Below are 233643 nucleotides of genomic sequence, written 5' to 3'. Positions count from 1 at the left end.
TTCAAGACCTCTTACCCCAACTCTGCGTTCAGCAGGGGCAAATTTGCTGGCGGTCCCTGGCCCCTCAATGATGCGGCTAGCCTCTACCCAGGCCAGGGCCTTTACAGCCCTGGCCCCTGCCTGGTGGAACACTCTTCCTCCAGCGGTTAGGGCCCTGCGGGATCTTGGTGAGTTCCACAGGACCCGAAAAACTGAGCTGTTCTGCCAGGCTTTTGGGGGAGGCTAGCTGCTGATTGCCCGGCCTCCTTACAGCTCTCGCATATCATTTAACCAGCATATTGCTGGTCCTCTCCTGTAGAGGGATTTCTTGGATGGGGCTAAATTGTTTTTATGGAACTGTTATTGGATTTTAATGTATTTATTGGACTGAATTATTTTGTTTGCTTTGTATTGATTGGTTTTACTGTACACCACCCAGAGCCCTTCGGGGGTGGGCGGTCTATTAAATTTAAATAATAATAATAATAATAATATGCACTCAGATGCCCTCTTCAATAAACAATTGGCTTACACAGGAACTATTTAAGAAACACATCAGAATACATTACTTAAATATCCTCCAATATCTGCTTTCCCACCTTTTGTGCAAGACAGCAAATCATGCACAAAGGGAAATCACAGAAAATTAATAGACTTTATTGTGAACACGGCAGTACATTTTTGAATAAATTTAAATTGAACCATCTATGAAGAATGCCAGCTTGAAAGAAGACTCAATATATTTATTCTTATCAAGGATGCCTTTCCAATGTTACTTTTAAAAAGTCAAAAAGAGGAGCACCTACATAAGAACAAGCCAGCTGGATCAGACCAGAGTCCACCTAGTCCAGTTCTCTTCTACTCGCAGTGGCCCACCAGGTGCCTTTGGGAGCTCACATACAGCATGTGAAAGCAATGGCCTTCTGCTGCTGCTGCTCCTGAGCACCTGGTCTGTTAAGGCATTTGCAATCTGAGATCAAAGAGGATCAAGATGGGGAGCCATAAATTGACTTCTCCTCCATAAATCTGTCCAAGCCCCTTTTAAAGCTAATTAAAGCAACATTCCTTAGGCAAGTTTGCATTTTGTGATTACGTTGCATCATGAATGCTGACATCTCATGGACACGTGAGCATCGTGAGTTCCACTGAGGCCACTACTGTCTATTCTAACCAGAAGCAGCTCTTCAGAGTTTCTCAAATGGGAGGGTTAGTTAAAAGTGGGATTTCAGTGCCTACGCAGTCCCTTACTCCACAGAAGCATAGCAAAGGGACTCAGAATGAGTTTGCGTGCACAGCCGAGAGAATTCTGTGTCACCTGGTGAAGAATTCAGTTTTCTGTTTCTTAAGCACTGATCTTTTCCAATGGGCATTTGACCTTTTGGTTCAGACCTTCTATCTGAATCACCTTTAAACAGAAGCAATGAGTAAGTAAGTACCAAAGCTTTTTTTCTTAATAAACTTTAATATTCTTTGAAGAACAGGTTGCTTGGGATAAAAACACAAAATTACAAGTACTGCATTTACTGCAAAATGCTACAGGAAGAAGCAGTGCAGTGTTGGCAATATCCCAGTGGTAAGACTGCTTCAAACTGTTCTTTCCTTTCACAAACATAAAACTATCAGGGACAGATTTTTTTGTGCAGCTGAAATGCCTGTTTCCAGAAATTGCAATGGAGGTGGGAGAGACTATTTTGCATTGAAACATACAACATAATCAATAATGAATTGTGTTAACAGTTGCATCTCTAAAAAGAGAGAGGTCGGAGCAACGAAAAATTGTACAATCTGCAAATCAGTGAGTCAGACATGTTTTTTGGGCATTTTGTCATGAATTATAAACCTCAAGAGTATCAATACATTTCTAGCCCAGAATGCCAAAAAATGAGGTAATGCTGACTTCTGGTTAGACAGTCCCACCTCTAATAGAAGAAACCCTGAATACTAAGAATAGATCGTCAAGTATCTAGACTCAAATTTCCCCCAACAAAATTCAATTTTAGCTAAATTGTGGACCAAAACAGCTCTCGACATTTCTATGCTTTTTCTCTCAAGCACAAATGCCAGACAAACTCCTTGGGATCCTACTCAATACATTATTAACTACATGATATTTGGGACACGTTGGCTGTGCAACTTCACAGCATTAAACTTTCTTAACACAACAAACTTGAAAATTCTCAGTTTCTGAATAGGATATTACATGTTTTCAGCACACAACTGAACTATACTTAAAGCTTTAGCATTGCCCATTTGTGTGACTCAGAACTACTGACATTTCTATGAATGGGAAAGAGGTCTACATACATATGAAAATATCAAAAATCAGTAAACTTGATGTTTGCGGCTCTTGGTGTTATCAACGAAAAGATAACTGATGTTTCCTTTTAGTTTTCTCTTTCAGTTGTTAATACTAAATATGTCCTTTTTTCACAACCTACTGATTCAATAAAAGCCTTTAGCATTACTGCTATGCAGAATTAATGGTGACCATTTCCAGGATTACAGATACTTCCTTTTAATGTGGAATGGCAAAACAAGTCTACAGATTTTACAGCTTTGGTTGTAAGTTGTAAAAGTTTCAGAAACTTCAGGGGAAGGGGAGGATCTTTCACATCACATTTGAATTTTGTTTTCTCTGTGCTCTTGAATAGATTTGTCAGCTCATTCTTGACTTCTGTGTTCTAGAATAAATAATTCTCTGTGAGCTTTTAAACTAGTTTCATAGGTAAAAAGGAAACAGTCTTATACATTGTGAACTCATTCCGCTCACAAATTTCGTGATTAGAAAGATTTAAATAGTCCTTCCACCTAGCCCTAATGAAATTTGACGTAGTGTTCTGACATTAATTAGAACTGTCTTTTCATGCCAAGGAATTTAAAGCCACAGAGCTGTACACGCAATGTCAAAATTGTTTGAAGGAGAAATATTTGTCTTGATCTACCAGTTGCTATGCAATATTAAAAACTCAGAAATGTGGAAAACAAATTACCAAGCAACAGAAATATACAACTGTTTTGATGTTTTACAAAATAATTTAAAAAACCCAAGAAACAGATCTTGTGACAGCCACTTCACTGCTGGCTGTAACAACAATTCCACTTGTTTGTCCTTGGTGAGCCCCGAACTTTTCAAAAAGTATATTCTTGGAATAGCCACAGCCATTGTAAAAAAGCACTCCATTCTTTCTGTTAAGAATCTTGCTGTCTGCAGTACTGCATTGTGGCACATTTGTCAATGGAACAGCAGTCCAAAATAAAGTGACAATTAGATTTAATAAATTAATATTCTTTGAAAGATGTACAATGAACATTCATTTTCAATCCAAGGATTTAGGGTATCAGGGGGTTGCTATTTACACATTTACAGGTCTCTCAGGACTGGTACATTTCAGATAACGCAGATAAGAAGATTCATGGCCTCAACAGCTACCTGAACACCATGACAACAGAAGCAAAAACTTAAAAGATAAAAACCCTGCTAAGAGGATTGTGGGGAAATACTCAGAGAATGAAGACCAGTCTATGAAAAAGAACACCAAAGCAAGGGAAGATCAAGTAACTCCATGTGACCCATTTTTATTCTTGTGAGGACTGAGGTGGTGGCGGTGACGTCCCTTGTTTGCCGGATTTTCGCTCATAATTCACAAGTCGTTGTCCAACAAGATACCTACGATTTAAAAGTTTCATCGTTTATTGCTTACATTAAAAAACCTAGCTTCATTCTTTCTGTGTAGTCACCACACTGAATAGAGAATGCTGCTTTCTTTATCCGTGCCTAAAGTTACTTAAACTAGATGATTCTAATAACAACCATTGTATTTCAAATTTCCTTCTATAAAGGGCTGTATGGTACAAGTTTGGTCAATAGCAAACATATTATTCAACCTTTCTAACTTTCCAGTACCTAGTATGGTAATGGCAATTCAACACACTGTGCATCACCCCTGCACACATCTCTTTTTAAAAAGTTCCCAAACTATGGGTTGGAACACAAAAGAAGGTCGCAAAGTCTCAGAAAATGGCTAGAAGGTGGCTAGTCCTCTCCTTATGGCAGTGCCTGCCCTTTGCATCATTCTCTCGCTTTCCTCTTTGCCAACTGGTTGAATTCTCATCTTCCCCTCCTTTGCTAAGGCTAATAATAAGCGGGTAGAAACTCATCTGGCAACTTGGACCTCCATGGTAGCAGCTCAAGGAAGGGGGGAAAAGGTGAGAGAGTCAGTGGGAGCTGGTCCGCATGTCACGGAGAAAGGCGTGTGCTTGCATCCGTAGGTGGGCTCCACCTTGGTGCTGCTCCTCCAGCAGCCCAACCTCTTCCCAGCCGCCTGTAACGTCTCACTGGCCTCCGCTTGCTATGGGAGATCACCACTGACTTCTTCACCCCCAGCCACCATCTTCTTGTATCTTCTCAGTCCAGAGCACAACTCTCACCCCCCAAATTTCAGTTCTGGACCAACTGGCAGCAGGAGAAGGAGGAGCTGAGCCCCCACTAGCTGGGGTTCATAGCGGGGGAAGCTGCAGTCTCTGTGTGGTGCTTGTAAATTTCTCAAAAACATCTGGTTGGGCCCTATAGAAAATGGAATTTGGAAACAGGGGCTTAAGGTCATTGTTTGCCCAGTTAAAACCTTTGGCTAGCCCCCCCCACCATACATTTCACTGGTGGGCAATCTCCACCAAAAAGTATTGAACCACTGTTTTAATATCCTAAACAATAAAACACTAAGGAATCAAATGCTGGGATGACAAACCCTCCACCAATGAAGGAGCAGGACTCACGAAGTGACTCCCAATCTTTTTGGTCCTTCTCTCCATTGCTTGGAGTTCATCATCCCAACATTTGATTCCCCCTGGCCACAAAGCAGTGGTGCCTTCCTGAAGCCCTCCCGCCTCCCGCAACAGCCTTCTCCACCCCCTCCCAAATGCCTGGTGGGCAAACAAGCCCTCCTGCCCCTCCCCCCATCCCAGCAATCCTCTCTGGCCCCAATCAAGCCTTCCCAGCCTTCCCCAGGAACCCTCCCTGGCCCCAAACAAGCCCTCCCCACCTCCCTCCTAACCCTCAGCAACCACCCCTTGCCTGACCTTGCCCCCCCTGCCCCCCGGAAGACAAGGCAGACTGGTGGGCCAGCAGCACATGGCTTCCAGCTGCCCTGCTGAGCCTGCCCCCCGACTTCCCATTCCTCTGCCTGGCTACAACCCCACTCAAACCCATTGGGGGGGGGGGGTGGAGATGCTTCCTCTTCAACCCCACAATGGGTTTTGCTGTTAGCACTAACATGTTTTGGAGAAAAACCTGTAGATGTAAGAAGCACGAGCACCCTGACTCCTAGTCCAATATTTTCAGCAAAATGGCTCATTTCAGGTGCTTCAGAGTTGTGATGTCATACCACAAAACAATTCCAGAGTGCTCCAATTACTGCACATCACTTCCAGCAACTGATTCAATGAAGGTCTAACTGGGAAAAAGAGGGAGGCCCAGAAGATGTTGGCTAGCACAGGCACTTACTTGTCATTTTTAATATGTTCATAAAGGCGCTTGAACTGTCGGACCTGGAAGGACAAGATCCCCATCAAAACCACTATCATGAGGAGAAAAGGATAAATCCGACGTTGCACGAGGTTTTGCATCTCAGCAGTGACACCTATGAAAACAAAGTCAGAAAGAGTTGACAATCTATACATTAGAACCAAGTGCTGGCATGCTAAAAAAAAAGTGACTACTTATTAACAAATTTGTAGCCCAATTCAAAAGGGGGTGATAGCATAGTGGCTGGGAAGGCTGCTGCGGCAGCGCACCCATGCTTCTTACAATGGGGTTTCAGGGGGCGCAAGAAAGAGGAATAATTAAAAAATAACATCCACCTGAAAAATCCCATTGGATTTTTGGTGGTGTGAGTCAGCTGCCTTTGGCAGCCAACTAAAGCGTTCCTGGGCTGAAAGCCAACTAAAATTGGCTCTGTATCTGGAATACCAGCACAGCCTCCGGTGGTGCAGGAATGATGGTTGTGAGGAACACTTCCTGGTTCCTGCACCGCAGAGCCCTGCCACTGGGGTAAGTCCCTTGGTGCCACTTTGCACAGCTCTGGTGATAGGGGCACTGGCACAACCCTTCCACCGCTTCCACTGCAGCCCCCCCCCCCCCCCCGGACTATACAGTAAAAGTAAAAAAACGTACTACCAAAAGAAAGTATAACAGTTTGTGCACCACTGCAACAATTATGACGATACATTCCTATTAAGACAAAATGCTTTCCTGGATGTTTCCATCTTTATAGTTATAGTTTACATATTGCAAAATGGCCCATTTACGTGATTGCAGGTAAAGCACTATTGCTAAAATACTGTCACAAATATGTTTTTGACATTAAAATCAAGACAAGAACGTGATTAGCAGGAATTTTCAAAACGTCAAAAACAAGTATGGTCTAACTACCTAGTTAGACTAGAGCACAAAACCGCAATCCCACCTTTGTCTCTGCTGGAAGCCATTATTCTATCAAGTAACTACGTACCACCGACTGGCCAAAGCGAACAATCTGGGGAAGACACATTATTTGCCTTGATCTTCAGGGGGAAGCAATTTACTGCAGCAATGTCTTCTATTATTAAATTTCCCTATTAATTGCTGAACTTTGAAAATCATTTAAAGAATTAATTTCCCGGCTAAAATATAATGCCACACTGTGAACTAGACTGCATATCAAAACATGCTTGGAAACTTGTTGGTCTCTTAGGCACTACTGGACTCAAATCTAACAGATTTGTTTAACATGACTACCCTCTGAAATTAAACTGAACTAAAATGCTTACACCCAACTGAAAAGCATCTCAAATCAAAATCTTGAACGCTTGTTTCTTCTTTTCCTCAGAATGATCTTCAAGGTATTTTAGGGTTTAGGGTTAAATCAGGGGTACTGGCAAATCCACGAGAAGATGCCCGCGTGCTTCATTTTACTTGTTCATTTAACTCCTTTGTCGCCAGTCTTTCTCCCCAAAGGGGACCCAAGCCTCCTCTCCTCTGTTTTATTCTCACAACAACTCTGTGAGGTTAAAGGACTGGTCCAAAGTCACCCAGCAATCATCCAAAGTATGAGTGGGGATTTTAAACTGGGTCTACCAGGTACTGGTTTAACACCCTTAACCACTACACCACATTGACCCATTGGCCCCTGTGGAGCAAAAAGCAGCTCTGGGAATCAGCTGAGGTCAAGAAGACAGCCTGGGGGAAAACAAACCCCCTAAATCCTCTCTGACGGGGATATACTTTTTAAAAATTGCAGGACAGCAATTCACAAGTCTCCTAGAACATCTGCGAGGACTTTTAATCATGCATCGAAGTGGCTACCAGGCTTTGAAATTTTCAGTAACTCCTGTTTTGTAACTCTCAATTGCATTAACCCCCTACCAAATCAACTGCATTTTAATTTTAAAATTGTCCATTACTGCTTTTGCAGTATATAAATAGCTGTATATTGTCCATTAGGATGCAAGGGACGTATTTAATCTTAACCAAAGAGGAACCAGGCTGCTGGCGCTCAACATTAAAAAGGTGGCAGAACAGCTTTTAAACTGAGCCCTGGGGGAAAGCCGACAGGAGCTGAGGTGACTTCAGTTCGGAATACAGTATCTATGGGGATGCAGACAGAGAGGGAGGTTTTTCTAAATCAACCACATACAAACAAGGAACATAGCAATGTGCATGTGACAAGGGATAGTGTTTACAAAAGACTTGAGGGTAAAGCACATAAATCCCAGGTTAAGGACAGAGATAGGGTATACAGGTGTCTCTATGCTAATAGTAGAAGCCTTTGACGTAAAATTGGGGAGCTGGAATACAGAGTTTTGAAGGAGGACTTTGATATAGTGGGCATTACAGAGACATGGTGGAATGAGGAGAACCAGTGGGATGCTGTTATACCATAGGCTACAGAGAAACTCTATAGGAAAAGGATAGAACAGGCGCATTGGGGTGGAGGTTAGCCCTTTACATAAAAGAGCATAGTGTCACATAAAAAATAGACAATGAAAGGGGAGCTGAGTTCCTACAGAATCACTGTGGATATCAATACCAGGTGTGAAGGACACGTTTAATATTAGTAATATATTATGCAGCCCCCCTGACCAAAGAAGTGCACAAGAGGATTCTGAGGATGGAAAAAAAAAAGAAATTAGAGAGGCCAACAAAAGCAAAAAAATAATGTCGTGGTAATGGGTGATTTTAATCCATCCCTATATAAACTGGAAAAAAAATGCATGTCTTCCAGGTCATAGTAAGGAGGAGAGCATTCCTGGATATGCTAAATGTAACTGTGGTTTAGAGCAGATGGTTATTAGGAACCAACCAGGGGAGAGATGATCCTAGAATCTAATTCTATGTGGGACCCAGGACCCCTGGTGCAGGAAGTCAGTGTTGTTGAGCCGATAGAGAACAGCGACCACAATGCTAAGTCAAGATTCTAGTATCTCTGCATGCGAACAAGTGATAACCAACTACTAAGTGTAGTTACATTTTGCCTCTGTGAAAGGGAAATTTCTCAAAGATGAGGGGGATAGTGCACAGGAAGCTGAAAGGGAAAATCAAGAGAGTCAAAAATGTGCAAGATGATTGGAGGTTATTTAAAAACACAGTAATAAAAGCTCAGCTGGAATGTGTTCCGCAGGTTAGGAAAGGCAGCACCCAGTCCAAAAGAAAGCCACCATGGTTAACAAGAGAGGTTGAGGAAATTATCAGAAAAAAGAAAATGTCTTTTAGAAAATGGAGGTCCAGTTTGGCTGATGAAGAATATGAGAGGGAACACAAATGGTGGCAAAAAAGAAGCAAGTTAGCTGTAAGGGAGGCAAAAAAGGATTATGAGGAATGCATGGCTGCCAACATCAAAACCAGCAACAAACAGTTCTTCGAGTACATCAAAAGCAGGAAGCCAGCAAGGGAAGCGGTAGGCCCGTTAGATGACAAAGGAACAAAGGGTGTGCTAAAAGATGACAGGGAGATTGCAGAGAAGCTGAATGAATTCTTTGCATCTGTCTTCACCCAAGAGGAGGTGAGGAAAATTCCTGCACCTGAACCAAGCTTCTTAGGAGGCGATTCCGAGGAACTAGCGAAGATAGTGGTAGACAAGGAAGAAGTTCGGGCAGCCATTGATAAACTAAATGCTACCAAATCCTCTGGCCCAGATTGCATTCACCCAAGAGTTCTTAAAGAGCTCAAGCATGAAATTGCTGATCTTCTCACTTTAATATGCAACTTATCCCTGAAATCAGGCTCCATCCCTGAAGACTGGAAGATGGCCAATGTCACACCAATCTTTAAGAAAGGATCTAGGGGGACCCGGGAAATTACATTGGCCAGTCAGTTTGATCGGTCTGTTCCTGAGTAAATTAGTAGAATCTACCCATTAAAAGATAAAAATTATTAAACATGTAGAAAAGAAAGCAAGACCTGCTGAGAAAGAGTCAGCATGGCTTTGCGGGGAGGCAAATCCTGTCTTACAAACTTACTAGAGGTTTCCTTTGAGGGTGTAAACAGGCATGTGGGATAAGAGGGAATCCAGTGGACATTGTCTACTCTGGATTTCCACAAGGTTTTTTGGACAAAGTTCCTCACCAGAGACTGTTGAGAAAACTCAGCAATGAAGGAATAAGAGGGGAAGTCCTCCTATGGATTAAAAACTGGTTGAGAAACAGGAAGCAAAGAGTGGGTGTAAATGGGAAATGCTCACAATGGAGAGGTGTAGGGAGTGGTGTCCCCCAAGGATCCGTTTTGGGACCAGTGCTCTTTAACTTATTCATAAATGACCTGGAAGTAGGGGGGGTGGAGTAGCGTAAGGTATTAGCTAAGTTTGCAGATGATACCAAATTAGGTAGTGTGGTAGAGAACCACAAAAGGATTGGCGGAAGAGCTCCAAGCCCGGACCTTGATACAGAATTAGGTGAGTGGGCTCCAGAAATGGCAAATGCAGTTCAATGTAGCAAAATGTAAAAGAGTGATGCACATAGGGGCAAAAAATCCAAACTTCACATACAATGCTACAGAGGTCAGTGCTGGCATCAGTCACAGACCAGGAAAGAGATTTGGGCGTCTTAGTTGGATAGTTCCATGGGAATGTCCAACTCCAATGCATGGCTTGGCTGTGAAAAGGCAAACTCTATGCTGGGGATCAATTAGGAAAGGAATTGATAATAAAACTGCAAAGATTGTCAGTGCCCCTTATATAACAAAGCAGTAGATGCGACCACAACTTGGAGTACTCAGTGTTCAGTTCTGAGGTCGCCCACATCTCAAAAAGCGATATCGAAGAGATAGCAGAAAGTGCAGAGAAGGGCAATGAGGATGATTGAGGGACTGGAGCACCTTCCCTATGAGGAGAGGCTGCAGCGTTTGGGACTCTTTAGTTTGGAGAGGAGACGTCTGAGGGGGGATATGATTGAAGTCTATAAAATTATGCATGGGGTAGAAAATGTTGACAGAGAGACATTTTTCACTCTTTCTCACAATACTAGAACCAGGGGGCATACATTGAAAATGCTGGGGGGAAGAATTAGGACTAATAAAAGGAAACACTTCTTCATGCAACGTGTGATTGGTGTTTGGAATATGCTGCCACAGGAGGTGGTGATGGCCACTAACCTAGATAGCTTTAAAAGTGGCTTGGACAGATGTATGGAGGAGAAGTCGATCTATGGCTACCAATCTTGATCCTCTTTGATCTGAGATTGCAAATGCCTTAGCAGACCAGGTGCTCAGGAGCAGCAGCAGCAGAAGGCCATTGCTTTCACATCCTGCCTGTGAGCTCCCAAAGGCACCTGGTGGGCCACTGCGAGTAGCAGAGAGCTGGACTAGATGGACTCTGGTCTGATCCAGCTGGCTTGTTCTTATGTTCTTATATGGCCTGGTGTGCTTGGGATTCCCCGACTCAATGCAGAGTGTGTCTTAGAACAGTGATGGCGAACCTTTTTGAGACCGAGTGCCCAGATTGCAACCCAAACCCCACTTATTTATCGCAAAGTGCCAACCCCGCAGTTTAACCTGAATGCTGAGGTTTTAGTTTAGAAAAAAACGGTTGGCTCCTTCTTCCTCTGCCACACCCGTTTGTGCAGGGGCCAGCCTGCTCTAGCCTCCAGCAAGTCCCGCGAACCGCTCTGTGCCTCTCTAGCATTTCTGCCTCCTCTACGCCCCACCTCAGGCAGCAGTCACCCAGAGCACAGGCACCAGGCCCGCCAGACAAGTCGTCCCTGCTCACCGTGGTGCGTGCACATTGTGCTCAGTGGTTCAGGCCAGCCTTGATGTGTGTGTGTGTGTGGGGGGGGGTGATTTTGCGCCCCCCACATGGCAAACTCTGTGTGTGCGTGCCCACAGAGAGGGCTCCAAGTGCTGCCTCTGGCACCCATGCCATAGGTTTGCCATCACTGTCTTAGAAGGAGCACAAATAAGGTTTTGAGCCTGTATTTCCAAAAAGCTGTGTTTTATTCTTCTATAAGCATCAGAAGCAGAACAGGAATGAAAGGACTCAATAGATAGGCCAATGGAGATTATCTTCTTCTCAATTGTTAACTAGCCAACTAGATAAATGTGATTAAGTAAGCATCTGATAGATTAGACTTGAGGGATCATAGTTATAGTATACTTAAATGCTCTAAGCCACATTAAGGTCTCCATCGTGTACTGGCCAGTTTCAATATAAAGGGCTACGTAAGAAATGCACCTCAGTAATCCCATGATTTTGTGTAAAAAAGTGGATTGTGGGAGTTCGACTGAGCAGCTGGCAGCCATATAAAAGTTAGGGTGCCTACCTTAGCGTTGAAGATTTTTAAAGCTGCAGGGACAAACTTATTATCTCTGTTATAAAATAAAACAGGAATAGCTGATGAAGTGATATTGGCTACAGCTATAGTTGATTTTCGATGGGGGGGGGGGGGAGTTCCATGAAGTGTTAAACCAGAAAAGAAGTCCTAGATTTGGTCACATAATGAAAGAGATAATAATACTAGGAAAAGTTGAAGGCAACCGAAACAACATGAAACATTATGGAGATCACTAATTCACAGAGTTGCCAAATGTCAGAAGCCTTGATGGCACTTCACACACACACTTTTAGTCTTTGCTTGAGCAGAAGCTTTTGAATTTTTTTAAAAAAATCATTCACTTCATTCAAATATGAAAATAACTTTACAAGCATCCCTCTATCAACTGCCCTCGATTTGTAAGGAAAAGGGAGGGAGTGCTTTGTAGAGCGACCCATTGGATACTCACCATGAAGGGGTCTTTTCCTGGGTGGTAGGAGGCCACTGTTGGGGGGTGGGGGGGTGGAGGCCGGAAAGATATTTTGGACAGCTGGTTGTGGTGGGGTTTCTGGGCTGTGTGGCCATGGTCTGGTGGATCCTAACGTTTTGCCTGCATCTGTGGCTGGCATCTTCAAAGATGTATCACAGAAGGAAATCTGTTACTGTGTCCAGAGAGAAGGGAATGTTTCCCCAACCTGGGACATAGACAATATATACCCCAAACATTCCCTTCTCTCTGGACAGTGTGTAACAGACTTCCCTCTGTGATACACCTCTGAAGATGCCAGCCGAATGCAGGCGAAACATTAGGAACAAGATTGACCAAACCAAGGCCACACTGCCCGGAAAACCCACAACCAGTTGAATCCGGCCGTGAAAGCCTTCGACAATACTTTGGTCACTTCCTGTTGTTGAGTGTGGCCATCTTTCCCCAGTATCTGACTAGCCGAGGAAAACACTTTGAAACAAGTTGAACATACAAACCACAAAACTAAAACTTTGGAGGGGTGGGGGTGAGGGGCCAAACAAACCCTTTTGAGTAAGGAAGGCTCTGCAAAAAGAACATCTGGAACACCGTATCGGAGAAGAATGCCCAGAAAGGGGAGGCCAAGATGGCCTACTACTACCCAGGGGAAGACCCCTTCACGATGAGTATCCAATGGGTCGTTCTCCTGGATGGTGGAGGCCATGTTGTTGGGGACTCCCTGAGCAGTACTTTCCCCAATGGATGGGTAACCATTAGTCTCCGATAACATGTTCCAGGATCCTTCTACTAAAGGAGGCCTGAATTGCATCTAAAGATGACAGCCTGTAATGTCTAACAAAGAAAGAAGGGGTAGCCCAAGTGGCAGCCCTACAAATCTCCTCCAGTGGGACGTGTTTGACTAAGGCAGCATTAGTGGCTGCACTACGAGTCTAATGAGCAGTCAACCCCACAGTGACCAATAGGTGACTGGCCTTATGGGCCTCGATGTTAGAGCTAATAGCCACTGACGACATGGGCTCCCCAAGCCTAGGAGGGGGTACATTAACGAACAGGACCTCTGATTTTCTGACCTGTTCTGTTCTGATCAAGGCTTTAAGCAAACGCCTAACATCTAGAGAAGAAGAAGGAGGAGAAGGAGAAGGAGAAGGAGAAGAAGAAGGAGAAGAAGAAGAAGAAGAAGAAGAAGAAGAAGAAGAAGAAGAAGAAGAAGAAGAAGAAGAAGAAGAAGAAGAAGAAATGATAGACAGCAGATGAGAAATGGATGTGCTCGTTCACTTTCTGACCTCCGATCTATCCCTAGGAACGAGGATGGACGGGTCCAAGGATACTCTGCTTCGTCTCTGGTGTTGACTAATGCCAGGTTCATAAATAATAAGACCGCAGTACTTCGGGATTTTTTCGGAGATCTGCAAATGGACCGGGCCTGTGTCACCGAAATCTGGGTGCATGAGGGGGAGACTGTCGCCTTAGGCGAGGTCACACCACCAGGTTTCGCCTGCCTCCACCAGTCACGAACTCAGGACCAGGGTGGTGGTGTGGCAATGTTCATCCACAATTCCATTCCCTTCAGGGCAGTCCCCGTCCCAGAGATCACCGGCATGGAGTGTGTCGGCCTAGAGTGGTTGGCCGAGGAGAGGTTGGCAGTCCTTCTGGAAACCGGGTCGCCTAGCGCACTGTTGACTGCCTCCCGCCGGCTGCTGGAGTCCCCCCCCCCCACCCCCCCCCCCCCCCACCCCCCCCCCCCCCCACCCCCCCCCCCCCCCACCCCCCCCCCCCCCCACCCCCCCCCCCCCCCACCCCCCCCCCCCCCCACCCCCCCCCCCCCCCACCCCCCCCCCCCCCCACCCCCCCCCCCCCCCACCCCCCCCCCCCCCCACCCCCCCCCCCCCCCACCCCCCCCCCCCCCCACCCCCCCCCCCCCCCACCCCCCCCCCCCCCCACCCCCCCCCCCCCCCACCCCCCCCCCCCCCCACCCCCCCCCCCCCCCACCCCCCCCCCCCCCCACCCCCCCCCCCCCCCACCCCCCCCCCCCCCCACCCCCCCCCCCCCCCACCCCCCCCCCCCCCCACCCCCCCCCCCCCCCACCCCCCCCCCCCCCCACCCCCCCCCCCCCCCACCCCCCCCCCCCCCCACCCCCCCCCCCCCCCACCCCCCCCCCCCCCCACCCCCCCCCCCCCCCACCCCCCCCCCCCCCCACCCCCCCCCCCCCCCACCCCCCCCCCCCCCCACCCCCCCCCCCCCCCACCCCCCCCCCCCCCCACCCCCCCCCCCCCCCACCCCCCCCCCCCCCCACCCCCCCCCCCCCCCACCCCCCCCCCCCCCCACCCCCCCCCCCCCCCACCCCCCCCCCCCCCCACCCCCCCCCCCCCCCACCCCCCCCCCCCCCCACCCCCCCCCCCCCCCACCCCCCCCCCCCCCCACCCCCCCCCCCCCCCACCCCCCCCCCCCCCCACCCCCCCCCCCCCCCACCCCCCCCCCCCCCCACCCCCCCCCCCCCCCACCCCCCCCCCCCCCCACCCCCCCCCCCCCCCACCCCCCCCCCCCCCCACCCCCCCCCCCCCCCACCCCCCCCCCCCCCCACCCCCCCCCCCCCCCACCCCCCCCCCCCCCCACCCCCCCCCCCCCCCACCCCCCCCCCCCCCCACCCCCCCCCCCCCCCACCCCCCCCCCCCCCCACCCCCCCCCCCCCCCACCCCCCCCCCCCCCCACCCCCCCCCCCCCCCACCCCCCCCCCCCCCCACCCCCCCCCCCCCCCACCCCCCCCCCCCCCCACCCCCCCCCCCCCCCACCCCCCCCCCCCCCCACCCCCCCCCCCCCCCACCCCCCCCCCCCCCCACCCCCCCCCCCCCCCACCCCCCCCCCCCCCCACCCCCCCCCCCCCCCACCCCCCCCCCCCCCCACCCCCCCCCCCCCCCACCCCCCCCCCCCCCCACCCCCCCCCCCCCCCACCCCCCCCCCCCCCCACCCCCCCCCCCCCCCACCCCCCCCCCCCCCCACCCCCCCCCCCCCCCACCCCCCCCCCCCCCCACCCCCCCCCCCCCCCACCCCCCCCCCCCCCCACCCCCCCCCCCCCCCACCCCCCCCCCCCCCCACCCCCCCCCCCCCCCACCCCCCCCCCCCCCCACCCCCCCCCCCCCCCACCCCCCCCCCCCCCCACCCCCCCCCCCCCCCACCCCCCCCCCCCCCCACCCCCCCCCCCCCCCACCCCCCCCCCCCCCCACCCCCCCCCCCCCCCACCCCCCCCCCCCCCCACCCCCCCCCCCCCCCACCCCCCCCCCCCCCCACCCCCCCCCCCCCCCACCCCCCCCCCCCCCCACCCCCCCCCCCCCCCACCCCCCCCCCCCCCCACCCCCCCCCCCCCCCACCCCCCCCCCCCCCCACCCCCCCCCCCCCCCACCCCCCCCCCCCCCCACCCCCCCCCCCCCCCACCCCCCCCCCCCCCCACCCCCCCCCCCCCCCACCCCCCCCCCCCCCCACCCCCCCCCCCCCCCACCCCCCCCCCCCCCCACCCCCCCCCCCCCCCACCCCCCCCCCCCCCCACCCCCCCCCCCCCCCACCCCCCCCCCCCCCCACCCCCCCCCCCCCCCACCCCCCCCCCCCCCCACCCCCCCCCCCCCCCACCCCCCCCCCCCCCCACCCCCCCCCCCCCCCACCCCCCCCCCCCCCCACCCCCCCCCCCCCCCACCCCCCCCCCCCCCCACCCCCCCCCCCCCCCACCCCCCCCCCCCCCCACCCCCCCCCCCCCCCACCCCCCCCCCCCCCCACCCCCCCCCCCCCCCACCCCCCCCCCCCCCCACCCCCCCCCCCCCCCACCCCCCCCCCCCCCCACCCCCCCCCCCCCCCACCCCCCCCCCCCCCCACCCCCCCCCCCCCCCACCCCCCCCCCCCCCCACCCCCCCCCCCCCCCACCCCCCCCCCCCCCCACCCCCCCCCCCCCCCACCCCCCCCCCCCCCCACCCCCCCCCCCCCCCACCCCCCCCCCCCCCCACCCCCCCCCCCCCCCACCCCCCCCCCCCCCCACCCCCCCCCCCCCCCACCCCCCCCCCCCCCCACCCCCCCCCCCCCCCACCCCCCCCCCCCCCCACCCCCCCCCCCCCCCACCCCCCCCCCCCCCCACCCCCCCCCCCCCCCACCCCCCCCCCCCCCCACCCCCCCCCCCCCCCACCCCCCCCCCCCCCCACCCCCCCCCCCCCCCACCCCCCCCCCCCCCCACCCCCCCCCCCCCCCACCCCCCCCCCCCCCCACCCCCCCCCCCCCCCACCCCCCCCCCCCCCCACCCCCCCCCCCCCCCACCCCCCCCCCCCCCCACCCCCCCCCCCCCCCACCCCCCCCCCCCCCCACCCCCCCCCCCCCCCACCCCCCCCCCCCCCCACCCCCCCCCCCCCCCACCCCCCCCCCCCCCCACCCCCCCCCCCCCCCACCCCCCCCCCCCCCCACCCCCCCCCCCCCCCACCCCCCCCCCCCCCCACCCCCCCCCCCCCCCACCCCCCCCCCCCCCCACCCCCCCCCCCCCCCACCCCCCCCCCCCCCCACCCCCCCCCCCCCCCACCCCCCCCCCCCCCCACCCCCCCCCCCCCCCACCCCCCCCCCCCCCCACCCCCCCCCCCCCCCACCCCCCCCCCCCCCCACCCCCCCCCCCCCCCACCCCCCCCCCCCCCCACCCCCCCCCCCCCCCACCCCCCCCCCCCCCCACCCCCCCCCCCATGCCAAGAAATCACTTGCAATAAAATCCTTCCTGCTTTGAAGAAACGCCTGCTTCCTGCGCCTCATTAAGTTGCTGAGCTGAAATCACTTATTGTTACCTGGCAATACGCGGTAACACCAATATGATGTCAATTTTTTTGTGCCAGAAGTGACACACAATGCTGAGATTTATGCATTTTCCTTCTGGCTTTTCAAGACACAGTAACAAGGAACCAAGGATGGGAGATAAAGATACTACACTTAGATAGTAAACTGTTGGGATATTATAGGATGGGATAGAACTGAAATTCCATCCCAAGGGGCCAGTGTGGGACTGGGGATCCCAGTGGTTGTTGGGCCAGGGAGATATTGTGGTGGGGAAAGGCCATATTAGAGAAGGCAACTGAGATACCGTCAGGCACACCCACCTTTGGACTTCCATCCTGTCCTGGGGTCTAGGAAATGCCTTTCTCCAACACCTGTGTTGTGTGATGCCAATAAGACCACGGATCTACAGAGTTGCTTTGTAGCACAGAATGTGGTGCATGACCAAGATTAAGGATGACAAGACTGTTGCTCTGAAAGCATTTGTTCCATAGGGACATGGGTGCTTTGCCAAGCGAGGGGAGTAGAGGTGATTGCCTGGGACGCTTGCTCTGGGCCATATAGATCACAGTCCCCATGTTACCGCCCAGGAAAAGAGACAAAATATTTTCCTGAGTCAGGTTGCCTGACTACACTGGCTCCATGCCCAAACGCAGAGACTTGTGTGGCTCAGAAGCCTTTATAAGGCATGCAAAGGTCGCAGACATGTAGGCGTAGAAGAAAGAAAGAGGAAAAAAATGTAGACAGAAGGAAAAGAGAATGTAGAGAAAGAGAGAGAAGGGTTTTGGATCCAACAAGAAAGGTTATTTCTTCTTTCCCTCCATTATTTTTCCTATAATGGAGAGATGGCAACCATGATAACATACAGAAATAAATTTTGCAGGCCTTAAATCTATTACTTTAATGCTGCCAACTTAGCCTAACAACTCCAAAGTAGCACCTTTGTTGCAGGTTTATACAAAATGTGCAAATGACTGTTATCAAGATTTAGTTGTACCCAAAAGGTACCTTAAAAGTTTACCCTTTGTCTTCCTAGGGCCATGCAAAGAGAATATGGGAAAGTTCAGGCTCTTTGTCTAAGACATAGGGCAACTAGAAACATTAATGATAAGCAGAAACAAGGGTTTTTGATTCATATAACGTCAAAGAGTGAAATACTGACATCTTCCAATGGGGATTTTGGACAACCCCAAAGTGCTGTGGGAACAGGGAAAATCTCCACCTTTTGTGTGATTGATTGACGATGTGGGCATTTTGGGGTGTATTCTTTGCTGCCATTTTGATAGAGCTTGTCATTAATACTATAAAAGTGAGAACACACCGCCATTTTAGTGTGGCTCCCCTGATATTGTCTTGCCCGCAGTTGGCCAAATAAAGATCTTTCTGATTTTATTCTGTATCGGCTTGAGCTTCTTTGAGCTTATTTATTTTAATTCGTTACTCCGTTGTAACAAACATGTGATTGTGCCAATGTTATGTGGTTTCGCTCTTGTTTATGCCCCTCTAGGATGTAATAAAAGCCCCCTTTAGAGTTGAATTTATGATTTTCTTATTGTTTAGGATTTTAGTTTGACTAGGTTCCCCAGTTAGCTTAAGGTTTTGTTGCTGTTAATTTAGGAGAGTCTTGCCTATTGTAAAGGATTCAATGGTGTTGATGGGAAGGGCAGCCGCCTGGCCTTGAGTGCATTCCACAGCCCGGGCGATGGGCCAGCTTCTGAGAGACCTTGTGGGAGATGAGACCTCAGGTTATGAGAATCAGGGAGGATGAGGAGGACAGGGTTACCACCTGTTTCTGGGGAGATCTATTCCTACCACTCTGCGTGTGCCAAGGCTTTTTCAAGATGTCTGAAATAGGTCTTTTACACCAAAAGAGCCTTTTATTTCTATACTTCTATGGAATTCCCTTACATTGTGGGAATCTAAAAATCATCTATATTCTAGTGAGTGAACCTCTGGTGCCCCTCGGCATGGAGAGGTTGGATGTTTCCTACAGGCGGTAATAAAGAGAATACCTGTCCCTTCTGTGAGTCCTGGAGAAGTACCCGTGGAGAAACAGGTTGCTGGGCTCTGCCATCCTACATCAACACGAGTCTCCCTTGCCCTGGGCAGGGGCGTGAAACCATGAGGGCTTACATGAGTGGATTTGGGGCTGTCTGAGATCGGCGCCTGTGGGGTGAATATCTACTAGGTATGGATCCCACAAACCTCAGATACAACCCAGCCACTTGGAGAGCCAGGGCTGACCCTTTCATGCGGCAACCCAGGGTCCATTGAGCGATTCCTGGACTCGTATTTTGGTGATGCTCCCAAGAACCACCGTGGCACAGCACAGGACGTCGAGAATACGGTGACACAGGACCTGCCAGAGGACAGGAATCGATACCGTCTTCGATCGGACCCCTGATCCCGGACCAGCGGCTGCACCACTGGGGTGTGCAGTGGAGCGATGCCAGCGTCCAGATGAGTCGAACTGCCACCCAGCGGATCTGTTCCCTCTCCCATCGAAGAGAGCTGGGATGAGAAGTGGGCCGACTCTTGAGATGCCCAGAAGCATGGGCCCGTGAGCGTAAAGCATATGGGAAGAGCGGGGGGCAGCAACAGAGCGTGAAACCTGCGAAGCCCGGGCAGCAGGCGCCGTGAAGTCCAACGCTTCGAATTGGACCCGTGCCAGGATAAGCTCCAGCGGCAATATCTTAGAATCTATCAGATCCATGATGAAGTCCTGGAACACTCAAACTGTGAACCTTACAGCGTCAGCGTGAGAGTGTTCGGGCCTTAACTCAAAGTGAACTTACCGTGTTCAGCGGGATGGCCAGTGGAGCGAGAGAAAGCCTTGCATCGCGCAGGATGCATTGGCTGGGAAGGCTGGCTGCCTTGGAGGAGACAGGAAAAACAGCAGACCAGACAGCAAGTTGGAGTTCTGCATTTGTCACCGGGTACAGGCGGCCAGGCGGCAGCTGGAATCGACCACCTTCAGGACCGGCTCCCCACGGAACACCAGCGGCACGGCTGATACCTCCGTTCCGGCCCCTGCATGGCAGCTGCCTCAACCTGCTCAACCTGCAACCGCGCCTCACGGTATGGGGGGGGGGGGGGGGACGTGGAAGAGGTTACTACAGACCTCCACCTGCCACGTTTAGGACCGCTTTAAACTTCACTTCATCTTGCAGCTTCGATACCCACATGGAGACTATGATGATTTATATACCGGTCGGCGAAAAATACGGGACGCTCGGCTCAGTCCTGGATGGGGCAACAACCGACTGGTTTGTGACTCTTACGGAACCTGCAAGATGAAGATTCTGCATACGGTGCCGCATTCCTCAAGCAGCAGGGCTCGCTTCAAGATCAGGTGCAGAAAATGAAGCTATCCGCGCCATCAGAAAACTATCCAGCAAGGCAACTTACGCTTCGTTTGCAGAATTGCCGATGGTGATGCGGCGGTAACCGACTCCCTCAGAAGTGGCCTGGCGCATGAAATCACGAATACTTCTCTCTCAGATGCTGTCGACAGCAAACTCGTGAAACGGAGTGTTCTAATTGGTCCCCGCACCATTGCTGATTGGATTATTGGGATTAAGTGGCGTCTACCAGGTACGCTTCGTGCGAGGCCATACCTTAAGCCGACCCTCGTCCACAAACCAGTAGCCGCCCTACCGAGACACCTCGGCGCCGTCATGCGGCGCAGAGTTGTGTCACCTGCGGAGGTCCGGTCACCCAGCCGCCAACTGCCAGAAAAATAAAACCAACCACTCCGGCGCTTTATCACCAAACCACCAGCGCCGTGGAGCCACTAGCGAATCAGCTAAAAGCAGTCATCGAGGCTGACCGGTGTAACGGTTCCTTTCTTCATTATGGACATGGGTTCGACTCAGGCAGCGGTGAGGTGGGCAAGCGCTCCATTTCACAATCAAGCATTTCTGGCTGACATTTCATGCCGTATTACTGACTCGCCCTTGTGGATTCTGGCTGCTCCCATTGTTCAATAAGCCCCTGGTGGCGGGAGGAGCTAGGGCCTGAACCAAATCCCCTGGCTAAGCCTCCATACCCTTCACCCAAATGAACGGCAACCCTCTCGAGGGAGGCGTAAGGACCGGCCCAGTTCAAAAAAACGCAACCGGTTCTCCTAAGTACGACCATTGGGAGAAAATTGGTTTAATCTGCAAGCCGGTGTCTAAACACTCTATAGTTCTGGGCGTACCATGGTTGTTGTTACATGAAACCAAAATTCCTTTGGAAAGAAAGGATCTTGGAATTCACTGGACCCTTCCCTGCTGGGAACACATGAATTAGGGGAAAAATTCAACTTCTCCTGGACAGCACACACCCCTGGCTTCACCATCAGCGTTATCCCGTTCTACCGCATCCCACCGCACTACCAAGATCTGTGGAGATGTTCCGGAATTTGTGAGCGAGAATGCGGTCATTTGCCGCCCATAGAGACACTGACTTGCAAAATCGTGACGTACGACCAGGAGCGAATCCTGCCCAAAGGTAGAATTCTACGGTATGAGTCCCAATGAGGAGAAGGGAACCGTGCCTTCTTAGACAAATTCCTTGCCATGGTTCATCTGGCCCGGGCTACCAAACACACACATGCTGCTCTCGAACGTTTGTTTGTAAAAAGAAGATGGGTCTTCTGACGGTTTTGCACAGATTACCGGGGTCCTCAACAAATGCAGTCTCCCTGTCCAATAAATACCCCTTTGCTTTTGATCAAAGACCTTTTAGTAGCATTGGGCAAAGGGCGCATCTTTACTAAGTTGGACTTGAGAGAAACATACGACAGGGTCAGAATTGCTCAAGGCTGGGTGAACACTTGACTGCATTTTAACACAAAGTTTGGACAGTTTGAATACCTTAATAATGCCATTCGGGTTAGAATTAGGGCCTCAGATACCTTATGGTATACCTTATCAGCGAAGTTCTCCGTGATTTATTGTAGAAGGGAGTTGTGGTATGCTTAGATGACGGTTTAATTTATTCACTGACCGTGGAGCATGAGGCATTGGTTGGAAGGTATTGGAAACGCTTGCTCTTCAACTCCCCTTGGCTAAACTTTCCAAGTGTTGTTTCCGCAAAGCCTGTAATTGACTATTTGGATTTTAGTCTCTCCCCAGGGCCTGCAATGGATCCTACTAAGATCGATCGCGGTCCTCCAATGGCCGGGACCCCACCAACCCGAAAAGAACTCCAATCTTTTCTAGGTTTTGCTAATTTCTATCGTGACTTTATACCCCAATTACAGACTGACCCTCTCCACAGACCTCTTAGCGCATCTAAGGGTAAAGATCCATTGTCCATAAACCCGGGCCCCTTTCCTGGTCTGGAAGAGTGTCAAACAGCCTTTCAGCTCTTAAAAGGTCTGCTTTTACCGCAGACCCTATCCCTAAAGCACCCTGACCCAGATCTCCGAACATTGGTTCCGCGTGGATGCCTCCGGACGGCAGCTTGGAGCAGCCCTATTGCAGAGAAATAAAGATGATAGACTGGTTCCGTGTGCTTATTTGTCAAAGAAATTCTCTGGTGCTGAACTCAACTGGACTGTGGGGGATATTAAAGAGACTGCGGCCATTAAAGTAGCCCTCCACTACCAGGCCACTGGCTGAGGAGGGCTAAACACCCTTCCAGAAGTTTGGTGGGATCCACAGGGCAGCGCCCTCTCCCCCCTCTAAGACGTTCCAGAAGCAACCGTCATGGGCGATTTCTTTTCTCGTTTCTGCTTTCCGCGCTCCATTTTTTTCCCGGAAAAACCAATAAACTAGCTGATGCGCTCTGGTGCCTGGCTCCGGGGAGGAGGGGGGTGGAAACCGACTTACTGGGGACATTCAACGCCTCTCTCTCCCCAGTGGGGCTGGCGATGCCCGATCTCGAACATCCACTCCTCCTTCTTCCTCGCCCCATTCCCAGCCTTCCTGAACTCTCCTTTCCCTACGGGGAACTTGAGGAGGCGTGGCGGCGCTGACCAAGCGGAGGAAGGCGGCTCCAGGTGGCGCTTTGGAGAATGGCGTTGGGTGGCAGAGGATTGTTGGTATGTGCCTCCCCTCGCTAGAAAAACGTTCGAGGCCTGCCACGATGCCCTTCGGCTGGACACTTTGGGCTTTCTAAAAACTCTGCATTTGGCGCCGTCAATTCCTCAGTAGCTGACGCGATATGCTAAATGACATTGAGACGTATATTAAAGGTTGCTCTGTTTGTGCAGAAGCCAAGACCGTTCCGGAAAGCCCCATGGTCTGTTGGAAACCTCCTCGGTGGCCCTCCCGCCCCTGGGAAGTCCACATCTCCATGGATTGTTATGGCTAATTTGCCCAGAAAGTCCATGGCTTAATGCCGATTCTTATGGGTGGTGGTGGACTTATTTTCCTAAAGCAAAGCCCATTTTCATTCCATGTAGCTTCCATCCCCTCCGGCTCTCTAAAGTTGGCTTTCGTCTGTTCATTCAACGCATATTTACCGTCTACACTCGCCCACGTTAAGGTGAGGCACTTCTCGACCATGACGGCCTCGGATTCATTTCAAAGGAGTTCTGGAGAAGCGTTCCTAGGGTTGTTAGGGGCCGCCTTGAAGCCAGTTGCCGCCCTATACCACGTTCAAAGTGAAGTGAGCGAGTGGGAGGAACTAACAGAACAGGACCTCTAGAGCAGTATTTACGCAGAACGTTACACCAACTACCACCAAGACAATTGGTGCCGAGCTCATTCCGTTCTTAAGCGAATACGGCGCCTATAACAATGCCGGTTCATAGCAGTACAAAAAAAAACCCTTACTGAAATTGTGTATGGTAGCTCCTCTTCCCACCGTTGCCGCCTTACTACCTCATGGGAGCATTGGATCCTCCAGAGTTTCAACAATGGATTTCATCCCTATATGAGGGTGGAAGCTCGGTCCAGACTGCCTTACAACAGGCTAAGGGACTCCCCAAAAGCTGCAATGCGGATAAAGCACCCTTCAGTTTCCCTCGTGTGGTAAGGCTTGGGTGTATTTGTCTACCAAAATCTCCAGAGGCGTGCATAAATTCTTTTCCAAACTGGCAGGCAAAAGATCTAGGTGGGACAACGCCAGAATTACTAAAAGTGATTAATGATGTCACTGGCCCGATTGGATTTGCCTAACTCTCGCTTAGTAACATTCAATCCTGTCTTCCATTCCAGTTTACTCCAAGGAGGCTCCCCGGTTTCCGATGCCTGTGCGATCGCCGGAGAGGCCCCCACCGACTAATATTGATGGCCACAACAAGCATTGCGAAAGAGGTGGCGGCCATCCTGGACTAAACTTTAATCGCTTAAGCAGCTTGCAATATTTAGTCTCCTACGGGTGGGATATTCCTCTGGGTATAACAATCAATGGGTTTATTCGAGAAAATATTGGCCCGCCCATGTATTTCCTGCTTTCCACCGCGACCTTTCCGCGCACAAACCTGGGGGAGGGTCTTCTTTAAGGGAGGCAGAGTGTAAAAGGATTCAATGAATTGTTGTTGGATGGAAGGGCTGGCCGTACGCCTGCCCTTGGAGAGTGCATTCCACAGCCAGGCCGATGGCTGCCAGCTTCTCCGGCCCGGAGACCTTTATCTCTCAGCGTAGGAAGATGAGACCTCCCGCCTCTCCCATGAGGAAGAACTCCGGGGAGGGGATGGGATGGACAGAGGTTACCAACCTGTGTTTCTGGCGGGAGATCTTATTTCCTGCAAGCACTTTCGTGTACTTGAGCTTTCTAAGATGTCTGAATAAACGGTCTTTTTTACACAAAAGAGCCTTTTTATTTCTGCTTCTATAGAATTCATACACCACCTATAAGTATATGTGTTTGTATCCCTTAAGGTTTCCCTAATATTTAAGTTTAGAAATGTTATTTTGAAATTGGAAATGTGTACCTGTTAGCAAAGCGAGTAGCCTGTAGAGGCTGATATTAGGGGACAAGGCAGTTGGCTCTGGAATGCAGCTTAGACCAACACCCAGCCGACTCCTTAGTAAAGACAAAAGACCCTCTTTGGACTTGCAAATCAAATCTGGTGGCAGCACCCAGAGGTCCCCAGCCGTTGTAAATGTGCAAGGACCACCTTTGGACAGTTTGAACTTTCTTTGTTGTAAAGATGAGGAGCGGGAGCCTCAGGGCATTACTGGAGGAAACAGCCATCTGATAAAGAAGATAGCTGGGTGCGGTAGCGAGCCCACCTGGATTTCCTGAATGGACCATTATCTGCTCTCCCTTCAGCACCATTGCGAGATCCCGCGAGAAGACGTTTGACAGAGGGATTTTGTAATCCCATACAGAAGTTTGGAAATAATAGTTCTTGCACTTGGTTGCAAGAGCGCGATTCTCCTGCCCGAGCTGTGACCACCATCTCCGAATAAAATCTTTGTGCTTTGAAGATCATCGGTTTTTGCGCCACGGAGCGTGGGATGCATGATTGTTGTGTTCAGACATGTGGCTAAGGGCTTGGGCTTGGCCAAGGGCCCGTACCCGCTCCCTCCGAACTCTGCGCGATCCGAACTTGCGGTAACATCCGAGATTCTCAGATGCGTTTTTATTTTTTTATTTTTTTCGCATTTCGGCCTGCAAGGGGCATATTTTTAGAGATATTGGCACCAAAATTTCAGGGTATCATTGCTCCAATACATGAAGCCTGCTGGGTTCCACAAAAAACAGCATTTTTAAAGCTAGTGACACCAAAATTTCAGGGTATCTTCAGGAAACCGTCCTGATGACAACCCCCCAAGTTTGGTGAAGTCTAGTTCTCCAGGGAGGGGCCAAAGTTAATGGACTCCCCAAAGGGTTGTTAGTACCCCATCCCCATTGAACCAATGGGAGCTAATAGAAGATAGAGGCTGCCCCTTTGAGGGTCCATAACTTTAGCCCAGCTGAACCAAACCTCACCAAACTTGGGGGGTGTCATCAGGACAATCTCTTGAAGGTACCCTGAAAGTTCTGTGACTGTGCCTTCAGAATTGTGTACCCCAGAGGCTGCACCAGAAATTCCCCATTGACATCAATGGAAAAAAATCAATGCAGAAGTAAGATTCTCGGGCAAATTTCTGGAGGTGCCTGTCAGGGGTGCAATTGTTAAGCTAGTGACACCGAAATTTTAGGGTATCATCAGGAGACTGCCCTGATGACACCCCCCAAGTTTGGTGAAGCTTGGTTCAGAGGGGACAAAGTTATGGACCCTCAAAGGTGCAGCCCCCCATCTCCTTAGCTCCCATTGGAAACAATGGGGGAAAGGGGCAACCCGTTTGGGGGTCCATAACTTTGGACCCCTGAACCAAACTTGGGAGGCATCATCAGGATATCATTATGATACCCTGAAATTTTGGTGCCGATATCTCTAAAAATGCGCCCCCTGAAAAAACACAAAAAATAGTAAAAAAGTAAAAGCATGGGAGCATGCCCTGCACAAAATTCCCTGGAGGAAGCTCCCCTGGGCGGCTGGTTACACATTGCCCAATGGACATTACGCCACTGAGCGAGATTGGCAGTGAACTCATGACAAACCTACAACATCATCTTATAGAACATTTATGAGATGGCAGTGAAGGCCACAAAGTACGCTATCTCTGTTGTGTCCACTAGTTCATGCTTAGCACAATTATTGAAGGTAATTTGGTCACTGACATCCCTTTCTATGGAATCCAAAAATGTTAGTGATTTGGCTATTGACTGTGAGGCTTTTGTGAGCTTTTTGACAGATAAAATCTTGTCACTCTACCATGATCTCCCAGCAATGATTGATACAGTAGATGAACTGGAGGCCTATTTGTGACCCCTGGCAAGGCTGTTCCAGAACTTTGGCCTAGGTTATCATCAATATGCAGATGGAGGGCCAGCCAACCACTGCCCCTGATATTTTGGCTCAGTGTCTGGAGGCTGTGACAGGATGGTTGTAAAAGAGCAGACTGAGATTGAATCCATCAAAGACAGAGGTGCTATAGCACCAGAGCGGGGGTTCCACTGCCAAATTTGGATAGTGAGACTTTAACAGGAGCAGCAGTGGCATAGTGGTTCAGAGCAGGTGTACTCTAATCTGGAGGAACCAGGTTTGATTCCCCGCTCTGCCACTTGAACTGTGGAGGCTTATCTGGGGAATTCAGATTAGCCTGTGTACTCCAACACACAACAGCCAGGTGACCTTGGGCTAGTCACAGTTCTTTGGAGCTCTCTCAGCCCCACCTATCTCACAGGGTGGTTGTTGCTGTGAAGGGGAAGGGATCGAGATAGGTCTGTCAGTGCCCTTTGAGTCTCCTTTCAGGAGAGAAAGGGGGGATATAAATCCAACTCTTCTTCTTCTTCTCTTCCTCCAAAAGACTGGCTATGACCTTAGCCAAGCTGCCCTTTTCCCATCTCCATCAGGCAGCCAGTTGGCCCCCATCGGTCCTTCAGTGATCCACGCAACAATCACATCCAGGCTAGGCAAGGGAAAACTGCGCCCTTGCAGCAGCGCCACTCCCCAGACATGGCTCCGCCCAGGGCATCACACCCCGCCCTGTTGGCGCTACACCACTGAGGCTAGACTACTGTAACTCAATATATGCTGGTTTGCCTTTGAGATTGCTCTAGAAATTTCACCTGGTCCAGAACATAGCAGCAAGACTCTGTGGAGGGAACAAATAAGACCTGTACTGCACTGGTTGCTAGTTAAATTTGGATCATTTTTAAGGTTTTGGTGTCAACCTTTAAGGCCTTGAATGATCTAGAGCCATGGTTCTCAACCTGGCAATAGATTAGCTGACCCCTTTGGGAAGTCGGCGACCCTTTCTGAAAGAAAGATACATGTAAGACCATTGGAAAACGTTCTTTTTATATTTTATATATACCAATTTTGTGGTTGGGGGTCACCACACCATGAGGAACTATATTAAAGGGTTGCAGCATTAGGAAGGTTGAGAACCACTGGTCTAGGGCCATTGTATCTTTGGGACTGCAGCTCCCCATATTTCCTTCAGAGAACTCTTTGTTCTTCTGGTGGCAACCTCTTGGTAGTCCCTGGCCCCAGAGATCCAGGGATCCAAAGACTGGAGCCAAGGCTTTTTTGTCTCTGGCTCCCACTTGGTGTAATCTGTTACCAGTGGACATTTCAATCAACTGAAATGTTCCACTGGGCATATGTCTGAGGCTTAGTTGTGGCATAGAATCATAGAGTTGGAAGGGAACATACAGCAGAGGTGTAGCCAGGGAAAATGGAGCCCAGGGCAGACTCCGAGTTTTCTGTCCCCCCCCCCCCAGTGCCCCACTTACCTCCTGGGCCTGGCATGCTGCCTTCCCTTCCTACTCCTGGGGAAAGCTCCCCCTGCAGCTTTGTGGCCCTCTGTGGCTAGGGACCAGCTGAGGAGCATTGGGAGTGGGGGCGTGACCCAGCCTGGCAGGGCGCCTGTCCCCACCCTTCCCCCTGAAAGCTACACCACTGCCATGCAGGCCATCTAGTCCAGCCCCCTGCTCAATGCAGGGTCAACCTAAAGCATCTGTGACAATTGTTTGCCCAGCTGCTGCTTGAAGACTGCTAGTGCCGAGGAACTCACCACCTCCCTTGGCAGCTGAGGGAGCTACTCATATGGCAAGAATTTTTTTCCTAATATTGAACCAGTACTTTTCTGCCTATAATTCTAAGCCATTTGTGCAAGTCCTATCCTCCACTGCTGCCAAGAATAACAGCTCTCTGCCCTCCTCTAAGTTGACAGCCCTTGAAAGATACTTAAAGAAAACAATTATGTTTCTCCTCAACGCCCCCTTCTCAGACTGAACATTTTCGTAGGAAAATGTACTCACAAGATTTCTTATCAAAGATTATTGCTTTTCAAAATTTCCAATAGTAAATTGGTCCGGTTAAAGAAATCAGCTCAGTAACTTCTTGAATTTCAAATATTGGTTTATTGTTCATTCAGCACCAGGCAACATTCCCGCCCCTTTCCCCATTGCCCCTCCTTCCCATTCCCTTTGCTCCTGAGGGACATGGTGAAAGCACACAAAATTGATTGTATGAAGATTTGCAGGCAAAACCTTTTAAAAAGAGCCATGTGAGTAGAAGAGAGATGGAAATTAAATAAGCAAAGCATAGAGAGTTCTAAATATAGATCAGTCTAATACAGGATGAATGGAACAGATCAAGGCATTAAAAATGTAATCCTATTAAATATCTGCGCTTAAAAGTACTGCTACCGTGTAACCGGACAAAGACTACCTTTACCTTGACATATTTATACTTCTCAGTTTCAGATAAATCCCAGACATCTGTAGCTTTCCCTTGTCTGTGTTTTGTTAATAAAAGAACAGTTTAAAAAGGCAGAAAGCATCAGTGCCTTCAATTGCTTCCATGGAAGGTCAATTAGACTTTCTCTCTTTGTTTGTGGGGTTTATTCAAGCATCAAAGCATATTTTTGATTTTAATTATTATTATTTTTGAATATCATTCTTCAATCCTAAAAACATTAAATGTAATCTACAGTTTATAAAATCTGGGAGCCTCGCTTCAAAAAGGAGGTGGGCCCAGTGGAGCAGGCGCAGAGGTGAGTGATGAGGATCAGGGGTCCGGAGACTATGAGGAACGGCTGAGAGTTGGGGCTGGGAAGAGGAGATCGGGGGGGGGGGGGGCGGGGGGGCATGTTTGCTTTCTCTTAAGTAGGGGGAAGGGCTGTGGGACCAGGCTTAGAGAGGAGTGCAGGGAGCTGTTCCTGTTGGCAACAGAGGGTAGGACTCACAGAAATGGGTTTAAATTACAGGTGGAAAGTTACCGGTTGGATATTAGAAATTTTAAACATTTACAGTAAGAACTGTTCAACAGTGGAATTGGCAGGCTGGTGGTGAGCTAGCCCCCCCCCCCCCCTGTGACTGTCTTTAAGCAGCAGCTGGATAAACACTTGTCAAGGATGCTTTGGGACAGTGGTGGCGAACCTATGGCACAAGTGCCAGTGGTGGCACTCAGACCCCTCTCTGTGGAAGGAACGCAGCATGAAGTCAGCTCCCACACACATCCTAGGCTGAGGTCTGGGCCACTGGAGGCTCGACGATTATTAGCATTAAAACCCTACAAGAACCCTAGTTGGGAAGCTGTGTAGGTAGAGTAGCCCAACCTGGTGCAAAAAACCCACTGATTTTCATTTCATGGGAAGAACTAAAGCGCGATCCTTTACCTGGGAGTAAGCTCAGGCAATGGGTCTTGCTTCTGAGTAAACCCTCCTAGGGTCGTGATTCATCTGTTGGAAGAGTTGCACGGTTGCTTCATAGCAAAGCCACTGACTACCACCAAGCTTACTCCTGATTAATGCACGCCTTGGAGCCAACCGTTTTTCTAAACTAAAACCTCAGTATTCAGGTTAAATTGCAGGTTTTGGGTTGCAATTTGGACACTCAGTCTCAAAAAGGTTCGCTATCACTGCTTTAGGATGATCCTGCATTGAGCAGGGGAACTGAGCTAAATGGCCTGTATGGCCCTTTCCAGCTCTATGGGAGTGTGCGTGAATTTACAAAGAAACTAAGTCACAGTTCCTAAAAAGTTACCTCTACAAATTCCAGGGCAAACATTTCTTTAGCAACTGTGAGTAGCCTACAATAACTGGGGGACACTTTGGGAGAGGGTTGGGGTGAAAGCAAGGATATTATGGAAGCCATAAATGCAGACAAATTAGTTAACTGAGAAGAATACAAAGAAATGCCCAAGGAGAAGCAAACAAGTTGAAAGTGCTCTGGGAGATTACTCACCTGTAAATTGTACATTCTATTCACTGGAGTATAAAAACCAATGTGGACAGCTGCATATAATCCGCTTTGCAAATGTGTCCCTGATGTCAACGTGCTGAGCTTGATCTCAGCCTTCTGGCGATCGGATTAGGAATCACCGCCAGAAGGTTTTAGAATGTGACAGCTGCTTTGCTTGTTGCTGCATCTTGTAAATCATATTTGCAACAAGATATCCAGCAATGGTGTTTTTACTATGGTGGTGTTTTTTCCAATCTACCAAACTGGCAGAGGGTTGCAGAGCTGTGGGTAGTGGAAATTACCTTCTGCTCTTTTGATATCTCCAATAAACCTAGAAGCTATTGGAGTATTTGGATCACTCTAGAAAGGGGTCAGCAACCTTTAGCACCCAAAGAGCCATTTGGCCCTGCCTCCCCAAGTCCCGCCCCCACCCTCCCCAAGCCCTGCCTTCAGCCAAGCAGGTGGGATAGACAGTGGCGGTGATGCCAACGACGGCAAGTTGCACTTGGGACGTGGTGAGCACGCCTCCTTCCCCCACCCCACCCCACCTTGCCTTCCTTCCTTCCTTCCTTCCTTCCTTCCTTCCTTCCTTCCTTCCTTCCTTCCTTCCTTCCTTCCTTCCTTCCTTCCTTCCTTCCTTCCTTCCTTCCTTCCTTCCTTCCTTCCTTCGACATCCTTTCCTCTCCTTCCCAGGCAAGGGAAGAAGGGGAAAGGACGCCGGAGAGAGGGAGGGAGGAGGCGCACTCACCACGTCCCAAGTGCAACTTGCTGTCATTGGTGTCGCATGGCCTTTCTTGAGGAGCCACAGTATGAAGGGCCAGAAAAAAGAGCCTTGTGTGGCTCTGGAGCCGCGGATTGCCAACCCCTGCTCTAGCAGGATTTCATTTTAGTCACACTCATTTTAATGTATCTATTTGGGAGAGGAAACCCAAATGCTTTTTTCTGGGGATAAAAGCAACATCCTCCTCATTTTTTGAAAAAAAGGAAGAGGGAGTTTGGGATTTTTTTCAAAGTGATGTTCAAGTGCTGAATCAATCTTGGAAATCTAATAGTATGAGATACTGTTTTTTCTCTGAATCAGAGAAGCGTATATATGCCCAGTGTCACAGAAACCAGAGAGGAGGAGAGGAGGTTGTCATCAGGCAGCAAACTGCTTGTTTGGACTTTTCCCAGCTCTTTTCCACATGAAGTGACCCTGGATTTTCCTACTTTACAAAATCCTGAGTGGTTGCAATTTAATCTTTTCGCTATCCCTACATTTCCCATCTGAATGTGTTTGGAAAGGAGGTATGAGGGTAATACTGTAAGGGTAGGGGTTAGTTTCTGCTCTTCTTCTGCCTACAGCCTTAGCAGCATTTCCTGCGTTCTGGAGCTTAGTGCCTGCCCTGGGTGGTTGGGGCCCCTTTAACCTTGCTTTCTTGATGGACATCTTGTGTGTTACTGGGCTTGTTCTGCTTGCCTTCTCTGTCGTGGAGTGCAGAACTGCTGGGGCGTTTGGGGGGAGGTGGCTGGAAGGTTCCGTAAAGCGATACCTGAAAGCGGGAAAGTCAGAATCCGCTGTGATCCCGTGTAATGCGATGGTTGAAGTTTATGAAATAAATGTGCTGGAACTCAGTTCCCTTTGTTTCGAGTCCCTTTGAGGTTCCCTTACATTATGCGAGGATTCTCACATCTCTATCTTCAGTTGATTTTTGGAGTCACTACCATTATCCCTTCCGTTTGTGGCCGAGATCCCTGATACTTAACGCCACATGCAGGGATTGAACACACTGCCGAGTTAAATTAGCACTTTGGAAGGCGACAAGACTGTGGTAGCCCCCCCAAAGAGGGCTCCATATCTTCCCTTCAACATAGCTGTCCGTCGGTCTTGGAGGAGCCAGCGGAACCCACGTCTCCCTGGTGACCCTCTCTAGAAGCCTAAACTCGGCTCAGCCAAGAGCTTAGCAACTTCCTCCAACTGCATGAGCAATTGGAAAAAAAGCTCCCTGATGGCCTTCGGCGCCCTGGAGTTTCTGAGCCGGCCGCCTGGAAAGTCGCTGTCAGGATTTCTATCTACGATCCTGGTGGCCCGGAGTGTCAATGGATCAGCGCCCCTCTGGGGCAACATTATATCACCACCCGCCAACATATGGATTACAAACCCGGTGATGCGGCAGATTGGTGGAGAGGAAATCCGGGGGTATCAACCATCCATCGGGGACACAGAAGGAGTCCCTATAGCAAGGTTCCTGGATCAATACCTCGAGGATCCCCCCTCTCCGAAGATCACTGGCAGAGCAGGCCGAGGCGCCCGAAGGCTCAGCCCCCAACGACCGACAGGACTCTGAGGGAGGGAAGTTTTAGAGTTACCTAAAACTTCCAGACTCCAACTCCGCGTTAGCTAGAAGATGCACCCGTATGCCAGCGACCCTCCGGCGGACTTATCCGGATCACCGAGAAAAGGCGGCGGCCATGCCCTGGGCGGTGCCACGCATCTCCAGACCTGGAAGTTGATAGGGGCTACCGCCCTACCGGCAGCGGATGTACCGCGGCGTCCCCTGGTTTAGGATCTTTAGGGAACAGATGGAGGCTCGAGAGAACCAAAGCGGGACTGGGAGCAGGAACGCAGTGGCTCGAAGAAGCGTGAAACCTTTAGAACCAAGAGCGTGAACAGCAGCGCCCGAGGCATTAGGCCGGAACTTTCCCAGAGAAGGGCGTCCTAAGAGACCAATTCCTCAAAGACCTCACACCTCCCGTGACCCGAAGTCCCTAGAACACTCCGACTAGAGCTCCAGCGCCCATGCAGCGAATGCCTTAAAGCGGCTGGAAAACCAAGGAGTAGTCGAGGTGGAATTTCTACAACAGTAAGAGAACGGGATAGACTGCAGCGTGAGCGGGAGGCTCTACACCGTCGTGAGAGAGGGAGTTGGCCCGACAAGGGAGGCTGACATTCGGGAGAGATCACCGAGCGCCACCAGTGGCTCTTACCACCTGGCTGGTGGTGACTCACCGACTCCGTCGCCTCGGATCGATGCAGCTGGCCTCTACCTCCCAGCTGAGGGGTCCTGCTGTTCCGGTGCAACCTCCTCCAGCCCACTGGTCCAGGAGCTAAATCCACCGCCTGCAGCTCCGGCCCCAGTTCCACGACAGCGGTAGGGGTTCTCGCCCTCACATCCCTGCACGCGTTTTGATGGGACAGCTTCCAGATTGCCATATTTTATCCTACAACTCGGCGCTTTACATGCTTGAGTTTGACATTGATCTTATAGGTCCGAAGCCGGTGAGAGGTGCGTGACATCCCGGGTCCGTGCTGGATGGAGATCTTGTGGAATGGTTTGTGGAATGTACGCCATGAAGTCCCAGGGGCCCCTGAGCTGCAAACTGTGGCAGCTTTACTCCGTTTTCAAGATCGGGAAGAGGTGAACAAAGCCATCAAGACTGTTAAAACTCTCAAACGGGGAAATGAAACCTTTGCAGAGTTGTGGCGAGAAATTCCGGTTGGTCGGAGCAGCAAGCTCCCGGACTGGCCCGAAGGCATGAAAATGTGAATAACTTCCACGACACTGTCGAGGGAGGAAATCTGGCACCTGGGCATGCATAGTGCGCGTGGAACCCCAGACCATGTCAGCGGAGGTGGATTACCACCGGCAATCTTATTGCGCCCGCCTTGACCAATCTTATCGATCAAGACAGGGAAAACGCTCTGACCAAACCTCCCCTGCCAAACCGCCATACCAAACCCGCAGTAGCGGCGGTCCTGCCAAATCCCACCGAAGAAGAAGCGTAGTGCAGGACTGCCGGCAGCCGAATCCACCTCTGAGCGCCGCATACATCTCGGGTTGTGTCTATATTGTAGGGGCCGGGCCATATGGTGACCAACTGCCGAAAAAAAAACAAAAGGCGCTTATGGTCCCCCGCGACTCCACGCTAAAGTCAGCGGTAACGCGGACTCCTCGCGAATAGCCGGGTCCTCGGGGACTGGGAGAACTGGGCTTAAACCACCTATACGGCGATGACGAAGCTTTCGGGAATTCGATTGACACCGAACCCTCGGCAAGAGGTGAGCCTTAAGATCGATCCAGCGGAGGAAGATTTTTCTAAGCCAGATCGCGGTGAGTGAAGGGGGAGCCCCCATAACTATTCCGGTTGCTCCCACTGTAGATTCTGGTTGCTCCCACTGCCTTATGAAGCCTCAGGTGGCTGAGCAGCTAGGGCTTGAACGTATAGCATTGGCCAAACCATGTCTCTTATCAGCGGCGTTCTACAAGGAGTTTTCTGTTTACAAGGGGTGAGTGGTGTATTTGGATGACATTCTAATATATATTCCCAAGCGATGGAAGAGCATGAGCGTTTGGTCAGGGCTGTGTTGCAACGATCTGCTTTCGATAACTCACTCCTTCTTCGCCAAAACTGTCCAAATGTACTCTTCCACCCAAACCCTCCATGGATTACCTAGTGTATCGGATCTCTCCAGAGGGCCTGGGAGATGGACCGGCAAAAGTTGCAGCTGTAGTGGAATTGGCGATGCCACCACCCAGTAAGGAACTTCAATGTCGATTTCCTGGGTTTTGGGAACTTTTGCTCGAGGATTTTATTCCCCAATTTTGCCAAACATGCTCTACCACTCTAACCACTCACAGATTTACTGCGCGCAAAGGGAAAGGGGCCCCAGGCATTGAAACCGGGGCTCCCCTTTCTAACTGGTCCCCCCCTGAGTGTCAAAAAGGCGTTTCCAGGTTCTTGAGAACAGCTTTCACTACTGAACCTATTTTGAAAACACCCCAGATCCTACTTTTGCCTAACTTCATCTATTTACGTAATGCGAGTGCTTGGGATAAAAAAGCCCTAGAGCACGCACTCTTGCAGAAAGGAAAATAAAGCATAACAAACTTTGTACTGTGTGCTTATTGCTCCCGTAAAAAAACTGTCCGACCCTGAACTCCAACTGGACAGTTGGAGAGATAAAGAAACTGCAGCTCATTAAAGGAGCTTTATCCTACGTGGCGGCATTGGCTGGAAGGCTCAGCGGCTGCCCGTTCCAAGTCTGGTCAGATCATAAAAACTTGGCAGCTTTGTCTACTCCCTCAAAATGTCGTGGAAACAATGAATTGAGATGGAAGGCTGGATTTTTTCCAGATTCAACTTCACTCAGTCCATTTTTCCCTGGTAATAGTAACAAATTAGCTGGCGCCCTGTCCCGGGCCTCCCCAGGGGCCGGACACTTCCTCTGCACGCTAGCCATGCCTCGCATTACTCATTCTCACACCTTCTCAATTGGGTTTGGTGGTAACCCGATCCCCAGACAGTTAAGCCGAGAAACATTCCTCATTGCACAGGTTCCGGACGTTGTATCCCCCGCTTTCCTCACGATCATCTGGAGGCCAGGCTGGAATGACAGGAGGTTCCAAAGGAAGAGAATCCGACCCCCTCCTGCAGTTACAAGGGGGGAGGTGTGGAGGCGGGAGGACTGCTGAAAGTGCGTACGCCCCCACCAGCCTTACGGTAAAGCAGGTTCAACTGGCTGGTCATGACGCGCCCGACAAAGCGGGGACACTTTGGATTTCTGGAAAGCGCTTCACCTACTTAGGGAGGCCGTTTTGGTGGGCGCACCATGCTAAGGAGACATTAAGGCATACATAAAGAGGTGTCCGGCGTTGCACAGAGGCTAAAAACCATCCCTACTAAGCCGCATACGGATTACCTTACACCTTATCCCCCCGGGCGGCTCCTCGGCCAGTGGCAAAGTGATTTCCATGGATTTCATCACAGATCTCCTCGGGAAAGCCATGGTAATACAGTACTTTGGGTAGTGGTGGACCTGCTTTTTTTCCAAACAGAAGCGCGACTTGGTTCCGTGTTTCCACCATTTCCCTCGGCATACCTAAATTGGCCAATTTGTTTATTCAACATATCTATCGGTTGCATTCATGCGCGGGAGAGAGAGTGATTTCCGACAGAGGGGCCCACAATTCATATCTAAGTTCTGGAAAGCGTTCCTGGGTTATTTAGGGGTAGCCTACGGCTGTGGCTGCCTGCATTACGCAGGCTGGAAAGTGGCGGCCAGACCGAGCCGGACCAACAGTAGAATAGCTTGAGCAGTACACCTCGTTGCTAACCTGCAACTATCATCAAGGATAACTGGGCCGGGCTCCTTCCCATAGCCGAATATGCCTTACAACAACAGCGGTTCAACAGCAGCAGCGCCAATAAAACTCCGTTTGAAGTGGTCACCAGTGCGTTAAGTTCCCCTGTTACCCCAGCTCCCCGATCAGGCTTCCAGCCTTACTTTGGTCACTGGATCCGGTCTCTAGCTGAAGGCTGGAAATCCGTCTCTTCCTCGCTCACCACTTGTAAGCGCCAGTTTAGGAAACCCAAAAAAGGTTGAAACAAAGCGGACGTTATAAACGCGAATGGATTTTCACTCTGCCAAGTTAGGCGTGGGTTTATTTGTCCTACCAAAAACCTTAGGGATGTGCATAAATATTCTAAGCTAGGCAAAGAAAATTCATAGGGCCCGTTTAGGATCACCCAGGTGATCAAAGCGATGCTTGACTGCTTCCTCGGTTAGAGTTGCTTCTTCTCTCAGTAACATTCACCCTGTATTCCATTCAACTAGCTTACTCAAGCGGGCTCCAGATTCAGATGCTTGGTACGCACTCCGCCGGAGGTTCCCATACGATTGATGGTTGATAGCCACAAGCGCACTACTGACAATCGGCGCTATTTATTCTGGATTCTCGTTACATACATATAGCGTCTGCAATATTTGGTGACATCCTGGGTGGGATATCCCTCAGGACATAATCAATGGGTGTATGTTGTTGAAAATATTGACACCCTTTGATCGCTGCTTTTCATAAGGCTTTCCCTCTCTTAAACCGGGGGGGGGGAGAGGGAGCTCTTCGGGTGGAGGCGGAGTGTAAGGAGTGGGGGTTGCTAGTTTCTACTCTTTCTGCCCCTAGCCTTGGCAGCATTCCCTCGTTCTGGGCTTCGTGCCCGGGGTGGTTGGGGCCTTAACCTTGCTGTGATTATCTTGTGTGTTTGAAGCTTGTTTCTTCTCTGTCGTGGGAAAACTGCTGGGACGTTTGGGGGAGGTGGCTGAAGGTTCCGTAAAAGCGATACCTGAAGCCCGGGAAAGTCAGAATCCGCATCCCGTGTAATGCGATCGTTGAAGTTTATGAAATAAGCGTACTGAACTCAGTTCCTTTGTTTCGAGTCCTTTGAGGTTCCTTACAAATACTGCCTGAAGACCCCTAGGCAGAGGCAACACTGTTGATATTTCATCTGCTAATTTTCAGAACACTCAAAAATCTTGAATGTATGGACTCTTGGCTTCCTCAGCTAATGAAATGCTGAAAGATTCACCCCCCACCCACCCCGCCCACCCAATAGCTAATAGACATTGGATGGGGTTACATTGGGTAGATCTGGATGGTTAAAAAAGGGACCTGAATTACAAAAACATAAAAAATAGTTATATTACTTATTAATAGTGGCAAGAATAGCAATTGCCAGATATTGGAAATGTCAGGATTGACCATCCAGTGGCATAGTGGTTCTACAGGTGCATTCTAATCTGGAGGAACCAGGTGTGATTCCCTGCTCTGCCACCTGAGCTCTGGAGGCTTATCTGGGCACTCCCACACACGCCAGCTGGATGACCTTGGACTAGTCACAGCTCTTTGGAGCTCTCTCAGCCCCACCTACCTCACAGAGTGTTTGTTGAGAGGGGTGAAGGGCAAGGAGATTGTAAGCCCCTTCGAGTCTCCTACAGGAGAGAAAGGGGGATATAAATCCAAACTCTTCTTCTTCTTCTTCTTCTTCCATTGAAGAATGGTTTCAAAAAATCAAAGATTACAGAACAGCAGACAGACGTACGACTCTCCTCAGCTGAGGCTGCTGAGATTCTTGTCAAGCTGTCTGGAATCCTTTGATAAGATACAAGATGGATCCTTCTAATAAGAAAATATTAGTAGTAACTTAAAAATAGAAATGTTAATTTATAGATATATATAAGTGACAAATATGAAAACTTTCTATATGTAACATCAATACTTATGATATTGTATTTATTTAAATGTTTTAAACAAAACTTATTTCAATGACAGAAGGGGGATCTGATGTAAACTGTGTATGTGCCTCAATATCCCTCCTGTTGCCAGTCTGACTTCTGATGCATAAAGTCTGAGAACATTGAGAAGTGAGAGCTCTTTCCTTTTGGACATCTTTAAGTAGATTGTGTTGGGTTTGCACATGGGCAAGGTGGGGCCCTGGACATCTTTTCTCTGCCAGCTCTGTCAGGACTTTATTGAGGTCTGCCTTTCTTTTGGACTGTATGGCTGAGATGTATCATAACCCCTTTTTTCTTCTGGACCTGAGCAGGGGGGAGTAGGTGTTGTATATGGTTTGTTATGAAGTGAGTTCACTGAGCGGTCATATTTTCTGGGGATACTCATACTATGTATGTTTTCTTTTGAAGTTTTGTCAAGAAAGAGCCGACCCATTCTACGTCTTATGCCATTTTATGTGTGCATTACGTGCATTTTGTCACGAACTTTTGTAAGGAATGCCATTTCTTATTCCAGAGTCAAGTGAGTGTTAGGATATTTTGCATAGATGTTGTGTATGTTCTGGTGAGAACTTTTGTTGAGAGCATAATTTCCAATGCAGGAGTCACCCCAGCTGTGTTTTAGGCTATTTTATACAGATGTTGTACACATTTTGCTGGAAGCTTTTGGAAGGCCAATTTCTAACTCAGGAGTCAACCGTCCTGGTGGCCTTCTGCGGCTGTCGTGCATGTTGCGTTGCGGACTTTCTGCAGAGGAGCCTCGCTGGCCGATGATCAGGCCCGCGGCGGCGGCGTCTTAGCTTAGGCGGGGCGTCTCCCGTGACCTCCTTCAGGCGCCCGGTGAGCGGCCGGCTGCCCCTGCTAATCCCCACGCCCAGCCCGACGGAGGGAGGGAGCGGGTCTCCTCCTGCCCGCCCTTCACGGCCGGCCGGGGCCGCCCTCCGTCCGTCCGTCCGTCCGTCCTTCCTCCCTCCCCGCGCCCCGAGCAGGCGGAGGCGGGCCAGGTGGGGCGCCGGGCCATGGGGCTCCCGTCGCGGGCCAGCCCCTCCACCAGACAGGCGCCCCCGGGGCCCGCAGCAGCAGCAGCCCCGACGGTCGGTGGCGGCGCCGGCAGCCTGGCCCGGCGAGCGGCGGAGGTCAGCGGAGGAGCGCAGCGGCGGCGGGAGGAGGAGGAGGAGGACTGGGAGGACTGGGAGGACTTCTCGGAGCTGCCGGAGACGCGCAGCATCGCTTCCGACGACTCCTTCTGCTGCTGGTCGCCGGACGAGTCGGAGCCCGACAGCCCCGAGCCGCTGAGCCTCTTCCGCGCCTGCTGCACCAACAACGCCGTCGTCCTGCGCGCCCTCATCCGCCAAGGCCCCGACCCGGACGACGTGCGGGAGACCGACCGCAACAAGCGGGTGAGCGAGCGAGCGAGCCTCCCCCGACGGGCGTGAGTGCATGAGAGAGCGAGCGAGCGAGCGAGCGCGCGCGCCGGCGGCCCCTCCTGGGCAGCGAAGCACGACCGCGCGAGCTGCCTGCAGACTTTGCAGAGGTTGGCGCTCCCGGTTTCCTTGAGACACTCAAGGAGAGACATCAGGGGCGGCGGAATCAGGAGCGGCCTTTGGATCATTTCCCCATCCCATTTAAATTTACGGCACTGCTCACAGTGCGATCTCACCTTTGGGGGGTGGGGGGGTGGCAAGCCCCACTGAAAAAGCAGTTCAATTCAGATGGGGGGATACGGCCTGAGTAAGATCTGGAGGGACTGTGTTTAGGCTGGCTCTCCCAGACTGCTTCCCTGTGGGGATTTTTCTTGTTCTGGACGGTGGCCTGACTTCACTGCTGTTAAGAAGATCAGTGTGAGGTCAGGCCAATTCCCAAGCTCAATTTCTGCCCCTCGAAGGAAAACTGGGGGATGGTTGCAAGAACAGCAGCATCTGATAAATATATTCCATGAGTGGTTAAAATTAAATTGGGGATCATGCTGGCCATAGGCATGGACAGCTTTAGAATAGGATTAGAAGGATTTCCAGCTGATAGAGCTATCAGTGGCCACTAGCCTCAGTGACGAAGGAGAACCTCCACATTCAGAGGCAGTAATACTTTGAATATTAGCAGTCAAAGTATTCAGTTCAGGAAGGCAACTTCAGAAGAAGGCCTTGGTCTCTAAACCCTGTTGTTAGCTCTCTGGAATAACAGGTTCGCCCAGTGGTGGGATCCAAAAATTTTAGTAACAGGTTCCCATGGTGGTGGGATTCAAACAGTAGCGTAGTGTCAATGGGGCAGGGCACAATGGTGGCATGGCCGGGCATTCCGGGGGCGGGGCATTGCTGGGTGGGGCTGTGACAAGGATGCAGCCACTGCGCCAGTCCTTGGGTGGAAAACAAATGCACGCAGGCGCAGGCTGCCACGCACGCCGGTGCACCTCCTGCTAGACTGCTTCAAGTTCTGCGCGCTACTGCTGAGAGGAGGGGCATAACTAAGGCCAAAATCACAGGGCAAAATCACCAGTTAGTAACCCCCTCTCGGCACACACAAATAACGAGTAACCTACTCTCGGGAACCTGTGAGAACCTGCTGGATCCCACCTCTGGGTTCGCCGCTGTGTCACAAGATGCTGGAGTAAGACCAGTGGTCTGATCCAGCCAGGCTGTTCTTATGTAGCCAATTTGAGGAGGGGGGACAACTGAGCGCTGCCTTCAAAATGGCATAGCTGCATTAGTGAGCACAGCTACCTTCTGAAACAGTGGCACTGAGTTCTGCATTTCCTTCTTCCCTTTTATACTCTGTCGCAGGAAAAGATGTTAGTATGGTCAGTTGAGCTACAGCAGTCGAAAAAATTGTGTGCTTCTGCATTAGAATATAGTCCCAAACAAATATGAGAATTATCATTTGCTGTTATGTGCTGCGTTTGTCAAAACTATTCTTTTGTGCATTATTGAACATGGTACTTTGATAGGAAGCAGCATTTATAGTTCAGTGAACGACTATCAGCAATACTTGCCTTTTGCAAACTGCAGGGCTAGGTAGGCACTAAGGCCAGAGTGAAGCATTCTACAAGAAAGAATGGCTGGCACCCTGCTGGCACCTTTTTCTGAGACAGATGATAGCCCTTTTAATGGACTTTCACCCCCACAGTTGAGCCATGGTGCAGCTTTGTACTGATCCAACTGGAGAAAGAGCATCTCGCTTGATCAACATGCCCGGCACAGTGGCGCATAGCTACCCATGGGAGTACGGGGGTGCTGCGTTGCTTTTCAAACCATGCGCATGCCCTTGAAGGGCAGCAAAATGTATTTTTGATATTTTTAGTGTTTTTACTTTGTTGGCCGGCAGGGGGCACAGTTTTTAGGATAGTGGCACCAAAATTTCAGGATATTGTCCAGCAACACTCCTACTGATACCAGCTAAGTTTGGTGAAGTTTGGTTCAGGGGGTCCAAAGTTATGGACCCCCAAAAAGATGCCCCATCCCCCATTGTTTCCAATGGGAGCTAATAGTAGATGGGGCTACCTTTTGAGGGTCCATAACTTTGGACCCCCTTAACCAAACTTTACCAAACCTGGGAGAGTCTCCTAAAGATACCCTGACATTTTGATGTTGCTAGCCTAAAAGCTACGCCCCCTGCAGGCTGAAAACTGGAAAAACATTTAAAAATACAAAAAACACAAACGAACATGGGGGGGCATGCAAAGCTCCAATTTTGTACTGGGCTCCATTTCCCTTGGATACGCCTCTGCACTGGCATAGTTATCACCTGCAGACGACAGACTGAAGAAATGCAGCTATTATAACGGAGGCACCTTCTCATTTCCCCTCCTGCTCATCCGGGAGCCGCGTTATAGGGCCATCCTAAACAGAATTACCCCCTCCTTAAGTGCTTTGAGTTTTATTGACTTAGAAGGTATAACTGTCTAGAATTGCACTAGTAAAATACATAGTTTATAACTAAGCAGCATCCATGATTTTTCTATTTGGCATATTTGTAGAATTTAAATGCCTAGTTTTCTGTACCCAAAAGTGTACAGTATTTGAGAGAAGGAGCTGCAGCCGTCAGCACTCTGTACTTCTTCAGTACACGTGTCTTAGTTGTCACAATCTGAAAGGCACGAAAATAGTAAATAAATTAGAGTATTATTTTGTCATAAACCTGGACTATGTACTGTTTAGTTCCCTGAGCAACTCAGTGTTCCTTGCCATCAAGGGAGCTTAATTTGTTTAGTGTGTCCCCCCCCCCCCCCCGTCAATGGGAGTGATCAATTTTTATGGGAGAACTGACATCTTGAGTTGAAGATGCTTCACACCATGTAGGAACCAGGGCCAGGAAAGCCCTGGCTTTAGTGGAAGGCAGCCCTATGTCCTTGGGGCTGGGGATCACTCAGAGATTGCTGCTGGAGGGCCGAACAGTCCTCCGTGGGCAGTACGGAGAGATGCAGTCCCGAAGATATGATGGTCCCAGACTGCTCAAGGTCTTAAAGATACAAAAACCTTGAAAATGATCCAGAATTCAACAGCCAATGCAGGCAGTAGAGGATAGGTTTTATATGTTCCCTCACCAGAGTTCTTGTGGGCACTCTTGCAGCTGCATTGTAGACCAATTGCAGTTTCTGGAGCAGTTTCAAGGGCAGGCCCTATAGAGTGAGTTAGAGTAATCTAGCCTGGAGGTGACAGTCACGTGGATCCCTGTGGCAAGGTCTGAGCAGGACAGATGGCGGGCCAACTGGCAATGTTGGAAGAAAGCCATTCCGGCAGTATGTGTGCCCTGGGCCTCCATAGACCAGGAGGACTCCAGGATCACATCCAGGATTTTAAAGCACGAAGGAAGTGTTAAAGCATCACCGTCCAAATTTGGCAATTGAAACCCCTGCTCTGGCTTGCCTCACCCCAGCCACAGGACCTCCATCTTCACTGGACTTTGTTTCAGCCTGCTCTGACGTAATCATCCTGCCAGGGCCTCCAGACATTGAGCCAAAACATCCAGGGCGGCAACCAGCCAGCCCTCCAGCAACAGAAGGAGCTGGGTGCTTATTGATAGCAACCCATCCCAAAGCTCTGAACCAACTGTGCCAGGGGTTGCATATAAGTGTTAAATAATATTGGGAAGAGGATTGCCAAACAAGGGGGTGCTGCCGAGACACTCTTTCCCTAATGCTACCCACTGTCCCCATTTATGGAGAAACGGGGCTAGCCAATCCAAGGCTGTCAGTCGCACTCTGGTAGTGAGTCAAGAGATCGGAATTGAATATGTCAAATGCTGTGGTGAGATCTAAAAGCACCAGCAGTGCCGACCTGCCTCGATCCAACTGGAGATGGAGCTCGTCCCTAATTGCAATTCTGTCCCGAGGCCACGACAGAAGCCAGACTGAAATGGGTCCAAAGCCAATGTGTCATCCAAGAATGCCTGCAGTTTCTCCACCACTGCCCTCTCAACTACCTTGCCCAAAAACAACATGCTCAAAACTGGGCAGTAGTTGGATGGACCCACCGCCTCCTTTACCCTCCCTGGGAAAACTCCCTGCTGGATGGAGAGATAGATTATTTCCAACAGGGGGCCCTGCACCTCATCATTGCCGGCCTTCACCACCCTTGGTGGGCACGGGTCAAGGAGGCAGGTGGTATGCTTCCGTGGTGTATTTGAGTTGGGTTGGCTAGTCTGTAATTTATTTTCCTTTTCGTTACCTAACAGTGTTGTGAGTGATTACAATTTGATTTATGGTATAAAGTGATCCATACCTTCTGAACTTTAAAATATCACTGTAAACTAAGGAGATAATGTAAAACCTTTTTAGGTCCACCACCTAGCATGGAACAAGACTCTCCCTTTCCCACCAGTTCCTTCCCATTCATATAGAAGAACTGTGTAGCCCTCCGCTGAGCTTCGTCCATTTGCCACATAGCAGTAATTGACTGAATCATCCTCCAAAAGTTTTAAAAGAAAAGATAGACTCATTATCTGAAGACTTTTGTCTGCTGAAGCTTCCTGCAAAGGGTCCTGCAAAGGAGGAACAGCGTTGACACTCCCACCCAGCCGCAAAACAGCAGCAAGATTTTTTAGATTGTTTTGACAGCTTTGCAAACTGTCTTGGGTATCAGTATTGGTGAAGACTGGGTTTAAATGCTCCAAATACAGAATTTGAAGTAGGAATGATGTGACTTTAGTACATTTGTAATATTTGGGATCCACCTTATTTTGTTCAAGAATAATTTTATGCTTCATTATGAAAGTGTTTAACATGCTGCAGTTATTAAATATTTGAGCTGAAGTTGTCAATTTATTGTTTTACAGTTTTACTGTTAATCCTAAAACTGACCATTCTGGTGTTATGAAAACATTTTTCATTATGCAAAATTTTATAGTTCACACAATATTGTTTTGTGAATGTTCTTAATCCCATATTGTCCTACAGGATAAGGACTGTTGGATCTGAATTTCTACATGAAGAGAAATGTTCTGGGAATGAGTAGAATTTCACTTTTTAGAAAGATTAAGCTCTCAGTAATGGCCAGACGGCCATTAATTAATATGTGCTCTAATGCATAAATGGCACTTAATGGGCACTGTGGATTAAATGTCCCATATCAATTAAAACTGTACATACTTAAAATTAAATAAATTAAAACAGTATATAGTTAAGGATCCTTGAGAGATTTACATAGATCAGTACGTTCTCTTTTTTAGAGTTTAGTACAAATGGAAGTAATCAGGAATGGAATTGAAGTGTCACTTAAACCTCATTATTTACCTGTTCCACATAAAGGCCTAAGTAAAATTGTAACTTCATCTGCCATTTCCTCCTGCCCCCTCTTCCATGTGTTGCACAGTTCCTGCTCATCGTCTAGTCCAGACCAGGCCATGACAAGCGGGGGGGGGGGGGGGACATGGATCACATAGGATGGCAGGAGGAGATGGTAGATGAAGTTACAATTTAACTTAGATCTTTATATGGAACAGGGTGTAGCTAGATTTAAGTCTAGGAGCGCCTTGGAGACCAAGAAGCATTTTAGGGTGGAAGCCTTCAAGAGTGAAAGCTCCCTTCCTCAGTTATGTGTAAGGGTCTGTCATGCCAGTCAATTGTTAAGTCTCAGGAATACTTCAAAAGCTTTATTGCCAGGACCCTGGGTTCTGCCCCCAGTATATACCTTGAAACATTTGCTCCTTCAGACAATCCCCCTCCCACTGTAAAGGATTCAATGGTGTTGATGAGCGGGTCAGCCGCCTGGCCTTCTTGACTTCACATCTCCCTACAGCCCGGGCTGATGGAGCCCAGCTTCTCCGGCCCGGAGACCTTATCATCTCTGCGAGGGAGATGAGACCTCCCGTTCCCATGGGAATCCGGGAGGGGGGATGGGATGGACAGAGTTATAACCTGTGCTTCTGGCGGGAGATCTTATTCCTGCCACTTTCTGCGTTATGCCGTGAGCTTTCTAGGATGTCTGAATAAACGGTCTTTTACACCCAAAAAAGCCTTTTTATTTCTCAGCTTCCTATGGAATTCCACTTACATTGTGGCAGGAATCCAAAGCGTTCATCTATTGTCTTAGTGGCAGTGGACCCTCTGTGAGATTGTCTCGGGCATGGAGAGGTTGGAATGTTCCTGTGGAAGGTTCGGTAGGCTCCCCCCAAAGAGGGCTCCAGAAGCTCTCCCTTCTGGATTTAGAGAAGGAACCCGGGCGGGAGAGCGGGTCACTGGCTGGTGACTCTTTCCCGTCCTCGTATCAGCCCACGCAGTCTTCACCCTCTTTACTCACCGTTGGAGCGGTAGGGACCGAAGGAAGACGGCACTCCATGGGGACTTACATGAGTCGATTTGGGGGGCGCTGTCTATGGATCGAGCACCTGTGTGGATCCGAGGGTATCTACCCGTTTGTCGCTGATGGATTACAAACCTCAGATGCAACCTGTCACGGAGGGAGGCGAGGCCTGACCCACCTTTCATCGCGGGCAACACAGAGGAGTCCATTGAACGATTCCTGGACTCCGTATTTTGGTGATGATGCTCCCAAAGATCCACCGTGGCATAGCACTGGGGCCCGTCCGAAGACTACCGGTGAAACTGGGACTAAACCAGGGATTGGGAGGGGGGGTATCCACGTACGATCTTCCGATCCGGACCCCCCAGATCCCGGACCAGCGGCTGCACCTGGAGATGCCCCGTATGCGTGCGTTAACACCCGGTGGAGCACGGCGTCCCATGCGTTCAGGGGATGAAGAGGGAGTCCGGAGAAAGCCTGCACTCCCAGCCGGATCTATTCCCTCTCTCCATCGTAAAGAGAGCTGGGATGAGGAAGTGGGCCGACTTCGCGAGATGCCCCAAGAAGCATGGAGCCCGTGAGCGCCAGCTATGGGAAGAGGGAACGAGAACAGCTGCAGCAAGAGCTGAAACCTGCAAAGAGGCCGGGAACAGCAAGCGCCATAAAGAGAATCCAACCTTTCCGAATTGGACCCGTTACAATTACAAAGAGCAGCTGCAACGGCAATATGTGTGCAGAACCTATCAGTCCATGATAGGAAGTCCTGGAACGCACTCCAAACTGGACTTACAGCGTCAACGCGTAGCGTTCAGGCCTTTACGTACGCCAAAGTGAACTAATCTGCAGCTGTTCAACGAGGCGAATTTTAGCCAAATTGGAGCGAGAAAGCAGCTTTGCATGCGCATCCAGGTGCGCTGACACGCTAAGGGAGAGAGAGATTTAGCCGCCTTGGAGAGGGAACTGAAGAAGCAGCAGCAGAACAAGGACAACCCAAGTTGGAGTCTACAGCTGTCACTGGTACAGCCCGGCAGCCAGAGGGGCGGCATGCTGCTGGATCCACTGCCACCTTCCAAGGACCAGATCCCACCCAGAACGCCAGCGGCAATTGGCGCTTGGTACCTCCCACCTCCCACCCGATTCCGGCCCCTTCTTCGCAGCCGCTACCTCAACCTCTCCGCCAGCCACCTCGCAGCAACCGCCTTGCCTGCAGGCGCCAAGGGCCGTGGAGAGGGGATATTACAGACCTCCAATACCTGCCCACGTTTCGATGGGACCTTCCAAACTTCCCCTTACTTCATCTTGCAAACTTCGATGCCCACATGGAGGACTATGACGATTTATACCGGCTCTGAGCGCGAAAAAATGTCACGGGACATCCGGCTCCAGTCCCTGGATGGGGCAGTCAGCCGACTGGTTTTGTGACTCTTTTGAACCTGGGCAAGATGAAGATATTCTGCGCCACGGGTGCCCGGCTGTTCCTCCAAGCCTTAAGGGCTCGCTTCACCAGATCCGGGTGCTGAAAATGAAGCTATCCGCACCATCAAATCTATTCCAGCAAGGCAACCGCTTTCGTTTGCCAGGAATTTGCCCGTGAATTTCGATGCGGCGGCTGCCCGACTCCCTCCTGAGTGGCCTGAGCGCATGAAATGTGAATACTCTCGGATGCTGTTGGCTGGCAAGCTTTCGTGAAAGCGGTGTTTTTAATTCCGGATCCCCCGCACTATTGCTGATTGGATCACATTGGGGATCAGTCCCAGAGTGCATGCCTCGTTTGGAGTATGCGCTACGTGCCGGAGGTCAGCCATGCCCATAAACCCACCACTGCGTAACCCACCAAGCTTCAAGCCTAGCAGCTACCGAGACCACCTCCGGAAGCGCCCGTCGCCGACTGGGATTATTAATAGTGTCTTTACTGCGGAGGACCAGGTCATCTGGCCGCCAACTGCCCGAAAAAAGCAGAAGCCAACCCGCTCCGGCCGCTGCTATCACCCCATCCTCCGCCAAGCCACCACGCCAAATCCGGGCCGCCCCCAACAAGGCTCGTCTAAAGGCAGTTAATATCGAAGGCGCACCCAGAGGAGGGGGGGAAGTGCAGCTGTTTGCCTTTCTTCAGCTGGCCCCATGGACATGGGTTCGACTCTCAGACGCGGTGAGTGAAGGCAGCAGCTCCCATTACAATCCAAGCGTTTCTGGCCAACCCCGCTAAGCATACTCGTATTATAGCCTCGACGCCCTTGTGGATTCGGGCTGCTCCCATTGCTTAATCGCGGCCCCAGGTGGCAGAGGAGCCAGGGTCTAGAACCAAGTCCCCCTGGCTAAGCCTCCATACCATTCACTCCAAATGGGCGGTAGTCCCTGCTCGGGAGAAGCGAAAGAGACCAGGCCCAGATTCAAAACGCATAACCCGGTTCTCCTCCGCTGCGCCCGACCATTGGGGAGAAAATTAGTTTTATTCTACCGGCGCCAGTGGCCAAACACTCCATACCGTTCTGGGCATGCCATGGTTGTTGTTACCATGAACCAAAAAATTCATTTGGAAAGAAAGGATCTTTAGAATTCACCTGACCCTCCCTCTGCGGTGAACACATGAATTAGAGGAAACTTCGGCTTCATCCTGACGGGCTACACCCCTGGCTTCATCAGCGATTGCCTCCGATTTCTACCGGCATTCCACCGAGCTTACCAAGATTTAGCCAGAAGTATTTCCAGGAGCAAGAATGCGATCCAGTTGCCACTCCCATAGAGACACTGGACTGCAAAAATCGTGAGTACAGCCAGAGGGCGCAACTGCCCAAAGGGAGAATCTACCGCGATGAGTCCCAATGTAAGGGAGAAGGAACTTCGTGCCTTTCTTAGACAAGAACCTCGCCTCTTGCTGGTTCATATCGGCGGGCTACCAAACACCTACGCAGCTGCTGCTCTCCTGTATTGTTTGTAAAAAAGAAAGATGGGTCTTTACGGCTCTGCACAGATTACCGAGGGCTCAATGCAGTCTCCCTGTCCAATAAATGCGCTTTGCCGTTAATCAAGGATGTTTTAGACGGGTTGGGCAGGGGACGCATTTTTACTAAGGTGGGCTTGAGAGAAGCTTAATACAGGGTCAGAATTGCTGAAGGCTATGAACACTTTGACTGCATTTAACACAAAGTTTGGACAGTTTGAATAATTTAATAATGCCATTCGGGTTGCAAGTGCGGGGCCCCGGAGCTTTTATGGCCCTTATCAACGAAGTTCTCCATGATTTTATTGGCCTAATAGGGAGTAATTGGTGGTGTACTTAGATGACGTTTTAATTTATTCACAAACCATGGAGGAGCATGAAGCATTGGTTCGGGAAGTATTGAAAGCGCTTGCTCAACAACAACTCCCCTCTTTGCCAAACTTTCCAAATGCTGTTTCCACTCCAAACCTCTATTGGACTATTTGGGTTACTGGATCTCTCACTGAGGGCCTAAAAAATGGATCCTGCTAAAATTGATGCAGTCCTCCAATGGGTTGTCTCTACCAGCCTAAAAGAACTCCAATCTTTCCTAGGTTTTGCCCTAATTTCTATCGTGACTTTACTACCCCAATTAAGTGAACTGACTCTCCCACTCACAGACCTGCTGCAGCACTAAGGGTAAAGATCCACTGACGCTGCCGAAGCCCGGAGACTATTTCCTGGTCTGAAGAATGTCAGACAGCCTTTCAGCTTTTACCGTCTGCTGCGAACCCTATCCTGAAGCACCCTGACCCAGATCTCCCGTTTGTGGTTCACGTGGATGCCTCGGACAAAGCGCTTGGGGCAGCTGTAAAGGTTTCAATGGTTTCAATGGTGTTGATGGTAAGGTAACCTTGAGTGCATTCCACAGCCCGGGGCGATGGGCCAGCTTCATCGGAGGAAGACTTTATCTTTGCGCGAGAGATGAGGACTCCGTTCCCATGGGAAGCGGGAAGGGGGGATAAGGGTGAATAGAGTTGCCACCAATGCTTCTGGCGGGAAGTGTCATTCCTGCCGCTGCGTGTACCAGAGCTTTCTAAGATAATGGAATAAGCCGGTCTTTTTTTTCACCAAAGAGCCTTTTATTTCTGCTTCTATGGAATTCCTTACATTGTGGCAGGAATCGCAATCCATCTATCTTACTAGTGCAGTGGACCTCTATTGTCACCGACATGGAGAGGTTGAATGTTTCTGCGGAAGGTGCGGTAGCAACCCCCAAAGAGAGCTCCGACAGCTTTCCCTTCTGGATCCTGGAGGAACCGGCGCTTGAACGGGCATAGCTGGTGATACTTTCCCGTCCTCGTATCAGCACGCGGTCTTCCCTTTACTCCGTTGGAAGGCGAGGGACGTGGCGACGGCGATGAGGACTTACATGAGTGGTTTGGGAAATTGTCTATGGATGTCGAGCGCCTGTGGATCGGATCTCTACCCGTTTTCGTGTGGATTACAAACCTCGAATGCAACCTGTCATGGAGGAGACGGGCCCTGACCATCCTTTCATGCGGCAACCCAGGAATCCATTGAACGGTTCCTGGACTCGTGTTTTGGTGATGCTCCCAAAAGAACCACCATTAGCTGTACTGGAAGGGCCGATCCAAAGGACACTGGGACTAAACCTGGGATTGGAGGAGGGGTATCCGGTACTGTTTTCCAATCGGACCCCCCCCTGACCCCGGGTCAGCAGCCGCACCATGAAGAGTTGCCTTTCGGAGAACCACCGGTGGCTACTGATTGTCTCCGATGTCTCCCCTTCAGATAGCCGAAGAGTCCGAAGAAAGCCTGCACTCCCAGCCGGATCTGTTTCCCTCTCCCATCGAAGGAGACCTGGGATGAGGAAGTGGGCATTCTTGAGATGCCCAAGAAGCATGGACCCCGTGAAGCGTCAGCTATGGGAGGAGGAGCAGACACGGATTGCAGCAAAAGAGCGCTGAAAACCTGCAGAGGGACCGGGCAACTTAGCATAAAGAAAGTCCAGCTTCGAGTTGGACCCGTGCCAAAGATGCGCTCAAAAGCGACCATATGTACTAATCTGTCAGTCCATGATAAAGTCCCTGGAACACTCCAGACTGGATTTACAGCGGCAACAGCGAAAGCGTTGAGGCCCTGCGCACGCAAAGTGGAACTCACTGCAACTTTGCAAAGCGGGGCGAACTGGCTAAGTTGGAACGAGAAAAAGCTTTGCTCTGCATGCGCACCAGGATACGTTGACTTCGCAAGGAGAGGGAGCTGGCTTCGTTGGAGAGGAAGCTATAGGAGGCAGCAGACCAGGAAGCCCCAAGTTGGAGCCTATGCTTACACTGATAATGCCGGTGCCAGGGGGGCCGCGTACCTGGGTCACGCCACCCAAACTTCAGCGGCTTTAATAGCGTAATTCCGGCCCCTCACGTGCAACAGCTGCCTGCCCAACCTGCTCAACCCGCGCAGCTTTCGCGCCTACCGGCGCATCAAAAGCCGTGGAACGGGGTTACTATAGGCCCCCGATACCGGCCCGTTTTGATGGGACCGCTAAGCAAACTTCCCTACTTTATTGTGCAACTCAATGCCCGCTGGGGAGACTATGATGATTTATATACCTTACCCGGTCTGAGCGCGAAAAATGTCTGCGGACATCGGCTCAGATCTGGATGGGGCAACATTACGACTGGTTAGGTGACGCACCGGATTTGCAAGATGAAGAGACTCGCACCATACGCATTCCTCCAAACCTTAAGAAGCGCGCTTCCAAAGAGATCCAGTAGAATGAAACTACTCGCACCATCAAAACTATCCAACAAAGGCAACCGCTGGTTTGCAGAATTTGCCCGTGAATTTGATATAGCGGCGGCTGCTGGAACTCCTGTAAGGCCTGAGCGCATGTAATCGCGAATGCTACTCGGATTAACGGGCCGGTAGCCTGCGTGAAGCGGTGTTTTTAATTAGGGTTCCACAAATTTTTTATTGCGGATTGAATCCAGTTGGGATCCCAATTAGCGAAGTCGTTTGGAACGAATCACGGCTTCGTGCCGGAGGCCGCCCATGCCGTAAACCTGCCACTCAGCCCTGCAAGTTAAGCCCAGCCGCCCCTACTGAAACCACCTCTGAACGCCCGTGGAATAGAGCTTCAAGGATTGTGCCGCTTTACTGCGGAGGACCAGGTCATCTAGCTCAACTGTTAGAAACAAAAACCAACCGCTCCAGCTACGCGCGCTCCATCTGCCAAACCACCACCGCATGAATCGGGGCCGCCACCTCCGGCGGGCTTCGTCTGGCGGTCATCGAAGGCGACCCAGAGGAAGGGGAAGCAGCTGTTTTGCCATTCTTCAGCCCCCATGGAACGTGGGTCCGACTCCTGGCCAGCGGTGAGTGAAGGCAGCGCTCCCATTACTGTCCAAGCGTTTTCTGGCCAACCCCGCTAAACGCACACTTCGCATTATAGCCTGGAAGGCCCTTCGTGGATTCTGGCTGCTCCCATTGCTTAATGCGACCCCAGGTGGCGAGAGGAACTGGAGTCTGGATCGAGTATTCCCCTGGCTAAAGCCATACCATTCACCCAAATGAACGACGGCCCCCTAGAACGAAGGACATTGATTCAAAACACAACCGGTTCTCCTCCGTTGCGCATGCGACCATTGGGGAGAAAATTAGTTTTATTTTGCCGGTAGTTATAAAACACTCCATAGTTTTGGAGCATGCGCCATGGTTATTGTTACATGAACCAAAGTTCATTTGGAAACAACGGATCCTAGGGTTCACTGACCCTCCTCGCGGTGAACACATGAATTGGTGGAAAAACCCAACTTCTCCTGATATTTTACCCTCCCTGGCTTCATCAGCGGTGCTCCCGATTCTGTTGGCATCCCCACCCCGGTACCGTAGTCACAACCAGAGTTTTCCAAGGAGCAAGAATAGATCGGTTACCACAGCATAGAGACACTGACTGCAAAATCGTTATATATACAACCAGGGGAGCAGCTTTGCCCCAAAGGTAGAATCTACGGTATGAGGTCCCAATGAGGAGAAGGAACTTCGTGCCTTCGCGGACAAGAACCTAAGCTTCCAGCGGGGTTCATACGGTGAACTACCAAACACACCTGCGCTTCCTTTCCCGTTTTGTTTGTGAAAAAGATGGATGGGTCTTTGCGGCTTTGCACGAACCATCGAGGTCTCAGTGCGGTCTCCCTGTCCAATAAATACCCTTTGCCTTTGATCAGGACAGCACCTTTTAGCAGGCAGCTGGGCAAAGGGCGCATACCTACTAAATTGAGACTTGAGGAAAGCTTACTACAGGGTCAGAGGCCAGCACGAAGGCTATGAACACCGACTGCGTTTAATACAAAGTTTGGACAGTTTGAATAACTTGACAAACCCTGCCATTAGGGTTAAGTGGGGCCCCAGGCTTTTATGGCCCATATCAACGAAGTTCTCCATGATTTGGCCAGTACAAGGGAGTTGTGGTATAGCAGATGACGTTTTAATTTATTCACAAACCATAGAAGAGCATAAAACGAACCCCTTCCGTTCGGGAGGCCATTAGGCAGCTTGCTTTCGACAGCTCTCTCTTTGCCAAACTATCCAAATGCTGTTTTCACCGAACCTCCATTGACTATTTGATTTACCGGATCTAGCCCGAGGGCTTGAAAATGGATCCTGCTAAAGTGGCAGCGGTCCTCCAATGGCCTACCCCACCAACCGCATATGAAACCAATCTTTTCTTGGTTTTGCTAATTTCTATCGTGACTTTATACCCCCAATTAGCTGAACTGATACTCCTCTCTCGCAGACCTCTTACGCGCTAAGGGGTAAAGATCCACTGTCCGCCAAGCCCGGGGCCCCCCTTTCCTGAGGATGAAGAGTGTCGGAAACAGCCTTTCAACTCGCAGAATGCCAGCACACCACCGAACCTATCTTAAAGCACCCTGACCCAGATCTCCCGTTTGTGGTTCGGTGGATGCCTGGAACAAAGCGCTTGGGGAACCGACCTGTTGCAGAAAAATAAAGATGGTGAGCTGGTTCCGTGTGCTGACCCATCTAAGAAATTCTCTGGTGCTGAACTCCAGCTGGTTGTAGGGGATAAAGAGACTGCAGCCATCAAAGTAGCACTCTCCACTTGAAAGCCACTGGCTGGAGGGGGCTAAACACCCCTTTCGGGTTGCGGTCGAATCTGAAAACCGCAGCAGCTCTTTCCACGCCCCTCAAGATATCCGCCAAAAAACAACTCCGTTGGGCCGATTTCTTTTCTGGATTTCTGGTTTACAGTCCATTTTTTCCCCGGGAAAGCCAATAAACTGGCTGGCCAGCGCTCTCGCTCATACCCGGGGAGGGGGGTGGAGCTGCCGCCTGGTTATTCCGCGCGCTGTTCTCTCTCCCTCCCGGTTCGCGCAGGGCTGGCTGTCACCCGATCATAGCGTCCGCTCCTCCTCCACCCCCCATTCCTGATCTGCCGTCTCTCCGCTTTCCTGCGGGAACTCGAGGAAGCGGGGCTGCCATGAGCCTCTCAGCGGAAGAAAGTGACCTCCCAATTGCGTTTGGAGAATGGAGTTTGGCGGAGGGGGGAATGTTGATACGTGCCTCCCCCCCTCCGCGAAACGGGTTCCTGAAACCTATACGCGATGTCCCTTCGGCTGGACATTTTGGCTTTCTAAAAACTCTACATTTGGCCAGAGCGGTTCTGTGTTGGTAGCGCAATGCCGCTGGAACATTGAGGCATATATTAAGGGCTGCTCGGGACGTGCAGAAGCCAAAACCATCCCGGGGAAAGCCCAGCATGGGCTGTTGAAACCTCTCCCGGTGGCCCTCCATGCCAGGAAGTCATCACATGGATTTTATTACAGATTTGCCAGAAAGTCATGGGAACGCGGTTTTGTGGGTGGTGGTGAACTTATTTTCTAAGCAAACCCATTTTATTCCATGTGCTACCATCCCCTCCATCCCCGAAGGACTGACGCGGCTGTTCATTCCAACATGTTTGCGTCTACATTCCGCCCACGTTAGGGTGTTGGTCTCCGACATGACACAATTCATCTCGAAGTTCTGGAAGAGGCGTTTTTTTGCAGGATTGTTGGGGGCCGCCCCGGCAGTCGCCGACCGCTTCGTTCAAAGTGGCGGTGAGCCGGAGAAAGCGAGAACAAGAACCCTAAACGAGCAGTATTTGCGTTGTTACACCAACTACCACCAAGACCAATTGATGCGAGCTTATTCCGTTCGCGGAGTACGCCCTGTGCTAATGCCGGTTCACCTTAGCAGTACTAAGAAAACCCCCTTTGAAAGTATTGTCTGGTCACTCGCTTCCCGCCGTTGCCCGCAACTTCACGCGACAGCTTTGGACCCTCCAGAGTTTCAGCAGCAATGGATTTAGGTCCTAACCGAGGGGTGGAAATCGTTGAACCATACCGCCTTACAACAGAATAAGGACTCCCCAAAAGCTGCTGGCGGATAAGAAAAACACCATTCCAGTTTCCCTCTGGGTATTGAAGCTTGGGTGTATTTGTCTACCAAAAATCTCAGAGACGGTCATAAATTTTCAAAACTGAGCAAAAGATTCAGGTGGGATCTTTTCAGATTGCTAAAGTGATTAATGATGTCGCTGCCCGATTGGATTTACTAACTTTCTCTTGGTAACATTCATCCTGTCTTCCATTCCAGCTTTGCTCAAAGAGGTTTCCGCTTTCGATGTCACAACCGCGACCCGCCGGAGAACCCCACCGACTTCAGCAGCCAATGATGGCCACAAGCACTATGAAATTGACGCCATCCTGGACTCTCGCTTTAATCGCAAACGCTTCCCCCCCCCCCCCCACCCCCCCCCCCCCCCCCCCCCCCCCCCCCCCCCCCCCCCCCCCTCCCTCCCCCCCCCCCCCCCCCCCCCCCCCCCCCCCACACACCCCCACCCCCACCCCCCCCCCCCCCCCCCCCCCCCCCCCCCCCCCCCCCCCCCCCCCCCCCCCCCCCCCCCCCCCCCCCCTCCCCCCCCAACCCACCCCCCCCCCCACCCCCCCTCCCCCACCACCCCCCCCCCCCCCCACCCCCCCCCCCCCCCACCCCCCCCCCCCCCCACCCCCCCCCCCCCCCACCCCCCCCCCCCCCCACCCCCCCCCCCCCCCACCCCCCCCCCCCCCCACCCCCCCCCCCCCCCACCCCCCCCCCCCCCCACCCCCCCCCCCCCCCACCCCCCCCCCCCCCCACCCCCCCCCCCCCCCACCCCCCCCCCCCCCCACCCCCCCCCCCCCCCACCCCCCCCCCCCCCCACCCCCCCCCCCCCCCACCCCCCCCCCCCCCCACCCCCCCCCCCCCCCACCCCCCCCCCCCCCCACCCCCCCCCCCCCCCACCCCCCCCCCCCCCCACCCCCCCCCCCCCCCACCCCCCCCCCCCCCCACCCCCCCCCCCCCCCACCCCCCCCCCCCCCCACCCCCCCCCCCCCCCACCCCCCCCCCCCCCCACCCCCCCCCCCCCCCACCCCCCCCCCCCCCCACCCCCCCCCCCCCCCACCCCCCCCCCCCCCCACCCCCCCCCCCCCCCACCCCCCCCCCCCCCCACCCCCCCCCCCCCCCACCCCCCCCCCCCCCCACCCCCCCCCCCCCCCACCCCCCCCCCCCCCCACCCCCCCCCCCCCCCACCCCCCCCCCCCCCCACCCCCCCCCCCCCCCACCCCCCCCCCCCCCCACCCCCCCCCCCCCCCACCCCCCCCCCCCCCCACCCCCCCCCCCCCCCACCCCCCCCCCCCCCCACCCCCCCCCCCCCCCACCCCCCCCCCCCCCCACCCCCCCCCCCCCCCACCCCCCCCCCCCCCCACCCCCCCCCCCCCCCACCCCCCCCCCCCCCCACCCCCCCCCCCCCCCACCCCCCCCCCCCCCCACCCCCCCCCCCCCCCACCCCCCCCCCCCCCCACCCCCCCCCCCCCCCACCCCCCCCCCCCCCCACCCCCCCCCCCCCCCACCCCCCCCCCCCCCCACCCCCCCCCCCCCCCACCCCCCCCCCCCCCCACCCCCCCCCCCCCCCACCCCCCCCCCCCCCCACCCCCCCCCCCCCCCACCCCCCCCCCCCCCCACCCCCCCCCCCCCCCACCCCCCCCCCCCCCCACCCCCCCCCCCCCCCACCCCCCCCCCCCCCCACCCCCCCCCCCCCCCACCCCCCCCCCCCCCCACCCCCCCCCCCCCCCACCCCCCCCCCCCCCCACCCCCCCCCCCCCCCACCCCCCCCCCCCCCCACCCCCCCCCCCCCCCACCCCCCCCCCCCCCCACCCCCCCCCCCCCCCACCCCCCCCCCCCCCCACCCCCCCCCCCCCCCACCCCCCCCCCCCCCCACCCCCCCCCCCCCCCACCCCCCCCCCCCCCCACCCCCCCCCCCCCCCACCCCCCCCCCCCCCCACCCCCCCCCCCCCCCACCCCCCCCCCCCCCCACCCCCCCCCCCCCCCACCCCCCCCCCCCCCCACCCCCCCCCCCCCCCACCCCCCCCCCCCCCCACCCCCCCCCCCCCCCACCCCCCCCCCCCCCCACCCCCCCCCCCCCCCACCCCCCCCCCCCCCCACCCCCCCCCCCCCCCACCCCCCCCCCCCCCCACCCCCCCCCCCCCCCACCCCCCCCCCCCCCCACCCCCCCCCCCCCCCACCCCCCCCCCCCCCCACCCCCCCCCCCCCCCACCCCCCCCCCCCCCCACCCCCCCCCCCCCCCACCCCCCCCCCCCCCCACCCCCCCCCCCCCCCACCCCCCCCCCCCCCCACCCCCCCCCCCCCCCACCCCCCCCCCCCCCCACCCCCCCCCCCCCCCACCCCCCCCCCCCCCCACCCCCCCCCCCCCCCACCCCCCCCCCCCCCCACCCCCCCCCCCCCCCACCCCCCCCCCCCCCCACCCCCCCCCCCCCCCACCCCCCCCCCCCCCCACCCCCCCCCCCCCCCACCCCCCCCCCCCCCCACCCCCCCCCCCCCCCACCCCCCCCCCCCCCCACCCCCCCCCCCCCCCACCCCCCCCCCCCCCCACCCCCCCCCCCCCCCACCCCCCCCCCCCCCCACCCCCCCCCCCCCCCACCCCCCCCCCCCCCCACCCCCCCCCCCCCCCACCCCCCCCCCCCCCCACCCCCCCCCCCCCCCACCCCCCCCCCCCCCCACCCCCCCCCCCCCCCACCCCCCCCCCCCCCCACCCCCCCCCCCCCCCACCCCCCCCCCCCCCCACCCCCCCCCCCCCCCACCCCCCCCCCCCCCCACCCCCCCCCCCCCCCACCCCCCCCCCCCCCCACCCCCCCCCCCCCCCACCCCCCCCCCCCCCCACCCCCCCCCCCCCCCACCCCCCCCCCCCCCCACCCCCCCCCCCCCCCACCCCCCCCCCCCCCCACCCCCCCCCCCCCCCACCCCCCCCCCCCCCCACCCCCCCCCCCCCCCACCCCCCCCCCCCCCCACCCCCCCCCCCCCCCACCCCCCCCCCCCCCCACCCCCCCCCCCCCCCACCCCCCCCCCCCCCCACCCCCCCCCCCCCCCACCCCCCCCCCCCCCCACCCCCCCCCCCCCCCACCCCCCCCCCCCCCCACCCCCCCCCCCCCCCACCCCCCCCCCCCCCCACCCCCCCCCCCCCCCACCCCCCCCCCCCCCCACCCCCCCCCCCCCCCACCCCCCCCCCCCCCCACCCCCCCCCCCCCCCACCCCCCCCCCCCCCCACCCCCCCCCCCCCCCACCCCCCCCCCCCCCCACCCCCCCCCCCCCCCACCCCCCCCCCCCCCCACCCCCCCCCCCCCCCACCCCCCCCCCCCCCCACCCCCCCCCCCCCCCACCCCCCCCCCCCCCCACCCCCCCCCCCCCCCACCCCCCCCCCCCCCCACCCCCCCCCCCCCCCACCCCCCCCCCCCCCCACCCCCCCCCCCCCCCACCCCCCCCCCCCCCCACCCCCCCCCCCCCCCACCCCCCCCCCCCCCCACCCCCCCCCCCCCCCACCCCCCCCCCCCCCCACCCCCCCCCCCCCCCACCCCCCCCCCCCCCCACCCCCCCCCCCCCCCACCCCCCCCCCCCCCCACCCCCCCCCCCCCCCACCCCCCCCCCCCCCCACCCCCCCCCCCCCCCACCCCCCCCCCCCCCCACCCCCCCCCCCCCCCACCCCCCCCCCCCCCCACCCCCCCCCCCCCCCACCCCCCCCCCCCCCCACCCCCCCCCCCCCCCACCCCCCCCCCCCCCCACCCCCCCCCCCCCCCACCCCCCCCCCCCCCCACCCCCCCCCCCCCCCACCCCCCCCCCCCCCCACCCCCCCCCCCCCCCACCCCCCCCCCCCCCCACCCCCCCCCCCCCCCACCCCCCCCCCCCCCCACCCCCCCCCCCCCCCACCCCCCCCCCCCCCCACCCCCCCCCCCCCCCACCCCCCCCCCCCCCCACCCCCCCCCCCCCCCACCCCCCCCCCCCCCCACCCCCCCCCCCCCCCACCCCCCCCCCCCCCCACCCCCCCCCCCCCCCACCCCCCCCCCCCCCCACCCCCCCCCCCCCCCACCCCCCCCCCCCCCCACCCCCCCCCCCCCCCACCCCCCCCCCCCCCCACCCCCCCCCCCCCCCACCCCCCCCCCCCCCCACCCCCCCCCCCCCCCACCCCCCCCCCCCCCCACCCCCCCCCCCCCCCACCCCCCCCCCCCCCCACCCCCCCCCCCCCCCACCCCCCCCCCCCCCCACCCCCCCCCCCCCCCACCCCCCCCCCCCCCCACCCCCCCCCCCCCCCACCCCCCCCCCCCCCCACCCCCCCCCCCCCCCACCCCCCCCCCCCCCCACCCCCCCCCCCCCCCACCCCCCCCCCCCCCCACCCCCCCCCCCCCCCACCCCCCCCCCCCCCCACCCCCCCCCCCCCCCACCCCCCCCCCCCCCCACCCCCCCCCCCCCCCACCCCCCCCCCCCCCCACCCCCCCCCCCCCCCACCCCCCCCCCCCCCCACCCCCCCCCCCCCCCACCCCCCCCCCCCCCCACCCCCCCCCCCCCCCACCCCCCCCCCCCCCCACCCCCCCCCCCCCCCACCCCCCCCCCCCCCCACCCCCCCCCCCCCCCACCCCCCCCCCCCCCCACCCCCCCCCCCCCCCACCCCCCCCCCCCCCCACCCCCCCCCCCCCCCACCCCCCCCCCCCCCCACCCCCCCCCCCCCCCACCCCCCCCCCCCCCCACCCCCCCCCCCCCCCACCCCCCCCCCCCCCCACCCCCCCCCCCCCCCACCCCCCCCCCCCCCCACCCCCCCCCCCCCCCACCCCCCCCCCCCCCCACCCCCCCCCCCCCCCACCCCCCCCCCCCCCCACCCCCCCCCCCCCCCACCCCCCCCCCCCCCCACCCCCCCCCCCCCCCACCCCCCCCCCCCCCCACCCCCCCCCCCCCCCACCCCCCCCCCCCCCCACCCCCCCCCCCCCCCACCCCCCCCCCCCCCCACCCCCCCCCCCCCCCACCCCCCCCCCCCCCCACCCCCCCCCCCCCCCACCCCCCCCCCCCCCCACCCCCCCCCCCCCCCACCCCCCCCCCCCCCCACCCCCCCCCCCCCCCACCCCCCCCCCCCCCCACCCCCCCCCCCCCCCACCCCCCCCCCCCCCCACCCCCCCCCCCCCCCACCCCCCCCCCCCCCCACCCCCCCCCCCCCCCACCCCCCCCCCCCCCCACCCCCCCCCCCCCCCACCCCCCCCCCCCCCCACCCCCCCCCCCCCCCACCCCCCCCCCCCCCCACCCCCCCCCCCCCCCACCCCCCCCCCCCCCCACCCCCCCCCCCCCCCACCCCCCCCCCCCCCCACCCCCCCCCCCCCCCACCCCCCCCCCCCCCCACCCCCCCCCCCCCCCACCCCCCCCCCCCCCCACCCCCCCCCCCCCCCACCCCCCCCCCCCCCCACCCCCCCCCCCCCCCACCCCCCCCCCCCCCCACCCCCCCCCCCCCCCACCCCCCCCCCCCCCCACCCCCCCCCCCCCCCACCCCCCCCCCCCCCCACCCCCCCCCCCCCCCACCCCCCCCCCCCCCCACCCCCCCCCCCCCCCACCCCCCCCCCCCCCCACCCCCCCCCCCCCCCACCCCCCCCCCCCCCCACCCCCCCCCCCCCCCACCCCCCCCCCCCCCCACCCCCCCCCCCCCCCACCCCCCCCCCCCCCCACCCCCCCCCCCCCCCACCCCCCCCCCCCCCCACCCCCCCCCCCCCCCACCCCCCCCCCCCCCCACCCCCCCCCCCCCCCACCCCCCCCCCCCCCCACCCCCCCCCCCCCCCACCCCCCCCCCCCCCCACCCCCCCCCCCCCCCACCCCCCCCCCCCCCCACCCCCCCCCCCCCCCACCCCCCCCCCCCCCCACCCCCCCCCCCCCCCACCCCCCCCCCCCCCCACCCCCCCCCCCCCCCACCCCCCCCCCCCCCCACCCCCCCCCCCCCCCACCCCCCCCCCCCCCCACCCCCCCCCCCCCCCACCCCCCCCCCCCCCCACCCCCCCCCCCCCCCACCCCCCCCCCCCCCCACCCCCCCCCCCCCCCACCCCCCCCCCCCCCCACCCCCCCCCCCCCCCACCCCCCCCCCCCCCCACCCCCCCCCCCCCCCACCCCCCCCCCCCCCCACCCCCCCCCCCCCCCACCCCCCCCCCCCCCCACCCCCCCCCCCCCCCACCCCCCCCCCCCCCCACCCCCCCCCCCCCCCACCCCCCCCCCCCCCCACCCCCCCCCCCCCCCACCCCCCCCCCCCCCCACCCCCCCCCCCCCCCACCCCCCCCCCCCCCCACCCCCCCCCCCCCCCACCCCCCCCCCCCCCCACCCCCCCCCCCCCCCACCCCCCCCCCCCCCCACCCCCCCCCCCCCCCACCCCCCCCCCCCCCCACCCCCCCCCCCCCCCACCCCCCCCCCCCCCCACCCCCCCCCCCCCCCACCCCCCCCCCCCCCCACCCCCCCCCCCCCCCACCCCCCCCCCCCCCCACCCCCCCCCCCCCCCACCCCCCCCCCCCCCCACCCCCCCCCCCCCCCACCCCCCCCCCCCCCCACCCCCCCCCCCCCCCACCCCCCCCCCCCCCCACCCCCCCCCCCCCCCACCCCCCCCCCCCCCCACCCCCCCCCCCCCCCACCCCCCCCCCCCCCCACCCCCCCCCCCCCCCACCCCCCCCCCCCCCCACCCCCCCCCCCCCCCACCCCCCCCCCCCCCCACCCCCCCCCCCCCCCACCCCCCCCCCCCCCCACCCCCCCCCCCCCCCACCCCCCCCCCCCCCCACCCCCCCCCCCCCCCACCCCCCCCCCCCCCCACCCCCCCCCCCCCCCACCCCCCCCCCCCCCCACCCCCCCCCCCCCCCACCCCCCCCCCCCCCCACCCCCCCCCCCCCCCACCCCCCCCCCCCCCCACCCCCCCCCCCCCCCACCCCCCCCCCCCCCCACCCCCCCCCCCCCCCACCCCCCCCCCCCCCCACCCCCCCCCCCCCCCACCCCCCCCCCCCCCCACCCCCCCCCCCCCCCACCCCCCCCCCCCCCCACCCCCCCCCCCCCCCACCCCCCCCCCCCCCCACCCCCCCCCCCCCCCACCCCCCCCCCCCCCCACCCCCCCCCCCCCCCACCCCCCCCCCCCCCCACCCCCCCCCCCCCCCACCCCCCCCCCCCCCCACCCCCCCCCCCCCCCACCCCCCCCCCCCCCCACCCCCCCCCCCCCCCACCCCCCCCCCCCCCCACCCCCCCCCCCCCCCACCCCCCCCCCCCCCCACCCCCCCCCCCCCCCACCCCCCCCCCCCCCCACCCCCCCCCCCCCCCACCCCCCCCCCCCCCCACCCCCCCCCCCCCCCACCCCCCCCCCCCCCCACCCCCCCCCCCCCCCACCCCCCCCCCCCCCCACCCCCCCCCCCCCCCACCCCCCCCCCCCCCCACCCCCCCCCCCCCCCACCCCCCCCCCCCCCCACCCCCCCCCCCCCCCACCCCCCCCCCCCCCCACCCCCCCCCCCCCCCACCCCCCCCCCCCCCCACCCCCCCCCCCCCCCACCCCCCCCCCCCCCCACCCCCCCCCCCCCCCACCCCCCCCCCCCCCCACCCCCCCCCCCCCCCACCCCCCCCCCCCCCCACCCCCCCCCCCCCCCACCCCCCCCCCCCCCCACCCCCCCCCCCCCCCACCCCCCCCCCCCCCCACCCCCCCCCCCCCCCACCCCCCCCCCCCCCCACCCCCCCCCCCCCCCACCCCCCCCCCCCCCCACCCCCCCCCCCCCCCACCCCCCCCCCCCCCCACCCCCCCCCCCCCCCACCCCCCCCCCCCCCCACCCCCCCCCCCCCCCACCCCCCCCCCCCCCCACCCCCCCCCCCCCCCACCCCCCCCCCCCCCCACCCCCCCCCCCCCCCACCCCCCCCCCCCCCCACCCCCCCCCCCCCCCACCCCCCCCCCCCCCCACCCCCCCCCCCCCCCACCCCCCCCCCCCCCCACCCCCCCCCCCCCCCACCCCCCCCCCCCCCCACCCCCCCCCCCCCCCACCCCCCCCCCCCCCCACCCCCCCCCCCCCCCACCCCCCCCCCCCCCCACCCCCCCCCCCCCCCACCCCCCCCCCCCCCCACCCCCCCCCCCCCCCACCCCCCCCCCCCCCCACCCCCCCCCCCCCCCACCCCCCCCCCCCCCCACCCCCCCCCCCCCCCACCCCCCCCCCCCCCCACCCCCCCCCCCCCCCACCCCCCCCCCCCCCCACCCCCCCCCCCCCCCACCCCCCCCCCCCCCCACCCCCCCCCCCCCCCACCCCCCCCCCCCCCCACCCCCCCCCCCCCCCACCCCCCCCCCCCCCCACCCCCCCCCCCCCCCACCCCCCCCCCCCCCCACCCCCCCCCCCCCCCACCCCCCCCCCCCCCCACCCCCCCCCCCCCCCACCCCCCCCCCCCCCCACCCCCCCCCCCCCCCACCCCCCCCCCCCCCCACCCCCCCCCCCCCCCACCCCCCCCCCCCCCCACCCCCCCCCCCCCCCACCCCCCCCCCCCCCCACCCCCCCCCCCCCCCACCCCCCCCCCCCCCCACCCCCCCCCCCCCCCACCCCCCCCCCCCCCCACCCCCCCCCCCCCCCACCCCCCCCCCCCCCCACCCCCCCCCCCCCCCACCCCCCCCCCCCCCCACCCCCCCCCCCCCCCACCCCCCCCCCCCCCCACCCCCCCCCCCCCCCACCCCCCCCCCCCCCCACCCCCCCCCCCCCCCACCCCCCCCCCCCCCCACCCCCCCCCCCCCCCACCCCCCCCCCCCCCCACCCCCCCCCCCCCCCACCCCCCCCCCCCCCCACCCCCCCCCCCCCCCACCCCCCCCCCCCCCCACCCCCCCCCCCCCCCACCCCCCCCCCCCCCCACCCCCCCCCCCCCCCACCCCCCCCCCCCCCCACCCCCCCCCCCCCCCACCCCCCCCCCCCCCCACCCCCCCCCCCCCCCACCCCCCCCCCCCCCCACCCCCCCCCCCCCCCACCCCCCCCCCCCCCCACCCCCCCCCCCCCCCACCCCCCCCCCCCCCCACCCCCCCCCCCCCCCACCCCCCCCCCCCCCCACCCCCCCCCCCCCCCACCCCCCCCCCCCCCCACCCCCCCCCCCCCCCACCCCCCCCCCCCCCCACCCCCCCCCCCCCCCACCCCCCCCCCCCCCCACCCCCCCCCCCCCCCACCCCCCCCCCCCCCCACCCCCCCCCCCCCCCACCCCCCCCCCCCCCCACCCCCCCCCCCCCCCACCCCCCCCCCCCCCCACCCCCCCCCCCCCCCACCCCCCCCCCCCCCCACCCCCCCCCCCCCCCACCCCCCCCCCCCCCCACCCCCCCCCCCCCCCACCCCCCCCCCCCCCCACCCCCCCCCCCCCCCACCCCCCCCCCCCCCCACCCCCCCCCCCCCCCACCCCCCCCCCCCCCCACCCCCCCCCCCCCCCACCCCCCCCCCCCCCCACCCCCCCCCCCCCCCACCCCCCCCCCCCCCCACCCCCCCCCCCCCCCACCCCCCCCCCCCCCCACCCCCCCCCCCCCCCACCCCCCCCCCCCCCCACCCCCCCCCCCCCCCACCCCCCCCCCCCCCCACCCCCCCCCCCCCCCACCCCCCCCCCCCCCCACCCCCCCCCCCCCCCACCCCCCCCCCCCCCCACCCCCCCCCCCCCCCACCCCCCCCCCCCCCCACCCCCCCCCCCCCCCACCCCCCCCCCCCCCCACCCCCCCCCCCCCCCACCCCCCCCCCCCCCCACCCCCCCCCCCCCCCACCCCCCCCCCCCCCCACCCCCCCCCCCCCCCACCCCCCCCCCCCCCCACCCCCCCCCCCCCCCACCCCCCCCCCCCCCCACCCCCCCCCCCCCCCACCCCCCCCCCCCCCCACCCCCCCCCCCCCCCACCCCCCCCCCCCCCCACCCCCCCCCCCCCCCACCCCCCCCCCCCCCCACCCCCCCCCCCCCCCACCCCCCCCCCCCCCCACCCCCCCCCCCCCCCACCCCCCCCCCCCCCCACCCCCCCCCCCCCCCACCCCCCCCCCCCCCCACCCCCCCCCCCCCCCACCCCCCCCCCCCCCCACCCCCCCCCCCCCCCACCCCCCCCCCCCCCCACCCCCCCCCCCCCCCACCCCCCCCCCCCCCCACCCCCCCCCCCCCCCACCCCCCCCCCCCCCCACCCCCCCCCCCCCCCACCCCCCCCCCCCCCCACCCCCCCCCCCCCCCACCCCCCCCCCCCCCCACCCCCCCCCCCCCCCACCCCCCCCCCCCCCCACCCCCCCCCCCCCCCACCCCCCCCCCCCCCCACCCCCCCCCCCCCCCACCCCCCCCCCCCCCCACCCCCCCCCCCCCCCACCCCCCCCCCCCCCCACCCCCCCCCCCCCCCACCCCCCCCCCCCCCCACCCCCCCCCCCCCCCACCCCCCCCCCCCCCCACCCCCCCCCCCCCCCACCCCCCCCCCCCCCCACCCCCCCCCCCCCCCACCCCCCCCCCCCCCCACCCCCCCCCCCCCCCACCCCCCCCCCCCCCCACCCCCCCCCCCCCCCACCCCCCCCCCCCCCCACCCCCCCCCCCCCCCACCCCCCCCCCCCCCCACCCCCCCCCCCCCCCACCCCCCCCCCCCCCCACCCCCCCCCCCCCCCACCCCCCCCCCCCCCCACCCCCCCCCCCCCCCACCCCCCCCCCCCCCCACCCCCCCCCCCCCCCACCCCCCCCCCCCCCCACCCCCCCCCCCCCCCACCCCCCCCCCCCCCCACCCCCCCCCCCCCCCACCCCCCCCCCCCCCCACCCCCCCCCCCCCCCACCCCCCCCCCCCCCCACCCCCCCCCCCCCCCACCCCCCCCCCCCCCCACCCCCCCCCCCCCCCACCCCCCCCCCCCCCCACCCCCCCCCCCCCCCACCCCCCCCCCCCCCCACCCCCCCCCCCCCCCACCCCCCCCCCCCCCCACCCCCCCCCCCCCCCACCCCCCCCCCCCCCCACCCCCCCCCCCCCCCACCCCCCCCCCCCCCCACCCCCCCCCCCCCCCACCCCCCCCCCCCCCCACCCCCCCCCCCCCCCACCCCCCCCCCCCCCCACCCCCCCCCCCCCCCACCCCCCCCCCCCCCCACCCCCCCCCCCCCCCACCCCCCCCCCCCCCCACCCCCCCCCCCCCCCACCCCCCCCCCCCCCCACCCCCCCCCCCCCCCACCCCCCCCCCCCCCCACCCCCCCCCCCCCCCACCCCCCCCCCCCCCCACCCCCCCCCCCCCCCACCCCCCCCCCCCCCCACCCCCCCCCCCCCCCACCCCCCCCCCCCCCCACCCCCCCCCCCCCCCACCCCCCCCCCCCCCCACCCCCCCCCCCCCCCACCCCCCCCCCCCCCCACCCCCCCCCCCCCCCACCCCCCCCCCCCCCCACCCCCCCCCCCCCCCACCCCCCCCCCCCCCCACCCCCCCCCCCCCCCACCCCCCCCCCCCCCCACCCCCCCCCCCCCCCACCCCCCCCCCCCCCCACCCCCCCCCCCCCCCACCCCCCCCCCCCCCCACCCCCCCCCCCCCCCACCCCCCCCCCCCCCCACCCCCCCCCCCCCCCACCCCCCCCCCCCCCCACCCCCCCCCCCCCCCACCCCCCCCCCCCCCCACCCCCCCCCCCCCCCACCCCCCCCCCCCCCCACCCCCCCCCCCCCCCACCCCCCCCCCCCCCCACCCCCCCCCCCCCCCACCCCCCCCCCCCCCCACCCCCCCCCCCCCCCACCCCCCCCCCCCCCCACCCCCCCCCCCCCCCACCCCCCCCCCCCCCCACCCCCCCCCCCCCCCACCCCCCCCCCCCCCCACCCCCCCCCCCCCCCACCCCCCCCCCCCCCCACCCCCCCCCCCCCCCACCCCCCCCCCCCCCCACCCCCCCCCCCCCCCACCCCCCCCCCCCCCCACCCCCCCCCCCCCCCACCCCCCCCCCCCCCCACCCCCCCCCCCCCCCACCCCCCCCCCCCCCCACCCCCCCCCCCCCCCACCCCCCCCCCCCCCCACCCCCCCCCCCCCCCACCCCCCCCCCCCCCCACCCCCCCCCCCCCCCACCCCCCCCCCCCCCCACCCCCCCCCCCCCCCACCCCCCCCCCCCCCCACCCCCCCCCCCCCCCACCCCCCCCCCCCCCCACCCCCCCCCCCCCCCACCCCCCCCCCCCCCCACCCCCCCCCCCCCCCACCCCCCCCCCCCCCCACCCCCCCCCCCCCCCACCCCCCCCCCCCCCCACCCCCCCCCCCCCCCACCCCCCCCCCCCCCCACCCCCCCCCCCCCCCACCCCCCCCCCCCCCCACCCCCCCCCCCCCCCACCCCCCCCCCCCCCCACCCCCCCCCCCCCCCACCCCCCCCCCCCCCCACCCCCCCCCCCCCCCACCCCCCCCCCCCCCCACCCCCCCCCCCCCCCACCCCCCCCCCCCCCCACCCCCCCCCCCCCCCACCCCCCCCCCCCCCCACCCCCCCCCCCCCCCACCCCCCCCCCCCCCCACCCCCCCCCCCCCCCACCCCCCCCCCCCCCCACCCCCCCCCCCCCCCACCCCCCCCCCCCCCCACCCCCCCCCCCCCCCACCCCCCCCCCCCCCCACCCCCCCCCCCCCCCACCCCCCCCCCCCCCCACCCCCCCCCCCCCCCACCCCCCCCCCCCCCCACCCCCCCCCCCCCCCACCCCCCCCCCCCCCCACCCCCCCCCCCCCCCACCCCCCCCCCCCCCCACCCCCCCCCCCCCCCACCCCCCCCCCCCCCCACCCCCCCCCCCCCCCACCCCCCCCCCCCCCCACCCCCCCCCCCCCCCACCCCCCCCCCCCCCCACCCCCCCCCCCCCCCACCCCCCCCCCCCCCCACCCCCCCCCCCCCCCACCCCCCCCCCCCCCCACCCCCCCCCCCCCCCACCCCCCCCCCCCCCCACCCCCCCCCCCCCCCACCCCCCCCCCCCCCCACCCCCCCCCCCCCCCACCCCCCCCCCCCCCCACCCCCCCCCCCCCCCACCCCCCCCCCCCCCCACCCCCCCCCCCCCCCACCCCCCCCCCCCCCCACCCCCCCCCCCCCCCACCCCCCCCCCCCCCCACCCCCCCCCCCCCCCACCCCCCCCCCCCCCCACCCCCCCCCCCCCCCACCCCCCCCCCCCCCCACCCCCCCCCCCCCCCACCCCCCCCCCCCCCCACCCCCCCCCCCCCCCACCCCCCCCCCCCCCCACCCCCCCCCCCCCCCACCCCCCCCCCCCCCCACCCCCCCCCCCCCCCACCCCCCCCCCCCCCCACCCCCCCCCCCCCCCACCCCCCCCCCCCCCCACCCCCCCCCCCCCCCACCCCCCCCCCCCCCCACCCCCCCCCCCCCCCACCCCCCCCCCCCCCCACCCCCCCCCCCCCCCACCCCCCCCCCCCCCCACCCCCCCCCCCCCCCACCCCCCCCCCCCCCCACCCCCCCCCCCCCCCACCCCCCCCCCCCCCCACCCCCCCCCCCCCCCACCCCCCCCCCCCCCCACCCCCCCCCCCCCCCACCCCCCCCCCCCCCCACCCCCCCCCCCCCCCACCCCCCCCCCCCCCCACCCCCCCCCCCCCCCACCCCCCCCCCCCCCCACCCCCCCCCCCCCCCACCCCCCCCCCCCCCCACCCCCCCCCCCCCCCACCCCCCCCCCCCCCCACCCCCCCCCCCCCCCACCCCCCCCCCCCCCCACCCCCCCCCCCCCCCACCCCCCCCCCCCCCCACCCCCCCCCCCCCCCACCCCCCCCCCCCCCCACCCCCCCCCCCCCCCACCCCCCCCCCCCCCCACCCCCCCCCCCCCCCACCCCCCCCCCCCCCCACCCCCCCCCCCCCCCACCCCCCCCCCCCCCCACCCCCCCCCCCCCCCACCCCCCCCCCCCCCCACCCCCCCCCCCCCCCACCCCCCCCCCCCCCCACCCCCCCCCCCCCCCACCCCCCCCCCCCCCCACCCCCCCCCCCCCCCACCCCCCCCCCCCCCCACCCCCCCCCCCCCCCACCCCCCCCCCCCCCCACCCCCCCCCCCCCCCACCCCCCCCCCCCCCCACCCCCCCCCCCCCCCACCCCCCCCCCCCCCCACCCCCCCCCCCCCCCACCCCCCCCCCCCCCCACCCCCCCCCCCCCCCACCCCCCCCCCCCCCCACCCCCCCCCCCCCCCACCCCCCCCCCCCCCCACCCCCCCCCCCCCCCACCCCCCCCCCCCCCCACCCCCCCCCCCCCCCACCCCCCCCCCCCCCCACCCCCCCCCCCCCCCACCCCCCCCCCCCCCCACCCCCCCCCCCCCCCACCCCCCCCCCCCCCCACCCCCCCCCCCCCCCACCCCCCCCCCCCCCCACCCCCCCCCCCCCCCACCCCCCCCCCCCCCCACCCCCCCCCCCCCCCACCCCCCCCCCCCCCCACCCCCCCCCCCCCCCACCCCCCCCCCCCCCCACCCCCCCCCCCCCCCACCCCCCCCCCCCCCCACCCCCCCCCCCCCCCACCCCCCCCCCCCCCCACCCCCCCCCCCCCCCACCCCCCCCCCCCCCCACCCCCCCCCCCCCCCACCCCCCCCCCCCCCCACCCCCCCCCCCCCCCACCCCCCCCCCCCCCCACCCCCCCCCCCCCCCACCCCCCCCCCCCCCCACCCCCCCCCCCCCCCACCCCCCCCCCCCCCCACCCCCCCCCCCCCCCACCCCCCCCCCCCCCCACCCCCCCCCCCCCCCACCCCCCCCCCCCCCCACCCCCCCCCCCCCCCACCCCCCCCCCCCCCCACCCCCCCCCCCCCCCACCCCCCCCCCCCCCCACCCCCCCCCCCCCCCACCCCCCCCCCCCCCCACCCCCCCCCCCCCCCACCCCCCCCCCCCCCCACCCCCCCCCCCCCCCACCCCCCCCCCCCCCCACCCCCCCCCCCCCCCACCCCCCCCCCCCCCCACCCCCCCCCCCCCCCACCCCCCCCCCCCCCCACCCCCCCCCCCCCCCACCCCCCCCCCCCCCCACCCCCCCCCCCCCCCACCCCCCCCCCCCCCCACCCCCCCCCCCCCCCACCCCCCCCCCCCCCCACCCCCCCCCCCCCCCACCCCCCCCCCCCCCCACCCCCCCCCCCCCCCACCCCCCCCCCCCCCCACCCCCCCCCCCCCCCACCCCCCCCCCCCCCCACCCCCCCCCCCCCCCACCCCCCCCCCCCCCCACCCCCCCCCCCCCCCACCCCCCCCCCCCCCCACCCCCCCCCCCCCCCACCCCCCCCCCCCCCCACCCCCCCCCCCCCCCACCCCCCCCCCCCCCCACCCCCCCCCCCCCCCACCCCCCCCCCCCCCCACCCCCCCCCCCCCCCACCCCCCCCCCCCCCCACCCCCCCCCCCCCCCACCCCCCCCCCCCCCCACCCCCCCCCCCCCCCACCCCCCCCCCCCCCCACCCCCCCCCCCCCCCACCCCCCCCCCCCCCCACCCCCCCCCCCCCCCACCCCCCCCCCCCCCCACCCCCCCCCCCCCCCACCCCCCCCCCCCCCCACCCCCCCCCCCCCCCACCCCCCCCCCCCCCCACCCCCCCCCCCCCCCACCCCCCCCCCCCCCCACCCCCCCCCCCCCCCACCCCCCCCCCCCCCCACCCCCCCCCCCCCCCACCCCCCCCCCCCCCCACCCCCCCCCCCCCCCACCCCCCCCCCCCCCCACCCCCCCCCCCCCCCACCCCCCCCCCCCCCCACCCCCCCCCCCCCCCACCCCCCCCCCCCCCCACCCCCCCCCCCCCCCACCCCCCCCCCCCCCCACCCCCCCCCCCCCCCACCCCCCCCCCCCCCCACCCCCCCCCCCCCCCACCCCCCCCCCCCCCCACCCCCCCCCCCCCCCACCCCCCCCCCCCCCCACCCCCCCCCCCCCCCACCCCCCCCCCCCCCCACCCCCCCCCCCCCCCACCCCCCCCCCCCCCCACCCCCCCCCCCCCCCACCCCCCCCCCCCCCCACCCCCCCCCCCCCCCACCCCCCCCCCCCCCCACCCCCCCCCCCCCCCACCCCCCCCCCCCCCCACCCCCCCCCCCCCCCACCCCCCCCCCCCCCCACCCCCCCCCCCCCCCACCCCCCCCCCCCCCCACCCCCCCCCCCCCCCACCCCCCCCCCCCCCCACCCCCCCCCCCCCCCACCCCCCCCCCCCCCCACCCCCCCCCCCCCCCACCCCCCCCCCCCCCCACCCCCCCCCCCCCCCACCCCCCCCCCCCCCCACCCCCCCCCCCCCCCACCCCCCCCCCCCCCCACCCCCCCCCCCCCCCACCCCCCCCCCCCCCCACCCCCCCCCCCCCCCACCCCCCCCCCCCCCCACCCCCCCCCCCCCCCACCCCCCCCCCCCCCCACCCCCCCCCCCCCCCACCCCCCCCCCCCCCCACCCCCCCCCCCCCCCACCCCCCCCCCCCCCCACCCCCCCCCCCCCCCACCCCCCCCCCCCCCCACCCCCCCCCCCCCCCACCCCCCCCCCCCCCCACCCCCCCCCCCCCCCACCCCCCCCCCCCCCCACCCCCCCCCCCCCCCACCCCCCCCCCCCCCCACCCCCCCCCCCCCCCACCCCCCCCCCCCCCCACCCCCCCCCCCCCCCACCCCCCCCCCCCCCCACCCCCCCCCCCCCCCACCCCCCCCCCCCCCCACCCCCCCCCCCCCCCACCCCCCCCCCCCCCCACCCCCCCCCCCCCCCACCCCCCCCCCCCCCCACCCCCCCCCCCCCCCACCCCCCCCCCCCCCCACCCCCCCCCCCCCCCACCCCCCCCCCCCCCCACCCCCCCCCCCCCCCACCCCCCCCCCCCCCCACCCCCCCCCCCCCCCACCCCCCCCCCCCCCCACCCCCCCCCCCCCCCACCCCCCCCCCCCCCCACCCCCCCCCCCCCCCACCCCCCCCCCCCCCCACCCCCCCCCCCCCCCACCCCCCCCCCCCCCCACCCCCCCCCCCCCCCACCCCCCCCCCCCCCCACCCCCCCCCCCCCCCACCCCCCCCCCCCCCCACCCCCCCCCCCCCCCACCCCCCCCCCCCCCCACCCCCCCCCCCCCCCACCCCCCCCCCCCCCCACCCCCCCCCCCCCCCACCCCCCCCCCCCCCCACCCCCCCCCCCCCCCACCCCCCCCCCCCCCCACCCCCCCCCCCCCCCACCCCCCCCCCCCCCCACCCCCCCCCCCCCCCACCCCCCCCCCCCCCCACCCCCCCCCCCCCCCACCCCCCCCCCCCCCCACCCCCCCCCCCCCCCACCCCCCCCCCCCCCCACCCCCCCCCCCCCCCACCCCCCCCCCCCCCCACCCCCCCCCCCCCCCACCCCCCCCCCCCCCCACCCCCCCCCCCCCCCACCCCCCCCCCCCCCCACCCCCCCCCCCCCCCACCCCCCCCCCCCCCCACCCCCCCCCCCCCCCACCCCCCCCCCCCCCCACCCCCCCCCCCCCCCACCCCCCCCCCCCCCCACCCCCCCCCCCCCCCACCCCCCCCCCCCCCCACCCCCCCCCCCCCCCACCCCCCCCCCCCCCCACCCCCCCCCCCCCCCACCCCCCCCCCCCCCCACCCCCCCCCCCCCCCACCCCCCCCCCCCCCCACCCCCCCCCCCCCCCACCCCCCCCCCCCCCCACCCCCCCCCCCCCCCACCCCCCCCCCCCCCCACCCCCCCCCCCCCCCACCCCCCCCCCCCCCCACCCCCCCCCCCCCCCACCCCCCCCCCCCCCCACCCCCCCCCCCCCCCACCCCCCCCCCCCCCCACCCCCCCCCCCCCCCACCCCCCCCCCCCCCCACCCCCCCCCCCCCCCACCCCCCCCCCCCCCCACCCCCCCCCCCCCCCACCCCCCCCCCCCCCCACCCCCCCCCCCCCCCACCCCCCCCCCCCCCCACCCCCCCCCCCCCCCACCCCCCCCCCCCCCCACCCCCCCCCCCCCCCACCCCCCCCCCCCCCCACCCCCCCCCCCCCCCACCCCCCCCCCCCCCCACCCCCCCCCCCCCCCACCCCCCCCCCCCCCCACCCCCCCCCCCCCCCACCCCCCCCCCCCCCCACCCCCCCCCCCCCCCACCCCCCCCCCCCCCCACCCCCCCCCCCCCCCACCCCCCCCCCCCCCCACCCCCCCCCCCCCCCACCCCCCCCCCCCCCCACCCCCCCCCCCCCCCACCCCCCCCCCCCCCCACCCCCCCCCCCCCCCACCCCCCCCCCCCCCCACCCCCCCCCCCCCCCACCCCCCCCCCCCCCCACCCCCCCCCCCCCCCACCCCCCCCCCCCCCCACCCCCCCCCCCCCCCACCCCCCCCCCCCCCCACCCCCCCCCCCCCCCACCCCCCCCCCCCCCCACCCCCCCCCCCCCCCACCCCCCCCCCCCCCCACCCCCCCCCCCCCCCACCCCCCCCCCCCCCCACCCCCCCCCCCCCCCACCCCCCCCCCCCCCCACCCCCCCCCCCCCCCACCCCCCCCCCCCCCCACCCCCCCCCCCCCCCACCCCCCCCCCCCCCCACCCCCCCCCCCCCCCACCCCCCCCCCCCCCCACCCCCCCCCCCCCCCACCCCCCCCCCCCCCCACCCCCCCCCCCCCCCACCCCCCCCCCCCCCCACCCCCCCCCCCCCCCACCCCCCCCCCCCCCCACCCCCCCCCCCCCCCACCCCCCCCCCCCCCCACCCCCCCCCCCCCCCACCCCCCCCCCCCCCCACCCCCCCCCCCCCCCACCCCCCCCCCCCCCCACCCCCCCCCCCCCCCACCCCCCCCCCCCCCCACCCCCCCCCCCCCCCACCCCCCCCCCCCCCCACCCCCCCCCCCCCCCACCCCCCCCCCCCCCCACCCCCCCCCCCCCCCACCCCCCCCCCCCCCCACCCCCCCCCCCCCCCACCCCCCCCCCCCCCCACCCCCCCCCCCCCCCACCCCCCCCCCCCCCCACCCCCCCCCCCCCCCACCCCCCCCCCCCCCCACCCCCCCCCCCCCCCACCCCCCCCCCCCCCCACCCCCCCCCCCCCCCACCCCCCCCCCCCCCCACCCCCCCCCCCCCCCACCCCCCCCCCCCCCCACCCCCCCCCCCCCCCACCCCCCCCCCCCCCCACCCCCCCCCCCCCCCACCCCCCCCCCCCCCCACCCCCCCCCCCCCCCACCCCCCCCCCCCCCCACCCCCCCCCCCCCCCACCCCCCCCCCCCCCCACCCCCCCCCCCCCCCACCCCCCCCCCCCCCCACCCCCCCCCCCCCCCACCCCCCCCCCCCCCCACCCCCCCCCCCCCCCACCCCCCCCCCCCCCCACCCCCCCCCCCCCCCACCCCCCCCCCCCCCCACCCCCCCCCCCCCCCACCCCCCCCCCCCCCCACCCCCCCCCCCCCCCACCCCCCCCCCCCCCCACCCCCCCCCCCCCCCACCCCCCCCCCCCCCCACCCCCCCCCCCCCCCACCCCCCCCCCCCCCCACCCCCCCCCCCCCCCACCCCCCCCCCCCCCCACCCCCCCCCCCCCCCACCCCCCCCCCCCCCCACCCCCCCCCCCCCCCACCCCCCCCCCCCCCCACCCCCCCCCCCCCCCACCCCCCCCCCCCCCCACCCCCCCCCCCCCCCACCCCCCCCCCCCCCCACCCCCCCCCCCCCCCACCCCCCCCCCCCCCCACCCCCCCCCCCCCCCACCCCCCCCCCCCCCCACCCCCCCCCCCCCCCACCCCCCCCCCCCCCCACCCCCCCCCCCCCCCACCCCCCCCCCCCCCCACCCCCCCCCCCCCCCACCCCCCCCCCCCCCCACCCCCCCCCCCCCCCACCCCCCCCCCCCCCCACCCCCCCCCCCCCCCACCCCCCCCCCCCCCCACCCCCCCCCCCCCCCACCCCCCCCCCCCCCCACCCCCCCCCCCCCCCACCCCCCCCCCCCCCCACCCCCCCCCCCCCCCACCCCCCCCCCCCCCCACCCCCCCCCCCCCCCACCCCCCCCCCCCCCCACCCCCCCCCCCCCCCACCCCCCCCCCCCCCCACCCCCCCCCCCCCCCACCCCCCCCCCCCCCCACCCCCCCCCCCCCCCACCCCCCCCCCCCCCCACCCCCCCCCCCCCCCACCCCCCCCCCCCCCCACCCCCCCCCCCCCCCACCCCCCCCCCCCCCCACCCCCCCCCCCCCCCACCCCCCCCCCCCCCCACCCCCCCCCCCCCCCACCCCCCCCCCCCCCCACCCCCCCCCCCCCCCACCCCCCCCCCCCCCCACCCCCCCCCCCCCCCACCCCCCCCCCCCCCCACCCCCCCCCCCCCCCACCCCCCCCCCCCCCCACCCCCCCCCCCCCCCACCCCCCCCCCCCCCCACCCCCCCCCCCCCCCACCCCCCCCCCCCCCCACCCCCCCCCCCCCCCACCCCCCCCCCCCCCCACCCCCCCCCCCCCCCACCCCCCCCCCCCCCCACCCCCCCCCCCCCCCACCCCCCCCCCCCCCCACCCCCCCCCCCCCCCACCCCCCCCCCCCCCCACCCCCCCCCCCCCCCACCCCCCCCCCCCCCCACCCCCCCCCCCCCCCACCCCCCCCCCCCCCCACCCCCCCCCCCCCCCAATCCTGAACATCTGGAGAGCCGCAGGTTCCCTACCCCTGCCCTATGTGCATGATGGCCAAAAGGGCGCAAGGGAAGGTGTCCGGTCTCCTCCAGCCCCTGCCCCCTGCGCCCCCTGGAAGCCCCCTGCGCCCTGGAAGGTGATTTCCATGGATTTCATTACCGATCTCCCGTCCAGCAGAGGGAAGCCGGTGATCTGGATGGTTGTGGACTTGTTTTCAAAGCAGGTGCATTTTGTACCTTGCACCTCGCTGCCAACGGTGAGCAAGTTGGCCTGCTTGTTTGTAACTCGCATCTACCGGCTCCACACTGCTCCTGATAAGATAGTATCAGACCGCGGCGGGCAGTTCATTTCGCAGTTCTGGCGGCACTTTCTGAAGCTTCTGGGCACGGAACTAGCTCTTTCCTTGGCGTTTCACGTGGCTATAGACAGTCAGAGCGAACACACAATGCGACTCTTGAGCAGTACCTGCAGTGTTACATTAATTTCCAGCAAGACAATTGGGTTGACTTCCTGCCTTTTGCAGAATTCGCCTATAGCAACGCGGTGCATAGCAGCATGGAGAAAATCCCCTTTGAGGTAGTCTCGGGTCAATCGGCAAAGCCGTTTCCATTCCTGGGGGAGGTTCAGCAGGGGCCCATAGTGCTTCAGGAATGGGTACAGTCCATCCAGCAAGCGTGGGCGCCGATGCAGCACGCCCTGGAGAAGGCGAAGCAGGGGTATAAGCGGCAGGCGGACAAGAAGCGGCAGCCGGTGACTCTTACGATGGGGGATTGGATGTACTTGTCCACCAAGAACTTGCGGGGGTTGCAAGGGTGTAGGAAACTGGGGGGAAAGTACCTAGGCCCCTTTCAGGTACTCAGAGTGATAAATGATGTGACAGCCAAATTACGGTTGCCAGAAAACTTGAAGTCTGTGCATCCTGTTTTTCATTGCAGCCTCCTAAAGAAGGCATCCCCTCCGGATGACTGGCACCCTTGGCCGGCTGCATCGGCCCCGATAACAGTGCAGGGGGAGCTGCACCACGAGGTGGAGGAAGTTTTGGACTCTTGGGTGCACCGTGGGCGGCTACAGTATTTGATTGCATGGACTCATTTCCTGGTTGGGGACAACGAGTGGGTTGATTCCAAACATGTTCAGGCCCCTCGCTTGGTGAAGGCATTTCACCGGGCCTACCCCGATCGCCCAGGGGGGGAGGTCTTAAGGGAGGCAGAATGTCAGGACCAAGCCTGTCAGTGCCCAGATGTCTTGCTGTGTAAGAATTGCAAATGTTTTCCTGTAACTGCTTTTCTGTTTCCCTCTTCCCTTCCTGGCAACTCCCTGGCGCAGCTCTCCTGCAAGAAGGTGTGAACGGTTCCCAGGTTCTTTGAAGCTCTGTAGAGCAAATGTGGTAGAAATTGTAAGGCACATTTGATGTGGGACAAATGGGGTGTGTGTGTGAAGGATATAATCTCTGGATCTAAGCTAGAGAGCTTAGATTCAGCTTTCTATTGTACTCTACGCGCTGTTAGAAATAAACTGCTTTAGGGATTTCCTACGGTCTCTGTTATTTCCACGTTCGAGAGCCTGACACGAATGTCCTGGGAATGAGAAATACTTTTTGTTAAAGGAGATGAGCTGCATATACTTCATAAACTTTTAATTCTTTTATTATTTATTTTTTATTTCATTGGACTTTATAGACCGCCTCATCCCCGGAGGGCTCTAGGCGGTTCACAACATAGACAATATGACAACAAATAAAATCCTAAAAACCTTAAGATCAATATGCAGCATAACAACCCATCTTAGCGGCACCCAGTCTTAAGGCTGGGAGGGACTGGCAGCGCCCCAGATGGAACTAATATGGGGCACTGCCAGAGATGACAATGTGGAGGGCCTCACAAGGGGGCAGCTTTTTAGAGTTTTTAATATGAGTTTTACATTCTTGAGCAATAACATAATAAAAGCAGCTTGAAACGTGCCAAGTGAGCTCCCAGTTTAAAGAAAAAATAGTCAAAATTATGCTGTTTGTACGAACCCAGAGAGCCTCTCCTGGCCACAGTGTTTCAGTGGTTTGGCTCTCAAACAACAAGGGCATTTGGACAGCTTCTTTGGGACAGCCAGGGCCAGATTGTGCTGAAGAGATACCCTAGGCAATTCCACTTGTGCGGTCCCCTCCCAATCCCCCACCCCCATGACTGGAGGAAGATGGAAGAGTATAGTAAAGCTGAGGATGATGACAGGTGTTTAAAATTAAAATAACATAAGATTGTTAAATACTGTGGTGATTGGAAAAAATGCATACATTAAAATGTTAAAATTAAAATAAAATTAACATTTTGCCATAACTGAACTTTATAAGCATTTGTGAAATAAGCAAGACTTTTTAGGAAAATGAAAACGAAATTGTAAGTTTACTGTTATATCCTTTAAAAAGTCCCTTGATCTTACAAATTTTATTGCCTGGGGAGTAAGATGACTACATCACCATCATCAACAAAACCTTTATTGGCATAGCAAAATAGATTATTATAAAAAAGAGTAAAATTAAGTGGTGGTTGAAATAATAATGTGTTAATAATTTTAAAAGAGTGAGTCAGGCGCTCACCTCTCGTGACAAAATTACATGTGCCACGGCTGCCCGCTGCCAAGTCCTGCCTTCCCCCACCTCCCTCCAGGCTGTCTCCTGCCATCCCCAGGGCCTGGGAACAGCAGGAGCTGGCCTGCAGGGAGGCGGGGGCAGGATTCGGGGCGGGCAGCCGCAGCGCCCGCCTGGGCAACCCACTACTGCTGAGCCCTGCACCCCCAGCCTATGTGCAGGCTGACTTTTGCCCTTGGAAACAGAAATGATGCGAGTGCAACGTCACAATCAGGGAAAAGAAAACAGAACGCATTGCATTCTGCCGCTCAACTATTTACTAAGTGTATGTGTGCAAAAATTATGCATGGATCAAGACATACAAAAGTGAATACAGTGCTACGGTACCACATAACAACATTATAACATGGTATACATGTATACACATCTATACAATACAATATTTCCATTTGTATGCATGATTCCTTGACAGATTCAGTGTTTTGCATTGAGTCTCTATATCCACTTCAGATTCCCAAATGATCTTCATTAAAACGGAACATGCATTTAGTTGCCATTTTCGAACTCGCAAGTCTTCATCAGTGTAATGATCCTTTTACATCCAAACATTTACTTAGCTATACAAGGGTTGTAGTTCCCACAATGGTGCATTTGGGAATCATACATGTGATCCAAGTACCTTTGGGAGTCACACATGAAGGCTCACACAGGTGTGGCTAATCAATGATTAATCAGTGAAAATCAAGAGGGTCAAAACTGTCCAAGATGCTTGGAGGTTATTTAAAAACACAGTAATAAAAGCTCAGTTGGAATGTGTCCTGCAGGTTAGGAAAGGCAGCACCCAGTCCAAAAGAAAGTCACCATGGGAAAGAAAACCTCCACCAAGAAAAGAAAATCTCCACCAAGGGAGGTTGAGGAAATTATCAGAAAAAATATGTCCTTTAGAAAATGGAAGTTCAGCTCAACTGATGAAGAATACAAAAAGGAACACCTGAACCAAGCTTCTTAGTAGGCGAATCCGAGGAACTAATGAAGATACGCTCCGTTCGTAGTAGGGAATTTTTGTGAGAGCTGACCATTGTTCGTATACTTCACCTGGCTGTAATTACATGTGTACATTTTCTTTATTAAAATAACAATGTAGGGTCCATTTTAAGCAATTCTAGTTTTTTCCATAAGATTTCCCTATTGATAGTATCGAATGCACTTTTAAGATCAATTAACGCCACATATAGTTTTTTATTGCCACTATATATATATTTGTTACTGGTAGCTAAAAAAAGACAGTGTGAAGCAATGATCAGTTGTTGATTTACCTTCAGAAAAGCCAGGTTTTTTTTGGCCTACGATTTGGATTTTAGCCATTGCTCTAAGTGTTTTGTATATAATTTGCCAATTATAGATAGTAAACTTATTATCCTGTAATTTGCTGAGAGAGAAATTGGAATATAAATTGTAAATTGGAACTATTATTGAATTTAGCCAGGATTCAGAGATAATTCCATAAAAATCTATCAAATAAATTTACAAGGGGCATTGACTGCCACTGCGGTTGCTTTTTTAACAACTTTGCCGGAATTCCATCTGGGCCAGGAGATTTACCAATTTTTAAATCAGTTATTAATTCAGTTATTTCATTGGGTTACACTGAGGGCCATTTAGGGAGTTCATATGTTACAATAAGATCAGCAGAGGATGATGGTTTACTTGTTACTTTGTATATGACACAAAAGTGACTTTCCCATATCTGGGGGGAATTTTAATGGAGTCTTAAGATTCTTTTGTATTCAAATGGGAGCTAATTGCCTTCCAGAAAGTTTTTTCCTCTTTAAATTTGACAGACATCAATAATTGTTCCCATTTTTGGGGGGAAATTTTTTTTCCTGTTGAAGCATAAGTTGGTATTGCGTTTTTTGCATTGTATAATTTTTAAGTGCATCTGTCCCTGCTAATTCCTCAACCCAAAATGGAACAGACCCCTCTAATTCAGATAACAGGCTGAATGGAATGGACAATAAAAGCAGGCTAAAATAACAATTCTTGGGCATGTCTTTGGCCAGGCTAGAAATGCTTAAACTCCATTGTGTTGCAAATCAGTATTCTGGTTTATTTTTACTTGGGAGGCTGGCTGAAAATCTTTATTAATTCCATCTGAATTAACCTTGATCTGTAATATCTTCTTCAGCAAACTCATCTGAATTACATAGGGCAATACAATCTATATAGCGATGACTCCCTTTTTGCTTATTTATTTATTTATTTATTTATTATTTTATTTATTGATTGGGTTTATAGACCGCCCTCCCCCGGAGGGCTCAGGGCGGTGAACAATATAAAGAGCACAATCAGTTAAAATACAATATAAATATAAAATAGGATGGCTCTAATAAAAATAAACCTTACTCTATTAAAATGCAGCATTAATTAATTTAATTCAAGATGGTGCCTACTATCATTCCTACAGAAGCCCCAGAGAGGGGGTTTATAGGGTCTTCATGATGTCAGAGAAGAACAAAAAGGGAGGGAGGGAGGAATTATACATGATAATTATACATTATTAGTGTACAGAAGGTGCAGTTTTCATTTTTTTGCATTGTATAATTTTTGAATTGAATCTATTGACTGTTGTATGAGTATTATTTCCTTCTCTTGTTTTTAACAAGATCTTGAAGGCCACATGAAATGGTGGTTGTGCACAGGTACTTAGGGTACTAAGGGCACTAAGTAGGTAGTCTCCACTTTAATTTGGAGAATTAGCTGCAGACAAAGAGCAAGAGGGGATATCTGGGATTCATAGCCTATGCATACCAGAATAGTCCTGGGTGAAAATTCTCAAATGAGCAGGCAGTGGCATAATTTAAAAAAGTTTTTTTGAAGAATAAAAATAGTGAAACAAATTCATTTTAAACAACATACATACATATACAAAGTGAACAAAAGCTGACTCAGAGAAAAGAAAGGAAGCTGGAGAAGTTTCAGGACCCCATGACAGTTACCAGTCTTGGACATCCTGAGATAGCAGTACTGGGAGGAAAATGACCAGCATTTCTAAGGGCAAAAAGAAGTGCCCACATACAAGTTGGGTGCATGCACACATGGATCCAGAGCACACATGCACTGTGAATGGCCAAAGGACCAATATTTATACCTGGGTCCCAAAGCAGTATGAGGTAATCTGGAAGGAAAGCCGGAGACAAAGACTTGATTGCTTTACCAGAATACCAACAAAAGGGTAGGAGAGGCTTGATGAGTCATCAGGACCCAAGAAAATGGCTATTCCCTTGAGTGATTGATTGGTGGGATGGTTGCAGGTAGGGTAAGTAATTATGGTATTACCGCTGTTATGAATATGTGGATATTATGGAAAGTAATTATGGTATTACCGCTGTTTTTAATGAAATTTAGTATATTTAACAATGCAGTTTCTTTGGGTTGCTGTTGTTTTAATTGTATAGGCCGTTTCCACACGGGCAATTAATGGCGGCCTGGAGACGGCAAAAACGCCGTCTCCAGGCTGCCATTCGCACAGGGGGTGCAGCTGCATCGCAGCTGCGCCGCCCTCACGCTGTCCTCGCGCCGCGAAGCCGGTGTTTCCCCAGGGCGCTTGGAAGCGCTCTTGTTGGGGAAGCTTGTAGCGTGAAGCCAGCTGCTGAAGTAGTGCTTGGCCCAGCTTCATGTGCCACCTCCCCCACCCGGCACTTACCTTGTCCCCGGGCCTCTGGCATGTCGCCGAGGCCTGGGGACACCCCCTCTTCCCTGTGCTGCTGGAGCAGGCGCGCAGGGCCAGGGGGCGTGTCCCCAGGCCTCGGCGATGCGCCAGAGGCCCGGGGACATGCTCTGTAGCAGTGCCCGGCGCTCCGGTGGCGCCCGGCTGCCCGGCTGTTTCCAGAACCGTCCATGCCCGAGACGGTCCCAAGCGTCGTCAGATGTGCGCGCAATCACGCCGACCTAGCTATTTCCGCCTCCCGTGCGGAAGCAGCCATAATTTACTGAGACTTCCGGTTGCATTAGGCAGGTGGAGACCGAGAGCCTTCGGGTGCCATCATATATACTCTAAAAATGAAGCGTAAAAAATATAGATTTCCCGGCTTCGATGTCAATGTACAGCGGCGCTTGAGTGGAGAGAGCACCAGCTTCCTAGAATAGGGAGAGCAAAGGAAAGGGGATTCCTTTCTGCAACCCGTCCAGTGAGAGGAGAAAGACGCCGCAAAAACCCACGACACAGACCTCCGGACTCCTCACAGTAAGCTGACGGACAATCTGCAAAACGGCGAGCAAAGCAGCCTGCAAACCAGCAACACCTTAAAGCAACAAAGGAGCTTGGATAATATAAAACTTACAATGCGGAGTGGGTAAGGACTGTATGGGAAAAACTAAAAATATTGCGGGAAATATAGAAGGAATATAAAGGAAATAACAACCACGAAAAAGTGCGAGATTTCGGAAACGGGATTTGGCGAGCAGGAAGGGCTTGAATGCTTTCTTGATGGTTTGGTAAGAGACAGCGGCTCTATCCTGCGCAGCATAAAACTAAACGCCAACCTGAGGCATACGAACTATTCCAACTATCTATACGGGGAGATACGGTTTGGAGGCTACAATATTAAATGAATTTTTTGAATGAATTTATATGAACTTATATGAACTTATATGAATGAATTTATACGGGAAAATATAGATGTTGTAGTCTTGCAAACTAAAGCTGTTTAGACTGAACGGTAGATACGGAGATAAAGTGGCTTGTTGGTATAATATCTGGAACAAATAATAAAGGGAAAAAAGAACGAAATAGAATCTCCATATAAACGAAATAAGGAATGCATAAAACCAGGAAAAACAGCATCCCAGACAAAATAGAAAAATCAGAAGGTGAACTCAGAATGGAGGCTAGAATGGAACAACTGCTAGAAGCAATGACAGAAATGAAGAAAGATACCTTGGCCAAACTTAATGGATTGGATAATAAATTAACAGCATTTGAAAATAATTTTCATAAAATTGATGAAGATTTAAAAATGATGAAAAAAGATCTGAACCAACTGAAAGACTTGGAGGGTAAAATAGACAACTTAGAAAAAAGACTTGATACTCAAGACTCTATTATTAATAAATTGGATGGAAAGGTGAATAGTTTGGAAGATGACAGTGAAAGACTGGTGAAAATGGAAGCACTGATGGAATTAAGACAAAAAGAAAATATGCTTAGATTTAAAGGTGTCCCAGAAGAGAAAGGAGAAAAAGCAGAAAGTTTAATGATTAAAAGCATTGCAAAGTTTTTGGACTAAGAAGAGGACATGATAGAAAAAGATATAGCCAGAGTGATCAGAATTAAGAAAAAGATGGACACTCTTAGAAAAGAAGGAGATATTTTGGTGATCTTTTCAAGGAAGCAAACAAGGGATGAAATTTTAAGGAAAAATTCAAAGGCAAAAATGCAAATAGATGCAAAAGAAGTAATAATTCTGAAAGAAATCCCCTTTTGGATCCTTAACAGACGGAAAAGCTATACTTTTCTGACTGATGCACTCAAAGCTAAAGGAATAGTTTTCAGATGGGAAGAGGTTGAAGGTCTTTGCTTCAGATTTAAGGACAAAATACACAAACTGACATCAGTCAATCAAGCGCAGGATTTCTTTGATAAATTTAAGGAGGAATTTGCATAAAATAGGAATAAGTAAGTTATTGAGAAGATATATATTTTCATTTTATACCTCTTGTTGACTAAAAGAGGGAAGACGATTTGTTAAAAAACAGTGGTAAGATCTAAGAAATTATTACATAAATAATTCATAATGACTACTAAGCTTATTTCCTGGAATGTGAATGGTATGAATTCACTAGAAAAAAGGAGGAAAATTTATTATTATTTAAAGAGTAATCTATTTGATATTATTTGTTTGCAGGAAACGCATGTTAGAGATAAGGATCTGGACTTATTGCAAAATGAAAAACTAGGAAAATGTTTCACCTCAGCAATGTGTAAAAAGAAACGGGGAGTGGTGTTCTATATTAAGGACTATCTGAACCCAAAGTTACGATTTAGTGATAAGGAGGGGAGATTCTTGGGGGTCAAAATAATGTGGGAAACACAAAAAATTCTACTTATTGGAATTTACAGTCCCAATGAAGAGAAAGCTACCTTTTATAAAGATCTCTCTGAAAAATTAAAAGATATTTCAGACATCTCTATCTGTCTGATGGGGGATATGAACAGTATAGTGTCGACAATCTGGGACAAAAGTACAAGTATGTCCAATAAGAATTTGGGAGGTAAGCTACCTAAATCCTTTTTTCAGTTAACAGAGTATTTTGGGCTAAGAGATGTATGGAGACTATTTAATGGTAACAGTAAAGACTATACACATCACTCTAAACAATATGGAATGTTTACCAGGATAGATATGATCTGGGCCACAAAGGATCTATGTACACAAACGGAAAATGCAACTATTGAATCGGGTATACTTTCGGACCACAAACCAGTGGTATGGTTTTCGAGGAAATTAAAAAAAAACTTATAGAGACTAAACACCTATTTATTAAAGAAAGTAAAAATAACTGAAAAAATCAAAAAAGATATTATAGAATTCTTTGAATTTAACAAAACACAGGGGATGAATATATATACGGGTTGGGAAGCATTCAAAGCTTACCTTAGAGGCTTATTTATTAAAGAAAATGCAAATTGGAAGAAAGAAAGGGCGAAAATTGAAAAAGAAATTAGAGAAAAAATCGTAAAGATAGAAAATAAACTCATGCTCAATACGGGAGATGTAGAATTACTGAAAGAACTAAATAATGTCCAAAATCAATTAACTTCGTTATATACATCAGAGATGGAAAGGAAACTAAAATTTGTTACATTAAAAAATTTTGAACAAGCAAATAAAGCGGGAAGGTGGATGTCCTGGAAAATCAGACAGCAAATTGAGAATAGGAAAATTGAGAAAATAATTAGAGAAGGGACAAATTGTACTAAACAGGAAGACATAATAGCTCAATTTACAGATTTCTATAAAAAATTATATAGACAAGAAGGAAGTAAGGACTCTCCATCTCCAGAAAATGGATTTGGAATTTCAAAAATAGACAAAGAAACACAAGAATATCTGAACCAAGAAATATTGTTGGTAGAATTTGAAAATGCAATTGGAAAGTCTAAATTAAGTAAATCCCCTGGAACAGATGGGATTCCAAATGAATTCTATAAAACCTTTCTGAAAGAAATCTCAACAACCCTAATACCAGTGATGAATAAAATTAAAGAAGAAGGTAAAATACCAGAATCTTGGAAAGAAACAATAATTACAGTAATTCCAAAACAAGATTCCGATTTAACAAATGTAAAAAATTATCGGCCAATATCGCTTCTTAATTGCGATTACAAACTGTTTGCTGCGATTATATCGAACAGGTTAAAAATTGTATTGAACAAACTGATCGGTGGAGACCAAAATGGTTTTCTACCTAACAGATACATAAGAACAAATATTAGAACAATTATTAATGTTATAGAACTATTATACAAAAAATTAGACCAACAGGCAGCAATTGTACATGTCGACTTGGAAAAGGCATTTGATAGCCTAAATTGGCAATATATGCTATCGGTTCTAAAATCAATTGAAATAGGTGACAAATTTCAGAAATGGATAAAAGCGATATACCAAGAACAAACAGCAAGACTTAGAATTAATGGCCAACTATCAGATACATTTGAAATAACCAGAGGTTCAAGGCAGGGTTGTCCCCTGTCTCCTCTCCTTTTTATTTTGGCATTGGAGCCATTCATATTAAAGATTAATAACAATAAAGAAATTTGAGGTATTAAAATTAAGAAATGGCAATATAAGATCAAAGCATATGCTGACGATCTGGTTATTTTTTTAGAACCCTCTAATAAAGCGATAGATGCCTTTAAAAAAGAAATAAGTGAATTTAGTGAAATATCTGGTTTAAAGGTGAACAAAAACAAAACAAAATTAATGATATTTAATACAAACATAGAGAAATAGAAATTTCTCAAAGATTACAATTTGAACTGGTGAAAAAAACCAAATATTTAGGGATAGTGCTGGCCAAAAGCAACATGTCTCTCTTCAATAACAATTACAAATTACAATGGAAACATATACAAGAAAAAATAAACATATGGAAAAGTCTAAAACTCTCTCTATTGGGAAAAATAGTGTTGATTAAAATGTATGTACTAGCAAAAATGAATTTCTTATTCCAAAACCTACAAATTCTGGTACCAAAGAAATTTTTTGAAAAATGTAGAAAAGATTTGCTAACTTTCATATGGGGGAAAAACAGACATAAAATTAGTTATAAAGTAATGTGCGACCATGTTAGTAGAGGAGGACTGGGCTTCCCATATATGGAGTTGTACTATAAAGCAGCGGGACTGACTTGGTTTCGTGAATGGATGGTACTAGAAAACAAAGAACTATTGAACCTAGAAGGGTTTGACTTAACATTCGGATGGCACTTCTATATATGGTCATCCCAAGGAAAAGAATTTAAACTATTTACAAACCATGTAATAAGGAAGGCAATCTTTAAAACCTGGGAAGACTATAAAAAGAAAAATATAAGGGAAACACCAATATGGATATCTCCATACGAAGCTTCCTTGATAAATGCTACATATGAAGGTGATATGGACATGCTGAGATATAAAAATTTACTGGTTAAATTTAAAGGTGAGATGATCCTAAAAGAAAGAGATGAGCTAAAAATTAACCAACAAGTTTGTCCATGGTACACTTACGTTCAGATTAAATCAAAATACAATGCAGATAAGAAAATAGGATTTGAGAGGGAAGATTCAAAAATATGGAAATATTTAAAAGTACAGAAGGCTGGGACCATTGGTAAATTATATCAAGATATTTTACAAATGGATCTATTCGATGAACAAGTGAAAACTGTAATGGTAAAATGGGCACAAGATTTACATCGAGAAATACCGCTGGAAATTTGGGGAAATGTTTGGGTTAAGAAACAAAAATTTACTAAAGCAATAAGATTAAAAGAAAACTACCTTAAGATTTTTCACCGGTGGTATCTGTATCCAAGTAAAATAGCAAAAATGTATAGTACATGCTCTGATAAATGTTGGAAATGTGGCAATCAAAAAGGCACCTTTATGCACTTATGGTGGAATTGTGAGAAAGCCCAGAAATATTGGTATAGGATTTATTGCTTAATTATTAAGATATTATGTATAGAAATACCTTTCAAGCCAGAACTGTTTCTTTTAAACATTATAGAAAAAAAATGGGGAAAAAAGCTGAAATATTATTTTTGTATATGTCAGTTGCTGGGAGAATCCAATACGCAAAGAAATGGAAGAGTTCTGCAGTACCAACAACAGAAGAGTGGATGAACCAACTCTTGGAATTTGCTTCTTATGACAAATTATCCAATGTGTTAAGTACAAGTACAATTGACGAATTTATATCAACCTGGGAACCATTGATTAATTTCTTAGGGAAAAATGAAGAGTATAAATTATTTTTGTTATGCCTGCAATGTTGATGAAAATACTGGACTGATGTAGAATTATATAACAGATGAAGGATATTAGAAGATGGACTGATTCCAAGTGGAAGTCAAAAGCACTGAGGGTGGGGTGATGGTTTTAGGTAATGTAAATGTTGTAATGTATGGGAATGAGGGAAGGGGTATTTGTATGTCTGTATGAATTTATTATAATAAAAAATAATTTAAAAAATTGTATAGTTTTGCTTCCGAACTTGTTTGTATTAGTTTTGTTGTACACCGCCCAGAGCCCCTCGGGGATAGGGCGGTATAAAAATCTAAATAAATAAATAGATAGATAGATAGATAGATAGATAGATAGATAGATAGATAGATAGATAGATAGATAGATAGATAGATAGATAGATAGATAGATAGATAGATAGATAGATAGATAGATAGATAGATAGATAGATAGAGGTCCGTTCAGAGCACTGATTAAATCAGACCCAATAAAGCCCATTGCCCAGTCGAGCACACTTTCAGGCCAGACAAAAAGTTCAGCTGCAAACCTCCTTCCTGCCCAAGCTTGACACATAAGATGGATCCCAAGACTTTCTGAGGGGCATCCATTTTGTGGGGAGCAGTGCTTGCTTTTATGCTAGTTTTTGGTCCGTTAGTGGGAGAAGAGATCCAACTGCTTACGATCACAAGGCTAAGATGTGGAATGTTCATGAACTGTGGGCTTGTGAGGAAACGCTTCATAATGAATTGTGAGTGTTTAGCTCAGTCAAAAGTGGGACTTAATCCATATTGGGCATTTGTTAGTTTAGTTTATTTACAATGACTGACCAGCAGTATACAAAGAAATAAAACCAACAAGGAAGCAAATAATACAGAGTTTTTGTATATCACCTATCTCTAAAGCTCTTCAAATGATGACCATGTATTAATTTGAAGGTACTATTTTTCAGGACTGATCATTTCTCTTTCTTTTTTGTAGGACATATTACTATTACACATTATTTACTGAATTATTATCCTGGTCTTGATATTGAGAAAAGAAATGTCTTTGGATTTACTGCTCTCATGAAATCTGCAATGCAAGGCCAAATAGACTGTATCAGAGCCTTAATGTTGGCAGGTATGAAGAATTCCTCTGCTTTGTTATCCCCTCCCCACAAACCACTGTAAAAATTCATCCCCCCCTCCCCTACTGCAGATGCAGTTCCTGAGCGGTGTTCCAAAGGAGACAGCATAACTGTGCTGAGGAGGCAAATGGTGCTACTATGTGAGAGGAAAATCACATCCCCCAAGTTTGGTCAGTACGCCCTGCAGTAGAAACTTGGTGTTGCCAACAAAACTGCATCAAGTCCATTGTCTTGGGCTTTTAAAGTGCAAAGCTTCCAAGAACATGGAGTAAGGCCTTTAATGAGTTTGTTCTTTTAAAAAATGACGTGAGGGTGAAAGGAGCGTACTGATTTGGAGTCAGCATTTTCAGTAAATTTCAGATCCTACTTGCCAGGTGAGAAGCCACTTATTGGGTCCATTCACTTCTAAAATCCCAGTAGCATGTGGTGTCAAGCAGGGTTGTGTACTAGCATCTGTGCTATTCAATCTATTTTTGTCTGATTTTGCTTCCATTTTGAACAATATTAGTTCTCACTGCCCTCATTTGAATGGTGTTCCTGCTCCAACTCTCCTCTATGCTGATGACACAGTTTTTCTGTCTCGTTCAAGGACTGGTCTTAAAAAATTATTACTTAAATGTAATGAATATTGTATGGTCAATAGACTGTCCATTAACCCCATTGAGATGGTCCATTCAAGGAACGGATATAGAATAAGTTAAACTCTTTAAATACCTTGGGGTAGTTTTTCATCACAAGTCAAATTGGTCCGGCCACAGAGATATTGTTTTGAAGGGCTGCAAAAACTTGTTTTCCGCCATTCTGAAGTTTTTAAATTTTAATAGTGGCAAGTTTATTCTGGCAGCTCTAAAAGTATTTAATGCAAAGTTCCCATTTGGAAAGCACCTGGAGGCCAATCATTGAATGGATTCAATCCAACTTTCTGTATAAGATCTTTGGTGTTCCCTGTTGTGTCCCTTATGCTATCCTATGTTTGGAGTCCAGGCAACATCTTTTGGAATCTAGGACATAACTTTTAAATTCTGGGTGCGCTTTGTTTCCACACAGAACCTTGCAGTTTGACTTTGCTAGCGATGTGTGAACTTCAACTCTCTGATTGGTGGCTTATTATTGAAGCTAAGGGAATCTCTTTGGGTTTCACTTAGGAGTCACTACTTATGCTTACTGCCCGAGATATATATCACCAATGAAAAAATAGATTGTTTGAACAGGAATATCAATTTCTCTTGAGTAAAGCCGAGAGTTCCTGCTCTCCTTTGTTCTGTGGAATTACTCCCCAGAAATTTTGCCCTCTAACTATTTGGCCCTATTGGTAAATCACAAATTTACGTGGGTCATGACCAGAGCAAGATGTAACTCCTTTCCTTCAGCTTCACTTCAAGGCCGCTTGGCTAATATTTCTCATTCTGAGTGTCGATTACTCCCTTGTTCATATTTTGCTTCACAATAGTCTCAGATCTGATTTGATTGCATTATTCCCTACAGAATTTGTGTTTCTTCCAGAAAAAATAAAAATGATTAAGCTGCTGAATAATTCGGAGATAGAAATATCGGAAGCTGTAGCCACGTTCTTTTCCGTGTTTTTAATGTTTTGAAATAATGTTTCTCTTCTAATTGTAATATTTCTCAGTTTCAGTTCTTTTTGAATTTTAATTCCTATAAAGGTTTCTTCATGCAGTGAATTTCAGGTCACCAGGAAACTCTGAGATTAATGGCACAGTGATACAGAGATTGGTAATTGCCACTGGTCTGATAATATGTTTAGTAATGACACGGATTAAGGGATGCTTAGCAATAACTTGAAATAATGAAATTTTCAGTGTATTAAACAGAATGACAAAGGGATTTATTGCAGAAAGATACAGAAGAAACAGAACTAAACTCCAGTGGGATGTGAGAGGATCCCTAACCCACTGAAACCTAACCTTAGTGTTGCTCTAGCAGATGTTAGACAGGATATTAATTTTGACAAGGGATTACATTTATATTTGTGCTTTTGGCCCATCTGATATTGTAATACTATTCTCACTGGTGAAACATGGTTAAAATAATCACATCTATAATTCCAAGTTCATAAAAACAATGGCATAAATATTCCAAAACTTCTATTAACTGATACAAGTTTATCAGCCTATATCCATAATGCATATAATTCATGGAAGAAAAATATTTTAAACCATAATTACATTCAAAATTATATATTTTAGTATTGATTTCAGATTTGAACACAGGCTCCAATGTAGCACTTGCGAACAGAAGCGCCAGCACATGTAATTGGTTAGAGCTTCTGACTTGGACTGTGGAGATCTCCGTTTGGATCCCCAGTCAGCCATGAAGATGTGTGCAGCCTTGATCCTGTATCTCTGTCAGCCTCCAAGGCTGTTGTGAAGATAAATGGAAGAACCTGAACTTTTTGGAAGGCAAGGGTAAAAATATCAAACCTTGAAAGAATCTTTTTTTCCTGCATGGTGCAGAATCTCTTTTTTCATCCTAGCGGTCTGTCTGTACATTCCCACACTGGGACTCTGCTTGGAGTGGACTATTATGCTTGTTATTGAGCTCAGGCAGACTAGAGCGCCCTTTCCCCTCTTCCTCAGACTTGAAGGCAGGAGTCTTCTTGTCTTTTGGTCATGTGAGAGGAGGGGGAAGCACTCATCCCTCCGTTCTTCTTTTGCCACCATGATCAAAGGATGTGCTATACGAGCTGTGTACTTTTTCTGTGGAAAAATCTATTCTTAAGTAATAAATTCTTCCAAAGGACTAGCTTTATTTTAAAAAATGTTCCATTTGTGGGACAAAGATGGCAAAATCCGATGGCCATAAAGATTGCCTTCTCTGTTTCAGGAAAGCCCATGTCCCTGTAGGTTGTAAGCATTGTTCCCAGCTTACACCCAAAGAAAGCCGGGGCTCACAGCAGAAGTCTACATAGTACGAGCATTCTCTAACCCCACCGATGTAAGGGGAAGAAGGGACCAAGAGGGCCTGCTCTTTGCCAGCTGCCTCAGCTCCAGTGAACAAAAGGGGACATAGAGATGAGGGCTTCTTCTGAGCCACCATTTAAAAAATAAAAGGAGCAGTGCCTCTCTAAGCCCACTGAGAGGTCCCCTGAAGGGACACCCTTCTCAAAACAACCTCCACTCTCTGCCATTCCAGTTCTAAGTTCTTGATGGCTCTTTGCAAAAGAGCTCTAGAGGGCAAAGCCCAACCAAGAGGACTTTCAGGCTGGCCATTCCAACTCACCAAGATTGTGTGACTTGGAGCCATACATCTGCTGGCGAGACAGCCAAGTCCAAGTGTCATCATTTTGAAATCCAGGTGCAGTCACCAAGGCGCTCGTTGGACCCAGTGCCATGATCTTCATTGGAGTTGTGGTGCCGGCTGCCAACAACAAACCTGTCAGTGGGTGACGTGGAATCGAGATTGCCTCATGATGATGACATTGTGGAAATGCCCTATTGTCCCTTCTACTTGGGAGCACATGTAACCATTGATGTCGGGCTGGGGTTACTCAACCTCAGCATTCCCTGAAGTGATGGGAAGTCTCTCCCTTTTAGTTGGAGACTCTTGGCTTTGGGCAACACAAAATCTTGATTTCCTATGTATATGAGAGCTTTCCACAGAATAAATTAACAGAATAAAGTTAACAATTTTTATTAAGGGATAAAATGGGGGTACACAAGCACACAATAAAAACAGTAGAACACAGTAGAACACACACACTGTCCTAGGATATAAACAGTTGTGAGGGGATAGGTCTGGAATACATTTTGGGAGAGTGGGCTTCTTATAGGGAAAAACAGACCCTCAGGGTTATGCAGAGTGATCCTAAATCTCCCAAGACAAAGGGATTTCCTGCCCTTCTAGGAAAGGGAGACAGACATCAGCCTCAATGGTTGGCCATTGGTCAAATGGGTTGAGACATCATCCCGATGTGTCCTGGCTCAGGAGTGTCTCCAAAGGGGAAGTTAGCTGAAAAAGTTACAGCTGTGAAAAAATGACAATTCAAAGTAAGACTGGGCGGGCCAGTACATTAATACATTTATTGTTTTCACCAGGGTGTGTGGTCCAGGGCTGGAGATGGGATCTCTCTCCAGAACAAGGTATTTTATGTAGGTCAGGAAGGGTGTGAGAGTTGCTTTGGACAACTTCCAGACAAAGTTTTTTCTCCTGTAGGTACACTGAGCTCATGCCAAAAACAGGCTCCCAGATAGAGACATGGTGTCACATAGGGGGGCTGTCACACTGTGTCACATGCCTTTGGGTCACATGGGGGGGCGTCAGGTGGTTCCCCTTGCCTGAGCGCCCAACAGTGTGGCTGGGAGGGCTCTCCCCCACTGGTGGATCGCGCCAGCAACTGAGACTGGGCCAACTGCTGCCCTCCCCCACCTCTATCAGAGGCATGTGCCTGCTCACAGCCTCCGATGGAAGTGGGGGGGCTGGCCCACAGGATGGCAGCAGCCAGCACCAGGCCAGGAGCGCCTGACAGGCTGGTGGCCTGGCTGCTGCCACTTGAGCCTTGACCCCAGCCTATGTGAAGGCCTGCGTTTGCCCTCCCCAGATCCTGGGGACAGCAGGAGCCAGCCTGTAGGGAGACTGGGGGAGGGGGGTTGGTGCCCCTGGATCATGCCCCCGAGCACAGGGGCACCCAGAGAAGGTGTTGTCTCCAGGCTCCATTTTCTCCTGATGCACCTCTGCAGGCTCCCCTATTTTGGTACTGCTGCTGGGCACCTGAAAAGTTGGCTGAGGTGGCAGAGATGTCACTCTATTAAAACATGGTCCCTTGGTCCACCATAGGCCAGTCTGGCAACATAAGTGCCAATGAGTTTGGAGTTGAGGCACTCAATGCTGATGCTGCCTCCAGATTTGCATGAGGTCTCCAAGGGAATTTGGAGAGGAGTACCACTTTCACTCTGATCTGCGTCATTGCAGATCTGCTCCATATGCTGCTGTATACTTTTTGCTATCCACACTGGTCTTTATACTATACTCCTATTGATACAGCCCAAAATCGCATTGGCTTTCTTGGCCAATCACACTGCTGACACCACCATATCACACTGCTGACTCATGTTTAGTAGACCATAAGTCTACTAAGACTCCCAGATCCCTTTCACATTTAGTGTTGTCAAGCCAGGTGTCACCCATCCTACATCTGTGCATTCCATTTTTCCTACCTAAGTGTAGTATCTTACATTTATCTCTGTTGAAACTCATTTTGTTCATTTTGGCCCAGCTCTCTAATTGTCTAGGTCATTCTGAAATCTGACTCTGTGGTATTAGCTACCCCTCCTAATGTGGTGTCATCTTCAAATTTTATTAGCATTCTCTCTATTCCATTATCCAAGTCGTTGATAAAAATATTGAATAACATGGGCCTTGTGGCACCCCACTAGTCACTTCTTTCCAGGATGAAGAAGAGCCAGACTGAGTTTGATCAGTCAACCAATTACAAATCCATCTAATAGTAGCATTGTCTAGTCCACATTTCACTAGCTTACTTGCAAGAATATTATGGGGTACCTTGTCAAAAGCTTTACTAAAATCATGGTATGCTAAGTCCACAGCATTCCCTTCTACCAAGCTTGTCACTCTATAAAAAAAAAGAGATAAGACTGGTCTGGCATGACTTGTTTTTCAGAAACCCATGCTGACTTTTTGTGATCACAGTATTCCTAAGTGATGGCAGACCGTCTGTCTAATGATCTGCTCCAGAATCTTCCCTGGTATTGATATCAGGCTTACTGGACAGTAATTATTAGAGTCCCCCTTTCCCCCCTTTTTGAAGATGCATTAGCCCTCCTCCAGTCCACTGGGACTTCTCCTGTTCTCCAGGAGTTCTCAAAGATTATAGCAAGTGGTTCTGAGATTACTTCTGCCAGTTCTTTTAATACCCTGGGATGCAGTTCATCAGGCCCTGGAGATTTGAATTCGTGTAAGGTAGCCAGGTGTTCCTGCACTACCTCTTTATTTACTCTGTGCTGAATTTCTCCTACTGTATCTTCTGTTTCATTTTTTCCTAGATGAGCACCGTTTCCTTTTTGGGAAAAGACTGAGGCAAAGAAGATGTTGAGTATTTCTATCTTTTCTCCATCCTGTTAGTATTTTGCCATCTTCTCCATGCAGTGACTCTATCCTATTTTTTTTCCTTTTGCTATGAACATAACCAAAAAAGCCTTGTCGTTTTTAACCTCTCTGGCAATTTCACTGTGAGCTTTAGCTTTTCTGACTTTCTCCCTACACATCCTGCTTATTTGTTTGAATTCCTGTTTGGTGATTTCCCCCCTTTTCCATTTCTTGTACATGTCCTTTTAAAATCTTAGCTCAATTAAAAGTTCTTTAGACAGCCATCCTGGTTTCCTTAGGCACCTCCCTTTTTCCCCTCTTCATTGGAACGCATTTGAAATTGTGCCCTCAAGATCTCACTTTTAAGAAACTCCCAGCCTTCATTCGCGCCTTTCTCTTTTAGTGTTTTTGACCACAAGATCACACCCAGTGGGTTCCTAAGTTTACTGAAGTCTGCTTTCTTAAAGTCTAGAACAGTGGAGACGAACCTATGGCACACGCGCCAGAGCTGGCACTCAGAGCCCTCTCTGTGGGCACACAAGCACAGAGTTCACCATGTGGGGGAGCGGAAAATCGCCCCCCCCACACACATCTAGGCTGGCCTTGCTTCCGAGCAAACCCTCCTAGGGTTGTGATTCACCCATTCGAAGCGTTGCATGGTTGCTTCACCAAGCTTACTCCTGAGTAGAGCGCACCTCGGAGCCAACTGTTTTTTCTAAACTAAAACCTCAGTATTCAGATTAAATTGCCATGTTGGCACTTTGCGATAAATAAGTGGGTTTTGGTTTGCAGTTTGGGCACTCAGTCTCAAAAAGGTTCACCATAACTGGTCTAGAATGTGTGTATGACTATGCTTAGCATCCCCTTTCCACTGTATAACACACTCCAGGAGAGTATGATCACTCACACGTAAGGATCCTACCACTCCACTAATCAGGTCATCATTATTGGTTAGAAGCAGATCTAAAATAGCTTGTTGCTTCTTCCACCTTCTGGACCATGAAATTGTTTGCAAGGCAAGTGAGAAATTTGTTGGACCTCATTGCCATGGAAGAGTTTGACTCCCAGCACATATCTGGATACCGTATATTCTCGTGTATAAGTCGACCCGCATATAAGTCGAGGCACCTAATTTTACCACAAAAAAATGGGAAAACTTATCGACTTGCGTATAAGTTGAGGGTGGGAAATGCAGCAGCTACTGGTAAATTTCAAAAATAAAAATAGATACCAATAAAATTACATTAATTGAGGCATCAGTAGGTTTAATGCTTTTGAATATTTATTTCAAAGAAAAACAGTAAACTAGCTCTGTAAGTGGAAAAGGGAGTCAACAAAAAACAATATGGTCTCAACAATAACTTTTAGAAGTACAAAACCTTAGACAACCAGCAACTGTAAGCTAAAACACAAGGAGGTTAAAATCCTATCAAAACTGGCATTTTTTTGGTCCAGGAGCCAGGAATGTTTATCTTAGCAGTATCAACATTTCAGAGTATCTTTAGGAGACCCTCCTGATGATACCAGCCAGGTTTGGTGAAGTTTGGTTCAGGGGGTTATGGACCCTCAAAGTTATGGACCCTCAAAATGTAGCCCCATCTACTATTAGCTCCCATTGGAAACAATGGGGGATGGGGGCACCCTCTTTGGGGGTCCATAACTTTGGATCCCTTGAACCAAACTTTACCAAACTTGGATGGTATCATCAGGAGTGTCACCTGATGATATTTTGAAATTTTGGTACTGATAGCCTAAAAACTGTGCCCCCTGGCAGCCGACAAAGTAAAAACCCTAAAATGTTTTTTAAAATACAGATGACTTGTGTATAAGTTGAGGGGGGCTTTTTCAGCACAAAAAAATGTGCTGAAAAACTCGACTTATACACCAGTATATATGGTAATTGAAATTTCCCATTACTACTACTTCTCTTCTTTTTGCAAGTTTGGTCATCTGTTCCAAGAATACATCATCCATCTCTTCAGACTGGCATGGGGGTCTATAATAGACCCCTACAGTGAGATCTGCGTTGTTTCTTTCCCCCTTAATTTTTTACCCAGGTGCTCTCAACCTGGCTTGGAGGATTTAAGTTATGGACCTCCTCACAGCCATAATAATCTTTTACGTATAATGCTACTCCTCCTCCTTCCCTATTTGATCTGTTTCTCCGAAATAGGTTATATCCTTCAATTCATGTTCCAATCATGAGACTCATCCCACCAGGTTTTAGTGATGCCTATAATATCATATTTGTTTTGCTGTATTAAGAGTTCGAGTTCATCATGTTTATTTCCCATGCTATGTGCATTGGTGTAGAGATATCAAAGGGCAGGGTGCATTTCCTCTGGCTTCTTCTTTAAGGTTTTTCCCCTCTCACTGTTGCCTTCTTCAGTCAGCCAGTGCCTTTTTATTAGCATAAAACAACATAAAGCATAAAACAACATAAAGAATGAAACAACATAATGTAAAATAATTAAATATAAACCAACAGCAATAGTCAAGTAGAACAGTAACTATCGTTTTAAAATGATAGCCAAAAAAGAAGCAACTGTACAAGGTAACATCAAACGAATGATCCTGTAAATGAAAACGAACAGCATATAAAGAATTTTGTATTTTCTTTGACAGTAATAAAGGGTGCATTAAGCATGATCGTACATCAGCATTTAAACCACATTCAAGAAGAATATGGGACAGGGAATCAAGAGAGCCACAACGACAATACCTTTGATGTTTTGGAATTTTTAGTTATCTACCTGATGTCATAGCTGAAGGAATACTATTAAATTGGGCCAACATAAAGGCCCGACGCTGTTCAACAGTAGAAACAAAATAATTGGCTGGAACTCCATGCTTAGGGGAAATTCCCAAGGCTCGTGGTGAACAGGCTGCTATCTTGACTGAATAAAAGAAATGTCTCTCATGATCTCTCAGCCTATCACTAATTTGGGTCAAAATAAACTCTCCATTACTGTTTTGTAATGTGATTAAGTCAATTCCAATATTCCTAATTTTTTGAATAATCACTTTAGACCATTGTGAGATATGGGCATCTTTCAAGAAGATAAGATATAATTTTTGTTTTGTTCTAAAATGAATCTTAAGCCAGTACTTTGTTGTAGTAATCCAGGCCTTGGTCTCAATTAGGGATAAGCCAGATTCAAGACATAATGTAGTGAGAGTTACACTATTGGGAATGCCCATAACTCTTCTCAGAAAACACGATTGAACTTGTTCAATTTCTGGAGTAATGGCTTCAACCCATAAGGGAATTCCATAAAGGATCTTCGGTATTACCTTGGTTTGAAAGATCTTTAGAGCAGCCTCCAGTGATTGACGGCTCTTCCCATAATAGAATTACACAATACCCGAAGTTAGGCATTTCCCAGATGTTATAGAGCAGGTTTTTTGTGAAGACCAGCTGGAATTGTAATAGAAATTTAAGCCAAGCCAAATTTAAGCCAAGTGGATCAAACGGGAGGGGTAATGGTCAGTGGGTTTCATAGTCCTGTCAGCCTCTCAGGGAGATCATGGATTTTTGCCCCGGGAGACAGTATACCTCTCACAACATCTTGTCAGGCCCACAAATTGCCGCATCTGTTCCCCTCAGCAGGGAGTCCCCAACGAACACTACACATCTCCTGTGAGGTTTTGCAGGGGCCATTCTATTGGCGGAACCTTCTATCGCTTGCACATTCTATAAGATCTGACTCAGTTGCTCCAGCTGGAGGACTGGCCCTTTTTGTTCTGCCATCATCCACCTAACTCTCTTATAGTGCAATTCCTCTTGTCAAGATCCCCAGCAGGGTCACACTCCTCCTCACAAGACAAAGAAGCAAGAAAGGTTGGTGTGCCAGGGCACATACACTGTTCTACCCTTTGGTCTGGCCACAGCATGTCAGCAGTTCCCTCTTAACTGAACCTTTGAGATTGTACTGTCTTCCTGTGCCTGGATGACTGGCTGTTGGTGGTAGGTTTGTGTTCAGCCTTGAGAGCAAGTGGAGTTTACTTTGTCCACTCTGGACTTGTGCTTGGTCATCTGCACACAGAGGTCAAAATTGCAAACCATTGCAATTGAAGAAAAAGAATTGAAGAAAAAGAAGAGTTAGATTTACATCCCCCTTTCTCTCCTGTAGGAAACTCAAAGGGGCTTACAAACTCCTTTCCCTTCCTGTAAGGTAGGCAGGTGAGGTAGGTGGGGCTGAGAGAGCTCCGTAGAGCTGTAACTAGCCCAAGGTCACTCAGCTGGCATGTGTACAGGCTCATCTGAATTCCCCAGATAAGCCTCCACAGCTCAGGTGGCAGAGCGGGGAATCAAACCCGATTCCTCCAGATTAGAGTACACCTGCTCTTAACCACTACGCCACTTCTGCTCCTTGCTGACTTTATTGGGACTACAGGACTTGCTGACTTTATTGGGACTACAGGACTTTTTTTGCTTTCTGGTGCACACAGTGAAACAGTTCTAGAGACAGAGGTACCAGGCTGCATTCGAAGATTACTGGAACTTACAGTGTCCACCACCTTAGGGCTCCAGCAATCAAGGATGCCCATGCAGCCCTTGCAGGACTGTTTATTCAAGCATTTAATCACAGCTCCAGCTGCCAGTTTCATAAATTCTCCATTTCTAGATTGGTTACTAAGACCCTGTCCTGGTGGATGGAGTTCAATACCCTGACATTTGGTGTCTCCTAGGTCTAACAACTTATGAGGTTCAGGTGTTTATGAATGCCTTCCCTGAAGGGTAGGGTGAGGGTTACTATGTTCAAGAGACTTGATATCATTGGGAATCAACTAGGCATATCGGTTTTCTAGAACTCAGAGCCATAAGACTAGCTCATGTCTCTTTTTCTGTTCTAGTGCATGGGAAACACACGCAAGTATCCAGAGACAACATAATGGCATTCTCAAGCAAAGAGTACAACTTGCTTTGATTCTGCAGAGAAGTGACGCATCCAAGGGGATAGGTCAAGTTATATTCTAGTTAACAGCTTTCTGGGCAATGAGACCAAGGTTCAATGATGAGATGGTCCACTACAGTGTAGGAAATTGTACTTTAGAAAGGTTTCCCTTTGAAGGTTTTCTATATTGGGCCCTTGAATGGGACTGTGTGCCCAAATATTGCAATCTTCCTATATGTTACCTGCTGTCATTGAAGAATTCAGGGTTATTGTGAGTACATTTAGCAGCCATCTCAGCCTATTATTTGGGATTAGTGGGTTCCTCTCTTTTCTACAGTCCTTTTTGCAAATGGTTTTTAAAGGGATTGACCAATCTTTACTCACCCATTTCTAAACCTACTCTCCAGTGCTACTCTCTTGGTGCTTTCGCATCTTTTGAGCCTCTGACTTCCTGTGAGATTGTTGTCTTACAGCAACAGAAACAGCATGTTGTTTCGGCCAGTGAGAGATGCAGGGGGGAACTCTGCCGTCCCGTTTCTCCCCAAACCCTTTTATTGACCATTTACAAGAGGAAAAACAAACAAGGCAGGCAGGCAGGGGGTTGCAGCACCTGGATACAAGACAATGAACAGAGCAAAGGGCGCAGGGGGATTTGGGCAGGGGATATGGCATTTGCACACACATTGGAGTCAGAGGGGCTGCAATGTCAGCAGTTTTCTTCGAAACCACACTTTGGAAGGAGAGGTCAGTCGGGGGAGTGTGGAATACCCTTTTCCGGCAGTGTGCCCCCGTACTCGAGCGTTTCCCAGGCACTCAGGCCCTCCAACAGAGATCTCTTACTTATCATAGAAGTTGGCCATTTTAGTGGGTGTAACTTTTGCTATACCCTTTTCCACCAAAAGATATAAGTAGAACTTTGTCTGCCACATGCTAGACCATCTTTGTTTTAGAATGCTTTGCTTGGGTCCTAGTGCCTGCCTAGTTCTGTTAGGTAGGCACTGGGACTCAAGCAAAGCGTTTTAAAACAAAGATGGTCCAACATGTGTTGGATTATTCTTCTTAGATCTTCCAGTGGAAAAGAGTATAGAAGAATTAGGGACATTCAGGCATTGAGATATGACCCCTGCCTCCCAATTTCTGAAGGTACAGCTAGACCAAGTAGTTCTCAGAACTAGTTTGGACCACTCATCTAAAGTAGTGTCTCACTTTCACATCGTTTTGCCAGGATTTTATCCCAATCATTCCTCAGACAGTGACAGACTCTGAATTTGCTTGATGTACAGTGCACCTTTCTGTTTTATGTAGCTGGACAAGACAATTGAGGAAAGGTGACTGTTTCTTCATTTGTTTCCAGGGAGGTCATCAGAGGTTCAAAGAATCCTCCCAGACCATATATCCAGATGGGTAACACTGGCAATCTGGGAGACCTTTTCTGCAGCTTCTGTGGATTGGTCTGTATCCATTTGTGCCCATTCCACCAGGGCTCAAGCTGCTTCTGCTGCAGTTTGTGGTAACATCAGTCTAGTGGACATCTGTAGAGCAGTTATGAGGTCGTCTCCATTAATATGGATGTAGATTCTTGTAGAGAAGCAGCTGTTGGAAGGGTAGTCATTATTTAACTAGCAAGCACCATCCCACCTTCATCAGGGTATAAGCTTGTTTCTCTCCCAATCTGGGGATGCATAGACAGACCACAAAGATGAAAAAGTGTTGCACTTACCTGTGACTGTTATTTATCATGGTTTTCTGTGCTGATACACAACCCTCCTTTCTTCCTCACTGTGGGCTGCTGTTTTAATATTGTCTATATAACTGGATGACTTGCCTGTGTTTTCCTTGCTTTTAGCCTGTGGCAGCACCAGAAAGACTGAAGGATGAGTGCCTCCTCCCCCCCCCCATGCCTGAAAGGTGGACAGACTCCCCCCACCTTTGGCTCTAGGGAGGAGGGGGAGGAGTGCTCTTATCTGCACGAGCTCAGCCACATGCTTGTTAGTCCTCTTTGTGGTCAGCCTGTGCAACTGCAGTCCCAATGTGAGAATGTGGAGAGGTATTTGGCTACTGCCTGTGTGATCCTTAGTTCTCAATCCATAAGCAACTAAGGGACTATATTATCTATTGTTATAGTAAAAGATAACCTAAGTTAAAATGGGGGCATGGTAAGAATTATAATGAGAGCTTTCCAAAACCTTGTGGGAAAGAAAGTAATCCTTGTTGATGTGGGTTTTCCGGGCTGTGTGGCCGTGGTCTGGTAGATCTTGTTCCTAATGTTTCACCTATATCTGTGGCTGGCATCTTCAGATGTGTATCACTGTTAACAGATCATGTCCTGGTGCCATCCAGTTTTTCACTTTCTTGCTCCGATTTGTTATAGCACTTGTTATTTGTTTTTGTTTGTTCTTGCATTTGTTTTTGGCCAACACCTTTCTCAAAATCTTTGATCCACTGTGCCTTCTTGTTGTAATCCTTCTCGTTTTCCCACAGATCTTTCCAAAACTGAAGTGTTGCATTTTTCTCTGTTTTTTTCTTTCACCATTGATCTTTGTGTTGAGCAGGGGAGTAACGAGAAAAACTGGAGCCCTGGGCAAAACCTGAGTGATGCCCCCCCATGGGCAGCGGAAGGAGGCAGAGTTCCCCCCTCCTCCTCCCCTGGTGGCTTGTGGCTTCCCCCCTCCCTGCCGGCTGAACTTAGGCGCCCCCCTTACTGGCGAAAGGGCATGAGATGCGGGGGGCGGTGGCAGTCAGTGGCGACATGCAGGGGAGAGTGGCGTGGTCGGTGGGTCGACCAGGTGCGCATGCACCCCTGACTGCTAGTCCTGCCACCTCAGAAAGATCCATCTGAGAACGCAGCAGGGCTGACAAAAGGCGGAGTACAGGCAGCAAGGCTTGGCAGTTCAGCTCAGCCTGATCCATGGATTAGGCTGAGCTAAGCTGGTTCGGAGGTGCTTGGAGGGCCAAGGGCCCGAGCCCGCCCCCTCCGAACTCTGCGCGATCCGAACTTGTGGCAACATCCGAGATTCTCGGATGCGTTTTAAATTTTTTGGTGTTTTTTGCATTTCGGCCTGCAGGGGGTGTATTTTTAGCGATATTGGCACCAAAACTTCAGGGTATGATTGCTCCAGCACATGAAGCCTGCTGGGTTCCACAAAAACAGCATTTTTAAAGCTAGTGACACCAAAATTTCAGGGTATCTTCAGGAAACTGTCCTGATGACCCCCCTAAGTTTGGTGAAGTTTGGTTCAGGGGGGCCAAAGTTAATGGACTCCCAAAAGGGGTGCCCCATCCCTTGTTTCCAATGGGAGCTAATAGAAGATAGAGGCTGCCCCTTTGAGGGTCCATAACTTTAGTACCCGTGAACCTAACTCCACCAAACTTGGGGGGGGGGGGTGTCATCAGGACAGTCTCCTGAAGATACCCTGAAAGTTCTGTGACTGTGCCTTCAGAAATGTGCACCCCACAGGCTGCACCAGAAATTCCCCATTGATATCAATGGGAAAAAATAATTCAGAAGTAAGATTCTTGAGCAAATTTCTGGGGTACAATTGTTATGCTAGCGACACCAAAATTTCAGGGTATCATCAGGAGACTGTTCTGATGACACCCCCCCCCCCCAAGTTTGGTGACAAAGTTACGGACACTCAAAGGTGCAGCCCCCATCTCCTTAGCTCCCATTGGAAACAATGGGGGATAGGAGCAACCTGTTTGGGGGTCCATAACTTTGGACCCCCTGATCTAAACTGCACCAAACTTGGGAGGCATCTCTAAAAAATGTGCCCCCTGAAGGCCAAAATGTGAAAAAACACCAAAAAATAAAAACACAGGAGCAAAATTCCTGAGCCCTGGGCAGCTGCCCACATTGCCCAATGGACATTACGCCACTGGTGTTGAGGCTTTGGTAGAAATGCCTTTGGTCTGATTGAAATTCCTGATTTTGTCTGTACTGGATGTTTCTTGCTTTATAGCTTTCCATATTTCTTGCTGTGGCTGTTTGGTGATCTCCAGTGCTTCTTCAATTGTTCTAGTGTCTAGCCAGTGCCTTCTAATTAATTTTTTCATGACCTTGCCGTTCTTTAATCTTTGTTCTTTCATATTTTTTAGGTTATTGGCATCTGCTCTTAGTTTTTTGTCTTCTGTTTAGTCTTCTGTTCCAGTCTAATTTTCCACTTTGGTTTTGATGGTTGATTTATCTTGGGTTTAGGTATCTCAATGCCCAGTTCTCTTGTGACCACTAGTGCCGTACTGTACATGAGCTGACTAGTTTGTTTGATGGAAGTTGTTTTAATTGTCATCAGTACCATGTTTACATCCCTTGTTATGGTTGCCAGGTCTTTTTTGGGCACCATTTTCAACGCTGGCAGCTGTTATCTTTCCTCATTTGATTGTCCGTAGTGGATCATCTTTTCTCTTAGTTCTTTTTGTCTTTCTGTCAGTCTATCAGTTTTTTCCATGGGAACTTTCTCTAGTGGTTGTACTATTACTTTCTCCCCTGTACTGTACAATATCGATATAACTGCAATAACAGCAATATTGATATAACAGCAATTTAAAGGGCTGTAACGAAGTCAGCAATCTTATGGCTAAGAGTGAGTTGATGGGCAGAGTTAAGAGAATCAGAAAAACAGAACTGAGACCATGGAAGAAGAAGAAGAAGAAGAAGAAGAAGAAGAAGAAGAAGAAGAAGAAGAAGAAGAAGAAGAAGAAGAAGAAGAAGAAGAAGGAGGAGGAGGAGGAGGAGGAGGAGGAGGAGGAGGAGGAGGAGGAGGAGGAGGAGGAAGAGGAAGAGAAGAAGGAGGAGGAGGAGAAGGAGGAGGAGAAGGAGGAGGAGGAGTTTGGATTTATATCCCCCCTGTAGGAGACACAAAGGGGCTGACAATCTCCTTGCCCTTCCCCCCTCATAACAAACACCCTGTGAGGTAGGTGGGGCTGAGGGCTCAGCAGACAAGCCTCACAGCAGGCAAGGAGGCCCCTCTGCAACCCCACTTCACAGCTAAGAACCCAGAGGAAAGCATTCCATGCATAATAGGCCTTAGTCTCTACTGCTGTTGTACACTTGAAATCTGGCGATCATTGATGTCCACTTCTGGTTATGAACCTGACCATTTTCTGACAACAAAGTATAGAAGTTGACAAGCTGTAGCCTAATGAGAATCAAATATACCAGCCAGAGTTATACATTCAAAATAAAGTTTTACAGATAGAATACAGAAGGAATTGGGAGAATCTCCCAATTCTTATGGAAATAGAAGTGCTATGGTCCCCAACTTTTAAAAAGCCTTAGCATCCTGATTTTAAACTTATTGCGCCAATGCAGAGTTGCCAAATGATCAGCAAAAACCAAAATCCAGACTTTCCTTCTGCTTTTAACAGCAGCCTGATCTGAAAAAAAAAATCAGCAGGTAACATGGCTACTAGCATTCCAACTCAGTCTTAAACATGGACTTCTAAATTGCTCCTTTAGCCATCACTTCAATATCAGTTGAGTCTGCAGGAACTACCAGATGAAGTTATTTAAAGTACCACCATTAAAAGCTTCCACTGTGCTTTTCCATTAGTTTAACCGCCATAAAGAGACAGGACATCACTTTTCCTGGCCAACTGGCAACCTCAGGCATAAATCAAGGCAACCAAATAACACTCTGAACTCCTACTGACTACTCTGAAGGAGTCACTTGCCTACTGAAATAAATAGGGAGGTGGTGGACTTTTCTGTGGCAAAGTCAGTCTTACTGAGGCTATAATCTGTTTTCTGGAAGTAAGCCCTGTTGAATAAAATGGGTCTTACTTCCAAGTTGACCTCCAATTATGCATATTCAGCAGCACAGCCTCTATACCTGTGTTGTAGTACAGTTGCTGTAACCTGGTGATTTTAAAACTGTTAAAAATCAAAATTATTACGCTAATGGCACCATGTATTGCGAGCTACAGTGGAGATAAAATGCAGACACTAAGGGGATGTTGACCATAAGCATTGATGTTTAAAGTAAAAAAAAAAAAGGAATCATGAATCCTATCACTGAATCACTGATTCCCAGTTCACACTCCTTTTTAGAATTTAGCTTCTTCTAGAATTAGTAGATGGTGATGAGGATAAGTTTGCAACAGAAGCAGATTTTGTAAAAAAGAACATTTTGACAATAACTTTAGGAATCTATACTGTGGTAGAGCAGCAGCAGCACCTTCCCCAATCATGTGAAAATCAAGTCCTGTTTCACACAGATAGTAAAGCTATCCTCACTCTCCACAAACACCTTGAGGTACTGTGGCAGACCCAGACTCAGCCGCAGGCAGCTTCGTATGTTATAGACACCAGCACTGCAATGTAGGATGCTGTCATGGCCATTGACCTCATCTCAGTGACCAGACTTAGGTTCAAACAAAATTGGCTTTTTGTATCAGAGAAAGAAAAAGACTGCATTCAGGCAATACTGTAACTGTAACTTTCACCCCCTCCAATTGCAGGCAGTACAGTGTCTCCAAGATCAGAGTCTGATAAGGAGCCAGATGCTACCTGACTGGGGGGGGGGGGGGGGGGAAACGTTACTGTACATAACAAGTGAAGCAAAGCAAATCAAAACACATCCATCAGGTGTTACATTCTTCCAGCCTCCTGGTCAGGCCCCATGCGGGCTTTTGATGTTTGCAACAGTCAGGCTTGCAAAATGGTCATTTGCATGTGAAGGGCAAAGACAAATTGTGTTTTATAAAGATAAAAAGCCCCCTTGTGCCTAGATTTGTGAGAGAGACTTTTGAATCTTTCTTGCTGCTGCTAGCCAACAAATTGCAGGTGTGAGTGCATGGAAGAACTTAATGAAAATTATGCAAACATGGATGAATGAAACAGATGCAAACCACATACTTCGGTTCTATGAGCACCATTCTTCCAAATTCTGATGAAGATTTGCTATGCGTGTGCTTGTGTGCCACTTTCACAGAACACATCTCTGCCCTCCCACTACAAGCCGTGTGCACATCAAACAGTTGATAGTCAGCCAGCAGGGGGCACACATCTTTCCTGCACCCTCAAATACTTCCTGGTGCCCTGTTAGCTGGCCACCAACTGTTTGATGTGCACACGGCTTGTTGAGGGAGGCTCCTATTGCAAGCTGTGTGCAAATCAAAAAGTCAATGGCCAGTGGGGTGTGCACATCTTTCCTGTACTACTACCAAAAACTTCCTGGTCCACTTAGCTGCTCTGTAGCTGTGGTCAGCAATCAGTCCCTGGGCCTCTGAGCCAGGCTGTGCACATTTGAGGAAGGCCATGTCCCTGCCAGCCACCCCACAGTTACAGGCCTGCCATGACCTAAACAGCATGCAATTATAAAACAGTCATGGTCGGATGCCAGTTTGGGAGAAGATGTCATCATTTTTGGACCAGCTCCCAAAGAGTGAAAAGTGACTTATTAAGCTTTTACTGAAGGAGGCTATCCATCACCAGATGAATGCAGGCAAGTACGGAGCAGACTCCACTGCTTAAGGTCACGGCCCCCCTGGCACACCCTTTTCTATCGAAAGAGCTCAGGTGATTTTGAATCAATCTGCCAAAACTTCCTGGATCTTCTTTGTGGTGGAATGCCCCAGAGGATCATAGTGTCTGCCTTGTTATGTTCCCTCCCCCCTTTTTGAATTGCCTATGGACATTAAAGAATTGTTTTCAAATGGAGCCTTTGTCTAAAATGATGGTAATTTGTTAAGAGAGCATTTATGCACAGAAGGAATATCGGCAAAACTTGCCTTTTTATATAATAGTGCCTGGCATTTTATGTTAGGTTCAGGAGCGAATTTGCCGAGTTGCTTTCCCCTGGGCAGGCCTTTTAACCCCCCTCCCCTCAGCTGTGCTGTAAAGTCCCATTTGTTTCCTTTGGCAGCAATGGGGACAGCTTTACCAGATTCTTAGCTGGCACATCTGGCCATTCCTACAGCTGAAAAAACAGTGACTGATTCAGCTTCAGACTCCTGCTGTTTGCATGGACATATCAGTGTAAAAAGTTCTTTAAGTATGTTTGTCCTGGCAATCCCACGCATGTGCCTTTTTTTGTTTTCAATAGGACATCTTCTTGAATAAGGAATTGCAGCAGCTTGGAGGGCTGGTCTACTTCTCAGGAGGCCAGGTTTACCCAATGCTTCTTAATGGAAGATAGACCAGCCTTCCAAGCAGCTGTGTTCTCATGTTTTTTTGTTGGAGGACCAGAACAATAAGCACAAGGGGGTAGAGACAGACGGTCAGACACTCTTTTGGTAGGAGGACCATAGACCTCTGAACATGGTTGCAAAGTCAGTACTTTGAATTGGCTGTATAAATTATATTTTACTTGGATTCCTTTATGCTATATCCTGCCATCATTCTGAGGGTTTCCCCTGGTTCCCCTCTCCTGGGTTCCACAGGGTAGACTGGAGATCCCAGAGGAAAAGCGCCTTGCCAGCTGCCAGCCTTCCTCCCCCTCCTATTTAGATAGCTCATCCAAAATGGTGTGGGCATTTGTGGCACAGAAAACTGTTCCCCAACATCTAGGGTTTAAAATAAGGTGACCAGCCGTCCTGATTTTCACGGGACACTCACGCTTTTGCGCGATGTGTCCCGCGTCCCGCCGGGCTTTGACATTGTCCTGATTAGGCAATTTGCTCCCTCTGTGCCTTGCAAAAGCGCTGCGTGGCCGCAGGAGCACACTGCCTAGCAGTTGAAAGTGCTTTCCCGTCAGGTAACAGGGGAGCGCCCCAGAAGCCCAGAAGCGCCGTCTGGGAAACACCCTATTTCCTGTTTCCAGAAAGGCGTTGCCGCCATAAAGGCGAAAGGCAGTGCCTCGCTCGCAGTCGCGTGCGTGCTTGCGCCGCTCTACTTTCAATAGTAAAAATCTGGTCACCTTAGTTTAAAAGTATTTATTTAAAATATTACAAGTAGGTTTTAGCACTGCACCAGATCAAGCAAGGGGTTCCAAAACAAAACAAATAAACACAAATCCTCTATCCCTCTCTCTAAACATACCCTAGCAGTTATTTAAAAAACGGTAGGCACTTAAAGCTTAGAAGGTTACAATTCTCAAAGAGTTCCCATTACCTGGAAGGCTGTGAGCTTCCTGGATGAGCACATGGCCCCCAAATGGCTGCTCTCTCCACAGCCCAGGCAATGGATCTGTTCCCTTCAGTGACCCAGCAGAAAGAGACCTCGTTCTCTCTTCCCAGAGTTTTTATCAGTTCCCAGGCCCCACACCTCTTTCAGGGTTAGCCTGGATCAAGATATCTTCCCCCCCCCTAAAGCAGCTAGCTCTTCCTAATGTCTCTCTGGCATTTTAAGTCCTCCAAATCTATGATACCTGATGGGAGAAGGGGAGGGAAAAAAGGGAGAAGGAGCCATTCCTCCACATCTCCCCTTCCTAAGAGTCAAACAGAGGATCACCCTTTTACAGGAGTGTCCTGCGCCCGGGGCGGGGTCCCTGCTGGGACCCCTGTTGCCAACCCACCTTCCCCTGCCCGGATGCTGGAACTTCTGGCCTCACTCCCGTTGTCTGGGGAGTGGACTAAGTGGGACAGCTGCTTTAGCCACAGCTTGCGCCGGCTGCCCACAGCTGACCCAGGGTTCGCAAGAAGTTAGGGAGGGAGAGTAGGGTAGCCCCCCTGCCAGCCTTTGGACTGCTGGCTTCTCCTTCCCTCTCAGTTCCTGCCCCCTCTGCCCAACCACCAACTCTCCTCCTCTCCCAGACCTTCCTCCCTAACGTCCTCTCCAACCCTTGGACTTCCCCATCTTCGTCCTCCTTGTCCCTTCTCGTCTTTCCTCTCTTCCGTTGTGCCCAGGTTCCTCCCTTTTATCCCCTCTGCAGCCAACCTCCGGGTTGAAAACCCCACCCCCACACTCAGCCCAACAGGGCTCAGCTGGCCCTGCTCAACTGGCCCAGCTTCTTCGGCGTGCCACTCCACGCCGCCGAGGCCCCCGCCTGCTTCGTCAGCTGGCGAGAGCGCAGGGAGTCGCTCCGCTCCTTTGTTGCCATGGCAACCGGCCCCGGAGCTCTCCCACCCCTCGCTGGCGCAGCGACGGGACTCCCCCCTGTCATGACGTCCCATGTCATGGGGGATGCGCCTGCAGGCAGAGGCGCAAGTCCGGGGAGGGGGTGGGGGCTACCCCCGCTCCCGGACAAGGAGAGTACTCTGCAGCGAATCCAACCAAAGTCATTTGAGGTTAGATACAAATTAGGATATATACAGATATCCTGGCAGCTGGCTCATGGTCAACTCAGCCATCCATCCATTCCTTGGTTGGTAAATGAGTACCTAGCACATAGCTAGGGGGTAAAGAATAGCCGGGGAAAGCAATGGCAAACTACCCTGCAAAAATGGCTTGCCTATGAAATCAATGCTTGCAGTGGTACCCCAGGGTTGGACACGACTGAAGGGGAAACTTTACCTTAGGATATATACAGAAGTCCACTTCATGAGTCTGTGTCTTTCCTGGAAAGGAAATCTGCAACCACATTATTGCATTCAGCAATATGTTCATCTTCATGAATTCCTGAATCTTCCATGACCACTTCTGCAGCCTAGTGTTCGAATTCTTCATGGTCTGCAGCCATTGGAGGGATGAATGGTTTGTCAAGAGGGTATATTCTTGCCTCCACAAGTAAGGTCGAAGTTTATCTGGCACCCAGACAATTGCCAAATACCCCTTTTGCACTGAAGACTCATCACAAGGGATGAGTTTCCTGTAGTCCCAGCAAAATCTAATTGAGCCACCTGGTTTGGCTACTAAGACAACAGGGGCTGCCCACGGGCTTAGTGAGGGCTGGATCATTCCCAGCCTCAACAGCTTTCGGAGCTCTCTCAGCCCACCTACCTCACAGGGTGCTTGTTGTGGGAGGGGAAGGGAAAGGAGTTTGTCATCCCCTTTGAGTCTCCTTACAGGAGAGAATGGGGGGATATAAATCCAACTCTTCTTCTTCCTCTTCCTTCTCCTCCTGGAGGCAATTTGTGGAGCAACTCTCCAAACCATTTTTTCACACACCAAATAAGATTAAAGCGATACAGCTGGTAAGTGTATCGGAAGTATACAGACCTCATTTATACAAGGGGGAAAGCTCAGAAAATTATTTCAAGGTATTAACCAGAACTAATGAAGGCCTTTATTGGCATTAATATTAACTAGGAAGTTGGCCACCATTTCCAGTATCTTAGGGTCCTGATTATTCAGGAGATAATTCAGTTTGGAGAAAACGGGGGTCCAGAGTTGTGGCCTTCAGAAAAAAGTTAAGTCTGAATTCCGTGAATCTGGGGCAAGCAAATAAAATATGCTGTAGAGTCATTGCTGAGGTTGGGCAATGTGCGCAAGCACACATCTGGTGTAGAGATGCCGTAAATCTCTCAGAGGATAGAGTAAGAGGAAATGTGTTAGTTCTTGTTCTAGTGATCACCCATCTCAGCTTCGGATCAAACAGCACGTTTAGGTAATCGGCTATCCTGCATTTCCCAGGGGTGATATCGAAATGAAGAGAGGAACAGAGAGTCCTTGCTTTGCCAATTAGCAGTTGATGTTCCTGGTCAAATAACCACTCCTTGATGTGATGGAGGATCTCTAGAGGGGAGCATTTGGAGCTGGTCCCAGGTAAAACCCAGGGAGAGAATCTTGGATTCAATGAGACCCACCAGGCAGACAACTGGAGTTCGGGAAGGGCATGGTAGATAAGGCTATTTGAGTCATGGAAGAAACAAAACCCAGAATTTGAGAGTGATTCACCAGGCCTTTGTTTCCAGGAGATGTTGTCCTGCCTCTAAACAGAGAACTGCGTAGGGTACGCAGTGGGGGACCCAAAATTGCTTGTAAAGAAATCAGGATTGGATTCGTTCCAAGGAAATATGCCAGGCATCAATACATCGGGATCAGTCCATAGGGGAACCCCAAAAATGGTTGGGATACCTTGGCATTGAAACACCTTGAGGGCTGCCGGTATGAACCTGCCCCCCTTTAAAAAAAAGAATTTTGCAACAGCTGTGGAGATAGTTTTGCAGCCCTTGGGCAGGGTCTCTCTGTGCTTGGTCCAGCTAGCTTTGTGGTGAAAATTAATACCCAGATATTTGTAAAACTTGAACTGCTCGATGGTATCTCTGTCCAGGTACCAGCTCGTGGGCTTGAAATTGCTTGAGAATACCAAGATCTTAGATTTAAGTGGGTTGATTGACAACAGATTGGTGGTGCATTTAGACAGAAGGCGGGTTAGGCCGACCTTAATGCGAGAGAATAGAAGCATGTCATCTGCATAAAGCAGTACAGGCAGTGACACATTTCCTAAAGTGCGGCAGTGTGAATCAACAGTTCTCGGAGTGGGGGCAAGGTCATTGAGGAACAAATTGAACAAAAAAGGAGCCATGACACAACCTTGTTTGACTCCTTTAGATACTAAGATTTTGGGAGTCACAGGGCGGACATTTTACTTGACAGGATTTTGGGAGTCCACAGGGCGGACATTTTACTTGACAGGTGGTGTTGGTATGCAAAGCTTTAATAAGCACAAGGAGTCTGGGATTAATGCCCAGGGCCTCAAGTTTCTGCCAAAGTCAAAGACTTCTGCCAAAATCAAAGGCCCCTTTGAGGTCAAGAAAGGCAGCATACCGGTTGACGTTGCCTCTCTTGATGTATTTGGAAGTGACCATATTTAAGACCATGCAGTGGTCTAAGGTGGAGTGCCCTTTTTGAAGCCAATTTGTTCTGGACCCAGGAATCTGTTCAGGTCAATCCAGGATAAGATCTTATTCATCAAAAATTTAGCATAAAGCTTGCCTATTATTGAGAGAAGGCTGATGGGTCTGTAATTAGCTGAGAGGGTTTGATCGCCTTTTTAAAATATAGGTGTTACGATGGCATTGGTCCATAACATAACAATTTAAATAGCTCAGGCAGAAGGATGTCTGGACCGGGGGCCTTTATGTGGCTTCAGTAGTTCGATTAACGGTCTAATTTCAGCAGAGAGCATGAGTGGCAGGTGGAGAGAGTCGGCATGTGGGGCAGGGTATCAGGGGCAGAATTGCCACAATTATCGCCAAACACCTCTTGGAAGCGAGTGAGCCAGGTGTGCTGGTCAATGGTAGTTGCAGGCACAGAGGACATATGCTTACCTCTGGCCACAATTGACCAGAAGCCCCTTGTGTCATTTTTCAGAACAGACTGAATGAAGGATTCCCAATTAGATTCATTGACTTTTTTCCAGTTTTCTTGGAGGGCTTGCATTAGGCTTTCTCTCAAAGCAAAATAACTATTAGGTAATTAGGGTGAATTAGGCTGTTTATAGAGTTTGAGAAAATCTCATTTGTGTCTTGAGACACCTACAATCTTTTGTGAAGCTCGTGTCCAAAGAGCTCCTCCTGCGTGGAATGGGATCTTCAGAGCTGACTGGTAGGTTCTGAGCAAGCTGCTGGGACAGTTCCTCAAAGGTGCAAATAAAGTGCTCAGAAGGTAGCATTCCTAATAATCAGTCCTAATTCCAGAAAAGATAGGCCCCAAAAACAGTGCGCTTGCTTTGTTCTTAGTGAAATCATTCCACCGGATTTTTGGAATAGATGAGGGGGCCAGCAAGTCAAAGTTTCAGCTCGGGATCCAGATACATTGAGAGGGGGAGGTGGTCACTCCAGGGCTGGTAATCTGGAAGGGCTGGAAGGCCTTCACGCTGGCAAGACAGGAGTGAGAAACCATAACATAGTCTATAGTGCTATAACTGCATGGGGAGATAAAAGTGTAATCACCTGAATTACAGAAATAGGTCAGGCCGTTCAGCAGAACAAGATCGAGCTGAAGACAGAGCCTAGCAAGATTGGTGCCAGCGTAGTTGGACAAGCTGTCGCTTAGTGCTCTGGACAGGCAAAAGTGCCAAGGGAGAAGTTTTGCCTCTAGGCTAAGGACTGAATAGAGTGCTCATTTCCCCCTATCCTAGCGTTGAAGTCGCCAGCCAGAATCAATGCACTGGAATCAGAGGCATAGCTAAGGAAAATGGAGCCTGGTGCAAAATCTGTGTTTTGCGTGCCCCCCCCCCCCTGTTCGTGGGTTTTGTATTTTTTAGATTTTTTTTAGTTTTTGGCTTGCAGGGGGCGTAGCTTTTAGGATAGCAGCACCAAAAATTCAGGATATCTTTAGTAGACTCTCCTGATGATACCACCCATGTTTGTTGAAGTTTGATTCAGGGGGTTCAAGGTTATGGACCCTCAAAGGTTTAGCCCCCTTCTCCTATTAGCTCTCATTGGAAACACAAATCTGATTCCCCCCCAGGTGTGCGCCCCCTTGTAGCTTTGCCTCTGATTGGAATACCATGGCTGTCGTAGACTGAAAATAAAATTAGTCAAGTTGGGACGGATAACGATCACATCGCTCGGTTCGGGTACAGGAAAGGGAATATACATTTACCATCATTAAGCTGAAGGAGCCCCAATTCAGTGTGAGTGCTTGTGCCAGTTTGTCACAGGAGGGAGGGGAGAGTTTTGACTGTTAATCCCAGATTGGAATGAATTAGTGTAGCAAGGCCAGCTTTGTGGCAACCTTTGCTGCTTGTCCTGTAAGCTTGAAGGTGGTAAGTGTTATAGCCATGGAGTAAAGGGACCAAGTCTCCTGTTGCAGTATAATGTCAAACTTAGCGAGGTATTCACAAAAATCTTGGTTATCTGCCTTGCTGTGCCAGCCAGCCACCTTCCAGGATATAAGTTTCAGGGGGCTGGGGGAATGTTTTCAAAGTTGTCACTATTCCGTTCATGATGATCATCGCCTGTTGTTTTAGACTGTGCATCCTCCACAAAACTTTCTTTGCTCTCACATTAATCACCAGTCAAGTGACTGCCCTGGCCAGATGGCTCTTTCAGTCCTATAGACAAACCACTAAGGAATTTGTCTGTGGGCAACTTCACAGTTTGGTCTTGCCAACATTTTGAAATTGTGTGCCCTGCATTCACCCATGTCTCATCAAGAGAACATTTTTTCCCTCCCCTCTGCAGGCAGCTATGCCTCCAAACTATGATTTCTGGCTTGATGCAATCCTTAAGTCAGCAACTGTAGGCAAAGCCAATGTCCTTCAAAATGTGGGAAATCCAAGGCAGATTTGGGTCACTGTTCACATCATTGAATATTTTCTTCAGTGTTGGTGGCTCATTTCTGAAGAAATACCTATGCAAATTAGCTCTAATTATGCAGCAAGAAAAACTGTCACATTTGCATTGTTCACCCTTGTTCCAGATTTGCGTGGACTTTTCTTGCATGGCATCCTGAGGACTCTGCCTGTTGTGTGTCATAGCTTCTTTGCTTTGTAGATGGGAGCAGAAGACATGCTGGTTAGCCTCAAGGTTTCTTCCACACATTCCTCAATGATGAGGCTGAGATGCTCTTTCCTAATGTGTGAATACACATTCAGAGCTACTTGCTGGGTCTGGTTTTGGATTGTTCACCATCTGCAATTCACTTTAAAGTAACATCAAGGAAAGCTGATTGCAACATATGAAAAGCGTTTGAAAAGCAATAATAATTCAACACCACATATAATTTCCTGTTTTTACACACACACACACACACACACACACACACACACACACACACACACACACTTTCCCATTTAGCACATTGGACTAGGGAATATAAAATCAGAACCAAGTTAAAGAAAAGTTAGTCTTAGAGGATAATTTATCAACCAGTGTAAAATACTCTCAGCAGAACAGCAATATCATGAGATAGGCCAAGCTGAAAATGTATGACTAGGTCAAAATCACTCAGGAAATTTCCCTGGCAGAGTGGGGGTGTCAACTTGGGTCTCTTTAATTGCCATCTTGAAAATGCTCAAGAGAATCTACCCTTTCCAAAATTCATTGAGATGTAATGGCAGAGAGGCCGCCCTCCGAAGCATCCATTTTCTCTAGCAGGGCTGGATTGGAATCAGCAGATCCTAATGAACTCTCAGGTCTAGTTCACACACGTGTGTTCGTCACTCTGTAACTGTGACAAGAGGAGGTGATATGAAAATATGCGATCACTGACCGAACTTTTAAAGTGCCTCTTGTCCCCTAATGCATTTGGAGGGGTGGAAAGAAAGGTTACTTGGTGACATCAAAGGCAATTTCCAATCAGAAGAATAGGAAATCACTTTTTCCAATACAGGAAAAAATGGATTTAACACAAGATGGAACTTTGACGGGACCTCAAAATACTCTCTCGCTGTCCAGAGAGGGTGGCTGCTGCAGTCTTGGACTTCTCCCTATGCTGCCCAGAACCGGCCCAAAGGAGCCTGACTGCCCACCTCACCTCCACCCACTGTGTGGTACCAGGGTGGGCAAGGAGACCTCATCTGAGCCCAGGAGTACCACCATGAGTAGCCCAGCCCCTGCTGGCTCGCAGATGGAGTGGGGGCAACTCTTTACTACAGCAGTCAATACAAAGATTATTGTGTTCTCCTCAAGGTCAGGGGCAGAGTTGGGGTCTTGGGGAGATCTTATGTATGGGGGTATTTTGTTATGTTTCCCTCCCATTTGCCTAATACCAAGAGTCTCTTTTAGGCCCAGACAGGTCTGACTTCTCACTCTGATGAACATGGCCTGAGGCTGTTACGTTCAGGTTCCCATCCCATCATGACTGTGCCCTGAGATTCAACAGCTGAATGGAACATATAGATCTGGGAGTTTTCTCCTCAGAAGTGCAGAACATTTTTTTCCAATCCTGTAAACCCTCACTAGGACATTGTATGGCCTTAAGTCATCCAGTTTCACTGAGTGGTGTAAAGATAAAACCTTTTTTTCTGCAGTAGTTTTCCTACTCACCATATTTGAATATCTTCTCGCCCTCAAGTTCACTGAATTAGTTTTTTTTCCTTGTTGCCATCACCTTGACTTGGACAATTAATGAGATTACAGCACTCAGGGTTGACCACCTCCTTCTGGGATGAGTTCAATTTTACAGTCAGCTTGTGAGGGGGCAGTTTGTCATATTCCCTGTCCTCAAACGTTTTACTGAAGTCTCAGTGTGGCCGAGGACTGCTCCCTTTGGGCTGCCAAGGGCTGTGTGTAAGGAATTCCATAGAAGCAGAAATAAAAGGCTTTTTTGGTGTAAAAGACCGTTTATTCAGACATCCTAGAAAGCTCACGTACACGACGTGGCAGGAATAAAGTCTCCCGCCAGAAGCACAGGTTATAACTCTGTCCATCCCATCCCCCCTCCAGTTCCCATGCAGGAGCCGGAGTTCTCCATCTCTCTCGCCAATGAGATAAAGGTCTCCGCCAAAATGAGTCTCACGCCGCGATGATGCTGGCCCCAAGCGCCCGGGTTATGGAGTACCCCAGTCAAGGCCAGGCTGGCTGTCCGGCTCATCAACACCATTGAATCCTTTACACTCCTGCCTCCCTTAAAAAGACTTCTCCCCAGGTTTATGTCGCGGAAGGTCACGATGGAAAGCAGAAAGAATGAGAGGTAGGTGCGTCAATATTTTTCGGAATAAACCCATTGATTATACCCAGAGGAATATCCCACCCAAGAGACTAAATATTGCAAAGCCGTTTCGCGATTAAAGCGAGAGTCCAGGATGGCGTCAATTTCATAATGCTTACATGGCCATCAATTATAGATACGGTGGGGGTCTCTCCGGTGAGGTAATTAGTTGCCAGAGCTATCGGAGAGCAGGGAGCCTCCTTGAGCAAGAACTGGAATGGAAGACAGGATGGATATTGCTTAGAGAAGGGTAAGAGCAAGTCCAATCCGGGACACAGTGACATCGCATTTAATCACTTTAGTAATCTCCACAAGAAAGGTCCCGCGAATCTTTTGCCCAGTTTTTGAAAATTGTATGCACGTCTCTGAGATTTTTTGGTAGACAAATACACTGAAGCCCACACGTAAAGGGAAATCCGAGTGAGTGCTTATCAGCTTGAAGTTTTTGGGAGTCTTTAGCCTGCTGTAAGGCCGGTCTATGGACCATTTTCCACCCCTCGGCCAGAGTAATGAAATCCACTGTTGAAACTCCGGAGGATTCCAAGCGGCTTCCGCGGAGTAGTTGCGGCAACGAGGAGGAAGGATCGACCAGACCTGACAATTTTGAAGGAAGGGGTTTTTTTTGTACTGCTATGAACCGCATTATTATAGAGGCGTATTCTGCAAAGCGGAATTAGCTTCGCACCAATTGTCTTGCAGTGGTAGTTGGTGTAACAGCGTAAATACTGCTCCAGGGTTCTATTTAGTTCGTTCTCTCTGACTCACCGTCACTTTGAAGGCGTGGTAGAAGTGGCAGCAATTGCGAAATGCCCCAACTATAACCCAGAAAAGCTTTTCCAGAACTTTAGAAATGAGATTAGCAGGGCCCGCGATGGGGAACCTGTACCTTATACTTGAAGTGAAGTAGTAGGCGATAAATATGCTACTGAATGAACAGAGCCCAGCAGCTAACTTGAGGAGAAGCGTGAGGAGGGGATGGAAGCACATGGGATGAAAATGGGCTTGTTTGAGAAAATAGAGTCCACCACACCACCCACAAGACCGTGTTGCCTTGACTTTCCTGGCAAATCCGGTAATAAAATCCATGGAGATGACTTCCCAGGGGCGGGAGGCCACCGGGAGAGCTTCAACAGACCATGGGAGTTTTCCGGGCAGTTTTGGCTTCCGCACAAACAGAGCAACCTTTAATATATGTCTCAATGTCCTTGCGCTAGCATCGTAGCGCCACCCAAAATGTAATGGCCGGGCCAAATGCAGAGTTTTTTAGGAAGCCAAAATGTCCAGCCGAGCGGAGCATCATGTGCAGGCCTCGAGAACCTTACCCTTCACGGAGGGAGGAGAGCCGCGTACCAACAATCCCCCCACCGTGAAAACACCATTCTCCAGAGGCGCCAATTGGTGGGAGTCACCTTCCTCCGCTGGTGGCTCGCGCAGCCCGCCTCCTCGAGGGTTCTCGTAGGAAAGGAGAGACCAGGCTGGGAATGGGTAGAAGAAGGAAGGAAGTGGGCGTCTGAGATCGAGTGACAGCCAGCCCCAAGTGGGAGGGAGAGAACAGTCTGCCCGGAATATCCCGTGGGGCAGCTCCACCCCCTCGAGACGCCGGGCAGAAGTAGCGAGAGGCGCATCAGCCAGTTTATTGGTTTTTCCGGGGAAAAAATGGACAGTGAAAGAACGCGAAAAGAAATCGGCCCAGCGGAGTTGTTTCTAAGACATCTTAGAGAGGGGGGTGGAGAGGGCGGCCCAGTTCTTGTGATCGAACAAACTTGAAAGGGAGTGTTTAGCTCCCTCCAGCCAGTGGCGCCAAGTGGGAAAGTGCTCACACTTTGATGGCCGCATGATCTCTTTATCCCCTACAGTCAGTTGAGCTCAGCACGAGGAGAATTTCTTTGATAAATAAGCACCACGGAACCAGCCTATCATCTTTATTTCTCTGCCAACAGGGCTGCTCCAAAGCGCTTTGTCCGAGGCATCCCGCGTGAACCACAAGCGGAAGATCTGGAGTCAGGAATTGTTTCAGGATAGGATTCGGTAGTAAAAGCCCCGATTTTAAAAAAGCTGAAAGAGCTGTCTGTACATTCTTTGAACCAGGGAAAGGGGGGCCCCGGGCAGCAGCCTATGAATCTTACCCCTTAGTCGCGTAAAGAGGTCTGTGAGTGGGAGAATCAGTTCAATAGATTAGAATTATAAAGTCACGTGTCGAGGAAATTAGCAAACCCTAGGAAAGATTGGAGTTCCTTACTGATTGGTAAAGGGGCAGGCCATTGGAGGACTGCGTCAATCTTAGTAGGATCCATTTTTAGCCCCTCGGGAGAGATCCGGTAGCTTAAAATAGTCGATAGAAGTTTGAGTGGAAACAACATTTAGAAGGTTTGTGAAAGAGGGAGTTATTGAGCAAGCGTTTCAATGCTTACAGAACCGAAGCTTCGTAACTCTTCCATGGTTTGCTGAATAAATTAAAGAAAGCGTCATCTAAGTACACCACTACTCCCTTGTATAATGGAAATCATGGGAGAACTTACGTTGATAAAGGACCATAACAGTGCCGGGGGCCCTACTTAACCCGAATCGCAGCAATAAGTATTCATAATGTCCAAATTTAGTGTTAAATGCGATTAGATGTTCACTAGCCTTCCACTTGATCCTGGCCCTGTAGTAAAGCTACTCTCAAGAGTCCAGCTTAGTAAAGATGCGTCCCTTGCCCAATGCGTCTAAAAGATGTGCAGTTAATGGCAAAGGGTATTTATTGGACAGGGAGACCGCGTGAGTCCTCGATGATCAAGTTGCAGAGGCCTTAAAGACCCATCCTTTTTTTTAACAAACAATACAGGAGCAGCATGTGTGTGTTTGGTAGCCGCCCGTATGAACCAGCGAGCGGAGTTTGCCCATCTAAGAAGCCACGAAGTTCGCCTCCTCATTTAGGACTCACTCGGTAGATTCTACCTTTGGACGGTTGCGCCCCTGGCTGTAATCTGATTTTGCAGTCAGTGTCTCTCTATGGGAGTGGCAATTGATGGCATTCTTGCTCCTGAAATACTCTGGCTAAAATCTTGGTAAGCCGGTGGAATGCGAGTAGAATTACAGGAGCAATTAGAGCGTGCATAGCTGATGAAGCCAGGGGGGGGGGGGTATGTCAGGAGGTAAGGTGAATTTTCCCCAGTAGTTCATGTATTCTCCGCAGGGAGGGTCAGTGAATTCTAAGATCCTTTCTTTCCAAATGAATTTTGGTTCATGCAACAACAACCGCAGCATGCCCAGAACTATGGAGTGTTTGGTACCGGCGCCAGGAATGAAACTAATTTTCTCCCAATGGTCAGCGAAGCTGAGGAGGACCAGTTGCGTTTTGAACTGGGCCGGTCCTTACGACCCCGAGAGGACTGCCGTCCATTTGGGTAAAGGCAGTATGGAAGCAAAGCCAGGGGGACTCAGTCTAAGATCCAAGTTCCTCCGCCACCTGGGGAGCGCATTAAACAATGGGAGCACCCAGAATCTACAAGGAGCTGAGGCTATAATCACGAGTATGCTTAGCAGGGTTGGCCAGAAGCGGCAGAATCGTAATGGGAGCGCTGCCTTCCCTCACCGCATCTGGAGTCGAACCCATATCCATGGGGGGGGGGCTGAAGAGAGGCAAACGGCTGCGCTTCCCCCTCCTCTGGGTAGCCTTCGGTAACTGCCGTAGTGAGCCCGTTAAGAAATGACCAGTTCTTGTCGTGTTGGCTTAGCGGATGAAGTGCGCTGGCGGCCGGTGATTTGGCTTCCTGTTTTTTCGGGCAGTTAAGCGGCTATAGATGACCCGGTCCTCCATGATAAAGACACGATCCCAGACGGCCACGGCGCTCGGAGGTGGTCTCATTAGAGGCTGCTGGGCTTGGCAGGAGTCGCGGCCGGTGAATTACGTGGCGGGTTTTGGTAAATTTGTGCGGCCCCCGGCACGAGCGTAATCCAAGCGAGGCGCCACTTGGGATTAAATTCGATCCAATCAGCAATAGTCGCGGGGGGATCCGGGTCAGAAACTACCGTTCCATGCAGTTTGCCGTCGACAGCATCCGAGAAGTATTCACATTTCATGCGCTCCAGGCCACTCAGGAGGGAGTCGAGGCAGCCGCCATACGAAATTCACGGACAAATTCTGCAAGCCGAAGCGGTTGCCTTGCTGAATAGATTTGATAGATGCGGATGGCTTCATTTTCAGCACCCGGATCTTGGAAGCGAGCCCGCGCCAAGAGCTTGGAGGAACGCCGGCGCACGTCACGAGTATCCTCATCTTACCAGATTCAAAAGAGTCACAAACCAGTCAGCTGCCGCTCCATCTAAAGGCCAGGAACCGATGTCCCGTATTATTTTAGCGTTCAGACTAGTGCGTCGTCATAGTCCTCCATGTAGGCATCAGGTTGTAGGATGAAGTAGGGGAAGTTTAGGCCAGTTCCATCGAAACGGGCGGAGTATTGGAAGTCTGTAATATCCCTCTCTCCGCGGCCCTTAAAGAAACCCGGCTAGAAGGCGGCCGGTTACCGCGCCAAAAGGATTGAGGCAAGCAGGGAGGGCCGGAATCGGTGGAAATTAAATTACCAAAGCGCCCGAGGTGCAGCCAGGTGATGTTCTGTGTGGGAGCCGGTCCTTGGAAAGGTAGCAGCGAATGCTTGCTGAGTAGTAGGACCCAGCAGCGATAAGCCCCTCTGGCGTTAGCTGTACCAGTGACAATGGAGACTCCAGCAGGGCATCTTGTCACTGCTTCTTCTTCAGTTCCCTCTCCAAAGTGACTAAATCTCTCTCCTTAGAGTCAAAGGCATCCTGGTCGCGCATGCAAAGAAACACTTTCTCTCGTTCCAGTTTAGCCCGAGTTAGTCACCGTTGAATGGCTGCGAGTTAGTTTCACTTTCGCGTCGCGCCAAAGGCCTGAAGCGGCTTTTGGCGTTAGCGGCTGTAAGTCCAGTTTGGAGTGTTCCAGGACTTTATCGCGGACTGATGAGTTCTGCACATATTGCCGTTGCAGTAGCGTCTTTGGCGCAGTCCAATTCGAGTTAGATTTCTTTGCGCTGCTGTTCCCGGTCTGCTGCGGAGTTTTTTCCGCATCTTGCTACCGGCTGCTCTGCGTTCCTCTTCCCCGCTGGATTCACGGGCCCATGCTTCTTGGGCATCTACGCGGTATTACTTCCACTCATCCCAGCTCTCTTTTGATACGGAGGGAGAACAGAATCAGATAGGAGAACCCGAAAGGCTTTCGCCAGATTCCTCTTCATCAGAATGCCAGGACCTTATACCGTACTTGCAATTTGGCTCCACGGGGCACCTCAGGTGCAACTGCTGATCCAGGATCTAAGAGTCCGATCGGAAGCTGGTATGGATACCCCTTCCAATCCCCGATATAGTCCAGTTTCCAGCGGTGGTCTTGGGCCAGGCCCCAGTGCTATACCGCGGTGGATTCTTAGGAGCATCCGCAAAATGCGAGTCCAGGAATGCGTTCAATGGACTCCTGTGTTGCCGCATGAAAGGTGTTCAGACCCACGTCTTCCGTGACAGGTTGCATCACAGAGGTTTGTAATCCACTTGCGGAAGCGGGCGGATATCCGATCCACGGGCGCTAGATCCATAGACGAAGCGCCCCTGGCTCATGCAAATCCACATGATGCGTCTTCTCGTCCCTCGTCCCAGCGAAGTAAGGGAAGACTTCCGTGTTGATCACGAGGACGGCCAGAAGAGTTACCAGCCGAGGAACCCGTTCTCCCGCCAGTTCCTCCAAATCCATAAGCGGGAAGCCCGGAGCCCTCTTTTAGGGGCTGCGCGCAGCCTCCACAGATTCTGGAATATTCAACCTCTCCATGCCGAGACACCAGAGGTCCACTGCGCTAGGAAGATAGATGAACTAGGATTCCTGCCACAATGTAAGGAATTCCATAGAAGCAGAAATAAAAGGCTTTTTTGGTGTAAAAGACCGTTTATTCAGACATCCTAGAAAGCTCCCGTGCTACGGCGTGGCGGGAATAAAGTCTCCATGGAAGCGCAGGTTATAACTCTGTCCATCCCATCCCCCCTCCCGGATTCCCATGGGAACGGAGTTCTCATCTCTCTCGCAGAGATAAGGTCTCCGCCAGAGTCTCCGCCGCAGATGCTGGCCCAACGCCCGGGTTATGGAATGCAGTCAAGGCCAGGCGGCTGTCCCGCTCATCAACACCATTGAATCCTTTACACTGTGCTTTTCAGGGCACTTGGCAATCAGACGCCCAACTTCTCCACAATGCAAACAGAGCCCAAGGCAGTGGCGGCAAGCATAGATGGTCTCCCCGGCTCCCTGGTGCTTTCGAGCTCCTGCCCCAGTACTTCTCTGAGTTGGTTGGTGTGGGTTCAGGCCCCGGCACTGCTTGGCACGCTGGACTACCTTCAGACAGGCCAGGCAAATCCACCCCATCAGAGTATCTGGGTTTCCAGACACAAGGGCCCCCTGCAAAACCTCTGGATCAAGGCCATCTTTAAACATTTGGATAAAGATTGTTTGGGCCAATTCCACAGGCAGCTTGCCAGTTGGCGGAATTGAGCCTCGTAGTCGGCCACCCATCGAGATCCCTGTCGGAGGTGTTGCAGCCTAGTCCTAGCCTTCTCTTCCAGGACAGGATCTTCAAAATGGCAATGAAGCGAAATCATGAAGCAGTCAAAATCACGAGGCTCAGGGGAGTCTTCTCCAAGCGGCCGCTTCTCCCTCTAGGAGAGCTCCGATGTCGTACACACATTTGGCATTGTTGGCGTACTCATCATCCGTCATGCGCATCGAGATCCCTGTCGATCACAAGCCTCTTTGGCAGCCTTTCCCAACGGAGTCTGTCTGCTAGAGGTTTGTAAATCTGCATCTTGGACCACAGCAGACATCTTCATTAGGCATTACACCTTGGACCTACAAACAACAAGGAGGCACAGTTGGGAGAAGCCATCTCTCGTTCTCTCCAATTACTACAGAGTTTCCCCCCTCCATCTAGTGAGCTGCTTGGCAAAATTCCAATGTGAACTGCACAAAAAACTGGAAATGAAAACAGTTGCACTTACCTGTAACTGATGTTCATTGAAGGTCTTCTTTGCTGGCACACATTCCCTCCCTCCTACCTGCTGTGAGCTCCCCTCATATATTAGTCAAGGGCTGCTCTGGTGGCTCAGAAGAAACTGAGGGAAGGGGGTGCAGAAGTGCCTGAAAACGTGTTCATTTTGGTGGGAACAGAGATTGTGACGCAGGTAGGCTGCATCCTCTTAGTGGGTTACCTGAAAAAAACTCACCCTTTACTAGGCAACAGTTCTGATCCAGATTAAGACCAGCAAGCTAGAAGAAAAAATGCTTCAGAGATTATTTACAGCATCACATGTTGTTTGTCTTTAGATTGCATTGCTGGGAGGCAGAAGGTATGGAGAAGAGGAAGGCACTTGGGAATGAATGGAAATGCTCCCCCCTTCTAGCCATGTGAAGGAGTGGGAGCACTTAGCCTTGGTGAGGGCACAACAAGATCCCTGGGATGATCTGGGCAGGCAAAAATGCCTAGTTGTGTCACTGAAGAGCCCTCTCCCACAGATTGTTCCCTCTGAAGAGTTGGAAGACCCTTTGGGAAATGTTCGTACCTGGAATGCTGGAATAGAAAACAGCACAAAATGAAAGAACTACAAAATATTTTCCCCAGGTTTAAAAATGTACCTTGCAGAAATCAACAGTTGTTACATTTAAGAGAGGATGGAACGATAAATATATCTCCAGCTATTTACTAAAATATATAAGAGCTAGAGATCAGGACACAAAAGAGAGCTCTTATTTATGTCTTATCACCCACACTTTCCTTCTTCCTTGTCTGGCGCAGAATAATTTCAAATGTCCCTCTCACTCTTATGGCAGCATGAGGTTACCCTACCCTATACATATTACTTGGGTTTCTGGCTTTATACATGAGATAACAAGCTTTATAAATGAGATTTATAAATGAGCTTATCTGCTGTAATGTTGTTGTCAGTAAACATGGTTACTGGCAAAAGTTTTCTTTAAGAGTATTAGTTGGTCAAGAACAAACTTACAAAGTGCTGGAGTGTGACTCTCACAACTCCAGGGTAATGCGCACTACCTTTAATTATTATACCAGCCAGAGACCAAGGGCTAAGTCTCTAGAGTTCCTGGATCTAAATCAAGAAGTCATCCCTGCAAGGTGGGACACTTGCAAGTTGAGTTTGAAAGACAATTATTCTTGTAGCTGTGGCCACCTAAAGGGCTGAAATACTTGATTCAGACTGAAGCCCCAAAACACACAAACACCACAAAATATCATGAATAAGGTTTAAAAGAATGAGCAGAGCATATAATGAGCAGAGAATATAAGAACAGTGAAAGCAATAATAAAATAATGAAAGTTAAATAGCAAACCTAAGCACTTTGATAAGCATTTCTTCTCCAAGTCCAGATTTATGTATTATTTCAGGTGTTATGCCATTGCAAGCCTTTGGGGGGGTAGGGCAGGGTATAAATTTAAAAGTAATTTTTAAAAAAAAGATGTTACCTGACCAGACTATCAGAGTTTCAAAGACCAAAGTCCAGGGCAGAAGCTCCAGCCAGTAGGGTCCACCTAGTCTAGAATCAAGAGGTGACCCAAAGGGAGATGTCATCCAGAATTAAATACCTTATGCCAAATGACCTGTGTTCATATTATTCTAGTTGACCAGTAAAAGGTGTAGCTAAGGACGTGACCAATTGAATATGTTGCTAATATATGACCAGTCAGGTATTTTGCTAGCATGAAACCATGAACTCTGCAGCTTTACAGGGTCTAATTAAGCAAGGTACCTTCTCCCACCCGTGTGCTAATGAGATGGAATATGTAAGCAAACTCCATCCCCAGGTTCTTGGCATTGAAACTTCTTTCATTTATTGTATGTGAATTCCACCTAAGATTGATACACAAATTAATATCCTCCCCTATTCATTTAGGCAATGCTTAGTCAGCAATTGCTGCCCATTATTGACATCACTTTAATTTGTGCAGTTATGTTTGTTAGGACAGGGGCTAATTGCATTCAATTAATTCAGTCTGGCATTGCCTGTCTTCTTGTTCTCAGTACAATTTCTGTGTTAACCTCTATCTAAATATTTGGATGGCTCAAAATCTGTGCGATGTAGGCTACTTTATCAAAATATTTATAAACTGCAACAGATTGAAATAGAAGCTGGGAATTGACAACAAAGAATATGAAATTCAGGATGGCTTTTCCCTTTACGTGGTTCTATAACATTTCTTTCTTTCTCTTTCTCCTTCTTGCTGTGTCTCACCTTTGAGGGGCCAGTATTCATGCAACAGACCCAGGCCGTGGGTTCACTTCTGAGGAATGGGCATGGTTCACAGGAAGGCTGGAATCTGGCTGTCTTATCCAGAGACTTATGAATAGGCCTTGTGCAGAGCAGTTTTGTGACCAGTATGAGCTAGAATGGCCAAAGTTGAAAGAACTCCTTACCAAAGCCGTAGAGCCAAAAAGCTGTTTGCAGAGGCTCTCAGAAGGCCTGCAATCAATTATGTGTTTCAAAGCTTCCCATGAGCCAGAAGAAGATGGTGTCCTTGATCACATGGTGAGGGTGACCACAAGCCTGAGGAGCTGTTTTGTTGGTATAGCTTGTAAAACTGTGTGCCCTGGAAGTCCTCCTAGTATTGGAAAACACAGACCTGCTGTGCAGGATATCCTTAGGAGACAAAGAGCCCAGGAAATCAGATACCTCGACGATAAAGACCATCTGAACAGCTATGACAAACTGTTTCAGAATTCCAGAGTGACATTAGTCTCCAAAAAAAGAGAGCGACGAGCCAGCTTGCAGCCTGTAAACCTACACTTTCCCCAGATGAACATTGTGATTCCAAGGAAAACCAGCCTGTTGCCCTTGCAGTTGCTGAGAAGGAGCAGCGTGCGGCCAGGGTTTATAATTCCAAAAGTCCGTATCACCAAGGCACCCCCATCTACCTGCCAGCCGGATTTAGTCCAATGGAAAAGCAGTGCCATTGAGGTGAACAACCTGCAGATTCCCACATGGAAGTACAAAGAGCTGAGGGAAGAAAGGAAGAAAGCAGAGGAAGAAGAAAAGAAGAAAGCAGAAGAAGCGGAGATCCAAAAACAAGGATTTCCCTGGAGAAACAGGACTTGAATGGGAGTTGCAACAATGGAAATATTACGAGTCCTTGGATCCCCAAGCTGTGTGAGGGCTGCTAAGAGCATCAGATACAACAAAAATAGTTTCAGAGTGTAGCCATGTTGGTTTGCAGTAGAATAGGCATATTTGGGACCAGTAGAACCTTAAGTGACCAACAAGACCAGTAAGCTTTCAAGAGTTCATGATCCTTTTGTACAAGTTGAAATGAAGATCCCTGGTTGATTACGCAGAAGGTGTTTTGCTGCGCAGTGGAGGTGAATGTCTGCTGTGGCAAGATTTCTTGTAAGGACATATTTCCTCTAGCCCCACTTTCACTTTCCACTCAAATCCACTTGTAGTATAATTTTAATTTTGCTTCACTGCCAGAGCAGGACAGATTTGCAGTGGGCACAGCTTTGCCTCTTCTCTCCACCTGCAGTCAGCCCGTCTAGTCTTACCCTCCCCAACTCCCTTGTGCTGCTTTGCACACTTCCCCCTTGCCCTCCTCCCTCACCCTCCTCTCTGTTGCCGACCACTTCCTGCTTCTTATCCAGCCATATCATTTTATTGCCTGTGGCCTCCCCACTCCTGCATATAGATCTTTTAAAAAGCCTGCCAGTCTTTATAGCTCATCAGGAGATGGACGATCATGAACCTGGAGAGTTTAGCAAGTGGCAGTTCATATAGTCCTTTTGTGGTTTTGCTGTTTTCATGCCACTATTATTCCCCCCTCACTTCCTGCCATAAAAAGACAATCAGTGTTCAGGCAAAGTGTACAGATGCCGTATTCAAGATTTTTCTTTAATAGTTTGTCTTTTTTATGTTCATGTATCAATCTATTGATAGGATGATATATCCATCTGTTGATAAGATTAAAGATATATATTAAAGATTATATTAAATTTAAAGCATGCATGTACAATAGAGAACTTGCAAAACACTCCCACTCCCCCACCCCCAGACGCAAGCAAAAAGCCAGCTGATGAGTAATGCACAGGGTGGTGGGTAATAATGCCGAACATGCCCTCAAACAAAGACTCTCTGGTCAGTTTTCTTTGTGGTTGCGGGAACCTCGCTATGCTTAAGTGGCCCCTTAGTGTTGCAAAGAAGAGACTCAGAATGCAAATGTACAGTGCACATTGTAATCAGTTTGATTAGAGCAGAGGAGAAATGCTTAGCCTGTGCAGGTGGGATCCATTGTTTTGAATGTGCAAATGAATTCAAGTTCAGCAATTTTATGTTGTAATCTCCCCTGGAAACTTATCTGTTTAAGGACTGCCACTTTTGAGTCAGCAATGGAGTGTTCTGTAAGGTTAAAAATGTTCTGTAGATTCCATCCATTTCTTCCTATAGCGCTGCTCAATTCCAGGGCTGCTGCATTTGTTTCCTACGTTTCCTACAAAATTTTCAAGGCAGTATACGTGGGTTTATTTCATTTAATCTTAACCCCAGTGAAACAGGCAAGGCTGAACCAATCAGAAATCAAAAGCTATTTAGGGAGTTTCTGTGCCACATTTCCCCTCTAATATTTTCTGCCTTCCTGCTAAATGATTGCTTGCTGATCAATCTCAGGGAACAGTATACTCTTTCTTCACTATGTTTACTTTACCAAATCAGTGCACACTTCAGTAATTAATTCAGGTGTAAATCCCTGGAAAGACACAGTAGTGTTGATTTACAAGCATCATTCAGCCCAAGCAAATTTTAAGTTCAGTTTAGTTGAGGTTTTGGGGAGTGCCATAAATCAACACAACTGGGCAACTTGTTAGTGATTTAACCAAGCCTCTTAAAAAACATAGTTGCAGGGGGGAAAAGAATTTATTTATTTATTTTTAAACATTCATACTACATATACAATTCTGCTTCATTTTCATTACGCAAATATTGTCAGAAGTTTTGTTCAATCATGTAATGCAAATCTGCACACATATGAAGCTTGCTTATGGAGGTAAGAACATAAGAAGACATCTGCTTGATCAGACCAGTGGTCCATCTAGTCCAGCATCTTGTTAAATATAGCGACCAACCAATTCCTCTGAAGCTCCAGCAACAGCATGAATTTGTTTATTTTACTGAATTTATATCTCCCCCTCCCCAATCAGAGCTGGGCTCAGGGCAGTGTATCAACATATTTTAAAACGGTTTAGCTAGCACATAAAATCCCAAGCACACATGTCATTAAAAAAAAACACCCAAGATGGCAAGCACAGTGTAATCCTATAAAGAACCGCCCAGGCTCAGCTTGGACATAAACACTCATTAAAATACTGTCCAAGTATGGGCAAAGTTGAGGAGCAAATGCATAATGATGGTGCGTTGATGGTTTATTGTTGTAGGGAGGATGGCAGAGGGCATAGGGACGTACGGGTGGTCTCAACCAAAGGCCTGATGGAATATGTCTGTCATACAGGCCCTGTGGAACTGTTTACGATTCCGCAGGGCCCTGGTGTCAGCTGACAGAGTTCCACCGGGCTGAAGCCGGAGCAGAAAAAGCTCTAGTTGAGGCCAGTTGCACGTCCGTAGTGTTCAAAGGTTTACTGCCTCTAAATGTGGAGGTTCTTTTTAAACATCATGGTGTAATACTGATGCATTATATATATATATATATATATATATATATATATATATAAACCATGAGTTTGTTCCTGATGGTCTAGCACAGGAACTGCTGGGCCAATTCCTCTGAAAATTCCCAGCCACTGTAGTCAGCCAGTCGAGAGTGTTTTTAGATGTTCACATACCTGAAATTTCACACCTGGCCCAGGTAAAACGCCTTTTTCCTGGGACTCCATGGTGAAGGACATGCAGCTAGCTGTGTGTAACTGTCACCCTTAGAATGTTCGTGCCCTTAGAATGTTCGCTCAGATGGCCAGATACAAATAATTGAAAACAGTACATAGCTAATAGCTTTCGAGTGGAAGTGGAGCTTATATACACACTGAATTGCTGTGTGGAAGGACATCAAGATTAAGGGATTCCCCCCCACATGGAGGTAACTTTCACTCTCTGTGCCCTCACCCACTAGTACCACACAACACACATGCTCTCATACATTCTCGAAACATCCTCACACTCCTCACTCTGCCCTCCCTCACATCCAACCACCACTTAACTACTTCCTCACCCATATTCCACACCCATATTGAACAAGCTTGAATGTAAAAGATAGCTGGAGGGAGAGTCAGTGAAGGGACGGAGGGGGAGGCATGCAAGAGAAGAGAAGTGAGGGAGGGGAGAGAGTGAGGGGTGGCATGCAAAGTAGGGGAGGGAGGGGGCCCAGCATCTGGATATGACCCACCCACCCTAGTGGAGGGAGAGGGGAGGGAGGGGTGGCATGCAAGGGAAGAGAAGTGAGGGAGGGGAGGAGGAGGAGAGAGGAGGGAATTTGGCATGCAGGGAGGAGGAGGAAGGAGAGGGAGGGCCCAACATCTAGATATAATACCATCCTAGTGGAGGGAGATGGAAGGGCCGGAGGGGGAGGGGTGGCATGCAAGGGAAGAGAAGTGAGGGAGGGGAGAGAGAGTGAGGGGTGGCATGCAAGGGAGAGGAAGGAGGGGGCCCAGTATCTGGATATGACCCACCCACCCTAGTGGAGGGAGAGGGAAGGGAGAGAGAGGGGTGGCATGCAAGGGAAGAGAAGTGAGGGAGGGGAGAGTGAGGGGTGGCATGCAATGGAGGGGAGGGAGGGGCCAGCCAGCCTAGATTCCCTGAATACTGAAATTACAGTTCAGAAAACCAGGTTGCTTCTGAGGCAAGCGTTACTCAGGAGTAAGCTTGGTAAAGCAACTGTGACATACTTTGAATGGCTGAGTCGCGCCCCTCAGAGGGTTTCCTCAGAAACGACACCCATTGCCACCAACCAAACTTACTCCCAGGTAAAGGATCGTGACCAACCAGCCTAGATGTGTGGGAGGGGTGCCTTTCCATTCCCCCCTCCCAAGGATGCGGTCACACACATCAATGACATCGCACAGTATCAGGCTGTGCGTTTCCATGAGCACATACTGCTGGCCTCTGGAATTGATTTGCTGCTACTGTTCCTTTCCCATTTCATCGCAATAACCCACAGCAAAGTGTGGCTGGGTACTGCTAGTCCTATATAAATCTGTCTATTTCCATTTTACAGCTATCTATACCTGCGGCCATCACTGCATCCTCCGGCAGTGAATTCCACATGTTCACATTGTCAGGAGGCTTGTTACCATGGGGATTTTGCTATTGCTGCTTTCTGTATGCTGGGGGTAGTGGAATGGGTTAATTGCATTTCTAACTGACTTTCAACTTGTAGGGATGAGCCGCTGACCCAGCAGAACCGTAGGCAGAGTGCTTGGCATGCCGGCCCAACTACGGCCTTCTGGTCGCACCCGCTCCCCCATCCCCCACCCCCCCGGTGAGTCACAGGTCATGAACTACCTGGCTCACAGCCACCAGGTGTCCCAGACAAAGGGATAATGGGGCCCTTGCCCCCAGGTGTGGATTAGGCCCAGACACGGACGCTTCCTCCTGCACGTACCAGCCCGATGAGATCATGCATCACCTGATGATCTCCCGGTCTCCCGTTCTCCTGCTCTCCCGCCGATCCACCCCTTTGCCCGCCCCCAGAGAAACCCTAATAAAAGGTGCCAGGAACTAGCATCGCGAGAGAGTTGTTGTGATCACGGACCCTCAAAGGCGCTCCCACTCAAGCTGGGTCTTTCCACCAGACATTTAGGTTCTCCCTCGGCTCGTCTCGCCATTGCGGTGACTCTGGGCGGGCACGTATCACATCTGGCGCCGAAACCCGGGAATCCTCGAACTTCCCACCCTGCTTACCGCCGCTTGGGAGCGGGGTCAGCGGTACCGGCGTCCGCTTGGATCGAAGCACCCAGGGGACTCCACTCCTCGGTACCGGCCCGTCCGCTGGATCGGCGCGATCCAGGGACCTCGAAGCTCTAGGACACTCTCTCGCCCGACGAAACAACGGTATGTATGGGGGTTTGCAAAAGTAGGGCCTATGACAAGCACGCTAGCTTAATTCGAAAGCAATTCCAGCCAGCGGCAGGGTCTTCAGAAGAGAGGGGAGCTGCGCTAAATTGGTTGAGGAGATTGAAGCTCAACGTCCACGGTACCCAGAAAGGGGGACATTGAATCTGGTTGATTGGGAAAACATCGGGCGCACTCTGCAATAGAGAGCCTTGCGCCACGATGTCACTGCTACTGACGTGGAGGTACTGCTATGTCGCCTATCAGCCTGCAGGTCTATGGCTCTCTTGCCATAGATCGCCCTCCTTTCTAATCTCTTCAGCTTCAATTTCATCCCCGGAACTTTCTCTATCCGCTAAATTGGACGCTTCGTCCTCCTTCTGGCAGCCCTCCCTTGCTTCCTCGCCTCCTTCAAACTTCCTCCTACGGCTCGGCCGCCTCCTCCCTTCGCCCTGCCTTCATTTTCCTGGAAGCCACTGCATTCTGTCAGCGCCTATCGTAATGGCGCCGGGTTTCGAAACCCTAGCAGAGCGATATTAGCCATTTATCTGCAAAAAAAGGAAACCCTGATCGAAGATGATGCCGCCACATCCTCGCCATGTGCCCCGTCCATTACACTGATCATGAAGGGGAAGATGGCGTCGCTCAGCGAGTTGTCGAGTACCGCCCCCTAGGTTACAACATTCTCACTGAACTCCGCAAGGCAATGCGGGACGTAGGAATCACCAGCCCCTATGTGAGAGGCATGTTGGAAGCAGTCGCGAGGAATCACCTAATGGTTCCGGAGGACTGGAAAACCACCTTTCGCATGCTCTTAAACCCCGCACAGTATGTGGTCTGGGAAAGCGAGTACCGCCAGCAGTGCATAAGCAGAGGAGCAGCCTCTGGCGGCGCCTACACCGCCGCGCAGCTTTACGGCTGCGAAGCTTTCGCTAACCCCAATGATCAGATCGTCCTGCCGGAGGCCACCCTTACAATCGCCTCTGAATGCGCCTATAAGGCGTTTGTGAAAGTCCCCAATGCCGGACAGCCAACCCAAAGTTTCTCTAGCATCCGACAAGAACCTCAAGAGCCCTATGCTGAGTTTGTGAACAGGCTCCAGGAGGCCCTCAGGAGGCAGGTTGACAACGAGGAGGCTCAGGGCGAACTCCTTAAGCGCCTTGCCAAGGAGAACGCCTCCGCTGAGTGCCGCAAAGCAATCACAGGTCTAGGTAGGAACCCCGAGCTGGCCGACATGCTTAGGGCTTGCCAGGATATCGGGTCTTTCGCCCATCAAGCCAGCCTTCTAGCCGCCGCCCTCTCCGCTACCATGAGACGGCCCCGAGACGAATGTTTCAATTGCAGCAGACCAGGACATTTCCGTAAGGGGTGTAGACTGCCCGGCGGGGGGGCCTACAGCCCGAACGGTGGGGGGTCTTCCCCCAGAGGGCGAGGACCCCCAAGGAAGTCTAGGGTCGGGTGCTCCCAATGCCCGCTGGGGAGGCCTGCATCCGGGCACCTCCCCAGCCCAGAACCAGAATCCGCCCCTCAAACCCTTCCCCCGGGGCTCCCCCACGAGATCTTCGCCGCTCCAGCCCGGTATGGGGGCCCCACCCCCTCAGGAGCCGTCGAGTCAGCTTCGCCCAAGGCCTCCGCCACTAAACGGGAACTGTCCGTCGTTTCAGGGGTTGTTGACTCCGCTTGCCCGGGAGCCGCCCACGCCCAGGTGTGGGCAAGCGTCCTACAGGAACTGCCCCACAGGATCAGCCGTGCGCCGCTGATCCCCCCGCCCCAGGAGTCACCTGCCGTCAGCTCAATAAAGGCCGCGAGCCTAGGTAACCGCCGGGGTGCAACTGCAGCTGGACGGCCTGATCAGTGGCCAGCAGAGGTTTGCCCGTGCACCTGGGGGGAGGGGGGAGAGCGGGCCACGCGGCAGGACACCCACCCGCTTGCGGTTTGCGGCTCGAGGTTCGGGCAGCAGCCCACCGTCCGCCTCGCCGCCCTAAGGGAACCCGAGATGGATACACCCACCCCCACCGCTCTCCCCCTCACGTGGACCACCGAGACCCCAGTTTGGGTAGAGCAATGGCCACTGCCCAGGGAGAAGCTGGCTGCCATGCACCAGCTCGTGGAAGAACAGCTAGCAGCAAACCACATTGAGGTCTCCACCTCGCCGTGGAACACGCCAAAAAAAAGAGTGGCCGATAGCGACTACTCCAGGATCTCAGAGCAGTAAATGCCTGCATCCAACTCATGGGCCCTCTTCAGTGCGGTCTACCCAACCCTAATCTTATCCCCTCGGACTACCAGGTCCTGGTCGTTGATCTGAAGGATTGTTTTTTCTGTATCCCTCTTTCCCCTGGAGACCGGACGCGCTTCGCCTTCACTGTGCCGGTTCTCAACCATCAGCAACCCACGGCCAGGTACCAATGGAAGGTCCTGCCCCAGGGGATGCTCAACAGCCCCACCTTATGCCAATATTTTGTTCATCACGCCCTAGCTCCATTTCGTGCCAGGGCGCCCGAAACCCTAATCATCCATTACATGGACGACATCTTGATCGCCGCGCCAACTATCCCCCCACAATGTGTGGCGCTGCTGGCCGACACTTTAAAGCAGTCGGGCCTGCATATCGCTCCTGAGAAGGTGCAGAGGGACGAGCCATTCCTGTATCTGGGGCACAAGCTCCTTCATTCTTATTCCGCCCCCATCCTACCAGAGATGCAAATACCGGACGCGCCCACGCTCCTTCAGCTACAGCAACTTCTTGGAACCCTTAATTGGGTCCACCCCTTTTTCGCCCTCACCACCCCTCTGCTTAGCCCCCTATTCGCGCTACTCCCACTCTCTAAGAATCCGGGGGACAAAATCCAACTCTCCCAGAAGCACAAAGACGCCTTTCAAGCAATAAAGGCAGTTCTGGCTCGCCGATGGGTGGATCGAGTCCCCCTCAAGGATCAGCCCCTCTCCCTCTTTCTTTTAAATACGCCCCCCCTTCCAACCGGGGTTTTGGGATACGCCAAACCACCACAGACTTTCCTAGTGGAGTGGCTCTACCTGCCTCATGTACCCGCCAAAAACCTTTCCACCCCAGGCCAGCTTTATGCTGACCTTATCAACCAAGGGCGTCAACGCACCATGGTAATGGTCGGGTGGGACCCCGAAAAGATCATCATGCCTTTGAACAGATCAGAGTTCCAACATCTTTGGAATGCCTCCTTGCCCCTCCAGCTGGCTTTAGAGGGTTTCGTAGGGGAGATCCTCTTTCACCTCCCCCCAGACCCTCGCTTCACTCTCCTGCACTCTACCTCTTGTCCCATCCGGCCCCTGGCAGCTTTTACACCGCTCCAGGGCGCCCCCACTGTCTTCGCCGATGGCAGTAAACGCATCGGCGCCATCGCCCTTCAACAAAATGGGCAGTGGCAAACCGCCTACACGCCACCCCAAGCCTCAGCCCAGCGGAGCGAGCTCGCCGCGGCCATCCTAGCCTTCCAAACCTTCCATCAACCTTTCAATCTCTTGGTCGACTCACAATATGTAGCGCACGTAATTACTCATCTGCCCGGGGCTTACGTCGCTCCCCGAATCGACTCAAACCTCTCGAGTCTCTTCCTAACGTTGCAGAATCTGCTGTCACACAGAACCTCTCGGTACTTTGTAGGCCATATGCGCAGCCACATGCCACTCCCGGGCCCCCTCAGCGAGGGAAACCAGCGCGCGGATGACGCTACCCACGTCTCTGCTCTCTTCTCCGATCCCTTTCAGTCACATGACTTCTTCCACCAAGGGGCGAAAGCTCTCGCTCGGTCCTGCCGCATTCCCCTCAATCAAGCACAATCGATCATGAGATCTTGTGCCCAATGTTCACGCCTCGGCCCCTCTTCAGATCCTGGAGTAAACCCAAGAGGAGCCCTGGCGAATGATTTATGGCAAATGGACGTAACCCTAGTCCCTGCCCTAGCCCCCTGGAAACACCTGCACGTAACTGTAGATACATACTCAGGGTACGTTTGGGCCACACCACTCCATGGCGAAACTACCAATCACGTCATCCAACACCTCTTCGCATGTATCACCGTCTTGGGCCGCCCCCGCCGCCTAAAGACGGATAACGCACCCGCATACTTCTCCGCGGCCATGCTCCAATTCTGCACCAACTGGGGAATCGTGCTAACACACGCGATCCCTTACAATAGCACAGGCCAAGCAATCGTTGAAAGAGCCAATCGCAACTTTAAGGAAATTCTAGCTAAACAAACTAAAGAAAGGGGAGCAGGTGGCCCCCCCCATTTAGGTTGCATCCAGCAGACCGTATCAAAAGTGCTCTTCACCATCAACCATTTAAACCTGCTTGCCCTACCCTCCGGGCAACAGATCACCCCCGAAGAAAGACACTTCAGGCAGTCAGAACCTCTCCCCCACGCCAAAGTCTACTACCGCCAGCTCCCAGACCGAGCCTCACAAAGTCCGGCCCCCCTCATAACCTGGGGAAGGGGGTATGCTTCAGTCCTTCTCCCTACAGGTCCCCTATGGATCCCAGCCCGCCATGTTTGGCCAGCCCAAGGAGTGACACCAGACGAAGACAGGCCCCACCCCGGGGGCAGGGCGGATCCCCCTGGAGAACCCCACCCCGTGGTCTCAGCGGACCCACCACCAATACCAGAACAGCCCGAAGACCCGGATGACCCGGGGAGACGTCAGAGCAATAACCAGCCTAACTCGGAAGCTGCCACAACAGCAGAGCTGTCTCGAGCCACCCAAAAACCTCCAAGTTGCCATCTTTGCGGTTATTGCTGCGAATTCCGCAGCCATCGGCGTCTATTTGCACAGCTGCCCCCCACCGGCGACGATCGGTCGCCCCCTGCAGGATCTTAACCCTTGGAACTCACCACTACCTCCAGTCACTTGATCGTCATCGGAGCGTACCTCCTCCCGCAGCCTCGCTTGCGGGAGTCATCGAACTTGTGATACCTCTTAGCTTACGTACCACTTAGCAATGTCTATGAGTTCTACCATATCCATTGAGCATACATTTGCTGTTGTTGCATCCCCACCTATCTGTCTGCCGGAACCCTCTGCTGCCACCTCACCATCGTTTTGCCTCAGGCTCCACTCCGGGAGCTTCCAAGCGCCGCCGCCGTTCCGCCCTCTCTTTTGACCCTTCCTGCCGGAGCAACGCCGTCACCCTCTCCATATGGAAAGTTCGCCTCCCTCGCAATTCCTCTAGTGAGAGTTCCTGGACTTGTTTCCTACAACGCTTAAGACTATTACCGGCTGGGCTCCAGCCTTTAAGCGAAGTCCATCAATTCCACCTCCACCGGGCCTCCGGATGTCTTCCCGCCTCCGAAAGCAACAGGAACTTCAAGCAATAAGCTTAATTTTAGATAATCGTGTCATTTATTGATTATTTGCTGTTACTGCATCACCAAGGTTGTGAGAATGTACATACTATGTGTTGTTTTAATCTCTCTGATAATTCCCATTTAATTCATATATGAAAGTGCATGAGTTGCAAGACGCTGTGCCCAATCTGAAATATGATGTATTGCTCCCACTGGTGGTCAGCCCCTGGAGTTGGCTGCCAGGGGGATGGTTAAGTATTATTGTACAGTTCTGCATTGGTTTGATTGTGTGCCTTATCGCCGGATCTTGCCTCTATTCAATGTAATTCTAGGTATTGCCTGTAATGTGTGTAAGTCCTTTGACTTCGCCTTTACGCCGCGAAACTGCTCTCATATTGCATAAGCAGCTCGACTCAGCTTTGCAGAGTGCTGAGGGAGGTGAGCGTCCCCTCGTGGTCATCCGCAACCAATTCTCCGCTTCCTTCCTAAAAAACGTAAAAAAGGAGGAGATGTAGGGATGAGCCGCTGACCCAGCAGAACCGTAGGCAGAGTGCTTGGCATGCCGGCCCAACTACGGCCTTCTGGTCGCACCCGCTCCCCCATCCCCCACCCCCCCGGTGAGTCACAGGTCATGAACTACCTGGCTCACAGCCACCAGGTGTCCCAGACAAAGGAATAATGGGGTCCTTGCCCCAGGTGTGGATTAGGCCCAGACACGGACGCTTCCTCCTGCACGTACCAGCCCGATGAGATCATGCATCACCTGATGATCTCCCGGTCTCCTGTTCTCCCGCCGATCTACCCCTTTGCCCGCCCCCAGAGAAACCCTAATAAAAGGTGCCAGGAACTAGCACGCGGCAGAGTTGCCAGGATCACGGACCCTGCGCTCCCGCTGCTGGCTCTCTCCACCAGATGATACCTCCGCGTCTCGTCCTTACGGTGACTCCGCGGGCACGACTACACAACTGTCTGCTGAATGATGTTATACTGTACCAGGTGCTGCTCAAGGTCAGTGCCTGGCCATCTCTACTGTTATCTCTTTCACAGTTCCTTTTGGGCGCGCTTTCCCAGGATGGGGGGGGCAGGCTGCTTTAACTACTGGGTTTTGCGCGGGCAAACCTCAGTTCTGGCATGACCAGAGAAGATCCTCAATACTCAATAAACTACTGTTCTTATGCATGAGTTTGTTTCAGTTTTTGGGATTCTGACATTTATTGAGTGAAAAATTTCTTTTTGTCCCTTCTGATTCTATTGCTCACAAATGTTGGTGGGTGCCCTCAAGTTCTAGTATTTTGGAAGTGGGAGAAAAAGGTCTTTTGGTCCCCTCTCTCTACTCCATGAATAACTGTATAAACCTCTATGAGGTCTTTTGTGGTTTTTAAACTGAAAAGCCTCAGACTCTCCAGCCTTTCTCCAAAGGAAAGGCTCCAATCCTTTATGAATCTTGTTGCTGCATTCTGCATTTTTTGCAGGCATGTCATGTAATTTGGGATACTGTGTGCAGTTCAGGTACGGTGACCAGAACTGCACATAGTATTCCAAATGGGAATGCTCATAGATGTATATAGAAGCATTATAATACTGGCAGTTTTATTTTCAGTACCTTTTTAAATACTTGCCCGCATAGTGTCTTTTTTCAATGCTGTAGCACACTATATCGATAAGCAAAAATTTGTACCCACCAGGCTGAAGACTTCTTCAGCCTGGTGGGTACAAATGTTCTCTTATCATTATTGTGTGTGACCCTTCCCCTTAATCTTAAGTATGGTAGCACACTCTATCGACATTTTCATTGAACTATCCACTATAACTGCTCAATCTCAGCAAGTTCTGTCTCCATTATCATCTACTTGTTCCAGTGTCCATCACCTTACAGTTAGCAATGGATCTAACATCCTTAAATGTTTTTGCATGATGGAAGGATTGACCATCTCTGCACCTCTTAAGCTGTTCAATGCAAAAACACTTGCTCAGCTTCATATGGTTTTTACGGTCCAGTTTTTTCTTTCTTTGCTCCTCTCGAATAGACACAAGCAAGTTTTTGAGAGCCATATTACAGATTCCTAAATGCATGTCAAATTTGGTCAAATAAGAGTAGAGGCTCTTTTATCAAAGTGATATCTATGGCTTAAAATTAATCTTATGCATCGTAGCCTTTCTCCCACTGATTTTGAATGGTAATTATTTATCAAGTTGGCTCAAGGCAGTCAGAGACAAAATTAAATTGCTTAGATTTTCCTCTCAAGCCCTGTTGCCACTAGGATTTGATGCAGCCAAGCATGCAACAAAAAACAAATTTTAGATACAGAAAGACAATTGGATTTGGACATGGTTCCTACTTTCAGGTCGCCAATGTCAACACCCTTAACACCTTGTTCTTGCCATGTCTCCAGGGGGAGGATGGAAGGTTGTGGCACTCTGTTATGGCATGCAGTTTGAGTTAGAGCTTTGCTAGATAGGAATGTGTGGGCTTAATTGGAACGCCTTTCCCAGGGCAGGGGGTGAACCTGGTCCTAATGCCGGACAGCGCTGCCTTGGAGAAGTGCAGGCTTGAGAACTAGTAGTGGGAAATGAAAGGGGTTATTGCTTAGCAATGGAGTGAAGAGAGTGGGAACTAATGGGACAGCTGGGTGCAAAAGCTTGTTTTGGCAAAAATCTTTTGAAGTGTAACCTGGTTGAACTCCAATCAATAAATTGATTGATGAGTCTGTTTATTGGAAGGTCCACAAAATGTGACAGCCATTCAGTATGAATACATCCCTTACCCTGCTTCATATCTTACAACCTTGAAAATAAACATTTGTAGAAGGGGCTGTTCAGCTTTGCATTATGTATTTTAGAAGGAAAATTCAGGAAGATTCCTCATTCCCACTTTGTCCTTTTTAGATGCAGTGATGCTGGAATCAAGATTTTGGGACACTTATTGAACAAGAGTTCTAGTTACCTTGAATCAACCAGAATGAATACCCTTCTAATATCAAGAGCCAGTGTGGTATAGTGGTTAAGAGCAGGTGGATTCTAATCTGGAGAACTGGGTTTGATCCCCACTCCTCCACCTAAGTGGCAAAGGCTTAATCTGGTGAACCAGATGTTTCCACACTCCCACATCCCAGCTGGGTGACCTTGGGCTAGTCACAGTTCTTCAGAACTCTCTCAGCCCCACCTACCTCACAAGGTGTCTGTTGTGGGGGGAGGAAGGGAAAGGAGCTTGTAAGCCACCTTGAGTCCACTTACAGGAGAGAAATGTGGGATATACATCCAAATTCCTCCTCCTACTCCTCCTGCTCTTCTTCTAGAAGTTCTGCAGTCCACAAAGCTGGTGGCCAGGTTTTGTGCAATAGTATACAAATTTCACAGCAGAAAGCAGAACTTTTTCAAGAAAGTTAAGATCATTGGGAAAATTTGTAAATTTTGTGACTTTAAGATTGTAATAAATTTTATTTATTTAAATTAATTTTATAATGACATAGGTATGATATTTGTATTTTATTCTTTTTAGGCCAGTGATGGCGAACCTTTTCAAGACTGAGTGCCCAAACTGCAACCCAAAACCACTTATTTATCATAAAGTGCCAACACGGCAATTTAACCTGAATACTGAGGTTTTAGTTTAGAAAAACCGGTTGGCTCCAAGGTGCGCGTTACTCGGGAGTAAGCTTGGTGGTAGTCGGTGGCTTTGCTTTGGAGCAACCGTGCAACACTTCAAATGGGTGAATCACGACCCTAGGACTGTTTACTCAGAAGCAAGCCCCATTGCCAGCAACTGAGCTTACTCCCAGATAAAGGATTGTGCTTTAGTTCTTCCCATGAAAATCAGTGGGGTTTAACAGCGCTTATCAGGGTTACCTACACTGCTTCCCCAAAACTAGGTCTTAGGTTTAATGCTAATAATCTCCCTGAAATAATTACACTATTATCACACTGGGGGCCTGGCGGGGGAAGGGGGAGGGGCGTGGGGGGAGAGGGAAGTAAAACTTTCGCTTTCTGAAACCCAATAACCCCACCACCCCAAATAGAAGTAAAAAGGCAGTCAAGGAAGGCAATCCTAAGCAAGAATGCTGTGCGAGGGGTGGGATAACTTCAGGAAAGCTAAATTGGCGGAGCAGCCATCTGATCTGCGGTTTTTCCTTCACATGTCATCACAGCACTTGACTGTCAGGATATTGAAAATTGCAAGGTGGTCATATGCTGGTCTAGAATGACTGGAATGTAACAGTCAGCAGAATTGTAAAGGTCGGAGCCTCTCTGTCTGGGTCTGTAATGATTGGCATGTAACAGTCAGCAGAAATGAAAAGGTCACAGGCCAGGAGGATGAGATCATCTAGCTAATGATTGGCTGGACAAAACTATATAAGAAGACTGCATACCCAATTCAGTACTTTCACCTTCAGGTTCGGGCTCAGATTGTTGTTAGAGTAGAGAGTGGATAGTTAAATGAGTAAAAACATTGTTATTTTGTTCCTTTGAGAGACAAAAGATAAAGTATTCCTGTTGGAACAAAATCTACTGTCTGAGTGTTTTTATTTTCTTATACTGCAAGCAGTTACCTCCTGAACTTTCTAGCAAGGGTGAGTTGGCACCTAGTCCTTTCGCTGTGCACTAGGCCAATATTGACTTCCCACAAAAATGCAACAGGAACAGAAAAGTAAAAGCAGTTCTAGCAAAGACCTTGGTGCGCTTTTTAAAAAATCCTAAATGCATCTCAGTTCCTCCTCCCTAGGCTTGATCTACCCTGGTGATTGGCAAAAAACTTGGGTCTGAACATTTCCCCGGTGTTTGGAAAGGCACACGTTTTGTTTGTTCAACCCCTCGAGCAGCAGCAGCAGCCAGCCTGCTCCAGCCTCCAGCAGGTCCTGTGTGCACCCGCAGCTCTGCCCTGCGCTGCTCCAGCGCCTCTGCCCCATCCCCTTGAGCAGGGGCCAGCCTGCTGAAGCCTCCAGCAAATCCGGTGCGCGCTGCTCTGCACCTCTATCATCTCTGCCTCCTCTGCCTCAGCCCCCCCCCCCTTGGGCAGCAGCACAGGCACCAGGCCCACCAACTGAGTCCTCCCTGCTCATCACGGTGCGTGCAAGTTGTGTCCAGTGACCCAGGCCAGCCTAGGTGTGTGTGGAGGGGGGATTTTCTGCCCCACCACATGATGAACTCTGTGTGTGCGTTCACACAGAGAGGGCTCTGAGTGCCACCTCTGTCACCTGTGCCATAGGTTCGCCACCACTGTTTTAGGCCAATGTTACTATTGCTATTTGTTATTATTGATCACTGACCATAAATAAAGTACCTATCTAACTGACTCATCAAGCCCATAGATTACTTTCCTTTCTTGGTCATCTATGTGGAAACAAATGATACTGTCATGATCTGCCCAGTACTGGCTTGATCCTGTCATGTCTCCCAAGCTGGGTGTGGCCTCCTCTCTCCCAAAGACAATTTTCTTTCCCTGCCTCAGGACTGCTATCTTTGTCTTTTAGTTTTGTTTTCCAAGTATAATGGTGGCTGTTTTGGCGCTTAATGTTATGGTAATAAAACTCTAGATGCCTTTTCTTGATGCGGTCTTCAATTTTAAAAAAATCTGAACACAAAGTCTCGTTATGGAACAGTCAAGGAGCACGACAGATAGTGCCTGGCACAGCCCAGACTGTATTAAAAAAGACTATCCAGCTCTGGGTAAAATGGTAAAGGACCTAGAAGCACAGGCTTCATCAGCTCTTCCAGGCCCAAGGTAATGTCAGTCACCACTTTAGTGTCAAGAAGCAAGTTTCCTCCAGGCAAGACTGGCCAGAGATTGTGGAGATATAGGTGCACTGACAAAAAAGCATGCTGTACTGAGGAACAATAAAATATCAGCAGTAGTCGGAAAGCTGGCCAGATGGAAGAATACTGAAAAACTGAGTTGAACAGAAACAGCAAGGACTCTACACATTGTACTGTTGTAATCATACCTAAATAAGCATTTCTTATTCTCTGTAACAGGTTCCTGACTCATGACTGAATGGAGTCTATGGAAAGAAGGAGGAGCTGAATTCATTGCTCTACAAGCCTATCCCCATGGGAAACATAAGAATCCTCTCTAATGAAGTTGAGGTGACCCTCTTGGGTGTCAATGTGTAATTTTAACCTTGAAAGCCAATGCCTTCCACCAACCCTCAACTTCATATACCCCACTAAACATTCCCTTCTCACTGGACAGTGTGTAACACACTTCTCTCTGTGATACACTTCTGAAGATGCCAGCACAGATGCAGGCAAAAAGTTACAAACAAGATCTACCAGACGACAGCCACACAGCCCAGAAAGCCCACAACAACTAGTTGGCGCTTCTACTTTTCCAAAGTGTTCAGAACTCATTGAATTCTATTTCTTTTGATGTGTTCACTGCTCCTCTCAATTTGGAATCATCTGCAAATTTAATACTTCCTCCACACCCTCAACCAGATCATTTATAAAAGTATTGAAAATATCTGAGTCAGAACTGAGTCTTGTGGCACTCCTCTGGACACCTGCCTCCATTCAGATGAAAGGTCACTGACAATTATACTTTGAGTATGGTTCTCCAACTAGTTCTGTATCCAACTAACTATCCTAGAGTCCAATCTACAGTCCTATAGTTTACTCATAAGGACATCATGGAGAACCAAGGACGTAGGTAAGGGAGGGTTCTTGGGTTCAAATCCCCCCATTACATGTCCAAAGCTCCTCCCCCCATTAGTAGGTTTTTTGTATTTTAAAGTGTTTTTTTTAATTTTCGGCCTGCAGGGGGCGGTTTTTAAGCTAGTGGCACCAAAATGTCAGGGTATCATCAGGTGACACTCCTGATGATACCACCCAGGTTTGGTGAAGTTTGGTTAAGGGGGTCCAAAGTTATGGACCCCCAAAGAGGGTGCCCCCATCCCCCATTGTTTCCAATGGAAGCTAATAGGAGATGGGGGCTACACATTTGAGGGTCCATAACTTTGGCCCCCATGAACCAAACTTCTCCAAACCTGGGTGGTATCATCAGGAGGGCCTCCTAAAGATACCCTAAGAGTTTGGTGCTGCCAGCTTAACAATTGCACTCCTGACAGCAGGCACCCCCAAATTTCCCTAGATTCTCTTTTTAAATCGACCCCCTTCGGCATGGATTTAAATCTGAGAATCTGAGGTCCCAGTTTAAACATTGAAAGCAATGCTGTTTAAGGGTGGGGGATAATCCACCCCCAAACAGCATCACCTTCAATGTTGTTTTAACTAAGGACCCCAGATTCTCTCTTTAAGGTGGATTTAAAAGGAGAATCTGGGCTTCCTAGTTTAAACACCATCGAAAGTGATGCTGTTTGGAGGTGGATTCCAGCATCACAGTGGCCACCTATGGGGGGGGCGCAAAACTCAAAGTTGTAAGGATAACAGTGGAGAGCTCTGGGAAAAAGAATGGAGTTCCCAAATGTGTTAGAGCGCTCCCTTCTCTTTCTTCTCTACTAAGCTCCTCCAAATGTTTATATTTCTGTTAATATGTTTATATTCTCCAAATGTTTACATTTTTGTAATGTTTTAACGTTTACACTTTGTAATGTTTTATATTATTGTATTTTTATAAGTATGTAAGCTGCCTTGAGTCCCTTGGGAAATTGGCAGGGTAGAAATGTAAAATTTAAATAAAAAAATAAGTACTGAGGCCGGGGTAGGGCTTGGGGAAGCATGGCCACGCCCCCCAGGGGCGGATGGGGGCGTGGTCCCACCCCAAACCCCACCCATAAAAAATCTATACCTACATCCCTGTGGGGAACCCTGTCAGAAGCTTAACTGAAATCCGGCTAAACAACATTGACAGCTGATCCAGTAAACTCATGACTTGATTAAACTCGAACCCTGATCCAGTAAAGTCATGACTTGATTAAAGAAGGAAATTAGGTTGGTCTGGCAGGATCTGTACTTCCCTGGTTCATCAAATTGTCCTTCAGATGCTTGCAGATGGATCCCTTTAAAATCTGCTTTAACATCTTCTTCGGGACAGAGGTCAGACTGACTGACCAGTAGTTTCCTGGGTCATCCTTCATCCCTTTTTTTGAACAAGGAAATGTTTGTGTAAGGAATTCCATAGAAGCAGAAATAAAAGGCTTTTGGGAGTAAAAGTCCATTTATTAAGACATCTTAGAAAGCTCAAGTACACGCAGTGGCAGGAATGGCACTTCCCGCCAGAAGCACAGGTTATAACACCATTCACCCCATCCCCCCTTCCTGCTTCCCATGGGAACGGAGTCTTCATCTCCCGCGCAAAGATAAAGTCTCGCCCGATGCATCTGGCTCCATCGCCCGGGCTGTGGAATGCACTCAAGGTTAGCTTCACCATCAACACCATTGAATCCTTTTACACTCTGCCTCCCTAAAGAAGCTATTACACCCCTTCCCCAGGTTTATGCGGAAAGGCTGTGGAAAGCAGAAACAAAGGGTAGAGGGCTTCAATATTTTCGGGAATAAAACCCATTGATTATACCCAGAGGAATATCCCACCCAAGAGATTCTAAATATTGCAAGCGTTTGCCATGTAAAGCGAGAGTCCAGGATAAAGCGTCAATTTAAAGTAGTGCTTTGTGGCCATCAATAATAGTCGGAATGGGGGCCTCTCTCCAGTGGGTCGTGCCAGGCATTGGAAGCGAGAGCCTCCTCTTGAGCAAGCTGGAAATGGAAGACAGGATGGATGTTACTAAGAGAGTTAGAGCAAAATCTAAGCGGGCAGTGACATCACTACTACTAATCACTTTTAGTAATCTGAAAAGGTCCCACCAAATCTCTTGCCAAGTTTGGAATATTTTATGCACGTCTTCTGAGATTTTTTTGTAGATAAATACACCCAGTAGACCACACGCAGAGCGAAATCTGCACGGTGTTTATCCGCTAGCAGTTTTCGGGAGTCCTTTTGCTTGTTGTAAAAGGGCGGTCTGGACCGACTTCCATCCCTCGGCTAGGATGAAATCCATTGTGTTGAAATTCTGGGGGGTCCAAAGCTGCTGCGGGTAGTTGTGGCAACTTGTGCGGCGGAAGGAGCGTAATTCGCAGACAATGAATTTTCAAAGGGGGTTTTCTTTGTACTACTATGAACCGCATTGTTGGTATGAAGCGTGCTCCGCGAAACGGAATAAGCTCGCGACTTTCAATTGTCTTGGTGGTAGTTGGTGTAACAAAAGCATGCAATACTGCTGCTCTAGGGTTCTGTTCGTTCTCTCGATCCTCGGCGTCACACTTTGTGAACGTGGTAGGGGCGGCGACGGGCGGGGCGACCCCAACAACAACCCCAAAAAACGGCTTTCCAGAACTTTAAGAGGAATTGGGGGCGGCGGTCGAGGCCACCCTTACCGGGGCCGGAAGGAGACGGTAAACATGTTGAATAAAACAACAGCCGCGCCAACTTAGGAGCGGAGGGATGGAAGCACATGGAATAAAATGGGCTTGCTTAGAGAATAAGTCTACCACCACCCACATAAAACCGTGGTTGCCAATGACTTTCGGGCAAATCTGGTAATAAAGAATCCATGGAGATGACTTCCGAAGGGCTGTAAGCTATCCGGAGAGGCTTAAATAGCCCATGGGGCTTTCCCGGGATGGTTTTGGCTTCTGAACAAACCGAGCAGCCTTTAATACCGTATGCCTCAATGTCTTTTGGCGCATTGGCGGCCGCCACCAGAACTGCCGGCGGGCTAAAATGCAGGAGTTTTCAAAAGCCAAAATGTCCAGCCCGAACGGGCATGCGTGGCAAGCTTCAAGAACCTGCTTATGAGGGGAGGCATCGTACCAACATTCCCCCTCCGCCAAAACTCCATTCTCCAAACGCAATTGGGAGTCTCCTTCGGTCGCTGGAGGCTCGTGCGGTAGCCCCCGCCAAATCCTCCAGTTCCGCAAAAGAGGGAAAGGAGAGAGACGGCAGGACTGGGAATGGGGGGGTGGAGGGAGAAGTGGGTACGCTTTGAGATCGGGTGACAGCCAACCCCAACTGGGAGGGGAAAGAACACCAGTCGCGTGGAATGTTCCCTCGTGATAGGGGCAGCTCCACCCCCCTCCCCGGGTAGGCGCCGGAGAGCCAGTCCAGCCAGTTTGTTGGTTTTCTCCCAGGGAAAAAAATGGGACTGGTAAAAGAGAAACGAGAAAAGAAATCGCCCATTACGAAGTTGTTTTGGCGGACATCTTGAGGGGGGGTGGAAAGAGCTGCCAGGTTTTTATGATCCCACCAAACTTGAAAGGGGGTGCTTTAGCCCTCCAGCCAGTGGCGCCAAGTGGAGAGTGCTACTTTGATGGCCGCCAGTCTCTTTGTCTCCCCACTAACCAGGTTGAGTTCGGCACCAGAGAATTTTTTTAGACAAATAAGCAATACACGGAACCAGCCTCCAAGTACTCATCTTTATTTTTTCTGCAACAGGGCTTGCCCCAAGTGCTTTGTCCGGAGGCATCCCACGTGAACCACAAACGGGAGATCTTGGGTCAGGGTGCTTTAGGATAGGTTACGGGTGGTAAACGCATATGAATTTTAATAGTTGAAAAGGCTGTTTGACATTCCCTCAGGACCAGGAAAGGGGGGCCTCCGGGCTTTGATGGACAGTGGGATCTTTACCCTTAGTCGCGTTAAAGAGGTCTCGTGAGAGGGAGAGTCAGTTCAGCGAATTGGGGTATAAAGTCACGATAGAAATTAGCAAAACCAAGAAACGAACTGGAGTTCTTTGCGGTTGGGGGGGGCAGGCCATTGGAGGACTGGGCAAGGTCAATTTTAGCAGGATCCATTTTTAAGCCCCCTCGGGCTTTGAGATCCGGTAACCCAAATAGTCAATGGAGGTCTGATGAAAACAGCATTTGGGAGAGTTTGGCAAAGAGAGAGTTATGTCAAGCTAAGCTGCTTCCAATACCTCTCGAACCAATATTTCCCCATGCTCTTCTATGGTTTGTGAGTAAAATTAAAAATCGCCATCTAAGCATATACAACAACTCCCCTTGTACAGTAAATCATATGGAGAACTTCGTCATTGGATAAGGGCCATAAAAGCTCCGGGGGCCCCACTTAACCCGAATGGCATTATTAAATATTCAAACTGTCCAAACTTTGTGTTAAGCAAACGCGAAGTCAGGGTGTTCATAGCCTCTTCAGCAATTCTGACTCTGTAGTAAAAGCTTCTCTCAAGCAAGTCCAATTTAGTAAAAATGGCGCCCTTTGCCGAAAGTGCAGTAATCTAAAAGGTCCTTTTGGATCAAAGGCAAAGGATATTTATTGGACAGGGGAGACCGCGATTGAGACCTCGGATAATCTGTGCAAAGCCGTAAAGACCCATCTTTCTTTTTTGACAAACAAAAGCGGGAGCAGCGTGTGTGTGTTTGGTAGTTCACCGCCCATTATGAACCCACTGGATGCAAGGTTCTTGTCCAGAGAAGGCTGCTAACGAAGTTCCTTCTCCCTCATTGGGACTCATGCGGTAGATTCTACCTTTGGGTAGTTGTGCCCCTGGTTGTATGACAATTTCCATAAGCAGTCAGTGTCTCTGTGGGGTGGCAACTGATCGCGAGATTCCTGCTCCTGAAAAACTCTGGCTAAGATCATGATATGCAGGTGGGATGCCAATAGAATCGGGAGCAATCACTGGAGGAAGCCAGGAGAGGGGTGCTCAGGGAGACGCTGGGTTTTCTCCCCAATTCATGTGTTCACCGCAGGGAGGGTCGAGGTGAATTCCTAGGATCCGTTTCTTTCCAAAATTGAACTTTGGTTCATGTAACGACATAACCAAGGCATGCCCAAAACTATGGAGTGTTTGGCCACTGGCGCCAAAATAAAATCTAATTTGTTCTCCCAAATGGTCGGCGCAACGGAGGAGAACCGCTTTCGTGTTTTGTAACTGGGCCGGTTCTTTCGCTTCCCGAGGGGCTAGCCGTCCATTTGGGTGAATGGTATGGGCTTAGCCAGGGGAATTCGTCCAGACCTAGCTCCTCTGCCACCTGGGGCCGCGATTAAGCAGTGGGAGCAGCCGGAATCCCACAAGGGCCGCAGGCTATAATCAATGCGAAAGAATGTGTTTAAGCGGGGCCGGGTTGGCCAGCCGAAATGCTTGAACAGTAATGGGAGCGCTGCCTTCACTCACCGCTCAGGAGTCGGCCCATGTCCATGGGGAGCTGGAAGAAAGGCAAACAGCTGCTTCCCTCTCCTCTGGGTCGCGCTTCGGTAACCGGGCTTTTAGACGAAAGCCTGTGGGAAGGCGCACAGACCCCTGACCTTATGCGTGGTGGTTTGGCAGAAGCCCGGAGTGCGCGTGAGCTGGAAGCGGCGTTACGGTATTTTGTTTCTTGGGACAATTACGCTAGATGACCTGGCCTCCGCCAGTAAAGACACAATCCCAGTCGGGCGACGGCCGTTCAGAGAGAGGTGGTTTCGGTAGGGGCTGGCTGGAAGTTTGACTTGGTGGACACAGTAGTGGGTTTTGGGCGCAATGGGGCGGCCTCCTTGACGCAGCCGTGATTCCAAACGAGACGCCACTTGGGACCCCAACTGGATCCAATCTGCAATAGTAATGAGGAACCTCGTAATTAAAAAAACACCGTTTCAATGTGAGCTTGCCGCCCACAGCGCATCCGCCAGAAGTATTAGCATTTCATGCGTTCAGGCCAATTTCAGGAGGAAGTCGAAAGCAGCCGCCTTACGATCGTAAATTCACGGGCCAGAATTCTTGCAAACGGGCGGTTGCCTTTGCTGGATGGTTTTGATGGTCGCGGATAGCTTCATTACCTCCATGGATCTTGAAAGCCAGCTCTTAAAGGCTTGGAGGAATGCGGGCGCACTGTGCGAGAAGTCCTCATCCTGCAAATCCAAAAGAGAGTCACGAACCAGTCGGTTGCTGCCCCATCCAGGACTGAGCCGGAAGCGTCCCGTATTTTTTTTTCGCTACCAGACCGGGTATAAATCATCATCATAGTCTTCCAAGTGGGCATTGAGTTGCAAGATGAAGTAGGGAAGTTTGGTGCCGGTCCCATCAAAACGGGCTGGTATCGGGCCGATAGTAGGCCCCTGCTCGACGGCTCTTGAAGCGCCTGGCTGGGGAGGTGGTTTGGGCGCGGAGTTGAGCAGGTTGGGCGGCAGGCAGCTGTTGTAACGGGGGGGAGCAGGAATCCGGGCGCTGGCGGTGCCGCTGGCGTTTGGGTGGTTAGGACCCAGGTAATCGTACCCCTGGCACCCGGCATGATCAGTAACAGCATAGACTCCAACTTGGGGCTTCCTGGTCTGCTGCCTCCTTAGTTCCCTCTCCAACGCAGCTGTGATCCTCTCTCCTTGCGAGGTAGTCAATGCATCACTGGTGCGCATGCAAAAGCAGCTTTTTTCTCGCTCCAATTTAGCCAGTTCGGGTCTCCGTTTAAAGGGCTTCCAGTGAGCTCTTCACTTTGCGTGCGCCGAGAGCCACTGGAACGCTTCGGCGTTGCTGTCGCTTGTAAAATCCAGTCTGGAATGTTCCAGGACTTTATCATGGACTGACAGGACTTCTTGGGCATATTAATGTCGCTAGGAGGCTGGCGTCTTTGGCACGGGGTCCCAACTTCGAAGCTGGGACTTCTTTGGCGTTGCTAAGGTTCCCCGGGTCCCTCTGCAGGTTTTCGCGCTCTTGCTGCAACTGTGCCCGCTCTCCTCCCCATAGCTGGCGTTTCCACGGTTCCATGCCGCTTGGGCATCTACGCCGAAGTCGCCCCACTTCCTCATCCCAGTCCTTCTCTCGATGGGAGAGGAAACCGTCCGGGCTGGGAATGTAAGGCTTTCTTCGGACTCTTCGTCGTCTGGAAGCGAGACATCGGAGAACACCGTAGCTGCCAGTAGCCACCGGTGGCTCCCCGAGAGCACCTCCAGGCTTGCGGTGCTGCTGGCCAGGGATTAGGGGGTCCGATTAGAGGCCGGTCACGGATACCCTCCCAATTCCAGGTTTAGTCCCTGGTGTCCTTTGGGCCCGGGTCCCCAGTGCTGTGCCCACGGTGGTTCCTTGGGAGCATCACCAAAATACGAAGTCCAGGAATCGTTCAATGGATTCCTGGGTTGCCGCGATGAAAAGGTGGTCAAGCCCGTCTCCTCCATGACAGAGTTGCATCTGAGGTTTGTAATCCACACTTAAAACGTGGTAGAGATCCGATCCACAGGCGCTCGATCCATAGACAAGCTTCCCAACGACTCATGGAAGTCCCCATGGTCGTGCGTCACGTCCCTCGCTCCAACGGAGTAAAAGGGAAGACTTCGGTGCTGAAATCACGCAGGAACGGGAAAAGAGCCACCAAGCGAGGCCCGTTCTCCTGCCGGGTTCCTCCAGATCCAGAAGGGAAAGGTCGGAGCCCCTCTTTAGGGACTTCTACCGCGCACCTTCGCCAGTAACATTCAACCTCTCCATCGCAAGACAAGAGGTCCACTGCACAGGAATATAGATGAATTAGGATTCCTGCCACAATGTAAGGAATTCCATAGAAGCAGAAATAAAAGGCTTTTGGGAGTAAAAGTCCATTTATTAAGACATCTTAGAAAGCTCAAGTACACGCAGTGGCAGGAATGGCACTTCCCGCCAGAAGCACAGGTTATAACACCATTCACCCCATCCCCCCTTCCTGCTTCCCATGGGAACGGAGTCTTCATCTCCCGCGCAAAGATAAAGTCTCCGCCGATGCATCTGGCCCATCGCCCGGGCTGTGGAATGCACTCAAGGTTACTTCACCATCAACACCATTGAATCCTTTACAGTTTGTCACCTTCCAGTCTTGTGACTTGTCTTACATCCACCAAGAGGTCTCGAAGATGATAGACAAAGGCTCTGCCAACACTGTAGAAAATTCTTTCAGTACTCTTGGGAATGCACCCTCTGTCCCAGAATACTCATTCAGTGCAGTGAGTGTTCAATCAGAGCCAAATGTTTCTTGTTAATAAATGTTAATTTTCATTTGTGCCATAATAGGATGAAGGGCATGGTATCAAAAAACCACCACAATCCATGAAGGCTGAAGCAAAGATTCCTGACTCTTGGTTACGTATTTATTAAGAATTATAATGTCAAAAAATGATAATGGTTGATTACCCAAGGGCCGATTACAATGTGCTGGCAACTGAACCCCGGGGCAGTGAACTTCCTTGGACATGGGTACAAGGAAGCTGTTGCACACCTATTGCTCTTGCTCTCAGCTTTCCCCGCAGAAAGCAAGAGCATTTCAGGTGCGTGTCTGATGCAGTGGCGGGGCAGAGAGGAGGTAATGTCCCCCTGTCCGTAATTGGTCCATCTGTACCAGTCCTTTGCCTGAAGCTGGTATGTTCCCTCTCCATTATTTTATTACTTTCCACCTAGTCCACAAGCTGGTAATAAAAGATCATAAAGCATCCCAGCCACTGATATAAGGTTGATTTGCCCGTAGTTGGATGGATCTGCTCTGTCCCCCTTCTTATAAACTAGTATTATGACAGCATGTCTCCAAACAAATGGTATTACTCCCATCACATTTCTCTGAGTGAATACCATTGCCAATATAGCCTTCCACCAAGAAACACTGGCATTGAAGAGTTCTAATCAATTGAGAAATTAGAAAACCAATTTTGGATGGATGAGCAAGTGGCCCATCTGGTAGTTCAGATGGATTTAAATTAATTGGATAATCATAGCAAAAATATTAACAAAGTGTTCTTCTTGAGCATGTGAGAAGTGGGGACTTCTAGAATGTAAAACTGAACTAACCAACTTCCAGTATTAACTCAGGGTTTTTAAAATTATTTCTAGCAGCTATGGTTTTGCCAATTATTAAGGCAGGCTCCTGCCTTCTTCTTTGCTCGTGCATATAGTTAGTGTATATGCTTTTTTAAAAAGAAAAAAAGGGGGGGGGTTAATGTAACTGAAGAGCTAGCATGCCTGTATTCCATAAATGTTTTTGTAATTTTCACTCAGACTGCACTCGAGAGCGGGTGACAACTAAGCCCAGGTGGGAGGGGGAAAGGACTGTACAGGGAGGAGTAGACTTCGATTGAGGCCCCCCATCCTCCGGCAAACGAGAGAGAGCGTCAGCCAAATGGTTGGTTTTGCCAGGAAAAAAGTGAACAGTAAACCTGAACCTAGCAAAGAAATCAGCCCAACGCAGCTGCTTAGCTGACAGACGACCAGGGGTACATAAAGCAGCCAGGGAGCATGCAAGGGAGGGGAAGGAGTGAGGGGTGGCATGCAATGGAGGGAAGGGGACCCGGCATCTGGACCTGGCCCACCCACCCTAGTGGAGGGAGGGGGAGGGAGGGGTGGCATGCAAGTGAGGGGAGGGAGTGAGGGGTGGCATGAAATGGAGGGAAGGGAAGGGACCCGGCATCTGGACCTGGCCCACCCACCCTAGCGGAGGGAGGGGGAGGGGAGGGAGGGGTGGCATGCAAGTGAGGGGAGGGAGGGGTGGCATGCAATGGAGGGAAGTGAAGGGGACCCGGCATCTGGACCTGGCCCACCCACCCTAGCGGGAGGAGGAGGGTGGCATGCAAGTGAGGGGGGGGAGGAGTGAGGAATTGGCATGCCTGCAATGGAGGGAAGGAAGGGACCCGGCATCTGGACCTGGCCCACCCACCCTAGCGGAGGGAGGGGGAGGGGAGGGAGGGGTGGCATGCAAGGGAGGGGAGGGAGGGAGGGGTGGCATGCAATGGAGGAAAGTGAAGGGGACCCGGCATCTGGACCTGGCCCACCCACCCTAGCGGAGGGAGGGGGAGGGAGGGGTGGCATATCTCAGTTTAGAATACGCAAGCAACAAATGAAAATGCCCTAGGATAGTGGTGGTGAACCTATGGCACTCCAGATGTTCATGAACTACAATTCCCATCAGCCCCTGCCAGCATGGCCAATTGGCAGGGGCTTAAGGGAATTGTAGTCCATGAACATCTGGAGTGCCATAGATTCACCACCACGGCCCTAGGATGTCTAAAATGAAAATAAATTTGCTCTAACTCAGTGATTCCCAACCAGGGTTCCGTGCTACCCTGGGGTACCATGAGCACATCCCAGAGGTACCATGACAATGCTACCGCCTGCCCGCCCAACCGGAATCAAATGGATTTTGAAGGGGGGGGGGGGTTGGAAGCCTCATGGGCTCCCTTTAAATAACATTGAAAAAAAGCATTGTTTGCCTAAATTTGACGTGGATTGGGGGGTAGATTTAAAGGGAGCTCTCCCTTTAAATCCCCCCAATCATGCCGAATTTAGGCAAACAATCAACGCGGCTGTGAATGCTGCTTTCCCTCCCCTCCCCCTGCTTGCCACTCCCCCCACCTACAGGCCAAAAACGGAAAAAAACCTAAAAAATGCAAAAACAAAACGAACCTCAAGGGTACCCTGAGATATGAAGAGCGAGGTCAAGGGTACTGTGATGTTGAAAAGGTTGGGAAACACTGCTCTAACTTAAAACAGGGAACATCTATGTGAGAACACCAAAATTCTGCAAAAACTATAGTATTTAGATCTCTTTTTTACTGGTCTCAATTTGTTCACAAATCTTCACAAATGGATATTGGACATAAAAATTATTTGGCAATCTTATTAGTAGAAATAAGGGATATGCTCAATAGCAATGGTTTCTCCCACTTCAAGATCGTTTATCAGATCAATAAAAATCAGTGGAAATAAGAAAATAGCCTATAGTTCTTGTCCCCAAGTTGTTCATACAGGTGAACTCCCTGTGGTTTACTCTGGCCTTAAGGACATTTAGAATAATCAGTTTTCTACTAACTGTAAATGTAGCCATTAGCCAATAAGATAGATTGATCTTATTATCTTTAGTCAATTTATGATTTAAAGCAGCTTGTTTCCCTCATTAATATTTCAGGAGAAACAAAATGTAAGAGTTTTAGGCAGTGCCAGCATGTGCATTAAAATCATCCATATAAAAAAGAAAAAATGCCCTAGGATGTCTGAAAAGCAAATAATGTGTGTAGTTGTCACATAGACTCTGCTTAGCCTGTCCACCAGTGTGTTCTGCATTCCCGCAATGTGAATGGTTCTGAGGGAGATGCGATAACGCAATGTAACCACCCAGGTTGTCACTGCCTCTCAGCATTGAGACACTGACCCTGTGTCACCCTGCTTGTTTACACGGTAGATGGCACTGGTGTTGTCATTCTGCACCAGTACTTGTCTCGACTGTACAATATCTAAGAGGTAATGGCAAATCTGATTGCATGCAGTTCAAGGACATTGATGTGGGTAGCATCACTAACATTGTCCTATAAGCCCTGTACCAACAAGTCCTGGCAATGCACTCCCCCTGCCCCATGGAGGAGGCATCTGTTGTGGCTACCATGTTTGGGCACTAATGACAAAAGGGATGCCTCTAGGGCAGGGGTGGGCAACTATGGCCCTCCAGATGTTCATAGACTACAATTCCCATCAGCCCCCTGCTAGCATGGCCAATTGGCTATTCTGGCAGGGGCTGATGGGAATTGTAGTCCACGAACATCTGGAGGGCCATAGTTGCCCACCCCTGCTCTAGGGTAAATTGAGTAGGTGACAGACAGATTTGTGTGCTGTAGATGAACAGCAGAATTAAAGTGTCACATAAACTACAGTTGTAGTGGACACGTTCTTAAATGTGCATTACCCAACACAGCAGTAGTGGAGCCATTAACCCTAAAAAGCAGTGAATGGCCTTGACCAATTGCCAGTGAGATTTCAGAAAGAGAGGCAAACCAGATTGTATGGGCCCTATTGGGAAGGGGGGAGCACTAGCCCATCTGGAATCAAGGACAGCTCTAATGAAATCTGAGATCACTGCAGCATAGACTTTCCCCGATTCACTGCCAAACCCAAGTATTGGCAAGTTTGAAGGACCCACTGAACATGCAGTGCAAAGATACTTTCCAACTGTGCTGTAACCAGTCAGTCATCAAGATGGAGTAAATAGAGCATCCCAGCATGAGCAGGTATTACTACTACTACAGCCATACATTTGATGAATATCCTCGAGGCTGTGGCTAGGCTGAAGGATAGCACCCAATACTGGAAGGCACAGGAGTATCTAAAACAGAGGTACTTTCTGTGATCAGCGTGAATTAGCACATGGAATTAAGCATCTAGATCGATGACAACAAACCACAAATCTTGTATAAGAAGTTCCAACACCATAGGAAGAGTGACTATTCTGAACTTAGATACAACCAAATATTTAACTGACATAAATAATATGGGGCAAAAGCTTCTACCTTTTTTTCAACTAAGAAAAAAATCTGAATAAAACCCCAAACATTTAACAACTTCTTGCATCATCCCTTTTGATAACAGCTCCTGTGTCTGTGGGAAGGGATTATTCCTGGCAATAGAAAACTGGTAACAAGGGGACAACTAAAAAAACCCTCAAGTTTTTTACAACTATATTGAATAATACAGAACACCCAAGGCTCTGATCTAACTCTCTGCCAATCTAACTCTTTAACCAATCCCTGAACAATAAGTTATCAGGGGGCCCTGGGTAACAGTCATAATTTTGAACCTGGCTGATGCTGGTTTGGGGATTTTGATTTCTGGACCTAGGTTTTTGGCTAGAGTTCTTCTCTTGATAACAAGATTGCTGTAAGCGTTTATATGAAGGACTGTAAGGGCTGGAACCAGGAAGGGCTGGAACCAGGAAACATGATAGTATAGTGAAGATTAGGTCTGCTGTGAGGAAGATGAAGCCATAACCCCATAGTACTTGTCATTCTGCCTGCTTTTCTTATTGGCCAATTCCTGAGGAAAAGAAGGTCCAACCTTCAAAGGACAAGTCCTCAATTTTGGCCCTAGTCTCAACACAACTGTGGTCCTAAGCCACAAATGGTGTCACAAAGTAACAATGGAAGCCAGGATGAGGGTGGCTGACTCTGCCGCATGTGAGACCTTCCCATCGGGTCAGTTGATAGCTGGACAGTACAGTCTGATAATTAGGTATACAAAAGCTCCAAGAGGAAGAGTGTGGTGTCAAGATATGCCAATGCAGAATGTTGACCAGGGGTTATCTGGCCTGCAAGTCCTCAGTGTCTATGGATGACAGGGGTCTATGAATAGACAAAAAACTATGAAAACATAGAATTGAAAGAAAACTACAAGAATCTGGTTTAATTCTATAAAAGTTCTCCACCATCTTAGAAGTGCCTGGAGTCATGGAAGGTTGACAACTCACAAAGACCCCTGAGGATGAGCAGTGTAATGATAACTGGGGAACTATTCCACAAGTGACTGAGAATCTTGCCAAATCCCTCTGAAAAATTAGGCAGCATGGGTCTGCTATTTGCAACTATACAGGAGTTAGTATATCTGCAGCACACATCCCTCCCTCCTACCCCACTGACCAGCCTCATGGAAGCTCCCTTTGAACTGTTCCTTAGGGTGTCTCTCCTTCTGGCCGTCACTTCTACTAGATAAGTAGGCAACCCACTGTTTCTGAAGTTTTTTGAGAGCCGAGTGGCATTTTTGCATCCTAGCCTAGACTTCATCACTGGAATCTGAAGAGGGCATTATGGATTTCATGTTGCCCCAAACACTCAACTGGGATTATAGACCATTGTCTCTAACTTTGTTTCTCCTCAAGCACATATCATTTGTTCATTTAGCACTTATTGGTTCCCACTGTATTGAACCAATGGGAACCAATCAATTTTTTTTTTAAATTATAAAGATCAGTGTTGTGAAGAAAAAGGTCCAGTTGTTGCTAGTCACGTGGCCAAATATGTGCAACAGTGGACAAGCATTTATAGAAGGCAACATTTAATCAACATGCAATACCAAAACAAAAACTTCAAGACAAGACCACATGTCTTACAATAAATTTCCAGCCTGCAGTTCAGCATTGCTTTGAGCTCAAGGAACTGCCCTTTCTTATCAGTTGGGATCTGAAGATGGGATGAAAGTCAGTGAATGAGATTCTTGTGTGCCCCACAGCAGAACATTCAGCATGGAGAAAAAAATGTAATATGTGTATACTTTACAGCAACTGAGAATGCCAACTCTGTGATTCACCTCTGTAAAAGGACTCCATGCAAGGTGTCTGTTTTTACCTACAGTCAATTATCCTGAAAAAAAGCAGGTCTGGTTGCTATTTTGTTTATTTCGAAGTAGTCAGTCATGAAACAATTACACATTTATTGAACAAGATTTCTGGGACAAGTGAGGGTGGACACATAAATTTTCCAAAGTTTACCAGAAGATTTGCTCCAAGAACAGCAATTTAACTGCAGACAATTTTTCTGATAAAGGTGAAAGCATTTCATTTACCAGCTGGGACAAGGCCTATTTCGTAATTGATTAGAATTCAGCAAAGAATGTCCTCATATGTCATTTATGGAAATGGTAATCTGCTTTCCACAGAAAGCAACCACTATATCTGAGGCATATACCAAAAGCCTCCATTCAGGGCTCACAGCTACACACAACAAAGTAACATAGAACTGATTCTTGGTCTTTAGCTGTCATTTAGTGTTTGCTTGCTGTGATTAAAAGGACAACAAAATTACTGTCCAAAAAGTTTATTTGCCAATGTGCAGCCAACCTGCAGAAATAAGTGTATAATACTCTTCCCAGGAATGAACATTTCATTTGCAGGTTGGGCAAATTGTTTGCGTATTGTCTCATGCAAGAATTCACTGCGCATGAAAACTAACACATTAGGGAAAAGCGTTTCAGCCAAGCTTGATGATCTAGCTCAGTGGTGGCGAATCTTTGGCACTCCAGATGTTATGGACTACAATTCCTATCAGCCCCTGCCAGCATGGCCAATTGGTATCCAATTGGCCATGCTGGCAGGGGCTGATGGGAATTGTAGTCCATAACATCTGGAGCGCCAAAGGTTCGCCACCACGGATCTAGCTTAGCATATGCTTTCATGTGATCCTCATCCTGGCAGCCTTTGGCTCTGATGCTAATTCCAGCTTGTTCACAAAAAATCTTTTGGGGGAATGAGAACTCTTGCACTACAGTACCTAGAAAGTTCTCCAAATCCAGTGAAACACCACTATAATCCAATTACTAGGTGTAACTGCTCAATTGTTTTAGATGGGAAAGTGAAAGACTGATTGTATGGCTGACTGGCAAAATCTTTGGCTAGGTTATAGAAACTATGACAAAACCCCCAAAGCGTCGCATGTTCCAAGAGATCTCTTACTCACCTGAGAAACATTTGTGGTCCTCTGATATTCTTTTTTTATGAGAAGAAACCGAACCAACATTTATTATAATCAAGAGATCAGTCAACAACAATATAACACAAAGTTTACATTTGGTAAAGTTTTACTAAAAAAGAAAATTAAGAGGCTGACTCTTTATCAGACACATCTAAGAAAAACAGATTGGGAAACTTTTTAAGAAATCAAAATGATTTCATAAAAGTCTGACTGACACCTGCTGAAAACCTCTAATTAGAAAAAACTGGAAGAAAGGCAAACTTCCCTCCTTCCACCCAGAACATACACATTTCTATAGAGCCAAGATCCAGGAACAAAAAGTTTTAAAAATTATTCATTAAAATATTTGCTTGATCTGTGCAATAATTCCCTCCCTATCACCTTTCTATGACCGTAACACTTTTGATTGGCAATACACAAGAGCAACAAGATTTGGATGGGGTGACAGAACTGTAAATTCCACACACCCCCCACCCCCGTTTAATTGAATCATAGGCAATTAAGGCAAAAAACATAAGATCACTTTTCCAAAGCTCTCTGGCAGCACAAACTTTGTAATCGTTCCTTCTCTAAAACAGTAAGGCTGATCTTGCACAGGCCATTCATTTGCGAGGCTGGTGGATATGCTGGTTGATGTGCTGAGGAGGAGGCAGCTTTTCCACAGATGGATGAGGTTTCTGATGAGCCACCTGAGCTGCTGCGGGAGGGAAGTCTTTATCGCCCTGATTAAAGAACAAAATGCACGGCAATGACAAAAACGCTCATCTCCACCAGGCAACATGACAATCTGTACACCGCTGCTTCTGTTTGACGTCCTTAATCACTGGATTCTGTAATCTGTTGAGCTAGTGAGAATGCTGTTTTCCAGAGGTGGGAGTCTTCCTTGACACAATATGCTCAAAAAGCTCCTGGCATCATAAGGAGGCTCCCATAACCAACAGAAAGCACTTCCTCTAGCCGATAAGAGCTGTAGGTTCCAACTCAGAATATCTAAAGATAGTGTAATTCCCAAAATCAGGAATGCATGGTCAACGATTTATTTTTTAAAATCAAAATATTTTGCCAAACAAGTCAAATTCCATATAAATTAATCAAATGTGCATATACTTATCCTGCATACCCCAATTCAGTTATGAATTGTGGCTGAGTTGTGGCCATAGCTGCAGCCACAGCTGAAAAGAAAGCCCACTTTCCAAAACAATCCTTTTCACAAGCATGGTTCCCAATGGCTATTTATAGGTCAAGTGACCAAATAAATTTAATATGGTTCTCTTGGACTGTAATTGCTAGCTAGGCTTCAAAACCTCCCTTGATGGGCACCTCTGTTCAGGCACCATCACTAATAGGTCAGGAAATGACACACTGGACTTACCACGAAGGCATCTTCTCTTTCAATGGGGGGAGGTCATCCAAGCTGGTTAGGTCATGCCTCTGGCGCAGGCAGGGCGCAGGCAAATTTTTCTGCAAGCTCTACTGGAATGTAAGGGGCTGTCTCCTTCCAGTTGTAGCAAAACCCTAGTCTTCATTACACAGTCCTATAATATACACTATTATAATGTTTATTCTTTTGGAGGTGGGGGTGGATGACCTTGCCCCATTGAATGAGAAGACGCCTTCACAGTAAGTCCAATGCATTGTTCTTCAACAATGGGACTCGGTCATCCAGGCTGGTTCCGTACTAGAGCTTCCCCTTGGGTGGGTTAAGAGAATAAGGAACCCCCACAGCCCCGTCTCATATGTGATGTTTTTCTTAAGGTAAATGAGAGTCTCCTGAACGACTTGCTGTAACAATCTCCTTCTGTACCTTGCTTCCACAGACTCCTGCTGGTTCAAATGATAGTATCTCACAGTGGTAGAAAAAGAGGACCAAGTGGCCACATGACAGAGCTCGTCAATGGGTGCTCTGTGGAGAAAGTGGGTGACGTAGCTACAGAGCGAGTTGAATGAGCCGTCACTCTCGCTGGAACGGCACACAGTCGTGTTTCATAGGCTTTTCTTATACAGTTCTTTTTCCTCAAACTATTTTTTGCATATGACTTAAATAAAGAATTCATAAACCTAAAATGCTATGTCCTGCTAAGGTAGTCTCGAAGAGCCCTCCTCACATCTAACTCATGCCATTCTTGTTACCTGGTTTAGGACAAAAGGAAGGCAAGGTGATTACGTGACATATGGAATTCTGTCTGTACCCTGAGAAATGAGGGTGACTGAATTGTCCTGAAATATACAGAGTTCCTTCCTGACCGATAAGGTCCCCAGTTCAAAAATCTGTCTGGCCAAAGTAATGTCAACAAGGAACGCAACCTTCCAGGTAGGGAATTTTAGGTCCACTGACCTAAGAGGTTCAAAAGGTCTCCCCATAAGGACTTTAAAGACCTTCTCCAAGTTCCATGGCGGGAATCTGTGGCTGATGGGGGATACCACTTGTGAAGCCCCCATTAGGAACTTTGAAACTAGGTTGTGGGAAGCAAGATGTCTGTAGTCTCTGTAAGCCAAGGTAGCAGCCAGTGCTGCTACTCGCCTATGCAGTGTATTTGGCCACAGGGCCTTTTCCCACCTGTCAAATAGAAACAATACAATCTCTCTGCATGAGGGCCTAAGAGAATTTATCCCTCCTCTTGTCGCCCAGGAACTAAATACCTTCCAAGTGTGACCATATATATGTCCAGTAGAGTTCTTGCTGCTCTGGATCATGACATCTATCACTTCAGCAGGGAAACCCAACCTTTCTAAGTCTGCACATTCAATGGCCACAGTGTCAGTTGTAACCAGCTGGGGTCTGGATGAAAGACTGACCCCTGGCTGAGGAAGTCTGCCTAATGGGTCATTGCCAGTGATTTCCTTGGGAGAGCTCCATGAGGTCTAAGAACCATGGCCTTCTGGGCCAGTTTGGAGCCACCATAAGGACCTGAGCTGATTCCTCCCTGATATTTCGTATCACCTTTCCCAGGATGGCAAAGGGGATAAGGCAAACAGGAACTCCAGAGGCCATCTGCATGTCCTGAAAACTAGAAAAAAAAATGCTCAACCTTACAATTATGTCTGGTGGCAAATAGGTCCAAGATAGGATTGCCAAACCTATTTGCAATAGATTGGGAAACAATTTCAGTATGACTAAGCCAGTCCACAGTGCCTTTTAGGATAGCATTGAGGTGTTTAGCCCTGAGATAGGGCATGTTTCTCTGTCCAGGAGAGGAGAGACAAGGCCTTTGTGTGGAACAGATGCACCATCATCCCACCTTGTCTATTTATATGTGCCTTAACTGTAGTGTTATCGGTTTGTACCATAACATAGTGAAGAAGAAGAAGAAGAAGAAGAAGAAGAAGAAGAAGAAGAAGAAGAAGAAGAAGAAGAAGAAGAAGAAGAAGAAGAAGAAGAAGAAGAAGAAGAAGAAGAAGAAGAAGAAGAAGAAGAAGAAGAAGAGTTGGATTTCTCTCCTATAGAAGACTTTCTCTCCTATAGAAGACTCAAAGGGGCTTACAAACTCCTTACCCTCCCTCCCACAACAAACACCGTGTGAGGTAGGTGGGGCTGAGAGAGCTCAGAAGAACTGTGACTAGCCCAAGGTCACCCAGCTGGCGTATGTTGGAGTGTACATGCTAATCTGAATTCCCCAGATAAGCCTCCACAGCTCAAGGCAGCAGAGAGGGAAATCAAACCCGGTTCCTCCAGATCAGAGTACACCTGCTCTTAACCACTATGCCACTGCTGCCCCCTAAGTAGATCACAAAACACCTGAAGGGCATTGTGAACAGTATATAGTTCAAGCATATAGTTCTTGGCCTCTTTTGCCATCCATTTGCCCTGTGCTAACTGAACCAGGCAATGACACACACCCCCACTCCAATCCACATTTACTGGCATCAGTTGTTACTAGAACCTGGTTTACCAGAACAAATGGCACCCCTTTATTCTGGTGAGAGGGAACAGTCCACCACCTCAGACGGGCTGTTAAGGAGACCATGTCAGCATTCTCTGTTCACAATGTCCCTCTGAAAAAGGAGCAATGTCAGTTGAAGCAAACTGGCATGCAGCCTATCCCAGGTCACCATGTCTATTGTGGACATGAGAAGACCCAGTAAGGTGAACAAGTCCATGAGCTGTTCTGTTTCTTGGATGTTAAATGCAAAACTTTTTCCTGTTTCTCCAGTGGCAAGTACACCTTGCCTCTGAAAGTATCTATCTTGGTCCCCAGATGCACTTCTGCTGAGGCACCAAGGAACTCTTCCCACTTGACCAGGAATCCATGTTTGCCCAGTACCTGGATGGTGTACTATATGTGACAAAGCAGCATTTCCCTGAGAAGTAAGTCATTCAGGTTTGGGTAGACGTGAATTCCCTGGATACGCAGGTGAGCCACTAACCCCGCCAATACTTGGTGAAAATGCGGGGGGCTGATGAAAGGCAAAAGGGGAGTACTTGTACTGGTATTTAGAACTGCCCAAACAAAAATGAAGGTACTTCTGTGAGGCTGAGTGGATAAGGATATGAAGGTAGACTTCTTTCAAGTCAAAGGATGTGAAGAAGTCTTCCTTGTGAATGATGGACCAAAGAGACGTCATCTTGAACTTTTTCTTTGTAATCCACTGATTCAACCTTTCTAAATTTAGAAAGACCCTCCAGTTCCCCAAGTTCTTTGGTACCACAAAAAAAAGGGAACAGACCCCCTTCATGTGTTACAGTTCCAGCCCCTTCTCTATGGCCCCTATCTTCACCAGGTGTTTAATTAATTAATTAATTAATTATCATCATAATCATCTCAGAAATTGGCAGCCTTTGGGGTCTGTTTGGGTGTGTGTAATGGAAAAAAACCAGAGGGGTGGGGAAACAAATTCTATTCTGTCTCCTGCATAATGTTGAGGATCCATTTATATGAAACCATCCCCTCCCATGCCTGGAAGAAGGCACTCAGATGATCCCATATCTGCCAGTCAGATGCTGGTTGAAGGTCTTGTCAGGTTTTTTTGGAGGAGAAGGACTTTCCCTGCTATCCTGACTTGTAATTGTAGTTCTTTGAAGCTCTGGTGCTCTTCTGGTCTTCAGAAGAGAAGGGGCGAAAGGAGCAGGAGGCATGAAAGGAATGCTGCCTTTGGAATTTTTGTCTCTGGACAAAATGGAGGTGGCAGGAAATGCTTTCTTTTTCTTTTTGGTCTCCCCGAGAACTTTGTTCAAGAGCAACTTGCCCTGGAAATGATCTGACACCAGGTTCACCTTTGTCACCACATCCACCTTCCAATCCTTCAGCCAGAGATTTTGGTGTTTAAGGACATTTTGCAGCTTGAACCGTGGCAGTGAACTGCATCTTGTCCACTGAGGCATCTGCTATTTTACCACCACCCCAAGTAGTAAAAGGGTTGTCGTAACACCTGTTGAATCTTGAATAAAGATTTCCTAAGTATGACAGGCTCTTGTAAAGTGCAATATGAGAACAACCAAGCAGATGACTACAGAACTAGCTTCATGTGCTTCTTCTTCATGTCTGTTTGATCCTTTAAGACATTTTCTCTGTCCTTAGACAGGACAGCTTTGGAGCACAAGGCAACAACAGGTGCAACAACTGGCGCAACAACTAGAGACCTTGAGATTCTCAATAGCTGTCTTGGGAGAGGGAATAAGTTTTTTTAGTGGGATGCCTGATGCAGGAGGATACTCCAGAGAGGCCCACTCTGTTCTGATAACCTTTTCAAACTGATCTGGTAAAGGCAGAGGCAGGAGGGCTGTTTGAAGGCTCTAGCTTCCACTTTGCACAAGGAATTGACTTCGCCTGTTTGCTGAACCACTTCCTTCTAGCAACCAAGAGTACTGAGTGCCTTTTTAAAGAGTGTTTGGCTGGAACAAGAACACCGACTTCTCACCCGACTCATCCTTCTCACCCAACCAGCCAGTGTTTACCTGAAGCGGTTCCAAAAGAAGAGCTTCAGGCGGCTTCTTTAGAGTCTGAGTCTTGTGGTCGTTCCAGCACCATCTGCTGGCTGCATTTAGATCAGCCCTTGTGCATCAGCACCTGCTGGGAACACGCCTTTTCCTCATCAGAATCAAGCAGAACAGGGAGACTGGATTTGGCACACTTTTTCCAGGAGTGAGATCTTTTTTTTTTGGGGGGGGGGGGGGGGGCTCTGTATCAGAGCTGGTGCCATCTTGAACTGGCACGGCTAAGGAAGTCAGTCCTTGATTTGATCCCATTGGCCCCCACACCAGGTGGTAAAACGACTGTCGCACCCCCAGTAGTCTCCCAAGTGCCAGGTTGGGTTGCATATGGGCCTGGTGTGGGGGTAGGCCCCAGGAAAATTCATTTCATTACTGAGTCCATTGGGGGGACAAAGGAGACTGCTGCATGAAGCCCATGCTGGCGCGCTTACCAGCTGATGGAAGCTCCTGGTGGAGCTAGCATTCAGGGAGCCATTGCAGGGGCAGGAGTCTGACTGCACTGGGCAGAGACCAGACTCAGGGGATTGCAGGAAACATCCCCTATTGGGCAAGTGTTCCTCCCCCAACCAGAGACAGTTTGGGCTCTCAGTTCCATCATGACCGAAGCTGCAGAAACTGAAGGCTGGGAACTGGACCCTGTAGTTTCAGACAGACTAGAGACTAGCCCCTGAGGCTCTAGGCCAGCTATCCCACTGCTGGTCTCCAGCTCTGGGGAATCCTCCCAAACCAAGACTGGAGGTTCTCTCTGAGAGCCCAGCTGCAGGAGAATCCTTATGAGAAGACTGTTCCTTGGTATCTGGTTTCTTCTTTTTTACTCCAGATCCCAAAGGCTAGGCTGAAATGGCCTTCTTAAAAGACTTCCTGGAGTCCAAGATAAGGTGTGGGGTATTTTTTGCTAAACAAGGCTATTATAGATCCTTGTGGAGCTAGGGAACTAGCTGCTGCCTGAACAGCAGGGCTGTTCACACTAGATGGGATGGCCCTCTACAGCCCAGTAGATCTTGCAGAAAAATTTGCATAGCCCTGCCTGCACAGTAGGAGGCATGAACTAACCAGCCTGGATGACCAAGCCCCACTGCTGGAGAACTGGCTGCATGACCGCAGAGTGTACAACTATCAGACTTTATTTTACTCATGTAAATATTTTCTTTTTCTTTTTGTCTTCACTTTCCTCCCTTATGAATCAAATATAAAGAAAAGTAATATAAGATATAAATATAAATAGATATAAAATAAAATATAAAGAAACAGTATAAGTAAATGGAATTATATGCTAAAACATCCTCCTTCATCACCACTGCTCATTCCACAGATTCCTCTTCAAACCTGCCTTCAAACTAGCAGCGTTAACTTCTTTTCAAGGGTTAACAAGTCAGCTAATTAATTCAGACTGTAGTGAGCTAGAAATCCTAACAGATGAGAAAATTCACTCCCAAAACATAAATGCAAAGAGAGTAAAACAGGAGGGAGAGTAAGATGAGATAGGAAGAGTCAGGAGTAGGTAAAAGTAAATGAATAGTACATGAAATACCAAATACCACGTTAAAACAGAAAGCTCGTGAAAACACTCCTCATCTCCATATAAGCCAACTAACTGTAACATATACAAGCACTTAGGCTTATACAGTGAAAAGAGTGTTCAGAGCCTGAAGGGTTAATTTAGAACTCCATGGGATTGGCTATGAGAGCAGCACAGCATTATAAAATGCTGTGGACATGAGGACAGAGAGTTCTGAAAAAGAGTGAACAGTAGCTCTGAGATAGGTCTGTTCTCTGGAAGCAGAGGACCAGTTTAGAGCAGGCTGTGCTTCTCTGAATTAAGTGCCAGGAAGGGCAAAGTAAAGGGATCTGTCCCAGAGTTCCTACAGATAAACAGTAACACTGATTAATCACACTGATGATTTGGTTATTTTTTTCTGAGGAGAACCCCACTCAGATATGAAGAAGTGAAGCTTTTGAGAGAAGGGGAGTTATACAGAGATTGGAACTTCCTCAAGGACAGCAGCCATCCTTCTGTGATAAGCACCATGTGAGAGAAGCATTCTAAGGGAGAGTTTGTCATGGGCTATTTCCGCACAGCCAATAACGCCATTGTGAAGTCGGTGTTTTTGGCTGCGAAGCTGAAACGGAGCGTTCGAACGGGCAGGCATTCCGTTGACAGGTAGCATCTCTGCTGAACTGCTGTGCTTCGCACGGAAGCGTTGCAGGAGCAGCGTTTTGTCATTCTCCATTTGCGGTTGCGCAGCACCACTGCCACAATAATTTGACGTCACAGCTGGTCGGTGCCAGGATTGGCCGTGGCCCCAATGTAGTGGTGGTCCCGCCCCCTATCTCCCTGTCAGCGTCTCTCCTTGCAGCTGTGGCCAATCCCTGCTTGTCCAGACAGTGCCAACAGAGACCGTGGAGCTCAGGCGCAATCTACAGACGTGAGCTATGGACCTGGGAGAAGCGCTCGAGGAGACAGTGCTCGAAGGGTTCGCCACCGCAGCCAGCTGTTTGGGTGGCTGTTGGGGCTGCTGTGCCAGCAACCTGCTGAGCTGCATGTCACCAGGCACTCTGCATCCGTGGCTGGTCCGCCCTTGCATGTGCCCCCTGCACACCCCACTACTGGGTGGGTGCCCACAGCAAGACCTGGTGGGAGGACCTCGTGACGAGCACTGGATGGCCAACTTCATGTATCTTGCATGCACCCTCTGCCTGCACCTAGAATGACAAGACACCACCATGCAGAGGCATAGCTACAAAGGGATCGGGGGTGCGCGTTGCACCGGGCTCACGCCTGGGGGAGGGGGGCAGCAAAAAATTCAGGTTTTTTTTGGTATTTTTAGTGTTTTCCAGTTTTTGGCCTACAGGGGGCGCTGTTTTTAAGCTACAAGCACCAAAATTTCAGGGAGTTTTCAGGGGGTTCTCCTGATGATACCACCCAAGTTAGGTTTGGTTCAGGGGGTCCAAAGTTATGGACTCCCAAAAGGGGTGCCCCCATCCCCCCCATTGTTTCCAATGGGAACTAATAGGAGATGGGGGCTACACCTATGAAAGTACATAACTTTGGACTCCCTGAACCAAACTTCACCAAAACTGGCTGGTATAATCAGGATAGTCTCCTAAAGATACCCTGAAATTTTGATGCTGCTAGTCTTAAAACTTTGCCCTCTGCAGGCAAAAAACTGGAAAACACTAAAAACTCAGATTTTGCACCAGGCTCCATTTTCCCTAGCTATGCCTCTGCCACCATGCACCCTGCCATTCCTGTTGAGATGCAGGTGGGTCTGGCCTTGTGGTACCTGTCAAGCGCCAACAGCTACCGGGAGGTGTCCCAGCAGTTTGCAGTTGGTCTGGCACCTGTAGTAGAAAGTGTGCTGGAGTTCTGCAAGGCCGTGGAAGTTCACCTGTTTGGCACCCTGGTCTGCTTCAGCAGGCAGATGGAGGAGGTGAGTGGAATGTTGGCAATGTGCACAATGTCCATGCAGGTGGCCCTGCACACATTCCAAGAGGGCCATCGGCAGGAGGGTGGGAGCACTTCCATTGGCCATGGTGGGCCGCTGACCAACCTCTCTTGTCCTCCCCCGCCCTCCCCACCCATGCAGGTGATGGCTGGCTTCACTAGCCTTGCATTTCCACACTGTGTCAGAGCCATAGATGGAGCCCCGGGCCAGAACCTCAATCGCAAGAATGTCTCCTTCAAGCTGCTGCTGGCGACTTGCGACCACACAGGGATGTTTATCAATGCAGAGACAGGCTACTCCAGCCGCAACAATGACGCTTTCATTTTTGTGGTGTCAGAGTTCTGCCAAGGCATGGATATGGGAATTTACCTTCCCAACAGCCCCATGCTGACCACTGATGGTGTGACCATCCCTCCTGTGGTACCGGCAAATGGCACCTTCCTAAGGTGCAAGTGGCTGGTCACACCGTATCGCGTTCCCATTGGAGCGCAGCAGATCAACTTCAACTTGCACCTATCCCGCGCAAGGAATGTGGTGAAGCGCACCTTCGGGCGCCTGAAGGTGAGGTGGAGATGCCTCCTGACCTGCCTGTGGGTCAGGTCAGAGAATGCCACCTCAATCGTTGCAGCATGTTGTAAGGATCTAGTACTCCAGTCAATAATAAGGCTCAAGAAAGGTCCAAGAGCTTTATTAGAACTGGGTCAAGCCCCAACAGCCAGGTGCTGAATCTGAGATTCAAGCTCCTTGGCTACAGTATATACCTTAAGGTTACAGTTTGGTTCAACCCATAAAGCCCCCACCTTTGAATTCCCCCAATATTAGCATGAGAAGAGACAATAATACAGTTACATTGTTTTGGGAATAAGCGAGTTACTCCCTGTGAAAGAAAGATTAGAAGTACTCGGCAAGCTCTATTGAACTAGTTACATGCGAAACAAAAGACAGAGGCCTCATGACCTTGGGGCAGGGAGATAGTGAGCCCAGCTGGTGCTGGGCTGTGTTCGTGCTCTCTGGCAGGCAAAGCATGGCACGGCCTGACACGTGTGTAGTGCTGCACAACATACGTGAGAGACGTGGCCACGTCACACCAGATCCAGAGAACCCAAGTGCGGCCGAGCAGCTGGAGCCACGCAAAGGGAGGGGTCTGTGGGGGAGGCGGGGGAAGCCTCACCTCCTGGCCGACCCTACAACTCCAACAACTACATCCACCACTGGGAGGGTCAGGCTGTCAGAGATGCCCTCGCAGGGTTCATGTTGTGCGCTGAGGCACCAAGACAGCACAGGGGCATGTGGCAGCACTGAAGGGGCAGATGCCAGCCACCCAGTCAGACAGTCTACCGTTCCAACCCCCCCACCATGCATGCTGACCTGAGCATATGACCAGGCAAGGCTGCGATGCCTCGCAGACCAATGCCATCGTGTCAGAATCCCAAAAACTGAAACAAACTCATGTATAAGAACAGCAGTTTATTATTGAGGATCTTCTCTGGTCATGCCAGAACTGAGGTTTGTCCGCGCAAAACCCAGAAGTTAAAGCAGGCTGCACCCCCCATCCTGGGAAAGTGCGCCCAAAAGGAACTGTGAAAGAGATAACAGTAGAGATGGACAGGCACTGACGTTGAGCAGCACCTGGTACAGTATAACATCACACAGAAGACAGTTGAAAGTCAGTTAGAAATGCAATTAACCCATTCCTCCACCCCCAGCATACAGAAAGCAGCAATAGCAAAATCTCCATAACAGGCCTCCTGACACATCGCCTGTATGTTGCACTGTGAAATAAAGTGCTTCCGACATACCAGTGGTGTTTAGTTTGTGTGTAGACAATAACGAGCGCACCAACACCGGGAGGAGGGGGTGTGGTGCACTGCACCCTTGGTCTGGCTTGTCTCCACAGGGATGTGGGCTCGTCACGCCAGCCCTGCAGTGTCTCCCAAACCCCAACAGGGATCCCCCTGCTCCCCTGCATCGCAACACAGGACTGTTGGGTTCCAATGGGCCAATTAGCACAGGGCCTCAGCAAGTAACCCAGACCCCAGGTCACTGCCCAGCCAGTGCAGCTCCAGCCATGACGGAGGCAAGGCATGGCATTTACTGGCAGCTGCAGAAGGTCAACGTCCTCCTGCAAACAATCAGGGACCGCAGCCACCCAGCAGCCAAATCGCAGTACCTACCGGGCCATTGCATCTGCCCCCGAGGAGGCAGGGTTTGTCCGCACCGTCTCCCAGGTACAGACAAAGTGGAAAGCCCTCAAATGGGACTTCTACGGCGCTATGGAGGCCTGGGATGGTGCCCCACACCCTGTTGCCTGGCCGGCCCATTTTGCTGCGATGTGGCAACTGTGGTGGCTGGCCGGCCAGCCACACTGGGCTGATAGACATTCTGAGGGTGATTGCTTGTTTCCCATGCCCCTGGGCAGCCTACCATGCACATGCGGGCCCACAACCCCCCCCCCCCCGATGGGCCTTCACCCCTTCCCCGCATTGTGACTGGCAGGGCGTGTGTTCTTGTCAGCAGCCACAGCTGCATGGCAATGAGCAGCTGAGGAGCAACAGGAGGCGGCGGTGGGCCCCCGGATAGAGGAGGCGGCAGCCCACAGCAGCTCAACTTCCACAGCCTCGGAGGGGCATGAGATGTCACCAACTGAGGGTGCCCCCGTCACCGGTACGCTGAGTGTGTGTGTGTGCACGCTGTGTGACTCAAGGTGGTGGTGGCCAGGCCTCGCCCTGTGGCTGCTGTGGCCTGTCCAGCTTCCCTCCCATCTTCTGCCAGTCACCCCTGTCCAGTCCCCCTGGCTTCTCATTGGTATTCCCTGGTTTTGTCTGCAGGCACTTCGGGGATTGGTGTGCGGCCACGTACAGCCTCCCCACCCCTGGCGTCCCTCAGGGAGTGCTTGCAGCTGTGTAAGTGAGGGGCAACGGGCAGCCCAGGGTAGGATCTGGTTCCTTCACTGGCTGACAGGCTGATCTCTGTGCTTCTGTCTTCCAGTGGTTCACATGGACAGTAAGCTGGAGTGCATAGAATGGCGTCTCCAGCAACTGGTGCAGCGGATTCGCCCATTGGATTGTGCAGCCAAAGCACGTTGGGGTGCTTCCGTCATGTTGAGAAGCAGTGGCGAAGGAGGTTAAAAGCTCGTGTATCTAATCTGGAGGAACCAGGTTTGATTCCCAGCTCTGCTGCCTGAGCTGTGGAGGCTTATCTGGGGAATTCAGATTAGCCTGAACACTCCCACACACGCCAGCTGGGTGACCTTGGGCTAGTCACAGCTTCTCGGAGCTCTTTCAGCCCCACCTACCTCACAGGGTGTTTGTTGTGAGGGGGGAAGGGCAAGGAGATTGTCAGCCCCTTTGAGTCTCCTAAAGGAGAGAAAGGGGGGAATAGAAATCCAAACTACTCTTCTTCTTCTTCTCTGATGCCACCACCTCTCACAAGCCAGCCAGCTCTGATGGCAGCACCACTCGCCTTCTTGGCGTAGCTGAGGTGAAGGAGGCAAGCACCATGGTACAGATGAACATAGGGCAGCAGGGTACCTCTTGCCCCACCTGCCCTGCCGCCGGCCCCTCCCACAGGGGTTTCCCTTGCAGGTGGTGGGGCTGCTGGTGGGGCACTGTGGGTTCCCTTGGGGGGGACCGGAGGCTGCTGGGCTCATTTTGGTGTGGCCCTATGGTTGGTCTCCCTGTCTGTGGGGTGGGCCAAGGGGAAAAGGGTGCACTGAGTCCTGCTGCACCGAGGGACAGGTCCGCTGCCTTGTCGCATGTCTGCTGGGGCACGTCACTGGGAGTGAGTAGCTTCTGCCCACACAGCCTGGCTGAATGCTCTCGTCCGCCCCGAGTATGCACTCCAGCTCCTCGTACTAGGGACAGGTGGTTCTCTCATTACCTGTCTTTCTGTTGTGCCGCTGCATACGCTTGAACTCGTGCCTCATGGCTTTTGTTTTGTTAGTTTTAGCCCAGCTCTCTAATCTGTCCAGGTCATTTTGAATTCTTTCCCTGTCCTCCAGGGTATTAGCTACCCCTCCTAATTTGATATCATCTGCAAATTTGATTAACAAGCCCCTTATTTCATTATCCAAGTCATTCATAAAAATATTGAATAGCACTAGGCCTAGTAGAGAACCCCACTACTCACTTCTCTCCAGGATGAAAAAGAGCCATTGATGAGCACTCTTTGTGTTCGACCAGTCAACCAATTACAAATCCATCTAACAGTAGCTTTGTCCACATTTTTCCAGCTTACTTGCAAGAATATTATGGGGCACCTTGTCAAAAACCTTATTAAAATCAAGGTATGCTACATTCACAACATTCCCTTCATCTACCAAAAAAAGAGATAACATTAGTCTGGCATGTCTTGTTTTTGAGAAACCCATGTTGATTTTCAATGATCACATTATTCCCAAGTGCTTAAAAACTGTCTCCGTGATGATCTGCTCTAGAATCTTTCCTAGTATTGATGTCAGGCTGACTGTGCGGTAGTTGTTTGGGTCCTCCTTTTTCCCTTTTTTGAAGATGGAGACAACATTAGCGCTCTTCCAGTCTGCTGAGACTTCTGCTGTTCCTCAGGATTTCTCAAAGATTATAGCAAGCGGTTCTGAGATTACTTTTGCCAGTTCTTTTAATACCCAGGGATGTAATTCAGCAGGCCCTGAAGATTTGAATTCATTTAAAGTATCCAGGTATTCCTGTAGTAGCTCTTTATTTATTCTGTGCTGAATTTCCCCAACTTTATCTTCTGAATCATCTCCTCCCAGTTGAGCACTGTTTTTCTTTTGAGGAAAAACGAGGTGAAGGAGGTGTTGAGTAGTTCTGCCTTTTCTCTGTCCCGTCAGAATTTCACCATCTTCTCCACACAGTGACCCTATCTCCTTTTTCTTCCTTTTGCTATTGACATACCCAAAAAAGCATTTTTAATTGTTTTTAACATCTTGCAAGTCTGAGCTCATTGTGAGCTTTTAGCTTTTCTGAGTTTCTCCCTACATGTCTTGGCTATTTGAATTCCTCTTTAGTATTTCCCCCCTTTTCCATTTCTTGTACTTTTATATCTTTAGAGATCCATCCTGGTTTCTTTAGACACCTCCAATTTTTTCTCCTCACTGGAACTGTTTGAAATTGTGCCTTCAAGATCTTACTTAAGAAACTCCCATCCATCTTGTACTTGGGTGCTGTATGGCCGTGTTTTCTAGTAGCATGGCCATACACCCCGGAAACCACACAGCACCTCATTGATTCCGGCCATGAAAGCCTTCGAAAATACATCTTGTACTTCCTTCTCTTTTGGTATTCTTAGCCATGAGATCACACCCAGTAGTTTCTTAAGTTTACTGAAATCAACTTTCTTAAGGTCTAGAATGTGTGTCCAACTAGACTCGGCATCCCCTTTCCATTCAGTTTCACAGGAATAAAGACTTCAGGAAGAGAACAGTTAGTCCAAGTCAGTCAATGGTAGGCTTCATTCTATATCACTCTCCAGTTAGTTAAAGAATAGGCTGGCTAACAATATTCTGAAGAGCTCATGTTAAGTGGGTGAGCTGACATTTTGCAGCCCCCAAGTTCAGTCGCTGGCATCTTCAGTTAAAGGATCTCCTGTAGCAAGACTAGAAGAGGGCAGTGCTTAAGACCTTAGCAAGCAAGTACCAACCACAGTACTGTGATAAACAGATTGAGGGTATTTTATAGAACACAGCTTTAACAGCTGGTCTCCCAAAAGCATGTGTATAGCATTCTCTTCCTCCACACATTTGTCTTTATTCTTCTCTTGCCACCTTCAAAATGCCAATAAGAAATTCCTAAACTGCCTTTAGGGAATTGACTCTGAATTCTTCTTAATGTATTTTTCTCTTCCCCTCCCTTCTAAAAGTTATCAAAAATCACTGTTACAATATTTCTATAGCAGTTTGGCATCTTTTGAAGCAACCGATTGAGAGTGTGAATATGCACGGATAAATACATTGTATAATAACCGTAATTATTGCAGTTACAGGGGAAAAAAGCCTTCCTCCACTTCAGAACAGTCATTTAGATGATGGGAATTCTATAGTAAGCTTACAAAGAGTACAGTTAACAAACTCAGTGAGAACAAGAAGCAAAGAACCTATTTAGATCATTTAAGAGAAAGAGAAAAAAAGTTATAGCAGAGGATTTTAAGTTAAAACTGTGGGCTAGCTTCTGGAAGAATTTCCTTTCAGCAGAAGGAGACTTACAAAAGATGCTCCTTTAAGTGGAGAAAACTCTCCTAGTGGAACCCAACCCCCAAACCTAATTTTGTGGTTAATTTTACAAATTGACAAGGCATGATTTCAAAACAAAGTAATAAATGACTCACCCTTGCAATGACTCCAGAAATGAACACCGTTTGTTTAGGTGGACTGGAAATGAAAGAATAGCATTTATTTTTTCAATTGCAATATTTCTACAGAATACCAATAATTCCCAAGGAAGATTTTACTAGCAATTCATAATAAAGCCACAAGGAACATTCACAAATCTGTCAGGAAAGCCATTTCATTCAACCTTTTTTTTTGTTACTCCTATGCCCTAATCATCAGAACTACAGACACTTGATTCAGTCTAGGAGATTCCTCTGGAGGCAGTCAGGATGCCACAACCTTCCATCCTACCCTGGTGATGTTCAACATGAACCAGTTTCTGCTATATCAATGGTACAGCTGATAATCTAAAAACTGAGTGGAGAGGAAAACAATTAAGAATAATTTTTCTCTTGTGCCTTAAGGATAGTGCAGCTTGTAACTTAGATGAATGAATATCATTTTATACTTGAGATCTGATAGCATTATGTGGTGTAACTCATGTTATTTTCTCTTTATTGGATTGTAGTAATTGAGGGGTATGACCTATTTCAGAGAAATAGACCAACTAGGAAAGGACAGGGAGTAGCATTATATATCAGGGACAATTATACCTATGAGCAGATCCATGACTTAAATCCTGGAAGCCAGGTTGACACCATCTGGATAATAATTAAGGAGAAGAGAAACAACAGTGATCTCATTGTGAGGGTGTCAGGCATGCGCCATTCTTGGCCTGGCATCTCGCATGTGTGCACCAAGGCCACAGCTGGCCCTGCCATGATCTCTGCCTGAGGTTGAGAAGGTTTTCTTTTGCCTGCATGTTACTAGTGAATAGTGCTTAAAGGTCCCCCTTATCTGCAACTTCCCATAGGGGGGAACTGCCTGTCTCACAACAATGTCTCTGTTCTCACCACCTCTTCTTATGCTGATGTTTTGGGATTTTGGGTTGAGCAGTGTTGCAACTTACAGGTATAAACTGTGGTTCAGAGAGCAAAGCGGTAGCTTTGGCTTTCTGAATCTCGGACTGACACAGTTCCAATAAAGCCCTTGAAACTTTCTTGAGTCTTGTTTGTTGACTGGAGTACCAGACCCTCACAGAGTGTCTATTACAGACCTCTAAGCCAGGCTGAAGAACTGGATGATTTCCTGGAACAGATGACCAATCTTTCAGAAACAGGAGAAGTAGTAGTAATAGATTTAAATTATCCTGATATTTGTTGGGTGTTAAACTCTGCCAAGACTATGAAGTTCAACAAATTCCTCACTGGTCCTGCAGACAATTTCATGGCCCAGAAGGTAGAAGAGGCAACAAGGGAATCAACTATTTTAGATCTGCTCCTAACCAACTATGATGGAAGTGTTATTGTGGTGGAAGTGGTAGGATCCTTAGGTGGGAATGACCATGTTCTCCAGGAGTTTGTTATACAGTTGTGTGTGTTATCAACGAAGTGCGTGTAGAAGTTAAATTGCCTATGACTTATAGAGGTGTACACCCTGTGTTTTATTCCAGACTTCTAAAAAAAGCCCTTCCAGTCAACCTGAGGCACCCAAAGGTGCACTGCATGCACTTAAAACATTTGATCACTTGGAAAAACTTCCCTACTATGAAGAATGAGTGGATTAATGCCTCAGACGTTCAGGTCCCATATTTGGTGTATGAGTTCCATCGCAGCTATCCTCTGGGGCCCCAACATTGATCTTAAAGGGGCAGAATGCCATGATCTGCTAGTCCTGGCCCGATCTTGTCATGTCTCCTGGGTGGAATGTGGGATCCTCTCTCCCAAAGACTTTTTCCTGCCCTGGGACTGCTTTCTGTTCTTTGTCTTTCAGTTTCATTTTCCAAGCATGGCCTCATCTGCTCGTTAACCTGCTGACTTTTGCACTTCAAAGAACTGGGATGTGTGGGTTGTTTTGACCTAGTGAAGGCTATACTGTCTTCTTCCCATGAGATTGGAGCAGAACCTTGTCCCCCCTTGGTAACTGGTACTGAGGTGTGGTATGTTTGTTGGCTGGAGTACCATGGTGAGGGGTATAATGGTGGCTGTTTTTGCGATTAATTATTAGTTTAGGTAACAGAAGTCTAAATGCCTTTTCCTGATGCTGTTTTCAATAAAAGAAATCATCTGAACAAGAAGTCTCATTATTGAACAGTCCATGGGCACAACAGTTTTATGAGCTTCTTGCTCTGCCGTGATCTCTTTGCTACAGTTGATATAATAAGGGAACTGGAAGCCCCTTGGCCATCTCCTGGTCCTATAGTGGACCACTTCACCCTACTCTCCCAGTCCAATGTAGATGGTGGCCATAAGATCTACTACTTGTCATCTTGATCCATGCCCCTTATGGCTGGTGAAAGCCAGTCATGAGGAGCTACGGAGCCACCTGTTGGAGATTTTCAACCATATCCTTGAGCAAGGGGTGTTCCCTGGGAGGCTGAAAGAGACATTAGTACGCCCACTCTTAAAAAGACAATTTTTAGATCCACTGGATCTGGGCAATTACCACCCAGTCTCGAACCTTTCATTAACTGAGAGAGTAGTGGCGGAACAAATGCAGGTATTTCTAGAGGACGCAGAGGTACTGGATCTGTTCTAGTCTGGTTTTCGTGCCGGTCATGGGACAGAGACTATGCTGGTCGCCATCACACATGAGCTCCAGTAACAGCTGCAGCTATTACATCTCACTGCAGCTTCTGACTTGGTTGACCACGATCTATTGACCTACCACTTTGTCAATGCTGGGATTCAGGGCATGGCTCTGAACTGGCTTTAGCAGCACATATACTATACTAAATTGGTTTTATTTTAAAAATAATAATCTGGAGTCACTGTCAAATATTTCCTTCTGGTTTTTAACACAATATTGTGGTTTTATGTGACCTGTTCTGAGAAAACTGCACTGACTCCCTATTCCAATTCAAGATGCTGGTACTGAAATACAAAGCCCAACACAGCCTGGGCCCTATATATCTGAAGGAGTGCCTCTTCCCAAATAGACCTGCCCAGGTGCTGAGGTCAGCAGGGTTGTGGGGTGGCCTTCCTGGTGGCTCCATCACCTTCTGTGATTTGGGAGGAGAAGGCCACCCAGAGGGTCTTCTCTGCAGTGGGCCTGACACTTTGGAATACACTCTTTCTGGAGGTTGCCAGGCACCAACTCTGCAAGGATGTGTTAGCCTTGAGATGCTTGACTCCCAATCATCCTTCTTTCCACTGTAACATTCTCACATTCCGTGGGAACCAGGGAGGGGGGTTTCTAGCAGGAAAACCACAGGGATAAATGTAAACGTTTTACTATAGCCCACCAGAACTGGCTTTGCCAAAGCCAGGTACCAGCTATCTTCAATAAAGACTTCTGATTAAGTATCCAGAGCCTGTGTATTGATTCCAGTCAAAGACCTGACAGGCGCCTGGCAAGACCACCCTGTGAACTGGGCATACAGATGAGCCCTCTTGAGCAGTGCCTCCCCCTCCCCCCATACTTCCCTTTTCCTCTGTAATTGCTACACCAGCACTGTATTGCTGCAGCCCTAGCCCAATTTTTAAAGGGCATTGGGGGGATGATTATATATTTTAGGAAGGTGGGGGAGGGTGCCAGTATGGAGATGGTTTTAAAGTATATTTATGACAATGTTAAGATTGTTTTATGTGTTTTATAATTGTACCCCATCCAGGTGATTAGTCAGTAATAGGCATATAGAAAATAAAGAAATAAAATCAGATTAATAAAATGCATTTTTATTAACAAAGTAAGGCTAAAAATTCAGGCATTGCCCGCTATTCTATATGTGTCGCAGCCTACTTATGGCAACCCAGCAGAGTTTTCAAGGCAAGAGACCAACAGAGATGGTTTGCCATTACCTTCCTCTGCAGAATGACCATGGTCATCCAGAGATCATGCAACATATGCAACATATGCAACTATGCAACTTATCCCTGAAATCAGGCTCCATCCCTGAAGACTGGAAGATGGCCAATGTCACACCAATCTTTAAGAAAGGATCTAGGGGGGACCCGGGAAATTACAGGCCAGTCAGTTTGACATCTGTTCCTGGTAAATTAGTAGAATCTATCATTAAAGATAAAATTATAAAACATGTAGAAAAGCAAGACCTGCAAGGAAAAGAAGTCAGCATGGCTTTTGCAGGAGAGCTGGAAATCCTGTCTTACAAACTTACTAGAGTTCTTTGAGGGTGTAAACAGGCATGTGGACAGGGGTGAACCGGTGGACATTGTCTACTTGGATTTCCACAAGGCTTTTTGACCCAAGCGTTCCTCACCAAGAGACTGTTAGAGAAAACTCCTTGAGAGCAATCAAAAGGAATAAGAGGGGAAGTCCTCCTATGGATTAAAAAACTGGTTGAGAAACAGGAAACAAAGAGTGGGTGTAAAAATGGGAAGTTCTCACAATGGAGGAGAGATGTGGGAGTGGTGTCCCCCAAGGATCAGTTTTGCGGGATCAAGTATGCTCTTTAACCCTATTCATAAATGACCTGGAAGTAGGGGTGGGTAGAAAGCGTGGTGGCCAAGTTTGCCAGATGACTACCAAATTATGCTTAGGGTGGAATTTGAGAACCACAAAGGATTCGCGAAGAGCTCAAAGCGGACCTTGATAAATTAGGTGAGTGGGCTCAGAAATGGCAAATGCAGGTTCAATGTAGCAAAATGTGAAGTATTGATGCACATAGGGGCAAACGAAAATCCAAACTTCACCATACTGCGCTACAGAGGGTCCAGTGCTATCCAGTCACAGAGCCAGGGAAGAGGAGGATTTGGCGTCTTAGTTGATAGTTCCATGGGAATGTCAACTCTCTAATGCATGGCAGCTGTGAAAAAAGGCAAACTCTATGCTTTGGGGATCATTAGAAAAGAGAATTGATAATAAAACTGCAAAGATTGTCATGCCCTTACTATATATAAAGCAAGTGAAGATGCGACCGCACTTGCCAATTACTGTGTCCAGTTCTGGTGCCCTTTAGCATCTCAAAAAGGATATTGTGAGGAGATAGAAAAAAGTGCAGAGAAGGAGCAACAAGGATGGGATTGAGGGGACTGGAGCACCTTCCTATGAGGAGAAAGCTTTGCAGCGTTTGGAGACTCTTTAGTTTGGAGGAGGCTGACTGAGGGGGGGGGGATATGATTGGGAAGTCTACAAAATTATGCATGGGGTAGAAAATGTTGACAGAGAGAATTTTCTCTCTTTCTCACAATACTAGAACCAGGGGGCATTCATTGAAAATGCTGGGGGGAAGAATTAGGACTCATAAAAGGAAACACTTCTTCATGCAACGTGTGATTGGTGTTTGGAATATGCTGCCACAGGAGGTGGTGATGGGCCACCCTAACCCTGGAGTGTAGCTTTTAAAAGGAGAAGCTTGGACCAGCAGATTTATGGAGGAGAAGTCGATCTATGGCTACCAATCTTGATCCTCTTTGATCTGAGATTGCAAATGCCTTAACAGACCAGGTGATCGGGAGCAACAGCCGCAGAAGGCCATTGCGTTCACATCCTACATGTGAGCTCCCAAAGGCACCTGGTGGGCCACTGCGAGTAGCAGAGAGCTGGACTAGATGGACTGTGGTCTGATCCAGCTGGCATGTTCTTATGTTCTTATGTTCTTATCATCCAGGTCAAGGTCAGACCCCTCCCCCCTCCTTTTTACAACTTCTTATATTACTCAAATGTTTATATTTCTCTAATGTTAAAAACTTACTTCAGAGGGTAGTCATGTTGATCTGCAGGACAACGCCTAGATCTGAGTCCAGTAGCACTTCAGAGATCAACAAGATTTTCAAAAGCTTATAGTTGGGAGCACAAGGGAATGTCTAAGCCTCTTTCCCCTTGGTCCTGGTTTAGATTGGTCCCATGCACAGGTTTAGACTTATTAACGGGCAGCCATCAACACAGGACTTATTTTATAGGAATTGTTGAATTATTTTATGTTGCAATGTTTTAACTGATGTATTGATATTGTATTGTATTTTAAATCCTGATTGAAAGCCACACTGGGCCCAGCTTCAGCCAAGAATTTAAAAAGAAATACACCCATGAAGCACAGAACTCCACAACATGGCTCTCAGTCACCCAAAGACATCCCTATGGAAAATGTAACTTGTAGTTAGGCCCTGAGACAAAGTCTGAACTAGGGATTTCCAAGCTCACAGTTTGTAGCCCTTACATTACAATGCCAAAAGTCAACTTTGTGTTGCTGACAGTATGCATTGGCAAAAAATGTCTTGACTAGGTTGTAAATCCTTTTAAATCTATGTCAGTAATTTTGAAACTGAGAATGTGACACTCACTGGGAAGTCTTCCCCTGGTGAGGACAGGAAGGAATGGGAAGACTAGGGTGAGCCAGGAGAGAAGGATCTCACAGAAATCTGGGCCCACTGCCTGTGGCTCAATAACGTTGTATTTTTACAAACACGAAACCTGACATAAATAGACTTTTAATTGTTAACTGAGGCCAGATTCTTGTTTTATGCTCCCATGGAATAACATTGCAAACATACCCAGAGCTGCTGTGGAATCCAAAATAGAGTTGCACACATCCAGGCACATTGAATGGAATGGACTTGCAAGAGCATAACACTGCTTAGGATTGTACTGTAAATGTAATAGTGAGTCCAGACAATCCAAGAACATATGGTACAGTCCATAAAATTCCCACTAATTAAGTCTTAATTTTCTGGTACATTTATGCAGCTATATTTAAAGGTTTCCACAATTAAAAAAACAGAACAGTCATATTTAGACCTTTTTCCGTGCACTCAACTTATTTTCTTGGGAGTTGAGAAGTTGATACCATTCGGAGGCAAATAGGTCTGGGTGCGCTGTGTATATTAAACTGCACACATCAGAGTTAAAACATAATCTGATCCAATACTTGAATATATTCAGCCATGCTCTTGTTTCAAGTAGGTTCTGACCAGTTTCTAAGCATAGTACAACATATGGTACAGAGTGTGGTAATCCAAGTATTTTATAGAGGAAGCCAGATTGTATTCTTTCAACAGAATTGTTTCATGCAGTTATCCATAAGGGAACTCCATAGAGAAGTTGCTGAACTACCTTGGAGTTGAAAACCTTTAGAGCTGCTGGGACATATCCCCTTCCCCTGGTGTGAAAAAACTTTACCACTGCTGAAGCAGTGTGATAACTTCCTTCTACAGCAATATCTCTATGTCTGGCCCATGTGGCTTTATGATGGAAGGTTAGGCCTAGATATTTAAAGGACTTGGAGTGTTCAACCTTAACCCCATTAATAAGCCATCTAGAAGGCTTAAATACATTAGAAAAGATGACAATTTTTGATTTTTCTGGGTTTAAGGACAGGAAGTTAGATGTACAGTACTCCATAGGATTTTTCTAAGAAAGAGCCTTTAGGAAGGCCCACTTGCAGGATCTAGAGATCAAGTCGATATCCTTGCAACGTCATCAGCATAAAAGCAGGAGGTGAATGCGGGTTTGTTTTGAAAAAGAACACTGGAGCTGTGTGCATTAACATGCTGACAACACTTGTATTGCCAAATCATTAATGAATAGAAGTTAAACAAGACTGGGGCCAATACACACAGCCTTGCTTAACACCTCTCTAATCACAGACAGGAATCTTAAGGTTAGGTCTCAGAGTTTGTACATTTTATCTGGCAGGTTGTGTTTGAATAGAGAGATTTAATAAGTAGTAATAATCTAACATCGATCCCTATCTCTGTTAACCTGAGCCACAGCAAGTCTCTTACAACTGAATCAAAGGCACTTTTCAGGTCCAGAAAGGCAGCAAAGATCTTAGATAGCCCCCTTGTTTTGTATTTTAATAACAGGAGGTTAAGGATCAGACAATTATCAAGTGTAGAGCAACCTTTTTTAAATCCTATTTGCTCAGGGTAAAGAATTTTTCCATCATTGATCCAGGTACATAGCCTATTTAACAGGTGTTTGGCATAAAGTTTACCTGAGACAGATAAAAGGCTGATGGGTCTGTAATTAGCTGGTGACATATGGTCACCCTTTTTGAATATTGTTGTTATTATTGCATTTACCCAAGACCCTGGGATAGTACCTGACCTATCAACCAAAGTAAACAGAGCGGCCAGAAGGGGGGGCCAACCAGTCCGGAAATGCTTTGTAAAAATCTGGGGGCATTAGATCCGGGCCAGGTGATTTATAGTTTCAACTGAGCAATTAATAGTCTGATTTCTGAGACTGAGACTGCGGGCCAGGGAGCCACCTGACTGAGAGGTGTCAGGTCGTTCTGCAAGGCTGATTCATTGTCTCCTTTAAATAGACTTTGAAAATATATAAACCAGTTCTAGGGGTTAATAATTAGACATTAAAAGGTTGGCCCACGTGTGTGCATGGCTTCAGCAACTAATGACCAGAACACTCTTGTGTTGTTACTCCTTGAAGCTTGTATTAGAGAGTTCCATAGGGATTTGATGGTCTTTAGTTTGTTTTCACGAAGCAGTTGCATTAGCCGGGACCTGAGAGAAAAATATTCTCGAGGTAAGGTTGCTGCTTTGCTGCTTTTAAAGGTATTAATGTAGATTTTTCTGATCTGATTTTTCACCATTTTACATTCCTTATTGAACTCCCTTTGTTCAGAAATTTGTGTCCAGAAGAAGGAGTTCATTGGGACTTGAGTAACTTTACAACTTACATCTGTGATGTGGTTTCCAAAGTGTACCCCTCATATTGTTCTAAAATTGGGTTGGTGATGGTTGTTTGCTATTAAGTCTTGCCTTAAGCTTTAGTTGGGGAGAAAGAAGAAAGAAACTCTTCAAATTTCCCTTTCAGTGGCCCTATTCCAAATAATTCTTGGAGCTCTACAATAGTTACGGCAAGCTTCATGAGGCTAAAATTAAGAGCTGCCTTTTTCAGAGAAAAAAAAAAAGCTCAAGAGTGGCATATGATGCGGCTCCAAACCACAAACTGATCCCACTTGAAGCTCTACGACCCTGTTCAAAACTTGCTTGAGGAGGGCTTTAGTATGTAATCGGATGAGAGTACTATTACATGGGTATAGTCACCTGAGGTTGCATATTGGGTTAAGCCATTTAAGTGTATTAAGCCAAAGTGGGAGCAAAATTTCACAAAGTCTACCCCCGCCACATTAGTCAGATTGTCTTTTGATTTATCTGGTTAAGGAAAAATACCATGGGCAGTTCTCTGTGTCTATCCCTACCAACTTCTGGAGGCACTGCTCATCTTTACCAACCCTGGCATTAAGATCTCCTGCTACCAACCATTCATTGCATTTGTTAGAAAGTTGTAAAGTTTCTAAATATTCAGTGATTTTACGCCACTGTGTTTCCCTTGTCTTATTGATGGAGCTAGGGGGAAGGTAAACATTTATAATTATGAGACTGCAGCCTTCCCCTGTTATCTTACTGCATGTCCCAAGTGTTCACAAACTGGAAGAGTCAAAACATCAGAAAATAAAGAAGTTTTGATTAGTATTGCAAGTCCAGCTCTATGGCGCCCTCTGAGATTCTCCTTGTGCGCTGGGATATAGCATACAGAATAACCTTGGAGATGGATTGGAGTAGGAGACCAAGTCTCTTGGAGAAGTATGATGTCATGTCTCGAAATATATTGCAAAAAAATCCTGGTTTGTTATTTTGCTGTTCCAGCCAGCAATATTCCAAGAGAGAATCCTCAGAGGTTGCTGGCTGATGGGGAGTGATCAATCAACTTAATTAATTGCTCCAGGGGAGTTGTTTGGGTGTCAAAAAATATACCGCATCACGTTTCTCTACTTTGCACCTTGATAAAAGTGGGGCATCTGATGCATCTGGGATGGGGATAGTATTACTGATGTTATTGGAGCCAGGGTTAGGTGCAGATTGTGCCATTTGGTCCAGGGGAAATGCTGGAGGTTGCTGTGGGTGACACTGTTCCTGATATTCTTCCAGCATTAGTGTGGACAAGGTCAGTGGTTCTATATGTCCCTCGTGGGCCTCAGCAGACATTCTCTTTGAGTTCCTGGGCCCATGTTTTGCCCCCAGTAACCATTCCTACAGCTGTATGGAGCACTCTGTGTGACCTCAGATCTATATCAAGTTCCATCCCTGCTTCCTCTAGTGCAGGGGTCCCCAAACTTTTTAAACAGGGGGCCAGTTCACTGTCCCTCAGACTGTTGGCGGGCCGGACTAAAAAAAAACTATGAACAAATTCCTATGCACAAATGATTGTAAAATGTTTGATTTCTCCTTTCAGTCTTTCTGGTCTATTTTTAGAACAGTGACCAAAGTATGTCAAGTACAGGGTGGGCTTCAAATATTGTTGGGGAGGCTGTGGAATACCTTCCCCTGTAAAAAAAAGCAGAACTTTCCCAATGAAGCATTCCATCTAACCCAGGATTAGGTATCTTCCTGGGTTCTTCCTCCCTAGCAGCCAGCCGGCCGATTCACCAGCCTGGCTGATGCCAATGGGAGTGGAAGTGAACAGAAAGCCTAGAGGAAGCAACACACATGGAGTAGCCCGAGAGGGAAGGGTGGAGCAGGAGTTGCCATGTGTAAGGTTTCCAAGCTCTGGGAACCAGAAAATGCATGGAGATTTGGGGTGCCATCATGTGTGGCAACTGCAATCAGCTTGGCCGTTGGGGCTAAAGTTCCTCCCTCTTCCCTCGAGCCCCCACTGCACACTGAATGGAGCCATCACTGCCATGCCCTGTGCGGGGCGGATCTAAATGCCTTCAAGGGAGCCACATTTGGCCCCCCGGGCGTGGATTTGGGGACCCCTAGCTCCTGAGAATGGGTAGTCATGCCTATTAAAGGTGGGTAGAGCATCCACCACACATTGCTGTGAGTTTGGTGGTTGGGATTCAGGAGATTCTTGCAAAGTAATTAGGCAAGAAGAATCATTTGAGGAGGCTGTTTGATCCTCAGTTGGTTCTACTGTTTCCCTGTTATTTGCATGCACAGCATCCTGTTGTTGCAGGCTTTGGGTGCCATGCTCTTTAATTGCAGAAAGAGATTTTTTTCTAGGAGGTTTTTGAATCTATTAATAGTTACCTCCTCATTTTCTTCCAAGGGAATTTGAGGAAAACTCAAAAAGTTTGTTTTGGCACTGGAAGTTTCTAGCAGGTCTGACAATCCAAGCCCATGTTAGTTCATTATTAGCTTGTAACTTGAGGCTTATCATGGCTCACCCTCTCGATGGTTGTTTGTTAAGTTCCCTTGGGTGGATTGGAGGCAGAACCTCGATTGATCTGATATTTGCAGACAAAGGAGGCTGTGGATTCAGGCATTGAAACTGCTTGTAGCACAAAGTGGGTTCACTAACTTCGGATTAGCAAAAACTCACTGCTTAGCAAAATACACCCTTCCTTGTGGTAGCAATGTTTTTCCTCCTTTAGCATCAGGAAGGGAACGGAGAAATGCCGATTTAAATGTTAGGACAAACCTCAATGTGGTTGGTGCTGCAATTGGCGTGGATAAATTCTGTCAAGAGCCTCCAACAGATTAGTTAAATCTACATCTTTTAGCCTGTTTCCAAATAATATTTTTAAGTTATATCTGACATCCCCCTCGAGGGAATTCCATTTAGGGAGGCTTCCTTCATAGTTAGAAATGCGATCACACAGAATTTTTGTTGAAGGCATCAGTTTTAAGCTGCTGCTGCAGGAGATTTTGTTATTGCTGATTTTTACACTTTTTCCCTAGGACTTTGATTGTCCAGAATTGCCCACTTGAGCACTTCTGTAGCAACGGGGTTGCTTATGCTTTACTGGTTGTTTTGAGCTGATGTGAAATTTCCCTGTCTTTTGCTTTGGGAGGAAGAATGCGTTGGCATAGACGAGATGCATGGTTTTCTTGTCTAAGCAGCCTGTCTATTTTTCCATCAAGGGATCTTTAAATGCTCACTTAAATTTTTTCCAAGGTTACTGCTGTCCAAGTTACAGAGCATTGCATTGCATCGATTCTTAACTTCTTTGCTGCTTTTACTAATCCCACTTGTGGTTGAACTACAGAGATAAAGGGAGTTTTCCAAGGGAGCTTGGATTTGTGGTCATCGGTAGGGACGTTATTTTCAGTAGACTCGGCACGCTCATTAGCTTTAGGTGACTGTGCGATCTGCTCTGCAGTCTCTAGATGACTCAGCAGGGCAAACCGGTTGGCAGTCGGAACTCCAGTATGATGGATGCAATCCTCAGTAGAGTCTCTCCAGTACAAAAGCAAAATATGTGTTTATTTTTTAATTCCATTTCTGAGCTGGCCAAGTGCTCGAATCCTCCATGTCACGCTGGCGCTTTCTGGCACTCATATTCTATCAATGAGTTAAAATAGATTAATATAAACTGTTGTTACAGTTGGGGTGGGCACCTTAAGTTAATTGATTAGTTAAAACTTCCCCTTAAGGTTTTGGGGATTCTAAAACCTAGGGCTTGAGGATTCTAAAACCAAAACTACAACGAAACCCAATAAAACAATAAAACAGTAAAACAATTAGCTAGGAGCTAGCAGTTGCTAAAATCTTTTTAAAACCTTTTTTTAAAGAAGTTAAACAGTCTCTAATTACCCTAATAAAAGGACACTGGTATCAAGCCCAGCAATAAAATTGTTAAAAGTTAAAATATACTAAAACTAAATTAAAAACCAACATATATATATAAACTTTTATTAGGCATAGAATCCATATAACAGCCAACATTGTCCAAACAAGTATCCCATACATGAGAACCATCGCAGGTAATCATTTCAAAGTTTCTATAAGGAACCTAGCTACAAAAGTTAAAATCTCGGAGGCGGAATTGTTTAGTAGAAACGTAATCTTCCCCACAGTAGAGTATTCATTAAAGATTACAGGACAAAAAGCAAAAAGTCTGGTCCTAGATCCCTCATATTTGGGGCAGTCAAGCAATATATGTTCCATGGTTTGAATCACTGTGGTACAATGAGGACATTTCCGCTCTTGCAGGTCAATTTTTCGGAACCTTCCTTGTAGCATAGAGCAAGGGAAGGAGTTACATCGAGCCCTAGTGATTATCCATCTATGCTTGGGCTCCTGAAGTAAACTTGTGATTGATTGAAGTAAACTTGTGATTGATTTTAAATGTGATTGATTTTAAATTTGATATTAAATTTGATATTAAAAAAGAGGGAGGAGCAATTGCTTCTCGCCTTGTCCTGCAGAAATTAAAAGCCAACATTAGCTGGAAGATAGTAGGTTTAAAAGTTTTAAAAGAAACTCAAGGAACACGGAGCCCAGTCAAATGAGTGCAGCTGGCATGTCGCCAGCATTAAGCGTGAATGATAAAACAATTTTAGATTAAAAGGGAGTGCTAGTAGATAAAAAGTGAGTGAGGTAAAAGAACTTTTTAAAACTTATCTTATTTAAAACTTAAAACTTATTTAAAACTTATTTAAAACTTATTTAAAACTTAAAACTTATTTAAAACTTAAAACTTAAAACTTATTTAAAACTTGGCTTAGAAACTTGAATCTGCAAAAAAGAAATCTTGCGGAGGAGCTTCGTCAGGGGAGGCTGACCACACGAACTTGGCTTGGCTGGAACCGGCATTTCTTGGGAGTTAATACAAAGCATTGCAATTGGTTTGGGCAAGGTTTTTACACTTATGAAGTCAGTTTATTTTTTTCACACATGGTTTAAAGGATGAGGATTTTCAAAGGAGGCATCAGTGTCATTATCGCAGGAGTCAGAGCACCCCCCTTTTTTTAAATGGACCTAAAAATCAATATATTGCTGTAGTATTGTGATGATAGTTCAAGTGGGTTCTCTGAATTCCCATCTTTCATTTTTTTAAAGGAAGACTTTAATGCTTCTCTCATGGAAATACACCTTTTTCCTTATATCTCTGCAAAAGAAAGAGCTTTAAAAATGAAAGCTGGGAATTCAGAGAACCTGCTTAAACTATCATCACAGCATTACAGAGATACAACAATGTTTTAGGGCTTAAAAACATTTAAGTGAAATCATGCATCTTCAGGGCAGGCAGCGAAGAGGAAGTGGTTTGATGATGATATCAAATAATTGAAAAGGGGGCTGGAAGTGATGGGGAGTGGGGGGAGGCAAAAAAAAACAACAGAAGCATTATACACAAAGCCAAAATTGGTGTCAGAATCCCAAAAACTGAAACAAACTCATGTAAAAGAACAGTAGTTTATTGAGTATTGAGGATCTTCTCTGGTCATGCTAGAACTGAGGTTTGCCCGCGCAAAACCCAGTAGTTAAAACAGACTGCACCCCCCATCCTGGGAAAGCGCGCCCAAAAAGAACTGTGAAAGAGATAACGGTAAAGACAGTCAGGCACTGACCTTGGGCAGTACCTGGTACAGTATAACATCACACAGAAGACAATTGAAAGTCGGTTAGAAATGCATTTAACCCATTCCTTCACCCCCAGCATACAGAAAGCAGCAATAGCAAAATCTCCATAATAAAAGGCCTCCTGACAATTGGATTCCAAAAAAAGATCAGGGTAAAAGAATCAGGAAAAAATGGTGAATAACCCCCAAAAATCCAAAGCTAAAACTAAAAGCACAAATATGTGCATAAATCAGAATATAAACCAAAGCATTATCAGACAAGAACCAACAGAAAAAATATTATATGCCTACTAAAGGTTGTTGTAAAGTTAAAAAAAACATGAGGAAAAACCCACAGACACAGTATATTCCCAATTACCACACCAAATGCTGAAACAGTGGCGGGCTATGCTTTGCTTGTGAGCTATCCTAGAGAATTGGCTGGTTACAAGAACTGAGCTATTCAGATTATTAGCCTAAGACAGTATGGCAATTTTTATGCACTCAGAATTGTGAAAGGATAGAATTCACTCAAAAGTTATGAGCTCCAACCATACATTTGAAAACAAACACAGAAGCACTTTCTGTATTGATATTTCCTTTGGTTATTCACTAAAAAAATGTCAACTGACAAAAGGTCAAATTGTTGCCCAGGTATAGTAGGTGAATCCATACGAAGACTGCATTATACAATGAAATTGCTTTTGAGGCAACATACTAGCTGCAGGCAACAGAAGATGACTGTTGGCTCTGGGATACACATGACCAGGGCAGAAAGGATGCTGGATCTGATAGATGCTTCTTATGTATTTATAGAACAATTACAAAGAGTCTAAAAAGTGCAAAAACACAGGAGTTAAGGCTACATAATAAAAATTGTGCATTATCAGCTCATGCCTTTATGCTACCCAATTACTGTTTGAACGTATAGATTTTAGCCACTGAAAACCCTAGGCCACAAGACATCTACAACTATTTCAGTGGAAGAGGTCTATGCAAAATCACAGTTTCCATCATAGCTACAGTTTATTTGCTGCAGTCTACCAGGTATCTTTTGTAATGTGTGAACCAGCCCTTTGCAAGTGTCTCTCTAATGTACAGGGATGCCTCACCTGCTGCTGGTTTCCCATTCCTGATCATCCTTATCTTTTTCCTCTTTGGTATCCACAGCATGTGGGTGTTTCTGCACAATTCTCATTCCACCAGCTTTGACTGCAATGAAAAGAAGAATATATGCTAGGTGATGGGACAAAGCAGACCGATGAGAAGGAAGTGAACAAAATGTACATATTAATTTAACAAAACAAATATGCTTTAAATGGTCACACAAAAGAACATATATCGGCACTCTCAATTTTTTACCCCATGAGAAGACAATTGTTCCTAAAATGTCCACAGAAGTTATGAACAAACTGTCCTGCACATTAAAAAGTTAGTACTATGAGTGATTATCTGAAACCATCATCTACATATATAACGCAAAATACCACTGACTCACTGACTCATCAACAGAACTCAAAAACCACCGAAGCCACAAACATGAAATTTGGCACACCTGTTCCTTTCGTACTCCAGGTGCTCACTAAGAAAGGATTTCCCAAAATATTCACTTCCACTTGATTTATTACCTATTTACTGTTTTAACTGCTCTGGCCATCTGCGTGAACATTCTAAGGGTGAGGAATCACCCATCTAAGATGTCCTCCGCCTCCAGAAGAATGACGCATGGGCCCAGCATCTTTTCTTGTTCTGCTTCAGATATTCTTGGTCTTTAGCTTTTTATAAGTGGCTGAGAGTAAGCTGGGGCAGCAGATCCAAGACTAGCCGAGAGTGTAGGGCAGTGATGGTGAACCTTTTCGAGACCGAGTGCCCAAATGGCAACGAAAAACCCACTTATTTATCACAAAGTGCCAACACAGCAATTTAACCTGAATACTGAGGTTTAAGTTTAGAAAAAAACAACTCATACATTAACATCTTTTGTCTTAAAAGAAAAATACAGTAACAGAGCTTTCAATGATACAACTTTTTATTGAAAGGTAAAAGTTTGCATTTGGCATGCTTTTGAACAATTAATGTGATTTTTGCTGTTGTATACATGCTGATAGTTTGTCTAACCTTGGCTCATATTTGAAAGTTTGAGAGCAACACATGCAGCACTCAGGTCATCTGTTCCTGGTGCCAAATTTGATATAATTCAAAGCTGAAAACAGTTGCTCACACGCATGAGATGACCCAAACAAAGAAAGGAAAGCAATCCCAAGTTCTTTCACTGACTTAAACTTATTTGGGAGAGAATTCCACACTTTAAGGATTTCATTTTCAGAACTGTGCTGTCCTTGGTCATCCCTTCTATCTTCTCAAGTGTTTCACACAGGTCACAGAATTTATTTTTCCAGATAGAGTTTTCTTGAAATTCCAATAGCTCCATTTCCAGATTTCCTAAATCTAACCAGTGTAAGAAGGAAAGTTCAAGTTCTTCAATTTTGGCTTTAGAATTATGGAATCGTAGAATGATAGAGTTGGAAGAGACCACAAGGGCCATCAAGTCCAACCCCCTGCAATGCAGGAACACACAATCGAAGAACTCCCGACATATGCTCATCCAGCCTTTGTTTAAAAACCTCCAAAGAAGGAGACTCCACCATCTCCAAGGCAGTGAATTCCACTGTCGAACCGTGCTGATGGTCAGGAAGTTCTTCCTAATGTTTAGGTGGAATCTCTTTTCCTTCACCTTGAATCCATTACTCCGTGTCCTAGTCTCTGAGGCAGCAGAAAACAAGCTTGCTCCTACATGACATCCTTTCAAATATTTAATCATGGGTATCACGTCACCCCTTAACCAATGCTTCTCCAGACTAAACATCCCCAGCTCCCAAAGCCTCTCTTTGTACGGCATGGACTCCAGACCCTTTACCATTTTGGTTGCCCCCCTCTGGACCCGCTCCAGCCTGTCAATATCCCTCACGAACTGCAGTGCCCAGAACGATACACAATATTGCAGGTGAGGTCTAACCAATGCAAAATAGAGAAGTACAATTACATCCCTCAATCTTGACACCATATACCTATTGATACAACCCAGAATCGCATTGGCTTTCTTAGGCTCATTCCGCACATGCAGAACAATGCACTTTCAAACTGCTTTCAGTGCTCTTTGAAGCTGTGCGGGATAGCAAAATCCACTTGCAAACAGTTGTGAAAGTGGTTTGAAAACACATTATTTTGTGTGTGCAGAAGGGGCCTTAGTCGCCACATCACACTGCTAACTCATTTTTAGTTTATGGTCTACTAAGACTCCCAGATCTCTTTCGCATGTAGAGCGCCAGGTGTCACCCATCCTATATCTGTGTCAAGCCAGGTGTCACCCATCCTATATCTGTGCATTTCTTTTTTTCTGCCTATGTGTAGTATATTACGTTTATCTCTGTTGAAACTCATTTTGTTTGTTTTGGCCCAGCTGTCTAATCTGTCTAGGTCATCTCTGGGGTATTAGCTACCCCTCCTAATTAGCATGCCCTCTATTCCATTATCTAAGTCATTGATAAAAATATTGACAGAACCCCACTAGTCACTTCTTTCCAGGTTGAAGATGAGCCATTAATTAGCACCTTTTGAGTTTGATCAGACAACCAATTAGAAATCCATCTAATAGTAGCATTGTCTAGTCCCGTGATGGTGAACCTATGGCACATGTGTCACAGGTGGCACGCGGAGGCCTCTCGCCAGGCAAGCGAGTGCCTGACTCCCCCCCTCCCCCAAGCAGGTTGCCGCCACCATTCCCACTCTGCCCAGGGGAGAAGGTGGCTGCCTTCTCCCTGGGGCAGAGGGGGAATGGCGGCAGCACCCTGCTCGGGGCCTCCTGGTCTCGCAGTGCGGGAGCCTGCGGTGCCAAGCAGCCAACCCCATCGGCCCAAGGGAGAAGGTGGCTGCATTTTTGGATCCCACCACTGGGCAGGAGGATCCACTGATGGAAGTGAATAGATATCAAACATCCTTTTAGTGGAGCAGTGTTAGCTGTGCTCAGTCACCAAGCCCAACGCAGCCCAAGTTCAGCCCCCACCAGTGGTGACCTTCATGTTGAGGGGAGGAGCAGGAGGGAAGGGAACGCTTGGTCATTTTGCTGGGGGGGGGATGTGCCAACAGCAAACTTATGGCGGGGGAAGTGGGGTATCGATCCAAACATTTCCTGTTCTTCTTATAAGAAATTGAACCTTCAGAGGGGCCGTAAAGCTGGCTGCGGTCTGGCGCTGTTGACGGCTGTCGTGGCCGTGGCCTGGCGGTTCTTACGCCTGAGGTTTGCCTGCATCCTCGGCAAGGCGAGTCGTGAGAGACCGACCAGCCGCGGCGGCCGCGCTGCTCAGACGCTGCACACGAGCGCCTTCTGAAGACCGTGTTGACTCGCGATGCTTCATGGCTGCCCCACAGCTGTGGCGGTTTTCCTTTCGAGGGGGAGGGGGAGGGGCTTGGCTTGGCGCGTTTCTCTCGGCCACGAGGCGCCCCCAAGGAGCTCACCCCCCGCCCCGTGACCCGCAAGCAACGAGGTGCTGCCTCTCCGCACGGCGCTGTGACGGGGACCCTCCCAGCCACGCCCCCTCCCCGCGGGCCCTCCCGGCTGGCAGCGCCGCCAGAGCCAGGCCGACCCGCAGCCCTCGGCCCACAAGCCGGCGAGACCCGCTCCCTCCCAGCAGGCCACTCGAGGAGACCCCCGGGAAAGAGCCCGCCCCCCGCCCGCACGCCCCCCGCACCTGCCCCAGTCGCCCACCCGGCGGAGCGCACCGCGCACCCTTCCCGCACCGGCCACCCGCTCGGCAGTCTCCCCCCAAAGGCCTTCCGAGAATGGCGGGGGGCGCCCCCCCAGCGGCCTCCAGATCCCGGAAGGCCTTCCCTCTTCCGCCCGCCCCTCAGCGCCGGGCCCGGAGGGGAGCGGCCGTACCCGCGGGCAGGTGTCCGGCTCGGGTCTCGGTCTTGACGTGCGGCGGTGAAGAAGCCATCGCGCTGGGAGGGGACGGGCGGGCAGCAGCAGCCGCAGGCGGCGCCCGGCCGATCAGGCGCCGCCCCTTTGGCGCCCGGTTCTGCCGACGTGGCGGGGGCGGCAGGGCAAGGCAGGAGGGCCCCGCCCCAAACAGCCCGCTACGGCGGCCGGGCTGGGTTGGCGGCGCAGGGGCGGCTCAGCCGCTCTTGGTCTCCAAGGCGGCGGAGGGAGAGCAGCGGCGCGGGGCGCTCTCTCCGGCCACGGAGGCGGGCGGGGCGGGGCGGGGCGGGGCGGCGGCAAATGCTTCGCCGTGTTCCAGAACTCCGCTAGAGATAGGAAGGGTTTTTTTAAAAAAGGGCTGTTTGGAGTCCTGATCTTCAGGCCCGTCCCGCTGCCTTTTCCGATCGCCCCCTGCAATTCCAAGATTGAGCTGAACTGACTCAAATTGAATTGCGAGTAGACCTGCTTAGGATTGCTCCCTTAAATGGAGAAAGGTAAAAGGTGGATCTGACCACAATGTCTGAACACAACAATCACGTATGCCACGCTCCATGGCACTGCAGTGGTGAAAAATCCTGCTTGAAAAACATGGATCCTTGTGGATTCTCATGATTTCTCCACTTGATCACCCCAAAATCACCAGCACATCACTGCTCATGTCTGACCAATAGCCAAGAGTCAGACATTCTGGCTATTGGCAGGCAGAGTAGTAGGATCATGTTAGGATGATTACCCCTCAACATTCATGGGGCCTGCTGGCCTGCTTGCAGTCCAGATTCAAACTGAAGATCTTTACAGTCTTAAATGACTGCATGCTTCACTGTGAACCTAAGTGCAAATCAGTCCATTAAGATGAGGGCAGAGGGCAACCGAGACCATCAAAAAGATGGAGCATATTTCCTGAGAGGAACGGCTGAGGACACTGGGACTTTCCAGTCTACAGCACAGATGGATGAGGGAAGTCATGAATGTGGTTATAAAATTATGCAGGCGGTGTAGTGGTACAGAGAGAAAACCTGGATGGATTCAACATTCTTACTCTTACTGAACTCTTACTGAATTCTATCAAAAATCTACCTAGTCCAGTGGTGGCAAACCTATGGCACGGGTGCCAGAGGTGGCACTCAGAGCCCTCTCTGTGGGCACGCGCAAACAGAGTGCCCCCCCCCCCACATCTAGGCTGGCCTGGGCTGCTGGGCTCGATTATTAGCATTAAACCTAAGACCTAGTTTTAGGGAAGCAGTGTTGGTAACCCTGTCAAGTGCTGTTAAACCCCACTGATTTTCATGTGAAGAACTAAAGCGCGATCCTTTACCTGGGAGTAAGCTCAGTTGCTGGCAATGGGTCTTGCTTCTGAGTAAACCCTCCTAGGGTCGGGATTCACCCGTTGGAAGAGTTGCACGGTTGCTTCAAAGCAAAGCCACCGACTACCACCAAGTTTACTCCTGAGTAACGCACACCTCGGAGCCAACTGTTTTTTCTAAACTAAAACCTCAGTATTCAGGTTAAATTGCCGTGTTGGCCCTTTGCGATAAATACGTTGGTTTTGGGTTGCAATTTGGGCACTCAGTCTCGAAAAGGTTCGCTATCACTGACCTAGTCTCTGTCTGACATGCTTAGCACTAGTATAACACACACCATCTAACACATATGAATTCCTACAGGGTCTGTCTATTTAATGCAAGCTTCCGTGTGGAAATGAGTAATTGATACTTTTAATGGAAAGAATTTAGTACAATTCTATTGAGAATCTAGCTATTCTATGTCTGACATGCTTAGCACTAGCATAACACGCTCACACGTGTTATGTTGCTGAATTTCATTGGCTAAATTTTCAATTGAAGGTTGGTATTTTGTACACTTCAAGCCCAAGCAAGCACTACTAACTTCATCTGTCAATCTGTTTCTTTTGTTGGTTCTGATATTATTTAATGCTGAGAATAAGATCTCACAAAAGTACGTAGAGGGAAAAATTGTGAGTAAAGCCATTGCTATATTTTTCAGGATGCTAAAAGCGTCTGGTAATCGGTTCTAGGCACTCCAAATTTCCTGCTCTTAGTGACACTCCTCTTGATTCTCCAAGCGGCACCTTTCCAGATTCACAAGCTTTGACCTCAAGTTGACAAACACCTGAGCCCAGATGCTGTCTTGAAATTCTGCAAGTTGCATCTCCAAATCATCAATTTGCATCCATTGGAAACCATTTAATTCCAAACTACTGTAGACTACTACATTAGGATACTTAATTATTTTCATGGTCTGTTCTAGGCTTCTAAATTGATTAAATCTATCACTGAACTGGTCAAGTAACGAACCTAAAACATACTGGTACTTTATATGCAAGGGTTCCATTTCATTTTGTACAGCTGCACTGGTCTTCTCAAAATACTTTGTTGTTTGAGGAAAATACTTATAAGTTTTAGTTTCTACATCTCGCTTCAAAATTTTAAGTTTACTTTCAAAAGCTTTTATGTATCCAAACATAACGTCAATACTTTTACCAGAACCTTGTAACTTTAAGTTCAGTTCATTAATATGAGCAGAGAGATCTGAAAAAAAAAACATCAGGGTGTTGACCCACTTATCATCACTGAGCTGAGGAAAGTTTCCCAGATCCTTATCCTCAAGAAATATCTTAATTTCTTCAAAGCACTCCACCATTTTGCCTCGGCTCAGCCATCTTACATTATTGTACATCAGCAGTCCACTGTAGATGGAATCAACCTCCAGTAAAAGTGCAAAAAATTCTCGTGAAGGGGGCGAGCAGCTATTAAATTAGCTATTTTTGTAACAACTGACATTAAGTTGTTTAAGTCGGTGAATCCTTCCTTGGCACATAAAGCCTCCTGATAGATAATACAATGAAAAGGCACAATCAGATGTCCAATAGCTTCCATAAACAGTTTGACAAATCCAACTTCCCCCCCACCATGTTTGGTGCCCCATCTGTCGTCACTGACACAACTTTAGAGATATCAATGCTTAGGTCACGTTTTTACATGTTTAACAACCTGACATATTTCGCTTCCTGATGTACTTGTTGGCACTGATACTAACTTTATCAACTCTTCTCTCATTGTGAGACCATCAGAATATCGACCAATAATGGCCAACTGAGCATGTGATGTGACATCAGTAGTTTCATCAAGAGAGATCGAAAAATATTTACAATTACTTATGTCTCTCTTTAAATTGATGTTGTACGTTTGTTTCAGTCTCATTATTCAGTCTTTTATGATATTTCTACTGAGTGGTAGCTCAGATATTCTGTTAATATTTGCATCTTTATTCTGCATATTGTGAAATAGAACTGGTGCACATCTTAGGAGAGTTTCTTTAATAAATTCTCCCTCACTGAGTGCTTTTCCATTCTGAGCTATGGAGTGAGCAATCCTCACACTTGCAGATGTTAAATTTGTAGAGCCTTTTACAAATTTAAGGATGGAATTAGATTGGCTCTTATAAAGGTGTAGCTGCCTGGAAATGTATTCCTTCCTTTCATCCTCACTTTTTTTCAAGAGCTGGGAATGATTAGTTTCAAAATGTCTATTTATTTTCCACGTTCTGCTTAGTACCATTTCAGTGCATAGAACGCAAAATGATCTGCCATTTTTTCTATAATGTCTTGAAATTAATCTCGGTCCATGTCTCTTGAAAGGGTCGGCTACTGTTACTACCAATCCCTTTACTTAACCTTGTTTTTTTATTTTTTTGAGTTCTGCATCGGGGGGCAGTGACAGAAGATAGAATTATGGATAGCCTGTTAGCCCTGCAGGCAATTAGGGGTTAACTAGCCTAACTGACCACAAGATGGCACATGTAACTGTCTTTTAGGAAAGGGCAGGGTTAATAAGCAGAAATAGGTGTTAATAAGGATGCACAACGGTAATAATGGTGAAATGGAGTCTGCACTATACTGCAAGATGGCGTTCCTTATGTAAATTAAGGTGGCTGATGTTATTTCTAATGGCGGGAAACAGCACCCATAGCACAGGCCCTTGCCTCTCCCAGCCTCTCCCTCATTTATCTCAGTAATGATGGTCAATTAGAAATCCACCACACCACAGAACAGTAGATTGGATGATGGCTGCTGTGGTTATGTGGTTGCTGGTAATGGCGATCACAGGGCCCCCAGAGATGCGTCCACCACGGCATTTCGCTGCTCCCTGCTCTGCCAGCTGGAAATGAGGTCAAAGATCCCCTAACGGCCTAACCGGAAGTCCCAGAACTAGACGCTTTTGGCCTACAGACCTCTGGCACAGAGCGTCTTCACTACACTACAGCAAATGTTTTATCCTTGGCTACTGCACCTGGCCGTGCATGAGCCAAGGATGAAATGTCCTCAGCATGCGGCCCAATACTTCTCTGTATGCAGCCGCATGCGGCCGCATGTCATCGAAAATGGCTACGCGTATCAGTGCTGACAACGCGTGTCATAGGTTCGCCATCACTGAGGTAGAGACTTGAATGGATCCCATTGACCTATGATATGTTAACAGTTTTAGCACAAAATTGCACAGGAATTTGCTGAAATAGTAAGTACCTGTGAAAATCCAAATGTGTTAGATGCAAGTTTCCTCATGTCTCCTATGCATCATGGACAAGCACTAGGTGGGGACTTGAACGGATCCCATTGACCTATGATATATTAACAGTTTTAGATCCCATTAACCTATGATAAGTTAACAGCATTTGAAGAGGATTGCAAAACACCAATTTGGCTGAAATAGTAAGTGCGTGTAAAACCCCAAATGTGTTGAATGCAAGTTTCCTCACGGTTCAAACTACTCCTACTCATCATTGACAAACACTAGGTGGCGTCTTGAGCAGATCCCAATAACCTATGATAAGTTAACAGCATTTGCTCAGGATTGCAAAACACCAATTTGGCTGAAATAGTAAGTGCGTGTAAAACCCCAAATGTGTTGAATGCAAGTTTCCTCACGGGTCAAACTACTCCTACTCATCATTGACAAACACTAGGTGGCGTCTTGAGCAGATCTCATTAACGTTTGATAAGTTAACAGCATTTGCTCAGGATTGCAAAACACCAATTTGGCTGAAATAGTAAGTACGTGTAAAACCCCAAATGTGTTGAATGCAAGTCTCCTCACCGGTCAAACTGCTCCTACTCATCATGGACAAACACTAGGTGGCGTCTTCAGCAGATCCCATTAACCTATGATAAGTTAACAGCATTTGCTCAGGATTGCAAAACACCAATTTGGCTGAAATAGTAAGTACGTGTAAAACCCCAAATGTTTTGAATGCAAGTCTCCTCACTGGTCAAACTGCTCCTACTCATCATGGACAAACACTAGGTGGCATCTTGAGCAGATCCCATTAACCTATGATAAGTTAACAGCATTTGAAGAGGATTGCAAAACACCAATTTGGCTGAAATAGTAAGTGCGTGCAAAACCGCAAACATGTTGAATGCAAGTCTCCTCACGGGTCAAACTGCTCCTAATCATCATGGACAACCACTAGGTGGCATCTTGAGCAGATCCCATTAACCAATGATATGTTAACAGCATTTGCTCAGTATTGCAAAACACGAATTTGGCTGAAATACTAAGAACGTGTAAAACCCCAAATGTGTTGAATGCACGTTAACTCACGGGTCAAACTGCTCCTACTCATCATGGACAAACACTAGGTGGCATCTTGAGCAGATCCCATTAACCTATGATAAGTTAACAGCAATTGTAGAGGATTGCAAAACACCAATTTGGCTGAAATAGTAAGTACGTGTAAAACCCCAAACATGTTGAATGCAAGACTCCTCACGGGTCAAACTGCTCCTAATCATCATGGACAAACACTAGGAGGCATCTTGAGCAGATCCCATTAACCTATGATATGTTAACAGCATTTGCTCAGGATTGCAAAACACGAATTTGGCTGAAATAGTAAGTACGTGTAAAACCCCAAATGTGTTGAATGCAAGTTTCCTCATGGGTCAAACTGCTCCTACTCATCATGGACAAACACTAGGTGGCATCTTGAGCAGATCCCATTAACCTATGATAAGTTAACAGCATTTGCTCAGGATTGCAAAACACCAATTTGGCTGAAATAGTAAGTACGTGTAAAACCCCAAATGTGTTGAATGCAAGTTTCCTCATGGGTCAAACTGCTCATACTCATCATGGACAAACACTAGTTGCCGTCTTTAGCAGATTCCATTAACCTATGATAAGTTAACAGCATTTGCTCAGGATTGCAAAACACAAATTTGGCTGAAATAGTAAGTACGTGTAAAACCCCAATGTGTTGAATGCAAGTTTCCTCATGGGTCAAACTGCTCCTTCTCATCATGGACAAAAACTAGGTGGCGTCTTGAGCAAATCCCATTAACTTATGATAAGTTAACAGCATTTGCTCAGGATTGCAAGACACCAATTTGGCTGAAATAGTAAGTACATATAAAACCCCAAATGTGTTGAATGCAAGTTTCCTCACGGGTCAAACTGCTCCTACTCATCATGGACAAACACTAGGTGCCATCTTGAGCAGATCCCATTAACCTATGATGGGTTAACAGCATTTGCTCAGGATTGCAAAACACCAATTTGGCTGAAATACTAACTACGTGTAAAACCCCAAATGTGTTGAATGCAAGTTTCCTCACGGGTCAAACTTGTTCTACTCATCATGGACAAACACTTGGTAGAGTCTTGAGCAGGTCCTATTCATCTATGATGAGCTAACAGTATTTGCTCAGGATTGCAAAACACCAATTTGGCTGAAATAGTAAGTACATGTAAAACCCCAAATGTTTTGAATGCAAGCTTCCTCACGGGTCAAACTACTCCTACTCATCATTGACAAACACTAGGTGGCATCTTGAGCAGATCCCATTAACCTATGATATGTTAACAGCATTTGCTCAGGATCGCAAAACACCAATTTGGCTGAACTAGTAAGTACGTGTAAAACCCCAAATGTGTTGAATGCAAGTTTCCTCATGGGTCAAACTGCTCCTTCTCATCATTGACAAACACTAGGTGGCGTCTTGAGCAAATCCCATTAACTTATGATAAGTTAACAGCATTTGCTCAGGATTGCAAAACACCAATTTGGCTGAAATAGTAAGTACGTGTAAAACCCCGAATGTGTTGAATGCAAGTCTCCTCACAGGTCAAACTGCTCCTACTCATCATGGACAAACACTAGGTGGCATCTTGAGCAGATCCCATTAACCTATGATAAGTTAACAGCATTTGAAGAGGATTGCAAAAAACCAATTTGGCTGAAATAGTAAGTACATGTAAAACCCCAAATGTGTTGAATGCAAGTTTCCTCACGGGTCAAACTGCTCCTACTCATCATGGACAAACACTAGGTGGCATCTTGAGCAGATCCCATTAACCTATGATAAGTTAACAGCATTTGCTCAGGATTGCAAAACACCAATTTGGCTGAACTAGTAAGTACGTGTAAAACCCCAAATGTGTTGAATGCAAGTTTCCTCATGGGTCAAACTGCTCATACTCATCATGGACAAACACTAGTTGCCGTCTTTAGCAGATTCCATTAACCTATGATAAGTTAACAGCATTTGCTCAGGATTGCAAAACACCAATTTGGCTGAACTACTAAGTACGTGTAAAACCCCAATGTGTTGAATGCAAGTTTCCTCATGGGTCAAACTGCTCCTTCTCATCATGGACAAACACTAGGTGGCGTCTTGAGCTAATCCCATTAACTTATGATAAGTTAACAGCATTTGCTCAGGATTGCAAAACACCAATTTGGCTGAAATAGTAAGTACATGTAAAACCCCAAATGTGTTGAATGCAAGTTTCCTCACGGGTCAAACTGCTCCTACTCATCATGGACAAACACTAGGTGGCATCTTGAGCAGATCCCATTAACCTATGATGGGTTAACAGCATTTCCTCAGGATTGCAAAACACCAATTTGGCTGAAATACTAACTACGTGTAAAACCCCAAATGTGTTGAATGCAAGTTTCCTCACGGGTCAAACTTGTTCTACTCATCATGGACAAACACTTGGTAGAGTCTTGAGCAGATCCTATTCATCTATGATAAGCTAACAGTATTTGCTCAGTATTGCAAAACAGCAATTTGGCTGAAATAGTAAGTACATGTAAAACCCCAAATGTGCTGAATGCAAGCTTCCTCACGGGTCAAACTACTCCTACTCATCATTGACAAACACTAGGTGGCATCTTGAGCAGATCCCATTAACCTATGATATGTTAACAGCATTTGCTCAGGATTGCAAAACACCAATTTGGCTGAAATAGTTAGTTTGTGTAAAACCCCAAATGTGTTGAATGCAAGTTTCCTCACAGGTCAAACTTGTTCTACTCATCACGGACAAACACTAGGTGGTGTCTTGAGCAGATACCATTGACCTAGAATAAGTTAACAGCATTTGCTCAGGATTGCAAAAAACGCATTTGGCTGAAATAGTAAGTACATGTAAAACCCCAAATGTGTTGAATGCAAGAATCCTCACGGGTCAAACTTGTCCTACTCATCATTGACAAACACTAGGTGGCATCTTGAGCAGATCCCATTAACCTATGATATGTTAACAGCATTTGCTCAGGATTGGAAAACACCAATTTGGCTGAACTAGTAAGTACGTGTAAAACCCCAAATGTGTTGAATGCAAGTTTCCTCATGGGTCAAACTGATCCTTCTCATCATGGACAAACACTAGGTGGCGTCTTGAGCAAATCCCATGAACTTATGATAGGTTAACAGCATTTGCTCAGGATTGCAAAACACCAATTTGGCTGAAATAGTAAGAACGTATAAAACCCCAAATGTGTTGAATGCAAGTTTCCTCTCGGGTCAAACTTGTTCTACACATCATGGACAAACACTTGGTAGAGTCTTGAGCAGATCCTATTCATCTATGATAAGTTAACAGCATTTGCTCAGTATTGCAAAACACCAATTTGGCTGAAATAGTAAGTTTGTGTAAAACCCCAAATGTGTTGAATGCAAGTCTCCTCACGGTTCAAACTACTCCTACTCATCATGGACAAACACTAGGTGGCGTCTTCAGCAGATCCCAATAACCTATGATAAGTTAACAGCATTTGCTCAGGATTGCAAAACACCAATTTGGCTGAAATAGTAAGTACGTGTAAAACCCCAAATGTTTTGAATGCAAGTCTCCTCACTGGTCAAACTGCTCCTACTCATCATGGACGAACACTAGGTGGCATCTTGAGCAGATCCCATTAACCTATGATAAGTTAACAGCATTTGAAGAGGATTGAAAAACACCAATTTGGATGAAATAGTAAGGGCGTGTAAAACCCCAAAAGTGTTGAATGCAACTTTCCTCACGAGTCAAACTTGTTCTACACATCATGGACAAACACTTGGTAGAGTCTTGAGCAGATCCTATTCATCTATGATAAGCTAACAGCATTTGCTCAGGATTGCAAAACACCAATTTGGCTGAAATAGTAAGTACGTGTAAAACCCCAAATATGTTGAATTCAAGTTTCCTCACGGGTCAAACTGCTCATACTCATCATGGACAAACACTAGTTGCCGTCTTTAGCAGATTCCGTTAACCTATGATATGTGTTTTTTTTCAATAGCATTTGCTCAGGATTTAAAACACCAACTTGGCCGAAATAGTTATAAGTAACGCAGTAAAAACCCCAAATGTTTTGAATGCAAGTCTCCTCACTGGTCAAAACTTCGTCTCCTACTCATCATGGGACAAACACTCAGTGGCATCTTGAGCAGATCCCATTAACCTATGATAAGTTAACAGCATTTGAAGAGGATTGAAAAACACCAATTTGGCTGAATTAGTAAGTGCGTGTAAAACCCCATATGTGTTGAATGCAAGTCTCCTCACGGTTCAAACTACACCTACTCATCATTGACAAACACTAGTTGCCGTCTTTAGCAGGTCCCAATAACCTATGATAAGTTAACAGCATTTGCTAAGGATTGCAAAACACCAATTTGGCTGAAATAGTAAGTACGTGTAAAACCCCAAATGTTTTGAATGCAAGTCTCTTCACTGGTCAAACTGCTCCTACTCATCATGGAGAAACACTTGGTAGAGTCTTGAGCAGATCCTATTCATCTACGATAAGCTAAACAGTTATTGCTCAGGTATTGCAAAACTAGCACTTCCCCCCCCCCCTTGAAATAGTAAGTACATGTAAAACCCCAAAATGTGTTGGAATCCAAAGCAAGCTTCCTCACGGGTCAAATCCATTCCTACTCATCATTGACAAACACTAGGTGCATGCCTCTTCAGCAGGTCTCTATTAATGTTTGATAAGCAATAGCATTTGCTCAGGGATTGCAAGTTACACCAATTTGGCTGAAATAGTAAGTACGTGTAAAACCCCCAATGTGTTGAATGCAAGTCTCCTCACCAGTCAAACTGCTCCTACTCATCATTGACAAACACTAGGTGGCGTCTTGAGCAGATCCCATTAACCTATGATAAGTTAACAGCATTTGAAGAGGATTGAAAAACACCAATTTGGCTGTAATAGTAAGTGCGTGTAAAACCCCAAATGTGTTGAATGCAACTTTCCTCACGGGTCAAACTTGTTCTACTCATCATGGAGAAATACTTGGTAGAGTCTTGACCAGATCCTATTCATCTATGATAAGCTAAAAGTATTCGCTTCTAGGTATTGCAAACACAGCAATTTGGCTGAAAGTTAGTAAGTACATGTAAAACCCCAAAATGTGTTGAACGCTTGTTTCCTCACGGGTCAAACTACTCCTACTCATCATTGACAAACACTAGGTGGCGTCTTCAGCAGTGTAGTCATCCCCGCAGGGTCGTCGCTAAGGAATAGGCGAGACGCGGAGGAGGTTTCATCTGGTGGAGAGCGGCAGCAAGATGAATCGCGGGGTTGCGTGAGCCTGACAACTCTCCCTATGCTGTTCTCTGGCACCTTTTATTAGGTTTCCACATTGGGGCGCAGTAAAGGAGGTAGGGAGACAGAGCCGGAGACCGGAGACCTGGAGATCATCAAGGTGATGCATGATCTCACCACGCTGCTACGCGGCGGAGAGGAGCGCAGCTGCCTGGGCTCAATCCTCACCAAGCAAGACCATTGTCCCTGGGCGCTCGGTGACTGAGCTTCAGACAGTTCATGACCCGTGACTCATAGGGGATGAGGAGTGGGGTGCGGTACACCAGAAGGCCGGAGCGAGGGTGTTCCAGCCGCCCACCACGGTGCTGCTAGTCAGCGTGCATTACTACATCTCCTCCTTACACATTTTAGAAGGGAGGCCTAAATGCTGAGGGGCTTAATAGGACGCTTGTCTCCTCCGCTGTTTGGTCGTTGACCGAGCTGCTTGTGCAACATTAGAACCTGCTGCGGGCAGGAAAGTCGAGGGCTTTACACACGCTACAGGCGGGATATTAGATACACATTGAACAAAACAAGACCCGACGATGAGGCATAGCCAATCAAACCAATGCAGAGCTGTCGATAGCACTCAACCATCTCCTCCCCGCAGCCAGCTCCAGAGGGCTGACCACCAATGGGCAATACATCGCATTTCGTGATTGATACAACTTGCAACTCACGACTTTCATATGAATCAACTGGGAATTATCAGAGAGATTAAAGCAACACATATTATGTACATTCCCTCACAACCCTGGTGATGCAATAACAACAATCAATGGCGCACGATTATCTAAAGTCAGCTTTGACGAAGTTCCTGCTGCTCGGAGGCCAGGGCATCCAGAGCAATGGAGGTGGAGTTGATGGACTTCGCAAGGCACAACAGGCCAGCCGCCAATAGTCTTGGTGTTACAGGAAACAAGTCCGGGACTCCCACAAGGGAAGTTGTGAGGAAACACATCGCCTATTAGAGCCGCTGTCATCTCGCAAGGGGTCGAGGGAAGGGCTGAGCGCGGCTGTGCTTTGGGTCGGGTGAAGCCTGAGGCAGAACGCATGGTGAGGCGGTAGCAGAGAGTTCCGCAGACACAGGTGGAAATGCAGCAACAACAAATAACATAACTTCTAAAAATTAAGGCATGCAATAACTTCAGCAATAGTTGGTTCACAGTAAGCACAAAACATGGCTAAACGACACATAGGCTGGATGATGTACGAAGGAAGGCAACCCATGGTTGCATAATTGGTTCAATGCATGGCTCTTGCTGTTTGACTCACCAAAGCTACAGAGCCGATGCATGCTAGAGTCCATGGCTTTCGCTAAGAGCCGCAGGGAGAGCTACTGGATAGTCTTTAGCATTGCAGGACCAGTGACTCTCTACTCTAGCAAGGTTGTGAGAGAAGGCTTGTTCCAACAATTATTCAAGCCGCTGAAAACAGCCGGAGAGTTCCAAGGGTTAATCTATCAGGAATGTTCCTGGCCGCAATTCAGTCAGCCAGGGGCGCAGAGAGGGAGAGAGAATGGCGCTGTAGATGAGGAGCAGGCTTGCACACACAAGGCCAACCTTTGAGCCATATGCTGGGCTCCAGGCTGCCATTCCCTGGGGCAGCGCAGGGCTGCATCTCCCCGCGGGAAGCGAACAGTGTACTGGTTCCAGAGAGGTCCCTCCCATCTGGCCCAGGCTGGGGTGATCGGCTCTCTCAACAGGGCGGCGGGTCGATCTCCAGGGAGGCCCCGGCCCATCTCCTCGGATGGGGCTGGCCTGGCATGGCGAAGCTGGACTCCTGTATGGAAGAGAAACAAGCTTAATGCTTTTCCCCCAGGCTTTGGCGGTTGGCTGAGTTAGTTCTTATAGATGACAATGGAAAGCCCGAGCCTGAGTAAGGGCACTTTGATAGAGAATAGAAGAGTACTTGACATGGTCTGCTGGATGAGACCTTGATTGGGTCAATAGGGGAACTACTCCTTCTTTCGCTTGTTTTGGCCAAGCTTTCTTATGCAGCTGGTCTATTCCTCGGACAACGATCACTTGCAACACGCAAGGCGTACACAAGGCAGAGAATTGCCCAAAGGCTTAGGAGAAGGGAGAGGTCACATCCAGGTCGGGTGTGCAGAAAAGAAGGCGGGGGGGGGAAAGGGTTTGGAAGTCAGCTCTACCTTCCCTCCTGTAAGGAGACTTTGGTCGTTTGAGCTCGCTTCTACCTCTTCTTCACAGCTGAGGCTGTGTAAGAGGTTGAGAGACCGCACTGTGGACTAGCCAGGGGCTCAGCAGAAATTGTGGGAGCATGAAAATACCTTGGTTTCACATAGATTCTGCCTACCAATGGCAGTGTAGGCTCAGATAGACAAAGGAAAAGGTTCTCAAGAAAAGGCTTGAAGAAGAATTTTGAGGGTTAAAACTAAAATGGAGGTGGCTTGAGGCAGAATGGGTGACACCTTTCAAGGCATTGGCACATAATCAAAAAAAAGAAGAGAAAACTTCAACTGAAGCATAAGAGCATAGCTTAGAGGCAATGGGGAAAAAATTCTCTCATGAGGGAAGAACCTTAGGGGTCCCTTTAAAAGGCAAAGACCCACAGAACATACATAAGCATACATGAGCATATATAATGTAATGAAGAGGATTGCAACTTTGACTCAAGACCTTGCTCTCTCTCTTGCTGAAGATGGTTTTCAGAGAGCATTTTAAACAAGGCACTAATCATAGTTGGGATTTCGTGGAGAGCATTTCCTATCAATATAAGCTGGGTGAAAAGGAAGTGGGTTAGTCCTGCCTTAATTCCATAGGAAGTGTTTCCAAACTGGACTACTTTTATTGAACAGACAATTGAAGACAAACCTAAGAGGAAATAACATGAGCTACATCCAGACCCCCCCGTAGGGGAGGGCCGCACCTCGTGTTGCTGTGGAAGAAAGATTAGGTGGGGTCGATGGGGAATTACAAGCCTTGTCCTCTATGCATGGAAACTGGTTCAAACAGGGTCCCAGAGGCAGGCACGTGTTGAATCTCATGAATGGCTGCACCCAAACTCGGTAGAAGCCCACCATTTGGGTTTCCTCTTCAGGGCGCTCCTCCGCAGGCTGGGATCCTGCTCTTCTGAGGTACTGACCATTTTGCTGTTACTGCGCTTTTGGAGCTTAGGCCCTGCACGCGTACTCAGAGGCTATGAAATCTGGCTTGAACTCACGCTGAGGGGCCAAGGGGGCTTCTCTTTATGAAGGACTCTCTAGGCTTAAGGCCATCGTATGAACGGCTTTTCCTCTCCATGCCTCCTTGTCCCGTAGTTGACATTCTGAGAAGGGTTCATAACGGCAGTCCTCTGGTTAGTGAGACGATCGCATAGTGCCAAGATGTTGGTGTTTTCTTCCGCCAGCATTCCTTCCGCTGCAAATCAGTGGTTTTGCAGGGATTTTTGAATGCGCTACCATTCTGTGGCACTGGACGGAGGTATGGTGATTTCAGAAATAGCAGGAACGAAAGGTGAGCTGGAAGTGGAAACGAGGAGGGCAGGCAACGAGATTTTAGATCAGCTGAGCTTTAGATTAGATTCAAGTGAAGGTATTAGAGGCAGGAGGGACCGGAGGTGAGCAGCAGGCATTGACACCGCTGAGGTAGGCATCATCTTCCGCCAGGGTTTCTCTTCCTCCGCAGATCGGTTAATGCGCTTCTGCCAGAGTTTGAAACCCGCTACCATTACGCGGGCGCTGACGGGGTGCGGTGGCTCCAGAAAATGAGGGAGGAAGCTGAAGGCGGAGCGAGGAGGAGGCCGGGCCGCGAGCGCGCAGCGGGAGAGTTTGAAGGAGGCTTTGGTGGCTGCGGAGGCAGAAGAGGACAGGCGGCCCAAATTAGTGGATAGAGAAAATTCCGGGTGAAATTGAAGGTGAAAGATCGAAGGAGGGCGGCCTACAAGGGAGCCATAGGTCTGCAGGCTGATGGCTTACATAGCATTGTCTCCACGCCAGTAGCAGTGACACCGGCGCCATGAGGCTCTTGCGCGAAGAGTGCTCGATGTTTTCCCTAACTTAAGATTCAATGTCCGGGTACCATGGACATTGAGCTCAATTCTCAACCAATTTACAGCTCCCTCTCTTTATGGAGACCCTCAATGATTTCTCGCTAACGCTTTAGGTCGCTAACGCAGCTTGTCATAAGCCCTGCTTTTGCAAGCTCCCATACTCACCGTGTTCACCGGACGAGGTCCCAGGACGCCGAAGCCCTGATGCCGATCCAGAGTGACAGGCGATATCGGAACGGGTGGTCTCCTGGATGCCGATCCGTGGACTTCGGGTACCGCTGCCCTTTCCCAGGGCGACGTGAGCAGGGTGGAGGTTCGAGGATTCCCGGGTTTCAGGCACCAGCTTAGGAAGTCATCCCCGCAGGGTCGCCGCTATGAATAGGCTAGACGCCGAGGAGGTTTCATCTGGTGGAGAGCGGCCAGCAACAGGAAGCGCTGGGATTTCGCGGATCCTGACAACTCTCCCTGTGCTGGTCTCTGGCACCTTTTATTAGGGTTTCATTGTGGGCGTGTAAAGGAGGTGGGTAGGGAGATGAGCGGGAGACCGGGAGACCTGGAGATCATCATGTGATGCATGATCTCACCTGGCTGCTACGTGCGGAGAGGAGCGTAAGCGTCTGGGCCTAATCCTCACCTGGGGGCAAGACCATTGTCCCTGCGCCCGGTGACTGAGCCAGACAGTTCATGACCCGTGACTCATAGGGGGATGAGGAGTGGGGGTGCGGTGCGACCAGAAGGCCGTAGGAGCGTAGGTGTTCCAGCGCTCGACCACGGTGCTGCTGGGTCAGCGGTGCATTACTACACAGCAGGTCTCATTAACGTTTGATAAGTTAACAGCATTTGCTCAGGATTGCAAAACACCAATTTGGCTGAAATAGTAAGTACGTGTAAAACCCCCAATGTGTTGAATGCAAGTCTCCTCACCAGTCAAACTGCTCCTACTCATCATGGACAAATACTAGGTGGCGTCTTCAGCAGATCCTATTAACTTATGATAAGTTAACAGCATTTGTAGAGGATTGCAAAACACCAATTTGGCTGAAATAGTAAGTACGTGTAAAACCCCAAATGTGTTGAATGCAAGTCTCCTCACGGGTCAAACTGCTCCTACTCATCATGGACAAACACTAGGTGGCATCTTGAGCAGATCCCATTAACCAATGATATGTTAACAGCATTTGAAGAGGATTGCAAAACACCAATTTGGCTGAAATAGTAAGTGCGTGTAAAACCCCAAATGTGTTGAATGCAAGTTTCCTCACGGTTCAAACTACTCCTACTCATCATTGACAAACACTAGGTGGCGTCTTGAGCAGATCCCAATAACCTATGATGAGTTAACAGCATTTGCTCAGTATTGCAAAACACCAATTTGGCTGAAATAGTAAGTGCGTGTAAAACCCCAAATGTGTTGAATGCTAGTTTTCAACGGGTCAAATCCATCTCCCTACTCATCATTGACAAACTTACTAGGTGGCTATTTCCTTGAGCAGATACCACTGACCTATGATAAGTTAAGAGCATTTGCTCAGTATTGCAAAACACCAATTTGCCTTGCCTGAAATGAGTAATTTTTATGTAAAACCTCAAATGTGTTGGACGCAAGTATCCTCAACTGGGTCAAACTTGTTCTACTCATCATGGAAAAACACTAGGTGGCATCTTGAGCAGATCCCATTAACCTATAAATAAGTTAACAGCATTTGAAGAGGATTACCCAAAGTAATTCAATTTGGATGAAATAGTAAGTGTACCAGTAAAACCCCAAATGTGTTAAATGCAAGCCTCCTCACGAGGTCAAACTACTCCTACTCATCATTGACAAAACTTCTCACTAGAGTGGCGCCTTTGAGCAGATCTCATTAACGTTTGATAAGTTAACAGCATTTGCTCAGGATTGCAAAACACCAATTTGGCTGAAATAGTAAGTACATGTAAAACCCCAAATGTGTTGAATGCAAGTCTCCTCACCGGTCAAACTGCTCTTTCTCATCATGGACAAACACTAGGTGGCGTCTTCAGCAGATCCCATTAACTTATGATAAGTTAACAGCATTTCCACAGGATTGCAAAACACCAATTTGGCTGAAATACTAAGTACGTGTAAAACCCCAAATGTGTTGAATGCAAGTTTCCTCATGGATAAAACTTGTTCTACTCATCATGGACAAACACTAGGTGTCATCTTCAGCAGATCCCATTAACCAATGATATGTTAACAGCATTTGCTCAGTATTGCAAAACACCAATTTAAAACTAGTAAGCAATGAGTACATGTAAAACCCCAAATGTGCTGGAATGCAGAGTTTCCTCCATGGGTCAAGCTGCTCCTTCTACATCATGGACAAACTCGAGGGATGCCGTCTTGAGGCAAATCCCATTAACATATGATGTTAACAGCATTTGCTCTGTATTGCAGACGTTCACCACCGGCGTAGAAATGGTAGGAAGCACGCGTAAAACCCCAAATGTGTTGAATGCAAGAATCCTCACGGGTCAAACTTGTCCTACTCACCATGGAGAAACACTAGGTGGCGTCTTGAGCAGATCCTATTAATCTACGATAAGTTAACAGCATTTGCTCAGGATTGCAAAACACCAAATTGGCTGAAATAGTAAGTACATGTAAAACCCCAAATGTGTTGCATGCAAGTATCCTCACGGGTCAAACTTGTTCTACTCTTCACGGACAAACACTAGGTGGCGTCTTGAGCAGATCCTATTAATCTATGATAAGTTAACAGCATTTGCTCAGGATTGCAAAACACCAAATTGGCTGAAATAGTAAGTACATGAAAAACCCCAAATGTGTTGAATGCAAGTTTCCTCACGGGTGAAACTTGTTCTACACATCATGGACAAACACTACATAGAGTCTTGAGCAGAACCTATGAATCTATGATGTTAACTGCATTTGCTCAGGATTGCAAAACACCATTTTGGCTGAAATAGTAAGTACATGTAAAACCCCAAATGTGTTGAATGCAAGTTTCCTCACGGGTCAAACTTGTCCTACTCACCATGGAGAAACACTAGGTGGCGTCTTGAGCAGATACCATGGACCTATTACAAGTTATCAGTATTTGCTTAGGATTGCAAAACACCAATTTGGCTGAAATAGTAAGTACATGTAAAACCCCAAATGTGTTGGATGCAAGTATCCTCACGGGTCAAACTTGTCCCTACTCACCATGGAGAAACACTAGGTGGCATCTTGAGCAGATACCATGGACCTATTACAAGTTATCAGTATTTGCTTAGGATTGCAAAACATGAATTTGCCTGAAGTGGTAAGTACATGTAAAACCCCAAATGTGTTGCATGCAAGTATCCTCACGGGTCAAACTTGTTCTACTCTTCACGGACAAACACTAGGTGGCGTCTTGAGCAGATCCTTGTACTTACCATTTCAGCCAAATTGGTGTTTTGCAATCCTGAGCAAATGCTGTTAACTTATCATAGGTTAATGGGATCTGCTCAAGACTCTACCTAGTGTTTGTCCATGATGAGTAGGACAAGTTTGACCCGTGAGGAAACTTGCATTCAACACATTTGGGGTTTTACACGTACTTACTATTTCAGCCAAATTGGTGTTTTGCAATCCTGAGCAAATGCTGTTAACTTATCATAGATTAATAGGATCTGCTCAAGACTCTACCTAGTGTTTGTCCATGATGAGTAGGACAAGTTTGACCCGTGAGGAAACTTGCATTCAACACATTTGGGGTTTTACACGTACTTACTATTTCAGCCAAATTGGTGTTTTGCAATCCTGAGCAAATGCTGTTAACTTATCATAGATTAATGGGATCTGCTCAAGACTCTACCTCGTGTTTGTCCATGATGAGTAGGACAAGTTTGAGCCATGAGGAAACTTGCATTCAACACATTTGGGGTTTTACACGTACTTACTATTTCAGCCAAATTGGTGTTTTGCGATCTTGAGCAAATGCTGTTAACTTATCATAGGTTAATAGGATCTGCTCAAGACTCTAACTAGTGTTTGTCCATGATGAGTAGGACAAGTTTGACCCGTGAGGAAACTTGCATTCAACACATTTGGGGTTTTACACTATTTCAGCCAAATAGGTGTTTTGCAATCCTAAGCAAATACTGTAAACTTATCATAGATTAATGGGATCTGCTCAAGACTCTACCTCGTGTTTGTCCATGATGAGTAGGACAAGTTTGAGCCATGAGGAAACTTGCATTCAACACATTTGGGGTTTTACACTTACTTACTATTTCAGCCAAATTGGTGTTTTGCAATCCTGAGCAAATGCTGTTAACTTATCATAGGTTAATGGGATCTGCTCAAGACTCTACCTAGTGTTTGTCCATGATGAGTAGGACAAGTTTGACCCATGAGGAAACTTGCATTCAACACATTTGGGGTTTTACACGTACTTACTATTTCAGCCAAATTGGTGTTTTGCAATCCTGAGCAAATGCTGTTAACTTATCATAGGTTAATAGGATCTGCTCAAGACTCTACCTAGTGTTTGTCCATGATGAGTAGGACAAGTTTGACCCATGAGGAAACTTGCATTCAACACATTTGGGGTTTTACACGCACTTACTATTTCAGCCAAATTGGTGTTTTGCAATCCTGAGCAAATGCTGTTAACTTATCATAGGTTAATGGGATCTGCTCAAGACTCTACCTAGTGTTTGTCCATGATGAGTAGGACAAGTTTGACCCATGAGGAAACTTGCATTCAACACATTTGGGGTTTTACACGCACTTACTATTTCAGCCAAATTGGTGTTTTGCAATCCTGAGCAAATGCTGTTAACTTATCATAGGTTAATAGGATCTGCTCAAGACTCTACCTAGTGTTTGTCCATGATGAGTAGGACAAGTTTGACCCATGAGGAAACTTGCATTCAACACATTTGGGGTTTTACACGTACTTACTATTTCAGCCAAATTGGTGTTTTGCAATCCTGAGCAAATGCTGTTAACTTATCATAGGTTAATGGGATCTGCTCAAGACTCTACCTAGTGTTTGTCCATGATGAGTAGGACAAGTTTGACCCATGAGGAAACTTGCATTCAACACATTTGGGGTTTTACACGTACTTACTATTTCAGCCAAATTGGTGTTTTGCAATCCTGAGCAAATGCTGCTAACTTATCATAGGTTAATAAGATCTGCTCAAGACTCTACCTAGTGTTTGTCCATGATGAGTAGGACAAGTTTGACCCATGAGGAAACTTGCATTCAACACATTTGGGGTTTTACACGTACTTACTATTTCAGCCAAATTGGTGTTTTGCAATCCTGAGCAAATGCTGTTAACTTATCATAGATTAATAGGATCTGCTCAAGACTCTACCTAGTGTTTGTCCATGATGAGTAGGACAAGTTTGACCCATGAGGAAACTTGCATTCAACACATTTGGGGTTTTACACGTACTTACTATTTCAGCCAAATTGGTGTTTTGCAATCCTGAGCAAATGCTGTTAACTTATCATAGGTTAATAGGATCTGCTCAAGACTCTACCTAGTGTTTGTCCATGATGAGTAGGACAAGTTTGACCCGTGAGGAAACTTGCATTCAACACATTTGGGGTTTTACACGTACTTACTATTTCAGCCAAATTGGTGTTTTGCAATCCTGAGCAAATGCTGTTAACTTATCATAGGTTAATAGGATCTGCTCAAGACTCTACCTAGTGTTTGTCCATGATGAGTAGGACAAGTTTGACCCATGAGGAAACTAGCATTCAACACATTTGGGGTTTTACACGTACTTACCATTTCAGCCAAATAGGTGTTTTGCAATCCTAAGCAAATACTGTAAACTTATCATAGATTAATGGGATCTGCTCAAGACTCTACCTCGTGTTTGTCCATGATGAGTAGGACAAGTTTGAGCCATGAGGAAACTTGCATTCAACACATTTGGGGTTTTACACTTACTTACTATTTCAGCCAAATTGGTGTTTTGCAATCCTGAGCAAATGCTGTTAACTTATCATAGATTAATAGGATCTGCTCAAGACTCTACCTAGTGTTTGTCCATGATGAGTAGGACAAGTTTGACCCATGAGGAAACTTGCATTCAACACATTTGGGGTTTTACACGTACTTACTATTTCAGCCAAATTGGTGTTTTGCAATCCTGAGCAAATGCTGTTAACTTATCATAGGTTAATGGGATCTGCTCAGGACGCCACCTAGTGTTTGTCCATGATGAGTAGGACAAGTTTGACCCGTGAGGAAACTTGCATTCAACACATTTGGGGTTTTATTGGCACTTACTATTTCAGCCAAATTGGTGTTTTGCAATCCTGAGCAAATGCTGTTAACTTATCATAGGTTAATAGGATCTGCTCAAGACTCTACCTAGTGTTTGTCCATGATGAGTAGGACAAGTTTGACCCATGAGGAAACTTGCATTCAACACATTTGGGGTTTTACACGTATTTACTATTTCAGCCAAATTGGTGTTTTGCAATCCTGAGCAAATGCTGTTAACTTATCATAGGTTAAAGGGATCTGCTCAATACTCTACCTAGTGTTTGTCCATTATGAGTAGAACAAGTTTGACCCGTGAGGAAACTTGCATTCATCACATCTGGGGTTTTAATGGCACTTACTATTTCAGCCAAATTGGTGTTTTGCAATCCTGAGCAAATGCTGTTAACTTATCAAAGATTAATAGGATCTGCTCAAGACTCTACCTAGTGTTTGTCCATGATGAGTAGGACAAGTTTGACCCATGAGGAAACTTGCATTCAACACATTTGGGGTTTTACACGTACTTACTATTTCAGCCAAATTGGTGTTTTGCAATCCTGAGCAAATGCTGTTAACTTATCATAGGTTAATGGGATCTGCTCAAGACGCCACCTAGTGTTTGTCCATGATGAGTAGGACAAGTTTGACCCATGAGGAAACTTGCATTCAACACATTTGGGGTTTTACACGTACTTACTATTTCAGCCAAATTGGTGTTTTGCAATCGTGAGCAAATGCTGTTAACTTATCATAGATTAATAGGATCTGCTCAAGACTCTACCTAGTGTTTGTCCATGATGAGTAGAACAAGTTTGACCCATGAGGAAACTTGCATTCAACACATTTGGGGTTTTAAACATACATACTATTTCAGCCAAATTGGTGTTTTGCAATCCTGAGCAAATGCTGTTAACTTATCATAGGTTAATAGGATCTGCTCAAGACTCTACCTAGTGTTTGTCCATGATGAGTAGAACAAGTTTGACCCGTGAGGAAACTTGCATTCAACACATTTGGGGTTTTACACGTACTTACTATTTCAGCCAAATTGGTGTTTTGCAATCCTGAGCAAATGCTGTTAACTTATCATAGGTTAATAGGATCTGCTCAAGACTCTGCCTAGTGTTTGTCCATGATGAGTAGGACAAGTTTGTCCCATGAGGAAACTTGCGTTCAACACATTTGGGGTTTTACACAAACTTACTATTTCAGCCAAATTGGTGTTTTGCAATACTGAGCAAATGCTGTTAACTTATCATAGATGAATAGGATCTGCTCAAGACTCTACCTAGTGTTTGTCCATGATGAGTAGGACAAGTTTGACCCATGAGGAAACTTGCATTCAACACATTTGGGGTTTTACACGTACTTACTATTTCAGCCAAATTGGTGTTTTGCAATCCTGAGCAAATGCTGTTAACTTATCATAGGTTAATGGGATCTGCTCAAGACTCTACCTAGTGTTTGTCCATGATGAGTAGGACAAGTTTGACCCATGAGGAAACTTGCATTCAACACATTTGGGGTTTTTTACTATTTCAGCCAAATTCGTGTTTTGCAATCCTGAGCAAATGCTGTTAACTTATCATAGGTTAATAGGATCTGCTCAAGACTCCACCTAGTGTTTGTCCATGATGAGTAGGACAAGTTTGACCCATGAGGAAACTTGCATTCAACACATTTGGGGTTTTACACGTACTTACTATTTCAGCCAAATTGGTGTTTTGCAATCCTGAGCAAATGCTGTTAACTTATCATAGATTAATAGGATCTGCTCAAGACTCTACCTAGTGTTTGTCCATGATGAGTAGGACAAGTTTGACCCATGAGGAAACTTGCATTCAACACATTTGGGGTTTTACACAAACTTACTATTTCAGCCAAATTGGTGTTTTGCAATCCTGAGCAAATGCTGTTAACTTATCATAGATTAATAGGATCTGCTCAAGACTCTACCTAGTGTTTGTCCATGATGAGTAGGACAAGTTTGACCCATGAGGAAACTTGCATTCAACACATTTGGGGTTTTACATGTACTTACTATTTCAGCCAAATTGGTGTTTTGCAATCCTGAGCAAATGCTGTTAACTTATCATAGGTTAATGGGATCTGCTCAAGACTCTACCTAGTGTTTGTCCATGATGAGTAGGACAAGTTTGACCCGTGAGGAAACTTGCATTCAACACATTTGGGGTTTTACACGCACTTACTATTTCAGCCAAATTGGTGTTTTGCAATCCTGAGCAAATGCTGTTAACTTATCATAGATTAATAGGATCTGCTCAAGACTCTACCTAGTGTTTGTCCATGATGAGTAGGACAAGTTTGACCCATGAGGAAACTTGCATTCAACACATTTGGGGTTTTACACGTACTTACTATTTCAGCCAAATTGGTGTTTTGCAATCCTGAGCAAATGCTGTTAACTTATCATAGGTTAATAGGATCTGCTCAAGACTCTACCTAGTGTTTGTCCATGATGAGTAGGACAAGTTTGACCCATGAGGAAACTTGCATTCAACACATTTGGGGTTTTACACGTACTTACTATTTCAGCCAAATTGGTGTTTTGCAATCCTGAGCAAATGCTGTTAACTTATCATAGGTTAATAGGATCTGCTCAAGACTCTACCTAGTGTTTGTCCATGATGAGTAGGACAAGTTTGACCCGTGAGGAAACTTGCATTCAACACATTTGGGGTTTTATTGGCACTTACTATTTCAGCCAAATAGGTGTTTTGCAATCCTAAGCAAATACTGTAAACTTATCATAGATTAATGGGATCTGCTCAAGACTCTACCTCGTGTTTGTCCATGATGAGTAGGACAAGTTTGACCCATGAGGAAACTTGCATTCAACACATTTGGGGTTTTACACGTACTTACTATTTCAGCCAAATTGGTGTTTTGCAATCCTGAGCAAATGCTGTTAACTTATCATAGATTAATAGGATCTGCTCAAGACTCTACCTAGTGTTTGTCCATGATGAGTAGGACAAGTTTGACCCATGAGGAAACTTGCATTCAACACATTTGGGGTTTTACACGTACTTACTATTTCAGCCAAATTGGTGTTTTGCAATCCTGAGCAAATGCTGTTAACTTATCATAGGTTAATGGGATCTGCTCAAGACTCTACCTAGTGTTTGTCCATGATGAGTAGGACAAGTTTGACCCATGAGGAAACTTGCATTCAACACATTTGGGGTTTTACATGTACTTACTATTTCAGCCAAATTGGTGTTTTGCAATCCTGAGCAAATGCTGTTAACTTATCATAGGTTAATAGGATCTGCTCAAGACTCTACCTAGTGTTTGTCCATGATGAGTAGGACAAGTTTGACCCATGAGGAAACTTGCATTCAACACATTTGGGGTTTTACTGGCACTTACTATTTCAGCCAAATTGGTGTTTTGCAATCCTGAGCAAATGCTGTTAACTTATCATAGGTTAATAGGATCTGCTCAAGACTCTACCTAGTGTTTGTCCATGATGAGTAGGACAAGTTTGACCCGTGAGGAAACTTGCATTCAACACATTTGGGGTTTTAGAGGCACTTACTATTTCAGCCAAATTGGTGTTTTGCAATCCTGAGCAAATGCTGTTAACTTATCATAGATTAATAGGATCTGCTCAAGACTCTACCTAGTGTTTGTCCATGATGAGTAGGACAAGTTTGACCCGTGAGGAAACTTGCATTCAACACATTTGGGGTTTTACACGTACTTACTATTTCAGCCAAATTGGTGTTTTGCAATCCTGAGCAAATGCTGTTAACTTATCATAGGTTAATAGGATCTGCTCAAGACTCTACCTAGTGTTTGTCCATGATGAGTAGGACAAGTTTGACCCGTGAGGAAACTTGCATTCAACACATTTGGGGTTTTACACGTACTTACTATTTCAGCCAAATTGGTGTTTTGCAATCCTGAGCAAATGCTGTTAACTTATCATAGATTAATAGGATCTGCTCAAGACTCTACCTAGTGTTTGTCCATGATGAGTAGAACAAGTTTGACCCATGAGGAAACTTGCATTCAACACATTTGGGGTTTTACACGTACTTACTATTTCAGCCAAATTGGTGTTTTGCAATCCTGAGCAAATGCTGTTAACTTATCATAGATTAATAGGATCTGCTCAAGACTCTACCTAGTGTTTGTCCATGATGAGTAGGACAAGTTTGACCCATGAGGAAACTTGCATTCAACACATTTGGGGTTTTACACGTACTTACTATTTCAGCCAAATTGGTGTTTTGCAATCCTGAGCAAATGCTGTTAACTTATCATAGGTTAATAGGATCTGCTCAAGACCCCACCTAGTGTTTGTCCATGATGAGTAGGACAAGTTTGACCCGTGAGGAAACTTGCATTCAACAAATTTGGGGTTTTTCACGCACTTATTATTTCAGCCAAATACGTGTTTTGCAATCCTGAGCAAATGCTGTTAACTTATCATAGGTTAATAGGATCTGCTCAAGACTCTACCTAGTGTTTGTCCATGATGAGTAGGACAAGTTTGACCCATGAGGAAACTTGCATTCAACACATTTGGGGTTTTACACGTACTTACTATTTCAGCCAAATTGGTGTTTTGCAATCCTGAGCAAATGCTGTTAACTTATCATAGGTCAATGGGATCTGCTCAAGACTCTACCTAGTGTTTGTCCATGATGAGTCGGACAAGTTTGAACCATGAGGAAACTTGCATTCAACACATTTGGGGTTTTACTGGCAATTACTATTTCAGCCAAATTGGTGTTTTGCAATCCTGAGCAAATGCTGTTATCATAGGTTAATAGGATCTGCTCAAGACTCTACCTAGTGTTTGTCCATGATGAGTGCAACAAGTTTGACCTGTGAGGAAACTTGCATTCAACACATTTGGGGTTTTACACGTACTTACTATTTCAGCCAAATTTGTGTTTTGCAATCCTGAGCAAATGCTGTTAACTTATCATAGGTTAATAGGATCTGCTCAAGACTCTACCTAGTGTTTGTCCATGATGAGTAGGACAAGTTTGACCCGTGAGGAAACTTGCATTCAACACATTTGGGGTTTTACACGTACTTACTATTTCAGCCAAATTGGTGTTTTGCAATCCTGAGCAAATGCTGTTAACTTATCATAGGTTAATAGGATCTGCTCAAGACTCTACCTAGTGTTTGTCCATGATGAGTAGGACAAGTTTGACCCGTGAGGAAACTTGCATTCAACACATTTGGGGTTTTACACGTACTTACTATTTCAGCCAAATTGGTGTTTTGCAATCCTGAGCAAATGCTGTTAACTTATCATAGGTTAATAGGATCTGCTCAAGACTCTACCTAGTGTTTGTCCATGATGAGTAGGACAGGTTTGACCCGTGAGGAAACTTGCATTCAACACATTTGGGGTTTTACTGGCACTTACTATTTCAGCCAAATTGGTGTTTTGCAATCCTGAGCAAATGCTGTTAACTTATCATAGATTAATAGGATCTGCTCAAGACTCTACCTAGTGTTTGTCCATGATGAGTAGGACAAGTTTGACCCATGAGGAAACTTGCATTCAACACATTTGGGGTTTTACACGTACTTACTATTTCAGCCAAATTGGTGTTTTGCAATACTGAGCAAATGCTGTTAACTTATCATAGATTAATAGGATCTGCTCAAGACTCTACCAAGTGTTTGTCCATGATGAGTAGAACAAGTTTGACCCGTGAGGAAACTTGCATTCAACACATTTGGGGTTTTACACAAACTTACTATTTCAGCCAAATTGGTGTTTTGCAATCCTGAGCAAATGCTGTTAACTTATCATAGGTTAATGGGATCTGCTCAAGACTCTACCTAGTGTTTGTCCATGATGAGTAGGACAAGTTTGACCCATGAGGAAACTTGCATTCAACACATTTGGGGTTTTACACGTACTTACTATTTCAGCCAAATTGGTGTTTTGCAATCCTGAGCAAATGCTGTTAACTTATCATAGGTTAATGGGATCTGCTCAAGACTCTACCTAGTGTTTGTCCATGATGAGTAGGACAAGTTTGACCCATGAGGAAACTTGCATTCAACACATTTGGGGTTTTACACGTACTTACTATTTCAGCCAAATTGGTGTTTTGCAATCCTGAGCAAATGCTGTTAACTTATCATAGGTTAATAGGATCTGCTCAAGACTCTACCTAGTGTTTGTCCATGATGAGTAGGACAAGTTTGACCCATGAGGAAACTTGCATTCAACACATTTGGGGTTTTACACGTACTTACTATTTCAGCCAAATTGGTGTTTTGCAATCCTGAGCAAATGCTGTTAACTTATCATAGGTTAATAGGATCTGCTCAAGACTCTACCTAGTGTTTGTCCATGATGAGTAGGACAAGTTTGACCCGTGAGGAAACTTGCATTCAACACATTTGGGGTTTTACACGCACTTACTATTTCAGCCAAATTGGTGTTTTGCAATCCTGAGCAAATGCTGTTAACTTATCATAGGTTAATAGGATCTGCTCAAGACTCTACCTAGTGTTTGTCCATGATGAGTAGGACAAGTTTGACCCGTGAGGAAACTTGCATTCAACACATTTGGGGTTTTACACGTACTTACTATTTCAGCCAAATTGGTGTTTTGCAATCCTGAGCAAATGCTGTTAACTTATCATAGATTAATAGGATCTGCTCAAGACTCTACCTAGTGTTTGTCCATGATGAGTAGGACAAGTTTGACCCATGAGGAAACTTGCATTCAACACATTTGGGGTTTTACACGTACTTACTATTTCAGCCAAATTGGTGTTTTGCAATCCTGAGCAAATGCTGTTAACTTATCATAGGTTAATAGGATCTGCTCAAGACTCTACCTAGTGTTTGTCCATGATGAGTAGGACAAGTTTGACCCGTGAGGAAACTTGCATTCAACACATTTGGGGTTTTACATGCACTTACTATTTCAGCCAAATTGGTGTTTTGCAATCCTGAGCAAATGCTGTTAACTTATCATAGGTTAATAGGATCTGCTCAAGACTCTACCTAGTGTTTGTCCATGATGAGTAGGACAAGTTTGACCCGTGAGGAAACTTGCATTCAACACATTTGGGGTTTTACACGCACTTACTATTTCAGCCAAATTGGTGTTTTGCAATCCTGAGCAAATGCTGTTAACTTATCATAGATTAATAGGATCTGCTCAAGACTCTACCTAGTGTTTGTCCATGATGAGTAGGACAAGTTTGACCCATGAGGAAACTTGCATTCAACACATTTGGGGTTTTACACGTACTTACTATTTCAGCCAAATTGGTGTTTTGCAATCCTGAGCAAATGCTGTTAACTTATCATAGATTAATAGGATCTGCTCAAGACGCCACATAGTGTTTGTCCATGATGAGTAGGACAAGTTTGACCCATGAGGAAACTTGCATTCAACACATTTGGGGTTTTACGGATACTTACTATTTCAGCCAAATTGGTGTTTTGCAATCCTGAGCAAATGCTGTTAACTTATCATAGGTTAATAAGATCTGCTCAAGACTCTACCTAGTGTTTGTCCATGATGAGTAGGACAAGTTTGACCCATGAGGAAACTTGCATTCAACACATTTGGGGTTTTACACATACTTACTATTTCAGCCAAATTGGTGTTTTGCAATCCTGAGCAAATGTTGTTAACTTATCATAGATTAATAGGGTCTGATCAAGACTCCAGCTAGTGTTTGTCCATGATGAGTAGGACAAGTTTGACCCATGAGGAAACTTGCATTCAACACATTTGGGGTTTTACACGTACTTACCATTTCAGCCAAATTGGTGTTTTGCAATCCTGAGCAAATGCTGTTAACTTATCATAGATTAATAGGATCTGCTCAAGACTCTACCTAGTGTTTGTCCATGATGAGTAGGACAAGTTTGACCCATGAGGAAACTTGCATTCAACACATTTGGGGTTTTACACGTACTTACTATTTCAGCCAAATTGGTGTTTTGCAATCCTGAGCAAATGCTGTTAACTTATCATAGGTTAATGGGATCTGCTCAAGAATCTACCTAGTGTTTGTCCATGATGAGTAGAACAAGTTTGACCCGTGAGGAAACTTGCATTCAACACATTTGGGGTTTTACACGTACTTGCCATTTCAGCCAAATTGGTGTTTTGCAATCCTGAGCAAATGCTGTTAACTTATCATAGATTAATAGGATCTGCTCAAGACTCTACCTAGTGTTTGTCCATGATGAGTAGGACAAGTTTGACCCATGAGGAAACTTGCATTCAACACATTTGGGGTTTTACACGTACTTACTATTTCAGCCAAATTGGTGTTTTGCAATCCTGAGCAAATGCTGCTAACTATCATAGGTTAATAAGATCTGCTCAAGACTCTACCTAGTGTTTGTCCATGATGAGTAGAACAAGTTTGACCCATGAGGAAACTTGCATTCAACACATTTGGGGTTTTACACGTACTTACTATTTCAGCCAAATTGGTGTTTTGCAATCCTGAGCAAATGCTGTTAACTTATCATAGATTAATAGGATCTGCTCAAGACTCCACCTAGTGTTTGTCCATGATGAGTAGGACAAGTTTGACCCATGAGGAAACTTGCATTCAACACATTTGGGGTTTTATACGTACTTAGTATTTCAGCCAAATTGGTGTTTTGCAATCCTGAGCAAATGCTGTTAACTTATGATAGATTAATTGGATCTGCTCAAGATTCTACCTAGTGTTTGTCCATGATGAGTAGAACAAGTTAGACCCATGAGGAAACTTGCATTCAACACATTTGGGGTTTTACACGTACTTACTATTTCAGCCAAATTGGTGTTTTGCAATCCTGAGCAAATGCTGTTAACTTATCATAGATTAATAGGATCTGCTCAAGACTCTACCTAGTGTTTGTCCATGATGAGTAGAACAAGTTTGACCCGTGAGGAAACTTGCATTCAACACATTTGGGGTTTTATTGGCACTTACTATTTCAGCCAAATTGGTGTTTTGCAATCCTGAGCAAATGCTGTTAACTTATCATAGGTTATTAGGATCTGCTCAAGACTCTAACTAGTGTTTGTCCATGATGAGTAGGACAAGTTTGACCCATGAGGAAACTTGCATTCAACACATTTGGGTTTTACACGTACTTACTATTTCAGCCAAATTGGTGTTTTGCAATCCTGAGCAAATGCTGTTAACTTATCATAGATTAATAGGATCTGCTCAAGACTCTACCTAGTGTTTGTCCATGATGAGTAGGACAAGTTTGACCCATGAGGAAACTTGCATTCAACACATTTGGGGTTTTACACGTACTTACTATTTCAGCCAAATTGGTGTTTTGCAATCCTGAGCAAATTCTATTAACTTATCATAGATTAATAGGATCTGCTCAAGACTCTACCTAGTGTTTGTCCATGATGAGTAGGACAAGTTTGACCCGTGAGGAAACTTGCATTCAACACATTTGGGGTTTTACACGTTCTTACTATTTCAGCCAAATTGGTGTTTTGCAATCCTGAGCAAATGCTGTTAGGTTATCATAGATTAATAGGATCTGCTCAAGCCTCTACCTAGTGTTTGTCCATGATGAGTAGGACAAGTTTGTCCCATGAGGAAACTTGCGTTCAAAACATTTGGGGTTTTACACAAACTTACTATTTCAGCCAAATTGGTGTTTTGCAATCCTGAGCAAATGCTGTTAACTTATCATAGATTAATAGGATCTGCTCAAGACTCTACCAAGTGTTTGTCCATGATGAGTAGAACAAGTTTGACCCGTGAGGAAACTTGCATTCAACACATTTGGGGTTTTACACGTACTTACTATTTCAGCCAAATTGGTGTTTTGCAATCCTGAGCAAATGCTGTTAACTTATCATAGGTTAATAGGATCTGCTCAAGACTCTAACTAGTGTTTGTCCATGATGAGTAGGACAAGTTTGACCCGTGAGGAAACTTGCATTCAACACATTTGGGGTTTTATTGGCACTTACTATTTCAGCCAAATTGGTGTTTTGCAATCCTGAGCAAATGCTGTTAACTTATCATAGATTAATAGGATCTGCTCAAGACTCTACCTAGTGTTTGTCTATGATGAGTAGGACAAGTTTGACCCATGAGGAAACTTGCATTCAACACATTTGGGGTTTTACACGTACTTACTATTTCAGCCAAATTGGTGTTTTGCAATCCTGAGCAAATGCTGTTAACTTATCATAGATTAATAGGATCTGCTCAAGACTCTACCTAGTGTTTGTCCATGATGAGTAGGACAAGTTTGACCCGTGAGGAAACTTGCATTCAACACATTTGGGGTTTTACTGGCACTTACTATTTCAGCCAAATTGGTGTTTTGCAATCCTGAGCAAATGCTGTTAACTTATCATAGGTTAATGGGATCTGCTCAAGACTCTACCTAGTGTTTGTCCATGATGAGTAGGACAAGTTTGACCCATGAGGAAACTTGCATTCAACACATTTGGGGTTTTACACGTACTTACTATTTCAGCCAAATTGGTGTTTTGCAATCCTGAGCAAATGCTGTTAACTTATCATAGATTAATAGGATCTGCTCAAGACTCTACCTAGTGTTTGTCCATGATGAGTAGGACAAGTTTGACCCATGAGGAAACTTGCATTCAACACATTTGGGGTTTTACACGTACTTACTATTTCAGCCAAATTGGTGTTTTGCAATCCTGAGCAAATGCTGTTAACTTATCATAGGTTAATAGGATCTGCTCAAGACTCTACCTAGTGTTTGTCCATGATGAGTAGGACAAGTTTGACCCATGAGGAAACTTGCATTCAACACATTTGGGGTTTTACACGTACTTACTATTTCAGCCAAATTGGTGTTTTGCAATCCTGAGCAAATGCTGTTAACTTATCATAGGTTAATGGGATCTGCTCAAGACTCTACCTAGTGTTTGTCCATGATGAGTAGGACAAGTTTGACCCATGAGGAAACTTGCATTCAACACATTTGGGGTTTTACACGTACTTACTATTTCAGCCAAATTGGTGTTTTGCAATCCTGAGCAAATGCTGTTAACTTATCATAGATTAATAGGATCTGCTCAAGACTCTACCTAGTGTTTGTCCATGATGAGTAGGACAAGTTTGACCCATGAGGAAACTTGCATTCAACACATTTGGGGTTTTACTGGCACTTACTATTTCAGCCAAATTGGTGTTTTGCAATCCTGAGCAAATGCTGTTAACTTATCATAGATTAATAGGATCTGCTCAAGACTCTACCTAGTGTTTGTCCATGATGAGTAGGACAAGTTTGACCCATGAGGAAACTTGCATTCAACACATTTGGGGTTTTACACGTACTTACTATTTCAGCCAAATTGGTGTTTTGCAATCCTGAGCAAATGCTGTTAACTTATCATAGGTTAATGGGATATGCTCAAGACTCTACCTAGTGTTTGTCCATGATGAGTAGAACAAGTTTGATACATGATGAAACTTGCATTCAACACATTTGGAGTTTTACACATACTTACTATTTCAGCCAAATTGGTGTTTTGCAATCCTAACCAAATGCTGTTAACTTATCATAGGTTAATAGGATCTGCTCAAGACTCTACCTAGTGTTTGTCCATGATGAGTAGGACAAGTTTGACCCATGAGGAAACTTGCATTCAACACATTTGGGGTTTTACACGTACTTACTATTTCAGCCAAATTGGTGTTTTGCAATCCTGAGCAAATGCTGTTAACTTATCATAGATTAATGGGATCTGCTCAAGACTCTACCTCGTGTTTGTCCATGATGAGTAGGACAAGTTTGAGCCATGAGGAAACTTGCATTCAACACATTTGGGGTTTTACACTATTTCAGCCAAATGCGTGTTTTGCAATCCTGAGCAAATGCTGTTAACTTATCATAGATTAATAGGATCTGCTCAAGACTCTACCTAGTATTTGTCCGTGATGAGTAGAACAAGTTTGATCCGTGAGGAAACATGCATTCAACACATTTGGGGTTTTACACGTACTTACTATTTCAGCCAAATTGGTGTTTTGCAATCCTGAGCAAATGCTGTTAACTTATCATAGATTAATAGGATCTGCTCAAGCCTCTACCTACTGTTTGTCCATGATGAGTAGGACAAGTTTGATCCGTGAGGAAACTTGCATTCAACACATTTGGGGTTTTACACAAACTATTTCAGCCAAAATGGTGTTTTGCAATCCTGAGCAAATGCTGTTAACTTATCATAGATTAATAGGATCTGCTCAAGACTCTACGTACTGTTTGTCCATGATGAGTAGGACAAGTTTGACCCGTGAGGAAACTTGCATTCAACACAATTGGGGTTTTACACGTACTTACTATTTCAGCCAAATTGGTGTTTTGCAATCCTGAGCAAATGCTGTTAACTTATCATAGATTAATAGGATCTGCTCAAGCCTCTACCTACTGTTTGTCCATGATGAGTAGGACAAGTTTGACCCGTGAGGAAACTTGCATTCAACACATTTGGGGTTTTACATGTACTTACCATTTCAGCCAAATTGGTGTTTTGCAATCCTGAGCAAATGCTGTTAACTTATCATAGATTAATAGGATCTGCTCAAGACTCTACCTAGTGTTTGTCCATGATGAGTAGGACAAGTTTGACCCGTGAGGAAACTTGCATTCAACACATTTGGGGTTTTACACGTACTTACTATTTCAGCCAAATTGGTGTTTTGCAATCCTGAGCAAATGCTGTTAACTTATCATAGGTTAATAGGATCTGCTCAAGACTCTACCTAGTGTTTGTCCATGATGAGTAGGACAAGTTTGACCCATGAGGAAACTTGCATTCAACACATTTGGGGTTTTACACGTACTTACTATTTCAGCCAAATTGGTGTTTTGCAATCCTGAGCAAATGCTGTTAACTTATCATAGATTAATAGGATCTGCTCAAGACTCTACCTAGTGTTTGTCCATGATGAGTAGGACAAGTTTGACCCATGAGGAAACTTGCATTCAACACATTTGGGGTTTTACACGTACTTACTATTTCAGCCAAATTGGTGTTTTGCAATCCTGAGCAAATGCTGTTAACTTATCATAGGTTAATTGGATCTGCTCAAGACTCTACCTAGTGTTTGTCCATGATGAGTAGGACAAGTTTGACCCGTGAGGAAACTTGCATTCAACACATTTGGGGTTTTACATGTACTTACTATTTCAGCCAAATTGGTGTTTTGCAATCCTGAGCAAATGCTGTTAACTTATCATAGATTAATAGGATCTGCTCAAGACTCTACCTAGTATTTGTCCGTGATGAGTAGAACAAGTTTGATCCATGAGGAAACATGCATTCAACACATTTGGGGTTTTACACGTACTTACTATTTCAGCCAAATTGGTGTTTTGCAATCCTGAGCAAATGCTGTTAACTTATCATAGATTAATAGGATCTGCTCAAGACTCTACCTAGTGTTTGTCCATGATGAGTAGGACAAGTTTGACCCATGAGGAAACTTGCATTCAACACATTTGGGGTTTTACACGTACTTACTATTTCAGCCAAATTGGTGTTTTGCAATCCTGAGCAAATGCTGTTAACTTATCATAGATTAATAGGATCTGCTCAAGACTCTACCTAGTGTTTGTCCATGATGAGTAGGACAAGTTTGACCCATGAGGAAACTTGCATTCAACACATTTGGGGTTTTACACGTACTTACTATTTCAGCCAAATTGGTGTTTTGCAATCCTGAGCAAATGCTGTTAACTTATCATAGGTTAATGGGATCTGCTCAAGACTCTACCTAGTGTTTGTCCATGATGAGTAGGACAAGTTTGACCCATGAGGAAACTTGCATTCAACACATTTGGGGTTTTACACGTACTTACTATTTCAGCCAAATTGGTGTTTTGCAATCCTGAGCAAATGCTGTTAACTTATCATAGATTAATAGGATCTGCTCAAGACTCTACCTAGTGTTTGTCCATGATGAGTAGGACAAGTTTGACCCATGAGGAAACTTGCATTCAACACATTTGGGGTTTTACACGTACTTACTATTTCAGCCAAATTGGTGTTTTGCAATCCTGAGCAAATGCTGTTAACTTATCATAGATTAATAGGATCTGCTCAAGACTCTACCTAGTGTTTGTCCATGATGAGTAGGACAAGTTTGACCCATGAGGAAACTTGCATTCAACACATTTGGGGTTTTACATGTACTTACTATTTCAGCCAAATTGGTGTTTTGCAATCCTAAGCAAATGCTGTTAACTTATCATAGGTTAATGGGATCTGCTCAAGACTCTACCTAGTGTTTGTCCATGATGAGTAGGACAAGTTTGACCCGTGAGGAAACTTGCATTCAACACATTTGGGGTTTTACATGTACTTACTATTTCAGCCAAATTGGTGTTTTGCAATCCTGAGCAAATGCTGTTAACTTATCATAGATTAATAGGATCTGCTCAAGACTCTACCAAGTGTTTGTCCATGATGAGTAGAACAAGTTTGACCCGTGAGGAAACTTGCATTCAACACATTTGGGGTTTTACACAAACTTACTATTTCAGCCAAAATGGTGTTTTGCAATCCTGAGCAAATGCTGTTAACTTATCATAGATTAATAGGATCTGCTCAAGACTCTACGTAGTGTTTGTCCATGATGAGTAGAACAAGTTTGACCCATGAGGAAACTTGCATTCAACACATTTGGGGTTTTACACGTACTTACTATTTCAGCCAAATTGGTGTTTTGCAATCCTGAGCAAATGCTGTTAGCTTATCATAGATTAATAGGATCTGCTCAAGACTCTACCTAGTGTTTGTCCATGATGAGTAGGACAAGTTTGACCCATGAGGAAACTTGCATTCAACACATTTGGGGTTTTACACGTACTTACTATTTCAGCCAAATTGGTGTTTTGCAATCCTGAGCAAATGCTGTTAACTTATCATAGGTTAATAGGATCTGCTCAAGACTCTACCTAGTGTTTGTCCATGATGAGTAGAACAAGTTTGATCCGTGAGGAAACTTGCATTCAACACATTTGGGGTTTTACATGTACTTACTATTTCAGCCAAATTGGTGTTTTGCAATCCTGAGCAAATGCTGTTAACTTATCATAGGTTAATAGGATCTGCTCAAGACTCTACCTAGTGTTTGTCCATGATGAGTAGGACAAGTTTGACCCATGAGGAAACTTGCATTCAACACATTTGGGGTTTTACATGTACTTACTATTTCAGCCAAATTGGTGTTTTGCAATCCTGAGCAAATGCTGTTAACTTATCATAGATTAATAGGATCTGCTCAAGACTCTACCTAGTGTTTGTCCATGATGAGTAGGACAAGTTTGACCCATGAGGAAACTTGCATTCAACACATTTGGGGTTTTACACGTACTTACTATTTCAGCCAAATTGGTGTTTTGCAATCCTGAGCAAATGCTGTTAACTTATCATAGGTTAATGGGATCTGCTCAAGACTCTACCTAGTGTTTGTCCATGATGAGTAGGACAAGTTTGACCCATGAGGAAACTTGCATTCAACACATTTGGGGTTTTACATGTACTTACTATTTCAGCCAAATTGGTGTTTTGCAATCCTGAGCAAATGCTGTTAACTTATCATAGGTTAATAGGATCTGCTCAAGACTCTACCTAGTGTTTGTCCATGATGAGTAGAACAAGTTTGACCCATGAGGAAACTTGCATTCAACACATTTGGGGTTTTACACGTACTTACTATTTCAGCCAAATTGGTGTTTTGCAATCCTGAGCAAATGCTGTTAACTTATCATAGATTAATAGGATCTGCTCAAGACTCTACCTAGTGTTTGTCCATGATGAGTAGGACAAGTTTGACCCGTGAGGAAACTTGCATTCAACACATTTGGGGTTTTACATGTACTTACTATTTCAGCCAAATTGGTGTTTTGCAATCCTGAGCAAATGCTGTTAACTTATCATAGATTAATAGGATCTGCTCAAGACTCTACCTAGTGTTTGTCCATGATGAGTAGGACAAGTTTGACCCGTGAGGAAACTTGCATTCAACACATTTGGGGTTTTACACGTACTTACTATTTCAGCCAAATTGGTGTTTTGCAATCCTGAGCAAATGCTGTTAACTTATCATAGATTAATAGGATCTGCTCAAGACTCTACCTAGTGTTTGTCCATGATGAGTAGGACAAGTTTGACCCATGAGGAAACTTGCATTCAACACATTTGGGGTTTTACACGTACTTACTATTTCAGCCAAATTGGTGTTTTGCAATCCTGAGCAAATGCTGTTAACTTATCATAGGTTAATGGGATCTGCTCAAGACTCTACCTAGTGTTTGTCCATGATGAGTAGGACAAGTTTGACCCATGAGGAAACTTGCATTCAACACATTTGGGGTTTTACATGTACTTACTATTTCAGCCAAATTGGTGTTTTGCAATCCTGAGCAAATGCTGTTAACTTATCATAGATTAATAGGATCTGCTCAAGACTCTACCTAGTGTTTGTCCATGATGAGTAGGACAAGTTTGACCCATGAGGAAACTTGCATTCAACACATTTGGGGTTTTACACGTACTTACTATTTCAGCCAAATTGGTGTTTTGCAATCCTGAGCAAATGCTGTTAACTTATCATAGGTTAATAGGATCTGCTCAAGACTCTACCTAGTGTTTGTCCATGATGAGTAGGACAAGTTTGACCCATGAGGAAACTTGCATTCAACACATTTGGGGTTTTACATGTACTTACTATTTCAGCCAAATTGGTGTTTTGCAATCCTGAGCAAATGCTGTTAACTTATCATAGGTTAATAGGATCTGCTCAAGACTCTACCTAGTGTTTGTCCATGATGAGTAGGACAAGTTTGACCCATGAGGAAACTTGCATTCAACACATTTGGGGTTTTACACGTACTTACTATTTCAGCCAAATTGGTGTTTTGCAATCCTGAGCAAATGCTGTTAACTTATCATAGATTAATAGGATCTGCTCAAGACTCTACCTAGTGTTTGTCCATGATGAGTAGGACAAGTTTGACCCGTGAGGAAACTTGCATTCAACACATTTGGGGTTTTACATGTACTTACTATTTCAGCCAAATTGGTGTTTTGCAATCCTGAGCAAATGCTGTTAACTTATCATAGATTAATAGGATCTGCTCAAGACTCTACCTAGTGTTTGTCCGTGATGAGTAGAACAAGTTTGACCCGTGAGGAAACTGGCATTCAACACATT

General features: G+C 50.3%; 3 protein-coding genes across 4 annotated transcripts; 1 reads left to right on the top strand and 2 right to left on the bottom strand.

The window, feature by feature from the left end:
* Nucleotides 1–1620: 1620 nt before the first annotated feature.
* Nucleotides 1621–6477, bottom strand: LOC125443723 (E3 ubiquitin-protein ligase MARCHF6-like). The gene is made up of 3 exons (XM_048516015.1): nt 6441–6477; nt 5480–5615; nt 1621–3646 (listed from the first exon to the last, which is right to left on the bottom strand). The coding sequence occupies exons 1-3, from the start codon at nt 6460–6462 to the stop codon at nt 3556–3558; spliced, it is 249 nt and encodes an 82-aa protein (XP_048371972.1). The 5' UTR covers nt 6463–6477; the 3' UTR covers nt 1621–3555.
* Nucleotides 6478–39730: 33253 nt separating this feature from the next.
* On the top strand, nt 39731–162442 carry ANKRD33B (ankyrin repeat domain 33B). Of its 2 annotated transcripts, XR_007246128.1 has the most exons (3): nt 39731–40159; nt 89302–89442; nt 162173–162442. XR_007246128.1 is itself a non-coding variant. In XM_048515617.1 (2 exons), the coding sequence occupies exons 1-2, from the start codon at nt 39779–39781 to the stop codon at nt 89329–89331; spliced, it is 411 nt and encodes a 136-aa protein (XP_048371574.1). In that variant the 5' UTR covers nt 39731–39778; the 3' UTR covers nt 89332–89749. The 2 variants fall into 2 exon arrangements, 1 of the variants encoding a protein (XP_048371574.1); XM_048515617.1 differs by lacking the exon at nt 162173–162442 and having other exon boundaries at nt 89302–89749.
* LOC125443477 (death associated protein) lies at nt 160371–195469 on the bottom strand. Its single transcript, XM_048515618.1, has 4 exons — nt 195241–195469; nt 191417–191516; nt 176052–176094; nt 160371–161077 (listed from the first exon to the last, which is right to left on the bottom strand). Exons 1-4 carry the CDS (start codon nt 195296–195298, stop codon nt 160958–160960), a joined length of 321 nt encoding a protein of 106 aa, XP_048371575.1. The 5' UTR covers nt 195299–195469; the 3' UTR covers nt 160371–160957.
* Nucleotides 195470–233643: the final 38174 nt, after the last annotated feature.

The sequence above is a fragment of the Sphaerodactylus townsendi genome, linkage group LG14, assembly GCF_021028975.2.
Source record: "Sphaerodactylus townsendi isolate TG3544 linkage group LG14, MPM_Stown_v2.3, whole genome shotgun sequence".
Lineage (NCBI taxonomy): Eukaryota > Metazoa > Chordata > Lepidosauria > Squamata > Sphaerodactylidae > Sphaerodactylus > Sphaerodactylus townsendi.
Note: the sequence above shows the minus strand (reverse complement) of the source record. Positions and strands in the feature narration are given on the sequence as shown.

Bases quoted from the DNA above. Each gene is read 5' to 3' on its own strand.
- LOC125443477 (XM_048515618.1), bottom strand. From the start codon at position 195,298: ATGGCTTCTTCACCGCCGCACGTCAAGACCGAGACCCGAGCCGGACAC. The intron at 176,095-191,416 runs GTGAGGCATCCC...TTTCATTTCCAG, and splicing joins GAATGGGAAACCAGCAGCAG to TCCACCTAAACAAACGGTGT. The intron at 161,078-176,051 runs GTGAGTCATTTA...TTCTTTAATCAG, and splicing joins TTTCTGGAGTCATTGCAAGG to GGCGATAAAGACTTCCCTCC.
- ANKRD33B (XM_048515617.1), top strand. From the start codon at position 39,779: ATGGGGCTCCCGTCGCGGGCCAGCCCCTCCACCAGACAGGCGCCCCCG. The intron at 40,160-89,301 runs GTGAGCGAGCGA...TCTTTTTTGTAG, and splicing joins AGACCGACCGCAACAAGCGG to GACATATTACTATTACACAT.
- LOC125443723 (XM_048516015.1), bottom strand. From the start codon at position 6,462: ATGGCTTCCAGCAGAGACAAAG. The intron at 5,616-6,440 runs GTGGGATTGCGG...TTGTTTTCATAG, and splicing joins GGCTTCCAGCAGAGACAAAG to GTGTCACTGCTGAGATGCAA. The intron at 3,647-5,479 runs GTAAGTGCCTGT...TTTAAATCGTAG, and splicing joins GAACATATTAAAAATGACAA to GTATCTTGTTGGACAACGAC.